Here is a 288,358-nt window from a genome sequence, read left to right as displayed (position 1 = left end):
CCTCAATTGCACATCCACAGTGCAGCTGAATAATGCATTTCATATCAGTGCCTTATCAGTTCTAGTGCTTCTTATTAACCTTATTTTTTTGTTAGCTATTGAGGATTCAGGTTCTGAAAAAGTATATGATGAACTAATTAAGGCCTATGGAATGTAGTACTCTAAGGCCCTACATCCTAGTAATTAGGTGTTTTTTTCACACACAAATGACATGTCATTAATGCAAACTATTAACGCATTAAATTAAGTCATTGATAAACCCTGTATTCAAACTTTTGTCTTAATGTATTTTTTAACGCTGAGCAATTCATTTCAAAATAATTATGCTAAAAACCTTACTTATCCAACTACTCTATTACCTAGATTAGTGGTTTCACAAAATGCTGTATTAAAAATCAAAATATAGACATTTGTAAACAGAATGCACGATTCAATGAAAACTTAGAACCACATGTCAAAATGGTGACAGTTTCTGAAACAAGCTTAAGTCAATCTTTAAAACCGAGCAAACACTTCATCACCTAAGACTGTTTTCTCTAGGTTTTACAGTCACTCAGATTTGACTCCAGAACACGTATTTGTGTCCATGTAGTCTGAGCTTTTTCAAACACGGAACTTCCACTGGTATCTCAAGTAAGCTACTGCTCCATATCTCTGTAAGTCCCAAATGAGTACTTGTTCCAGTTTTGAAGTCCAAACTGTATCTCTTCTCCTAAAAGAACTCTGTATTTGGGACAAGTATAGAATATGTAATAGATATGCTGTACAGATCCACTTTGGACTTGAAGGAAGATTTTACCTTTTATCTTAATGTTTGTAATTCTCTGTAGTATAACAGAATGTGAAGTTTCACTTTTGGATGTACAAACTCCTCTCCCAGACCACAGCAGAGTTAGAGAATGAATTCAGACCCTACAATTCCCTTTGTCCACTAATTCTGCAATATTATGCAAAGCAAATTTAACACTACAATTTTTTTGGGTCATTTGTTTGAGAGTGTTTTCCATTCTCATACTGAGGAAAACCTTTAGATGTACTGAACAATAGCCAGGATTTTGAAACTCAGTAACAACAAATATACTCCACTATGAACTGAAATCAGATATCTAAATTCCTCACAAAAATCAAACATTCCTTCAGGGGGAACATCAAAACCGAAGTTTAAAAAAAATAAATAAATAAAATATTCGCTACATTTTGAAGACTGTGACTGAAATCTTTCTCGGATTTTTAATTTCTCCAACTGCAATACAGAGGCTAGAAAAATACATCCACCTTTGAATTTAAGGCACTTTGAAAGAAGAAATAACTCCTTAAATGCAAAGTTTTAGCAAGACATTAGTGATATATAAGGGTGTGATTTCTCAATCCCCCCCCCTTCCCCCTAATTGTGATTTCTCTTTTCAGTAGTTGGTTTTCCTATGCTTTCATTCATTTTTCTATTTTCTTTCTCTTGCAGCCATCAAAGGTGCTGTGAAACAGCTCGATATTGCAAAATAAATGTAACTTGTATGATGGCAGGAAAAGGCTTTCTGTGTTTTAAAAGCAGCAACTGAGAGATTTTCAGAAAGCAGAATAACTTTCTGTTATCCAGTTACTTATATTAATGTACAAGTCACTTCTAATTTTGGTGTGTCATTTTTGTCTATGAGCAGGTTCAGATAAATCAGATGGTGAACCTGTTATCCCACCAATTCAAACCTATTTGTATGCTGTATTTCATACTGTTCCACTGGTATACTAAAAAATTTTATGCCTGCTATTACTATGATTCTGTGCTGGAACTCATTACTGGCAGAATTCCCTGATACAGAGGGTTTTTCAAATATTAGCATCTAGTACGTTGTGCTCATCAGATCAAAGATCTCTGACCACAAAGTTCATGTGCCTGGAGAATTCTGCTGTATTATGATGAAAGAGCAGGAAGAATTCGGATCTGGTACAAGTATGTCTCTGCGTTGTAACATTACTTATAAACAGGACAGCTCTTCTGTCAGATCTTCCTTAGGTTCAGCGTATGTCCTAATTTGTAACATTTTCAGAGTACCACCATACATATTTTCTTTCTCTGCCACTTCTTTAGCATACTTTGAAGTCAGAAAGGCTTGGTGTCTGAAGTCTGTATTTTTTGTAATCATGTTTTATACTTTTTTTTGCAATAGGAATTTGCAATGAAGATATCTTTCTGCTCAGCTGTTTTCACACAGAAGACAGCAACATTTTTGCACTAAAAAAGATATGACCTATTACAAAGATCTGCTCCCACTGCCTTCAGATTGCTTACATATCCTAATTATTATCCTTGAATATTTACACTGAGGTGCAGCTATGAATGATCCACTACACTAATAATTTATTAAACCTCATCACTGACAGCTGAACTGAACAGATAAAAGACAGATTTTACATTTTCCTTTAAAATCCTTATATCGTTATTTTTTGGCCCACCCTGCCTAATGAAGGTGTTACCATGCACTCAGTCAAATTTTGATACAGAATTTTATGTAAATGGAATGATAGAAAAAGTTATGTATATAACACCAACTTGCCATCTCACTCACTGACATCATTACTACATGCCATAAGCAATGCCAATAGCTATTACTTGACAAATGAAGTTCACCGAAATCAGCAGAAATGCTGGATCTGCCCCTGAACATAGTGGAATTTATGTAAGGAAAATTTCTGTACATACACAGTTGGGTACAAGTGTTCTTAAAAGTGAAGATGGTACTATTATACTGGGAGGCAAAAAAATACCTCTGGTAGGGCTTAAATTTTTCTTGTTTGTTGTTCCAAAGCCTTAAGGTTTAACATTAATGTTCTGAGCAGTGTATTTGCTGATGAAATTTTAAAAATAATAAGATAAAGAAGTTCCACCACAGACAGAAATAAACTGCTTTGTCTTATGCAAAATACGTATATGCAAGAAACAGGCATAATTCTGATCTAGACAAAATCCAGTTACTAAGTTTCAAATTTCTTGCCCAGACATTTTTTCTTTAGTAAGCCCAAAAGTTGTATACAGTTTTAATAGAACACAAGAACCTCGTTCTGTGATGGTTCTGTTGTATTTGTGAAAAAGAATAGAGTGAAGCTAAGCAGTAAATTTTGTTATGTTTCTTTTTCAATCAAGATTTCTCATAACTCAATTGTGCCAAAACATTTCACGGGTAATCTAATTAACTTGCATGGTGTACTATGTTTTTTAATGCCTGGTAATAGATGCAAAAAAGGACACAGCTAAAGGTTCTGTGAGAAACTATAATTCTCTTGACTTCATGCCCTTAAAATGGGGTTTAACAATGTCTTCAGGATACAGCTTGTGCAAGTTCATTTTATGCTTTCATCCAAGTTTCATTTTGCTTAATTGTTCATTTATTTCCCTTGCCATTTTTACTGTATTTTTCAAGCAAGCTGTCTCATTAAGATAGCTTTTGGCCACAAACTTGCTGAAACCCCTGCTGAGAATGCAATGTTTCTCAAATAGTATATAATTTTATACACTGTAACTGGAAGATTATCATAATTTCATATTTTCTACGTAGGCCCAGTCTAACTAATGTAGCTCAATGTTTTCTATACTCTTAACAAGTTGGAAGGATCTTCCACCTTCCCATCCAGAAATAATCCTAGATTCAGAATCACATGTTCTATATGATGATCTCAACTCGATCTCCTACAATGAAAGAAGCCTTTCCTAACCAAAATTTTGATGAGTTACTCTTCACTGGCAGACCTGAAGGTATTTCACTATGAATGAGTGTTGCTATCACTGATTTTGCTGGACCTGAGCTATGGGAATATGTGGAAGATACTATTTATGAATTAGATCTCCATTTGTATACACTAATATTTTAAAGCCTTCTTCCTTTCCATGTTCTGCTGATGCTGTAGAGCTGCAGATCTTTTCCTCATGTCTGAGAAAATATGAAGTTGAAGGCATAATGCCTACATCTGTGATCTGTACAACATCCACTTAATAACCTAGAGAGCATGCTGGTCTCTGAAGCTTACGTTATGGTCAGCAGCTTGTGACACCTGGGAGAACACTGATTGGTGTTGTCATCAGCACAAGATGATACACAGAATACCCTGACCAAAAAAAGAACTCCAAAGTAAAAGTTAGTTGAGGATATATCCATATCTTCAGTCTTATTCTTGTTTTCTTTGAGAGGATTAGGGAGATCTTTTTCAAAGGATCTAGCATACAAAATTTAGTTTCAAAAGTAACATAGTTGATGACAATATCTTCCAAGAAAAGACATTTTTGCTCAGTGATGGTTTTTGGGGGTATGGGGATATAAAAAAAAATCACTCCTAATCACTCTAAACTGCCAAAATGAAATTCTACAGTGTTTTGTTTTAGCAATGATGAGAGGGAAAAAAAAAAAAGTTTCTAATGAGAATATGCTCCTGGGAATATCTGTTGGCCATTATCTGAAATTAAGAAAATTCTCAGTAGTTTCATGACTTTACAGAGACTCGGTAGTGTTACTGAACCAACTAGACAGTTGTCTGAAGCCTGCCTGACAAGCACGATTCTAGCACTTTGTTATTCCGCTTGTCAAAAATCAACATGCATACTCAGAAGTGTTTCAAAGAATCAGCATTTTGGGATGAAAAAAACTGTTCTGTTGGAATATCTCCAACTGGTACTACTTATAACTGGCTTAAGAGCAGAACATGATTTCCCTGTACAGCTGTCAGAAGACAGTTTTTACTATAATGGTTCAATAAGCAATAGTCTTTTTTCCAAGAGACCAGCAGACAAAAGAGTGAATTGGAGTTCATTTTTTTTGTGTGAGAAACAATACTGCAAACATTCGATAGAAAATTTGTAAATGCTAATCAAATGTTACCCTAAACTAGCATATTATATTGAAATTTCAGATTCATAAAAACTACCTTAGGTTACTGAGTTTCCCTTTGAAAACATAATTCTGCCTGAAGCTAAGCCTATACGGCTTTGTTTAGGTCAGTTGGATATTCCAGATCATATCCATAATAAGAATAAATTTACTTAGATGCACAATGTAATACGATATTTTATTTTTAAAATGTCTTTCTTATCTTTGAATTCCAGCTGAACACACCAAAATTCAGAGAAATTCGTGATGGCACTGGAGAAGAGGAAACGTGGGGCACTCACCTGGAGCAACAAGTACTGTTGCAGCATTTCTATGAATATGTTCTCACAGTCAGAAGCCAGTTTAGTTTTACAAGCATAAAATAATTCTAATCAAATATCTCACCCAAGATAACAAATTACAGCCAAGACACTACTTAACATCCTATCAAATAACTACCTATCTAAATTGCAACTGTGAATTACAATTCAATATTTATTTATGCCTTTTATTATCTACGTCTTTATTAGCTTTTTCAAAAGACTAATAAGCCTTTTCATTTCCATGGTACCTATTAACTGTTCAATAACTCTTAACATTCCCAAATGTTTACAACATGAAGGTACAAACAGAAATTCAGAGTAAAATAATTTAGATTTGGGAAATGAAATATTACTGCAGCATGACATAGCTTTTATCATTTCTAGACTTATTATAACTACTATATAACATACGGCAGGGCTTTAGTTTTGCATCTTTTTTGAGAAACGGTATCTCCAGCATTTTTGTTGCTTAAGTGATGCTTAGGACACTCTGAAACTCCAAAAATTGGAGAAGACTGACTATTATAGATAGTTGGAAGCATAGTGCAGAAAAATGTGACTATCTCTGGTTCCGGCATTGGTCCACATCACAGGGCTAAGCTGGTGCTAATAACTACAAGCTGTCACCAGCTGGGTCTAGCATTGCTATGAAGGCATCCCTGTACCATGCTCTAAAGCACTTTGGATCTCATGAGAGTTTATTAATTCAGCTATATCACTTGTTCAGATCAAGCTAGAGGCATTCAATCTGTAAGCATCATGCCCCCTTAGAACCCAGACTGTTGGCAAATACGTTGTGGAGAAATTCAAATTATTCCTGCACTATTAATGTAGGTATGGTTAGGCATTTTGTCTTCAGGTCAGCATCAGTACATGAAATTTATCTGAAGGAAACAAATTACAGACTGTATGAGAGAGCAGTACTATAGTGTGAAGAGCAAGTAAAAGAGGAGGGAAAATGAAGGGGAAAATAGAAAGGAAATGTTAGTGCTACTAGCCTAGAGATGATATGGGAGCTGTTGTAAGATCACAGGGCTCCATCTTGTCAGTATTAATCATTTACTCAGATCCATATGTTATACCAAATAAAAATTGAGTTGCATTATGGAATACTCATTCCATTTTGAGGGTCTGAATAGCGTTCAAGACGTTCAAACTTTGCTTTTCTGGTTTATGAGATCACCAAATCCCTTCGCTGGCATTCTAGACTCATAGCTCACAGCTGTCTGCTATTTATTCTGTGCATAATCTGCCTATTTTCAGGAAGTTATAAAGTGTGTATGAAAGGTTCCCTAAGGGATGAAACACAGTATAAAAAAACCTCAAGCCTTGAGTGATTTATTTCACAAAATCATTTTAGAAAATAAGAAAACCACTTCTGCTACTCTTGGTCTTGTTTAAACTGTAACAGAGCCAAAGCATGAATAGATAATAGGAGTTCTCTAAACATTTGGGCTCCTGGAAACCAAACAAAAGTAAATACCCACACACGTATATGGTCATCCCAAAAGGATCAAAAAATCCTTTAAGAAATTTATTGTCCAAATTTCTAAGTCAGAAATATATCCTTAATGCAAACACTTGCTTTCAAACTTTTAGGAATCCTGACATAAATAAAACCACTATTACTAGTGACAATTTGCTTAGTCTGTATTAGTACATATGTAACTACTTTTCTTTTTTTAAATGTCCTTTAGTATTGAAAGCTGCCAAGCAAACCATAACGCTTTAACTTGTTTGCCCTATGTTTTCTTTGCTTTAGCAATTTCTTCACTGAATGTAATCGAGTCAGTAAATTCATAATTATTAAGCCACACACATCATTATGTATCTTAGCCATAATAACTAGATCATAGAAGTACAGTGAGAATGACATTAGACCTACTACACATCTCAGGACCGCAGTGAATGGGAGGGGTTCATGGGAAAAATAACTGCAATTTTCTTATAAATGTAACTAAACAAAAGGGCTTCTAGCAATAATAGCGGGCAAGAACCATCCTGATTCATCTGTAAATCAACTTTTCTCCTTTGTACTTGAATCCAAAACAACCCAGCTTAACTGTTAAGTATATTGAGAAGAAAATGAGGAGAGCAAGACATTTAGTCCTCAAAGGCAAGAACTAAAATTATAAATCTAGAGGGGCAGATAGAATCTGATTCTACATGAATAGACTTGGTTTATTTCAGCAGCCTTGCCTTCTTTAATGGGAATTCTCTTTGTGTAAATAAGATTGCTTGCATTAGGCTGACTTTACAAAGGAGCCTAAATAACGCAGGGATAAAAAACCTACTGGGTAAGATTCACATATAAATTAATGTTCCTTTCTACTGCAAGGACAGTCTGTAGTCTTTTAGTGTAAATAATAATAAAATCCTTAAGCTTTTAGTGGAAGAAAGAGTAGCTTATTTAGGTTCCTTTGAAAATCCAAACCAGAATTCTCAAGAGGAAAAAAACATAGCATTAATAATAACAGAGCTCTTTCATCCATCAAACACTTGGAATCGTATACCATGCAAAAATACTGAATAAGGGTCTTTGTACTTTAGGATTAGAATAATGCAGGCCAATTTTTTATAGGCAACCAGAAATCCCATTAATGTCAACTTTTTGACAGTAATCTATGTATGTACATTTTATACTTAGGTAAACATGCTTAATTCATATGGTTATTATGGATCTCCACTATATTCCTAAACAATTACACATGTTGAGTTGGAGCTTGAGTCTTATTCTTGCAGTATACTCATCAAAGTTACATTTTATATTGCTTTTCTTTTTCCATTCTTTTTAAACTATAGATTGATAGAGTGGCTGACCTGGTAAGAAATGTTTTAGATAGTGAAGTATAAAGGTTCTTTAAAGTATTCTTAATTCCTTATTTTTTTAAACAAAATAGCTCTGAAAATCCATTAACTTCCCTTTTTTCATACACCATCATAATTACAGCTATGACTCATACAAATCAACCTTTCAGATATCTTGTCATAAAATAAAGGTCAAGTCACAGAAAATCTTAACAGAATTTCTTAACAGATATAAATGGATAACATTGTAGCTTTCATTAGTTTTAGCTTTTAAAACACTTAGAACTTATTATTCAAGATAATTTCTGATGACTGCTTTTGAAACTACAGCCTTAAACTAGCTATACCATGTGGCTAGTGCTATACATGGAAAAACTTTATGATGCATACTAAAATGTTTATGGCACTGCTTTAATTTTATCAGGGGTTATCAGTCAACACTGTATGAAAAGGTCTGCAGTTTTACACACCGTCCTTTTATAATTCTGGCACTAGCTTCCTATTTAGAATTGCTCCAGTCTTATTTAAAATGAAAGAGAATACAGAAAGAAGTGTCAGACAATCCAACTTCAATAATCTGTTCATCATCAATTAGCATTGAGAATAAATTACTCTCTTAACCAAGAAATTATAGACAACTATACATAACTGCACAGACTCTGGGACTAGAAATCTTTAGCACATAATTATGTAGAAATATTGTATATAATTAGCCTCAATTTAGATGGTTGTTGCCACAGTTCAAATGAAAAAAGGCAAAGGGATGTTGATAAGTCCATCTGCTACCACAGCTTTTTAAGTCTGCCAGGTTTTGCTTTATATTTATGTTCAAAAGGTAAAAACCACACAGAACTTAAATAACTCTTCAGTTGTCAGTTTAACTGAACAGAAGAGAAAATGAGTGACATAGCATAAGTGGAGCTCTTGGGTGAACTAGTAAACAAAACCAAATTTTGCATATAAAAATTAATCAATGTGCAAGGTTTGACACAAAGGTCATTTTAGAGGCAATAAATGTGTCACAGCCACCTTTATTCCCATCAGATTACTGTGACAATAGAATTTTATTACCTTTCTTTTAGGAAGAATAATTTAAATTACAGTGCCTGCAAGCAAATTAACACTTACTTATCTTCTGTAATTTCCTCCTAGATTTTTAACATACATATAAACATATTTCAAAGTGTCAAGCAAAATTTTAAGCCAGGTACTTGAAAACATAGCTCAAGTAAATTGCATGTATTTTTTAAAGTCTTTCATAGCCCCTCATAAAAAGACATTAAGCAAAAGCAAGGCGTGGAGGCTGAAGTATGGCATAATTTCCCCTTCTTCTTTGCCAAAGGACTCCCTTTTTCACTTTAGATGGAAGACCTCAACTACATCTTATAATGGAATCTTATAATGGTTTCAATAATGCAATTGCACTGTCAAATCTGGAGGGCTGAAAGGGATGGGATGTAGACACAGCCAACTGGATGAACAGTCGTTCATTTTTTTTTAATTGTGTAGAGCAGATAGTTTCCTGCAGCTCACAGGCATTATCATCCACAGAGTCCTGTGAGAAGGTAAAAGGCTCAAAATCTTAAATTCTTTTTCAAGAGGAAGTTAGAGAGACAGTGTCCCAAGAGAACCCTGACTGTAGGATTAAACTTGTGCTTCTCGCAAATAGTAACTGACTACATGAAAAGTTTCATATTGTGTACTCACTGGACGCACAGTGCAGTCAGAATTTTCTCAGTTATGCTGTATATCTGGTTTTACTACAACAACTCCTAAAAATGTTGATTCAGGCCAGTGATGTGTTAAAAAAGCATGTAAAAATGGTACACGAAACACATACAGAGCCTGTGAGAAATCATTGAAAGGAGATGCTATCCTGCCCTACAGCAGAAGAGCACAACCGCTAGGTACCTCACCAAAACATACAGCATAGCCTGAATGCCTGTTGCACTCTTCCTCACGAGCATAGATAATATTCTGCTACCAAAGTAAAGTTTGTCATCTCAATTATGTTTCATTTCTTTTTGCAGATCCCCTGCTACTTAGGCTACTGACTCATCCTACATTTTAAAGGCCATCATTATGTTGAATACTAAAGCCCAGGGTATACAGAATAATTTACCACTTGGTATTTCATGCAAAATCCGCGTTCGTAATAGGTGCAAGATCACGTTTATTCAAAGTGGATTTCATCAAAGCTATAAATCTACCACATTTTATAAATCAACCGTAAATGTCATCTCTACCTTTTTTTTTTTAAATTCATTTTACAAATTAGTTCAGAGAATGACAGTTTAAAGACTATGTAAATCAAACCTATACATATTTTCTAACACAGAATAATGACTACTGAATTATATAACCTGTGTTGTAGCAATAAAAAATGTGAAAGAAGTGAAAACATTATTAATCTGATGATTATTATTGAACAAACATGCTTTAGTAAGACTAATACTGCAGGGCATGTTAATTCATTTTCTGTTGGAAAGTAGTGCAAGCAACATTTACAAGGAGGGACCTGAGTTTTAGTAAATTGCTGCACTGCAACTCTTCCTTTTTTTTTCATACATCTGCTCAGTGTAATTCAAGAGGGTACACAGTGTCCCTTCAGAAACATCATTGCTTCTGGTTTAAATCATTTAGAGGCTAGCAGTCAGAAGAAATACAAGGCAACAGAGAAGATTTCTTATCTCATGGGAGTCAGACACTAAAGCTGGAATCTTCAGCACACGTTTCTCTCAGAAATTTCTTTTTAAGCAATCACGTAAGTAGTGCCATTGTTCTCATTAACAATTTATTCTTGGCTTCCCAGAATTAAAAAGATTCATTTGTCAAGATACTGCACAATCAGAAGGATTAAAGCTTCTTCAATCAGCAGTAAGTTTTAAAAAGAATGCTCTACTCAAGGATATGAACCATATACTTATTTTCAGCATCTTAGTCTTTCAAAAGTCGGTCTCATTCTTTAGGATAGCTTATGCATCAAGTTGAAACTTTTCTTCCGTCACACCAGATGAAGTATATATAATCGCCTTTCTGGGGAGATACTAAATATTTGGGGTTGGATTCATTAGTGCAGATCTGCCTGATCTAATTTCATACATTCTTCAGATTGAAAGTGTTATGACATCTTTAAATGTTTAGCTCGGTCTCTTAGAAGTCGTAATGCAAATGAATACAATGATATCTTTGATAACACCAGGCACCTTTAATGAAAACCTGCTCCAATGAGCCAGTGGCAGCTTTGACTGCAAGGTGCATTTCAGTTCATTCATTTGTATCACACTGACTCTCTGCTATAAAAAATTACAAATCTGGCTTTTCTGCCAAAAGTATTAATTGATGATGTAAGTTTTCCCATTTTCCTATACTGCTTTTCGGTATTATAAAATTTAACAAATTTCATTCACTAGTATGAATATAGAACATTCCTAATCATCCCATACAAACATTTAATGTCATATATATTCAGAAAAGCTTCAAGGAGTTAAGAAATCATTAATGTAGGGGTAACAAGCCCCCTGAAGAAAAAGTGTTTCTTTGCCAGTTGTTGCCTTGGAAGATGAAATCACCCAAGGTGATAGACTAGGATAGCTTGTAGAGTAAATAAAGTTGACTTTCTGACTTTTTGCACGTCTAACCAATGAAAACATAGGAAGCATTACAAGTAAGTCATTTGCAATATAACTGTTGAAAACATAGTTATTAGAGATAGTTTCTGAAAATGGGAAAGAAAAGGGGAAAAATATTTCATTGAAACTAAAGATATAGATATGTAGATATAGGTCAATACGTAGGTATCGGGGGAAATCGGTGTGCCAATAGTTGATTTTAAAAACAGTTCTGAAAAATTATTTTCTGAATTAAGCCATTTATTGCTTAAATTGATTTGTGATTTTTACACATTTTATTGGTACTCTGAACATATATACACATTACAAAATTTATTTGAAAAGCAAGGGTAATGAATCTTGATTTACAAAATAATAAAACTTTGTAAAGTAATAATACTTGTGTCTAACAAGATTTCTGAAACATATTTCAGTTTCAGTAAACCCAGAAGAGACAGAAGATCTTTATAATAAGATAAAATATTGACTAGAGAGATTTCCTTTTTGGTAATAAACTGCTTTTAAGACACAGTGGGATATCAAGGAGACCTGTCTGGCAAAATGTGACATGTAATTTAAACATAGTGAAGAACTGACATTTCCTATTCTATTTCATGAATTATATTTATAAATGGAAACTCACAAATAGAAATTTAGAGTTATTTTTAAGGCTTTGGAACCTTTTTTTTTTCTTCTACACTGAAGTGTGTTCTTTAATGGAGAAGGCCCATTGTGCCTCTGCAACATTCTGCTTTTTTCCACAAGTACTAAAAGTCATGAAAAGCTGCTGAACTTTCTAATGTCAAACAGAGCTGTAGCTGTATGCAAAAATGTGTGCACACATTTGGACTGTAAATTGATTATATAAAGAGAATGTTCTTTAAATGTTTGGCATTTCTTTTCTTCTTCTGTCCTTTCACTTGTGTGAAATATTGGTGGGAATTTATGTTCCATGAAAATATAAATACATAGCAAGTGTTCTCAGAAAAAGAGGTCTTACAATACATGCAAATGTAATTATGTCCCCTTACAACTACAACAGTGCAATGTAAAAAGCTATTAGTGGAGATCAGAATCAGTTCTACTAGCTTGTCTGTCTTGCATAACTACATGGGTTCTTTATATATAAAACTTAGACCCCTGCCGTGCTGCAGCCTCAGGCTCTCCATAACATGGTCTTTTATTAAAATTGTATGTAATACAGATCTAGAATTGTCACTTTTATTTCATTAAATCCTCCATTTCCAGCTTGTCTAGCTATTGGCAAGAGTTTTTTTCTCTGTTTTCTGTTTCATTTCCAGATAAAATTACTCCAGAAAATAGAATCTCGAAGTCTTTAAACAAGTTTTCATTCTGCTGTGGTTACACTTTTTTTTTTCTTCTGATACTAGATGCTCTGTATCCTGATTTGTTAAAGACCTATGTACTCAAATAAAATGGTCAAAGGAGTATAATAAAAATTCCTACTGCTGCATTTATGCCTGTTTACCCATAATGTCTTCACTGTTTCTTTCAATGTTGGTAACAGTAATAATAAACAAACTAGCAAATGAAATCATAGATACTGGAAGGCCACTATAAGGTCTCCCCAGAGCTTTCTCTTCAGGCTGAACAACCCCCAACTCTCTCAGCCCATAGGAGAGGTGCTCCAGGGCCTCGTGGCCCGCCTCTGAACTCGCATTAATAGGTCCATGTCCTTCTTATATCAATATAGTTTTCAATACCACATTGTACATCCTAACTATTTTACCTATTAGTAGAAATTAACAAAATAATATATAACATAAATACAGAGGATTAGACTACAAAATGGGAACACCAAAAACTAAGGCATATATCAGCTGAAGCAGGCATAACCCAACAGAGTTTAAGGATAACAGGAGATCTGACAATGCAATCACAATCATATCTTTCTTTGCTCTTTCTTGAAGAGCAAAAGACAGCAATCCAGATGCATTTGCGACAAGGTAGTAAATGTTCTGGTGCATGGAGCACATCTCATAAACAACAGAAATTCCAAATCCACCAGAATCAATCAACAATCTGTTCTCTCTGGATATAAAACTAAATATGCAAACATCAAGGAATATTTGTCAAATCAGAATAGTGACAGTAACATGCATCTCTTACACAATACATTTAAACAGAAGTTCTCAAAACAAAGAATACAAATATCAGAATCACGGTGTTGTTAATGGTAAAGCTCAGACAGAGAAGTGGAGATTTTCATAAGATTGTTGAGCAATCTGGGGCAGAAATTGGAACAAAACTCAGATCTTACTCATTCTGCTGCACTGCACTTCCCTTCTCATGGGTGAAGCTATCGTTTAAAACCAGTATGCTGCAAAGAGCACAAAGTGTGTATTTATTGAAATAAAACATCTATGTGTCTTTATTCACAGATGATATATCCCAATGTAATGTTTCAGTTAAAATACTATCAAGGACATTAAATACCAAGAAAGTAAAAATAAACTGAGAAAAAAAAAATACAGTAGAATTCTAAATGTAGATAGCTAGGCAGTTCTATTAGGGTCAGGAGGACTATTAGGTCCTTAATGTACACAATTTCCTAAACTTCCTGTATATCCTTCTTTCAATTACTCACTTATGGACACACATCTCAGTCTCAGGCTGCCTGCAACAACACAGGGATGTGATGGATGAGTCCGTATGAATAGATTATTTATTATGGATTAATAAAGCATTTGGGGTCACACCGTGTGGTATCACTTGTTTTATTAATCAAATTCAGTATGGAGATCTTTATGTTAAGTAGATATTTTCATAACATTAGCTACCACAAGATCTGCCCAAAACTGCAAAATTGCTAAAATCAGTTAGGTTTGCAGTTTTTGGATTGGTTAGATGAACTGAGCTAAAGAGGTTTCAGCAAAAGTGTGTAAGGCTCCAGAGAATCAAATGCGGAAGAGAAAAACAGAGTTTTTTTCTAATCTAGCTAACTTCACAATCAAAAATGAGGTTGCAAGTAAAATGGATCTCAGTTGATCTCATCAGAGATGGTCATGATGACTTAAAACACCTTATTTCTACCTCCTCCTCAAGTAATGTGATATTGATGAACTCAGTAACAAGAAACACGAACAGTCCAAGTGAAAACATTAAAAGAACCCAGTTAGTAATACGTGACTCTGGAGTCAGAGCTACTAACCGAATCAATCAACGAATCAATGCAGCCAACAAGCACTGCAGCAAGATGAGCTGGTTCTCGAATTCCCTGATCTTCTTTTTAGTTGGCACTGGCTTCTCCCTGTTGCTTTCACTTTTTTTTTTTTTTTTTTTTTTTTACAAATTAACACCTCTCTCCAAAGTGTGAAACAAAAAAAAAAAAAACACAGATGATGCTATAAGAAATCACAAATGACAGTAGCTCACAGATGGGATTAGAGCTGTTGTTACGTGTTGTCTGGAGAAGAAAGCAACATAAGTGAGAAGGTTAGGTCGCACAGTGGTAGGGCTTTGCAACTAATTAAGAACTGTGAAATGAGGTGATTCTGCAAAGCAGACCAGATACAGGGAAGGATGGGAGTGACTGTTCTGAAAAAAAATCCACCACCACCACCAACAAAACAAAACACTTGAAAGCGACTTGGGTAGTTTGTGAAAGGTCAGTTCAAGCTGAGAGGCCAGAGGAAAAGCAAGTATATCTTAACTACTTATTACAGACCGAGGGAGATTTTGGAGTGAATTAGGTTGGAGACATCTGCCTCTTTTTGGCTGCAGATATCCTGCTGGAGAGATTATTGTCCCCAGCTACTTGTTGCAGTCTCTCTCCTGGAATTTAGTGCATTCACAGTTCTGGCAGCTGAACTCCTTGCTTAATCACTCCTTGACACACTGTTTTAATCAGCTTAGCCTATTAAGACTGATATGAACGTGAGTGACCACAAAGCAGCTCAGACAGCATATTTAAGACACCACTATCCTCAGACAGAAGTGCAGTGATGAGCAGAGTGGGGTGGGAATCTCAGTTAAACTACAGCCAGAAGAGGACACAAAAAGCGACTAAAGCCTGTAATTAAGTTGCGTAAATGACTTGTGTGAATCACAAATTTAAAGGAAAGAAGGCACTCTGAGTTATCAATGTGAGTTCAAACTGTGGACGAAACAATGCTAGACTTAGTTTAAATAGGACATAAAACAAAAGGTACAGGAGGAGATTAAGGTAACACCGAAGCGGGTTGTCTACATTTATAATGGTTGCTTTTACCATTACTGGCATATAGGTAAATATTTCTGAAAATATATATTATTGTGATACTAATGGATTTTACAGTTTATCCTTACTAACAGTTAAGATACTAAATCTCTAACAGATACAGATTTTATTTATTTATTTATTTATTTATTTATTTTAATTTCTGGAGAACATAACACAAAATACTGGTGTATATAGGAGGTGTAGACAGTTTTTCTTTTTCAATTCCTAGAATTTTTTGATTTCTTGTGACTACATCTTGACTTGGACATCACAGCATGATAACTGTTGCTAACTTTCTTTTCACAATTAACAGTAGAAAGATACACTGCAGCTTTGTTATGCTCACCTTTACCTTACTTTCTTCATATTTGAATTACAGTGTTACTTGGTTTGGTTTCCTATTCTTACAGTGTGCTAGTCATGCCTTTTTTTTTTTAAACGGTGTCTACTTTCTACAAGATAAAGAGATAAAGAAGACTTGGAAAAATCAGAGTAAATCATCCCTCTACATGTAATCAGGAAACTGTACCTTTCACTGAATGGAAGATTATTTTACTGACTGCTTTGCAACCAACTTAGTCAAAATCCTTCCTTTTATAAATTTTCTGACTGTAGATGTTGTGCCATTTTATTCAGAATTACCATCTCTAGTGTCCTTTCTACAGAATTCTAATATTTTAATTTCATGAAGAATTTAGTCCTAAAGTAAGCAGAATTATCAAACCACATCAAGTTGATGTCTTTGGATAAGAAAGAGTATTACCAGACAATCTTCATGGAAGTTCACAAATTACATGGGAAGGAATAGTGAGGTGACAGTGTTTTCAGGTGATAAAAATAGATTCAACAATACAAAATCTAATTGCAAAGAACAATGAAGAAAAAATGTACAGTACAGAATGACATATAAATGACACATGCAATGGAAGACAAAATTAAACACACATGGGAATAATCTTGAGTAAGTTAACATTCTGATACCTTGTAAATTTCTCATAAATACAAAGGAAGGTCGTTTTGAATCACTGCAGATATTCTCTGAAAATGCCACTTCAGTGGTCAGTGCCTATCAAGAAAGCTTATACAATATACGGGGGGCATTCTGCTCCCCTTCAGATCTGTGGAACTCTACATTACAAAATGGTAACTTCAGATTTGAAAACTACACAAAAATAAGTTCATGCCATCTCAGAAAAGGATATGATAGAACTAGAAATGACACAAAGAATGATGACATGAATCATAATTACTATAGTATGGCTTTCATACAAGATAAGACGAGTTGTACTAAGCCTCTTCAGTTCAGAAAATAAATGACTGAAAGAGGATACGACAGTCGATAAAACATACATAAAAGTCTCAAGATTACTTAAAATTTCTTACAATATATGAACTAGAAATCAGACAATAGAATTAGTGAGTTTTTTTTGTTGTTTGTTTGTTTGTTTTGTCAAGCATGTATAGCTCTGGAGCATCATGGCACAAGAAGCCACAGAAACCCATATAAATGAATGGCAGAAGGTGTTAGATAATATATATATACAATGATGGTTCACATGTAAACCCTAGCTACATCCCTTAGTTGCCAATGTTTAGAATCTGAGTGGTATATAACAGTAATGAACAATTTATACTTGTTCCGTGTCTTGTAGTCTTTCCTTCATAAATTGTTGCTAATATCTGTTGGCATGGCTTTTCTGAAGTTCTCAGGAGTTGTTCCTCCTTTGATATGTCTGATGGCCAATATTGGCCTCTTGTCTGAGTGCTAAAATATCACAGAAATCACAGAATTGTCTAGGTTGGAAGAGACCTCCAAGATCATCTAGTCCAACCTCTGTCCTAACACTAACAAAACCTCCACTAAACCATGTCACTAAGGACTACATCTAAACGTCTTTTAAAGACCTCCAGGGATGGCGACTCAACCACTTCCCTGGGCAGCCCATTCCAATGCCTAACAACCCTTTCAGTAAAGAAGTTCTTCCTAATATCCAACCTAAACCTCCCCTGGCGCAACTTGAGCCCATTCCCCCTCGTCCTGTCACCAGGCACGCGGGAGAATAGACCAACCCCCACCTCTCTACAGCCTCCTTTAAGGTACCTATAGAGAGCGATGAGGTCTCCCCTGAGCCTCCTCTTCTCCAGGATAAACAACCCCAGCTCCCTCAGCCGCTCCTCATAAGACTTGTTCTCCAGACCCCACACCAGCTTCGTCGCCCTTCTCTGGACTCTCTCGAGCACCTCCATGTCCTTCTTGTAGCGAGGGGCCCAAAACTGAACACAGTACTCGAGGTGCGGCCTCACCAGAGCCGAGTACAGGGGGACAATCACCTCCCTAGACCTGCTGGCCACACTGCTTCTTATACAAGCCAGGATGCCGTTGGCCTTCTTGGCCACCTGAGCACACTGCTGGCTCATATTCAGCTGCCTATCAACCAGTATTCCCAGGTCCTTCTCCGCCAGGCAGCTTTCCAACCACTCATCTCCCAGCCTGTAGCGCTGCTTGGGGTTGTTGCGCCCCAGGCGCAGGACCCGGCACTTGGCCTTGTTGAACTTCATACAGTTGACCTCAGCCCATTGGTCCAGCCTATCCAGATCCTCCTGCAGAGCCTTCCTTCCCTCGGGCAGATCGACACACGCACCTAACTTGGTGTCATCTGCAAACTTACTGAGGGTGCACTCGATCCCCTCATCCAGGTCATTGATAAAGATATTAAAGAGGACCGGCCCCAGCACTGAGCCCTGGGGGACTCCACTAGTAACCGGCCTCCAACTGGATTTGACTCCATTCACCACAACTCTTTGGGCCCAGCCATCCAGCCAGTTTTTAACCCAACGAAGCGTACGCCAGTCCAAGCCACGAGCAGCCAGTTTCTTGAGGAGAATGTTGTGGGAAACGGTGTCAAAAGCCTTACTGAAGTCAAGGTAGATCACATCCACAGCCTTCCCCTCATCCACCAGGCGCGTCACTTGGTCATAGAAGGAGATCAGGTTCGTCAAGCAGGACCTACCTTTCATAAACCCATGCTGACTGGGCCTGATCGCCTGGCTGCCCTTCAAGTGCCTCATGACGCCATTCAAGATTATCTGCTCCATGAGCTTCCCTGGCACTGAGGTCAAACTAACAGGCCTATAGTTCCCCGGGTCTACCCTCGGGCCCTTCTTGTAGATGGGCATCACATTTGCTAGCCGCCAGTCGACTGGGACCTCTCCTGATAGCCAGGACTGCCAATAAATGATGGAAAGCGGCTTGGCCAGCTCCTCCGCCAGTTTGCTCAGTACCCTCGGGTGGATCCCATCCGACCCCATCAACTTGCGTACATCCAAGTGCTGTAGCAGGTCGCCAACCAATTCCTCGTGGATAGTGAGGGCCACATCCTGCTCCCCATCCCCTTCCACCAGCTCAGGGTACCAGGTATCCAGAGAACAACTGGTCTTGCCGCTAAAGACTGAGGCAAAGAAGGCATTGAGTACCTCAGCCTTTTCCTCATCTTTTGTAACTAAGTTTCCCCCCGCATCCAGTAAAGGATGGAGATTCTCCTTAGTCCTCCTTTTTGTGTTGATGTATTTGTAAAAACTTTTTGTTATCTTTAACGGCAGTAGCCAGATTGAGCTCCAGATGAGCTTTGGCCTTCCTAATTTTATCCCTGCACAGCCTCGCAACATCCTTATAGTCCTCCTGAGTAGCCCGCCCTCTTTTCCAAAGATTATAAACCCTCCTTTTTCTCCTAAGCTCGAGCCACAACTCTCTGTTCAGCCAGGCCGGTCTAGTTCCGCGCCGGCTCATCTTTGGGCACGTGGGGACAGACCGCTCCTGAGCCATTAAGATTTCCTTCTTGAAGAGTGCCCAGCCTTCCTGGACTCCTCTACCCTTCAGAACCTCCTCCCAAGGGACTCTGCCAACCAGTGTCCTGAACAGCTCAAAGTCAGCCCTCTGGAAGTCCAAGACAGCGGTTTTACTGGTCCCCTTCCTGACTTCGCCAAGAATAGAGAACTGAACCATTTCGTGGTCACTCTGCCCAAGACAGCTCTCGACCACCACATCTCCCACCAGTCCGTCACTGTTTGTGAACAGAAGGTCTAGCGGGGCACCTCCCCTGGTAGGCTCACTAACCAGCTGCGTCAGGAACTAACCAGCTCCGTCAGCAGATATCATATCATTCATATATCATATATTATATATATCATATATCATATATGATCATATATTATATATATGGATATCATATATCCATATCCATATATATGGATATCATATATATATCATATATGATATATTCATATATCATATATATCATATGATCATATCATGATCATATCATTCTCAAAATATCATATCTATTGTTTTTCTTTTGAAATGAACATGCAGCAGCAGTAGCATACATGACAGCTTAGTCTGTGAGCCAGAGCACTTGGTACGGTGGTTGTGCAGCAATATGTCTCATCAGGAGTGAGACAAGTAAGCATTTTAATCATAGCAAGAAATCTAGAGAAATCCTGCTTTATTGTCATCTAAGACTTTAAAAAATGTAAACATTGTGTGACTTTTCTGCAGTGATAAAACCAGAAGGAGGGACATGCAGGCAGTTCCAATAATGATTGCAAACTCAGCCTTGATACCTGTTTATCTAACAGTCTGGAAGTAACACTGATGCTAATGTAAGCATATAAGTATCACTCATTACAGCAAATACGTGTGTCTGACCTCCTGTGTCTGTCAGTGTTAGTTCACTACTTTACAAGGTTTCATATCTGTAAGGTCATTGAAGCAGATGAACAGAAAGTGAGCAAGAAAATGCAGGGATATTGTTCTACATAATGGAAAGCCTAAGTACTAGACTATGTCTGGAGAAAAATATGTACTGCAATTTCCTACCAGCTGGAGATGAAAAAAAAAAATACCCAGCTTGTCACAGTCAACTATAACTGTTAATTTTATTATTATCATTATTACATTTTTATTGAAATAGCACCTAGATGATCAGTCTGGGAGTTGAAGGCCCCACTGTGGTATGAACTGAGCACACAGAACACAAATAAAGCCCCTGCCCCATATTGCTCACCTGCAGAGGTTTATGGAGAATTTAAATCTGGCTTGTTTTTCAAGTACAGTAGGTTTTAGTGCAGAATTTAGTGTATGTAGTTACAAAATGTGGTATGTTATGCTAAAATAAAGACCTATACACTATGTGCATTTGTATCCACTCTTCTTGTGCTACACAGAACAGCTGTGGTCTATTCTGGTCAGCTACAATGACTAAAAAAGAGCCAGCTTGCCAGACCAATATGAGAACAGACAATCTCCATTTTCTTAACGTGTGATGCATTATTAGATGCTATGTCGGGAAAACTGCATGCATCTGCTAAGTAGTAGGTGTTCCTACTATTCAATAAAATAAGTGGCATTAACCTGCTCTCTCCTCAAGTAACCTCTTATTATATTCCAGCAGCAAGGCTTCTTCTCTGAAATTTCATCCACTTTGCTAGCAGTCACCCTTATTATGAAGAATCTTCTCTTTCTGAAGAAAAGTTCCAAATACCTAGCTGCCGTTTCAAGAAACACCAGTGAACACTAGATTCTTAGCACTTGTTAACAGGATCTGCCCCTAAAAGGCCTATTCCCTTAATAAATTAAGGAAACAGTTTCTTTAACTGAAGAAAAACTCTTGGTAAAATTACAGTTTAAAAAGTTTATAGAATCAGCTGGATCTCAGCACCTCAGTGCTTCAGTACAAACCAGGGGAAAAGCTGATCCAAAATCACCAATGTGCTCACCAAGTGCTTTCTAGATAGAGAGCTAGCATCTTCTCTTACCTGAACAGAAAACAACTTCAGAGATACCTTAATGATTCCTAGTATTAACTGACTATTATGATACCTGCAAGTCTGCTTAAACACCACATCCCTGGTCTACAATCCCTTATTGTTGGGTGAGTAAATAATGCGGTATTTGCAATGGAACATAGTGTGCACTGTGTTAAGAAATCCAATGGTAAATTATTAATTACATTCAGGCTATTATAAAGCAGACTAAGGTATTATTAAAATCCTGCCTCAAACAATGATGAGTACAAGATACTTCAGAGAACAACTCGTGAAATACCAACATTTATAAAAATCTGCTTCTCAGCTCCAATAATTCTTTTCAACAGGGTCTTTCATATGTTAATGATATCTAGTTTAACACTGTATAGTGCAGCTCATATGTACTGCTGAAAGGTTTGCTGTGACTCCTGCTATAATTTTTGTCTTATTTTTCACTGCAGAGGCCTGCAGCATGCTCAGCTTATGACACCATTTCCTCCTCTAGGTGTTCACCCAGACATCGCCATTCATTGTTTTTTCTGAGAGAGATACTACTAAGAGGGTTACTTTTCCTTAAAGTGCAGAAGCTGAACTGTGGAACAACTGAGAAAGTCATATTTTGTACATATGAAATTAAATATTTTTTTTTAAGGTTGTAATTCTCAGCTCTCACAGAGATATTAAACTGGTTTATAAAGACAATCTGGGTCCTTGTGATGTAGGTTATTACAGTAGAGTGCACTATGAGTGTAGAACTCCAAAGCTCTCAGGGTGTTATCATGTTAAAGATTAAAAATATAGTATATATCAAAAGGGACTAGGAAAACTTACAGAAGTGTTGCAAAAATGCTAGCTGTAAAATACCAACATCTCTAAGCTCATTTGACAATTACCATTGGCATTTTTAATTTTGTAACTTACAGAATTTAAATTGGTGAATGATACTGAAAGATGCCTTCTAGGGCAGTAATGTTAAAAGGTCCATACTGCTAATATTCAACCTTCATTTCCTCTAACCTATCTGCCTTTCTGTAAGACATTGGGAAAACAACACTTCTAAAAAGCTAACTAAATTACATTCCATTGGCTCCTATCTTTTGTTCATGTAGAAGGCTGAGCCACTTTTATAGATAATGCATTTATAAATCAATGTAACAAAATGGCTATGCTGACAGCATTGCAGCAGGCTATTTGAACAGCACCAGCTGTATCCAGGCAACACTAATGTCTACGTCAGAAAGACCATGTGAGAAATTTGTTTACCTTCAAGGGCAACACACACCTAAGTGCTCAAAGTTGTCATAAGAATAGAGTACAATAAAATAGCATTGGTCTATTTTTAGTAAATAAAGTTCAAATCAACTAATATTTGTTTAATGAAAAAATAAAATTATTTATGATTATATAAACGTTTTTAGGGTAAATTAATGAATTGGTGTTGAGACATAAAAAAGATTATTACTTTCCTAGGTTATTATGCTATGATAAGAATTTTTTATTTTATTATATAATTAATTTACAATAACAGCTGAACATTTTCAAATATCAGTTAATTGCACTATTTTTCTTTTCAAAATTGACACCTCTGTTATCATTACATTGTTAAAAAGGGCCTGGAACACAAGTCCTATGAGGAGTGGCTGAGGGAACTGGGGTTGTTGAGTCTGGAGAAGAGGAGGCTCAGGAGAGACCTTATTGCTCTCTACAACAACCTGAAAGGAAGGTGTGGGGAGCTGGGGGTTGGCCTCTTCTCACAGATAACTACTGATAGGACTAGAGGAAATGGCCTCAAGTTGTGCCAGGGGAGCTTTAGGTTGGAAATTAGGAGAATTTTCCTCTCAGAAAGTAGTCAGGCATTGGAACGGGTTGCCCAGGGAGGTGGTGGCGTCACCATCCCTGGGGATGTTTAAGGAAAGGTTGGAACTGGTGCTTACAGACCATGGTTTAGTGGGTGACATTGGCAGTAGTGTGATGGTTGGACCAGGTGATCTTGAAGGTCTTTTCCAACCTTAATGATTCTGTGATTCTATGATTCAAGATAAACTACCTTTAACACATTGACAGTGTAGAAGAAATACAAAGCCACAGAATGGAAACAAAATACACTGATATCTGTGTATTCATAATTTATATTCAGTCGCTTTAACTTTGTATTTGCCTTCTTTAGCTTGTTGAGTTTGACAAAGTGAGAACTAAAAAAAAATCTACAGCCTTCCCCTTCCACCAAGGAAAACATAGTCCTGGTAGAAACTCACTCTTTCTAGATCTACAAAGCTTTTACCAGGGTATGAAAAAGGTTTATGACAAAAGTTTGGCAGTTGGATTCTCATCTAAGGAGTTAAAGTGACAATATTATAAAAAAAGTCCAGAGTAACTGCTAAACATCTTGTTCAAGAGATTGCACGTCCATAGACATGCTTGCATTTAGGAGCTGTTTCTCTAGCATTTTAGGTAAAGCTTCATAAAACGCTTTGTTAAGGTGTATTCCCCCGTGCCCGTACCCATTTGAGATTGTAGCAAGGAGACTGAAATAAAAATAGTTAGCAATAAATTTATTCCAGTTCATTCATTAATTTCAAAGGTATTTGTACTTTTATGGAATTTTCCAATCAACAGTAATCTTTATACACATAGTGGCTATCCAATATAATAGCCCTGAAATGAAAAGTTTAGATTAATTACAAATAGTCTGGGTGCTTTTTTATTTATTTTTTTCCCATATCCAAGCATAAACATCAAGCATTAAAGAAGTAACAGCTTCAGTCATAAATACCCAACTGCACACTCAGACTAGAATGCAGTTTTTATGGTTACTGTTCCACTTTAAATTTACTATACTATATCTTAAAGATATCTTTTGGAAAATGTATGCATAAGCATTGGCTATGGTTGTTTGTGATGCATATCAAATATTTAATAGAAGCTTAAACTGCAAGTTGCAGATGAAGTACCAGTAATACATTTGAGAGCAAGAAATCATCTGGTCAGCAATCAATCAGCAAATATGGGCATCTCCTCAAAGATGAAGAATCTTTTGTTGAAGGTGTAAACCAAACAAAATTTCTAAGACTTTAATACATCTTATTTTTTTAAATATTTACTTCTGAAATATGAAGTTATATCATGTTGAGAAGCAAAGATAGTGGAGAGAGATTCTCCAGATCTTCCACTGTATGTTGGAGAAGACTTCCTTCTGTGCTCACACTAGGGACAGCTGTATCTTTCTTTTAGAAAACACTTTCATATTGTCCTCAAAATTTCATTTTAGATGTTATAAATGCTTCTTCCATTTTTACTAGGTCACCAAAAGAGAAGATATTCATATAATCTGGAATCATAGCTACTCCATATTCCTGTCTTTTCATTGCTAGACATGACTCTTGTAGTTCTTACTTAATTTTGCTAAGGCCCAAAGCTGCAGTGCTATTTCAGCCAAGGCTCCTGAAGAAAACTTGTGTTTTGTTACTGAAGAAAATTGTATTCTCTCCTTTACAAACTTTGGGTGCTACAGGAAAGAACAGTAAGCCGAGGAGTACTTTGTGTAGAACCTTACAGGAAGACCTAGAATGCTGACAGAATCCAGGCTTACTTTTTTTTGTTAATGTATCACCCTCATAAGTGATGCACTTTTACTTGGCTTAACTCAAATGGCAGGCTTAATCACTTGGATCTGTGTAATAGAAATTAGTACATGAGATGGTGGTATTTGTTCTGTCTTAACATTTAATACAAGGCAGCAAGAGACCTCTGCTTTTGCCAGTGCCACATAAGAGGAGCTCACAGCTCACAAAAAAGGTACTAGATTTCAGCTTAGATTTCATACTTTTTTCACATCTTCCCTTTCTCATCTGCTTTCTCAGTCGATCTTCATGTATAAAGATAATACAGAAATGATAGATTAAAACACAGAAATAGTGCTGGCAGATTTTTTGATAGAGCAACTAGTTTTGACTCTGTCTTAGACTGGCTGGAGTCTTCACTATTAGCCAATACCCAAAGATCCTCTTCTCTGTCACTTCGTTTTCTAGCATGCAGCTTGCAGAGCACCATGAGATTCTGCAAAGTTTTTTTGGAATTGCTGATAAAGAGGCGCTAAAGTATTGGCTTTCTCATCCTCTTCACGTTCTTTTTTTCTCCTTTACCAAGCTTACTTTTACCACTTTAACTCTCATTCTGTAAACTACAGCTTGCCCTTCTCCACTCTCAGTTTAATAACTTCTTTTAGAAGGAGCTGAGATATACAGAGAATCAGTCACCAGGCAGAACTAGCCTATGGCATTTGGCTGAAGGGATGAGAAACTACTGATAAAATACCACACACGGTGCTCTGTCAATATTAACAAAAATATATTTACTTTGTTTTTGTTCAGCTGAAGGAAGGGATCTGGCTTTCTTCTGTGTCATTGAATTGCCTTGAGCATCATTAAACACAACTAACTGCTATGAACAACCCACCTGTACCCACTCTGTATATATCACTCCATTATTTACATGCCTTTTCATCTCTTCTGCTTGAAATGGTTCAGTCAAGGACTTGCTAATGAAAAAAAAAATTTAATTGGGAGGAAACAAGAGAAAGGATACAAGTAATAAAACACCTGAAATAGTCTAAATGTGTAGATGATTCATTCTGCAATGTCTTCCCCCCCAACAGGCTATGGTAATCCTGTGATGTCAAATTTCAAGAGAAGAATGGAAGAGATAATCCCTTTATGGGTCATTCAATTACATAAAATTAATATAGATCTCCTAAATTTTACTACAGTGCAAATGAAAGCCACAACGTGGAAGGCAAGGCTAACTCAAAACAAACACTATTTGTATTATGTTATACTCCAGGGCTAGCAGAATCCTAGAGCATGAGTTTTAGCACTAGCCACATGCAAAATTTCCTATGATGAAAAAAGTTGGTTATCAGAACTATAATCTAGGAATCCTAAAAAGCACATGTAGAAGAAACACCAGGAAAGCAGACTTTTTGCGTATATTTTGAGTGCCCTCCTTCAGGGACAGTATCTCTGAACAATCCTCTCAGTAAGATGTTTAAGAAATAGGGATTTCCCCTTACATTTTTACTACAAATGGTAAATGAAAGACAAGACAGAGAGGAACTGAGAGCAGATCAGAACTTCCCCCTAAATAATATTATTGTGGCTCAATAAATAAACAAAATCAAAATCCGTTTTTTTTTTAAACAGAAATATTCAGGAAGCATAGGTAAAGTATTTAGGGTAATACTGTCAAAGTTGCTGTTACCATAATATTTCAATTTTTAATGTCCATATTTAAAAAAAAATCTAAAATATTTTTTTTTAAAAAAATCAAGTGCCAAAGTCAGTAAAATGTATATATTCAATATTTATCACAGTCGTAGACTTATATAGGTCATCATATTTAGCTTATATGGAGATCAAAGGTGATCTGGTTGCACCGAATCAATTATTTCCATTCACAAACAAGAATGGAGGTTATTAAAGGCTCTGCAAATTAGCAGTAAAAATACACAAGATCTACTGCTGATGATTGTTCATATAAGAAACATGGAAGGTGAATAATTATTCATATATATATATATAAGGGACCAAGATGGATTGCCTACGTCCTGCTGTGTTGATTTCTATATGATGTGGCTCCGTATATTTGTACCAGTTCAGACAAAACACCATTAAATTTCAGATCTTCAAGATACCATGGAGTATTCTTGGTTTACACTGCCTTCTGTGGGAACTGAGAATACTTAGTATCCTTAAGAAAAGATTAGTGCTTTACAAGACTGGGACCTTGATTAAACAGTTATCTATATTACTTTTCCCTATACCGTCTTCCCATCTGATATTGGGGAATGAGAATCCAACCTTGCCCTTCTACCTCGTGAAAATGCTGAGAGCAAAAGTTCTTTCTCAGGACTTTGAGAGATAAACAGCCAATTTTTCTTTCTTGAAAACACTGCAAGAAAGTGCTGTCATACAGTATTTCAGAAATGGTCTATAACTCAAGGGCAGGCAGGGGGAAGCCATTAGGGACTGGAAAGAAGTGAGTCAGAACAGATGAGAGAGAAATATGTGTTTCAGCAGCAGATTCAGAAACGGAAGAAGGCTGAAAACTTCCAAAGCTATTATCTTAAAAAAAAAAAAAAATGTACTCAAAAAAGTTCCTCGATACAGTTAGGCTTGAATTAAGCATCAGATTTGGAAAGTAACTTTTTTGCACATGGGTAAAACTTCATAGTGGACATTAAGGTTTTATATATGTTTCATTACATGTATTTCAAGGTCTTAACTCATGTTTAGAGCCCAGATGGGCAGTAAAATACACTGTGATAAAAATTGACATACTAGAGCATAATGTCTCAATTGCTTTTAATCAAAATTAAATGTGGAGAACTTCTGTGGGAAAAACGAGTAAAAAATAAAGACAACTTTTTCATACCCTACCTCAGAATCAAAAGAAGCTACAACCCTGCAACGTGAAACAACTTCTCTGGTTGGGGACAAGGAGAGAGAAAAATTGTCTCCATGTGTTTACAGATAATGAAGAATGAAGTGTCTGAAGAGCCTTGAATGAATGCAGAGGTGCAGTGGAGACAGAAATGAGGGTAAATTTAATTGAAAGAGGGAGTGACTTAGAAAGATAGAGCAAACAGTTTAGTGATCTTGTATTGTAATGTATGCTATCTGACAGCAGTGGGGTTTGCAGTGCATCAACCTGTTTACAACACTTGTTTGCAATTGAAAGTAATGATACCACAGTGGAACATCATACACTTGTGGATGGAGTCCAGATTTTGGAAGACCTCAGTGTCTCCTGCTGTGTCAAGTTCTTTAGTACAAGTCTCTACCCTTCTAGCACTTCTTTTATCCTTCTGTACCCACTTGATTCCCAGGCCACTAGAGTACACAAACTGTAAGGGCAACTATTTACAGAAATAATACTTTTGTTGACAACACTGGCAGCAGCAACAACAAAAATACTAATGAGCTTGTGCCTTTTTTAAGCACCATTGAGCATATGGTTAGCCTTTGTTATCACTCCAATATCTTGCAGCAATACCCATCAAATTATTCTGCCTTCATTTCAGTGGAAGGAGATTTTTATGATGAGATGTATGTCTCTCTATAATACACTGGGATGGAAAAATACAATTGCTTCCTGGTATCTCAGAGGAAAATAACCAATATACCTTATAAGCCCTGCTAAGGCTAATCAAGCCAAGAGTTTACATCCAAAATAAATAAATAAATAAAAATCTCATAACACATCCTGTCTAAATAAAAGCTGATCCAGATTAACGGCAATGAGTTTTTGAATATATTTTAAACTGTAGCACATTATTTGTTCTTTGTTTAACTAAATAAATTTTAAAAGAACTGTTTTCTGAGCAATTTAGAAATTCCTAAGAATTTATAAAGTTTGTATAAACACCAAGTTTCAATATGGCAGACATACTGTACTGCAAGTATAATTTATGAACTAAAGGATGAAGCAGAAGTAAGAGGACACATGGTACTAATTCTTTCATGCTTCTTCAGTTACTGAGATTAATCAAACCCAAACTATATTGCTTCTAGCAAACCTGTTCTCAAATAGAAGGTGAATGAAGCAGCTACCAGGATGTAAGTGCCTTATTTTAAATATGTGAAAAAGTAAAAATTTCTTTCCATATTTGCTTCAAATCATGGGGACTAAAAGATTAGTAAAACAGTAGCACTGATTCCATGCCTCTTCAAAATTTCCTGGATCTAGCAGATGTTACTCCTCTATTCCCAATCCATTTTAGCTTTTTCTAGGACCTGTTATCTAGTTTTAGCTTGGCAGTCTATATTGGGTTTAGCAAAATGAAAATCAAGTTACTTATTTTTACATCTTAACATATCATAACAATACAAAGCAAATATTTTTATTTATTTATTTATTTATTTAATGAGACTAGGCCTTTACTTTAAGGAGTTTTCTAAATGCAAATTGAATGTCTCTCACAGCTGTGTGGAAAACAAAAACATTTCCACATGCGGGCATTCAAGAGCTTTCAAAATTTCCAAGCTTTAGCCTTATAAACTGTACAGACTACTGTCTACATTTTTGCAAAACAGGTATTCCCTGATGGTATTTGGAATTCAAATGTCCATTAGTCTCGAGTCTATGGCTGAAAGCAACTATGAAGGTTAGCTTTGGGGCATGAGGGCATCTCCTTAGAGAATCATCTGTCTTTCCAACTTACTTCTTTGGGTGGAGAACGCAAGTGGGACCCAGGCAGAAAATGCTTAATGTACACTTTGCAACCTCCCCAAGGAGGTTATGCCTCCTTATGCCATTAGGTTAACTTAAATGTTTTCCCTAGGGCTATGAAGTACCATCTTTAGATTCTAAAATTGGACTAGTAGCATAGCTTAAAGCATTGTAAGTTGAAATATTCAATGATAAATGTTCACTAAATTGCTATCGTTATGTAAAAGATATTACCCTTAATAGTCTGATGGTATACAATAAAGAGTTCAGAAGTATCCTGCAATTAGGAGCTTAATTTCAGACTCTCAATACAAGTCTAAGGTTTTTCTTCAAACTTAGTTTTGAATGAAATAGTTTCTCCATAATTTGCCATTAACCCCCCCCCAAAAAAAACAAAAACAAACAAAAAACAAACAAAAAAACAAAGAAACCCACCTTCTTAAACGTCTAGAATCTGAGGATGATATTTCAAAGTAATTTAATAGTTTTATTTTCCATTCAGTTAAGCAGAAGGTAACATGATGGAGTAAAACCATTATTTTGAGATGCAATTAAGGTACCTTTTATAGTTGTGGTGGCAAATGTAAATGTAATCACATACCAATTAGCAAGTAATTATGCTGTTACTACCTAGATTCATGCTTTGAGTTAGTACCCTGAACCTACTTTCTTAAATATTAATTTCATTAAATGTCTATACACCAAAGAAAATAATAGAAAACTTTCATATAAACAGATATACATAAACATCATATTGCCACAGTATGAAGGTTATATATCTGAAATGATCAGAAAAGTGACTAATACTACTGACTCATATTAATAAACTTTGTTCATACAGAAGCAAGATGGCACGAGCCTGGCCCATTAACTATTAAAAATGTTTTTTATACTAGCTATTGAAAGATTTTGTGGGCTCAGAGCAGCAACTCACTAGCAGTAATTCAGGAATAGCTTTAATAAAATGGAAGAGAAAAATCAAGCTGAGAAGAAGGTCCCTTGTCAGCATGGTGACTGGTGTACTTTAGTTTTTTTGTCCACATATTTCAGGAGTTACATCCACTACAGTGAACTTTTGAGTGTACTAACAGCCATTTCACCTCACTCAGTCTAATAAAAGCACTAACCGATACTATTTTGGAAATTGTAGGCATAAATTGGAAACTAAAATATTAAAGCTTAAAATAAAATTCAAAAGAAGAAATGTATGGCTTAATGGAAATGAAACTCAAGTTGTTGTCTTTCTGTCTGCTATTAAAGATGAGTGATGGTTCAATCTTTTACTTCTTTTCCTAGAGTATGGGTCATTTTGAAAACAGCCCTCATTACTGTAACTCTCACCGCAAGTTTATAAACTTAATCAAGATCAATATAACAGCATTCTACATCACCTTCCTCATTACTAGGAGATATTTTAATTTGTTCTCACTGTTAGTGCTTTGGAGATGCTTTTTCTCACATATCTATTTGTCCTGGTTTCAGGTAGGACAGAGTTAATTTTCCTCCTAGTAACTGGTAGGGTGCTATGTTTTGGATTAGGATGAGAAGAGCGCTGATAACATGCTGATGTTTTAATTGTTGTAGAGCAGTGCTTACACCAAGCCAAGGACTTTTCAGCTTCTCGCTCTGTCCTGCTAGCGAGCAGGCTAGGGATGCAGCAGGAGCTGGGAGGGGACAGACCCAGGACAGCTGACCCAAACTGGCCAAAGGGGTATTCCATACCATCTGACGTCATGCTGAACAATATATAGGGGTGGCTAGCCGGGGTCGGGGGGGGGGCCGGCTGCTCGGGGATAGGCTGGGCATCGGTCAACGGGTGGTGAGCAATTGCATTGTGCATCACTTGTTTCGTACACATTATTATTAGTAATACTATTATCATTATTATTATTATTGTTGTTGTTATTGTTTTCCTGTCTTAATAAACTGTCTTTATCTCAACTCACAGGCTTCACTTTCCTGTTTCTCTCCCCCATCCCAGAGAGGGAGGGGGGAGGGTGAGCGAACGGCTGTGTGGTGTTTAGCTGCCAGCCGGGTTAAACCACAACACTATTGATTTCAATTTATTCGACTCTTCAGAAAAATTGGCTGGATCAGGGCAACCTTTTAACATAATTGAAAATTAAAATAAAATCTTAGCTTCATGTGTTTTGGATGTCCTAACAAGTACTTTTTGTTTTGTTTTGTTTTGTATTTCTCTGTCACGTTCATATCATCTCTTACATAGCTAATTGCACTGTACAAATCAGTATCAATCTACACGTTGTATCTGCAGTGTTAGGTGTTTGTACAAGACACAGAAAAAGCACTTGGCATCAAAAGTGAACAAAGCTGAACATCAAAAATGTTCACAAAAAGCAAATCAGGCTTTGAAATGAGCAATACACAGTATCAGGAAGAAATGCAACAAGCGCTGGAATGCCAGCATCTCTAGAGACTGGTGGTTTCCTGCTGGAATACGAACAGTGTGAGTGGGGGATTTTTAGGAAGAAAAGTCAACACTTAAGGCATATGAAAGAGCTCTGATACATATTTCATACTAGCATACTGTGCCTGAAGTCCTGCTTTACAGTAACTTCAAAATGTTTGCAATGAAAATTCTCAGTTTTAATAATTGTGTAAGATACACCTATCTCTGTAAACTATAGTGATACTAAAACATTTTCCATACACTATCAGTCACAAAAATAGGACATAGTACAAAAAATGAACTACTACTAATTCAAATACTGTCACATATATTTAAATAACACTAATAATACAGCATATTCAGGTTTGATGTAACTTCAGTTTAAATGTGTTAGAACAGTAAATATTCAGTCTATTTTTCCACTCACTAACTAGATGCTATCTAAAAAAGATGAAAAAAAAATAATATTTCAGTTGTTCTAAAGGAACCTTTTACTTCATTCAAGAGCAAATCTTAATCCATTTCCATATGAGTTTTATGAAAGATCATGAATCGTCAATGATTTTAGAAGACGACAGGACAATTAATCTCCTAAATCTTTACTTGTTACTCCTTGAAAAGGCAGTCTAGTAGGTATTATATCTGGATGCTCCTATTTTTATATCATCTATGCAAGAATTCAGCCTCATGCAGGACTACTTTCAAGGTCAAAAAGCTCAATTATTTTCAAAGTTTCCCTAGCATACAGAATATTCCTCCCACTTATTCCAATAAAATTTCTCAAGCTTTATACCTTGCATACTTCAATATTTGCCCTTTCTAATATGCTTCTCTTTAACACTGTTATGGTCATACCAGGCATATTAGCACTTAGGCACTGTATGATATGTGCCTGCCTAACAAAGAATACTTGCAAATACTTAAAACCTCAGAAATTGCATAAATAAACAAAATAAAGATTAGTCGAAGCCAAGGATTGGCAAATGATCTTGAAAGGTTGGCAAATGACCTTGAAAGGTTGCAAAGTCTTTCTGAGTTTCTAATTTCTTTCTCTAAACTAAACTTGTATATGTTATCTGAAAAGCTTCACTGAAATACATCCTGCATGTCAATAACATTTCTGCTCTCTGTAGAACCTGAGATTATGAAAGAACATTTACTAAAAACTTGGAAAAAATATTTTTAAAAGCACCTTTTTTATTAAAGACCAGTTTAGACCATATTTAACTTCACGTTAGGGACATACTTCAACACTGAAATGGGAGAAAATTCATTAAAGAGCTTATGTCACTAATTTAAACAAATGTTCAGGACCTAACTTTAGGACTAGACAGGGTTAAGCTTTCATATATAAAATATGTGATGCAATCCGAGACATCTCCTGAAATACTCTATATAATGTGCATCAGCCTAATATGGAAATAAAGACACTTAATGCAGATTTATTTAGGGGAAGCAAAGAAAATGTGAAGATGCACCAGGATTTATGGCTAGAGATAAACTGGTAGGTCACAGACGCACACAAACTGAATGTACAGGAAAGAAATCCTTCCAATGATGACTTATGTCAGCTTTATGTTCATAGATTGTGAGACGTTATTTCATTTTCTGCATCTGTAGTAAAAACTTTTCCAGTAGAATCATAACTCACCAGATGCTTATTAAACCTTTTTTAAATCTCACTCATCTAAACATGTCTACTTTTTTCTTTGAAACTTTACAACTTAAAAGTTTAGAAATGTTTTTAGAAAAGCACAAGGCTTTCTCTTTAATTAAAAGACAGAGGAAAACACAGAGGATACCAAAATATGAATGACTGAATTTTTATCTAGCTAAAAGCACTCAAAATCTTCTTCAACATGGCTATCATTGCTCTCATGTTAATGACACCTTGACAAGTCAGGAGGAAAATGAAAAACATTGATTTCTGAAGGACTTTTTCAAATCTGTAGCCAAGTAGCACTAGAATATATTAGCTTCTAATATTTTAATAAAGCAAAATATTTTCTGATTTTTCCTCAGTAGTTTATGGTTCATCTAAGAGAACAATAACACACCCAATTAACAAAGAGTTACTTCTAAGGATGTTACCTTAATCTCTTTACTTGGTAAAATAATGCTTGGATAATGCAATTTATCCTTTCATGAAATATGAAGCCTGCTTAAAGCCAAAGTTCCCCTAATTAGATCACCTTCAACATGCTTAAGATACAGGTCTTTAACGGAAAATTAAGCATCCTAAAATGAACCTATTGCAGCATCATTGTAGATAACTGAATTTCTTTTGTTTGGTCTCACTAACAATCATTAATATCTTCAAGTTTCAGACTCAAACTATAATGAGACAAACATTTCAATTACAACTGTTATAAAAAAAACTAAGTCACAAAAGGAATAAATTTTACATTAAAAATATTTAAAGCTAAGACATTCTAGATTTGAAAAAAGCAAAATGCAATAGCTATGTAAGAAATCTACATTAGAAGACTACACGCAGTAGATGCCCTTTGAAACGAAATTTTAAAAAAAAAAAAAAAAAAAAAAAGCCATGCTGTTAGATTATGGGTTTGTTATAGGTGATTTTTCCAGATATCGTTTGTTATAATTACATTTTCAGTAACTCTTTATAAACAGTAGAGAATGAAAAACACTTAGAAAATGTGTTTACATGTTAAGATTCTTGACTGACTTTTAATAAGCTATAATTATTCCCTCTATGAAAAAGGAAACAATAACCCTTTTTTGGGTCAGCAAAAACCTCAGAAACATACCAAAATGTTTTTCGCTCTCTCAGATATAATGATGATGTCAAAAGAGAGACTTAGAGATGACTTATCCATTTCACAGCCAGCAAATATATTACAAAGATGCTTTCTGATAAGGAACTATTTCTATTTAGGAAATCATCTGTTTAAAAAGGAGACAGTGCTGCAGAAGTCATATGCAAATTCACCTCCACCTCCACACACACACACACGTCTCCTTCTGATCATATGAGTTCAGTCTTTATTCAGAACTGTTTTTTCATATTACAGGAATAAGAAGATAGCGACAAAATTAAGATGTTAATCTCTATGGCAAAGGCAGGTACCTTCAAAACATTAAACCATACAGTTCACTGTAAGCCACTTCCCTTCTTTCAAAATCAGCCAAATACTATCTCAAATTCACCATTTTCATTCCTAATTCCCTGCTATGATTTTGGGCTCATGGAGACATGATTATGTTGAATTCATTTTCTATTAGGCTTTCCACTACAATGTTTTGACCATGTATGATTATACAGCACTCTGAGAGTAGAGAAAATTACTGGTAATTTAGGAAGAAATTCTACAACGAAGGCTGCAAGAACATACTCTTCAATTTAAAAGGAATTCACAGAACATGCTTGTTTGTGCTGGCTGTAAGTGCTGTTTAAACCTACCATAGCCAGATTTATCATTCAAATAAATATCATTTCATATCTTTGTCGTTCTCTCACTCTCCTGAGAATTTAAGTCATCTTGCAGAAATCTTTCTATAACCACTGAATACATAACCCTAGCATTCATCCAATTATACATACAGCAGCAGGAAGGGAAATCAAATAATATATTAATACTGTGATGAAACACTGTGTTAAAAAAATAAATTGTAAATAAATTTACTAAACTCAGACACTGGTTTGGTGTTAGTTCACTGAGTTTCTCCAAAACAGGAAAAAACAGTGATCCTCCTTGGGAATATTTTATTATATTAATTTTTGATAGAAAATGTTCATTCACAGAGAAAACAGAACTAAACCAATGTTCCTGTTAACCCGTGATTATCTGTTATATGTACGTGAACTGCAGATCTTTATGCTAACTTCTGTTTTAATTAATTCCTTTTCTACTCCTTCAGTATTATTCATATCTAAAATTTATTTATTTTTTTATCTACTTTCAGCTACTCTGCTATAACGTTCCAATTATTTTATAGACCAAATTCTCACTTCTTTAGACCTGCTTTTAAACCCACTTTTATCCTTTTATCTATGGACTTTTATTTATTTATTTTTTTTTTTTGTAACCAGAGATGCTTTTTATAGAATAGATAAAGCCCAATGACACAATTTTTCTACCGTCTATTGTTTGTCAACCTTGTTGATTATGATACACAGAGGATGTTAGGGGTCAGGTCACAGCTAAATTAAGACATAAAGGGGCCTATTTCATCCACCTGCACTTCCGTGCTTCTAAACATTTTTTTAAAAGTAGCTAGAAGACCGGAGATGTATGGCTAGCCCAGATATGTCCTGATGCTTCATTGGCTTTTCTCTATTCTCCAAAACGTCTAACAGTTAAGAAAAAACAAAACCCACAACCTTAACTGCAGAACACAACAGAAAGTGTGGATTTCAATGTGAATTTAATAGGTAGATGAAACTGAATAAAATAACAGGTTGCAGACAGAATGATCCACCTGGTAGCATAACATGATTTACCTCTGACCATGCAAGAATATGGTAAGTGGGTAAGTAAGTGGGTATAGTTTTGATACTTGGTGTAACAGCTCATTCACTAATTCCAGCTCTTCAACTTCCCAGTCTTTCTGGCCTTGAAGGCTGCAGGAAGGTGCATGTCATTGCATATCTCCAGAAACATCTCCAAAGACCGCACTAGAAACTAAGAAGGCTCCCTCCAAACCATGGAGGTTTCCTTTCTGTGGAAACCTATGGAAACCACGGGTTTCCTTTCTGTGAAAACCACAGCTTGTGGGTAGATGGAAAGCTCTCATGTCTTCACCAAATATGGCCACAATAGTCATCCCTTAAGTTTTAGCCTCCACATTTCAGTACATTAACATATTTTACAAGCTTGCATATTACCTAACACTTTACTTAAGCAAATAAAAGTACCTCATTTCTTCTGGAACGCACAGAGTAGCTTTGCTATTCTACATACTTACAGCTCAGACATCATTCTGTTTTCAGCAACATTTATCTTATTTCTGTTACTGATCTACTATAGGAACAAACCCTTCTGCAATTTCAGATCTCTGTTCCCAGCATAATATGTGATACATAAACTAGAATTACTGTTCTGTATTTTAATAATCTTTGAAGCTAAAATAATTGGCAAGAACAATAAAAAACTGAAAATGAACAGAAGCCTTCATTTGCAGTCCACGTGTTGTTCTGAGAATAGGAATCATCAGAATATACTTATCTCCACTCCGTAGGAAAGGGAGAATCAGTGCCACCAGATGAGCATGAGAGAGAGAGAGCAGTACATAAACTCCATGAGGTGAAGGTAATTAATGGGTCAATTAAAAAGCAAACAGGACCACACAGAAAACAGACATACTTCACTGAAATATTAGCCTCAGGGTTGGTTTTCTTTTTTTTTTTTCTTTCTTTGCGAGATCTAGATTAAAGCATTTATACTGTAAAGGATATTATATTAACATTATGTACATAAAAGCCTTGGTGAATCTAAAACTCATAGCATTACTTAAATACTATAAAGCAAAAGTTAAAACAGTATTTACCGTCTGAGTGAGCAGTACTTTCAAAGCAGACTCACAGCTTTCTGTATTCACTCCAGATAACAGTTCACTCATGTTCCTTTATGCTAGAAGACACAGGGAAGATAAGTAAATAGGACTGCCTCCAAATGATTGTTCTCTTCCTTAGCCTCATTTTTTTTTTTCAGATACACTCTTTGTATATTCTTGGATATATTCAAGTGTGCTTTGACATTACTAGGTGGTATCAACATTCAATCCATTTTCTGTAGCACAACTACACAAGCATTAGGAAATATTAGAAAGCTTATCATTTTGGCGACCTGTGTTTCATTTTATACCCTGATGCTTTGAGGTTAAAGATGCCAATTACAACAGCTTCTAAATGCCTTCACATGGGGATAGTATTTCGTTGCCTAGTAGCAATGGCAGTAAGTATTTGATGCTGCATTTGGATGTCAGTATACTTCTGTCATGCTAAAACTATAATAATGGATCTGTAGTGATATCTGCACAGCTAACGACTTTTGGTTGATATTAGGGACCTCACTTATACAAGTGCGACAGCAAATTTTCTCCTCTGCTTATTTCCATTGACTTGTTTTTAGACTATGGTTTCAGATGAACTCCAAAAGAGGGACAGAATTTGATAAACTTCCACAACTCCCTATTTGTGCAGTAGGATTCTCAAATACAATTATTACAGTGAAATCTTTTTTCCTCCCTAGCTGCAGTGTCTCAGGAATGAAGTGACAAGGACACAAACCACCTGGTGCAGCAAACGTGTCCTTAAGAAATGTACACTACAAGTCATTTGCAAACACATATTTACCACATCCCTTCCCATTATTTCCTACCTTCACTCCAATTCTTTGCTGCCACCATTTTTGTGAAGAGCACAGAGCTGTTGTTCAACTCCTAGCCCTTCTTTACAAGGCTGAGGAAAACAGAATGGGGCCAGGATACAGGAAGGTAATCCCTAGAAGATGTGGAATGTTTAACCAAAATGTGGTGCTCCAGTAATGAACATACTTGAACTGCTAGGCAGTCTTCCAATGCAGCCTATATCTACTGTGGTGCAAGGGTAAGCTGCTGCTGAGTAGGAAAGCCCCATTTATCCTACTTGTTTTCCCCGCTTGTTTTTAAGCCCATACACATTAGGAACACTATAATATTAAGAAAATAAATGAGCGCTTGTGTTTTTCCAACATGCTTCTCACTATTCATATTGAGCAAGTGTGTACAAAATCCTAGGGCTCATGAAGGGCAGTGTCCAACATTCCCCATCTGAGCAATGTTTCTACTTATCAATCCCAGTAGGAAGTTTTTGCATGAGCAAAGGCTGAGGAATGAGAGGTTTCAATTATAATCTTGTTTAAAGAAAAAGAAAACAAAACCCTCTCAAAGATGTTAGTTTCCTTGCTATAGGTAATGCCCGTAAAAGAGAACTAGCAACACAAAACACTGTTACATAATGCTTAATACATGGAGGGTCAGCTGAGGTATTAATCAGCAAATTTGGGACACTTCCTAAGCAGTGGCCATATGCACAAAAGTAAGACTGCAGATATTTAAAGATTTGCATTATTATACAAAGAGGTGGCCTTTCAAAGCTGCTCTAAGAAGTACTCCCAGGTCAATTTCAGTCAATGATGCTTGAAGAAACTAAAATTTTACTCCAACATTATGTAGCGTGGGGAACGTTTATTTTTATTTATGTGAAGTTACTTAGCCAGAGTTGGGGAAGGCAAGGTATAAGCATCTGTGGTTCACCAAACCTTCCTGCCATGTAAAGGTGCTGTGATGCAAACAACATCTTGTGAAATTTAATCGTATGGTTGTGCTGCGTAACTGAATACATCATGTGTCCCACGTTATTCATAGGACTAAGTCTGGTAGCTGTCATATGTCCAACTGTCAGCTTTCAATAAGCAATATGCTCTATTGCTAGACCCACTGAAACAAGTGCTAATTCAGCTTCAGTTTGGCTATGCAGAATAAGACTCCTACAAATGTTAGTGCAAATGTCTGTTACCTCTAGAGGTCAAAGGGAGGAAGAGAAAAGCAGAGAAGAGCCTAACTTTTTCATGTTATTTTATATTTCATCTTCTTCAAAGGCATCCAGGCACTAGCAAGCAATTTATTCTACTAGCGAATTGTCCGATCCTTATCTTTTGGCAAGTAATAGGTAGGATGGGCTAAGAGATTTATTTAAAGTAGATACCATAACTGGATTTAAAAGTCACTGCTCTAGTTATAATTTCTAAAGCTCATTATTAAATAACATATTACCACTTTTTAATCAGAAAGTAATCATTTGGAAAAAAAAATCAAGAATTTCAGTTTTTGTGTATTTACACTAGATAGCTAATACGTTTTCAAAACCAAAAATACTCCTGCAGTACTTTTTACTAAACATGCTATTGTGCATTTTGAGAGAGAGAGAAACAGTCTTCAAAGGAATTTATTTCTAGATGTTAATCACTGTGAAACTACAGTTAAAAAAATTGATTTAAACCAGACCTTATTTGGTGCTTTTATGCCAGTATTTTTTAACAAGACAAAATCTGTGGTAACCTGTATTCATTCCTGTGATTTGTTCAATACACTAGCACATTTTCATTCAGTGAAGAGCCCTTTAAGATTTTACTGTAGTATATGAATTCTAGTTTTCCTGTAAGGGTGGACCTTTAAAGAAGAAAACATGAGTACAGTTCACAGAAAGGAGTTTTCAGCTGCATTACAGACAGCTGAGAGAATGCCTTATGGAGCAAGATTCATTGTATTAAGAAAAAGCTGCTCAGTGTAAACACAATTGCACAGCAACTCAGTAAGTTTTCTACTCATTTTTTAACCAGAATGTAGTCAGGATTGCAACCTTGGCTTCATGAATATTCATTTAGGCAACTGATGTAACAGGCCTCTTGTTTGATCAAATGGCTGCTTTTACAAGAATACAAAGGTCAGTTGAGCTAAATTGCCCCAGAGGACGAGTGTGAGAGGGTTTCAAAACCATGACCTGATAACATTAAGTTCTTAAAAGTTTAACATTTAGATGTTGTGTTTAACACCCCTTTCATTGCTGTCATTGCTTTTTCCATGCTTTTCAGAGGCATGAAGCATCAACAACATATACCAGTACCTCATGCGCCGACATGAGAGGCCTCCCTGTTGCCATCAGGGGACTGTAAAACACGACAGCTGTACTGTCTTCCTTTCACCTCTGCAAGTAACCACATTCATGTTTCAGGAAGAAACATGACCTCCACAGGCAGAACACTCTTAACAGTAATAAAAATAAAATCTGTTTTAGCAGACAAGAACCACTCTTTTGGTGACAGGAGGTTTCTCTGTGAGCACTGGGCCAGAGTTTCAGCTAGATCACATCAGAGGCATCAGCACTGAAGCTGATACTGGGCAGGAACCTCTCTCTGTATTAGAGAGGAGCCCTGCTTCCACTCCAGTACTACTTCAACAGCATGAAACGAACTGAAAACAGAAGTTTATTTAGTAACCTAGGACTTCAGAAGCCATCCAAGGTTAACAAAAGGACAGAAAAATCACCTCACCTGCAGATAAAACACAAATGCAGACAATGGTCTTAATATTTAGAAGGGTAACAATTTCTCATGGTTCATCATCTTTCTGTAATCATTAATTCCTTGAACTAAACTATGATTTGAACCAGGTCAGGTGACAGACAGCCCTAATTTAAACAAATTCAGGACATCGGAAGGAGAAGTTGAAAAAGCTAGCAGCATCTGCCTGCGCCTCTGGGTAATGGGGCCTGTGACAGGACCTGGAGGCCCACCACTGACAGGAGGCCGCCCACACTTCACACTGCAATCCCCCTCCACACATACCCACAAAGAGGCTTTACAACTGATTAGAGAAGTTGAGATAAAGGAGGAATAAAATGTAAACAGAACATTATGTATAGGACAGGAAACAGATGTACGGACAATATATTTTAAACAGGACATTGGAGGACAATATATCTCAAACTGGACATTGGAACCCAAGATAAGGAAATAATTAGCAAAAACCAGTCCTTGCGTTTAGGAAGAAAGCAAACTCAGCAGAATCCTGACCAAGGGTAAAAAGTACACTGTGAGGAAGACTTATGGCCTTCCTCCCTAAGACCACCACCCACAACCTGACAACCACTGCCCAAAATCACCGAGAGGATCTGCGCAGACGCAGGACACAAAAAACTAATTAGCATGAGAAGCGAGAGTAGGCGGGGTTAGATAATGAATATGTATAGGCGTTAGTAAAATATTCATCACTCTGCTGTATAAATTTGGGACGGCTTTTCACTTCGGGTATGCACGATAGGCGGAGAGATCCCCCGTGCATCCAGCGCTGCAGTAAAGAATATACCACTTAAAGAAATTGGATTTCTGACCTTTGAATCAATCTGGCACCCCAGATGGGACTTCTCCTCTGTCAGACCGCAGGACCCGCTGGGAACAGGACTCCCTAGGGTACCCCCGGGATTTCCCGGAGGGACTCCTCGACTCACCGGATCACTGCGGAGGCAGACAAGGACCCCATCATTGTAAGTGAGTATATTCTTTATTTTGGTTTGTTTGTTTGGTAGACCAAAACTTCCAAAAAATTTTGGAACTGTCTGTAGGTCAGAAGGTGATCTTCTGCAAGACAGTATTTGGTATATACTTTTGTGGTTAACATCATAAGTATATGTTGGGAGGACCTCAAGGAAAGAGGTCATTCTTGAGGTCCATTTGGAATTGGAACTGTTTATTTCGGGTTAACGAATCTGTTATATGTGGAATTTGACGTTGATCATCGGGATAAGTGCTACGGCAGTGTTGTTAGGAATTTTGGTGGGTTTCTGGTGTTGTTGTTGTAAGGATATACCTGTGTGTATTCTGTGACATTCTTTCATAAAATGGGAGGGCAGCAAAGTGGTGAAATCCCCAAGAAAAGCCCGTCAGGTTGTATATTACGTCATTGGAAGGATATGGGAGGATCCCCTGGAGGGACTGAAAATAGGAAAACATTAATAAAATATTGTAATCAGTGGTGGCCACTCTATAAGCTGGAATGTGAGGAAAAGTGGCTGTCTAATGGAACTATAAATTATAATACGTTATTGCAGTTAATGTTGTTTTTAAGGAGAGAGGGAAAAAGGGGTGAGGTGTCCTATGCAGATATGTTTTTCACCTTGAGAAACCACACGGAATGGCAGAAGGAGTGTGGAATTAACTTAGCCCCACAGGATCCTTTGATCCAGGCAATAGAAAAGGACATGAAAAAGGAAGGGGCAGGAAAAATGAAGAGATGTTGTTCGGCGTGCAGTATTGGGCAGAGATGTTTGAAATTAAGTGAACCAGAGGAGAGAATAGAGGATTATGTCCTCCCACCCCAGACACTAGAACGGGGTGCGGAGGTAAGCCCAGGGAACGTTAGGGTAAATAAGGAGGATGAAAGGAGGGGGGATGAGAATTTTACCCCGATCATGGACCGAACCCAAAGTAAGGTCGGACCTATTATTCAAGCCCCGTTACGGCAAGCTATGGGGGCTAATGGGCCAGCCCGGATAAAAGTACCTTTCACAACCGCTAAGTTAGATTCATGGAAGGAAGCTGTGAAAGGATACCGGGATGATCCAGAGCCGTGGCTCGAAGATTTGAACTAATTGTGAAAAATTTAGACCCAGATTGGAAAGATATAGAAATAATGCTAGCAGCTCTGTCGGAGACAGAAAAACAGCTGGTAGTAAAAACTGCTCGGACCCAGGTGCAGACACAAGTAACATCAGCGTTTTGCCAGGGACAGCAGAAACATACGTACCTAGGGTGGACCCAAACTGGGATTATAATGATGAGAATGACTATAGATTGTTGAAAAGGTATCAGGAATGGATAAGGATTGCTCTAGAAAATGCGATACCTAAGTCTGTAAATTGGTCCAGATTGTATATTGTAAAACAGGGCCAAACAGAGACTCCGTCAGAATTTCTTGATCGTTTGAGAACAGCAATGCAAAAATTTACAACGTTAGATCCTTCCTCGGAAGGAGGTAGGCTTCAGCTGGTATCGCTATTGCTGGGGCAATCGGCAGAGGATATAAGACGGAAACTTCAAAAGATGAAGGAACCAGATGTGAGGGATTTAGAGAGGTTAGTGGAAGAGGCATGGAGGGTATTTAGGAATCGAGAAGGGAATGAGAGACAAAGGCTGGGTAAGACTATTGCCGCGGCAACTGTTGCGGCTTTACAGAAGCAAGAAGAGCCTTTTCGGAGTAAAGGAAGAGGGAATGGAAGAGGGGGAAGGTCAGCAAGGCCTCCCCTGAGACCGAATCAGTGTGCATATTGTAGGGAAGTGGGTCATTGGAAGAGGGAATGTCCGAAACAACGGGAGGAGAACAGACCAAGGATAGCTAGTGTATCTCCTGATCAATGAAGTAGACCGGGGGATTCTACCCTAGCAGATCCACTGGTTAAAATTGAGCTAGGGAAGTTAGGACAGGAGGTGGAGTTTTTAATTGACACAGGAGCGACCTACTCTGTGTTAAACCAGAAATTAATACCAGAGGATAAGGATTTTTGTAACTGTAATAGGAGCTACGGGCCAGCACGAAAGAGCCTTTTTCCTGAGGCCTTTAAAATATAAATTAGGAAAACAGATGGGAATACATAGGTTTCTATATTTACCAGGATCTCCAAAATCTTTACTAGGGCGGGATCTGCTGGAACAGCTGGAGGCAGAAATAGTTTTTGAAAAAGGAAAGGTTGGGTTAAAAGTGGGAGAAGAACAGCTGATAACCGTGCTAAGCTTAACGCTAATACAAGCAGACCTTATCGGTGGAGTGACTTCAGAAATTCTAGACCAAGTTTACCCGGGAGTCTGGGCCACTGATGTTCCTGGACAGGCCAAAAATGCGGCCCCTATAGTGGTTAGACTAAAGCCAGGAGAAAGGCCAGTTAAGATTAAGCAATATCCCCTAAGAATAGAGGATAGGAAAGGAATTAAAGGGATAGTAGATAAGTTTTTACAATATGGGTTGTTGGTTGAGTGTGAATCTGAATATAATACTCCTATACTGCCAATTAAGAAGCCAGATGGGAGGAGCTATAGATTGGTGCAGGATTTAAGAGCTATAAATAAGATCACTGAAGATATACACCCTGTGGTAGCGAATCCCTATACACTGCTAACTAAATTAAAGGATAATCTAGTTTGGTTTACCGTACTGGATTTAAAGGATGCCTTCTTCTGTCTGACTTTAGCCCCAGAAAGTCAGAAGCTTTTCGATTTTGAGTGGGAAAATCCAGACTAGGGACGAAGGGCTCAATTGACCTGGACCGTATTGCCACAGGGATTCAAAAACAGCCCCACGATTTTCGGGAATCAACTAGCAAAAGAGCTTGAGGGTTGGGAGGCCCCAGACACCGAAGGAGTTCTGCTGCAATACGTTGATGACCTTTTGATAGCCACTGAGAATAGGAGCAGCTGCATGCAATGGACGATAAGTCTCCTTAATTTTCTGGGTTTGAATGGATATCGAGTCACCCAACAGAAGACTCAGCTGATTCAGCCACGTGTAACTTACTTGGGGTTTGAGATTTCAGGGGGACAAAGGGAGTTAGGAACAGAACGGAAAGAAGCTATCTGCCGTACCCCAGAACCACAGACCATCAAGGAATTATGAACTTTTCTAGGGATGACAGGTTGGTGCCATCTATGGATTAATAATTATGGACTAATTGTAAAACCCCTATATGACCTCATCAAGAATAACCAATCAAAATTGGTCTGGACGGGGGAAGCACAGGCTGCCTTTAAGAAGCTTAAATTGAAGCTAATGCGAGCACCAGCTTTGGGTCTACCGGACTTGTCTAAACCCTTTTGGTTGTACTCCTATGAGAGACAAGGGATGGCTCTGGGGGTGCTGGCACAGAAGTTGGGCCCCTACAGGAGAGCTGTGGCCTACTTTTCTAAACAATTGGATGAAGTAAGTAAAGGTTGGCCAGGTTGCCTTCGAGCAGTGGCCGCTGTTATCATGAATATACAGGAGGCTCGGAAGTTCACTATGGGACAGAAGATAACCGTGCTGGTATCACACACTGTCTCGGCAGTCTTGGAACAGAAAGGGGCACACTGGTTATCCCCTCAAAGATTTTTAAAATACCAAGCGATACTGGTGGAGCAAGATGACGTAGAAATTGTGGTTACTAACATTGTGAACCCAGCTTCTTTCCTTAGCAACGCTCCTGACGAGCTAGTGGTCCACAATTGTATCGAAACTATGGAAACTGTGTATTCTAGCCGACCAGATCTCAAAGAGGAGCCCTTGGAAGACGCGGATGAATCATGGTATACTGATGGAAGCAGCTTTGTGAAACAAGGACAACGCAAAGCAGGGTATGTGGTGACAACCACTCAACAGGTAATTGAATCAAAACCATTACCCCCTGGGACGTCTGCTCAGAAAGCAGAAATAGTCGCCCTTACGCGGGCATTGGAACTAGCAGCAGGAAAGCAGGAAAGCAACCAGAGAAAGTGGCTGTTATGCACTGCCGGGGACACCAAAGAGGAACCGCCAACTTCGAGGTAGGGAATTGATTGGCTGATCAGGAAGCGAAAAGGGTGGCCGAGGTGGCTGAGGTGGAGGCGCTTACTTTAATACCAGACGGTAAAATACAAACTCTAGGTGGAGGGCAGGAACCTAGATATACACGGGAAGATCAAAAGTTAATTGAGGACTTGGGAGGAAAAGCAAGGATTGACGGATGGGTATACTTGAAAGATAATAGAGCTGTACTACCCTCTAATTTAATATGGCCTACGGTTCTGGCAGAACATAATAAGACTCATTGGGGAGCAGACACATTGTATAAAAATCTGAGTCACATTTTAGTGGGAAGAAATTTGTATACTGTGGTAAAATAGGTAACCCAGCAATGTAGTGTTTGCACCACAACCCTAATAGAGAAAATAGAATAAAATTTGGAGTGATCAGTAAAGGAAACTACCCTGGACAGCAGTGGCAAATTGATTTTTCAGAACTGCCTAGAAAAGGGGGGGTATCGATATTTGTTAGTTTTAACAGATACTTTCTCAGGGTGGCCAGAGGCTTTTCCCTGTCGAACTAACAAGTCAAGGGAGGTGGTCAAGGTTTTATTAAATGAGATAATACCGCGGTTTGGAATTCCGGCGGCAATGTCCTCAGATAGGGGCTCCCATTTTTGTGCGCAAATAGTTCAACAAGTAAGTAAGGTCCTAGGGGTAGATTGGCAGCTCCATACCCCTTACAGACCACAGGCATGCGGACAAGTGGAGAAGATGAATGACTTAATCAAACAACAGATAGCCAAAATAGGACAAGAGACTAATTTGCCATGGCCTCAGTCTCTACCTCTAGCTTTGCTTAGAATTAGAGTAAAACCACGGATAAAGGAAAATGTAAGTCCTTTCGAGATACTGTATGGAAGGCCCTATCAGTTCTTGTTTAGCGGGGAGGATTTAACGCAACTGGGGACAGGATACTTATATAATTATTTGGTGGGTCTCCAAAAATGGCTAGATCAAATATCTAAAGTTGTTTTAGGAACCAGGGCTAGAGGGTTGGACCAACCAATCCATCCCTTTAAACCTGGGGAATATATGTATATAAAAGTATTTACAGGTCACCCTTTGGAGGAAAAGTGGACGGGACCATACCAAGTGCTGCTGACAACGCATGCTGCTATCAAGATCAAGGAGCAAGCAGCTTGGATCCGCTATTCAAGGGTGAAGAAGACACCTGGGAAAATATGGACCGCTACTCCAACTGGGCCAGTCAAGTTGCGGTTCTCCAGATCCTAATGATTGTGGGAATATGGTTCTCAGGTTCAGGTTGGGCGGCCTGGGATGAGAACTTACATCTGTCCCTAGTACAGAAAATATCTCAAGCTATTAATAGGACGAATTGTTGGGTATGTACCCATATGCCGGAGCATGGAACAAGGGTGTATCATTAATTGGAATCCCCTTACCTGCAAATATATCTTGGACTAATTTATGGGTGAATACTTCTTGGAGTCGAAAGTATGAGGAGGCTTTAGGATTAGAAGTAAGTAGCCCCACACCATCAGAATCATATTACACATGCGTGCAGAGATGCAATCCACCTAAAGGTATGGGAAAGCAGGACTGTATAAATACAAATACTACTTACGTGGGGAATCAAACGTCCTGCAATCGAAAAATAGATATTAGAACTCCTAGCGGTTGGGCGAACTCAACCAGCTGGCCGGTACCAGAGGGAAAGGGATGGTATTGGCTATGCAATAATATGGCCCGAAAGGTGTTGCCCGAAAATTGGAAAGGGACTTGCACCCTTGGGGCGGTAGTCCCCAATATGACAGTACATGTTGGATTATCCCGAGGTTATCTAAGGAATCATTTTCGGAGAATTGGACGGGAGGTTAGCAATCCACTGGTGGAGAGACCCACCGCCTTTCATAGTTTTGTTCGATGGTTTATCCCATGGCTAGGGGTAAGTGAATTGGAGAAAACGATAGTCAACATCTCCGCCATAATAGAAAGGCTGGAGAATAGAACTTTGGATGTTATGGCGGCACGAGAAGAGATATCTAGTTTATCTCAGGTCGTGTTACAGAATAGGATGGCCCTTGATCTATTGTTAGCAGCTCAAGGAGGGGTTTGTACGGTGGTTAATACAAGTTGTTGTATGTACATAGACCAAAGTGGAAGGGTCTCTACCGACTTGGAAGAAATATGGAAACAAACAATGAGATTAATAAGGATAACCTTTCGCGGGGCTTTGAAGAAATATGGAATAAGTTAACCTCGTGGTTACCCAACTTTCAATGGTTAGGACAAGTTTTGATTGTTCTAGTTGTGTTTGTATGTATGTTATTCAGACACCTGCTTTACTACATTACCGCTAATGATAAAGGCATTTAATGCAAAAGAATTTGCATGGGGCAAGAAAAGGGGGGATTGATTAGAGAAGTTGAGATAAAGGAGGAATAAAATGTAAACAGAACATTATGTATAGGACAGGAAACAGATGTACGGACAATATATTTTAAACAGGACATTGGAGGACAATATATCTCAAACTGGACATTGGAACCCAAGATAAGGAAATAATTAGCAAAAACCAGTCCTTGCGTTTAGGAAGAAAGCAAACTCAGCAGAATCCTGACCAAGGGTAAAAAGTACACTGTGAGGAAGACTTATGGCCTTCCTCCCTAAGACCACCGCCCACAACCTGACAACCACTGCCCAAAATCACCGAGAGGATCTGCGCAGACGCAGGACACAAAAAACTAATTAGCATGAGAAGCGAGAGTAGGCGGGGTTAGATAATGAATATGTATAGGCGTTAGTAAAATATTCATCACTCTGCTGTATAAATTTGGGACAGCTTTTCACTTCGGGTATGCACGATAAGCGGAGAGATCCCCCGTGCATCCAGCGCTGCAGTAAAGAATATACCACTTAAAGAAACTGGATTTCTGATCTTTGAATCACAACTCCACAAAGTCTGGCTAAATGGAGGCATATACTAGAGCATACAGAGAGAAAACTCAGGGAAGTGCAGCTAGAAGGCTGTTTATATATAACTCTACTCTGGGCCCCTGCAGCTCAGTCTGTGGATACCACAGGTAACAGGGATTTCCTCAGTTAGCAGAAAATGTTTCCAAATGCCCAAGGAAAGCTCTTCTTACACATACTCCCCCCCCCCCCCCCCCCCACACACACACTTTGCACTTGCCCCTCTCCAGGCTGCGTGAAGGCCCCAGCTTGCCATGTACTCAGTATTTCCCTCAGGAAAGAGCCACCTTCCTTCATACCAGCTGCTGACTAAGGGAGCATAACCGACACACGAACACAACAATCATTGTCTACACTTCCTTTCCAGTGTCTTCTTGGTTTACGTGGCCCTTTAGTCAGGGACCATGCCTAAGGCATGTTTATGTAAATACTTGATCTTGCACTAGATCATGAATCTAGGAAAAGTGACGTGCAGAAAGGCAAGGCAAGGGAGCATAATAGGCCCACAGGCCTCAGATCTGAGCAGGAGTCTGGTACTGGGATTTTTAATTCCCAAACAAAAGCAGAGAAGCAAACGCCAGTCATTATATATACACATGGTTTTAAATATTGAGTAACCTTGTGGATTTTGGAGGGGGGAAAATTGAGTGTACAACTCTGGGAGAACACCAGCTGCAGGAGGGGTTTAACTGTTCCTCATCAGGTAGCATTTGTGCTCCTTACAGCTCAGAGAAAGGAATTGGTAAGTGTGGTTGAGTTACTAGAAGTAAAATGAGGTTAAAGAAAGTCCAGACCCTCCCTCACCCTACAATCATCTTTTGGCCGTGTCCACCCTCACTGCCCCACATCACTTGTCTGCAGCGTTCCATAGCTGCATGGTTGTTAAACTGTTTTGTGTCTTGCTCCCTTATTGTCTGTTTCTATACATTTTTCTTCCCTGTCAGAAGGTATTCTCCTTTCCTGTACCTCAATAGTATCTCCTTTTAGAGAGTTTTCACAGTTACACCTCATTCTAAAAACCTAAAGAACATCACATATTTTAATCCAAACAATTAACACACCACCTGAATATCTGCAGTATGATACAGCTCCATACTACAAACTTCAGTAGAACTGAAAAATTATTTCAATGTCAATAGAACACAACCCGCCTATGGTTTATCCTCAGGTTACCAAGGATAGCATGAAATATTCTCAGGCATGACCATGCAAACTGTCCTTTAAAAGCCTCTTATTTTAACGAAAAGTAAGGAAATAACTCTGCATAGACATCTATAGGTCTCTGACTGCCCTCTACAATTTACTCCAGTCAATAGAAGATAAGCAGATGACTATAAAACTGTCTTGGTAGCAAAATACCTACAATTTTCCTGATCAATATTTGCCCTGTAGTCTGGACAGGCTCTAAAAATCTGACAGTTCAATGGACTTTAAGGTGATGAGTAACCACTTGCAAGAAAACAAGCAGTCAATATTAAAATTTCATTTTAAAAGACTGTGCCCTAACCATTTTATAAGGCAGCCAGCAAAACATATAATTTCTTGACTAATCTAAAAAAACTCCTAACAACATCCATGGATACTCAATCTTGCTGTCTGAGCAGTTGGGCCAGCAATGATTCATTAAGGTCTTGTGGAACCTCTGAAATAAAGCAGTTTCTCTCACCCAGCTTGGTTTCATTTGTAACCTCAGATGGAGAGCTTGAGGTATTACATAGCTTTTAATGCAGAGCTCTTTTGCTTCAGTGTGCTCCAACCACTGCCACCCAAGAGCACGTATCCCATTCAGCGTGGCAATGGCAATAATTTTCTCTTTCAGATGTGTTGTTACAGCAACAGAAGATAAAAGTAATGGGAAACTACAGGAAGATACCATGCATAATGAGATAATGCCACAGTGAAGAAAACTCCTACTGCAGATTCTATTTATGGAGAAGCTAGTTTTGAAAATATTTGCTGCGTGTTCTGTTGTTTCTGCTTTTCTCCTCTAGATGCAAGTTAACTATAATACTTATTTGCAATGCTTGCAGTGAGCTGGGCTCTTTCTATTTGATGCTATATGATACGGACTATTTACCACAAGCAACATGCAAACTACAATATATATAAATCAAATTCTTAAATTTCTCCAGCACCACTTTCTTGCTCTTCCTAATCCATTTCTCAGGAGGCGTGGTAGCTTTAAAATGTACTCGGGAAAACACATAACCAACTGATTTTACATTGAACAAAAAGGAATTAAATGATTTGCTGCAACTTACATTTGCTTGCCAAAATTATCAAAATTGCATGCTCCTATTTTGTCCATTTTAACTGGAGAGCTGTTCTGATTTTCATAAATTTGAGGTAGCATTATGCTTAGCACATGAATATGTGACAAAATAGAAGTGAATAGAAGTGAAAACTATCATCATAATAAACCAGAATACAACGTGAGAGTTTATATACTATTGTTTCTTTATAGCTTCTCTCTGTCCTGGATTCTTACGAAGATTCATAGCTGTACTTACACATGTAGGAACATATTTTAGTTTGTCATAACTAAACCATCAGTTTAGGTTTGTTTCTTTGTTTGTTTTATATGGAGAATGTAGAATAGAACTGGAACATTTCCCAGAAAGTTTTTAGGACCTGACACTAGAAACATAAAAAAGAACCTGATGACTTTTTTGATTAATCATAAAATACTTTGGGAATTATGTCTCTGCAAGATGCTAAACCAGTGGTAGAGTTAAAGGCTGACTGAAGCTTATGAAACTGTGCTCAGACTGAAAACAAAACGCTGAAAACTTTTGAGTACTTTCATGAATACAGAGGAGCCAAAATTGGTTGGTAAAGAAACAGACTACCAATTACTTGAAGCTACATTAGAGAATCCACTGTGCAAAATACCACCTACACATCAACAGAGGATTACAAAATTGTAGGAGCATTTGTCAAATATGAAATAGTTCTCTAGCAAGTGACTACTTGTAGTGGACACACTTTCAAGAGCACTTGTAAACACCGGAATGAAGGATACATAGAGCTTGAAACGAGTATAACAAAAATAATACACTACTCACTCCTAAAATGTGAAAAGATGACATAGGAAGGAAAACATTTCAGAGGGCAAGATGAGATGATCTTGATAAACTGAAGAAACACACAAACCTGTAAGGTGCAATATTACATGGAACAGTGCGAAGTACTGGATTTAGGTAAAATAATCAGCTATATGGAGTATCAGGAGCAACTGTCTGAGCAGAATTTAATAAAATCTGGGAATACAGCAATCAAGAAACTAAATCAGAATCAGCATTATCCCATAATTACTAGATCAGTAACATTTAATGCAACTCATTTGAAGCAATCCTCCTACTTTATCCAGCATTCTTGACATCCAGTGAAAAAGAGTAGTTAATCAACTGGAAAGAATCTAAAGGAGACAGTAAGAATGACTGGAGGTCTAGAAAATAATAATTTATTAATCTTGGGAAAGATTGAAATAGTACATCTGTTAATCCAGAGAAACAAATTACTGAAATCAGACCTTAAGAAATCCTTGAAATATGTAGGAAGCAGCTGCAAAAAAAGATGGTAAAAACCTGAGTTTTGGGTCCACACAGTTTTAAATATTAATGTTCATAAATTACAATAAGGGAGAATAAATCCTTACTTTAGAGGGGAAAAAAAAAAAAAACACATAAAAATCCGGATAGCTGAGTATGGGTATTGTTCTTATATAAATGTGTTGAGTCTTCACCATTGAAGCTTTTTTTTTTTTTTTTTTTAACATGCAATTTATTAAAAGCAATATGTATTTTTGTGAAATAAAAATCTGCCATAGCTACTAATATTACTCTTGAGCAAAGGAAGGAACCTAATGATCTCTCCAAGTGTTGCCAGATTTTATTTTTACTATCCCATGGTTCTAAAAGAGGGGAAGAAAAATATTTGGATGATGAAGTGACCAATAAGAATGTCCTGGTATACTAAAAAACAATCAAACAAAAAACACTTAGGCGAATGACAGAGACAACCTAAATCTCTTGACAATTCCACTTCATCTAATGCATTTAATACTAATTTATCTGCTTTACAGTCTTTTCAAATGAGACAAAAAAATCAAGTGTTTTTTTGCATGTTTATGAGAAAGCTTTTTATGCTTATGCCCTATAAAAATTGTTATGTTTCGTTATTTAATAAAACTAACTTTTTTCACTTCTGGAATGCTTAAACAGTAGGATTACATGGGCTTTTTTATGATTTATGATCATGACATCTAAATATACTACATTGGAGGATGTTAATCTCAAAATCTCGAAAATTGGCTGAAATCCTAGATCACAGAAAAAAAAAATGAGGGATTAACAGTGCAGAAGTTGACATGAAAAACATCAGCATTATTTGTGTACTTTGTAACACACAAAGACACGATAGTCCTTCAACAGTAACAGCTTCAAATGTCTGGTCTTTTAAGATTTAAGTAAATGCTTCCTTGGTAAACGTATATAGAATAAAAAGAACAATTTCATTTTTGATATGTCTTCAAGTACATACAGGTCATACTGTCTTGAACTCTTAATACAAAACACTGTTCTTTACTAAACGTGCCTTCTGATATAGCATTTTCAGAACTAAAAAGAAGGTATATTATTCTTTTGGCCCTTATTTCACTTCCAGAAAGTAAAAATTAAAACATAATATCATGTTGTTTGATAATAAATAAAGTCTGATAAGATTATGCCTTATTTACTCTTTCTGTTCAGAAAACTGCAAACGACTTCTCAGATTCAGGTTTGCAAACTCTTTTCTCTATGTTAAACACTTGCAACCCATTCCTAAATCCTGAAGTATCTGCATGTTGTGGATGAATTGTGGCAATTTATGAATAAAAATTAATACAGCTAGACATGCATGCCCAAATAAGCATAGGTGTGGTGAACTTAAATTAGACAACATTATACTACCTGGAATTGTATTGCTTTGTCATGTTATTTGTAGTGTCATCTTCAAAACAAAGAAGGAAAACAAAACAAACAAAGCTTTTCTACCTGTGAGCTGTGAAAAACACAGAAAGAAAAGTCTTTATATTGTTTCAAGTCATTACATTTGCAGATGTAGCAGTTTAACAGAATTTGCTAAATCATCAGAAACAAAGCATGGTTAAAAAAATACAAAACAAACAAACAACAACAAAAACAGAGCCACACCACCATCAAATGTAATTCCATTATTTTTAAAAACCAAGGTTTACTGAAGCATCCTTAACACTCATACAATTTTCAAATTCATTCTTATGAACAGATAAGACAGAAAACCAGTTACTCAGTGTAGACTCAGGTCCTTTGATTTGATAATAAAAACACAGGTACTTTAAGGCCTTTTGTTGGTGTTTTTTGTTGTTGTTGTTTTTTAACTGAGCAATACATTAAATAATAGTTCAGATGTTTCTGAGTTCTGTGAGAAGAAATGGGTAGAGATAGAACTGTAACTATAAGCATCCTAACAAGCTAAATAGTGCCTCTTTTAAGTTCTTTTTTTTTTTTTTCTCCTTCACAAAATCTTCTGAATTGTTTTTCATTTTTCTTCCTTTATATGAACAGGTTTCTTAGTTCATTCTTTTCATGTTCTTTCTCAGTTTTTGGATACTGCTGCTTTCTTACATTTAAGCAGGTGAATTATTTGCAAAAAAGTTTTCTCACTCTAGCTTTGCACACACAGATTTGAATTTCTAATATTTCTGTACAGTTATGGCCTTAGCAAAGTGTGACACCTCAGTAAGAGGACATTGGATGTCTTTTAATTCAACAGCTTCTCTTTTGCATTGGAATCTGTTTTGCTGAAGTTTTGACAGAATCACAGAACATATTGGAAAGGATCTCTGGAGAGTTCTAGTGCAACCTTCCCGCTGAAACCAGCTAGCGATGCTCAAATCAGGGTCGCCTTCAATGTCTTCCAAGAATGGGGTTTCCACAGCTTCAGTTTTATTTCCAGCCCTTTGCCACAGTCACAGTAACCACGAGAGCTTGTGCAGTAACCTGTTTCCATATAAAAACAAGTATGCTGTCTTTAGCAATTAGAGGTGTTTTTTACTCTTAAAATCATTTCCACACAATTCTTCCACCTGAATAAGATGACAGTTACAAAATTAGCTATTTTCTTTAGCTTTAATTTTATTCAACTTCAGCACACCTTGTCTCAAGTGGTGAAATCATAAGTTTGGGATGCATTTTACGCAGTCTTCAAGTCCTCCTTCTTGGCTCAGAAACCTGGCTTTCAGGGCTTTAAAGACTAATTGAAAGTTTGCCAAAAAATAGGAAAAAAAAATAAAAAAAGCAAGCTGTGCTGCTAGTGCTGTCCCAGAACGTTCTGTTTCACTGCTGTGTCCGATTTCTAATTTCTGATATAATACATACATTGCCTAATTCAAAACAAAGCTTAAGGACAAGAAAAGACGCTAGCAGAATTTGATTGCTTTTAGCTGTCATCTCAAGCTTGTACACTGAGTCTTTTCCCCTTGATAATCACAGACGTTAAAATACAAAATAAAAGTAGGCTAGACAATGTCAATGTCCCTGAAGTCAGACATAAGCAGGTGATATTGCACAAATCATCTGGTTTCCCTGTTTTTCCCCCTTGTAAGGTGACCAAAGATATTAACCTTCAGAATTTTACTGGAACTTAGCAGCAAAAGCTATTTGGAGAGCTAAGCTATTTTATACCCTATAAGGCTGCTGAATATCATTAAATGGCACTTTTTTTTTTTTTTAATAGTTAATAAATCTGATTATCTTTGCTGAACTTAAAGACTTGAAAGTGAAACAGTATATTAATCAAGTCAACAAATACACTCATCCTCTTTGTCCTTTACAGATTTCCCCCTCTTCATAGCAAGTCAAATCGATGATTAAGGACAGATTTTAAACTCCTCACATTTCACTCTAAATGAGATTTGAACTACAGCTTCTTGTGGGGATGATAAAGTCACCATAAACGGTTCATCTTGCCATACTGTTTTTCTTTCTGCTATTTCTATTAACATTATATTAACATAATGCTGTAAAATCAAACCTGGAGAATTAAAAAAAAATTCCAGACAAAAAAAATCAAAACAGTTCTGCAATGGAAAGAGAATATTCTATTCCTTTTACACATGCCTATTGTAAGCTGATTTCTCTTCCTCAACATACAAAAAGAGTAACTTTTAAAAAAACTATTAAATTATCTGAGGATTTTCATTTCATTACTTTTTTTTTTTTTTTTTGAGCAGGGTTTACACTAATCTATTTCACAGTGATTTGACACAAAAAGAGAGCACTCCCATGTAAATGATGTGAAGATAACATTGATGCAAGTTAATTTCTTAAACCACTCGAGCTAGATTTCCAAGAGCACAACTGTCTAAATTCAGCATTTTAATCTGCATGCACAAAATGGAACAAGTTTTAGTTCTGCAGGTAATTGATTTGATGTGTCTCTGCACTTCCTATAAATTCATCAAATTCCTCTTCTAAACCAAAAGAAGCTTTTCATGTTTCCTGGAAATATGCAATTAAAAATAAATGATCTGGGGAAAAGCTGTTTGGATTGTGAGTATGACAAAGCACTACAAGCTAAACAGTGACTCTTTGATGGTAAAGTCTTCAAAAATAAACAGCTTCAGCTATTTGTTCAAATCGTTTTCAACATTCCAAACTGAGTTTTAAGACTACAATATTTTACATGTTATCCAAATTTCAAATGTGCTTAGTAAGAACAAACAGAACAGTACCAACCTTTAATGAATGAACAATTAGTCTTGTGACATGTATTGTATTTGATAACCACTAGTTTGAATTTCTGATGGAGTTAGACTGTGCAGAAAATGAACTAAACAATGTTGAAATAACATCAGTTCAATTTAATGTTTCTTTGCCTCTTGTTTTTATACATTTAAACTGCTCCTTAGTTTAGTACAGGTAGGAAAACTTAAAAAAAAAAAAAAAAAAAAAAAAGGAAACATTCACAGTGAAGATATTTGAGGTAGGAATTAAGAACTCAGAGAGATGTTTCAGGTTATTAGCTTCAGAATAAAAATCTGAGAAATGGGGCAATGGAGAAGGGGTGAGGGGGAAGAGAGATTTACAAATACACACTAAAAGCAATGTAGTGTTACAGGAGATTTTAAAAAAAAAACAGGGAAATGCTTAGCTAGACTGTAAATAATCATTCTGCCCTGTCAGGAGAAGTGACAAGGTTACCTTACCTAAAATGTCTTTTCCATTGCTAAGCTTCACAATTCTGTGCCTGAGCTAAGCTATTTCTCCCCTCAAATTATCTGCACTAATTCCTAAGAAAACTGAATTTTCTGTGAAATGTTGAACATGTCAATTTTGCACTTTTCTTGAGGGCAATGACATAGCAGCCCTGATAACTGGAATTCATGGGGACTTAACACATTTTGTTATGTCTTTCTCCATATCTGTTCCTTTTGGCACTGAAGGCTTCAGAATGTACTTTCAGTTGTATTGTGAGTTTGTTACCCAACTGTGCTTCCCATTGTCAGCTGCTTTTCACAAGTCAGATCCCACCATTAGCAAAATCTTATTTTAAAGAGAAAGGTGCCTGAGGATAACTTGGTTGCACAGTTGCTGTTATTCACCTCTTCACTGGACAGATTTTAGTTCCAATACCATTTAAATTGACTATCAACAACATGACAGTAAGCTGTTTTATCCATAACAGCACCAAAGAATACAGTACAAGATGTCAGTGTTTTCTATCTCAATGTCTTCCATGCAGTACAATACAAGTCTGTAATGATGTTGTCCTGTATGAGGCACGTATGGTAGAACAGTACTGTCAGAATTTTAATGGCTAGCTCTTTATGTGTTGCTAGTATTACTACAGTTAAATGTTTCATTTTGTACAATGTCCGGTACCTTGATATGTGATAGGCCTAACAGCCACTCAGCTAGCAATTGCTGTTGATATCCATCTCTGAAGGATAAAGAAATAAAGCAAAACAATGGGTCAGAGTACAGGAGTTGTAAGAGAACAGGAAAATATCCTTCCTTTCTGCTTTTCTTTTCCTCTCTCTCCAGGTTCCCGTTTGGAGCTCTTTTTTTTTTTTTTTTTCAAAAATTACAAATAAACAAAACACTGACAATTGGAGTAATCTGCTATCCACATGCTTTGTCCTTGTTACTGAGCTCTATATTTCATAATCTCATTGATATAAACCAACAGTCTCAGGAGTTCCGTCAATTATGGATAGGAATCTCTCCACTGAGACTTTACCAGAATGCAGTAAGCCATTGAAGGGGGTGAAAAAAACCCTTGAGGGCATGGAGGACATTAGATAGATTCTGACTCGATTAACTTTGTAAATATTACTTTGAAAGAGGTTATTAAGACAGCCAGCAACCTGCTTGGAGAAATCAGGGATCTTTCCAAATTTGCGAGCATGCTGTATTCCTCACCATGGCTCACTGGTTAATTCCCTTTCTGCAGGGAGCAGGAAAGGTGAAACAATAGATCCAATCCACTGCGTGCTGTTCATACTGAGCAAGAACCAACTCAAAAAGAAGACTGGATATGTGATTCAATGTCAGACCTGAGGCAGTGATTAGGGTGTAGCCTTATGTTTTCATCAGAAGGAAAAAAGAATCCAGCTACACAAAAATACAAAAGATGGGAATAGCTAGCCCTGGAAGTCACTGTCAAGTGTAGCTAATGTTTTCATTACATGAAATCATGCATTTCTAAACTATGCTAAAGTATGAAGGCATATGCTATTTTGGTATGTGTTCACCCGTTATCATGTGCTGGTGTAACAACGTCACAGGATATTATTTGCTGTTGCAGAGCTAATTCTTATGCTGTAGTCCTCCCTTGTGGTCATATCACAGTGGCTAGGGAGTTGTAAAATCATTGCATTCCTGAAACTTATTTAGCAATAGAAGTTACCAATACATAGATTGTTTATATTTCTGAAGGACGTATTAAGTTTTGACTCCAAATTTCACTCCAAGTGTTTTGATGTAAAAAATATATATATATAGATTAAGAAATTGCATTTTCCAAGCATCAGTATTTTAAACTGATCTGCAAAGAAAAATGGTGACATAAAAGTATCAACTAAAAGGTGACAAACAAAGATGATGTTAATTCTCCCTTGAACTAGCTCACCGTTGCCAATTTTGTTGTTACTAGTAGATGTATCAGAAGAATTAAATAATCTGTCTTCAGGTGCTATAGAAATAGTTTTGGTGGCTGGAAAAGTAATTAAGACTATCATTCCACGTTAAATATGAAAATTAACTGTCAGTATCTATTTCAACAATGAGCAAAATAAAAATGATCAAAATGTAATGCACCTCTTTACTGTCCTGCTGAAATAAACACTTTAATAACCAAATACTTCTAGAGAAGATAAGGATTACAAACATATTCTTAGACTTGAGAAGATACCCAAAAATGTAAGGATTAATGTGCACTAATCTTAACAAATCTGAAGCAACAAAACACTGCAGGAGGAACAAGGGCACAGAAAGTCAGAAAGCTGTGCCAAAATCACACAAATGACTGAGGTCCATTCCAATAGGTAGTACAGCATTTTTTTCCTCCTTTTTTTTTTTTTTTTTCTCCTAATAGCTTTGTTGATCTAATTTAGTAATCCATCCTCAACTTCTATCAATAATTATGAATGGACGTTCTTTGAAGACATGAGCAAAATTTTTCACTTACTACACATGTGCAAGAATCTACATGTACGTAGTTAGTAGCTAACAAAAACCCATAAGGCAGAGCCATACAACTGGAATTGTAATCTTACTTATTGTACAGAAAACTCTTATGTTGATGTTAAAACTTGTAGTATGGGAGCACAGCTCTCCCTATTCTTACTGCCATTTTCCCCTAGTTTGAAAAACTGTAGCACTACTTCCAAGAGCTTTAGTTCTCCTGTTTGCTTTATCTACTTGAGGGTGAAGTTCCTTCAGTGAAATACATCCCATAGTACTCAGAAAAGTGAGGAGACATTGTCTTGGGGAACATGGTCATCAGGCACCTATTCAGTAATTACAGGGAAGGAAATATCTCATTTTAACAGTACTTTTCTGAACCAATGGGCCAGTGCATAAATGAGATGACCAAATCTCCTTCTCTTTTGAAAACAGCCTTAAATGTATTTGTTTCCAAAAGTTACAAATACCTCTGCTACAACCAAAATGGCAAATGTTTTAATTACTGTTAAAAAAATACTTCCTGTCGCTAACTATGCCTTTGACTGTAATACCAAGCACTGTTGGTTTTTTATTATTATTTTTGTCATAGAAAAATATCAAAATGGAGTTTTAATTTCACTGAAAAATGTTTCAAACATGATAAAAAGATCTAAAAAATTATATCACTTAAATTACAAAATTTATTTTCACCTGAAAGTTTTTCCTTAGGTGCAAAGACTATTCTTTATCTGAAATTTCCTTTCTTGCATGGTAGAGTTTTCTTCAGGCTAAGAGTAAGGAAAATAATTCAGACAAGCTCCACTTGTTAGTGAGACTGCTTCAGGTTTTCAGAGGCTTTTTTAATCAAATAATTATCTAGGATATGTACCTGTCACTAACAACCACAATTTCTATTGTGATTGTAGGTGCGAGCTTTGGAAATTATACTGCAAATACATTACAGGTAAACTACAATTTCACAGTCACACAGTGAAAGTATTCTGTGTGTGACCCTGGTTATATTATATACATTCACTTCACCCCAGAACTTTTAAATTTAGATTTCTAAACTGTTTTAGTTAATGCTTGCTTTAATATTTCCTTAAAAACATCTAAATTTAATTTAATTCAAGCTAATTAGAACTTTAAGGAAATGTAATTGAATTGTAATTAAACATGTTAGAATATCTTTTGAACTGAACTTTAATGTTCAGTTCTACAAATTAATAATCACCTTAATTAGAATGAAGTTTTTCCTTATTCCTTTTTTTGTTTAAGATTTAAAAGTACATCAATGTCTGAATAATCTAGGCTGATTCAAACCATTTGCCGTGATCCCATTTCACCCCAAATTAACCATTTTCCATGATCATGAAAAGTTACTTTAGTATATTAATAAATCACGACATATTAAAAATATCAACTTGCACAATGCTGTAGTTAAAATACCAGATCAATCTACATCCTGAGTATTTTGGCCATTTCCTTTAGAATATTTTTTGGCTATGTGAAAACTAATCTATTCCTTTTTGTTCAGAAAAAAAAAAAAAAAAGGAAATAACGAGAGCTTCTTAGATAATGCTTTAGGGAACTAAAAGCAAATAAAGTAGTAAAAAATAAAATAAAAATACGTTAAAAATGAAGTTGAATATTATTATTATTATTATTATTTACTTCCATACCTAGCATCACTAACTTATGACTTATGACTCACTGATGACCTTGCATCATGCAAGCACTTAGCTTGAAGCCACATTAGCCAATCAAATGTCCTCGAAAAGATTCTTTAACATGTAATATGAAAGATGAGGGCAAGGGTTGTCCCACTGGTTTCTGATTCTTAAAAAAATTAATTTTTCGCAACAGTGAAATATCAACAGTAGCTGAACTAAGAAGTTGATTCAGCATTATCGTACTACATTGTTACGTTTCCTTTTTCAGCACATTTGAAATATAGGTTTGAAATACATTTTTGAAATAAAGTTTTGAAATATATTTTAATGTAGTGTATATAATATATAAATATATATATATATTATATTAAAAACACATAAATCATTATGAACCAAAATGAACAGTGAATTCATACTAAGCCTGATAGTTAATACACCACAATGAAGACTTACTTTCTTCACAGAAAGTTTGTGACAGTCAGTATTTACTTGGATGAGTGTGCTGATTATGTTATTTTGATGAAAGCAACTGGGCATGACATACCACTGGGATAAGGAATTTTAAGAATGTCTTTTGCATTGTTTCCCTCACCCACATTTTCATAACTTTTAATGTAGATCGTGACCACGCAGTTCTTTCTCTGGAAAAGTTCTTATTTGGACAAAATTCGAGTAGACAAGAATAAGAATAATCCGACCTTTTTTCACTAATGAAAATATGAATGGCCATTCACTAATGCACAGTACAAGGTACAAGGTCAAGTTCATCTACCAGTTCCCTGCAAGAAAGACTAGGTTTACATATAATATAAGCACAAAAAGCCCAAGTAATTTGTTCATGTTAGAGGTAAATCTGACTTATTTTTCCCCCCTCAGAAAATACAAAAGGAATATGTAAATGATTAGTAATGACTATCACTGGAGTAGGGAGATATTTTTTGTCAGAAGTAAAAATTGAGTTTTTTTTCCCCACCATGTGATGGTTATATGGTTCCAAGTAACTGTGACTTCAGAGAGAGATCTCTGAAAAAGCTCCACTTTTTCCCCCTTTCCACTGAGCAAGATACTAAGATATTCCTCTTACTCCAACAGCCAAGCTTCATGGGATCTCCTTTCACCAGCCACTCAGGAGGCAGAGCACCTGAGTACAGAGCTATTGTACCTCCCAAAACTGTCAGAAGTATGAGAGTATGTGTATGACTTGCGGAGGTGTTGCTCTTAACTTACGCGTTGGGAACAGAAAGGGATTAATTTGGAAAGCCCTTGTCATCTGGAAACATCAAGTGGCCCAAATTGCAGCAAGACACGGTACTGAAAGATTAAAAAATAAAAATTAAAACAAAAACAAAACCACAAGGGCACTTCCAGATGGTTCCTCTCCTACAGATCTATACATTCCAGGTATAATAAGTGAAAAGAAATTTGAAGCTGAGAGGAAGAGGGGAAAAAGAGCACGGTAACAAACAGAAGATCCGATTCCACTGTGAGATGGAAAGGGACAAAAGACCTATTCTAATACGGGAGATGAGAAACATGAACTTCAGGAGAGATAATTTGACTAAACAGAAAGGCACAATTTTAGGCAAGGATTTATCAAGGAAGGATTTATTCAGTCCTTCCAGATGTGAAATTTATGTCTCTGTACCAAAGCCAGAGGAAGTATGTAGGAGAGACCCTTCCACGCTCCATAATCCATATGGTATCTTAGCAACTATCTATTTATGGCCTGAAAGAGCAGCTACTGTCCCTCTTAACCCTTGGATTTAACTATATACATACAGCATGATTTCAACAGATGCTGGGTTTAGATAGCAAAAGTTCTTTTATGGACTTTCTAAGCAGAACAGATGGTTTAATTTCATGATATTGAGAAGATCAATTTTCTTAACTCTTTAGTGGGCATCTGACATGAATCTCCATCTTAAAACCACTTGTCATCACTAAGAAACATATGTGAGTAAGGTATCTTTTTATTCAAATGTGTATTTCTGCACTTAATTTGCCGAAGTCCCATTAGCAAAGTGCATCAGTATGTTATAGTGGGAAAATCAACTTCCAACAGCAAAGGACAGAAAGTGCTGTGCCACCCGTAGCTTACATAATTTTTCAGTTTTTTTTTTTTTTTTTTTTTAATCTGTGAGTAGCACATTGCCACTTACTCATCTCTGCTACTTTTAAAAGAACTGCGGATGAAAACAAAACAACCAGAAACTGAAGAGAATATCCCTAAGAGCCAGTGTGGCTTTGGATACATCCTAAAAAGCAATTCTGATTGTTACTCAAGAGCACTCCACTTTGACCATTGCTTACATTCACATATGTAATGTGTTATGAACCCTTTTGGAGAATCAAGAGGAAAAAAAGTGCTTACTTGCCTATAAAACTGTACACATCAAGTTTGTTCTGCAGGGGGAAAACCTGAAGCATCTTTATAGCAGCTAATATGACAGATTTTGTAAATGGACTTAGTGAAATATTGTTCTCTGATTTCTTTGGCATCAGCATGCAGATTATGTCTAGGCTTAATGCTTTCAGATAGCAGCTAAAGCTGGGTACAGCATTCACTCTGCAGTCCATTTTACAACTGGTATGTATTATTATTGATGCCTTCCAGCTCTCACTTCGTGAATGTTTTCTAGTATGTGGGTGTATTTTATAGACAAGGGAAGCTTAGATTAGGAATGAGTACATTTGTTGTAGTCCACAGATTTCCATATTTCTGTTAATACTTAGTTTCATTTTTAAGGCAAAGTTACCATTCATCTTGAACAACCTGCCTTTTATCACCATGTGGACACAAGAATCCCTAACTGGAAATGTGTTTTTGACAAGAAGTAAATGTAAGAAAGGAAAAAGCTAATAATTCCAGTTATCTAAAAATGCATTACATTAACTTATTTAGATGTCATGAACCAAATACGACTTCCACTATGCTTATATCCAAGAAGCACTTGGATTAGTTACATGTACTATATTGCTCAAGGCACAGACCACTGCTGTATGACTGTAGAGCAGATTATGTTGACCAAAACTCCATTACAGTGACACCATTCTGTAGATGCTGCCAGAATTGAAGAGCTACACCTCCTTTGGTGTTACCAAAAAATCAGTCATCCAGACAATAATTAATAAATAGCAGGTGGACAACGTGGTCCAAACCATCCCAATTGCATTACTTCCAAATGCAACTTCTGAAGATGAAAATAATGCAATGATAATATTCAGTATTTCATACAAGTACACAAGTGTTAATATTGGAATCTAGAAAATAATTCTGAAACTTTGTATGTTAAGAAATCTTTTATTCTCCAAAAAGTGAAAGTGGCATGTAAAGAAACCCCGTGAGTAAGTATGGAGAATAAGTATGCATTAGTACATTGAAAGACTGTCTAAGTTTCTTCAGTGGTAAATTGTCTAATTTAATCTATTTTCTATCTTTTTTAACCTTGACATATACTGCAAGCTTACAGGCTTGATTTCTAAATTTTACTCACAGTGACTTACACTGTAAGTACTACCATTTCCTCTGTACAGATGAATACTAATTAAACAGTACCTATAAAATAATTAGCCAATAGAATTTTTTAAGTAATTTCCAGATAAAGCAAACTATACTTAGATAAACTGTATCTGTTGAAAATTAAAAAAGATAATGTTAAGTAGTGACTGATGAGAAAAGACTGATGTTTATCCATTGGAAAGCCAAGATTTGCTGTGCTGAAGATTGATGTCTAGAAGATCTTAGAAATACACAATAGGGTGTGTGAAAGAGGACTGTGGAAATCAGCACAAAGGCCACCAAGAATCATTTCTCTCTCCTGTACCTGTCTGTCAATTGACTCTAGTTTCCATAACTTTTCTCTCTGCTCCAATTCTTTGTTGAGGATTCTGAGATGAAGAAACTCACCTGACTAAACATACTTTGGAGATCTGCCTTTAAGCTGGTAGAATTAAGTCATTAACTACAGCAACTATCTATGTACCACTTTTGGAAATACAGCATCTGATGTATTCACCTTCTACAAGCTGCATTCGCTGACCAGTGTTAGTCAGCTTTGTATCTCTGTTCCCTAAGTGTTAAAGATGTGCACCAGTCTCAGTTTCTCTAGACAACTACATCATATATATTTAACTAGAATCAAAGTAATTTTAGAACACTTTTTTCTTTCTTATTTTATGAAATGTATATTTCCTATTTACCAATAATGTAAATAAGGCTTTTTCCTTCCTTGGGAGTAAATTTTGTCTTTGTATGTCTCTAGATATTGAGTCTTCAATATGTATTTCGTTAAAGAAAGCATCTTATTTTTATAAATACATTACCTCTCAGATCTTCCTGATTCAGTCTAATGAAAGCATTCAAATACAGCTACAGATAAAATTTAGCTCAAGTTCAGATACTCATTCTTATGGAAAATAGGACTTAAAAACATCACGTCTATTGACAGAGCATTACTAAGATTCTTAAAATCTTAGCAGGTCCTTACTTCACTGAAGCACAGAGGAGAGCTTCCTTAGATTCAGGGATGCTTATAATCAGTCAATCATACAGCTATCACTGTTTTCTCCATGTACCATGAATTCCCCCAGCAACAAAGTTGTGCCCTTGGCTGAAAAGCACAAACTGTATGGAAACTGGAGCACCTAAAGAATGTTGCAATTCATTTTGTTATGTTGAGATTATTCATGTCCCAGAATTAGTAGTATGATAGATGCTGAAATAACTACACTCAAATTAAAACAGAAATATATTTTAATTTAACATTTTTTACAACATAATATATATATTTAGAATAATTAGTTGATTTAGCAAATTTGTATGTGCTGATTAATTATATTTGCTTGATTAATAAGCTCATGCCTCTTTAAAATATTTTTAGTTGCTACCTCTATGAATGCAATGTCCTTAGTAAGGATGCCTTTATACTTAGCTTATCAACCATAAAAAACACGTAATCTTTTCATTCTTTGAGTGTTAATTTTTTATTCTATACTGTATTTGTAGAATAAGGAACATGGCATGGTTCACAATCTGTATTTCATAGAATCATAGAATATCCCGAGTTGGAAGGGACTCATAAGGATCATTAAGTCCAACTCCTGGCACCGCACAGGTCTGCCCAAAAGTTTAGACCATGTGACTAAGTGCACAGTCCAATCTCTTCTTAAATTCAGACAGGCTTGGTGCAGTGACTACGTCCCTGGGGAGCCTGTTCCAGTGTGCGACCACCCTTTCGGTGAAGAATCTCTTCCTGATGTCCAGCCTAAACTTCCCCTGCCTCAGCTTAACACCGTTCCCATGGGTCCTGTCACTGGTGATAACGGAGAATAGGTCATCTGCCTCTCCACTCCCCCTCGCAAGGAAGTTGTAGACTGCGATGAGGTCCCCCCTCAGCCTCCTCTTCTCCAGGCTGAACAGGCCCAGTGACCTCAGCTGCTCCTCATATGTCTTCCCCTCTAGGCCCTTCACCATCTTCGTCGCCCTCCTCTGGGCACTCTCCAACAGTTTAATGTCCTTCTTGTACTGTGGTGCCCAGAACTACACACTGTACTAGAGGTGAGGCCGCACCAGCGCAGAGTAGAGCGGGACAATCACTTCCCTCCACCGACTATGCTTGATGCACCCCAGGATACGGTTGGCCCTCCTGGCTGCCAGGGCACACTGCTGGCTCATATTCAACTTGCTGTCAACCACAACCCCCAGATCCCTCTCTGCGGGGCTGCTCTCCAGCGTCTTGTCGCCCGGTCTGTACGTATAGCCAGGGTTGTACCGTCCCAGGTGCAGGACCCGGCACTTGCTTTTGTTAAGCTTCATGTGGTTGGTGTTCGCCCAGCTCTCCAATCTGTCCAGATCTCTCTGCAAGGCCTTTCCACCCTCATCCGAGTCCACAATGCCTCCAAGTTTGGAGTCGTCGGCAAATTTGCTCAAAACACCTTCTAGTCCTATATCCAAATCATTTATAAAATCATTGAAGAGGACTGGCCCTAAAATGGAGCCTTGAGGGACCCCACTAGTGACATTTCAGATACTTCAAAGAAAATCCAACTGATGATAACCACAACAGCACTAGACAAGTGGTAACCAAGGTAAAAAGAAAAAAAAAAAAAAGTGAAAGCAGAACAAAAGAGTTAAGGACAAGTCACAGCAAGCTGGATTCTTTAGGTCAGACTGTATGAAATTTAGGCATTAGGGTTGCCCAGGGAGGTGGTGGAGTAACTGTCCCTGCGGGTGTTTAAAGAAAGGTTGGATGTGGTACTTAGGGACATGGTTTAGTGGGTAATATTGGTGTTAGGGGGACAGTCGGACTAGATAATCTTGGAGGTCTTTTCCAACTTTAATGATTCTATGATTCTGTGATTCTAAGTCAGTCTGGGATACAGTGTATGAGTTTAGGAATAAAGGGGAAGCAGGGTGAATATGCTGTGACTTTCAGGAAGCAGATTTCTTTATCTGAGCTAGTAATCGGCTAAATCAGGTCATGCCATGTTTCCTTTGAGTCCTCTGGAATTACACCATTCCTTTCTTCTCTTGTATTATGAGAAGGTGTTTAATAGTGAGGCCTGATTTTTGTAATAATAGGCATTTACAAGGCATGTAAAGAATGCCTTGTGTGTCAGATTAAATAAAACTGGAAAAAAATACTTACAATTAAGACTCCAATAATTCAAAGCTAAGTAGATATTAACTAAGCTGAACACATATTATGTGCAAGGAAGAGACAAAAATAGCTGGCATGTCAAATTAGAAGTAGAAAACAAACAACACTACCTGCTGAATTTAAGTAGTCCTAAAACTACTCAACAAGATCAAAAAATAAAAAAAAAAAGCTGTTTAATGCATATCTGAAGCCAAAAGAAGAGCCGAAAGAAGAAGCAGCAAAAAGATCCCATGAAGTAAAAGAAACAAAGATTAGCAAGAGGTAAAAAGAAGAATTAAGTAATAAAAGAAAAATGTATGGCAAGAAAATAACTTTCAAAAAATAGCTGGTGCTGTAGCAACACAATTGTGTTTTAATATATCAACAAAGAATAAATTAGACAATTTTTTTTTGTTTATTTGTTTTTAACTAATTATGGTCTTAATATCTTTCTTGGTCAAACAACTGTTCATGCAAAGTACTGAAGTAAAAACCAAGACCAGGAAGTATCCTGGCCCAATTATCTGGAGAGATGTTAATTTCAAAGGTGAAAACAGATGCTCAGAACAGGCAGAGAGAACATTCAGAGCAGCTAGCATTTGTTCTGTTTTCCTATTTGATTTATCATGATATCATAAAAGAACACAGCATATGTTTATCATAACGTACATCTTCCTCTGCACCAAGTGAATCAAGTGAACCATATCACCAGCTCAGGACTAACTGTTGTAATTGCACATTTATATCACCAAACAATCCACTGCTCCATCTTAGGAGGATAGCACATATAAATAACATGCAGAAAGTAAAGAAAGTATACCCAGAGATAAATAAGGGTTCAGTCTCTCCACGGGATGCAGACCTGAAGAGGATCAAGGTTATTGCAAGTTAACTGTCTGTATTAAAATGTAGAGATGCACTACATTAATTAATTCATTTGATCAAACAGCTACTTATCTATTCCTAAATTTTAATTATATTTCATTTGCAATTTTACCCAAAATATCGATTCAGAAAGTATATTGTATATAGATGATAGACAATTTGCTCTAAAGAAAAATAAATAATTTACTTTAATTGCATTGTCAAAATCTGTTTGCACCAGGACGCTAAAAGGTTTATAGGGCACAAGCTAGATTGGAAAAGCCCTATTTATGGACAAAATTTATGTGGATGCCTTCACGATATTTTGATTTTCACAAGGTAAAATTTACATCAATAATTTAATCATGTATGAAGAAGGTAAAAACATCAAGGTAAAAACATCAAGTATTTTCTCCTCTAAATACGAGATTCTGAAGAGTCACACTGCTTCTGTATACTGTATTTCACAGTTCTGTAAGTTCCCATGGAGTGACTTTTCACACAAGTCATTAGATTTCTGCATCCATTTTAGCTAGTACTCCACAGAAGAGGCAAGCATTGGCCTTTAGAATTCAGGCTTTAATGGAATGCAAAATGAGTTAATGAAACTCGGCTACAAACTGCTAATACACAGGAAATCAACAGTAGAATATTAAACACTCGGCCATACAGATGACAACTATTTTCTTAAATAATGTGTGAGTGTACATATATATATACATAAACTTATATGCAAAGTAGTATGTATATAAAGCTAAAGTATGCATTTCATTTTGTTATTTGGTGGAAAACTGCATCAGACAGACAGTGCATAGTAAAATGTTATAAAGCCAGTATATGAAAACATTAATAAACTACATTGTATATACATTCTTAAAGTGATTTTCTAAAGTGAAATAGAATTGCCAGCTTTTTGTATGGTGAGTTATGGGTTCCCTTAGGAACCTTGCGCATTGGTTGGAACTAGTTTTACTTCTAATCTATTCATATAATCATAGAACCATATTCCTCCATCCAGGTTTGTAGATGTTTCAGGGAACCTTCTAAAAACTCTGAAAGTAAACCACATTTTATATGTTTTATCTTTATTCTGACTAATGTGTTTCTACCTTATGTTTGACTGTGCAACTCTCCATGATTCTATCTACTACAAACACTGCCATATCATATGTCCAGAATAGAAACATCTAATATTCTACAGCTGTGGCAGTAACTTCCCCAGACTATATGTTTTGATGAAAGAGTATACACTCAGTTGTAAGAGGAATAAAATATATATATATATATATATGCATTTTTTCATGCTTCTTATGTCCTATTTCATTCCTTTTTACTCCACAAAGGTTGTAATCATTCCAAATCTATCCTCTTACAAAGTCATTCCAGGTCTGTAATTATGTAGTCACCCTTCTCTGGACCTCTTCTATTTTTGCTAAATGTTTTTCAAGTACCTCCTCTGACATTTTAATTTACGTTTTTTGAAAAGAGTTACAAATCACTTAGCTTTTCAGCATAAACCTTATTCACCTTAAGTGCTCCTTTCATTCTTTGGTAGGCCCACTGACCCAGCAGCTCTCTCACAGACTGCATGTGTCTGAAATACTTAATTTCTTATTAACTACTTCACTGAAATAATTCCATGAGTGTCTTCCTAATTCCAAGCTTTTCAACTATAGTGGTAAAAATTGTTTCTTCTTAATATGCTCTACTAGATCTGATTTCCATTTGCAGAGGATTTTTCTTAAACCCTCCTATTATACATTTGCTGAGTTGCAACGTCTAAGTGTTCCTGCACATCCCCTCTTCACTTTAGTGCCTTTTTTTTTTTTTTTTTTAAATAGTCTTATTAAAACAATCTCAAAATGTAGCCTTTATCTCTTAGTGGCACAATTCCTCTGTTTCCAGGCACTGTTTTCTCTTCAGAATCATGTATATTTAAGTTCACACTTCAGGCTAAACATGTGTGACTTCTGCTTTGAAGAGATACTAACTTTTGATACTAACTGTCCTCCTAAATAAGGACTCTGTCTACACACATCAGAGTACTGAAATGAGCTGCCAATCCCTAACGGCTTATTCTGACAGAAATGTCTCATCTGTTGGACAGCTCAGAGATTTTCAAATCAAAAAGAGACAGATTAGCAGGAGCATTAAAACTTCAAGGTAAGAAAAAATAATGCTCCTGATAATAATAATAATAATAATAATAATAATAATAATAATCTACTTGGAAAAAAGCCCTAAAACAGATAGCTGTAACAACAGTTACAGTCTCCCTGTCCTTGGAAATCTTCACATTGACCTATAACTCAGCACTGTTAAATAGAATAGTAAAAGTAAATACACGGTCTCTTTCAAATATTTAATAAATGATAATATGCACTGCATTTAAAATATAGTTTTTTATGACTGATTTTAATGGCAAGAGAAGGTCAGTCTACTAATTTATCTACAAAATCAGAACTGGTAACTTTACAAATATCTTTTCTTCTCATACAGCATCTTATAAGTGTATGTTAATTAAGATAAGGTTTACCTTCACATACTACTCATATACCAGTAAACCTTTTTTCCTGAACTATGTATATTGCACATACTCTAAATTCAAATGGACCATCTTGAACCACAGAGACAAAAGATAAGTTTTATAATTCTGCAACATATCTTACACAAGATGCTAAATACAGAAGAAATATAACAGGAAGAGGAAACAAACTGTGATACCATTAGCTTTGCTTACAGCAACTTCAGGGACAGTCAAGCCTCTTGATTATACTAGTTCCAACCCTATAGGCTGAATAAAGGCATTTTAGTTAAGTGACATTGAAACAGTCAAAAGCATTTTTGACTGTCCTTGGCACCAAAGAAAAGATAGGATAACAAGTCTCCAAAAAAACTCCTCAAAGATAAATGTAAAGAAAGAACGGGACTGGAAAAAGGGGCACAAAAGCTACTGTATGGAGGAGTCTGTTTTTCTGCACTGACACCAATTATCAAACTAAATGTGTGATATGATTTTATAAATATTTGTTGAAGGGGCAAGTAACATTGACATATTCTAAGAGGCTTTCCTCTCATGCAAATTCTTCGTTATTTAGAGCCAACTATGTCCAACCTTCCTTTCAAGTTCCAAATGCCTTCTGAGGTTCTTAGGTCAACCCGAGCTCAAAACATTAGTACCATTAATAATTTCTCTGGACTTCTCAGTCCCATTAAATATAATAAACAACTTTTAAAATATTTTTTCATATTCCTTTACAGTAGAAGCTGTACAAAATTTTTATCTCTACTATCTCTTTCCCTGAAAAAAAAAAAAAGGGAACAGGTTCAGAAATGGTCATAGCTATAATATCTCAGTCAGGAGTATTTGGCAGACTAGATGCAAATTTATTATCATTTGATTTGCCAGAAAATTGTAAATGAAAGTGATACATGCACAGAGGTCAGCTAAATGATTTTAACCTAGGTAAAAGTCACCTGTTCATCAAGTAAACAGTATATTTCCTTACCTCCTCTTGATCTGACACTGCTCTGATACTGTTTCAGGAACTGATGTTGGGTTGGCCAACAGCCTGACTTGTGTTATGACCTGGAAAACAGGGAATGTGGTTCATATAGTTCTGTTTGTTGTCGTTGTTTTTTTGTTTATTTTTTGTTTTGTTTGTTTTGTTGTGTTTTTTCTTCCTCTAAAAGTCTCTGTAAAGAATCCTGGGGAAAAGAGCTTTTCTTTTTCTCACAACTAATGTTATGCTTTCATTTTATAGAGATTTATGAAATTGAGAGAGGTTTTTTTTTAAAAAAACAGTTCTCATTTAATGCCATACCACAATAACATCCCTTGACCAAAGTGGTGTGGGTGGGGCCATTTCTATAAAGTGTCAATTGGCTTCAGTGCTTTTATTGTTGTTTTTAATCACTTCCCAATTTAACTGGGATACACACAACAGAAGGTACCTCGTCAATTCTTCAGCTAGCCTAAATTGATATCTATTATTTCATTTCAACGGCTACAAAATTGGGAATATGATCGGTTAATTTTATCCCTCAGCACTCATTAAAAACAGAGATACAAGAAAGTATTACACAGGAAGGAATTACATAAAAAATATGAAACCTGGGGCTCTTATTTTAGCAGCCTTTAAAATGAGACTGTATATGTATAAACTAGAACCAAAATAAGAGAATATGATAGAATCAGCTTCCCTGTTCCCTGTGTGCATATACTCATATGCAATACTTTTTATGTATATCATATTGCAGTGTTATAAATAAAAAATGCCATGTTATTATTGCTAATGTAAAAACATATATACCAGAAAGTTTGAGTCTTGTCCAGAAGTTTTCAGAAATGCTTTAAGTACTTTATTGTACAGAGTAATATTTTATCATGCTCCATAAAACATTTGATAATTTTGCAAAAGAAAGCAATAGCATAATAATACAGTAAGATGATTAGTCAAATTCATTTGAAGCCAATGTTTTCATTACAATTTGTTTGAAGTATAAAAACACTAAGGAGGTATCTTAAAACATAGGAAAGTTTTTTGTTTGTTTGTTTGTTTTAACAATTTGGACTGTGTTTTAATACATAAATAATACAATACTACTTCAAATATTCATAAACACTGATTCACACCAATTCACTCTTGTGGAGAGAAAACCTTTAGTAAAGTCAATGAAAGATGGCGTATTTTATATTCTTATTTTGGCACACTATTTCTGTTTCCCTCCACTTCCAGTCAAGAATATTCTTTCACTGGCTAAACTGCTGAACAAACAGTATATTCAGTGCAGTGTAATTTGGTGATTTTTTTTGGGGGGGGACAATTTATGTCAAGTGTCCCCTGGTAGGGCTGTGGCAAGAATCAGGTATCAACACATCCATAGCTACAGGAGATGAAGGGTTTGAAGAGAGATCAAGACAGCAGCAGTAGCCAGCTATCTATTTGTTGTTGTTTTTGGATGTACTCTTAAAGATTTACCTTTTGTTGTAGATTCAAACAGAAATGGAATGTTAAAGTTTGGGGATTTTTTTTTTTTTTTTAATCTCGGTACTCTTCACTCAACATTCTCTCTAGAAGTATGTAACTAGATTTTTGCATAAAGGAAAGAAAACACTGCATGTTTAAGAACATTTACTACCACTTTAAGTAAAAAAAAAATCATTCCAAAATGAACCTAGTCACATATTCCCCCATTCTCTACCAGGTGCACATCAACTACTAGTCAATAAAATGTCATAAATATCTTCCTAACTGTTACATAACCCATCGAGTACAGTACAACAGTCTAATCCCTCACATGCTGAATGAACACACACACCTCTGGGCTCATCACTCCTTCCCAAACCCCAGTACATTTGAGCCACATAAAACCTACATGGAGAGTCAACTGTAAAGGCAAATATTCCTTACAAAGTATTTGCAAAAGTGCTCTGTGGTTGTTGTGGAACTATGACAACTATTTAAATAAGACTGCACTAAATATCTCTTGCTTCAGTGACTGTAGGCCACCCATATTCCATAATGATCTGTAATTGGAGAAAGAGCATTGTCTCTCTAAGTTAAAAGTAAAGAAGAAAAGATGAAGTTACTGTCAGGACAATCTGCTGGGACTATGACAGTTTAAAAGAGTAGGTGATAAAAATAGGCTTCTTATTCAAACAGAAGCAGCGTATGCAGATAGAGTAGCATCATGATAGTGGCACGTAGAAGGATATGTTAGGATACATGAATTTGTCAAGTGCAAAGCAAGTATTGCAAAGACTACATTAATCAAAAGACCAGATTCAAGCTAAGAAATAGTTTGTATGTCATGTCTATAAATTTCTCATACTTTTCTTCCCCTACAGTGAACACTTGCAGCAAGCTCCACCACCTCATCAAAATATGATGGACCCATCTTGTCTTTCATTTCTTCCACTTAAAATTCTTGAAAACAATTCACTGTCTTCTGAGATGTCAAAAAGATCTTTTATACTAAATATATTACCAAAAGTCATCTTTAAAAACTGGCCAATCTTTCATCTGAAGTTTCTGATTCATAAATCAGAACTGATTTACACAAATCAGTACTGTCTATGTGCCCTAACAGTGTGAACATCTGTCGATTCCTTCAGCCTAACTAGTTGTCAGGTTGGACTGTCAGGTTCCTTCCAATATGCTGGATTGTAAATGCACTAAGTCACCTGAATATTTACAGTGATTAAAAGTGATTATAAACAAAATCACTGAACAAATACAGGATTATGCGTTTAGAATACTTAGACTAACATAACTAACTTTGACTATCTTTTATTTACCAAGAAAAGTATTACTAGTGAATTCTGGTGAAAGGCTTAAACTGAGTCTCTTAAGAAAAGAAAGAGAGAACAAGAAAATGAGAGAAAGAGAAAGAAAGAGAGAAAAAGAGATTGAGAGGAAAAAAAAGAGAACAAGAGGACAACGAATGAATGAATGAAAGAAGGATGGAAGGAAGGAAGGAAGGAAGGAAGGAAGGAAGGAGGGAAGGAAGGAAGGAAGGAAGGAAGGAAGGAAGGAAGGAAGGAAGGAAGGAAGGAAGGAAGGAAGGAAGGAACTAGCCACTAGACAAATCTTTCAAGTCCCTTATAGGAAAAGGGGGTGATAGCCAGAAAGTTGAAAAAATGATCAGTAGCATACCTCCTCACTCCAAATTCAGAAGAAAAAAACAAAACAAAACAAACAAAAAAACCACCCCCAATGCATTATCACAATATAATCTGTATACTTGGATGTCTAAATGTTCTCCTGTAAGTGTTACAGGACTTTGCTACTGTTAGGGTTGTGCTACTTCGGTTGGACTGAAGCCTAGCATCCTGTCCACTCTGATGAAAGAACATCAGGGGTAGTCTTATTGCTGATTAGTTAGAAAAAAAGCATATAAAAATATTTATAGGAAATAGTTTCAGGGATGAGTTAATTGCTGTTAATTTTGGTGAATCATGTAAAGCATCAACATAAGCAGACATTTGGCAAAAAAATATTAGCATAGGAATAATTTTCTTCAAGAAAAGTACTAATGCTTTTCCAAATTTTCTATTGTTTTAATATTACATCATTGATGAAATACTTAGAGTAGAAATCATAGGAAAGTAAATTGCTTTAAAAATAAAAGCCAAAAAACCCTTGGAAAAACAGATTCATTATTCATTTTAACTGAGCATTAAAAGAAATGATTCTTTTATTTCCTTCGTTTTTCATCAGTCAGGAAAATAAAATATTTCAATGCATTTCATTTGTTGCATTGACAGTTAAAAACTGTATAAAAATTATAATGTTGTACCTAATTTAGACTTATACATGACTAATATTCAAAACTGCAAAGTGAACAGATACTTCTTACTGAAAACTCGGGTTATTGACTTAAGAAATATCTTTATGTATGATGCTGTGGGTTTTTTGTTGTTTGTTTGTTTTTCAGGTAAATAGTTAAAGTGAATTCTACCTAACAAAAAATCAATTTTCACTAAGCTAATACATAACCGTTGGGTTTGGGTACAGAGATTTTTCCAGAAATTATTGAAAGCCTATTACTCTGGCAAAAATAAAATGTATGTGTAAATACTAGGTAAGGTACTAGATAAGATTTCAACATCTATATAATCAGAAGTTTATAAAAATGGATAACTTCACATAAGTTAACCATGTTTCTATTGCCATCCATCTACTACCCAGAACTTCAAAATGCTCAGCACTTTCCACCAAAACAAACTGCATCATTTCAATGATATACATCAATGGTGAGGATTTAGAAAGTTTGCATTATGTTTATTAGAATGGGCTTATGCCACAGCTTATCTTGAGATGAGAAACACATGCTTGTGTAAAGAATTCACTCCTCTCTTCTTCCCATTACAATACAGAGTAACAACCACTTATCTTCTTGTACTATCATCAAAGAATTCCCATTCACTCAAGGTCCTGAGTGCTGTCTTAAATAGCTAAAAGATAGGTCATATAATTTATTATACTACCTTAATAGCCAAATGATTCTGTGCCTACACCACATTTCACAGTTTTCACCATAAATTTACATCTTACACCATGAAGTCACTATTTAAACTTTAGTTAGTTAATAATGAGTAATAAAGCACTTTTTTTTTCAGGATTTTAAAAAATTTCTATCCTGAATCGGTTTGTTTTATACTCAATAACTCATTCAGGAAAGTAAGAAGAATGAGGATCTAAGTTTAACTTCCTAGAACATTACCAAAGATTTCAGCATATTTTTAAAGCAGTTTAACACTGCATGATAAATCAATCAAATGTTGTAGCAGATGTCTAATGTATTCCTTTCACATAAGCCAAATAGAAGTGGGTAGCATCTGTGTCAGATGCAAGCACAACTGCTTGCCAGCTAGGCTGGCCACAATATGGTGGATGTTGATTGACAGTAGCTATCAAAGGTTGAACTAAAAGTTTGAGAGAAATTCAAAGGAGGTTGTTTTAGAGAAATATGTTTATCTGAATAAATCAATCTTTTTTTCTTCTGATTAATATAAAAGCAATTGTTTTCCTGAAACTTTCTAACATGAAAAGATTTTATATAAGCAGTAACATTCAGTTTTTGTTGTTGTTGTTGTTGTTTTTATAAACAGTAACCCTATCGATTTCTAACAAAATCTGCTAGATTAGACCTGTACTATTGATTTATGAGACTTGTTTTTTTTGCTAATCAGAGATCAATCTTATTAAAGCTTATATTGGTTTCAAGAGAAAGAATATCTCTAGCGCTTTGATAAGAAAAATATTCATACATGAACAGCAGAAAGAGATGTAAGATTACGGTTATTTGTACAGATATATTGTACGCTGCCCTTGTACACCTTGTCATCAACTTGAAACATGAGCAGAAGTGAATTCCAGAACAATACAAGGCTTCTCCTCCCTCTCATACTGTACCATTATCATTGCTTGTCATTATCACTGAAGTTTGACACCTGGGATTATGCCATCTGATTCATCCCTTTCTCTCCCATACAACTGGATTTTGACTCAGTTTTGATGCTTTTTACCCCCCAGAATTTCTCAGGTAAAATTCTCAAGAATCATATTGTTTTCTTCATTGATCTAATTTTCCTTCTCTGTTGAGTTCATAAATAACTATGTGAAAATGAATATGGTCTCCAGAGTTATGCTTAATTCCTGCCTTCATGATTTTCAAACTTTTCTTTCAGCAGTTCTCCTGACCTCCCCTTTTCCACTTCATCAGCAGGAATCACATCTTCCAAGGCAAACAGAATAGAGCGTGGAAGATAGCTTGGAAGAGCGTGGAAGATAGCTTGAGCGTGGAAGATAGCTTCCTGATGCAGCTGATTAGAGAGCCTACCAGGGGAGGTGCCCCGCTAGACCTTCTGTTAACAAACAGTGACGGTCTGGTGGGAGATGTGGTGGTCGAGAGCTGTCTTGGGCAGAGTGACCACGAAATGGTTCAGTTCTCTCTTCTTGGCGAAGTCAGGAAGGGGACCAGTAAAACCGCTGTCTTGGACTTCCGGAGGGCTGACTTGGACTGTCTTGGACTTCCAGAGGGCTGACTTTGAGCTGTTCAGGACACTGGTTGGCAAAGTCCCTTGGGAGGAGGTTTCTGAAGGGCAGAGGAGTCCAGGAAGGCTGGGCACTCTTCAAGAAGGAAATCTTAATGGCTAAGGAGCGGTCTGTCCCCACGTGCCCAAAGATGAGCCGGCGCGGAACGAGACCGGCCTGGCTGAACAGAGAGTTGTGGCTCGAGCTTAGGAGAAAAAGGAGGGTTTATAATCTTTGGAAAAGAGGGTGGGCTACTCAAGAGGACTATAAGGATGTTGTGAGGCTGTGCAGGGATAAAATTAGAAAGGCCAAAGCTCATCTGGAGCTCAATCTGGCTACTGCCGTTAAAGATAACAAAAAAAGTTTTTACAAATACATCAACACAAAAAGGAGGACTAAGGAGAATCTCCATCCTTTACTGGATGCAGGGGGAAACTTAGTTACAAAAGATGAGGAAAAGGCTGAGGTACTCAATGCCTTCTTTGCCTCAGTCTTTAGCGGCAAGACCAGTTGTTCTCTGGATACCCGGTACCCTGAGCTGGTGGAAGGGGATGGGGAGCAGGATGTGGCCCACACTATCCACGAGGAATTGGTTGGTGACCTGCTACAGCACTTGGATGTACGCAAGTCGATGGGGCCGGATGGGATCCACCCGAGGGTACTGAGCGAACTGGCGGAGGAGCTGGCCAAGCCGCTTTCCATCATTTATTGGCAGTCCTGGCTATCAGGAGAGGTCCCAGTCGACTGGCGGCTAGCAAATGTGACGCCCATCTACAAGAAGGGCTGGAGGGTAGACCCAGGGAACTATAGGCCTGTTAGTTTGACCTCAGTGCCAGGGAAGCTCATGGAGCAGATTATCTTGAATGGCGTCACGAGGCACTTGAAGGGCAGCCAGGCGATCAGGCCCAGTCAGCATGGGTTTATGAAAGGTAGGTCCTGCTTGACGAACCTGATCTCCTTCTATGACCAAGTGACACGCCTGGTGGATGAGAGGAAGGCTGTGGATGTGATCTACCTTGACTTCAGTAAGGCTTTTGACACCGTTTCCCACAACATTCTCCTCAAGAAACTGGCTGCTCGTGGCTTGGACTGGCGTACGCTTCGTTGGGTTAAAAACTGGCTGGATGGCTGGGCCCAAAGAGTTGTGGTGAATGGAGTCAAATCCAGTTGGAGGCCGGTTACTAGTGGAGTCCCCCAGGGCTCAGTGCTGGGGTCAGTCCTCTTTAATATCTTTATCGATGACCTGGACGAGGGGATCGAGTGCACCCTCAGTAAGTTTGCAGATGACACCAAGTTAGGTGCGTGTGTCGATCTGCTCGAGGGAAGGAAGGCTCTGCAGGACGATCTGGATAGGCTGGACCAATGGGCTGAGGTCAACTGTATGAAGTTCAACAAGGCCAAGTGCCGGGTCCTGCGCCTGGGGCGCAACAACCCCAAGCAGCGCTACAGGCTGGGAGATGAGTGGCTGGAAAGCTGCCTGGCCGAGAAGGACCTGGGAATACTGGTTGATAGGCAGCTGAATATGAGCCAGCAGTGTGCTCAGGTGGCCAAGAAGGCCAACAGCATCCTGGCTTGCATAAGAAGCAGTGTGGCCAGCAGGTCTAGGGAGGTGATTGTCCCCCTGTACTCGGCTCTGGTGAGGCCGCACCTCGAGTACTGTGTTCAGTTTTGGGCCCCTCGCTACAAGAAGGACATGGAGGTGCTCGAGAGAGTCCAGAGAAGGGCGACGAAGCTGGTGAGGGGTCTGGAGAACAAGTCTTACGAGGAGCGGCTGAGGGAGCTGGGGTTGTTCAGCCTGGAGAAGAGGAGGCTCAGGGGAGACCTCATTGCTCTCTATAGGTACCTTAAAGGAGGCTGTAGAGAGGTGGGGGTTGGTCTATTCTCCCACGTGCCTGGTGACAGGACGAGGGGGAATGGGCTCAAGTTGCGCCAGGGGAGGTTTAGGTTGGATATTAGGAAGAACTTCTTTACTGAAAGGGTTGTTAGGCATTGGAATGGACTGCCCAGGGAAGTGGTTGAGTCACCATCCCTGGAGGTCTTTAAAAGACGTTTAGATGTAGTCCTTAGTGATATGGTTTAGTGGAGGTCTTGTTAGTGTTAGGACAGAGGTTGGACTAGATGATCTTGGAGGTCTCTTCCAACCTAGAAGATTCTGTGATTCTGTGATTCTATGAGATCTGCCTGCTCACTAATCTTCCTTCTCTTTTACACTGCTGCTGCATGGCCATTGTCCTACCATCAAACCTGGCAGGAACAAAGCATTTATCAGCTTTTTCACACATCTCTGCACTTGCTTGCAAATCACCCTTTCTGACCTGGGATTCCTCCAGCTATCCTGAAATGCAACAGAAAGACTCTACCAAAAGAAAAAATAATAATAAAAATAAAAAAAATCCCCAATATGCCAAGTTTTTTCTCAATACTGACCTGTCCTATGATGCTTACAATAGCAGATGTGCTGAGAAGAATGAAGATAAACTGGGAATCAAAGACCTAGTGGCAAGTCATATGAAAGCAATTTAATGCTTCTAATGCTTCACATTGTTTTTGGACTTGATTTGACATGTTAGGATTTATAAAACTGAATATTTCCAACACAGCTTTGGACTTTGGCTTAAAGGTAGTTTGGGGGTCACTGAACAAATGTATTTTTGCTGGTCCCATGAAATGTCATTTAGATTTGGCAGTTATAAACTACAGAGAATCATGATTTCCCATCTGTGATTTCAATTATAAAGCTTGATTTTGGCAACATGTCAAAACCCCAGAGCTTTCCAATGCACTGCTCACACACCACGCACAGGCCTCATCAGTGTTCTACAAAGAACTCATTTCCAAAGAAGTCATTGTGAGTGAGAAGCTCCCAGCAGCAGAACCTCAGGATAAAACTAGGCCACAGTACATGGAAGATCACAAAGTAGAGACCTGCCCATCAACCCTTTGTTAATTCCATTATTCTGATTGGTTCCAATAGAACTTTACTTGTTAAAATGCTGCCAGCTGGAGTCCCGTGTCCCCCCCTACTCCCCACCCCCATTCTCCCAGAATCTACCTCTCTGCGAATTCAATTGCACTTCTATTTTACAATGTTTCATGAAATTTTTCATATCCAAACGTTTCTTTGTCATTTGAGAGTATTTTAACTCTCATTTAACTGTGTTCTTCTTTCCATAATATGATTTGGTTTGGTACAGTACAAAGAAAATGTCTTTATTTAATAGAATCTATTGCAGTGAAAAAAAAAAAAGGAACACAGAAGACAGACTATAGAAAACAACAGATTATTCTAGCCAATATTATACTACCTTTGATCTTTTAATAAACTAAATTTGCATTGTTCAATTGTGTTAGCAACGTTAATGGTTAACCACCAATAATGTAGTAGCATAGACATTTTGTTTCCCAAATAGTTCATAGTAATACAGCTCACTGTAGAGCTATATGGGAAAAGAGCTATAATGGGAAAACACATTAAAAGATATCACCATAATATTATTTTCACCGGGGGTATTATAGTATCCTACAACACATTTGAAGTCAGATCTTTTCTCTACCTGTGCTAATTTCCCAATAAGCATACCAGAAGCTAAGCAGGTGACTAGACAGTAGCAGTGCTCAGTTTTCTATTTTCTAACTTGAGGTATTTCAAAAGGATTTGATTTCCAAAAGTAAGGACAAGTATTCAACTTGCTTAAAAATTAGTCTTCGAGAAATCTCTGATTGGCATATCATTAATTTAGTCATTAGTAACACGTAAAAATTTAGATTACATTAAATTAAATTCAGAAGCAAATTTTCCTCTGCATCATTATCCACACCTGTGGATATATTAAAACTCTACTAGCTGAAGAACATTTTGTTTAATCTCCTATGTTTAGTAGTAGTATGCATTTATTTTGGAGATTCCAGGCTTAATTTTGCTTTTGGACTGATCAAGCAATTTATTTGGGTGGGCAGTTTATTAGATCGTAGGCAACAGCTTTTTCACCTGAATGAATAGGCTTCTTTGTGGTTACACATACATAATTATAATAGGCTAATGTTGTTATTGTGAAGACCGAAACCAAGTCTACTACTGTCATAAGAATTTATACTAATTTTCTATTCACTTTCCTTGGCAGACTATTCACATCCCCAAAAGGTGTGTTTTAGCTTTGCAGCACAAATCTCAATTCCACATCAATAGCTATTCTGTCCTACCTGCTGCCACTAAGCCATTATACTAAAAACAAGATTCATAGTTAAACTGCTGCTCCTGTGCTGATATTCTGATTTTTCTAAAGTAAGCAATCCTTGTATTTTTTCTTTCTCTGCATCAAGCAAAATATCCCTTGCAAGAAACAGAAGAAAGAAAATCCTAATCAATGCAAAGTAAAAGGAACAAATGCTTATTTATCTTACACTGAATTTAAAAACAAATCCATACAGAAACCACAGAGAAATGGCTTCAAGAATGCATTTGTGGAAGGACTTTTCTGGGTCACACAACAAGGACAAAAGCACTATGTGAGAGAAAGTCATAGACATGTTTCACTTGATCTGAGTAATCTGATACAATGTTGTGTGTAAGGGGAATGATTATAATATTGGTGCTGCTGAGCTGCTTGAGTGGATAATGGACTGGCTTGCTTATTAAAGACAAGTGCTTCTAAAAGAACTCAGTTCAGAGCAGAGGAAAATACTAACAGCATGCTATAAAGATCAATACCAGACCACTTTTGTTTGATTTATTTAATCAGTGACCCCACAGAAACAACATGCAAGGATAAAGAAAATCTGCTGACTGCAGAAAATGGAGGTCGGGCAAAGTGGTATGGGGAGGGTGGGCTACTGGTTTTGCGGAAGGTGAACAGAGCAGTCAGCTTGGAGAAGTAGAGAAAGCTTAGCTCAAACTGCCCAGGCAAGAGTATAGGGTAAGGAAATGAAGAAGTACAAATCCTGGGCATCTGAAACAAGAAACAGACTTAAGTATTTATAAAGCATTGATTGTGATCATATGACAGAGATTGAAGTAATCCTTCCATTTTACACAGTTTTGCAACTACTGTAGGTTCTTACTGTAGTTTTGGCTGTATCAAAGGGACCAAAGATATAGAGAGACTCCCAGAAGATAACAACAAGTGGCTTAAGGTATACAAAACACAAAATCAGCCTGGAAGGGATGAAATGTTTAGCATAAAAAGAGAAGACTGACAACAGTGTTCATGGACACAAAATGCTTCTGCAGGAAGAGAGTATTTGCTCCTTCATTACCTATGAGAGAAAGAATGGAAAAAGATGAAATTGCAGCAAGAAATCACTGGAATAGGTTGCCTAAAGTGCTTGTGGAGCCTCCCTCCTTGGATATCTTTAAAAGTTACTGAGATGTGGTCCTGCTTGAGCAGGGAGGTTGGACCAGATGGCCTCCAGAGGTCCCTTCCAACCTTAATCATTCTGTGATTCTGTGAAAGCTCTGTTAAACATGAATAAACTTTTTTATAATGTTTCTAGAATTATTCTAGTAGTTCTGACAACTAAGTACTAGGGCAGCTTAAGGAGATAAGCATCTGTAGGTCCAGACTATACAAACAGCTGTCAGGAATGGTGTGAGTATAGCAGATCCTGCGATACGGATACACAAAATGCTAAATCATGTAACGAAGTTCCTTCAAGTCCTACTTTACATTATACTGGTAGAAACACATCTCAAGACTTCTGATGTATGGCTTAGTTGCAGTAAAAATATCATAGCATAAAAATCAAAGGAAAATATATTTCTGCTCAGATTTTAGTGCTCCATTAGAACATTTTGATTTTTTTTTTTTAATAAAAAGTACATCAAATATTTAGAAAGGGTGAAACAAGGTCGTGCAGAACTCAAAAGCTGTAATTAAGTGAGTCTTCTGTTTAGAAAACAGTAGATTAAAATTATATGAAATTCTTCAGTGAAAAGAAAACTGTATGTCAAAGAATTTCATGCTAATATCCAATACAAAAGACAGAGACTCTGGCTTGCAGTAGCTAACAAAAAGCTGGACAACACAAGAACATGAGCAAAAGTTCTTTCATCACAGAAAGGACATTCAGAACCTTACAGAATTGTCTCGTGTATATATTTTCCCCTTAAAATCTAAGAAGAAGGTATTGTCCAAAACTTGTGCATGTTACTGATCACATTAATGCACTTTCTTCCAACCCTGTACATTGAATATTCATTTTGGTAAGTAAATACATTACTTTGAATTAGTCTTTGCTGCTGTAGCAGCAAAATGCTTTTTCACCCAGTTATGCTTAGACTCATTTTTTTGTCTTTTATTTCTGAGAAGAATTGAATTTTCCAAAAACATGAAAACAATTTCAAAAAGAACACAGGTCAAGCTGTATGTGCATGGGCATGTTTAGGTACATCACTCTATTAGCTGCTTACAAGGTATGCAATAGCATTTCCTCCTTTAGTGTTCCTCCGTTTCAACCAGGTCTAAATAGGAACGTATTGCTTGATGTCTACGGTAGATGAGATCTTGGTCTGAATATATATTAAGAACCTCTCTAATCCATGACTTTATACAAGAGATCCATATTTGTTATTGTTTTCAGTGGGAGAAAAATCAGTTTTGTAGCTATGCCACAAAAATCCTTTAAGCAACATAGGTGCTTAATTTCAAATCTTGATCTAATACAGCTATTAGTATACAGTCTTTTACATACCTAGAATGAGCATCGGCAAATTATTATTCGTGGAGAATCACAAAGGCATTTGTTTGTAATTTATCCAAATATATTACAGCAATCTGTTATTTTATTGGGCATTATAGTTCCAAGCATAAGGAAATATTTACCATATTTTAGTAACCATAGTTTGAAGTGTCCCAGAGGTATTCTCAATTTCATGTTGTCAGGTGTATCAGCATTTTAAATGTACTTAGGTTTCCATATAAGACAAAGAATAATTCATCAATTGTTAAGATCCAGGTACTGTAAGACAAATAGACACTTGGGAAAGAAAACAACAGACAATACCCTCAAAAAAATGTACTATGCTACTGTAGTATAATACCTACTGAAAAAAGCTTGTTTATATATCCTGTGCTTTATTTACTGGGCAGGAGTAGCATGAGATCAGCAAAAATCCATTTGAGTAACATAGTTACAGGATCTGCCATTAGATCCTGACATCCTGTTTTCTGACTGATGTTGATTTTCTCACTAGCTTCGAATACTAAGCACTCTTTTACTCTGCTATAAGTATTAGCACATTTCTCAGAGATGTTGCTGAAGGTAACAGAGCTACTGCAGTTACCATTAAAGATGTATGCTTGTTCAGTTGGCCCACAGAAAAAGGAAAGAAATACTGGTTTTAGAAGAGATGTTTTGGGGTAATCTTAAATTGGAGTAATTATTAATTATAATTAATTAATTATAATTATTTGGGGTAATATTAAATTGAAAACTTACTTTGCTCAACATGAATACCAGATACAAAGACCTTCTTTTCAGCAGGAATTCTTAATTCATAAAGCATATTTCATTCACACCAATTATATACTATTTTCTCAATTTTTAATTGTATTCAACAGAGATGCCAGTTCAGGCCAAAAAAATACTGAAGTACTCATTCCTACCCACAAAATTAATCAAGTGAATATTTATTTTCAAAGCTCATTGTAAATATTTAGTTACCTATTAAACCCTTTTTTCCTTAGCAGAATTTCAGCTCATCATCTAGCTGCACTCCACCAAGTAGCTATAAATAAAAATGCAACCACTTAATGTAGAAATGTCTTGAAGTAAAGTCAAGGGCCCAATTCATTATAAATGTTTTGCCAAGGTCTGAGACAGTTTACACTTTTTAATTTGCAGAGCCACCAAAGTGTCGATTGTATTCTTAATTCACATTGGATAATTTACATGCAGGTCACACGCTTTGTTGTGTGTGCTGGGTTTAACGCCATTATGAAAGTGTCTTCAGAGAAAGACAAGAGCAGAGAATATATTCTGTTTTGGTATGTATAAACCAAGTCTGATATGCCCAGTAATCAATTTTTATCTTTAGTTTGAGAGAACACACATCATTAGAAACAAACAGAAGGCTACTGGGAAAGAAAAAAAATAATGTAATTTTGGCACAGATGAATACACAAAAGAGCAAGGCCAAACACATGGACCTTTATCATGATAATACTAATATTATCACATCATGAAAGGTGTTATAAAAGCACAACCATGGTGGTTTTGACTGTTCCCTGGAGCATATAACACGGGCTAGATTCCGAAAGCAAAACTACTAGAATTTCACAAGGGCAGAGCCTGCCATCAAGGCATATCACTTAGCTAAACTGAAATCACACGTTAAATATCAATATGAGAAGAAAAGAACAAACAGGACATGTAAGGGTTAGAAATTGGAAAGGTCAAAGTTTTTCTTATTTTCTGTAAAATGCAGTGTAATAAGTGTCCCAGAGAAATATAAGAAAAGCAGGTGCTACAGATAATTTTCAAGGGAATCTATTAGTGGTTTTAATATATGTACTGAAAGAAAATCTAATAACAGTATTTTCTCTAACACCACCCGAAGATATATGTCAAACCTCACAGACCAAGCAATATTGTATTTTGTCATTTATAGTCACACTGCATAGTAGTATTATGAAAATATACAATCTGATTATAACAATAAGTTTTGTAATGCATCCTATTCTCACTATCATTTTCATTAAGAAGTATTTATGTTATATTGTTTCCTGTGGTAAACTTCATAGCTAAAGCAGAATACAAGAAATCAGATAAGGCAATAAATGCTTAATATATTCTGAGAAAGTTAACAGCAAACTGTCTTATACTGACATTTTTAGTGTTCTGTAATTTAATTTGTCATTTCCATTTTCTTTGTTTATATGCTCAGTATCTCAAAACAGTATGGATAGTCACTGAAAAACAAGGAATAGTTGAATGAATAACTTAGTTTAACAGTCCTTTCACACACTACAGTGAAGTGTAAATTCAATGTCCTTTCCAAACAAGAAGTGAAAACGAGATGCATCTTATTATGAATCTTGCATATCATCAGTCTCCTGCCCCCAAAATTACTTCTGCTTATTGATCAACATAGTTCCCAGTGTTTTCCAATCATAAAACATGTGTTTCTATCTCTCAACTCAATAACGAACACAGTCAAGTCAAAATTCACTGCAATTCTGGAAAGTCTATATTATAATTTTGAAGTTAGCAAAAATTTGCTACAGAACAGTCTGGAAGTCTAATAAAAAAGATATTGGGGTCTATAAAAGAGGCTTTTTCTCTGTATCATTTTGTCTGTTTTCCGAAAACTCCTGATTGCTTAAGTCAAAAGACAGTAAAATATATTTGAAATTCTGTTAGTATGAAAAGTATTCATTATAAAAAAATTTTTCAACAGTCCCCATAATTTTAAATATTGGTAGGGTAATCATACACCAAGAAGAAGGAAATTATAATAAACAGAATTTGAAACTTTTTATACAGTGTCCTCACTTGGTCATAATGATGCTAAACACTACTACCTTTTTGAAAAAGAAAATACTGGGCAAATAATGTGTTTTTTATTATAGTGGGACTTGATGGTCTTGAAGATCTTTTCCAACTGAAATGATTCTATGATTTTCATCTACCCTATCAACACTCCCATCCCTAGGCAATGTGGATTTTATGTTCATAGAGTATTTATGTGCATATTTTTGAGACTAAGTGCACAATGTGATCAATAACTTCACTGTTTCAATGAAAGATGGATATTAAGTCTCCCCATTAGCTAAATTCAAGTTATGCCAACTCAGGACAAGGGAGCCATTTTAATCACGTAGTTTGATTACTGTCGTTTGTTCTGTGGTATTCTTATCGGCTGAATTATAGCATACGTTTAGATACCCATCGAATCTTGAAACATGAGAAAACTAACCAACCAACTACAGCTAATGAATCATTAAAATGCATGTATGACAAGAAATGGAAAAAGGGAATATAGCTACCCTGGTTGCAATATAAGTGACTTATAGAAAAATTTACTCAGAACCAGATTTTCAAATGAAGATACAGGATAACTTAGTATTAAAAGGTGTAAGTTTTTGCTGCATTTAAAGAGTAAGCACTAAGACGTGTACTCCATGCAATATATATGGTACTACAAATAGACATGAAGCATAGATTTTTCCCGTTTGCTAAAGCTGTTCTCAGAAAAACCACAGATAATTATACAATTCTGATTCAATGCATCAAACCAATATTGCATTCGATTATTCTCTAAGCCTTCTATGAAATGGTTCTAAAATGTCCTCTTAAAATAAGCATTTGGCAAAATGTCTGTGAGACTTCTTATTTTTCCAAGACTTGTTTCTGTTTCTCAAGGATAAAATCACATTCTGTAGGGCTCCTTCTTCAGTAGGACCTGGCCAGTTGCTCTCTGCCCACAAAGATCACTGCTATAAAGCCTGTTGACACTTGATACATGGGTATGTTATCACATGAAGGAGATATTATGCAATTTTATTTCCTATTGCATTTGTCCAACTGCATAATAAAATATAAGTGTGGTTAATTTTTATTTCTGGATTTGCTTTATATCCAGCTCAGGAAAGATATTTCATGCAATTCATAAACAAAATTGCAATTTAGGCATGTGCTAGCATATTTATAGAATTATACTGCATACCAAATAAGGTCTAAATTAAAGTTTGGACATGGCAATTTCCCTTGTGATGACAGCATGAGGTAGTAAATATCGATCCTTAGTCAGATTATACAAATATACTGTGATCATTAAAAATGAGATATTTTCTGTCATAGAAAGAAAGAAAACTTTCAAACTCAGAGCATGATAGAGAATCAGAGGAGGGACTATTTGAGAAATCTTCCCACTAAAAAAAATGTTTGTTTGTTTGTTTGTTTTATACTCAGAAGGGAATGAATTGTTTTCTTTAAAGCATCTGATCTTTAAAGCTTCTGCTAATCTCCCAGTCAAAACATTCAGATTTCTTTCTTACTTATGAAGAGAAGCTAATTTATTATGGCCAGATCTTTTTGTCCAAATAAGTTTGTTTTCCTATTAGATTTTTGGGAATCAAATCTTGAATTTTACTGGTAAATACTAATTTATGCAATATACTAATATATTTGAATGGATTACTTTCACATATATTTAATGGATTTAATTCCATCAACAGTATTCCATTTAATTCAATTTATACTAATGGAAACAAGTCCTGTTAAAATGGAAGCTGAATAAGACATGGATCACAAACACTATCAGTATTAGAATCCACACATTCATATCATACAGGTTTTATTGTGCAGAATGTAGTTCTTCATACAAATGCTTGTTTTATTTAAAGACAAAATAACTTTACAGAGATAAGAATATTCATTACTTGCTTATGGTTTGCTATTTTCAATTTCTTGTTCCTCATCTGTTAAAGAAGATCAAATCATTACCCAGCAGAAAGCTAAAATAATTCTTTCTTTCAGTTACAAATCAAGCAACAGTGATAGGGAACAGAAAAGAATTTTGAAAATGATTCAGAAAGTGATGTATCCCTATACTTGGTGAGGAACCTATTTGCTGAAATACATAAACTACTTGGCAAATACTTGATAGAACTGTACCCAGCTGGGATCAATCTGTGAGTAATGCACATAAGGGAGAAGACCAGGAACATTATCCAAAGCTGACTGTCAAAGAGAGACTTTTTAATTTCATTTATTTATTTATTTTTAATGTCAACCTCAATGGGATTTTGATTAAGCCCTAAAAGCTGTGTGATAAACTTAGCATGCTGTGCTCAAAGGTGAACCTTAAAAAGAAATGTATGTTATGCCAAGAGCAACAACCAAGGACCTTCAATTGGAAGTTTAATATGTTACAGATGAAAGAGGTGTAGATTCAAAAGGGTGCTCTGGAAAAGTAATTACTAAAATACAATCAACCTTTTTAAATGTAAGCACATTCTGATGATGAACAATAACTACAATCAATAATATATATACAACTCAAAATATCTAATTAATGCCTATGCAAATACCAGGCATCATCAATAAAAGCACCAACTGTAGCCAGTTAAATTCTGTAATAATCTCTAAATACTTTCTTAAGTCATGGGGACAGAAGATAGACAAATGTAAATGATCTGGATGAACAACTGAGCTCAGAAGTTCACATATTTGATCTGATGGTACATGAAGTATCTACTTTTGCTGTTCTCATTTGTTCTGTTCAATGAATATGGATTAGCAATTAACTACTGCTACACTTGAAGTTAAGATATATTACAGGAATAAATTTAGTGTGGATTATGTGATGTGAACTTCTTATTGATAAACTTACAGAAAATAACCTCAAAACTACTGTCAGCCTTATGATTATAATTACTTGTTTCATTGTTGTTGTAACCAATTGCATTAGATCCAACATTATAGATGTGCTACTGCTGCTAGGAAGCAATTAGGATTAAAATGGTTCCAGTATGTTTTATTTCATTTTTCAAATAGGCATTCCATTTTCTTTTATTCTTCCGCATGAAGTAACTGATAGTGGAAAATGGCTGTATGTTACTCAACTCACTTTTTCAGCACAAAACTCATCAGGCAGTTGCAAATAAAATAAGCTGTAGCTACAGGTGCATACATTGCAGTTTGCATAGCTTCAAGATGAGAAATCCATATTTCAGTTAGACATGGATATTCTATAGAAAGACAACATAGGAAAAAACATTGATGTGGAAGAAATCTAAAAAAAGTTGTGCTTCATTTGGAAAATGGTATAGCTAATGAACACATCAAGAGTCATCACTTAAACATTCCCCTTTTGCTTTGGCTAAATAGTCATTTAAGGTGCATAGGAGGTAATAAAGGCAGACAAACTCTTTTGCACCAGTTAATATCTATTAAGGATGATTTTAATACTAGCATGTTTATTTTGACTGTGCCTGATGATACCCTATTTCGTTAAGCATTGTACAAGCAGTATAATAAACGCCTTCTGTCACACAGGGACCTTATAACCTATGCAGGTGGCACAGACTAGATGAAGAGGTAATGGGTAGAATAACACAACCGCACCAAACATGTCACTGCCACATATGTGTCTGAATTACAGGTGCCCTTTAAGGAAGATACATGAATGTAAGGAAACTGCAGAGAATACCTTGAAGCAGATAAAGATTTTTAGAGAAACTGGCCAATTTGAGCATAAATATCCAATTTCATACTTAATACTCTGAATGAATCAGGGCCTTAGTGGTAATCAAGGGTCATAAAGTTTCCTGTTGAAAAACATAAGACTGTGTAACCTAATGATGTTAGGAAAAGCACAAAGCTTTGATTCCATAGCTCTGAATGGCCCTGCTTTAGTATTAAATACTGCAAGATAAATTAAAATACAACCAACCAGAAGAAAGGAAATTTAGTTTTTATTTTGAGGTCAAACTCCCACATTCATAATGCCAGCACTACCTGAAAGTAGTCCATAGTAGTTCTGTAGTTCACCTGACTATTGGTGTTTGAAAAAGGAAACCACTGACCTTAAGAGGGGTAAATGTTTCATAGTTCCAGAACTGAGTCACTCATAAAAAGTTTAAACTTGTATATAGGTAATCAGACAAAAATATTATCTATTACAATATATTTTATAGATTAATTTAAGTTACTGAAAAACAAGGGCTTTCAAGTGCAGTTATCTATTAAGTATTCACTATTAAGTATTTTATTATATTTTTAAATAGAGAAAATCAATTTCAATAGAATATTAATACTCTGTAGTCTAGTCAGATGAGGAATCAAGGAAGTAAAGACATGCAATAACCAAAATTGCAGTAATATCAGTCAGCAAGATTTATTTTTAATGAAGTATGTTCATCAATTCAACTAATCTATGATCTGGATACTTCCAAATGACATTTAACTCTTCCTTCATGAAAATATTTTTTAACTGAAAGATTTGTTACAATTTAGATAAAAATGCTAAACACTGAAACACTTGAGGAGATACAATTTGAATTTGTGCTTTAGCTATAATAATAATCTACCCAATTCAGGAAACTGAAGAGAATATTGAAGGATTTGCTTAAAACTAGGCACTGGAACTATATTCCTACTGATGTTACTGTGCCCCAAATTCCTTTGAGCATTTTTCTTTATCAGGGCACATTAGACAATCCAGCTGACTAATTTTACCTCTGAAATAAGAATAAAAATAACTACTAAAAAGTTATTTCTGTATGTTTGGGTATTTAATTAGTTTGTTTAATTTTAGCTATTATGTCTTATTAGATTTCTTCTGCTCTCTTTGACAATGTTTTATGGAAAACAGTGACGGTGAACCACCACCCTCTCCCTTTTTTTTCAGTGCAATGAACATTACTACATGCAGTCACATGCTATTATATCAACACATAAATTAGGCGGAGACTGAATATAAGTTGTCCTTCTGTGCTCTCATGAAAATATTATTCAATAGTGACATTACTACAAATAAAACCTGGGCTCACTGCCACTAAAATGGAAAACTATTTTCTTCTGAATTTGTTTAGCAAAGAAATCTCCATGCACCAACAAAGTCTAGAGAAAAGAATGAAAAGAAATATTTCTAAAGCCCCAGCTCTCCCACTTCTAAATTTCAGAAATTAGATACATATTTCCATCCTGTTACTTAATCAGTATTTGTCTCATCTCATACCTGAAAACACTTAACCTTTCCTATTCCCCAGCTTTAAATCTGTTCTGTGCTGCCAATAGTTTTTACCAAAGTAAGCATGACCCACACTGCTTTTAATAAGTAGGATGGACACCACTCAAGCCCTGCCTACCTTTCATATGGCCAAGTGTTTCTTGAATTCATACACAAATGATCATCAAGGGAAGCTCAAAATTCCTACTGATTTTAAGGTACTTTAACTTGGCCAATGGTCAAGTGTTAGGAGAGCGTAGAATGACAAAGAACCTAGAGACAGACAGAATGATCACATAATCCTCAATCTCCTAGCAAGAAACTAAAAATACAAAAAGGGTATTGTAGAATAGGTGAATAAATATCTAAGCTACATGTTCAGTCCTATAAGCAACTTAACATCCTGTTGGAATTCTTTTTCATAATGTTTTATTCAGGAGTCTCCTCAGGCCTTCACACTTCAATTCACTGTAGTTTCAGAATTTCAGCCGTAAAGACTATCAGGCACCCATTACCTTTTGAAGAAAAAAAATCTCTAACCTTAGTTTGTGTGTTGTTCCAAGTAATCTGGCTTTTTTGTGTGTTTGTGTGTGTGCCTGCCTCTAAACATACATTAAAAATAAGAACTATAACTTTATTAACTTGCTTCAGAATAAAGAGTCCTAGAGTAGTGTGTTTTTTTTTTAAAGTGCACACCAGAAAATTTCTGATAAAAGAAAATAAGTAGATGATCCAAAGCTTACTTAATTTACATATAACACTAAGAAATTAAAGCAAACCATTATATAACAAACCCTATATAAGCATTCTAAATCAGTCACTTCCTGGTCACCACATAAATGTTTTGAAATGTTATGTTATTTTAATACCAGGTAATTGCCCTATAGTCATTGATATTATCATGTTTGAGTAATTGATATTCTTACAATTATTGCTAATAATTTATATCTGAAAGAGCAACATGGAAATCAACAAGCAGCTGTAACCATGGCAACAAAGCTCTAAACATAATATTTGGATTGAAAGAACAAATTAAAAATCAAATAAAATAAAAATTTTAAAAGGCATAAATAAAGTCAATGAGTCAATTTTGACTTATCACTGGAACAGGTTGCCCAGAGAGGCTGTAGAATGGCCATTCTTGGAAATATTCAAAAGCTACCTCAACATAATCATAGGCAACATGATCTAGGTGGCATTGCTTGAGCAGGGAGGCTGGACAAGAGGTCCCTTCCAACCTCAACTGTTCAAATTTTAGACTTCTCTCTTATGACAAGGGTCTCTCCTGTGCATGTAGGAAGGACAATAATGACAATTACATGCAACTTTCAAGTTTTGAGATGACTCCACTCTCAATTACAGACTGCCAGGGAGCAGTGAGGGCTGGCATCTCTGTAGGACTAAGAGCAGTAACCCAACTGACAAGGCTGGGACCTCACTGCCCAGGTTTCAACCTACAATGAGCAGGGCTGGACAGGGAGAAAGTACACAGGGTCTGTCCAGAGATCAGGTCATCAAGGACCTTCAGGGTGACACAGCAGTTATGAGGTCCAGCTGAGAAGTAAATCCATAGTTCAGGAAAAACAGGGTTTTTCTCTGAGCTTCATTTTTGTACAGGCAGACTGTAAACTGTCAAAAGATGGTAATCTACGGTCAGAAGGATAAAAAACTTGAAGTAGATTAATATATTGCTTGGAACAGAGTTAGTGTTGAGAACTACCTAGAATTTACTGCTAGTTAAATGAGCCTACTGCATTTACTGAGAGTTTAGTCTACAGTTTACTGCTAAACTAAAGTACCTCTAGTCAGTCTATTTCTTACACTATTCATATTCAAGCATTTGAACATTTCTTATTTTTTTTCTTCTTCTTTTCTTTGTAATTCATAAATTGCTTTTTAAACTTTGCTTTGTATTTCCTTCATTTTTTTAGATCACAGAATCACAGAATCTTCTAGATTGGAAGAGACCTCCAAGATCACGTAGTCCAACCTCTGACCTAACACTAACAAGTCCTTCACTAAACCATATCACTAAGGACTACATCTAAACGTCTTTTAAAGACTTCCAGGGATGGTGACTCAACCACTTCCCTGGGCAGCCCATTCCAATGCCTAACAACCCTTTCAGTAAAGAAGTTTTTCCTAATATCCAACCTAAACCTCCCCTGGCGCAACTTGAGCCCATTCCCCCTCGTCCTGTCACCAGGCATGTGGGAGAATAGACCAACCCCCACCTCGCTACAGCCTCCTTTAAGGTACCTATAGAGAGCGATGAGGTCTCCCCTGAGCCTCCTCTTCTCCAGGCTAAACAACCCCAGCTCCCTCAGCCGCTCCTCATAAGACTTGTTCTCCAGACCCCTCACCAGCTTCGTTGCCCTTCTCTGGACTTGCTCGAGCACCTCCATGTCCTTCTTGTAGTGAGGGGCCCAAAACTGAACACAGTACTCGAGGTGCGGCCTCACCAGAGCTGAGTACAGGGGGACAATCACTTCCCTAGACCTGCTGGCCACACTGCTTCTTATACAAGCCAGGATGCTGTTGGCCTTCTTGGCCACCTGAGCACACTGCTGGCTCATATTCAGCCGATTATCAACCAGTACTCCCAGGTCCTTCTCGGCCAGGCAGCTTTCCAGCCACTCATCTCCCAGCCTGTAGCGCTGCTTGGGGTTGTTGCGCCCCAGGCGCAGGACCTGGCACTTGGCCTTGTTGAACTTCATGCAGTTGACCTCAGCCCATTGGTCCAGCCTATCCAGATCGTCCTGCAGAGCCTTCCTTCCCTCGAGCAGATCGACACACGCACCTAACTTGGTGTCATCTGCAAACTTACTGAGGGTGCACTCGATCCCCTCATCCAGGTCATCGATAAAGATATTAAAGAGGACCGGCCCCAGCACTGAGCCCTGGGGGACGCCACTAGTAACCGGCCTCCAACTGGATTTGACTCCATTCACCACAACTCTTTGGGCCCAGCCATCCAGCCAGTTTTTAACCCAACGAAGCGTATGGCAGTCCATGCCATGAGCAGCCAGTTTCTCGAGGAGAATGTTGTGGGAAATGGTGTCAAAAGCCTAACTGAAATCAAGGTAGACCACATCCACAGCCTTCCCCTCATCCACTAAGCGTGTCACTTTGTCACAGAAGGAGATCAGGTTCGTCAAGCAGGACCTGCCTTTCATAAACCCATGCTGACTGGGCCTGATCGCCTGGTTGCCCTGTAAGTGCCGCGTGATGACACTCAAGATAATCTGCTCCATGAGCTTCCCTGGCACCGAGGTCAAACTAACAGGCCTATAGTTCCCCGGGTCTACCCTCCAGCCCTTCTTGTAGATGGGCGTCACGTTTGCTGGCTGCCAGTCGACTGGGACCTCCCCTGATAGCCAGGACTGCCGATAAATGATGGAAAGCGGCTTGGCCAGCTCCTCCGCCAGTTCGCTCAGTACCCTCGGGTGGATCCCATCCGGCCCCATCGACTTGCGTACATCCAAGTGCTGTAGCAGGTCGCCAACCATTTCCTCGTGGATTATGAAGGCCACATTCTGCTCCCCATCCCCTTCCACCAGCTCAGGGTACTGGGTATCCAGAGAACAACTGGTTTTGCCATTAAAGACTGAGGCAAAGAAGGCATTGAGTACCTCAGCCTTCTCCTCATCTTTTGTAACTAAGTTTCCCCCTGCATCCAGTAAAGGAAGGAGATTCTCCTTAGTCCTCCTTTTTGTGTTGATGTATTTATAAAAACATTTTCTGTTATCTTTAACGGCAGTAGCCAGATTGAGCTCCAGATGAGCTCTGGCCTTTCTAATTTTGTCCCTGCACAGCCTCACAACATCCTTATAGTCCTCCTGAGTGGCCCGCCCTCTTTTCCAAAGATTATAAAACCTCTTTTTTCTCCTAAGCTCAAGCCACAACTCTCTGTAATTCATATTTGAGATATAGAAAGTAGAAAACCCAGTAATGTAGCTTTTCTCTTTCCCACGCTTAAAGAGTCTGAGGTGTAAGTATAATTAACATTAAAAATTGCTTAGTTTTCAGCCCACTTGTTTCCTAGGTTTGGCTGAGATAAAACAAAACGTCTCAGTAGATGATGTAAGAATGTTCTTTAGTTTCTACTTAAACCATTGTTTAAAATTCCATCACACATGAATGAATATTACCATACCCAGTAAAAAACGAACCAGGAAAAACTAGCTTCTCAGACCTGAAGTGTGCAAGAAATTGCAGCAGAAATTCCCCAAAAGTCATCATTAAGTGATCCTGATATCAAAGCAGGACCAAAATATCTAATTGGGCTTCTGTCATCTCTCAGGTCAGAAGAGAAAACAGAACATGACTAAAAACATTGGACTGAACTGATGAATAAGATGTATCTTCTGCTACTTCAAAGTAGCTCAATTTTGTAGTGTGCTGAGTTCTCCATAGCAAATCAGTCTCTACAGTTTTTTTTATTTTGTTTTGTTTTGTTTCATTTTTTGCATTGTTATAGGAAACAGACTTCCTCTCGAATTTATTACACTTGAAATTTATTTATTGTATTCTAAATTTATAAATCTATAAATTCCCAAAAAATTATTATTGATAAAAGGATAAAATATGCTATTTTTTTCATAATACTTAACTTGTTATGCACTATCTCTAAACTTGAATCCAAATGCCTAACACACAGGAGTTTGGTGTTACTAGCTGCTGGTAATACGGGGTCAACTTGTTCCCCACTCACCAGAGCACAGCAGAACTCCTCCAAGGATCATTGCAGTTAACCAGAAGAAAAGGCAAGCAGTGTCAAGATAGTACTAGTGTCCAGTGGGAGAAACACAAATAACCAAAAGTGACTTAGAGGATACGCCTTTCCTACTGCTGAAGGCTACATTTAAAGACAAAATGTGGTCTGAGCTAATTAGTGCAAGTAAGCAAATGCCTCAGATCACTGGCTCCTGTAAATCATTCTTGATAGAAGCTACATACCATACACTGCGCTACTAATAGAAGTGCTCTTTCATTTCAGTTGTTAGGGAATGTTTTATTACGCATTGTAAATCACAGCTAGAATTCTACGCTTGCATAGCTCTTGGCACTGATAAACTAACCCCCCAATTATCAGTAAAATTTCAGCAAATGCTAATGGTGCAGTGTTCCTAAATTTATAGAATCTTTTGCTTAGATGAAAATTGCTTGGAGCAACGATTAACTGAGAAGGAAAGTTTGGTAATCATTGCATATAGCATGTGATGCAGATGCTGAATGATAAGAAAATTAGAAAATAAATCCACTCAATCCACACAATGTGATTTACTAGATGATGAAAGGATACACAAACATCAGAGCCTCAAGGCCAGAAGGAGAAAAATAACATACTTGGACAATCTCCTGTCTCCTGAGGTAGCAATTTGACAGCCTCTTGTGCCAAGGAAGAGAGAGATCCCAGGTAGCCAACCCATGCCATCCTTCCAGCCAAAGCACCTGCTGCTTGGCTGCATCTGTCCTTTCAGAGCAAATGAACTGCAGCTCTCATTCCCAACCTCCATAAAGAAGAAAACTTCCCACAGTTTTTATTTTATTGCTTTATTAGTGCTGGAGAAGGCACTTAAATCACTGTTCACACTGAAAATGTTCCCCTTAGAGTGGCAAGAACAAATTTATTTTTTGCCTATAGCAGGTGTTATTCAGAAATTTTAAACAAAAGTGTTTAAAATGCTATAAAAGTAACATTTTTTAAGTTTTATATAGTTTTCTGCATAAATGATATTAAAATATTTTGCTCCTGCACCTGCCTACTCTTTACATTAGCATAAGTATTCATATCTTAGCAAATACATTGTGGCATTTAGTTATATGAAGAGAAAAATAGGAGTTATGTCCTTCTGTAAAGCATCTGCCATGACAGGAAAATTCCTGTCTCCTAATTATGCAAAATAATAAAAAAAAAAAGAAATTGTGTATATTATTTTTTTAATCAAAATCTTTAAGAAATACTGGGTCCTCTTCCTTACATTCTTAAAATTCCCCCAGGAACCACATGGTCTTACAAAGCTGTGATGTGTGTCCTGATGAGTATTCACCTAAAGAATAAAGTTACAACCATACCTACCATAATCACGATAGCCAACCATAGCAACTACTGGCTAACATCATGACACCATTGCCTGATCCTGATTTGAAAGAGTTCCCTAGTGAAAGTATGGTTCTCTCCAACACGCACACAATGGGAAGAAGGGACAATTTCTTAGAGACCTATGGACATGTGCAGAATCTTCATAAAGGTGATGCAATATCCATTGGATACAGAAATCCATGTGTCCATCCATCCATGTGTCCATACATGTTTCAGTACACGAAGATCACACTAGACAGTGAAAAGCTTTCCAGACAAAGATATGTCTTGAAGTAGGTAGAGAATAACAAAATGAAAAGAAGCCCATATCTCTTTCTTTCATTTCTAATTAAAATAGCCTAAAAAATAGCCTTTAGGCTTTTGGCCTAAAAAGAGGAATTATTTCTTACTTTTTATTTAACTGTAAGCATTACTTTCTGCTTACCTGTGGAGGCTCTTTGTTGACTGAAGGACTAATACTCTGAAGATAGAATAGTATGTTATTTGGGGAGTTCTCATATGGAAGTTGCAAACTGTATTGTTAAAACTCCATTAGATACCACACAAAACTAATGTTCATTAGGTATCAAACTAATTTATCTAAATAAATAATTAATTTTATTGTTTTTCTGCTGTAATCTTCTAAATTATAGCAAACCGTATAACAAGTCATCCCTTCTGCTGGTCTTCTCAGCATTACTTTTTTATTTACTTTTGTTGATTTCTTGCTCCCTGAAAGCCATGCCACTGACATATACATTTGTCCCAAGGAGTATTTCTAATCATGATGTGATATAAGACATTTTATCATCAAGGCCTATGAAGGCAGCCAACACATTTTGCTAATATTTTTATTTTGACCAGCTTCAGATCAAGATTGCCTGCAAAAATCTGAGACTATTCCAGACCACCGAGGGAAAGGTAGGACTTAATATTCCTTACACTGCTAAGATCACAACTTAGTATGTAAGGACTTGCCGAGGCGATCGGCTCCGGGGCAGACGCGTTTCTGCAGCGGAGCGGGGGATCGGGACAGGCAGGGCTTTTTTTCCGACATCGAGGCTGTTCGAGGGAGCCGCCAGGACCCGGCAGCCCCCGCGAGGGAGGCTGACGAGGCGTAGGCGGAGCCAGCAGCGCCCCCTCCCCGGCCGTTCAAAAGCAGCCCCTAGGGAGCGCGAGCGACCAGGAGCGCGGCGACCAGGGCGGGCAAACAGGGCGTGGCGTGTCAGAAGGGTGGGCGCAGCAGTTTGCGCAGGCAGGGCGAGCAGGAAGGGCGGAGAGGGCAGAGTTTCCCCCCGCCCATAAGAACAACATCTTTAATGGCTGTCGACTGCTAACTGGATTGCGATGGTCTTCACTAGGCAGAGCACTCTCACTAGAAAGTCTGTGGCCACCCAGACTGGCCACCTGCTCAACAATGCGGCAGTTCAGGTCTCTGGGTGCAGGGACTGCCTGAGCCTGTTGCTGCCATCTGAGGGAGGCAGAGGCGCCGTGTGTGTGAGGTGCGAGCAGGTGGACGACCTGGTCCGCCTGGTGGCAGAACTCAAAGAGGAGGTGGAGAGGTTGAGGGCTATCAGGGAGTGTGAGCAGGAGATAGACTGGTGGAGTGACTCCCTGCAGGGCCTGAAGGAGAGGTACCGGGGTGAGACACCCCAAATGGGGATGGACCCCCTGCCCTGTCGCTGTCGGGCAGAGGGTGGCGACCTAGAAGTTGAGGAGGGATGGAGACAGGTCCCTGCTCGACCTTTCAGGCAACGCCCCCCCCTACCGGCCCCACCTTCCCAGGTCCCCTTACGCAACAGATTTGAGGCCCTGGAGCTTGAGAGGCCGGTGGGTGAGGACGAGGTAGAAAGTTTACCCAGGAGGATGCCTAGGGCGAGGAGGCTGACCCCACGCCTCAAGACTGCCTCCACCAAGAAAGACAGAAGGGTGATCGTAGTAGGCGACTCCCTTCTCAGGGGAACGGAGGGCCCTATTTGTCAACCTGACCCTACCCGTAGGGAAGTCTGCTGCCTCCCTGGGGCCAGGGTCAGGGATGTTGCCAGGAAGCTTCCCAACCTGGTCCGCCCCTCTGACTACTACCCTCTTTTGATAGTCCAGGCTGGCAGTGATGATATTGATGAGAGAAGCCTGAAGGCTATCAAACGGGACTTTAGGGGACTGGGACGGTTAGTGGATGGAGCGGGAATACAGGTGGTGTTTTCATCTATCCCTGCAGTAGCAGGGAGGGGTGCCGAGAGGACACGGAAAGCCCACCTGATTAACACGTGGCTCAGAGGCTGGTGCCAACACGGAAATTTTGGGTTTTTTGACCATGGGGCGCTTTACTCGGCACCCGGCCTGATGGCCGCAGACGGGTCCCTATCTCTAAGGGGAAAACGGATCCTAGCCCAGGAGCTAGCAGGGCTCGTTGAGAGGGCTTTAAACTAGGAAAGAAGGGGGATGGGGCTGAAAGAAGGCCTGTTGGAGCTGTGCCAGGGGGAACAATGGCAGAGCCGGGGAAGATGGCAATGGCCCAGCTGAAGTGCATCTACACTAATGCACGCAGCATGGGCAACAAACAGGACGAGCTGGAAGCCATCGTGCAGCGGGAAGGCTATGACTTGGTTGCCATCACGGAAACGTGGTGGGACCACTCTCATGACTGGAGTGCTGCAATGTCTGGCTATAGGCTCTTCAGAAGGGACAGACAGCACAGAAGGGGTGGTGGTGTGGCTCTCTATATTAGAGAGTGTTTAGATGTTGAGGAACTTGAGGCTGGGAATGATAAGGTTGAGTCCCTGTGGGTTAGGATCAGAGGGAAGGCCAACAAGGCAAGCATCCTGGTGGGGGTCTGTTATAGACCGCCGAACCAGGATGAGGAGACGGATGAGGAGTTCTACAGGCAGCTGGCGCAAGCCGCGAAATCGTCAGCGCTTGTTCTCATGGGGGACTTCAACTTCCCAGACATATCCTGGAAGCACAACACAGCCCAGAGAAAGCAGTCTAGGAAGTTTCTGGAGAGCGTGGAAGATAGCTTCCTGATGCAGCTGGTTAGAGAGCCTACCAGGGGAGGTGCCCTGCTAGACCTTCTGTTCACAAACAGTGACGGTCTGGTGGGAGGTGTGGTGGTTGGGAGCTGCCTTGGGCAGAGTGACCACGAAATGGTTCAGTTCTCTCTTCTTGGCGAAGTCAGGAAGGGGACCAGTAAAACCGCTGTCTTGGACTTCCGGAGGGCTGACTTTGAGCTGTTCAGGACACTGGTTGGCAGAGTCCCTTGGGAGGAGTTTCTGAAGGGCAAAGGAGTCCAGGAAGGCTGGGCGCTCCTCAAGAAGGAAATCTTAATGGCTAAGGAGCGGTCTGTCCCCACGTGCCCAAAGACAAGCCGGCGCGGAACTAGACCGGCCTGGCTGAACAGAGAGTTGTGGCTCGAGCTTAGGAGAAAAAGGAGGGTTTATAATCTTTGGAAAAGAGGGCGGGCTACTCAGGAGGACTATAAGGATGTTGTGAGGCTGTGCAGGGACAAAATTAGGAAGGCCAAAACTCATCTGGAGCTCAATCTGGCTACTGCCGTTAAAGATAACAAAAAACGTTTTTACAAATACATCAACACAAAAAGGAGGACTAAGGAGAATCTCCATCCTTTACTGGATGCGGGGGGAAACTTAGTTACAAAAGATGAGGAAAAGGCTGAGGTACTCAATGCTTTCTTTGCCTCAGTCTTTAGTGGCAAGACCAGTTGTTCTCTGGATACCGGGTACCCTGAGCTGGTGGAAGGGGATGGGGAGCAGGATGTGGCCCTCGCTATCCATGAAGAAATGGTTGGCGACCTGCTACGACGCTTGGATGTACGCAAGTCGATGGGGCCGGATGGGATCCACCCGAGGGTACTGAGCGAACTGGCGGAGGAGCTGGCCAAGCCGCTTTCCATTATTTATCGGCAGTCCTGGCTATCAGGGGAGGTTCCAGTTGACTGGCGGCTAGCAAACGTGACGCCCATCTACAAGAAGGGCTGGAGGGTAGACCCGGGGAACTATAGGCCTGTTAGTTTGACCTCGGTGCCAGGGAAGCTCATGGAGCAGATTATCTTGAGTGTCATCACGCGGCACTTGAAGGGCAGCCAGGTGATCAGGCCCAGTCAGCATGGGTTTATGAAAGGCAGATCCTGCTTGACGAACCTGATCTCCTTCTATGACCAAGTGACGCGCCTGGTGGATGAGGGGAAGGCTGTGGATGTGGTCTACCTTGATTTCAGTAAGGCTTTTGACACCGTTCCCCACAACATTCTCCTCGAGAAACTGGCTGCTCGTGGCTTGGACTGGCGTACGCTTCGTTGGGTTAAAAACTGGCTGGATGGCTGGGCCCAAAGAGTTGTGGTGAATGGAGTCAAATCCAGTTGGAGGCCGGTTACTAGTGGAGTCCCCCAGGGCTCAGTGCTGGGGCCGGTCCTCTTTAATATCTTTATCGATGACCTGGATGAGGGGATCGAGTGCACCCTCAGTAAGTTTGCAGATGACACCAAGTTAGGTGCGTGTGTCGATCTGCTCGAGGGAAGGAAGGCTCTGCAGGAAGATCTGGATAGGCTGGACCGATGGGCTGAGGTCAACTGCATGAAGTTCAACAAGGCCAAGTGCCAGGTCCTGCGCCTGGGGCGCAACAACCCCAAGCAGCGCTACAGGCTGGGAGATGAGTGGCTGGAAAGCTGCCTGGCCGAGAAGGACCTGGGAGTACTGGTTGATAATCGGCTGAATATGAGCCAGCAGTGTGCTCAGGTGGCCAAGAAGGCCAACAGCATCCTGGCTTGTATAAGAAGCAGTGTGGCCAGCAGGTCTAAGGAGGTGAATGTCCCCATGTACTCGGCTCTGGTGAGGCCGCACCTTGAGTACTGTGTTCAGTTTTGGGCCCCTCGCTACAAGAAGGACATGGAGGTGCTCGAGAGAGCCCAGAGAAGGGCGACAAAGCTGGTGTGGGGTCTGGAGAACAAGTCTTATGAGGAGCGGCTGACGGAGCTGGGGTTGTTTAGCCTGGAGAAGAGGAGGCTCGGGGGAGACCTCATCGCTCTCTATAGGTACCTTAAAGGAGGCTGTGGAGAGGTGGGGGTTGGTCTATTCTCCCACGTGCCTGGTGACAGGACGAGGGGGAATGGGCTAAAGTTGCGCCAGGGGAGGTTTAGGTTGGATATTAGGAAGAACTTCTTTACCGAAAGGGTTGTTAGGCGTTGGAATGGGCTGCCCAGGGAGGTGGTTGAGTCGCCATCCCTGGAGGTCTTTAAAAGACGTTTAGATGTAGCCCTTAGTGATATGGTTTAGTGGAGGACTTGTTAGTGTTAGGGCAGAGGTTGGACTAGATGATCTTGGAGGTCTCTTCCAACCTAGACGATTCTGTGATTCTGTGACTGCTTGCATATTTGCAGTGAATAGTATTCTGCAATATATATTCACCTGACCATTTCCAAAGATATGTTCGGTTTATAAAGGTGGAGCCATTTGTGAGTCTGTGAAGGTTAAGCTTTCCTCCTAAGTACTCAATTTCTCAAATGCCTGTTTATCTCAGAACTAGTCTTTAAGTATAAAAGTTTGCCATTAATAAGTTTGTCCATGCACTAATACATACAGATATATTAGAGGAGAACACAGAATTAATTTTGAAAGAAAAGGTAAATTTCCCCCCAGACACAATTTGATATGTACCTTTCTACACTTTACCTGCCTTGCTACTTTCAGTAAGTTCTGTACATCATTCAGCTGATATCGCAGCTGAAGATATTCTTCTCTATATAGCCTGTATGTTTTCTTGCAAAAATCAGCCCATAAAGATAATTCAGATCCAAAACAATTATGTTTTAAAACAAGCAAATCTTGCCTGGCAACAGTAGGTATACTTTTAAGAGAGTTAGAACTGATTTCCAGGTGCCCTCTTTCCAGAATATCTTCCTAACCACTTGAAAATGTGGCAATATTTATCAAATTGCTCCTACATACATTCTTATTTATATATAGATGATTTTTTATGTGTGTATATATACATACTTCTCTCCATTCACAGCTTCCATTGTGTTTAATGAGTAACTTAAAGTTACTGTGTGATATGAATCAGTGCCAGACAAAAACGGCCTAGCCATCACATTGGGTAAGTGTAGCAGGGTTCTAATGGGAGGGAAAGGGAGAGTAGGCTTGCACAATGATACTGGGTTCCAGATAGGCAAGTAGCTGAGAAGGGCTGTGAGAGCCTACGTGTAGAGATTTCTTTTCCTCCCTCTCCCATTTTTCCAGTATAGCTGTGGAGTCCCTCTCTTCTGAGCCCACAGTCCAGCCAACAATCTAGGGCAATTTTCTGTTTTAGGATGCACAAAAGAAGCAGCTTGCTTTCTTCCAGCTCATCTTGCTGTAGCCTTTCTGTGGCTAGAGACCATGGCAGGAGAGGACACCAGATGATACCCCTCCAGGAGCAGAAGCAAGATGGTCATTGCTGTTTCCACTCCCCAGCCATAGGCAGAGAGACAATCTATTATCTCCTGCATCCTGCTACTCTCAGCAGCTGCTATTCTCATTCCCACTAAATTGGCTGTGTTGTCGGAGATGACAACACTAGGCCAATCCAGCTCTCCTTTTCTGAGGAATGATACAGGGAATAGTACAAGAAAAATAATTCTTGTTATGTGAAAGATAATAATATGGGAAAATGTCAGCTGTTAAATGCACACACTCACTTAGAGTGATTAGTCTAAAGAGATAACCATGCTTTAAATAAAAATGAACTGTAAAATATTTATTATCTAATCATGTTTACTTAGCATAGCACTATACATATATTGATTTTAAATTTAAAAGAAGAAAATTACTTAAGTACATATTCTTATCAAGTTCTAATATTCCTGTGGTAGTTTTGAAAAAAATAAAAATAAAAATAAAAACAAACCACCTTATAATTTCATTTTTCTTTTGAATACCATTCTGTCTTAAATTCAATAGATGCCAATATTATAAGCATCAATATAATTTTTGTGCTTCTAGTAATCTATATACAGTTGATAGCCTATCTACATATAGTCTGATCTATAATCTATGTACAGTCTAATGCGTTTGCGTCAGTTTTAGTGATAAAAACCTTATATTAATTCAGAGTTGGAAGAAAAATTTCCCACCTGTCTATATAAAATAGAATGAGAATCCTGAATGAGAATACTAAATGATTTATTAACAGCCATGAAGCTTAGATGCAAAACTTTAAAAGCTCATGGCCTTCAAACACATTTGTTTCTTCTTCTCTGATGATTTTACATACTTTTGACCTAGTTATATAATTACAGAAACAAAAGAAAGAGAAAGAAATGATACACCTTCAAATAAAAACAAAAACCTTTAAACATATATTTGTTGGAAGGTTAGATTTCTCATTTAAAAGCCTGATTTTCACCAGCTTCCCAGCAACAAAAATTCTGAAGCTCATATGGGGAAAAGCCTTTTGTTTAGAAGTTAACACACTAGAGGAAAACTGGAGAGCAATAGCAGCACAATGAAGGTCCACAGGGAAAGATTCAGATAATGCAGTCATGTTTTCAATCATACATACCTATAATTGTATTCCTAAATAAAAGTGATCTCATTAAACACTCCTGATTATCATCCAAAACCTACTAAAGAAATGCTACTAAATGCTACTAAAGAAATCTCAAGTATCATCTGTATTTTTCCTTTGTTATGCTAATCAACATCAAAGAGTAGGTGACTTACCTTTCCAGGTACCTCTCACCAACTGATAATCAATCTGTTCATTTATTTTTTTCACCTGGACAAGCACAAGACTTCATGCCAAAAATTTAAATCACAGAGACCTATCTTGTTCTGAGATGAAAGACAACTACCTATCTCAATCACGTTGGAAACTTTCCCTTTTTGAAATACATAACCTCAATTGTAATTCAGAAAGGGAATAAAATTTGTGGTTTAGGATTCCTTCTTACTAAACTTTTATTGTTTACAAAGCTCTTTAAATTAGAAATATATTTGCAATTCTTATCAAAATTTTAACTCACATTTATGATGGTTGTTTCTCAGCAGAAGTTAGTCTTTGAACATCTATTTCATTATTATATGTCAGCAAGAAAGTGATATGCTTGGTATATATCAGTGGATTAAATCCAAAGTTATTTCTTTAACATCTATCTGGTTTTATGAAAACTGATATATCTTAAGATACTCATTTTGATGCAAGCAAAATTGTTTTAACTTAATCAGTTGGTTAAGTTAATTTAAATGTGACGCATTAGTTTAAACCAGATGAAATTATGCTGTAACCACAAAAGGGTGTCCAGAAAAAAATGTTAAATGTTTTTGTAATGAGATGTTATTGTTCAGAGCCATAAGCACATAATCCTAAAGAGCTAATCTCCTTGGACTCACTTCAGTGGATGTTTGTTTAAGGAAAGTGGGGAGGGTTTCAGCCACAGTATACACAGTATGGGTAAATTGCCCAACACTCCCACTATCAGTTTGTGTGGTTTAGAGTGCTATTCAATTTGGGTTGAAATCCATTTTCTTGTTTGAAAAAGGTTTTAAAAAATTAGTTAATCTGTTTCTGAACAGTTAGGAAAAATAGCTTTTCCCCTTGTTAGAAAACTTATGGTGACCTTTTCTTCCATCATTTGTGTCACTTACTATTTTGAAATTTGGCAGAGGTTACTGTGTATGTCAAGGGTAGACCTTTTGCCATCTATTTGAAAGTCACCTATATTTGACAGTTATAGCCTTTGAAAATTGCAGCATGCAAATGCTCAACAGATAATTACTAGCCCCCAAACCTAAGTTTCTTTAAGAATTCAAACATTAAAATTCTGGATTACTATAGGTCAAGTTGGGTATTTTAACTGAGGTGAAGCAACTTGCTTTTTAACTTTTCTTGGTGCAAAAAAATAGAAATATGAAGGGGATAATATAGCTATGGCACAAAGTTATTTGAAATGGGTAGTCTCAGGTTATTGGAGAAAGATGAGGACTTGGAACAAAGACAGGTGGAGAGTAGAATATTTTAGCAAGTAGATCTGTACAGCATTCTGCAAATGGTGGCTAGAAAGGCATTTACAAGAGGGCTACATATCAAAAGATAGCAACATAAAAAGACTGGACATGGGAACTAGTCAACAGGAATGAAATTCTGTAAGCTGAGGAAGAAGAGTAAGGGAAAGAAATAGAGCAGATAAAAAGTTACATGGAAATGAAAAAGGAACTTTGGGGAAGGAAAAATTTATATAGGGTGGGTAAGGCTCTCTGTGTAAGGTTAACAAAGAGAAGCAAGAGAGGAGAAAATACGATAGTAGTGGTTTAGGGAGCATGAAGCATAGGGTAGGAAGCTGAAACAAACAAAAACAATTTACTAATAAAAATTTTCCATGTCAGATTGCCATTAATTACTTTCACTCTGCTGTCTGTGAAACCTATTGTCAGAGAGTTACATACTACATCAGTCCTAATATTTATGAGACAACATTTCACTGTGCTAGTTCAGGCTTTGCTAACTGCTGACATGGTCAGCACGGATATAGTGAATTAAATACATTATCTTACTGATAACACCCCTGGAAGTCAATGTGATATCAAATTTCAGTTCATTTTTCTTAAATATAAGAATATAAACACCAAAAAAACTGTACTTCAGTACAATTAACAAACATAACATAGAAATGTCATCATTCAAATCTGTGCAAATAATTTCTAGGAAGGCATTTACACTTCTACATTTGGGATTGTAGCACACTACATGGCATATTTTTTCCCTGCATTTTTCGCCACAGGAACGAAGACATATTTTGTTGACTTGTTTAATTAAAGTGCACTGAAGGATGTTGTTCATAAGACTTCTGCTTCACTTGTTGTAGAAGGTGAAAAATGAATAATGAATGAGGCAGGAGATTCAAGAATCAGAAAGGTTGTTTTACAGTATACATTAGGGCTACAGAAATTGAATGACAACTGACAGAGCTAATCGCCCTATGTCACCGATGTCTTATCCATGATTTGTCCAGAGGATTACACAGCCTAGATGCCAAACTAGCAGGCTTTAGAACTACAACCAAAGGCAGTGGAACTCACTGCAGAACTTTGAAATGAATGTTATGAGCTGAATCTGAAGATCTGAATACAGTGTCATTTCAAATGACACTTCCAAAATGGACTAGGCTGACATCAGTCTCTAAGTACCTCATGCCTTCAGCTACTAAATGAGAATGATAGTACCACCTCATCCTGGAAGCTGATCTGAAAATTCTGTCAGGCTCTCAGCCGCCAAAAAGATGAGCATCACAGAAACACAGAATGAGCATCACAGAACCTCAGAATGAGCATCACAGAACCTCAGAATCATAGAATCATAGAAAAATTTAGATTGGAAGGGACAACAGGAGGCTACCTAGACCAAATTTCTGACTGAAGCAGTTTCAGCTGAGATCAGACCTGGTTGCTCAAGCAGCCTTTATGCAATCAGGTCCTCTACAAACCTCCAATGATGAAGACTATCCTCCTGGTTAAAAAAAAAAAAAAAAAAATGTCTAGTTTCAGTTTATGCCAGTGTTACTCCCAACATGCATCAATGTGAAGAACCTGTCTCCGCCTTCTTGACAACCTCCTCAGAGGAAGACTGCTGTTGGATCCCCCATGAAGCCTTCCCTTCTCTGCGCTGAACAAGCCCAGCTCCCTCAGCCTCTTCACATGGCAAATATTCCACCCACCTGGACATCTTGCTGGACCTCCTCTGAACTTGCTCCAGTTTATCAAGAACTGTATTGGCTTTGGGTGGCCAAAAGCTTTGCTGCCAGGGTATACTACTAGTTGAAGTTCAGCTTTCTGTACCAGTCCTTTCCATCAGAGCCAATCCCCAGCCACTCAGCCCCAAGCCTGTATTGTTACAAGAGGTTACTCCTTCCCAAGTACAGGACTTTTTATTTTTTGTTCTTGAATTTTATAACGTTTCTGATCAACCATTCCTGTGGCCAAAGACACTGTGAAGTGTAGTTCTCTCCTGTAGTCTCCTGGGGGACTGTTTCCCCCACTTCAGCGTATTCTGCAAACTTGATATCAGACAAATCAATAAGAAAAGTAAACATTTCTACTCATATTTTCTAGACAAAATGACACAAAAAAGTATTAATATATATGGAATTAACACAATGGATATTATTGATTTAATCTAACTAAAATTTAGAAAATGCTCCTTTTCCATTTTTTTCTCATTCTCCAAGATATGCTGTTGTTACATGATCTGTGGCCTGAGCAGGAGTGTTCTGTGGCAGATGCCCAAATGCCTTGAAGCTCAGAATATGCAGTAACACAGATCAAATGCAACAGTTAGTTGTATAGGATAGAAATATTAGTTACTCTATTACTTTAAAATGGATTACTTTATTTCATCAAAAGCATTGGGCTATCTAAATTTAAACAAAATTACTATCGGTTTTCATGAGAGCGAATGAGACTCACTCCCAATAAAAAAACTCAAAATACTAAGGAAGGAAATTGATGTAAAAACTTAATATAATGAAGAAAAATGGTTTTAAAGAACATTTAAACTTAACACATAACACATTCCAATTAAGAATCTAAAACCATCTGATTTTACATCAAGTGTTTGAAAAACACCCTCTGTCACCATTAATCCAATCAGTTAATTACCCAGTAACACCTTTATTTATTAGAAGTGACAGCAGGATGGGATGGAAGGAACTTGGGAAACCTCAAGGAAGTAATTAAATAGCATCCCCATCATCTGAACATACCAATGACTGAACTGGACAGATGCTCACAGAATGTGCTCAGACTATATGTTCTTGTAATTTATGTGTATGAAATTTATTTCAGATGAGATACTCACTGAACCCCAAAATATACTGGATTTGAAATGGTCTCTTAGATGCATAGCTTCAAGTAAAAGAAGTCACAATGAGCACCTGAAGAAACTGTTGTGACAGGACTCGCACTGAGCCCCCAAGTAATCATCCATCAGACACAGGTAAATTATAAACTGAGGAACTGAAGGAAAAGATGAATATCTAAAAGGAATAAAAGCTAAGTAGCAAACAAAAGGGAAAATTGGAAGTCTGAGTGAAAATATTCAAATAATTGTGTAAGTTTCCAGACTAAAAAAAAACAGAGAGGGTTAGGTCTAGAAATGGTGACGTAATGATTTCATGAGTCAAGTTCTGTGTACACAAAAGGATTTAACAGAAGAATATATAGAAGTGATAAAGAGTTTTTTTTTTTTAATATATATATATAAAATAAATAAATAAATATATATTTATATATATATATGTATGATAATTTAAAAAATATTTTTATCAGCTCTACTAGACTATAATATAAGGCTGTTCCCATATCCTGGTCAGAAAACAGCTGTTTCCATGTGTGGTAATACCAACACTGTTTCTGCCTCAGTGACCTATGTATTGAATTTATATTTTTTCCTCATCATGCATCAACACAGTTACTAATTCTTACTATAGAATTTAAAGTTTGTCTTTAACTGTCTCCTGCTACTTCTTCTTTCTTCATTTTTATAAGAATTCCTGATCTTTATATAAAAAAAAATTGCCCTTTTCATTCTGCACAGTAATTAAACATTTGTCCATGTATTAATGATTTATTTATTGATGAAACAATGTCTATATAGTCTGTTAGACATATAGGATTTTCTCCAGTTGCAGCTGACTTCAATCCATTTGACCCTTAGAAGCACTATATAAGTACTATTAATGTAATCTTCTCTCTAGCTCTTTATTACTGCTTTTTCTTGTTCATTCAAATTCATCACCTTTCAAGCAATTCTACCATGCATGTTATCTCAGCTCCTTAGGGGAAGCTCTCATAGCAGTAAATACTTTGCTACTTAATTACATTCTGGTAAATTATTAGATTGTCCCCTCCAGTTTATCTTGTAAGGGAAAAAGGGAACTGAGTATATTTTCTTTATGAATTTCATACGCACACCAGTTCACATATTTGATACTGTTTCACTTTACGGTAAGGAGTTAAATTAAAAGAGATCAGCAGCAGTAAAGCAGACTGAGGAACCCAAAGAACTCTCAAAGCATACACGCTGTCAAATACACAACCTACAGCTGGATTTATTCTTCCCTCTGTATGAGACCAGAATAAAAGGGAACATGAAAATTCAAAGGGGGTAGTATAGGGAAGAAGGCAAGTTGAATGACTTCTCAGAAGCACCTCAGAGTGAGGATGCCAATAGAAACAAAATACTAAAAGCACACAAGACACTTCAGTAAACAAACTGTTTGCCCACTTTTGGTAAAAGGTATGTATATTACCTTTAGCAAGCATCTTAAGAAATATGTGTATTGAATTTTTCATTACAGCCCTTTATCTTGCACTAAGTATTTCTATGTGTACAGTAAATAGTTACAGGTAAATATTTTTTTTTTCATTTTTTTTGGTGGTGGTGTTTATTTTATTTTTATTTTTATTTTTTATTTTCATGACAAACACAATTATTTATCAGTCTTTAAGCCATCAGTTTTATGCATTTTTTTCTCCTTTCATTTTCATAAGGGCTGTCAGTTGGACTTTAAAAATGCTGGTCTGGTTTCTCTTGATGACAGTATATTTATATATTTCTCTCAGTTGTGTTACTGAATATCCAACATATGTTTTACCTTAAACAATAGCTCCCATTGGTGCAGCAGGATCACTAATTTTTGCTTGTCTTCTATTTTTGTACTGTTGCTTTTGTGGCATGTGGGCTGACTACATAAACTGCATATAATGACCTATTAGTTTAAGACGCTTATAACAGGAAGGCATAAGCACCAGATATGATCACCTGCTACTTCTCTGACACTCTGATTAACCACTACAGCTACCCAGAGATAGTATACACTCATGCAAACACCCTGAAGGTAAAAAGCAAGCAAAGCAAAACCAAACCTTAGGTTGTGGCAAATTCCCTAGAAAAGATACTGAAATGAAGCAATTCACACTATCACAGAGGAAGGCCATAAAAGATACCTAAACAGAGTTCTACTAAATGGACATCCCTCCCCTGACCACCATTTCCAGAATATTTATTCCAGAAAAGTTTTTGCAATTCCTAAAGTACCTTGCAGCCCACAAGGTACCTGATGTACAAAACCATATTCAGTCACCTCTGAGCAGACAGATTATCACCTTCTGTGACAGTTGAAGCTTCATAGTAGCTTTTTCAGACTCATGAGAGAACACTACAGCAGTCTAGAATGATAACAAACTCAAGATCGGTCTCTACAAGACAGAAAAACAGAGTGCTCCAAGCTGATTAGAGAAAATACTCAAATATAGCACAGTAATTACTAATCCCTTCAATAGAAGGGATTTATTACATTTTCAGTAGTAAAGAGCATAACTGAGAAGTCCTCAGCTGTTTTCAGTAAACAAATGTTTCTTTTTTTTTTTTTTTCCAGGAGGATTAAGGCAGAATGTGATGTGAATCTCATTCTAGCCATTTCTGCTTTTGCTGCTTCCAAATACTATACTTGGAGAACAACCTCGTAGGGGCTATATACATTTATAACTTATGGCACTTCATAATTTTTGGGTGATAAGAAATATAGAAAGACCACTTAGCAAATTTAAGCCTAGGAAGTAGCTATGTGGTTGCCAGGGATGTTTTTCTATAGGGACCATATTAAACCTATGTTCCTGTAATTCTTGCTTTGTCTTTGTTTGTATTTTGTTCAGAGAGTCTTCCAATATTAACCTTCCAATATTTACTATTGCTTTATACAGGTAGACGAGCTGTTGAAATAGCAAATGGTGCTGTATCACGGAAACATTATGGGCATCCTGAATCTCTTATGACAGTTTCATGTATTTTCAAACTCCTGTGTAACATGCATATAAACAATGTTTCCATGGGGATCAATTATAAATAATAACATAAGATGGATCATGCATGTCACTGTAGTACTGATGGATTTGGGAATGATTAGTTGCCATAGTGATGACTTGGCTGAGGCATGCTGGGAGACGTTAGTCAAAGAATAGGGGAGGCTGCGTTTTACATGTACAGTCAACTTAATTAATCTTGACATAGTGTAGAATAGAGCTAGAGTCCCTTGAAAGAACTTTTTCTGTGAGGCATTTCTTATGTCCTTGACCGCTGGAGTCAGAAGGTGGTTATACTAATATATATATACATATATATATATATCTATAAAAACATTTGGCATTTTTACTTAAAATGAGGCAACTTTTTGGCATTTCCAATCCTACTTTTAATCTTAAAATCATTCAAGGAACCTTTCTGTTGTTGTTGTTGTATAGTTCTCACTTTAAATGTTTGTACTGATTCAGCTTGTACTGTTCCAGTGTGCTTTAGCTAATGATTGAAGAAACACTTAAAAAACTCAGTGAATAATATTTTCATTTTATAGTTAGGATAACTGGCACACAGACAGGGAAAGCAATTTGCTTTGTTACCTAAATATATAAAGAACACAAGCTGAGAATGCAATTAAAGAATCTTTATTTCATGCCTCTGTGATATCCATTAGCCTATTCTTTCTATTTTCATTCACAAAGATCCCACCACAAATGAAAATATTACAAATTATTCTTATGCATATCCTTTTTTTCTCATGCAGTCATACAGTTCAGTATTCAGAGTCCAGTATCTTTTTTAAAAGCAAACAAACAGAACAAACAAACAAACAAACAACAAAAATCCACAAAGGCAGCACCTGATAGAATTCAACATTTGTTAGATCTATATGTTCAAAACACTTGCGAGGATGATATATATTCGTGATTTATACCAGACTTGGAAAATGGGAGATTTTGGCCATTGAAAAACTGGCAAACACATGACCACGTCTAAAGAAAGACAGTTGAAGATTTTTAAAGGCTCATGAATGTCTTTATGAGCACCAGACTAATACTCATATCAGTAACTTAATACACTCTTATTTCTATTAACAAATGTTGGATGGCCCACCTGACTTGCAAGTTTTACTTCTCTTAAATGAAAAAGTTCTGCATATACTACACAGAATTCAAACTTAAGAATAATACAAAATTTCACAATGCTCTCTGTTCCTGAACACATGGAATTAAAAGGTTGGTTTAACCCCCTTTAAAGGGCAAAACAGTAACTTGCTTACTAATATAAACATCTTAAGAATGAGTATTTGTTTCACTAGTTCATTTGCAACTATAACTGAGTTTAAAAGGTAGCCTTGTCTTTTCAATAAAATACTATTTTTACCCTTCGGAGAAGCAACAAAGATACTGTCTGCCCATATGTGTATGACATATAAGGTTATGTCTTGCTTTAAGTCTGGCCTTCAGCTGTCTACTAATTAACTCAAGAAAAACCTATCATCTTTTTCTTTCAAAACATACTCAATAATTTCTTTAGAGATCAGAATGAAAACTGTGCATATAAAAGGACACTAGGATTTTGTGGAAAATCCAACACTAGGCATAAGATATTTTTTTTGTTACCTTTTACAATGAGAAAAAAAATAGCAAAAGCACCGTAAGCCTCGCTTGCAGAATGAATAAAAAACAACCTCTAAGTAACCTCTCTGAGCCACAATTCCTCCCCACCTCCCTTCTGGCTCCAGTGTAGACAATAATCCTGATCAATGAGTGCAACTCCTGACATTTAGTGTCTTCCATACACAGTTTTGCTCACAGATTAGCTTTATCTACAAGCCTATGTAAAAACGTTTTGCTCTCTTTTATTTATTTATTTATTTTTCCTGCACTTGAAGGCTCTGAACATTATTACTGACAGTTATAATTTCTGCTTGTCGTTAATCGTTATAATAGTCACTTCCTCCTTATGTGAAATACACAATTTCTAACCTATTTTTTTTAACCCAAATTCATTAATTTATTTCACCATCACTTTCTTTTCTTTTGAATTATTAGAAAATATTTTAAAATACATTTATAAACATTTATTTCTATTTAACACTTAATCAGCACCCATTTCATAACCATGCTTTCCTTCTATAAACTGCCTTTATCTCATTTGGACTTTATTTCACTTAGATATGTAAGACTTCATTTCCTTTTAACTGCAATTGCTTAGAAATGTCACCATGTCAACCTAATTTACCTTTGGATTAAGTATAGTTTTGCATTTAAGAATTATTACGTCAGGCTAGTTTACTGCAATTAATAGTATGATCCATAGAAAGTGACCTATTTTACCAGTATAGTAATACTATTTGGAAGCTATACCTCAGTTTCTCTGCATCCTGAATCACTGAAATAAAATATGTGAATTGTGAAGCATTCATGAAAAGCACTTTCTACTTTTCATATATATCTATTTTTCATATCTGGAACACTTAAATTGGATATATGACATTCATTGTACTTTACTTTTTAATATCCAGTAACATATTCTCTTGAATTTTCCTTCTACAGAAACAAAGGAAATGAGTTAGAATTACTAATAAAATTCTAAATACATATAAAAATATCCTGAGCTGTGACCCTTAGCTAGAAATTGGTTTGGGTGGCTTCCTCCATCAAAATTTACAACATGTCATTTTAATACGTGGAACGAGTGAGAAAGGAAATAAGATACAGATAAGAAAGTCAAATAAAGGACTGCTTGAGAAACTTAATTTAACTTGGAAATAATTGTAACATACCTGCATCATAGAAAAAGTAATTTGGCATGCCTAGGGACAAGAAGTGCAGGCCCAATAATGAAATGAGATGTAAAGATAGAAGACCAGATTTGGAAACCTTGTAACTTTAATGCAAAAACATGTTTACTAAAGAGCTGAACCATGTTCTGCTACATCTTCTCTGTCTAGTCCTCAAATAAATCTGTTCTAGCTCCCAATAGTAACTCCTTCCAATACTGCCCTCTTTGTAAGGACAAGTTTGTGCCTAGAACAATCTGGTTGACTGTTCTTACAGTGCATTAGCAGCCAGATGGGATCGACTTGTCACTTCCTTAGAAGCCTTTGCCTCTAATGCTTATTAAACTACCAGTTTAAAAGATTCATAAGCTTTACCTCAGAGTTTTCATTACAAACCACTTACAAAGTGTTTTCCTCTAATTGCTCTAATTATGCCTTTTCAAAATACAAATAGAGAAAAAAAAAAAAAAAAAAACTCTGGACGTGAAATCTTTTTAATTAACATAATGAAAAATGTCTTAATCTTAAAGCCCTGTAATGACTGGAAACTGTCAAGTGACTTTAGGAGTGAGGGTTATTCCAACCAGCTCATTTTTGTTATAACTTTTAAAGAAAGAACCTTGACGTCTGATCTAGGAAGGATCCAAGATTTTAGATATCTGTGGAAGAAAATACATTTTTTGTAACATTGGGCCATGGATGGGGACTGAGGACTGACGATCTGAAATGGAATTGCTTTTTAAATAACTTGGGTTTACCAACTGTTCCAGGCTACACTCTGAGCATGCAGCAGGACAGGTTGGGAACTGATTCCAAGGCATAAAATTGCACTCTGTTGCAGATTCTTCTCTGGAATTCAAAGTGTTTAAAGAGTTTAACCTCTGGAAACATATAAAGGCATGCATAAGGGAAATAAATGAATACTCAGATATATATCCTATTATATATTCTAGATACACCTAGGAAGGGAAATACACTTTATCTCCCTGTACCTTTATGGAATAAGAATTGCAATTATTTCATTTTTGTGGCTACAATAACACAGCCTCATATGTAGACTGTACAAGATTTCAGTCAAACATATGGTTGTACATGTGCTGTATTACTGAATACAAGATGCTATAATCTCTTATCAAACTATGCATGTTTATCTGTTTTTGTTTGTTTGTTTGTTTTCCCCATTATTTTTTTCCACAGTTAATTTAGATATTCTGCCTTTGGAAATTGGAGTCATGAAGCTTAACTCTAAGGCATCAGCTTCCATATTAGAGTGAAGGGTGCTGAGACTATTTACTCTTCACAAAATATGACTGCCTTCATAAAAGATTAGATCCATTATACGAGGGGAAAAATGATATAGAAATACATATTTTATTTGGACAATAATTAGTTTAAGTAACTTCTTATATTTTGACTACACCTTCCCTTATTAGTTGATATCCGTTCAAAACAAATATCCAGGAATCAAATATTTGGAGACTTGAAGTAACTTTTGCTGCCAGAGTGCACTAATGAGATGGGCTAAAGAAGACTGACCTTAGGTCTAATTGGACTCGGAATGCAGCTTTTTACATATTTTCCTTGAAAGGTCCCCATGACTAATTCTAATTCAAAGCTGTCTAAGCAATACATACTCTCAATTACCAGAAGCAAAGGTTACACTAAATGGGTAACTGCTGGTTTAACCATGCGTTATCAGAGCCTGCTAACATTACATTTCGGGAAGTGTCAGTTACTGATACAGCTTGACTCAGGAAATAACTTGGACTCATTTAAAGCCTGTACGAAAGCAAACTTTATTCTACTTCACTCCTGTTTCTAATTTATACAAACTGTTTTAGATTTCATGCCTGGGAAGCACTATGTGTATCTTCAGATATAACAATCTAAAAATTACTTCCTTCTTCAGAATTACCTGTGAACTAAGCCACTGACAGAAATTTTGGATAGTGGTGGAGTTATACATGTTCCTTGAAGTAGTAGAGGAAGTAAGGAGGTAACTAGCAGGTCAAGGGATGTGATTCTCCCCCTCTACTCCTCTCTTCTGAGTCCCCACTTAGAATACTGCTGTTCAGCTCTTTGGCCCCCATCATAAGGAGGAAGTCCAGAAGAAGGCTGTGAGGATGAATAGAGGGCTGGAGCACCTCTCCTGCAAAGACAGGCTGGTAAAGTTGAGGTTGTTCAGCCTGGAGAAGAGAAGGCTCTGAGGAGACCTTATAGCAGCCTTCCAGTACCTAAAGGAGGCCTGCAGAAAAGCTGGGGGGGGACTCTTTGTCAGGGAAAGGAGCAATAGGACAAGGGATAATGGTTTTAAACTAAAAGAGGGAAGATTTAGATTGGACATCAGGAAGAAATTCTTTAATCAGAGGGTGGTGAGGCACTGGAATATGTTGCCCAGAGAAGCTGTGGATGCCCCATCCCTGGAAGTGTTCAAGGCCAGGTTGGATGGGGTTTTGGGCAACCTGGTCTGGTGGGAGGTGTCACTGCCCATGCCAGGGGGGTTGGAATTAGGTGGTCTGTAAAGTCCCTTCCAACACAAGCCATTCTATGAATTCTGCTTTACTGCTTCTACTTTTTACTAGGTGTCACAGAAGTGCCTTCATCCCTACAACAGTAACAAAAGGAATCTAGAGATTGCCATTGAATGCAACTGGAAATATAGGCTGTAAGTTCCTGAGAAATCTGTTGTGACTGCTGGACTGCCTGCTCCCTTATATAGTTTCAAAGAAAGCCTTTACAAACTCTCATTCCAGACAGATGTGGTCAGATTTTCTATATTATACATATAGATTTTATTGCTTGGAAAGACAAACCTATGCAAAGGGATATCTAAAGTCTTTTGTTTGCAATAGAGGGGCCTAGACTGATGAGCAGCAGTCTGTTACTTCCTAGGGTAGTTTCTACAAAAGCCTAATGCCAACTTCTGTGATTGCTCCCAAATTTTTCTCTGGGTTAAAAAAAGAGGTGAACTGCATTCATCTATTATATTCTTTCATATCTAGCCTTCTTTGATTATTAATGGATTGAACTATAAAAGGTTCAAGTGATTATGATAAGAAATCAGGAAATGCATGACTGGGCAATGTGCTAGATTGGAACAAGCTGTGAGAGCATAGGCTGGGGAATTTTTACAGTAATTAGGAGAAAACACTGTGAGGAAATGGTGTTTCACGAGTGAATTGAGGCTTCAAGGAAGGACATCAAAATAAGCAATAGTCCTTCAGGAGCCAGTGACCAGCCCACCAGTATATAAGATTCCCTAGCACATATTAATATTAGTACTCCTGTTAGCCTTGTTTGAACTTAATCACCAAAGTTTGGGTTTTACTAAAGAATGACAATTACTTGTTATATGTCCAAGCGCATTCTTGGTAATGATATCACTGTCTGGTACAAAAGAATTCATATGAAGAATTAATCATAAAAACCTACCCTTAACTATAGTTAAATATAGTTAACTACCAAGTACTTAGCATACAAACAGTTGTGCCACTTAAAATCATGCCAATTAAAAACAGGCATATCTATTGCATAAAAAATTTCTCATATGACTTCAGTTGAGTCTCAAGTCAACTCATTAAGACTTTTCAAATCCTTAATCAGTGATTTCCACATTTAATTAAACTTATATAATATGTGGCCAGTAAAGGGTCTCTGCACGATATCTTTTTTTTTTCTTCTTTTTTTTTCTTTGTTTTCTTTTTTCATGTTATATTTGTAGTTACTGGACTAAACAATGTGCATAAACCATTCTATAACAAGTTTTCACATTGAGAACAATGATTAACTGAACATGAGCAGTGTTAAGCTCATCCTTGCTTAGCTAACCATTAAATTCAGTCTCCCAGTCCCCTGGGGGATGAAGCATAGACAGGGAGAATGCTAGCCCGTAAGGCAGTATACTTCAAAAACGAAGGATATGCATTGAAGTGTCAGGTCATCTGTTGTGATTTCATGTAATAAGTTCACTAGAGTATCCATTGATTACCAATCAGAATTCATCACATTATATTTTTTATGCTGCTCAGAACACCAGGTCCCATTAAAATAAAAAAGACTTGAATTAGCTTCACCATGCTCCTACAAGGATGCACTAATACAGTTTCAGAGACCTGGTTCCAGTTTTATTTTCATAATACAGTGGAATTCTCCTTTACTGCTATTTCAACAGTTTATCTACGAGGATGTTATGGCAGACATTGTCAAAGGCCTTGCTAAAGCCAAGAAAAGCAATTCCACCATTCTCCCTAATCCACTGAGCCAGTCATTTCATCTTCAAAGGTTATCACATTGGTCAAATATGACTTCTTATTCAAAAATCTCCCAATTACCTTCTTGTCCTTAATAAGATGTCTTAAAACTGTCAGCAGATTTGTCCTGGTTTTAAGTCTGATGCCTGGTTTTACGGACCATTTCATGGCATCAATGGGAAAAAAAGCCAAAGCTGAGGAATTCTAACTGCACCAATGGAAAGCACTGTTACACGTGCAACTTGTCTTCTCTGTCAGCAAAATATGAGCTAGGAATGAGTCATTTTTTAGAACTTATTATATGCTTGTGGGTACAATAAGAACTTTCTGTAGAAATGAAATAAGAACTACAGAAGCCACAACTCATTTAGTTTGAAGTTTTATTGCCAAACCAGAAGTTAAACCAGAGTCAATGGAGGCCAAGCCTCTTCAATTAACTTCAAAGGAAGCTGTTATGCATGATGATTCATTGAAGTCATGAGAAATATGGTTTGCCAGTTTGACTTTTACTGAAACCTAAATTCAAGGCAAATATTAGAAATGCCTAGGATCCCTGAAAGCTGAAATGGTCAGTTTTTACAGTTATAAGCTATTCTGTTATAAGCTAGGAGAAGGGCCGCTCTCCATCCTTCCTGTTTTATGAGCTGTTCTGCGCTGCATAACAGAATGAAAGAGGCTGATATGAACAGTGGAAAAAAGGAGTGAGCAAAGCTGTATAACCTGGGATTTCGGAATTCTTCCAAGACGCAAATAAAGGGGACTGCATTCACAGGTGCAAAAGCAAACCTTTGAATCCCTATTCCTAGCTGAGTTCTCTAGTTTACAAAAGACTGGATAATACTGAGAGGGGCAAGGGAGGGACAAGAAGACAGGAATTGTCTCTCACTCATCTCATGAAAGTAGTTAATTCTCTTTTAGTTTTTAAAAAGAGAATTAGAAGTCTACCTTCATAAGAGACTGCAAGTTGTCAACTACAACTGAAGAAAGATACCTACTTGTGTCTAGTGTATACAAAGGCCAGATCCATCTTAATGAACCTTATATACCCGTCCAAGACAACAGGGTGGTTGATATGAACTCCCAGCTCTGCCAGCAATGAAGTATCCTTTCCATTTGAGGTCTATTTGCCTTCTCAACGTATCGATCTTTCTGCATGATTGCTACAGGGGAGATGAAAAAGGCTGTGTCTATAGCTGAACTTGGGTGTTTCAGTTAGGTAAAAGGCCAAAAAAGGCAGAAGAAACAGAACATCACTCCCTTTTTGGAATTTCTTACCATTTTGCCTGTCTCTTTGTTCTTCATGCTAATCTGCATTTATTTCATCCCAAAGTACAAGATTATGCTTGCAGATAATATAAGTGGTCTCAGCTCAGTATTCAGTGAAAACGATTTTGCTATGGTAGTCAGATGCCTAAAGTTAGGTGTTGCAAAGACCTGTGTCATGACACCTAGTGCCTTTGAATCTCTGGGCTAAGTTGCTAAGGCTAAATCAGAGCCTCAAGCAGTCATTTTCTCTTGTTAGTGCTTAAGGCTGGCTCCAGGAAAAGCCTTGATAAAATATGAAAGCCTTTTCTCAAGAATGGAATAAAATGTCTCAGGCCAGGGGATTATCATCAATACACCTACAGGGAGAATAAAAATACCCATAATCTAAGCATAATTATCCATCTCCTTTTCTCTCTAAAAACAAAATTGCACATCTGAAGTGATACATTTCTAACACTGCTGGCCTAGAACATAATGCACTGGCTCCAATGTAATGCACTGCAGTCAGCCATTAACAGTCAGGTTTCTCAAGCTTTTTAGAGACATGGACGGCAGTACTTCTGTGCTACCTGCAAAGCTGCAAGCTACTATAACATATGTTTGTTCAGGCAGATAGGTTATTCATTCACCAGTTCGAAGTGTCAATTTTATATGCGTTACGTATCAGTTCTTCAAAAATTGTTATAATCTTCAAAATTGTTATAATTAGCATCATAAAGAGGCTAATATTTGGAGCAGTACGTGGTAATTATCGTATGTTTTCAAACTATAGCATCAATCCATAAGGTGACATTTCTTCGATTAGCATCACTAAACTTTTTCTCAACTGGACTATACTCAAAAGACCTGAATAAACATGTCTGTATTAAATACACTTCTGACTGAACCTGCACCAAAGATTTACTTGGTCTGATCAGTATCTGGAACACATTTAAGGAAAATAAAATTTTAAAATGAGGAAAAAAGAACTTAGGCAAGAAAGCAGTGCAATGCATTATTTCCTGAAAAGTTGTATAAACAAATGAGATATTCAATAAACCCAGATATGAAGGCAACCTGAATTTGAATCAACCTGTGAACTAAATATGCTTTTTAATGCTTTAAGAATGATACTTTGCCATGTTAGTCACTTAAGCAGAGGATTTTTAAAGCATTATATATCAAGAAAGGCAAGCTTTAAAACCTGAAAAGAATTTAAATCATTCTAGAAATCTTTCCAAATATGTGTACATCCAGATACCTAAATGTCTTGAAAACCTGACCAAAACTACCTACTTCTTCTTATTATTATTATTGTTATTATTATCATTATTATTATTATTAATAATAATATAAAGAAAGCATAACCATAAATATGCCAAGATACCTTAAAGCCTGGAGATTCTTTTAGCACCTTTTTGTTTAGAAAACACAAAATCTGTTTTTTTCTTTTTTTTTTTTCCTTCCACAGACACAAAGGTGGGCATTTGCACAGCTATTCAAACTGTGCAAACTTTTAAATTGATAAGTAAACGGAAAGAAGGCCAAGAAATGATATTTTGGGCATCTCCTGCAGTTTGAAAATATTGGGCAAATTTTTTAGCAAATCACACAGGTGAATTTAGCAGTATATTAAATGTGACTCCTCAGTTGTAACTACAGCCTCACTATACTTTGTTTTAGTAACAGTTCATTGTGTTGAGTTATATAGCCTACTCAGACGTGCAAGATATGTAATTGAGTTTGTGTTGGAAAATGACTAAACATAGCAGCAGAAATGCAACGTGTGCTGCTATCTGACCTTTGTCAGCAATGCCAGAGGCTTTTTTCATATGCTATTGCTAGTTGTCGTTATTAACAGTGACCATGAATTTCTTTCTGTCAAAGTAATCAAACCACAGGAGAGAAGTTTCTGAGGGACTCTGTACAGAGAAGGTCACAGGCGCTTGATCTCATCAAGTTGCTTTCTTTCTTATTTGAAAAGTCAGGTGAGAAAATGAGTAAATGACACCCTTAAGATTTTTAAGAACATTGGAAAGTCATTATTGGAGTTTCAGACCAGCAAATAGTACATCCTATTGATCAAGAAGACTTGTCTTCTTGATATTGAGGAAAAAATTGTTGTTTTGTTCTCTTTCCCCTTCACTTAGACAAATTAAATTCTACCATGCCACACCATTTATTATTTTTTTGAGCATTGATTTTTTTCAATCTTTGCTTGACATTTGAGGTGACTGAAAGGGTTCAGTGTGAGATGCAGTAGAAAAAGAGAACTAGAGCAATAGTGCTATATGTGGTCTGCAACCTGCAATACATCCATAATATATGAAAGATGACAAGCCAGACGGATATTAAGCCATTTTCCTTTTGTGTTATTACGTAGTTTGCCTCAAATATGCTGCTAAACAGTCAGGGAGCATATCACAAGGGGCAGCTTCTCCATAACAACTGCAAAATGGCATGTCCACCCAAGGAAAAAAATAAAAATAAAATATATATATATTTTTCAATAAATGCGGTAGGAGCTCCCTCTACTGATATTTTTCAGCCCTCCAATCTTTCTGGCTTTGGCAAGTGTAATACACGTTTGGATTACATACACATCGAGTGATTTCATTTTCTTTGTTAAATACAAGAACAGAACTCATCATTTAGTGCTAAACATGTCTAATACAGGAATTATTGATTTCATAGATATATTATTGCATTCTTACTACATAATTATGATTCACCATCAGAATTCCTTAATTAAAGAAAAAAGTCTCTGCTTTAAAAGAGCAATTCTAGAGGTTTCTCATATTGTGAGAAATATCAGCAGCTGTGTAGCTGTATTATGCTGAATTTGGCCTTTTAGTAAAAAGTTACAATTCCTAAGAAGCTTTGTCAGGAGATCTTCAGTTTATTAACATTTGTGAATCTTCGAAAAAGAATATGCCCAGTTTCACTCACTGCATCTTAAAAACAACATTTATTGGAGGCCTACTTTAGTAGGCTATGGTGTTTTTAAGATAGTTTTGGAAAACATATTTAATTAAGGAGGATCAGACCAAATTTGTTCACCAACTGTGATTCAGCTGGGTGATGCATCCAATCTTTGTTAGTTCAGTTTCCTCCAGAAAACATTAGGTTTATTCACCCTGAGAGATCTGGTAATTTGGTCTGTTGGAGGTGACATACCTCCAGATTTATTTTTGGTTTCATTCTTCGTTAGGAGTTTAAGATAAGATTACACTATGAATAGTAGTGAAGTAGTGTCTCCCCCTAGAGGAATAAGGTGATTCAAATCAAAATGCCCATACAGCTTTCCTATGGAGTCAGTTATATTCCTGAAAGCTTTTTGGGAAACACACAGGTGCCTGATTTATCCATTACAAATTATTGCTTTTTTAAAGAGGAAGTCAGTATGTGCAAAAGCCAAAGAACTAATAGTATTAACCATCATTATTCAGGCAGGTTTCTAGGTATAAACATTAAGTATGATAAAATAGGGTTCTGGAAGACACTTTAATTTCATGCTAGTACTGGTTACAACAGCTGTTTGCTAATGCTTTTCCATCCACTCAAAGAAGGATTTAAAGACCAAGTGGAGTTTACTCTTAAAACCTGATCTAAAGGTGGATTTTTTTCACTCATTTCACCAAATTCAGTCATTATTACATTAAAACAAACAAACAAACAAACATCTTGGTACAGAGAGAAGTAGCGATAGGAAGTATAGGAAGATGGGCATTCTGTCAGGCACGTTAAAAATGTATATAAGCCTAGAATATCTGAGATGTGAAATAACCTTTTCATAACTATGTTCTTTTAAAATATTCTCTTTTTAAAAATTAGCTAAATGAAATTATTACAGTATACTTAGATTACTACTATATACATCCAGTGTTAATCAAGAGCGACTTCTTTATAAAGAATATATACATGGATACAAAGATTACCAGAACACATGCCAGAAGACTACCACTACTGACTCTGGATTATCTCTATGGGGAAGAGTCTATCTAACCTGGAAATATTGATATTCTTGCTATGCTATAAACTTTAAAAGGTTGTGATCAAATCAAGCATATGAGTACTCTTGCACAGTAAAGTTAAGCCACTGTATAAGTTTTGCAAACAATAGTCTTAGCTGTTGCATATGGAAAAGTCTAGAATATAGTTGAAATCTTTTTCTGATAATAAAAAGATATATCCCTCTTATAATTCAATATTGTGCTAAATTTACAAGCAAAAAATCATTGCTTATTCCATTTAGGTTTATAGGGTGATCACAAAAGATTTGGGAGCACAGAATTGCAGGATAAGGAGACAGAAGAGGGAGGGTGGGGGCAGAGAGAGAGAAGGCTGTAACGTTTCCCTTTGTGAAGGACCTGGGATAGCGTAAGCTCTTTTGTGAGACACAAGTGTCTCTGCCAGACACTCGTCATAACAAAAAAAGTCATGACAAAAGCCTTTCGTCTTGTTACTAGATCCATTCTCACTGATAGTAACATCCACCCAAGAGATCCAATGCATTTCAACAACTAACAAATCAGAATGGTTGTTATGCGTTCTTTTGGGTTTTTAGCAATACCTTTATACGGAGGTGCCTTCGAACTCCCTATGATCTTTATAAAGTGTTATCAAAAAATACTTCTTTAAAGACACTTCTTAGCTGAATGAAGAAAGGTAAACACTGGAACAGGTTGCCCAAAGAGGCTCGGGAGTCTCCTTATCTGGAGATATTAAAAACCTGCCTGGATGTGATCCTGTGCAATGTGCGCTAGGTGACCCTGCTTGGCAGGGGGGCTGGACAAATGATCTCCAGAGGTCCCTTCCAACCTCAACCAGTCTGTGGTCCTGTGATTTCGTGAATATAGTTCACACAATATGATGCAAGACAGAATGCAAGTAAAATCTGGTTTGAGATGTAACTTTGGGGTATTTGCCACAAGATGTTCAATTTTCATGAGTCAAAACATGACATGAGTGATGAAATATGAGTGATAAAATCCCTTCACATCAACAGAGAATGCTACCTTTGGTTTAATGTGGATTAGGCTTTTCCTATCAGCATTAAGACTTTATAAATCAATTTGGGGACTTATGAGATTGATGATTTTGTCAATTGTAACGTAAAATTAAATATTGCTATTTAGAAAATTGTTATTTCCTACTTCTTAGGCCTCTCAGTTTTTGCCAGTGCTATTTTCAATGACATCCAGGAAGCTGAATGCGATCACGACAGCATATGTCCTTCTGTTTCCATACAGTTCTTTTAAAGTTGAAATCAGATAAGTCACATATATATTTCAATGCTTTAAACCTCAGGGTGAAACTTCAGGCTGTCATCTAGGGGTTAGTGATAAAAGAAGGACTGATTAAAAGAGACTGACACTACAGAGCTGATAGAGCAAAAGGACTCTAAGGGTTTCCATGCTATTAAAAATCACTCATGATTTTCTTTCAAGAGGACTGTTTCAAACAATCAGATTTAAATATTAATTCAAACCAACATTTGTTGTCCCTCTGCTATGTGTATTTCTGGATGCCTCATTATAAAAATAATTTCATTGTCATCTATATCTGTCATAAAAATCCAACAACATACTGTCTGTATTGTTAAAGTTTAAGTATCAAGGTATTAAAGGTATCAGTATATTAAGAAACAGCTTTTTATTAAATTCTACCCAGGCAGATTCCAGCTGAAAAGAGAATGTTTACTGTGGTGGCTTTTCCATGAGGAAATCTGATTAAAAGTCTAATTTGGATGCTACAATTTAATATTTACAGTCATGCCAACTATACTGTTTAACAGCATGCTTCCTGCTTAAAATTCACGAATTACTGTATTTAGTAAAATGTTAATACATTGGACTTACACACTGCCTCAATTACAGGATCTTAAAATGCTTTTTAAGTATTAATTCAGCTTCACATCATCCCTGAGAGGAAGAACTGGTAAGAAGCATTATACTTGCTCATTAAAGTTGCTGAGTAATAAACAGGGAAGGTAGTCTTGGCCAAAAGGCAAACAGCAAGTCAGCAGCAGAATCAGGAAAGGAATTTACAAGTTCTGGTTCCTACTTCCCTTCTTCCACCATTACATTACATTTATTTTCATATATGTATGCCAATTAAGATCTTAGGATGAAGGACATGCCCGTCCTTCGTTATCTTTGTCAGGTGTTTATGAGAATATCTGTCCATGGTATTCAATATATAGTATTCATTGAAAAGTTGCATGAGTATCATACTCTGTATGAAATCTAGCACAAGAGTCATTTACCATTTGCATTTATCTTCTAAATATTATTTAGTTTGATAATGTAAAATAATGTTCTTGAAATAAGTGGAACATATAGCTAGATTGCTACTTCACACTCAGGGAATAATGTCTGAATCATGCAACCTTATGTGAGCCAAAGAATAATATTCACACCAACAGCCCAAATTTGACCAATTTGAAAGAAAATTGAAACTTTTAGCCAAGTAAGGTGAAATATTAAATCCCTGAGTTACCTGGCTACCAAACAGCTTAAAAGCAATGTAGATTCAATTAAATTATTTGAAATCCTGTCATCCCTAACCCTGGCATGAGGAATGTTGTAATTTATTCAGTTACTGCCAATAAGTTACAATTTTGCCAGACCAGAATACCAAAGAAGAAGAAGAAAATTAAAATGGAACCACAAGGCCTATGTGAGGAAGGATGTAAGCACCACACAAAATGAACTAAAAATAGGTTCTCACTTCAGTGAAAAGAACAGTAATATGTAATTTTCAAAAAATGTTCTCTGCACTATAAGCGTCCCATAAACTTTTCCTTTGGATAGGATACTACTGTAGCAGCATTAGTCATTTGCTAGTAGCAAATTTTCTTAGCATTAGTTATTCTTTGCTAGGAGGATTTTTCATTTTTTCAAGGATAATTTAGCAATAGAGAACAATGACAAAATCTTATTCCCTGTGCCAAAAGACTCTGAAGAATCTTGTTTACTGTGCTACAGGGTCTTCTAAAATGGTACTACTGTCAGAGGTTTCTGACTTTCAGTGTGTTTTCTTTTGTCATTTCATAAAACGTGTAATGTCAGTTTATATCTATAGTTTCTCTACATCTCTTCTCCTGTCTGTCTCTTTCTATAAAATGCTTTCATGCGTTGTTTGGCTGATGTCAAGAACTGTGAATAGCAGGTAAGTAGTTCTCCCATTGACTGCTTAGGCAGTTCAAAGAACTTCATAATAACAGAGCAAACAGAAAGGGAACAGTGAAAATCTGACGATGGGTAAGAGGTGTAAAAGGTGAGCCTTATACTTCTCTGCAGTTTGTAACATGTAATTATTTTTTAGGAGTGGTACAGTTGCATTAATACTACCAACATTGTAAACTGTAGTATTATCTGAACATATGTTTTTAATGACCTTATCACCAAAGCTTGGTAGGATTCAAACACTGAAAAATCTATAATTGTATTTTCTAGTACAGAAACAGTTTGAAGTAAAATTTTATTTCACTGAAATATTCCATGAATGCATGAAGATCACAACCTCACAGATATGAAATATTGTGTATCCTGCTGATAAACTGATGAAGAAATGGGAAAGAAGATAAATGGATGGAAAGAATCTTGCTCTCTTACTGTACTGCCTTCCTTAATCTGCCAGACATTTTTCAAAGGATTTTTGATCTCTTTTTCTGGGTAATAGAAGGAATTACTGAAAAATAATCCTTTTTAGTAGATCTGCTATCTGGAAAAAAAAAAAAAAAAGGCCCTCTTTACCTTTTTATGAAAGATAAGTTACAAAAAAAAAAAAGTTCTCAAATGTGTTGCTTAAAGAAAGCCATATTTCATTTCTGCTGTTGTTAGAGGGACTTGTCTATAAGGGAACTGGTGGTAAGCTATTCTCAGTCCTGCTTTATAGTGTGGAATATATCTGGATATTTCTTGTACCATCAGGACTTTAACCTGGACGGTCTGCTGAAGAGCTGGAAATACAGTAGGATGAAGAGTTCTTCAATAGCTTTTCTATTAGTTTTGTTAACATTATGCCAATTGCTGATTTTATCCTTTTCTAGAACTGATTTTACTTTTCACAGTATATACTGAAAGCAAGAATTTACCAAGATCTTGATAATAGAATGTATAGAGCACATCCGAGGACATATCTATGCCATCTTTGAATACAAAATGAAATTTAAAAAAATAAAATAAAAAATACCACCAAAACAAAGCCACAATGTGATAGCCTTCGTTCTCTTAATCTGAAATGTGAAACTATGAGTTTGGAAGCTCTGTACAGGGGAAGATGGTCTCCTCAGTTACTCATCACTAATTACATACTTTATATGTTCACATGCTACTGATTTTACCCACAGTTTTATAGGTTTAAAAAGAGATTTAGCAAAGCCCATACTATGAATCTGGTTGATCAGGTCTAACCATCATATGACATAGAACTTAACTTCCATAATTCTGATGGGATCACACCATCCATGTGTAACAACAACATATTGTGATACTTGGCTATATGTAAAAATCTGAAAAGTCTCTTAGGACCAACTGAGAATGCACTTAAAAAAAAAAAAAAAAAGATATAAGGAGATACCAACTAACATGACATTCAACTGCAGCTTTAACCAGAGTTCTTCATCCTTGCCGACACCATATTCTCCTTTTAAATTCTGTAAAATAAATGCTGAAGATGCAACAGCATTGTTTGTTTTGTTAAACTCTCTTTAGCACGGAATTGCAAGCTAGGAACTTTTTTTTCAAGAAATATTGTGTATTGTTACAGGCTCCAAAAACAGTTTCCACATATTATCAATTTTATTTGCTAAATATTTTTAATGGAACTAAATAAACAATGTTTTCTATTTCTCTAATATTTTTATCTTTGTTTTATCTTTGTTTATTCTTCCAAAGAAGACAGGGAATTTCTTGGGGAGGTGAACTGCAGACAGGACAAGATTGACAAGGACAGACTGCCCATCATGCAGCATAATATAATAAGAACAATGAAGCACTTTTCAGAAGCAAATATCAGATGAGCTATCTAAGAAAGAGAATTCTAACTAGAAAAAATGAGGTCTGCAACAAAATCCACATTTTTAGTACCTGAGACTTAATTAGCTTTTTCCTCCATACATAGAACCCTCTTTAAAAAGCTTAATTAGTTATCTTTTAGAGTTGCCCTGAAGAAACAATAAATGGTACAAAAGAAAACAATGTTAGGAAGAAGAGTATTTGCATATTATAGGATGGTGTTTTCATTTCTCAAAAAAAGAGAAGACAAATTGTTAGGACTGACCAATTCCTAATAAACATTGCACAAACAAAAAAATGAGAGCAAAATCATCTAAGAAAATATTTTTGTATTAGACAACAAGCAACTAACCTACTTATTCAAGTTAGAAAATAATTTCTAATGTTTTAGAGGAATAAAATATCTGAGTAGTAGTGATTTGATATATCATGAAACTAAAAGGCAGAATAAGAAATATTGTCCCCTAAATTAGACATTAAAATAAGAATGTAAACCATAAAATTCTTCCTAAAGTGCATCTCTGTTCAGGTTTGAAAATATAGTCAGCTGAGTAATCAATCAAATGTCTAGAATTGCTAAGAAAGCGGGATTTGAGTGAAGTGCTCATGCTGGTGAAGTAAATGGCTGCAGAACAACCATCCTGGTGAGTGTGATAATGGTCTATCTTTTTACTTAAGAACACTCACCATCTTCAGCGTTTTTACACTTTAGACACAGCTTTTCTTCTTAGATTGTGTAAGCATATTCATAGTCTCTCTACATGTACTTTATTCTGTTCAGATTAGACCAAACCCAAAACAGCGCTGTGGTTTGGATGCAGATCTGCTGTTAATAAACAAATAAATAAGTACATAAACACAGAAGCAAAAAACCTTATGACAGTGTTTGAAAGCCAATGAAGATCCACTGATTGGCAGTATCAGATACATTATTTTATAGTTGCCATCACAAACTCTCTGCAAATTTGTAAAAAGTGTATTTTTGAGTTATGAATTAGGTGTTTGAATGAATATTTGCACTCGTGTGAATCAAAGAGAAACTAAATTAAGCATTAACACTGGACATCTGAAATTCTATTCCTGTATTTTGACTCTCAAAATCTCTCATTTGATGAAGGTAAACCGACTGATCTTACAGAAATTATTGTAGGAGAATTTAGGAGGTACATTTTTGACTGATTAGAAATCTTTAAAGACAAAGAATAAAAATCTCCATACACATTACATTATTTGTTATGCTGGACACAACTATAGAAGATAGCTGGCTATCTCTACCTAATGGATTTTTGTGTTGCTCTCTAGACTGCTGTAAGGATCAGTTACATGAAAATGTATGTATACTTACATTCATGTTTTTAACTCCAGGGTTTTCCTACAAAGCAGAGAAAAGAACCACCTAGTTTTTATTCAGCAAATTAAAGATATAAAAACAGACATAGTAGCCATAAAGTGGTCCCCTGTAAAAAGACTTCAGTAGAAGTTATTTTTTCAATTATGTTTATCCTGGTCTCTCTGAATTAAAAGACCTTCACAGAATCTTTATTTCTTCATATAATCCTCGGGTATTATTTTAGTTTTTTCTTCTATTTTATTTATAACTTGATGTGTCTAGATGGTATACAGTGATATACAGTTATTTTTTTGAGGTTTTATTTTGATATATAAGTACCTGAGAAGAGAGTGTCTGAAAATATTCAGTGAAGTCTACCTATGCAGTTAGACCTGTTCTTTTGCAAGCTCTACTCTCACATATTTTATAAACTATATAAAGATTAGCATAGCAGCATTCAGTTTGAATGGTTAGTTATGCAATTAATGGCAAGTCTGAGGTTCAGGATTTTTCCAAGTTAAATTGCATCAACAACTGGTAATGAGAAAGATAAGCAGCAACCTCAGGTGTTGTCATGTATACACAGAAATTTGGTTACTCCTGAAGATCATTCTGTAACTCAGCTCAACATTAACTCCTTATTCATTTGCTGTGATTCTCTTTCCTTATGCATGGAAACGCTCAAGAAGTTTACGCTCAGCAGACAACTAGCCCTTCTGGATGACCTTGCGAGCAAGTTTGCATGTGCAGTGTGAGTGACTTAAATGCAGACTAAGCATATGTTCCAGCTGAGAAATGGAAACCTGCATCTGGCAGTACTGAGGATTTTAAACCACCTTGAGCTCATTTTGGTACAAAAAGGTTAGCTTCAGCCAATTTTGACAAGCTGATTTTACTTCCTTTCAGATACAGGTTAATGCCTCCAGAAAAGAAAAGTGCCTCTTGGTTGGCTTCTCAAAAGGTGATCTGGTTATCTGGACAGAAGGCTTGCTAAGTCAGTCCTGTGCCTGGCCATGCATTATAGATGTGTACTCCAAGAAGTACAGAATTGTTCATTTTAGTCCAATTCTCCCTCCTCTGTCCGTTTTATACTTTAAAGGGACTTTCTGATTAGCCATTAAGGAGACTTTTACCACTTTTTTTTTTTTTTTTTCCACAATGAAGAAAAAGGAAGAAGGATGCAGAGAAATTGTTTCAGACCACAATACAAGAGTCATTATGTGCTTTACCCCACTGCCTCCTCAAAGTATATGTATGATCCTAATTCCCAAACTAAGCTGTGAGTCAAGAAGTTTGCCAACATTTCCAAATCACTAGGAAACATATAACTTATTCTGCAGTCAATAGTTAACAGTTGGCAGGAGCATACCCTTTGGTTTGGAATTGATTTTGCATTTGTTCAGGGATGACATGTATGCTGACAAGTGAGACCAGATAATTCAGATTTATCAGTTCTGACTTGCTGAATAACTGTGTCAGATAGATGATGGATGGCTCCCAAACTGGCAATAAGAAACAAGTTGGTGAAGGTGATAAAAAAAAAAATTAGCCTTGTCTATGCTGAATAGCCTAATATTCCAAAATGCCAAATGGCATTATCCCAATATCTTCTCAAACATACTAAGATTCAAAAATTGGTAAAGCATCTATATGAACTACAGTAGCTGTTAGACAAGAAATACTGATGGCCACATGCTATGAAAGACCATGGACTTAAATAAGCTTGGAGCAGTAGTCACACAGTCTGATATTACAGGCCAGGAGAGACTACTTCACATGAATAACTCCCACCCACACCCGCCAGTCATTGCCTGCAGCAATAATAAAAGCAAAGTTAATTTCTGACTTTGGCAAGACAGCCATTGATTTTGTCTGAAATGGCAGTATATCATCAATGACATTCATGACTGATAATGGAAGAGATAATTTAGATACAGTTGGGGGCAGAGGTTATTTTGGGAGGAAGAATATGAATGCATAAGCTTTGACTGGCTGTACGCCATGTTTATGAAGAACATGACTCTAGATAGAAGCCTGTGGCTTCCAGGAGTTGCTAGAGCATGAGGAAGTCCTGGCTTAACACTGTTTCACAGGACTTTTATTCTGGCAGGCAGGATGTTGAAGAACCAATTCCGTTACGCTAAGGGATACTTCAGTAGTTGAAACTGAGTTCAGGAACACTGAATGTGTCAGGCCCTGATGAACATGGACCAAACTGAAGAAATTGTAGAAATGCATCAAGTTATGCACATATTTTATTAATTGTCTCAGTCATCATTGCCCATGCAGTGGCTGTAATTAACAGACACTGTACAAATATTTACTGAAAGTAGATTTACAGAATACAACTTACAGGAGAAGATAAATAAAAACAAAGTAATAACAAATAAAAAGTGCCCAGCTGTCATCTCTGATGTTTTATGTAGTAATCAGTAAAAATACATGAAACTTTAAATGTTTAAGAGGCACCCAACAATTTAGTTATGTTTTATTTATACTGATACAGCAATATACATAATGTTTTCTGGAAAAGGATGTACTTAAATTTTGAACTATTCAAGCTCCTTTATTTGCAAAATTGGTTTGAAGTTTTCATAAAGACTGTTGGTTTTTAGTAACATCAGTTTCATCCTTTTTTGTAGTATAGGAATATCCTACAATTTGACTCTTGACTCACCAACTTAGAAGCAAAATGCAGAAGCATATAAAACAACCCTCAGGTTTTAATACCTAGTAAGAGATGAATTGGCTGATTCTTTACATATTTTAAATTTTAAAGCAGACATAGGAAAACTTATCTCTAGAAGTCTATTAATACAGTACTGGAATCACAGTACCTGTTCATGATCTCTGAAATGTGGTACCTTATGTTTAATTACTAGGTCTGGTATAGAAATCCTAAGACCTAAGATGTGCTGTCTCTTGCATTTGGATCACAACTCAATGCATCAGTACAGCCTTGGGTAAGAGTGGCCTTAAAGTCGCCCAGCAGAAAAGGACCTGGGGGTGCTGGTTGACAGCCGTCTGAACATGAGCCAGCAGCGTGCCCAAGTGGCCAGAAAGGCCAGTGGCATCCTGACCTGCATCAGAAATAGTGCGGCCAGCAGGACTAGGGAAGTTATCGCCTCCCTGTATGTAGCACTGGTAAAACCACACCTCAAATATTGTTTTGGACACCTCACTACAACAAGGATATTGAGTTGCTTGAGCATGTGCAGAGGAGAGCAACGAAGCTGTTGAAGAGACTAGAAAACAAGACTTAACGAGGAGTGGCTGAGGAAACTGGGGCTGTTTAGTCTGGAGAAGAGGAGGCTGAGGGGAGACTTTATTGTCCTCAATGTACATGAAAGGAAGCTGCAGTAGAGAGGGTGTCAGTCTCTTTTCTCAAGTGACAAGAAATAGGACATGAGGAAATTGTCTCAAGTTACACCAGGGGAAGTTTTGATTGGATATTTGGAAGAATTTCTTCATGGGAAGAAGAAATGGTCAAGCCTTGGAACAGCCTGCCCAAGGAGGTGGTGGAGACCTCATCCCTAGAGGCATTTGAGAGAGAAGAACATGGCACTAAAGAACATGGTTTAGTGGAGGGACTGAGCAGGTCAGGTTGATGGTTGGACTTCTTGATCTCGAAGGTCTTGTCCAACCTAGATGATCCTATGATTTTATTCTATGTTTCAAAGATCAGAGACAATAAAGACTTTGTATTTCGTATAATACAGAAATGATTATATATTTCTTTCTTATTCACATCCATAAACAATTTCTCATTAAGCACTGGAGATAGAGATGTCTTTTATAAAAAAGATTTATCTTAAACAACAACAAAAACCCCACACATCTAAAACCAAATATTTGGATAGTTCCAAAATCTGGATGATATTATTTCTTTGGTTAAAAAGTACTGCACTGTAAAAGTACACCTTCAACATCCAGCTGGACTCTGACCACCTGGAGAGACAGTCATATACATAAATACAGAAATAATGCACTGATCAGTTAAAGATGTTTGGGGAGGGTAATTGCTTCTCCCCAGAATACACATTTTAATTCTGTCACTGACCATAATCCATGTGTAGCCTACAGCCACTAATAAAATTTTAAGTACTATAAAGTAAACCTTACAAAAGTAGTTTAGAAAACAGTATCAGTGCATTATTAAAGCCAAATCTACACCAGCATGCAAAGTAACATCTAGAGTGCCTTTTTGCTATTATTATTGATAACTGGACATTAAGTCTGATATTTAATAGCAACCAACCAAGATTCACAAAGGTTACCTAATTTAAGATATGCACCATTGTAACCTAAATATGTAATTTTGCCAAGAATCTTATCTATCCAAGATTACAATACTTACAAGGTTATTTCAACTACTCTTTGGGTGCTAGAAAATCCTTGAAGGCTAAAAACCTAGACCAGTAAAACTCAGACATATCATGGAAGTTGTTCCTTAAATATGATATCCAGAAACTAGAGCTGTTTGTTACTATATTAAAATGTCCAAGGATCAATGTCCTTGACTTTTCCCATATAAATAATACAGGAACAGCAAAATAACCTGAAAGAACAGCATTTCACCTGTAGCAGGAACAGATTCACTGCAGCATTCGGAGGTTTGATATGAACTTCTTGGTGTTCCCTACAGCCCCCTAAGGTCTAACGCATATTTTTGAGAAGAAAAGACTTTCTTCACTGTATCTTACAGAAGAATTAAAATATTGTTTGTTCTTTATCCATTTAATTATTCATAGTTAAAACACCCTCATTTAAACCGACCCAAAGCTATATCAATGGTCTTTTCTTTCCCCTTCTCTTCTTGTCATTTTAAAGATACAGCTGGAAGCACACAATTAGGAAGTCCCAAAAGATAAATTCTACAAAATTCCATGCTACAAACTGGAACAGTAGGAGGTAAATATCCACATAGTTCTACCGACAGTGTCTATGCTGATTTACATTGGCCAAAAATTTGCTCATATATCCATATAATCTAACCAGGCTTTTACATAACTTCACAGTAGTGAAGTTCACTATAGTATCTGAGTCAAGCAGATCAGAATAGAAAGCGTTATGTCTTAAATCCCTTTGTGACCACAACTCTAAACTGAAAAATATTTAAAGACATTAGTGTAACTTTAAATTGTAATAGAATATTCACTTCATAATTGAAGTGATATCCATGAACAGACAAAAATTAAAATCCCAGAAGCAGCTGTCATTTTAAAAGGGCATTCTAACTCTATAGCTCTGCATGCTGTTAATAGGTGAGGTTTACTTTCTTCATTTTCAAAGTTAATGCTGGTTACAGCAAAGGGCTTACTATCTTCTCCCACTGTAGGGCTTAAGTGCTCATCTCAAAGATTGTACCAAGGTATACTTTTGTTTGTTTAACGTACTGAATCACCCTAATATTTTTACAGTTCACACCTGTAATTCTTCTCCAGAGACTAAACAAAAGAATTTCTAATGTTTATTGATTCTGAATGAGCATTACTTGGTGACCTACTAGTAACATTATTAGTGAGGCAGGCTGCCTCCAACATCCATTCATTAACTGTTTAGGCTTGCAAAAGGAATAACATCAACATAAAAATTATGGGGCCTAACGCATAACTACTTGTTAGTCTCCAGAGCAGCTGGAAATAGGGAACCCATAGCTCCTTCTTTCTCTGCACGACTCCAAAATGCCTATTCCACAGGACCTGGAACACACATGTGACCATAAGACCTGAAAGAGCATGCTTATATGTGGAGGCAGAGGGAAGGGAAAAGTGACAGGGCAGAGATGGTTATAGTTTCTTTTTATGTAGGCCTGACATTGTGGTTCCCTTAAAAAGAGACCTGAAAAGAAGCTATGGCTTTTAACGTGCTTTGGACTCTAGTGCACCTACAAATACAGAATCTCTATGTGGACAGTCAGTCAGTGATCTCCCCTGAGTGCATCTGTGCTTCAGTGTAGTGTTTCCACTTGGTACAGAAATACAGAATTTTCAGATACCCTGCTGTTAAGTTTGCTTCATGCAGTTTTCACCAGAACTTGGACTTTGCTGACATTTAAAATGCAGTGTGAGGCACCACTTCTTGGTCAAAGATTTACTTGATGCTATGACTGCACTTAATTATTTGTTGTGGTTGTTTAAGATGATGCAAGGTCTGGGAATACTTATCCTGCCTATTGTCAGTTTGATGTTTGCTGTTTTAGGTTTTTCCCCAGAGCACTCTGATGACATTAGGAAGGGAACATAAAACAAACCAGTAAACAAGCAACTGCAAACTGTGATAAATATGGTGCATTTGCACATGCAAACACACACACAAAAAAGCCTCAGGTTGATTTTTTTTTTTTTTAAATTATTCTAAATGGAAATAATTTTTCTTCACACATGAAAGTCAACATCTTTACCAGCACAGAGCAAATAATGTGAGAAAACCATTCAATTCTGACATACCCCACAATTTTAATGAGTCACCATTTACCCAAACTGGTGTAACAAGAAGTTTATTTGGAAGGTTTCTCATTAAACAGATAATTCACATGGATCTGCTTAGTTTGAGATCTAACAAGAGCATAACCAGAGGTGGTCTGACTGTGGTTAAAGCAATGCTGAGAGCAGTCCATCATTTCAAATTAATCAGAATGCAACTTAAAACAACCCATTCAAATACAAGCAACAACCAGGAAAATAAAATGCAGTAAAAGAAAAGAAAGAATCAACATGTGACAACAGGATTCACAGTACATTCTTAAGACCTGAGACAGAAAGTACTTGATATCATCCCTAAAACACGCTGACACTAAACTCTCTCTTGCTCCTTACAATCACTTTTGAGAACTCCATGCAAAATGTCTCATTGGATTTGTCTTTCATGTGCTCTTAATGCTAACAAAAGAATTAAGACATTTTCTTTGACACTGCCTAATCTGTACAATGATAATTTGAATGCATTTATTTCCTACCTATTGTTTTAGGTGACAGGTGCCAACCCCCACTGCCACTCTACAGTGTCATTCTAAAGACATATAATATAAAATTCCATATTAATTTAGCTTAATAAAAAGAGGAATTTTGGAAACTAATAATTCTGTTGCTTCAATTGTATTTGCCAATGGTTTCCATATTTCTGTACTAGATCACTGATCTTGATTTAGCACACTGCTATATTATTCAATTCAGAACTAGAAGAGGACATTAAAGCATTCAAATCCAAAACATCTTAGAACTGCAAGTGGAAAGACAAAAAGAACAGAGACTGCATAAAAATGGGGAGTCAATTTGATCAATTTTTATTTGTATGTCTTTGAAATAGGTTGTCAAAAAAAAAAAAAGGAAAAAAAAATATTTTTAAATACCCAGGGATGTTCAATAGAAGACCTGTCTCTATATGGCATGGCCAATTCAGGATATCAACAAACAAAATTAAATACAGGTAACTTCTATTTGCTGCACTTACCTCACATGAGAATTAAGTATGTTATTCTGTTATTCTGTTCTGGTTTTTAGTATAAAAATTGATTAGGGTAATGGATGTAGCAAACCAACAAGAGAAAATTTGCAGGTACTTATGGAACAGACAGTTATGTGACATTGTTTATTTATATATTATTTTTTTATATTATTTTATATATTATTTTTTTAATGAAAGACAGAAAAGCAATCTGAAGCATTTGTATTCCCTAAAATTCTGCTACTAATGAAGGATCAGTGAAGCGAAACATTCAGATTTAAGATACCACTGAAGTACAAAGTTAGAAAGTTTACTTCTGGAAATTTAAGTTAGCTTCTTCTCATTTTAGGTGAGTGGAACATTCAATGTATTTGTCACTGTCATCACTAGCTTTCTCAAAGGATATTAATAACATATGTGTTGTCATTTATGCATGGTACTAAGCTTTCAAGTGCATTGGCTTTATCCCTTTAAAACTAGAGAAAACACTATAGTGTCTGATTTTGTGTTTAATAAACTACAAAAGAAAAATACACGTAACAAAATACACATAATAAAACAACTTTTAGAATAATAATATTAAAAAACAAAAAAAAAAGAATGCTCTTATTTTTCAGTCAATGGATGATTAGACTGAAGACAAGGTATGGTAACCAGTGACACTGAGCCACAATCTAATTGAAATGCAAATGGTGCTGCAGAGTGCCAGGGAATGTTTGGCTTACTGTAGAAAAACTAACCTTGAGAATCCAATTTCCTTTGTCCAAGAAATACTATCACTAATCTAACAGTGTAGTTCATTTGTAATTAGTGATCAATCAGGCAAATTTCCAAATTCATTAACAAAAATCAGTGAGTATTTAAAGGGACCATTAAAATAATCTACAGATCCATACTTCTAATTTAGTCTTAGTACACTGGGACCCTTTCATCTGTGTTCTTATGGAAAACTAATGAATCTGTATACGTAACTGATTACCTATTAACTAATAGGATTTTTTTTTAACCTTATTTTCATGTTATGTTGTTATTTAGATATAACAGAGACCTTTCACATTTTGAATTCTGAAATGTTCTGGATCTTTTAGTTTTCTAATAGTCTAAAATATTAACAAAAGTTTGAAAGGTCAACACTTCAAAAACACCTCTACCTTATCTAGACAAATATTTGATTGTCTTATACATGACTGCAAGCAAGATTACACAAAATATTGTGAATATTTCCCCTTATTCACATTGTTTTATTCACATGGCCTCTCTAGAGGCTAGGAAAAACTCTCCTCTAATTGCATCTTTTTAAGCTTCCAATGCTCCTTACCTTCGCTTTATAATAGACCAGTAGGAGAACTGGAATAAATATTGACCTGCTGGTAGCAAGAAAAAGTAGTCTTCAAAGGAATAAGGAACATTTGAGTCAAAGAAATATGAAGGAGAAAAGAAACCTTCCTAGCAGTAGCGGCAGTGAAACAGAGGAATGGATTGGGAGATTATAAAGCCCACATTAGGAGAGACCTGTAAAAACAATTTAGAAAATCACCTGTTAGCAATATTGTTAATCCTCTCTTGCAGAAAAGGAGTGTCTGCCTAAAAGCCTTTCTGCCTGTGATTATATAGCACAGGGCTGTGATATGTATATTCTCTTATCCTATCCCAACATTCTTTGCTGATGTACTCATACACACTTTGAGACCCATATTACTGCAGTTTTCAAAATGAAAACAACATATAGCTGCACCTGTGACTTTAGATATAGTCAAGCTGCAATATCCAAAAGAGTACTGCATATGTTCTTCTGAGGCCCCAATTCTCTTATGTGCTGCTTGCAGTGTGATGACCTTAGGTGGCTACATTAATTCCATACTATTCCTGTGCAGTGCCCAATACATTTAATTGTGAAAAATAAGGTAGATGAGAAAGAGAGAGACATTCTCAAACAATTCTTCTCTGCTTGCTAGAGGAGCTCTAAACTACAGTGTAAGAGCTGCTTAACCATCTAGGTGTGGCTACATTGAGCGACAGCAGCTAGATCAGCTTGTTACTGAGGTTTTTGAAGTCTCTAAAGCTCCACAGAACTTCCCACCAGCAGCTTAATTCCTCTCCATTTTTTTTGATCTTTTCAAATATAGGATTAAAAACATTACCCCTTAACAATGACTAATTTCTTTCCTTATGATATCATCTGGTCTGTAATGCCCTGGAGCCAAAACACTAAAGCACAATGTCATGAACACATGTTCATTGCTTCATAGAATATGGTGGAGCAGTTTCTTACTCACTTAGCCACTTTATAAGTGTTGTGGTTTAGCCCGGCTGGCAGCTAAACACCACACAGCCGTTCGCTCACCCTCCCCCCTCCCTCTCTGGGATGGGGGAGAGAAAAGGGAAAGTGAAGCCTGTGAGTTGAGATAAAGACAGTTTATTAAGACAGGGAAAATAATAACAATAATAATAATAATAATAGTATTAATAATAATAATGTGTACGAAATAAGTGATGCACAATGCAATTGCTCACCACCCGTTGACCGATACCCAGCCTATCCCTGAGCAGCCGCCCCCCCCACCCCAGCTAGCCACCCCTATATATTGTTCAGCATGATGTCAGATGGTATGGAATACCCCTTTGGCCAGTTTGGGTCAGCCGTCCTGGGTCTGTCCCCTCCCAGCTCCTGCTGCATCCCTAGCCTGCTCGCTAGCAGGACAGAGCGAGAAGCTGAAAAGTCCTTGGCTTGGTGTAAGCACTGCTCTACAACAATTAAAACATCAGCATGTTATCAGCGCTCTTCTCATCCTAATCCAAAACATAGCACCCTACCAGTTACTAGGAGGAAAATTAACTCTGTCCTAACTGAAACCAGGACAGATATCCACCCCTTATTCCATACCATTTATGTCATGCTCAGGTTACACTCTTTCCAATACCTTCTAATTAATCACCATTTTCATCTATGATATATAGCAATCATGGTAGTGATGACATACAGTGTTATATGATAATTAACATACTACAATTCAACTCATGGGATATTCTCACCCAGTATTAGGTCCCCTTGAGGTACACACCGGACCTCCCCATTCTTTTGCATTATCCACCAAGTGCATCCAGGTCCCTGAGCAAAAGCAATCCCACGAATGGGTTTGCCTTTTCCTGAGGCAGGAGTAGCCCAGACTGTCTTACCCAACATGTTTCTTACGTGCACTACAGGAACTTTATCCCCTTCTACAGTGCGTAACAGGTTTGATTGGGCAGGTCCAGCTCGGTTGGCAGATCCTCTAGTATTGACTAACCAGGTGGCCTTTGCCAAATGTGTATCCCAATTTTTAAATGTCCCAGCACCCATTGCTTTCAGTGTAGTCTTTAACAGTCCATTGTATCGTTCAACTTTCCCGGAGGCTGGTGCATGATAGGGGATGTGATACACCCACTCAATACCATGTTCTTTGACCCAAGTGTCTATAAGGTTGTTTCGGAAATGAGTCCCATTGTCTGACTCAATTCTTTCTGGGGTGCCATGTTGCCATAGGACTTGCTTTTCAAGGCCCAGGATAGTGTTCCGGGCGGTGGCATGGGGCACAGGATATGTTTCCAGCCATCCGGTGGTTGCTTCCACCATTGTAAGTACATGGCGCTTGCCGTTGCGGGTTTGAGGGAGTGTGATGTAATCAATCTGCCAGGCCTCTCCATATTTGTATTTCAGCCATCGTCCTCCATACCAAAGAGGCTTTGACCGTTTGGCTTGCTTAATTGCAGCACATGTTTCACAATCATGAATAACCTGTGCTATAGTGTCCATGGTCAGGTCCACCCCTCGATCACGAGCCCATCTGTATGTTGCATCTCTACCTTGATGACCTGAGGTGTCACGGGCCCATCGGGCTATAAATAATTCACCTTTATGTTGCCAGTCCAGGTCCACCTAAGCCACTTCAATCTTAGCAGCCTGATCCACCTGCTGGTTGTTTTGATGTTCTTCAGTAGCCCGATTCTTGGGCACATGAGCATCTACATGGCGTACCTTTACAACCAGGTTCTCTACCCGGGCAGCAATATCTTGCCACAATGCAGCAGCCCAGATGGGTTTGCCCCTGCGTTCCCAGTTGTTCTGCTTCCATTGCTGTAACCACCCCCACAGGGCATTTGCTACCATCCATGAATCAGTATAGAGATAGAGAACTGGCCACTTTTCTCGTTCAGCAATATCTAAGGCCAGCTGAATGGCTTTCACTTCTGCAAACTGACTCGATTCACCTTCTCCCTCAGCAGCTTCTGCAACTCGTCGTGTAGGACTCCATACAGCAGCTTTCCATCTCCGATGCTTTCCCACAATATGACAGGACCCATCAGTGAACAGGGCATATTTCTTCTCATTTTCTGGTAGCTTGTTGTACAGTGGGGCTTCTTCAGCACGGACCACCTCCTCCTCTGACGATATCCCAAAGTACTTGCCTTCTAGCCAGTCCATAATCACTTCCAAGATTCCTGGGTGACTGGGGTTTCCTATTCGAGCCCGCTGAGTAATCAGTGCAACCCACTTGCTCCATGTAGCATCAGTTGCATGATGTGTAGAGGGGACCCCTCCTTTGAACATCCAACCCAGTACCGGCAGTCGGGGTGCCAGGAGGAGCTGCGCTTCAGTACCAACCACTTCCGAAGCAGATCGAACTCCTTCATATGCTGCCAATATCTCCTTTTCAGTTGGAGTATAGCGGGCCTCAGATCCTCTGTATCCCCGACTCCAAAATCCCAGGGGTTGACCTCGAGTTTCCCCAGGTTCTTTCTGCCAGAGGCTCCAGGTGGGACCATTCTCCCCGGCTGCGGTGTAGAGCACATTCTTTACATCTGGTCCTGTTTGGACTGGCCCAAGGGCTACTGCATGAACTATTTCCTGCTTAATTTGTTCAAAGGCTTGTTGTTGCTCAGGGCCCCATTCAAAAGCATTCTTCTTACGGGTTACTTGGTAGAGCGGGTTTACAATCAGACTGTAATTTGGAATATGCATTCTCCAAAACCCCACGACACTAGGAAAGTTTGTGTTTCCTTTTTGCTAGTTGGTGGAGACATAGCTGTTATTTTGTTGATCACATCCATTGGGATTTGACGACGTCCATCTTGCCATTTTATTCCTAAAAACTGGATCTCTCGTGCAGGTCCTTTAACTTTATTTTGTTTTATGGCAAAACCGGCCTTCAGAAGGATTTGGACTATTTTTTTCCCTTTCTCGAAAACTTCCTCTGCAGTGTCACCCCACACAATGATGTCATCGATGTACTGTAGGTGTTCAGGAGCCTCCCCCTGCTCCAGCGCAGACTGGATCAGTCCATGGCAAATGGTAGGGCTATGTTTCCACCCCTGGGGCAGCCGATTCCAAGTATATTGGACTCCGCTCCAAGTGAAAGCAAACTGTGGCCTGCACTCTGCTGCTAGAGGGATGGAGAAAAATGCATTAGCAATATCAATTGTGGCATACCACTTGGCTGCCTTTGATTCCAGTTCATACTGGAGTTCTAGCATGTCCGACACTGCAGCACTCAGTGGTGGTGTGACTTCATTCAGGCCACGATAGTCCACTGTTAGTCTCCACTCACCATTAGACTTTCGCACTGGCCATATGGGACTATTAAAAGGTGAATGGGTCTTGCTGATCACTCCTTGGCTCTCCAGTTGACGAATTAGCTTATGGATGGGAATCAGGGAGTCTCAGTTGGTGCGATATTGCCGCCGGTGCACAGTTGTGGTAGCGATTGGCACTTGCTGTTCTTCAACCCTCAGCAACCCCACAACAGAAGGGTCCTCTGAGAGACCGGGCAAGGTAGATAACTGTTTAATGTCCTCTGTCTCTAAGGCAGCTATGCCAAAAGCCCAGCGGAACCCTTTTGGGTCCTTGAAATATCCTCTTCTAAGATAGTCTATGCCAAGGATGCACGGAGCATCCGGGCCAGTCACAATACAGTGCTTTTGCCACTCATTTCCGGTTAGACTCACTTCAGCCTGCAATACAGTTAACTGCTGGGATCCCCCTGTCACGCCATAAATACAGATGGGCTCTGGCCCTTTACAGCTTGATGGCATTAGAGTACATTGTGCACCGGTGTCTACTAAAGCCTTATACTTCTGTGCGTCAGACGTGCCAGGCCATCGAATCCACACAGTCCAATAAACTCGATTGTCCCTTTCCTCCCCCTGGCTGGAGGCAGGGCCCCTCTAGTCCTGGTCAGAATCTTCGTTTCTGTGTTTAAAGGACTGCCTGCTGGAAGTTGGAACAGCAAACTTTTCAGAGAACCCCTTTCTCCTGGTTGTTTTCTTTTGCAACTCATGTACCCGTGCCTCTAGGGTCTCAGTAGATTTTCCATCCCATTTTCTCATGTCCTCTCCATGGTCACATAGGTAAAACCACAGGGTGGCGCGGGGTGTGTACCCACCATATTGTCTTCTTTGCACGGATGAACGTTTACCCCTAATACCCGAGACACTGGTTTGTACAGGTGGGGAAGAAAATAAACTCTCTTTAAGTTGGTCGACCTCTTCAAAAAGTTTCTCCAAAGTATTCTCTTTTAGTTGGTGGCCACTGGTTCGTTCAGGTGGGGGGGAAGATAAATTCTCTTTAAGTTGGTGGAACTCTTCAGAGAGTTTCTCCACAGCCGAGATGCAGGCCTGTAGGGAAGAGGAGAGATTTTCTTCGTACTGCTGGAGTTGTTTAGCCATTTCACCCACTGTGGGGTCTTCAGCATCTTTCCAGGTTATTATTGCCAATGAGCTGGCCCATGATGATGGTGCAGTCCGTATAAACTTCCGCCACAGGGGTCGATTACACTGGACCTGTGTAATCTGGATCTGTGGATATTTGTGCATCGTCTAGGTCCTTATAAATTACTTCCCGTACGGCTAATTCCCTCAGGTACTGAATTCCCTTCTCCATGGTGGTCCACTTGACTGGTAGACATACAAGTTCTTCCTTGAAGGGATACCTTTCCTTTACAGCTAACAGGAGACGCCTCCAGAGGCTGTGAGATCGTGCTCCATCTCCAATTGCTTTGTCAATGCTTGCATCTCTAGCAAGGGATCCCAGCTGCCTGGCTTCCTTGCCCTCTAATTCCACACAATTGGCTCCAGTGTCCCAGCACCGGAGCAGCCAGGTGACAAGCTGCTCACCTATACAGTGACCAAAATCTTTTCGCGCATCTCGTAGCTCACACTGGTATAGGATTCGGATAGTTACTGTTGATTTTTCGACATCCTCATCCTCATCTTCATCCTCCTGCACATTTGATGGCCCAGCCCCATCTTCTCCATACCCAGACTTAGCAGAAGACTGTCTGCGTTCTAAACGACTTGAGTCTCTATACCATTTTTTCACCTTGTCTACAGGGGCAACTTGCACTGCTACGGCTCGCTTCTCTGACCCAGCTACAGGGTCTGCCACAGGGGTTGGAATACCCTCTGCCGGGGCAACTTGCACTGCTACAGTTCATTTCCCTGACCCAGCCACAGGGTCTGCCACAGGGGTTGGAATACCCTCTGCAGGGACAACTTGCACTGCTACAGTTCATTTCTCTGACCCAGCCACAGGAGTGGGAGCGGCTGCAGGAGCTGGAGCAGCTGCAGGGGTTGGAACAGCTGCGGGAGCTGGAGCTGGAATGGCTGCAGGAGCTGGAACTGGAACAGCTGCGGGAGCTGGAACTGGAACGGCTGCGGGAGCTGGAGCTGGAATGGCTGCGGGAGCCGGGACCGGAATGGCCGCAGGGTCTGTCACTAGGTTGATAGTAGCATCAATTGCAGCTCGATAGGCACAAGCCAGACCCCAGCACGCCACAGTGATTTGTGTCACTTTGGAACTGCCAGAGTCATGACACCTTTTTTTCAAGCATTCTACCAGTTTTTTAGGATTTTGCAGTTGTTCAGGGGTGAATGTCCAAAACACTGGAGGTGCCCACTGCCCTAGAAACCTGCCCATATCCTCCCACACTCCCTGACACTCGCAACTATCCCGCCTCAAGACAGATCTCCAGATGAGATTCCTAAGTAGTTGTTTAACCTTAAACAAAACCTGAAGCGCATTCAGGAGACATAACAACAGGAACATGCTGGTCTGAGTATCCCAAGGATATTCAACATCTTGGAGAGCTACCGTAACTAGCTCGGGGGATAAGAGGGTGGTGAAGGAGGAAGGGAGAGTGAACAGGCAGGAAAAAATATCTTCCCCTGTCCCCTCCACAGATTGACTCCCTGATGAAAAAAGGCAATAGGTGTAATTGCTAATAGTTTCTGAGATATGGTTTCCAAAGTATAGAGTCAACGACAGTGCTGAGTACAAATACCAGGTTAGAGTCATGACCAGAAATCTCATCATTTCATAAGCCATCGTTACACCACACAGTACCATAACAATCTTAAACCAAGGCCCGGAAAGGATAAACAGCACGACAGGGAGCACATACAGAAAGTAACATGCTATAAAACTCAATTTGGGAAACAGGCACAGCAGACTTGAGATTAAGGCAATCAACATTGTGGCTAGCAACTATTAAGCAGGTTGAATACTTATACCAATTTTAGTTTAACACACTCTGGTCAAATCTGTCGATATCTCAACCCTTCGTGCCCCACGTTGGGCGCCAAATTGACTGTTGTGGTTTAGCCCGGCTGGCAGCTAAACACCACACAGCCGTTCGCTCACCCTCCCCCCTCCCTCTCTGGGATGGGGGAGAGAAAAGGGAAAGTGAAGCCTGTGAGTTGAGATAAAGACAGTTTATTAAGACAGGGAAAATAATAACAATAATAATAATAATAATAGTATTAATAATAATAATGTGTACGAAATAAGTGATGCACAATGCAATTGCTCACCACCCGTTGACCGATACCCAGCCTATCCCTGAGCAGCCGCCCCCCCCACCCCAGCTAGCCACCCCTATATATTGTTCAGCATGACCTCAGATGGTATGGAATACCCCTTTGGCCAGTTTGGGTCAGCTGTCCTGGGTCTGTCCCCTCCCAGCTCCTGCTGCATCCCTAGCCTGCTCGCTAGCAGGACAGAGCGAGAAGCTGAAAAGTCCTTGGCTTGGTGTAAGCACTGCTCTGCAACAATTAAAACATCAGCATGTTATCAGCACTCTTCTCATCCTAATCCAAAACATAGCACCCTACCAGTTACTAGGAGGAAAATTAACTCTGTCCTAACTGAAACCAGGACAATAAGAAATGCACTATTGGGTCAAGCCAATAGTCTAGTTTAGTAATGTGTCTCCAGCTGCAGCAGTGATAAAAGATGCTGTTTATGGCACTTACATAAGCTTAGCTACGTCCTGCAATCCTTTGTTTTTTCTCCCTCAACAGTCATTGGAGTAGGGGCAGTAGAAAGTACACTTCTGCCAGTCCTCTTTAGTATCCATTTATGAACAAATCCACAAATTTGCCTAACTCTCTTTTGACCTTCCTGGCTCTCCCTGCCTCTACCATCTCCTGTGGCAACAAATTCCATAAGTTCGCTGCCTGTAGTACTGACTACTTCTTCACTTTAGCTGATGTCTTTTGTGGGCCCCCTCTCTGTGCCATAAGTGACTGCTTTGTAACACACACGCATATGCTCATCTGATACTTTAAGCATATGTTCAACTGCATGTCCAGAAATACATTAAAAAAAAATCAGTTCCATACTTTATTAGAGAATTGACATACTCATGTATGCGCTATAGGGTTGATCTGTACAGGTTGATCAAGCAGACTGAAATGATGGATAACTATATAAACATTTTAAATATTTCTAGGGCAAATTTTCCAGGTTTAAAAAATAATAATAATAATGCCGAAGCCTGCAAGGAGAACTTTAAATCCACCATTCCCACGGATCTCTTAATTATTTACTGGCTAATGGTAAGGAAAAGACATCCCTGATACACTATCTAGTGTAAATTGTTTATTACAATGATAAGAGGAATGCATAGAAGATTCATCTAATTCAAAAGAATTTTTGCATTCAAAGATACAAACCTTAATCTTTTATTTTCAAACAATGTCTCATGTGGTTCAATGAATTTCTGGAGTAAGGTTGTATGTTTGCTTATGTATTGCAGAAGCAAGTCTGTAACGTCTATGACAAAAGAACTAATACTCGTCTATCAGAATTCTACTGAAATTTCATTATGATTATTTTTGATGTTGTACTAATTTTCTGACTTTACTGAATATCAAAATTTGTAGAAATTATATTTTAATATAATTCTACTTGACCAAATATTCACGAAATTAATTCTTCATGACCTTAATGTTCCTGCTTTAAAATTACGATACTCAAATCATAGTCATAACAATAAAAAAGAACCTCTGAAAAAAAAAGAGGTGATAACTGCTTAAAGGGGATAACTGCTTAAATGCTTGTAGCTTTAGCTAGTGAAATAAGAGTTAAAAGGCAGAAATAGAGTCTGTTATTACCTATTGAAATTGTGTTTCAGCACATCTTCAAAGAAAAAAAAAAGGTTTGGCTTAAAAGCAGACATACATGTATATGCTTGAGATATAATATATATATGCTTAAGAAATAACAACTTACTATATATTTTTCACAGTAATAAAAATCCCTTATACATACAGACTGCAGCTTAAATCATTTTAACAAAAAAACAATTCTACACTCTGTGAAAACGGTTATGGAGTAACAAAAAAAAGAAATCTTTTGATGTCCAGAAGGAGTTTCACGTAACTGCTCAAATAAGAATGCAGAAGTACAAGAAAAAGCCTGACATAAACTAACATACATATATATTTACAAAACTTACCCCACAAGTCATTTCAGAAGAAAACTAATCAAATGGTGTTGTTTTAGTATCTATACTTATCATATAATATACAAAATTATTGAATCTATTATGAACGATGTTATAATAATAGACTGGATCCTGTAAGCATTATTTAAGTCATTTAATTTCACACAGAAATAACACTATTACTATATAATACTGTATATAAAGTCAAAAACTTCTTAGTATTGACAGCAATGTATTTTGACAAGAAAAGATAGCCTTGCTGTAATGCTCTATTAAAACAAAACAAAACAAAACAAACAAACAAAAAAACACTATGGCAGGACTTGATCATGCTTGGCAATAAATGCCCATCCCAGCTGTTCAAACTTTAGTATCCTTGCGCTCCTAAAATATTATACAAGCCCATGAAGCAGAAGGTGTGGAGCCTGCCTGCTTTGTAGTTTTCAAAATACTAAGGTCCAGAAGTTCCCAATCATTTCTTGAGAAAAAATATTCTCAAATGTTTTATTTGGTTGTTTATTTCTTCAAGAACTTGGCTTCAGGAGGAGGAAACTTAGTGTTTTAGTACTGCAGAATATCTAGCACCAATCACCGAGCAAGACCTTCACTGCAATGAACAAAACATAAGTGGGAAAAGCACTATCCCATTCCAAGACTTTCTAAATCAATATATTTGGAAGGATACAATGGGCTATCACAGCAGGAGCAGTCTGAGATGCGGGGAGAACAATTACCATAACCAGGGCATAGCAAAATTAATTTTCTAAGTGATGTTATTGTCTGTTTTTTTTTTTTTTTTTACTCTACCAATCATTCTTTAAATGTTGCATGTTTTTGAGAGCAGATTTTGACAGACATTTTTGTAGGTGTAGAAATGCACAAGTCTCTACCATTCCAAATCACATCCAATGACAATCAGAACTATCAAGTGGGTATGCTAAATATTAAACCAAATAAACAAACCACCAAAAAAACAAATTAAGTAGAATGTGATCTGTAACAATGTTTCTGGAGTTTTATGTCTTGCTTCAGTTAAGCATTGATCATTTGATATTACAGTTGTGTTTTTAACAGTTGTTGGGATGTCCATTAAAGTAAACAGCCTTCCCTTGAGACACTGATGTACAAAATGTATATATTGAGTTTGTAAAGGATCACACCATATAAATTGACATATATAAGCTACAGTACTTCAAAGAACTGTGGCACAAATCATGATGATGTCTAATAATCGTGACAGATGGTTGCATTTTTTTTTTTCTTATGCTTAACGACTGAGTAGAGAGACAGCATTTGTATTAAACTGTTGCATTTCAGAATTGTCTTTAATTACAGAGGAAGGTAGGATACGAAAAGCAAGATATTTCACTGGATCATTTCCCATTCACACTCCTGATTTGACAGATGTGCATTAAGAAAGCCTATTGCACTGGTCTTTTGAGGTGAGAAGACTCAAAGAAGTATAGGTAAGACTTAGATAAAAGGCAAATACATAATATCATATACTGAGGTTTGGGGAAAAACTTAGAGAGAAAATTTCAGCCCTTGGCATTTGACACAACAGTCAAAGGCAGATATTTTCTGTTACATTTAGAAATAGGTGCTACTTGTAGGTTAAATTTCAGGATTGTAGAGTTCCACTTACTCAACTGCAGTAAAAAAGCAAAAGAATAGTCAATGGTTCTCAGCATTTTAGTATGCAGACAGTAGCTCTTGCTACAGTGACATAGGGAAGGAAAAATTAAATAGATCTATTACATTATAAAAGGCTTTTATCTTAAATAACTTATTTATAGTGGCATGCCTAGCTTCTTAGTACAGGCAGACTCTGGTCTAGTTAAGTGCATTGTAATTTGCTAATGTCTAAATAGGTCCCACAGGAAAAGGGTTCATGTTGATCTTTACCAAGCCATTGCTCTCTAATGAAAGTTGCTGCTGTGAGGAGCACAAAGATGTATTTTTCTGATAGATACTTGCTTACATTTTTTGAAACACTGGTTGAATAGTGTCATTGTGGCATAAATTTTCTTTCAACTCAAAATAACAATAATTAGAATTAGGTAAGAGAACCTCACACACATTATAAAATCTTTCAATTTTCAGAAGAGGTAATACTTGTTTAATGTTAAAGGTATATTAATATCAGGATAACAACAAATCTTTGCAGTAATGAATGGAATACATGGAACAACAAAGTTGTAGATCGACATCATGGGAATTCAGTGTCATGGTATTATTTGATCCAAGGCACTATACTTCATGACACTGATACCCACCCCCCAAAAAAACAACAAAACCAAGTAACACCAAACTCAAAAACCAACCTGAGTACCCAACCTGAGTACCCAAAATAAATGCCATGATTATTTTGTTTTCTTTCCAAAACTCCTTCTCTTAATCTCTTGGATTTTTGACATGAAATTGGACTTCACAAATTTGTATACTGAGATGAGAGATAGTGGAGAGATAATGCTAGAAGAAGATATGTGAATTTCATAACAGAGGTGGGTGCATATTTTGTGGTGATATAAGAATCTTATGCAGATAATGTGCATGTTGAGAGACAGAAATAAATGAAGGACATGAAAAAGTATTGAGAACCCTTGTTTGATTCTACATTACATTAACATCTCCCCTATAAGCTCAGCAGCCAGAAGTTTTGAATAAGAAACAGTAATTTTTGCAGAAAATTAAATTTCATTATGTTTGGAGAGAACGGAACAAAACAGGAGGATGAAGTGAGAGGATGGGTCTGGAGCAGTGTGCTTCAGTTCTCCTATGTTGTTTTTCCATCACATGGAGCTGAAGGAAGGTAAAACACATTTTATTTTTGAATTCCTACCCCTTCTAACATATTTTCATAATTTAATATTATTCCTGTTAATTTTGAACTTAGTATTTGTGGTCCTGCCCTCCTTCTGCTGCTAACACACAAAACAGACACAGGGTCATGCCAGCTGATAGCAAGAGGCAATAACTTTTCTCTCTGAAGTCTCTGATGAGACAAACCATTGGACAACAGAAGACAGTGTTTCAAGAAAATGCTCTTTAGGACCCTATGAAGCCTGTCCTGTATGGTAGCTTGATGTGCCATATAAAGGCACATAAGGACACCCTCGCATATGGTTAAAAACATGCATATGGAAGGAAACCTTATACATCATTAGCACAGGAAGGATTCACCTCTTTTGGGCTTGAGGAAGGAATTTTCATCATCTCACTGTGCCATGCAGGCACAACCGCAATCAGTACTGAATTACAAAAGCTTTAATAGCAAGAAAAAATTATTACTTTGTTGTAATTTGCATCCAGGTGAGAAAAACCAACTGATTCCTAGAAATATATTTTGATGAACGACTCAATGATATGCAGAAGAAGGGGTGAAAATGCCCCAGTTTCATTCAGCAATTTATATTTAAATTTTCGAGAAAAGAGTACGTCAGGAGTAAGCTGTGAAAGGCCCACCCCAGTTGGACTGGTTATATAATATTGTACATTTGTTAGATGTCTCTTGTAAAACAGTAGATAGGGCCACATATATAGCACTATTTTTCAGTGATATTTGAGAGAGTGGCCTACCACTTAAATCCTTTCATTAAATCTGTCATCACCTTGGCATCCTACACAATTAATGAGTGCCATGACGTGATGCCGCTTGGAGGCAAAATACAAAGAAATGCTACCAAACATCATTTTTTAGAAAATTGGGTATTTGGGGGTTACTTAAAAAATACTTAAAAAGGCAAAATATTTATGGCTTTTTCCATAGCATAAAAATTGAGCAGAACAGCTCTACCTTTGTAGTGTGGCATTTACCATGGCTATTATTTTTGTTCCCTTTAAAAATCTCAAAATTTTCACTCTTTTATTTTACTTATTTTTTATTTTTTGGCTGTCAGTGAAGGAGAAAAACCTTGTAACTAACAGTCACCTCACTCTACTTCCCAGAATATCTCTTGGAATCAAGGAAATACCATCTTATTCACTATTCTTTAGTGTTTGCTGGGGTTTGACCATTTCTTTCTCTTTAAGACATAAATTAACCAGTTCCAATAGTAAAGCTCATAAACTTACATATAAGAAAGTCAAGTCATTTGACTTTTATGCAATAAGATCTTTGGAGAAGATAGGATTTTATAAGTTGAAAAACAAATCAGTTAATGCATTTGCTTAAGTTTCAGGAATTTAGAATTTCAGTAAGTGAACAAGATTTGTTAATACCTCCTCTTTGTTTAGCTTTTTAATATTTTATTTCCTTTTGCTCTCTCTATTTTATGGTTAAATGTATTGTATTTTAATTGCTTGCTTGACATGCCAGCATCTCAGTAGGGATTTATGGAGAAGTTTTATAACATTTTAAATAATTAATAGTAATTAATAGTCTGCATTAAATCAAGCTCCTATAATATTCTCTGAATATTCTGTGTACAGCAATGCTTTCACAAGCTGAGGGCGTAGCTCATCTTTTACAATGTTTTAAGCTACTTATTTTTACCACATAAAATGTAAAGTACTTTAGGAGCATTTTTTTCTGTAACATGCTGTACTTTGTACTCCAGAAAGGCATCAAAAACATTGGAGGAATTTTTTGTTATAAAACACAAAAACATTTGTGTTTATAACATTTGTTATAAACACAAAAAGGCAATGGTATTATATTCACCTTATGATGACTCAAAAAAAAAAATGCAGATTTTGTTAAACAGTCTGAAAGAATGAATACTTATTTTTAAGTACCAGCTTTCCTACAGATACAAAAGGTGGCTGGCTAAAAAGGATTCTTGATTACTATACACCCTCTCCCTAAACAAAAGGACCTTGAGATCTTTTAAAGCACATGCCTAAACTATTGAATGAAGGCAGCTAGTAACTAGGATTTCTTGCAAAATAAGACAAGCAGACACAGTATAGTCTCTTTTTTTTTTTTTTCTGTGTATGTTTTTTGTTCTGAGTTAGTTAATAGTGGCATTTCCATTCCTGATCCCCTCTCCAATCCCACTCATTTTTTTTTTCATTCAACATGTCCTCTCTATAACTAAGTATCAGCATATATTCATGAGTGTAAATATAGTTAGCATTTTCACTAGATAAATATACCAAATGGATATCTATTCCATAGATAAAGCCCAAAGCTCTGCCACAAATCATCCACAGGCACAAGGCCAAAGAGAGGACTGAAAGAATGTGATGTACCTTTCCCAGCAGGGCTCCCACCAGAGTGGAAGCACAGGACAGAAGTCCCTCAGCTTTCTCATCCTTTTCATCATTAAAAGAAGGAAGCCACAAATGAGGGAAAAAGAAATCTAAGAAACAAGATACTTTACCTAAAAATAAAGCACTGAAAAAGAACTCTTAAATACTATTTAGTACAAGCAAAATCTATACAGCAAATAGTATGATGAGGTTTCATGAGAATTTAATGATAGAGCTACATATATTTCCCGCATGAAAAAGGAGTGAAGTCGGTTATGTGTATGTTATTTATGAACAAAAAAATATAGGTTGTTGAAAGAAATATGAACACAGAAATTACATGTTTTAAGAAGTCAAAACCAGCAATGACAAAGCTACAACTCCTATGACTAAGAGAAAAACAAAGAAGCATTTAATAAGCACTTTTCAAATTTTCATGAATATGTGGTATGTGCACTAGGGATCTACTCAGAGGAATGCTACATTTTTCCCTTAATATACCATCCCTTTACATTTTATGTCAGGATAAAGGGTTTGTCTCCTGAATATTTCTCTTCTTACAACACTTGGGTATATGCCTTTATCACAGTTTTCTTTTCAAAAACATGAGTGACAAAATCCTGAGTTTGCTCAATTTCATTACTGACTTCCAAAAGGACAAGTATTTCATTCACTATTTCTATTAAAGAATGCCACTGATACAGGCTGAATTACTTAAGAGACTGGATGCTGAGGGGAGCACTTGTTTTAAGAAATAATTTTCCAAATGGTATCATAAGAACTATAATAATCCATAAAAGGTTTCACAAATAGACTCAGCCTTTTTTACAACATTCAGAAAATACATGTAAGCCTTTGTTCAGAAAACAAGTATATAAATATATTTATGGATATGAAGAAAAAAAAACACTGAGTAAAAGCTGTGTTTCAGGATAGTTTGATGATTTTACAGAACTGCTACAATAGTGCAAAACCAGGAACTGCATGTTCCTTAATTTATGGAAAGAGGTGTATTAACTCTTTTATCACAATCAACTTCAGAGTATCAGGCATATGGGTACTTAAGTGGGAAAGCCTTGTTTACAGTCTTCAAAAGACTAAGAAATGTATCACATGCAGAAAGACAGGAAAATGACCTTACATTTTTGTGGGCATTTTGCCCTTTTTGGTGACTTCCTTAAAGAGCCTGATACAAACAAATGAATGGAAGTCTTTAATTTTAGATGTATGTAATATTTGTAAGTCCTCTTACATCAAGAGTATGTAGGATGTGTTTAATTAAAAATAAATAAATAAATTGCATTGAGTTTGTCGTTTTACAATGTGTGGATCCTCGGGACTTAAGATGACTGTGTCTCAGGTGTTGGGTCACACACTGGTTAGAAATAATGACACTGAGAGGATGACTGAGTACAGTATTCTTGGAATTGCTAAAAGCTGCTATACATCTCACTAAAAGAGCAATGTCTGGAATGGTAGAGAAGAAACAAAGAGGAAAAAAGGAAAAAGTGAGAAAGTCAGAAAAAGATGTGTGTGCTAGCATTTACTGAAAGGGTGAAAGTGAAAGTTACAATGTATAGAAATGTGGATTTTTTTTTTCACTTTTATACCAGATTTTCTCCCTCCTTGCTGTCAATGATGCTCAAACTAACAGTACCATTTCTTTGAATTTTACACAGAATTTTGCAGGAAGAAAACTTACAACTAGGCTGAAATAACCATGTAGGCCCTATAATCATTTGTCATATATTTGCCACAAATATCTAATAAATTAACTAAAGTGTTTGTGCATGTATCTTGTTCTAAATAAGCTACAGACAAAGAATGATTCAGATGATATTCATCATATGTTTTCTGTTCACAAATTGAAAAATGCCAGTGGACAACTCAGTAACAAAACAGTCTAAGTTCATTGATCAGACTCTCAGGTTGGGGTCTAAATTGTCCCTTTAAGGATGCGTAGATGGTGCTTCATCTTCATAAGCACTTGTTCAGAGAGACACTTCAATGTCATAAGCTCTCTTCACAGTACGCCTATATCCCACAACTGCAATACATTAAAGTACCCCACATGAGAGGAGCTGCACAGAGTAAGCATTAGGGAAACCACTCACATCTCCAACCCCATGTTCAGGACCTGCCAAGGAAAGAAGTCAATTCAGGCAGTGGAAACTTTCAGGAGGCACAGGAGGGCTCCTCCTTCCCTGCTTGAAAGCACAGATTAATTCACAGTCTAACTACATAAATTATAGGTTCATTTCTAGTAAAACTCAACAAGAGGAAAAGTCAGTAACCATATATTTGTGGAATGTAATATATTAATGGAAAGTACATAAGGCTTTTTACATATACTAAACACCATTAACCTACTCTCATTCATATTAGTTTATCATTCTAAACTTAGCTTCTGCTTTCACTCAAATGGTGCATTTGGGTTTGCTCACCTGCAAAAGGGGTAAAATAGCAGGTTATCTAACCATCATGGGGAAAAAAAAAAGTCAAGGTTCTAAAGCCTACCCTCATATTTCATATAGTACAAAAGGCATTATAATTCTAATAGCTCATTTCTTTGACAAAGATTATAGCAAGGACAGAAAATGCCCATAGATTAATCCATCATTCTGACAGTTTTTAATGAGTGGAAAATGCCAAAAACATGATCTATTATCTTTGCAATTCAAAACCAGTAATATCATGGACTAGTTCAAACTACTTGCTAAAATAATGTTCTAGATCTAGCTTTCATGCCCATAAACTTGCCACTCATTAAGCTTTTTAAAACATATCACACATCATTCTGCACTGATTAGAAATGAGATATGCATGATTTTTATTTTATTTTAGAGAAAGAACAAGAGGATTTTCCTTCCGTATTGTTTTTGAAATGTCTTTCATTTGAACAAAAATATAATGTCCCAGTGTCCCCTAGTGGGCAAATAAATTCATAAACATTAATTTCATACATGTCTATACATAGCAGCAGCAGCATGTTCAGAATAAATGAACTCCTTTTTTCCATCAAAAAAATATACCATGAAGACAAGGTCTAACCACCTATTGTAAATAAATAGTTAACTTTACGAAAACAAAACCAGATGCATTTATGTTGGGTATCCTACTGGACAGGAAGAGAGAATGGATTTGAAAGACTACTACTGTTTTCTCCTCTGTACTGTAAAGAGTGATTTTGGGAAGCTTATTTCACAAAACTTTGTTTCAGTATTCCTTGAAGATAATGATATTGAAAACTTCTGAATTGATTTTTTACCAGTGCAAACACTACACCATAGCTGTGCTTTGCTGCTATTTTAGTATTAGATGGTGGGCAAGGAGCAGTTGCTACATTTTTTCAAGCATGTCTCAATCATCTTCCTCCTCACTTGAATTACCAAGAAAAAACTGAAGCAAAAAAAAGTAAATCAGCCTAGCGCGATACGTAAATGAAAAACTGAAATAGAAATTTATTTTAAAACTTTTTGTTCGTTTGTTTTTAATGAATTCAGTCCTTGTGAATATGAACAATTAGAAAGTCATTCCTGAATTAGAAGTCCTCTGCACTACACCCTGGGCTTCCAAGTGCATTGGCATTCTTAGATTATGTTGAGAAAAGGTTTCAGTTATTTGTCGGATTTATTAGCACAGAAGTGGCAAATGGAGGTTAGAATCACAGTGGCCATTTATGACTTAGAAGTGTAAGCATATCCAGGCACCATAGCACTCAATGCTTTTGGCAAGGAGAAAAGTAACAAACCTGAACATTTCCTACTACAGGGCTGTAGTGCCAATAGCAACAGTGTAAGTGATGTTGTTTGAATATCAGGATGTAGCTTTTGAGGAAATCCAGCATTATTTTCATTCAAAGTCAGCCATGCAGTTTTGGGGCTAGGTGCATAGAGCCTCTTAAAGGAGTTGCCTTAACAATAAGGACCAAAATGGCATAAATTTCTCATCCTCTAGTCAGCAAAACCATTCTTATAAAATAAGCCAGGAATGCAAAATGAAAAAAAATATACATATATAATTAATGTCACAGTTCTAACGATATATTTAGGATTCAAAAAGAAATATTAGATAGTCAAATGACTTCTCAATAATATTATGTAATTGAAAATGAATAAAGTTATCATGGACAAGAATCTGGACTTGGGAGATTCTGACTCTGATATTCTCACTAGAAAGCCTTTGAGTAAATTATGGTTAAATCACTTCATCTCTCTATACTTCAGTAGCATCTCCAGAATTGCATAACACTTCTTCATGCTTTCTAAAACCTGTCAACTTTGTCTGCTTTTTGAACTCTCAAATCTCTAGTCTAGGTACTGGGTCTATGTACGTGCATATATGGAATCCACCAACAGCCAGCTTAGGCTATGTAGCAAACAGTACATACATTTCTTCTGAGCTTATCTCGTCTTCCATTGCTTTGATTCCAGAATTCATCTATTTTATAAGAATGGCTTCATCAACCTTACAGGACAACTTTCAGCCTTACAAAAGCTAGACCCTCTGATATGTGAAGTAACTAATGAATAGCTAAGACATTGCAAACACACTCTGCAATCATGTAAGTTAATAAAAGGTATTTTCAACATTTTATTAAAGAAATTGAGCTGTTAAAAATAAAACATTTCATTACATATCTTTTATTACAAAACTGAGTTGCAGGAGGCTGTTATTTTTCTTCTGAATTTATACAGGTACTAAATCACCTTTTTACACAGAGAGCTTATTTTTGTTACACAACCACAGTTTTGCAGAGAGATACAGAAGAACAAACATAGAACAGTAGAACTGCTAGTACTGTGCTTTCTCTTGCAAATCTAACCTCTCTCAAGAGACTGACCAAGCCAGGAAAAAAACTGTTAGGTCACAGCTATGATTCACTCAGGCTGGACTTATTCCAGATGCATGACAACCTCCGACCAGGGGATCTCTGCAAACCATTGTCCGTGCTCCAGGAAATCTCATGATCATTGTCCCCAAAACCAGCCATAACCCCCAGTCTTTCAAATACAGATAGATCAGCAGGGATCAAAGTACAGATACGAAGAAGATTCTCAGCTCAGTAGGACACACTTTGTTCTGCAGCCCCAGCACAAAGCAGAAATTCAGGAGTAATTAGGGCAACTGCCTAATTCTCTTTTCTAAGGACTGTGCACGTAGCAGCAGATGCCAGTGCTGCATCAGGCATATCCCCTCTGTGAATGCTACGTTGCCCTACTAGTTGCAGCTATGTAGTTAGCTGCAGTCTGCATCTTTAAAACAATTTTCATAGCTGCATGTCTGACAAACTGCCCCTTCCAAGAAGGCATATGTAGGGTATATCAATGTATGAGGGTGGGGAGGGACAGAATAAAGTACTGAGAGAAGCAATGTGGCTTCACAGAGAAACTATCCCAATGCAAAAACAGCAATAAGAGCATCCAGGCTTGCTCTAGCTATTATTAGAAGTTTCTAGTCTGGACATCTAATATGTATGAGCAACAGCTGCTTTATGAGAGAAAAAGTTTGGCCTTGATTCTAGATTACTCACCAAATCAACAATTTCACAGCACTGTCAAACACATTAATACCTTTTTCTTGCCAGTATGATGAACTCTCCAGCATTTTTAAACAGGTAGGTACATTTTTAAGGAGCTGAGATTATTAAATGTGTTAACAGCTCAGGTTATGAGTTATCAGTAATAAAGCATAATACTTCCTATAAGAAGTCCAGTAGTGGCAAATCCTTCCAGTGCAATTCTAATATATTTAAACCCTTAGTTGCAACCCTTTGTAGTCTGATATGTCCCCTCTCCTTTCTAGCCTGATGTGCCTATTGAAGCAAATGTGTTCAATAAACCTATCATAAACCGAGCAGCAAAAAGAAACAAGGTTTTTCAGTTCTGTTATGTCAGCAAACAGTCTTTGCTTCAGATTAATGGATTGAAAATTAAGATAAAAGCTCTTCCTGGTACAGTAAACAGGAAATGAAGCAAGAGAAAGTAGAGAGAGGGAAAAAAAAAAAAAGAAAAGGCATGTTTTCATTTTGTTTGTTTTGGTTTTGTTCATTTCATCATGTAACAGTATGTGAAATATGTTCAACATCTCTATGGCTGATTTTAAACAGGGTGCTTTTCAGTTATTATTGACCACAAAGGTAATCACAGAAATGAAGAAAGAGGATTAGGGTGGTGATGGTGTCAATTTTAACATCTGCAAGTGTATCCTTGCTCTTTTCTGGTATTCTCTGCAATCTGAACAAGTTTTATTTGTTTGTTTGTTTTTATTTTTTTATTTTTTTTGGGGGGGGAGGGGCAGGACAAGGATAGGTAGGGTTAATACATCCATTAAAAAATATTTTTTTTCTGAAATTCTTCTCCACTACCTAGTGAAAGATACAGCAGACTCAGCACTATTGACCCTTTCCTTTCCACATGCATTGAGCCTGTTAATGAAAGCTCTCCTCATTTGATTTTGGATGTGTCCTAGGAGTCTTACAACATGTACAGAATTTAAAATCTAAGTTACCATAAATCTCCCATGGGCTTCAGTAATCTCTCACCCATCAACATTTTACTTAACTTCTGTTTACCTCTCATCTTTGCTAATCTATTTCTATGCATGCCAAATAAATGATACGACAAACTATAATTTTGTAGCTTGATATCACACACAAAGATGATGTACCACAAAACATTAAACTTTTGTTCATGTCTCTCTCAAATATCTGTCTAATACAAACCATCAGAGATTCCAATGAAAATATATACAGATAGTGAAATAATTTATTGGATTATTGTATGTGAATCAGTCTGGGTCTGCTTATGATTAAGAAACACTAAATCTGACAGTTTACTTGCACTGAGTTATTTATTCAGGTCCTCTGAGAACACAGCCTAAAACAGATTTTTTTCACAGAAAGTGCTAAGGTTCAAAACCTCTGAACTTCTAGAGACAGAGACACATGGCTACTTAATGTAGTTTTTCTATTACCTATGAAAAAGATTTGGTTGAATTTTGGCCTGGAAGATAAAATTGTTCAGTGTTGGTAAAGTGTTTAATTCAGAATTGAATCTTAAATCTGCTTTTCTGCATATCGTACCATCTTTTTCTATATGTAATTATTTTAAAAAGAAAGGAAGAAAAAAAAAGAGTAGGTTCTAAAAAACTGCTCATCTTTTTCTCTGCAGTAACTGGATCATCTAGTCTTCTCAGGCTGAACAGCATGCACTAGGAACCTGCCCAACTTCAAGCACATAAATACCAGCATTGAAATGGGAGACTATCCACATGGGCATAAAGCAAGGCTTGTACAAAAATGCTTGCAGGATAAGGGCTGTGGAAAGTAATCACCCTCTGAACATTGGCTTAGAGGCACTGCAGTCCTAATGAATTTCAGACTCAGACCAGCTTATATTTTCTGGCATTGAGTGCCTCAGTGGCATCTGGTGGGATATTTTTTTTTTAAAACTTGCTCTGCATCATGAGACTCAATAAATTTGCAAGGTTTTTGCAAGTAAGCTTGAAGGGCTTGCTCATCAGACCTTGAATTTTCAGTAAGTACCCAAAATTAGTTGTCAGCTTTGAGAAGGCTAGAAAATCCAACAGCATTTGGTATAAATCTCTCATGCTTAGTGCTTTTGGGGGCATTCTGAAAGTCTTGTGGACAGTATCATTAGTGTTTCCATTTGAATTCTGAGGTGGAGCAGTGTCATGTCTAAGCTTTTTCTTCACTGGAGAAATTGCAGCACAATTGCAAATACACCTTCAGCGAGTGTGCACATCAGCAAGTGTAAAGATTAGTCATCACACAGAGCAGCCATTACATTATCAGTGGCACAGGCAATTCGACCTTCATTTATCAAAGGAAAGAGATCACATTCCATCTTTTAGATCTCCCAACAGTATTCACTTTTTGTGAATTCACTCAGTACTTGCTATTTCCACCAACACTGTATTGTTTCTTCTAATTAAATTACAGTTGAAATGTATTACAGTACATTTTCTGCATAGATCAGTATGAGACAGAGACCAAAAAATACAATTTCATGACTATCCACTACAAAACATCAGTGTTAAACACAGAATGGCAGCAATTACACACACTCACCAGCATGCATGCAACCACAAATAATTATATTATGAACATTATTAAATTTATGAAGTCAAGAACTAGAAGTTAGGAAACACTAGAATTAAAGTTAGCTGTATAACATTAATTTCTTCTGTTTGGGAATATATATTATGATACTTTCTGTAATGATTTTAGAATTTAATGCATTTACATCTAATTTTTCCACAAGGCCAACTCCTCCCAACTTTTGATTACAAATTAGCTGAGGAATTAGACTACACAGATTTTATGTTAACCACATAGATTATTGGAATATTTTAAGAGGCACAGCATTTTTCCAGCCCTCAGAAACAGCTGTGCTGTTTTGGCTAAAACTTTGAAAACAGATACAGTCTGAGAGAAACTCATGAAAAATTACAACTAAAAATATGCAGTGCTATAAATGAACGGAAAGAAGTGTGAGTTAATCCATTCACAAGGCTGATTCCACAATGCACAGTGAAAATGGCACTACTATACATATTCAAAGCATTTTAGTCAGCAGCCCCTAAAATAGCCCCATAAAGTAGGTAGACAGACGTAAAAACTGATACTGACATTAATTAAACAGCTTAATTGTGCAATCAGTCAGTAACAAAGGAGAGTTGTATTCCACATTTTTTGTTCTTTAGCATACTGACTAAGAAACAAATGTCAAACCAAGAACAAATAATGCCTGCAATCTATTAAAGGTACACAAACCAAGCCTTTATTCCTACCAAAGGATATCTGTATTAATAGACAATTGTGTCTGAAACTGCCTGTTTTACATTTGTGAATACATACTGATAGAAACAAATAGAGATATTTCAGGTAAACACAATTTCAGCATATTTGCAAGTGGAAAATTCATGCCAGCAGGTGATAATTTGGCCTATACTGTGTATTTTTAGAGCTATTGAATTGTATGCTGCAGTGCTGTAATCTAGCATTTTGCAACATCCTGCGTTTTGCCTAAGTGTTTGGTACGGCAAGGAAAACTAGAGGCAGCAGTGAAGCACACAAACAGAATAACAAATAGGATCACTTTTCATTTCAGGCTTTTATATTACAGAATTATATTTTCAATTCTAACATAGGTCACAATAGTCACAATGGCAGTTTTTAAGCTTGCTTTCTAGGCACGTAGTACAGTTAGGAAAGATTTTCACATAATCAAAGTTGGATATTTCTAGAGAGATCAAAAGAGTCTGTGAAGTGGAGAGCAGGTGCTACAGACATCTTAGAGGATCTGAGAATGCAATTAACCAGCAAATGAGCCTTGGAAAACCTAGTCTTCCTGAACAGATGAGCACAATAAAAGCCACTGAGAAATGAGATGGCCAAAGCACGCTAATAACAGCAGCAAGCATATAGACATCTGCCCTGTATCTTAACCTTTAGGAAAAGATAGAGAATCAAATACAGAAAAGAAAGTAGGTACAATTATGTAAATGTGTGGGCCTCCTGGAGGAGATGAAAGTTTATTGATTGCTTTTACAGAGGCTCAGTTAAGCAGAACACTACTGGCCTCTCTCTTTTACTCCAAGTGAATTGGTACTTGGGATGGCTAGTGCAGGATGAAAATAGCAAAGTGACTTCTAGAATATTAGAAAAAACAAGTGATTTTACCCCTCAGCATTTACATAGCAACTTTTTTTTTATATATATTTGGATTGCCAGCATCATAGTTTAGCACTGTGAGGTGTTTAATGAGCTTTCAGGGAATCTGTAGTCACTGGAAGCCTTTAACATTTGGACAACTGCAATACGGCTTTGGACAAATGAAAATAATTCATCTGAACAATTTCTGCTGATGCCAAATTTCATACAAAGCTTATTTAAGCAATAGAAAAATGAGTCCTCAAACTTTAAAAATGGGTCAAAATTTCTATAACTCTGTCCTATTTTTTTCTGAGTCCTACAATACACACTGCAGTAGCTTATGTCTTTACAGGGTATTAATCACAAAAACTATCAAGTCAAGCCTAGTATGGATATTATAGGCATTCAGGTTAAAAGGGGGATTTTCTGCCCTGACACAGAGGATTGTTGTATGACAGGGACATAAAACTTCCTCTTTTATGAGAAAGAGAATTCAGTGTGGGAGCATAGGAACGAAGTGCAACGTCATTCACCTTGAAACAAGGCATGAGATACAGGCAGTGCTGCTTGCATAACTTCGATACTATAACTGCTGTAAAATGGTTCACTATGTATCATTACAGAATATTTTCTTTATTTTAGTCCCCAACAACTCTGAAGTCTTACAGAGCTTTGTCTTCTCCATCACTTAAGCCTGCTATGACTTGTCAAAACTTGAGAAATGGCTGGAGTGACCTTCAGTCCAGCAACAGCATAATCAGGCTGTGTAGCACTGCTGTGAAGATGAAGGAACATTTATTTTTAAATCCTTTTGACTTGTTTCCCTGATCATTTCTTGCTACATTGTTATGTTTGAGGACCTAGGCATTAGGTTAACACTGGATAATTTTTCTTTACTTTTCTTTTCTTTTCTTTTCTTTTTTTTTTTTTTTTTTTAAATATACATAACTAATGATTTTTAACACCTCACAGTCTATAAACTATTTTGTTACTGTATTTTCTCAAATTACTCTTAAATTGTACTCAAACCAATTCTGAGCCCAGGTCTTTCATAAACACTTCTATAGAGCAGTCCTCACTTTGCGATATTAATACCAGTGGGACTATTTCGGTCAGACACTGCCAAGTGTGTGTGTGTGTGTTAGCTTGATAACTTATTAAAGCAAAGATAATTTATTAAAGCACTGTCGCTAAAAAGTTTAGCGACAGTGACTTCAGAGATCTTTAATGGCTTGGCTTGTACAATAGGACAGTTAAGCATAATGGCATGCCCCTGTCATTTACTAAGGATTTAAGAAAATTAAAGTCTTCCAGTCATGGAACTGATATTTAGAGGTCATCAATCTGCGCTGTTTGAAAGATGTTCAGGAATATTTTGTGAATCACGCTAGGAGAAAAATCTTACTATTAATTACCACAGTGTGACAAGCAAAGTTCTCTTCAGGTTTTATTCTTTCAGTCGTGGATAAACTTCTTAAACTTTCATTTGTTCATTTTCACTCACTGGCAGCAGGCTGACTGCCATTTGCCTGACATAACCCATTCTGCCCACACTGTTGATTAATGCCACCTGAGGTAGCAGAGTTAAGAATAGTGCCAGGGAGAAAAAAGATGGAAGGAAGTGCTTGGATTAGCATGCTCAAAGCACACAATGCTTGGGAGAGATGACATGCTGAACTTTGTTATTACATGATGCATTGCAACACTTTTCTCCTCTTATAGAGCTAAAGCTTTTGAATGATATACTGGAACTCCATGTCTGCTGACTCTAAGGACCTTGTAGTTTTTTGTTTGAGGGAGACAGGAGGAAGACCTAGGGTGCATGCCCATGAAAGACCTACAGTGCATTAGCAACTACACTTACAACCTATCATTAAGAATAGACTTAGAGCTCTTCCATGGGAAGCATATTACAAAATAGGTAAAGGACCATACAAAAAGGTCTAATCAAAAGGGTTTTTATGCCCAAATAGTCTCAAGAGGGAAGATACATAGAGCCAGACGCTGGACTGCAAAGAATAGGACAAATGCTGGAGTTTTAATGGCAAAGGTCTCTCATGCCAAGAATGGTTTGTTAAAATCCTTGCATTGCAACATGGACAGTCACCATACATTTGCAATTCTAACTACTTCTTAATGATAAAACAAACAAAAACCACTGCATTTTGGTATATTACAGGTTTTCATCAGTGTTTTCTACCACACAACTTCTTAAGATTTTGTGATTTCAACTGGTAAATTTTGAAAGCACTACAGAGAAAACATTAATACTACCAGAGAAAAAAAAAACATAATAAGAGTTTTAAAGGTGTTATGAAAGCAACCGTTAATTATATATTAGTCTTGCATATAATGTTGACAGATTACAATAAAATTTTTCAGTTTCATTTAGCGAGGTCTCATTTGTGTTTGAAGTGAGATGTTGCTAAATGGTCATAAACAGTCATTGTAATTTGAAATGGACCTTAGTACTGACCCTTAAGTTGAGAACAGAGAACTAAATAATGTCTGGCTCATATCAGATGTGACATGTCTCTTTCATCACAGAAATAGAAATAACTTGATTGGTTTTCTTGCTCCATCTCTAATCTGATTCTCTCTATTTCACTTTTCCACTTCAGCATGTGATAATACAACAGCTGAATCTTTATTTTCCAGTTCCCTACAAACAGCTCCGTAAAAAAAGCTCCCTAAATTCACACCAGTGCCGGCATTGTAGCTACCTCTCCTTCATCTCTCTTCTTCCTTCAAGAAGCAGGCGGAACCACTAGGCATCCAGGCCCTTATTAATTGTGTTAATGATTTATTAATTGAAACATGGGAGCAGTACATCCAGCAACATTTACATTTGCAATTAGGGAATCTGATTCTCCATAGCAGAAGTCTAATTTTATTATTTGGCTTAACTTAGAAATAGTCAGATGGCTTAGGTATGAAAAAAAAAAAAAGGTATTACTGGGGGATACAGAAATCTAGAGAGAAAGAATCTATCCTTTTGTAGAATATGTTGAGCCAAATATGTTAAATTTATGCACTCTCATGACATAATATTTGGTCTTTCAAATGTTTCTATATATATATTAATTTCTATTTAAATTGATTACTAGTCATTTTAAAATACTAGAAATATTGATAGCTTTGCTCTTTTTCAAACTTCATGTAAATGATCTGGGACAGGTGGCTTGACCTCATTGTTTGCAAAGTTTATGTAGGTAATTGGAGAAGGCTACAAGATCACCAAAAATAATACAACTATTTTCTGACTAACTTTTTAGACAAAAACAACATTATGTATGTGTGTGGATTTATTTAAAAATTATATTTTGTCAAACAGCATTTCGTACGCTCAGGATTGTGTGTTACAGAGAATAATAGGGGGAATTTGAGTATTTGAATAAGCAGAAGGACAAATCAAAAGAAATGCAATGGAGATATTTTCTAGGCAAAGGTCTGAACTTACTAAATTCCAAAATATATTTAAATGTACTTGTTGCTTCTGTACAATATATTTTAGTGTACAACATATTTAATACATCGTATATAATCCAATAAACTAATCATTTGTGTTTTAAAACTTTTTTTGGCATTTCTCATATGTATTTCCGTATCTAAACCCAATATGAAAACATATAATATTCTAAAAAGTAGTTTGTATCTTAAACCTTGCAAGACAGCTGTATTATGTGCAGCGCATCCCTACCAGATGCTACAGCCTAAACATGGCAAGCAGGAGTTGCACTCTTAGAGAGTTTATTATTTCAATGCCTAATTTTAGCACGAGTTTTCTTCATAGTGAAGAACAGTGCATGAATAACAGAAGGCTTTTGTAATACTTGTAGCATCTGTGTGCTCAGGAGATCTGAGCAGCACACAGCAAATGGGAAGGCCTATTTCCCTCCTTACTATGGCCTAAAACATGGGTGAGTGTATAAATCTTCCTTTATAAGACATTTCAGCTGCAAACTGTCAGGACATTTGGGAACTCATATGGATGAAATAAGAGCAAGATAACCACAGATATCAATTCCTAAAGCATATACCAGGATATGGGAGTCACCCTTGTTATGAAGCATATGGGAGGTAAGTTAAACTGAAGCACTTTTTCCTACCCTAACTTTACACAGATGTAAGGTTCAAGTACCCACTCAGAACTCTCATTTGGATTTTCATTCCAATTTTATTCTCCCAGCCCTCTTTCACATATATTGGATATGTCTGCCAAGATATCAGTGTTGTTTACATCATAATTGATATTGATGTTTTCCTAATAGATCCATAAATAGATATTTAGCTCCTGACTGAAATATAAGTACAATGAGCAGTCCAAAACACCTCTGTCACCCCCATTTTTTATGTCGTCACATTCTCAGAAGTTCCCTTATACTCTATGCAGAGATTTCTTTGTACTTAAAGATTTCAATTTGCCATAAAAACTATAAAGAAAAGTCTGAGAAAACCACAGAAGTTTTGATGTGTAATTTAATTATGAGATTTGATTTAAATTGATGGCATGTAGGTTGGTCAAAATGGAGCTTTTGGAATTATCCCCTACCTTGTATATGGAATACAATCAAAGCCTTAAAGAGATTAGGTTTGAATATTGAAGGAGTCACAGACTTGTTTTATTCAACCTAATCTCTACAAAAGTATGTTTGGCAAGGTTATAAGTGGAAGAGTGCCATCTGTTTTTCAGATTCAAATCTCTTTTGTCCGGGTGATCTTTAGAAGGACCAAAGAGTAGGGGAAAATGTTTTATTACACTGATTAAAATAATGTTTAGTAATAAAGCAAGATGGTGATGATGAAATTGATAAAAACAAAGTACCCAAATATCTGACTAACTGTATTACAGACCTATCGTATCTGTACTAATCCTTCCCATACATAACAACTGGAACCTTGCTAGAAAAGTTTGATTAATATATAACATAAGACTTCATCATCTTTTACATTTACAAGCTTTCAGAAGTTATTTAAAAGCAGACAGTTATAAAGATGTTCTACTTGCTTATGAAATATCTCCCACAATTTCAGAGATATTTTTAACAAGCAGAAGTGAAAACCAAGATATTTATTCTTAAAGGCAACCTCAGTGTGTTGTGTTTTTTTTTTTTTGCTTAAAAGCACTGATATAAACAATAATATGTGTCTTCGCCAGAAATCAAACAAATCCACAGCTTATAGTACCTCTCAATCTGTCAAATGTAATTTTAAAGAAGATTTGTTGGACTTTTTTCCTCCATTTGACAGTGATCAGACCTAATGTATTCAACATGAGTATTAGCATATTTAGTACACCACTGCTCCATCATTTTGAATTATTTTATTTTCTTATTAGAGATGGATAATTCCTAATTCTTACCAGTCATTTCCATTATTCATTTTTTATTAAGCTAGCTAAAAGTCTCAGTCCACAAGTAGATGAGTAGTCATTTTGTCTGTAGTTCCTTTTCTCAAGTGACTGTCCTACATCTGTTCTTCATTAAAAGGCAACCCTGCAATTCAGCCCAATTTTGATTTTGCCACCAGGTTATAACACATAATTTACCAGAGAAATTATTTCCAGCAGAAGTGATTGAATTTGTCCCCACTACAGATTCACCTCTGGGAAGATTCACCTCACTAACCACATGAAGTTTAACAAAAGCAAGTGCCAGGTCCTGCACCTGGGACAGGGCAACCCTGGCTATACGTACAGACCGGGCGACAAGACGCTGGAGAGCAGCCCCGCGGAGTGGGATCTGGGGGTTGTGGTTGACAGCAAGTTGAATATGAGCCAGCAGTGTGCCCTGGCAGCCAGGAGGGCCAACCGTATCCTGGGGTGCATCAAGCATGGCATCGCTAGTCGGTCGAGGGAGGTGATTGTCCTGCTCTACTGTGCGCTGGTGCGGCCTCATCTCGAGTACTGTGTGCAGTTCTGGGCACCACAGTACAAGAAGGACATTAAACTGTTGGAGAGTGTCCAGAGGAGGGTGACGAAGATGGTGAAGGGCCTAGAGGGGAAGACATATGAGGAGCAGCTGAGGTCACTGGGCCTGTTCAGCCTGGAGAAGAGGAGGCTGAGGGGGGACCTCATCGCAGTCTACAACTTCCTTGCGAGGGGGAGTGGAGAGGCAAGTGACCTATTCACTGTAAACACCAGTGATAGGACCCGTGGGAATGGTGTTAAGCTGAGGCGGGGGAAGTTTAGGCTGGACATCAGGAAGAGGTTCTTCACCGAGAGGGTGGTCACACACTGGAACAGGCTCCCTAGGGACGTAGTCACTGCACCAAGCCTGTCTGAATTTAAAAAGCGATTGGACTGTGCACTTAGTCACATGGTCTAAACGTTGGGCAGACCTGTGCAGTGCCAAGAGTTGGACTTGATGATCCTTATGGGTCCCTTCCAACTCGGGATATTCTATGATTCTATGATTCTATTAAGTGCAAAAATGAATAAAAACAATCAAAAGCACAACAATTTTTCTTCTAAACCTTTCCTTGCCACTTAGCAAAGGCTTGCAGGATGCAAGTTGAGGAAGCAGCCTTTCTTACCGTGCAGTCACTCAGCACATGTGGACAGACCAACAGTATCCATTAGCATATCTGTTCCAAACATCCTCTTCCTAGAAACTTGTATTCAGGTAGCTCAAAAGGTTTCAAGTTGAGCTCAAATGGCAGTAGGAGTAGAAAACAATCATAGCTAAAAACACATTAGAAATAGAAAGAACACCTGCAACAACAACAACTTATTCTTAGCATTTTTGCTGAGCTTGTTTTTGCTAGGCTGGGGAGCTGGTGGCTGTCCTGTATTTAAGACCATAGCAGGATTATAACAGAAAAAGCCCTTCAGAAAGTCTTGGTTCAGTTAATTTTAGGATGTTCAACTAGCATAACTAATATCTTAAGTGTCACCTGTGCTACCTAAGAGGTTTTCTCATGTTATTTTTTCCCCTAATGTACCTTATCAATATCATTCCTTAACAAAACAATTACTGTTTCACGACTGGTAAGAAGTTCAGGAAAATCCATTAAAGTTGAGATAATGGTACCTGATCTTTTAATATTTATAAACATTTTGTTTTTAATATCCTCCATATGGAATGCCTTTTTTCTCCTTCTGTCTCTGTTCTTCTTCATCCAGTGGGAATGACTTTTGTTGTTGAATACTAATGAATCTATGAGTGGTCCAATTTACAATTGTTTGTTTTGAGTTATTAATTTAGTTTGAAAAACATCTGACCTGTGTTTCTGGCTGAGAGAAGGGAGCTTGGAGTATGAAATAACTGAGATCATATCATGCAGGCCTACTGAGAGCTAACAATGGAAATATGCATATGTATGTGGTAGACATTTATGGATGCATTATGCTCTTCTCACGGTTTCTTCGTGCTTTCCCCTTTGAAGCATCTTCTCAGCAAGAACACTTATCTGTGTTTCTGTTACTTCTGCAAGCTTTTCCATATCTCTAGTACCTTTATGAAATGCAGAAGAGAAACTAAACATCTGGCAACTCACCAAGCCAGAGTGACTGGGAAAAGCTGAAAAATTCCTCAGAGAGTGAGCAACATCTGTTTGATAGGCAGTGAAAAATAAACCAGCAATAAACTCATTTTAACAGCAAATAAAAGGTACATGGGACTAGGGGAAGGTTTTCTAGAAATGCTGATTACTCATATTATGCAATTAAATTGGCATTACTGTGTTTGACAGTCACAGAAAAGCAATTGTGAAAGGCTTACGTGCTCAAAGAAACTGGTCTAAGAACCTAATTTTCTACTTGCATAGAAAGAAAATCTACCTTTTGAAGTCTCCTGGCTATTTTCTCAGTCAAGAACCTATGAACCTTGGCTATTTCTATCTCAAGAAAGTTGTAAAGGAAATTCGGTACTCACTTGGGTCTGTAAAGCTTCTGAGGAAATATTACTAAAAAGGCAAAAAAGTAAAAAATTCTCCTTGTTTAATGTATAGAACAGTAATGTATAGAACAGTAATCAGATAATTCAATACTTGAAATTAAATGCAACTAGACCTTTATCGCTTACTGCAAGTTTCATCATGATTCTAGATGGATTCATTGGAACTGATTTGCATCCTCACCAATGACAGGGTGTAATCTAATGGAATATAAATGCAAGTAGCTGTAAGTAAACAAGACAATATTTGTTTTTAAGTTAGGAACTTAAGAGGCATGCTGAGCAATAACACAAAAATCCAGAATTCCTAATAAAGTAAGAAATTATGATTTTATAATGCACAAATTCAGATCTTCTCTCTATACTGTAAGTTTGTAAGTGACAGAATCCTTCCCCTAAAGTTCCTATTAATATGATATGAAATACTGCTGAAAACTGTAAGAAATACTCTCTACTCCACTGATACACCGCAGTATTATATTTATCGGATTTGCACCCTTTGGGCTACACATGATAAACAGCAACAGTGACAAGAGTACTGCAACAGTTCAACATTAAAGAAAAGCACACATGCCTTACATGTGCCTGGATTCACCTAAAAGGCATTAGATCTTGTTAGCTGCACTCAGCAGATATACAGTAATTTACTCCTACACATCTCAAGACTCTAAAATGGATGAACTACAGAATGCTCATTTATCCTCTTTGTCCTGGGACATCAGTGATGCCTCTCAGAACTAGGAACCAAAAGGTGCTTTTAATTTCTTGGCAGTCATGAAGATGTGTAAAAGCAGTCAAATGGGAAAAACAACAAACTAAAAAACAAACAAAAAAAACCACCCTGTTCTCCAGACATGCTTGTTGCAGCCTGGTCAGTCTGGTGGAAGAATCAGTCCATTACAGTTATAGAGCATAGGTCAAATGCTGGTTCTTAGAAAATCATGCATTTTCATTTTCTTGCACTTTTCATGTCTATTTGGAATACCAGCTTTCATCATGTTCAAGTGGGTGGGAGAGGTTTATACTGTAATATTGATTCTATTTACATGGATTTAGGTTTTGCAAGGTTCTTCCTGTGAAAAATCAAAACTTAAAGCTAACCTTAGATTATTTTGAGTTCAATAAAGGACTGTGTGCACCACACACACATTCCTATTAACCTGCATATTGTAGTTATTTGGCAACTTTATAATATGATGATCTTGAACGTAGTTTTTTTTTTTTTTTCTTAAACACACAGTAATTTCCTTAAGCAAAATTTCTGCTTAACCAAACATAAGCTTATATTTTAACCAGTGTTAAGTAAAATCATACACAGGTGAAACATTCATATTAAGGGTTCCAGTACTTCACAGTTCTCACTCATTTTTCTATACAGTGAATGGTAAAGAAATTCACTTGATCTTGTACCTAACTTCAAGCATGTCCACAGGTCCTTTGAGTCAACTACATAATTACTTCTTTAAAGCATCCAGTCACAAGGACTGATTTATCATTGTATTTTTAGATCACAGGGCATTACTTAATTATCAAGAAAACAATGTTTTGTTTAATTACATACGAACTGCAAGAATGGAGGCTAAACTGCTTTGAGTTCATAAAGGTAGTTCTATTTCAAGAAACAGTTCAGTTCCTAAAATTGCATGCTTTATTTTTCTGTAAAATCTGAAAGTACCTAATAATGCTTATGTGAGTTAAAATATTTTTCTTACCTGAACCTACATTCTTCAGTGGAAAGATCTAAACTGAAAATTTTCTCCCGTCCAGTAACAGTGAGTCATTAAAACTAGTTACATGACTGCTTTGAGTTACACATGAACTTACACATCTTGCTTATATTTGGAAGCAAAAAAAATAAAAGTTACGAAATGGTTAAAAAATAAATGAATAAAAAGGCTCTCATTGACTCAATGGGCTGATTCATACAAAAAATAAAAAAGGTCCAAATTAGAAGATGCAAATTTAGATGAAAAAGCATGCAAGGGGTTTGTTTCCATTAAAAGCATTGCTAGCTGCCTGCTGGAAGAAGATACTGTACAAGCAGCACATCTCTTTTTTGCCTAGAAAAGGCAGAGGGACTCACGGATTCACAACGGCTGTTGTTATTATGCAAGGATAGATGTAGATTGTAACAAACTAATCCTATTCAACTCCAGTGATTTAGAGTAAAGCACAGAGTATAAATGAAGTGTCCCCATTGATCTGTATCTGTTATTTAAATGTCACGACCAGAACCAACAGGTTTTTTTTTAGTAACTATATTATAGTGAATGATTCTGCAATATACTTAAAAAAAAAAAAAAAAGATACTGACTGCCAGTAGATTCCACATACGACTAATATGTATCCACCTTACAGAAAGCTCCAAAATATACATTTGACTTTTCAACATAAAACTAATTAAATTCTTTATAGGGAGAGTATGGCAGATGTTGTTAAGACAAGTTTCTTTATCTTGCTGATATGTTTTAATTCTCGTGTTACTCCACTTACCACACCTAAGATTGTTGCTACTTCTACATGTCACTGTTCTGATTTAAGAACTTCAGAGAACTCAGCCACAGAGACGGGAGTTTTATTCTCTTGAGAGTTAAACAAACAAAAAAAAAAAGCTATTTAACTTCACCGGATGAAAATACCACCAAAGATAGAGTCACTAAACACGTGACATTACCCTTGAAAAGACAAGTAATTATTACCACAAGTCCCACTCACACACTAGTATGTTAGAGACACTTAACTGATAATGTGATAATGGAATAATAGACCACCAAGAGAATATACAGAAATTCACCATTAGACTGAAAGAAATTTATTAAACAATTACCTTAAAAAACCTATATGATTTTACATATTTCTTTGACATTCAGTGTGCTTTAATTTGAACTCTTTCACAGAAGATTCCCCTTTGCTTGCAGATCTGAGCACTGATAACACACCAAGCCAGTTGGCAACTCCCTTTGACATCAACAAGGTTTGAACAGAGTTTTAAGATGGCAAAGTGTTTTTCCTTCTCATGAAAGAGAAGAAGAAATTAATTATATCTCGCAGCAGGGAGAGCTTACTTGCACCCTGTTTCTCTAAACCTCAAGTGCTGTGGCACAGTCATGCTCACAAAGCCTTTTACTGCAAGTTCCAGTACATGCTGGGCTGCAGGAAGCACTCATGGCTCCACATATAGCTCTAACCCACTTTATGAATATTTACATACACAGATAGGTACTTAACTGAGATACAGGATGTAACTACATACATCATGTTTGTGGACGTTAAGAATGAAATAGCAGTAGAACTACCTTAGGCCATTCAAGCTAATGGCCAGGTCGTTATTTATATTGCAGTTCTTCAGAAGAAAAAGATGAAAATATGCAAGACTGGCATCACACCATGCCCGGAACCTCATTTACGGAAGTTTAAATAACTCAATACCTGGAAACACAGCTTTCTCATCCAGCCAAGATTATAATGCTGTGCTCACACAGCAGATTTTGAAATTTCAGTGTATGACTTGCTTTGGTTCCTTTCAGTGAAAAGCATCATAGAAGGGCATAATGTATAACATGTAATCCCCTTTTCTCAGCCTGTATTCAACAGCTACTAGAGCTTCCCCCAGAGGTAACCGTAGAGACTCAAAACCAGTAACATCTCAAGTATCTACCAGGAAGACCTACTGAAGGTTACACAAGAATGAGCAATGCTTCTTCAATAAATTAAATGGGCTTAAGAAGGATATAATTGGATGGAACAGTGAAAAATAATAAAACATCTACTTAAAGCAGTCTGAGCAATTAACAGTATTCAAAACTACTCTCTTCATATGCCCCTCCAATTACATTTGTGAATGCTTTCACCTACAACTTTGAGACTTTTCTATAACTAGAAGTTTCAGTTTTGGCTATTGTTCCATCTAACGTTTCTCATTCAGAGGTCTACAGACAGGCAGAAATTTAATCTTAATGCAATATTTCACTTTTAAACATACTTCACATCTGATATGTAAATGAGGCCTGGCTAATCCAGTAAGCTTCTCTTACTCTCCACACGTTACCAACAAAATGTTCCCTCTTATTTCACCTTTGTTTCTCAGGAAAGAAGAACAGATCAGCATTTTTCCTTATTTATCCACAGGAGTTAACAGTAGGTTTGTTACTCTTGAGGTCCTCTTGCACATTGCTCTCATTAACTCACTTAAATAGTCAGAAATTTATAACAACATCTTTCCCTACAGGTTTTTTAACAAAACATTCTTAAGATTTTTTTCAGAGAACTATGCTGATTTTACTTCAGTCACACACACAAACATATATATATGCTTCCTGTAGAACAGGAATGATGGGAAGGAAGGCTCTGCAGGAGGATCTGGATAGGCTGGACCGATGGGCTGAGGTCAACTGTATGAAGTTCAACAAGGCCAAGTGCCGGGTCCTGCACCTGGGGCGCAACAACCCCAAGCAGCGCTACAGGCTGGGAGATGAGTGGTTGGAAAGCTGCCTGGCGGAGAAGGACCTGGGAGTACTGGTTGATAGGCAGCTGAATATGAGCCAGCAGTGTGCTCAGGTGGCCAAGAAGGCCAACAGCATCCTGGCTTGTATAAGAAGCAGCGTGGCCAGCAGGTCTAGGGAGGTGATTGTCCCCCTGTACTCGGCTCTGGTGAGGCCGCACCTCGAGTACTGTGTTCAGTTTTGGGCCCCTTGCTACAAGAAGGACATGGAGGTGCTCGAGAGAGTCCAGAGAAGGGCGACGAAGCTGGTGAGGGGTCTGGAGAACAAGTCTTACGAGGAGCGGCTGAGGGAGCTGGGGTTGTTCAGCCTGGAGAAGAGGAGGCTCAGGGGAGACCTCATCGCTCTCTATAGGTACCTTAAAGGAGGCTGTAGAGAGGTGGGGGTTGGTCTATTCTCCCACGTGCCTGGTGACAGGACGAGGGGGAATGGGCTCAAGTTGCGGCAGGGGAGGTTTAGGTTGGATATTAGGAAGAACTTCTTTACTGAAAGGGTTGTTAGGCATTGGAATGGACTGCCCAGAGAAGTGGTTGAGTCACCATCCCTGGAGGTCTTTAAAAGACGTTTAGATGTAGTCCTTAGTGATATGGTTTAGTGGAGGTCTTGTTAGTGTTAGGGCAGAGGTTGGACTAGATGATCTTGAGGTCTCTTCCAACCTAGAAGATTCTGTGATTCTGTGATTCTGTTTCTGTGCAATGCTAAAATACCACAAATAGGTGACGTATTCTGAAACAGAACATCTTTTGAAAAGAAGCTTTAAGATTTATAAACTAAATGAGAATTTGAAACTTCCATATGATCAATCCCCTTTTTGAGTAGCACTGTTATTCAGAGATTTGCAAGGGTGTTTTTTAACTGAATGTTAGTTAGAACACAGGTTTTCACTCTGATAATCCCTTTCTTGTTCATGGGACAACCTTTGTGTTTCTTAAGAAGAGCAATTTGCAGGTCATTTTGTCTTCAATTTTTAATTTACTCCTAGCTTCCTCAAAAACGCCAGATTGTTAGCCCTTCAGTGGTTAAAGATTTGCTCAAATAGTGTTTCAGGATCAAAACCATAATTGATATAATTATGATTTTGCCAAGTAAATAACAATATTTATTTACACTCCAGCTGTCTCATGAGAATAACATGTAATTACCAAAATCTGATATTTTAATTTAATATATTCACTGCAAAAACACATTGAGTTTATAGCATTACAAAAATTAATGAGCTTTGGTTTGAAAATTAACTTGAACTGTAAATAATTAAGTATCTCCATATCTACATGTCCACGGGAATTTGTTACACACAGTAAGAAAACAGAGTCTGTACTTCATCCCTTAGCTTGTCAGTGCAATACACAGATTCTGAATATATCTCCATAGATTTTTAGTGCATGGGATAGGTGTGTGGCTATGCTACATGTAGCATGGACTTTATTTTCGAGCCTAAGTAATCAAATTGATAGGAAAACAAGGAAGACATTTCTACTTTTCACAAAACTTAGTTATCTTCTAAAGAGACATAAATTTTAAATAAATGGTCTTACTCGCTACCAAGAGTTATATCATTTTCAAAATCAGTGCCAAATATATTTTTAGTCCCCAATTACGATAGAATTTTCCACATCTTTTTTTTTCTTTAGTGTAGAAATACAGTTTTTGTATTCTTGTGCACAACAGAAAAATCTCTTTCTACTACATATTTTTATTAGGGAGATGAGTAATATTGTTTAAATATAAGGTTTTGCCACAAGAGACCAAATATACTGTTATGCCACAGTATCTTCTATCTCCTGGCTTCCATTTCACCATGGTTTGAGTTTTTTAGTCACACTTCCTCTCCACAATATATTACAGTCATCATACTGTTACCATACAAACACCATTCTGAGAGGCTCCAGCCAGTAAATGCTGGCTAAGAGACAGTGTGATATCATATACTTAAATGACAGTTCCAAGGGGGAACAGCAGGGAACTTTTCTGGAATCAGTATTTCACATTTCTGGACAAACTCATTTGAAACCAATCTTCCTGACCAGATTTAGTGCCCAATAGAGTGTGCCTAGACACTGTTAATTATAAGGCAACTGCTGCATAAAATAGCAGTAGCATCTCTACAACAGACTAACAATGACAGCAGTACCTCTCAAACATTTACCAAAAGTACCTATCTCACACGTAGAGAAACACGAAGACATGGACCAACCATGCACTGAGAATTGTGTCTGAATCAGTATTTCCCTTTTATATCAATATTAGGAAAAAAAACTGAGTTCTAATGGTCTTAAGCTTTAATAAGAATTCAAAACATTGGCAGGGGAAAAGACGAAATGTATTTCAGATTCAGTTAGCATAGCACTAGGGTTATTTGGAAACTCAAGAACTGGGTTTTGGATTTCCTTACAATGGAAAAACAGCAGGAAAAATAGATCATGGATGCATTTCTATAAACCATTATGAAGAACATTTACACAAAAATTCTCCAAAATCCTTCAAGAACAGGACAGATGCAAAAAAAAATTGCTGGGATGATAAATATTTATTTCTGCCTATATTGTGAGCCCCTGTATAACAGTTTCAGTTTGTAAACCACTACCTATGAAAATATCTTGAAGTACTGAATGTGCCCAGAAGGCATCAGACAAGGTCTTCAGGTAGCATATATCACTGGATATCACTACTGAAACTACATTATTACAAAAGCCAAGGATCTTGGATCTCTCTCACCAAGTATTCTAAGTATCTAAAAAAAAAAAGGGGGGGTGGGGGAGGGAGGCCCTGCTTGCAGCATTTTTTTTTTTTTTTTTTACATATTCAGCCTTAAGTATTCTGAATTGTTAATGCTGAAAATAATTATGTTTTGAAATAATATTTTGCAGCAGAGGGTCATCATACGGAAAGTGGAACGAAAAGAAATAGAAGCATGCTTATGGGCATAATTCAGAATATTGTTTTGAGAAAGATGAAAACAAAGTAGGGGTTAGTTTTAGTTTTTAATTATTGATTTAAACTTTATTTCCTTCTCCATATAAAATTGCTTTAAGGTAAATCTAAGAAAACCAACTGTAAGCAAGTATTCCACACTGTTATCAAATAGACTTTTAAAAAATATATAGTATGAATATATTATATTAGCAAATGAAAATTAATATTGTCTATCCAGAATTATAATAATTAAGATACAGACAAAATTTTCAAGATATTTTGGTATTAATGGAATTATAGCTATCTATTCTGATAGTTTAAACAGTGGCTACTTTTTCAGGATAACTCTTATAAATAATTATCCTGCTTTACAGAGGCAATTGTTGAAACCAAAGAAATCTTCACAGAAAATACAGTCACACGTCACCAGCCAGAACAAAGGCATATGTAAAGCATGCAAAGGCATAGGGGCTTCATTAGTTATTAATTTTTGAAGTGATGCATGCCTGTGAGAGATGTGGAAAGACAAGAAGCATTTGTGTGAGACAGGAATGAAAAAGAAATGCTACAGAGAAAGGGTAGAAAACCAAGAACACAACCTAAATAAGCAATGCAGCTCTGATGTTGAAATAAAGCTTAGATTTTTAAGCTGAAATTTAGCTTAGGTTAGATAAAGTAGATTTTGCATCTTCTTTATCAATAAACAGGAATCCATTAAAATATTCACTTTTTTTTTTCTCCTCAGTCAGTCTCTCCCTCCTAAAAATGCAACGAAATACTACATTTTGGCTAATCACAAAAAAGGGAGAAAAGAAGGAACAACATACTCTCTAAAAATAATATTTAGTGAATGTGGAATTGTTCCATCTAATAGTGAAAAAAAAAAATCACGAACATTTCACTAGCAGTATGTTTCTTGTTCTTTAATATACGTTATTTTGATTTTTCAGTCCAGTAAAATAACCAAATAGCTAACAAACAGTAGATGGTACAACACTGTATTTATCTTATTGCCAAAGAGACTTTCTATTGCTTTTCTGATACCGTTTTTGCTGTTTCCAATTTGTTAGAATATTTCTTCTTAAAAGGCAGAAACCTATGCTATCAGACCTCAGTTATCTTTCACATAATCTCTACTCTAAAATTTATTATGAATCCTATTTTTTTTCCCAAGAGGTAGTTAACACTGTTCTATTGAATGAATAATTTAATAAAGGAAAGAGAAATGTAAATTAACATTGTAATTTTTATTCTATTTTAGAATAATGTTTTAGTAAACTAATGCTTTAAGTGAGTTGACAGGGATGTGGAATTAAATACTTGAAGGACCAAATATTTAGACTTACATTTCATTGAACATAGTATATTTTAATTTATTTGAAATCTGTGTATTGATTGTACTACAACCTAAATGGAATAACGCTTTATCAGATATTTTCACTTTGTTTTCTTTCAAACAGAAAGGCAAATAGAAAAGAAAATGTCCTTCAACACAGGTGTTTTCTGCCAATAATTCCAAATTCAGTTGAGGAAGTAGCATAAATTTAGCCAAAGCTGGAGGGCTTAGGACAGAAAAATCACAAACTCAGGCTGACAAGTGATTCTGATTCTTCACTGCATTGTCAGAAGTATCAGATGCATAGAAAGCTACTAGCTATTTACATATCAATTTAGCTAAGCACAACATGCTGCATGACTGTGATCTTGTCTGAATTAATTGGCTCATTAATCAAAACCATTTCAACTTGTTCACATTATCAAAGTCAAGAACAAGCACAAATACGAGCTTTGATGAATACATATATATTTATTTTTTACAGGAAGGGTTGATTTGACTAACCATTCTTATTGTTAACATTTAGTTACTTTAAAAAAAACCTTTTAAGTCTTAAATAATACAGACACTTTATCAAAATGACTGGCATTTCCTGCTCCTCTTTGCCTAGTCTCCCAGCAAGTCAGAGGGGCTGTATTCTACCTCACTAACTCAGTCTGTGCTTTTGTTTGTCATCTGACTTTCAAAAGGCTGTCTGCTGACACAAGGGTCTCACCCACTGTTTTCTGTGAAAGTCAATTTATTACTTGGCATGTTTGTCTGACAATCAAGTAATAAAGCAATATTTGCAGCAAAGACTGTGGTGGGACAAAAATATCTCTCTCTAGCTGGGAGCTGCATAATTGATTAGCAAGAATAAATGAAACACAAAAATCCCCTTCAATTCAGCACTCGTATTTGAGTTACAATTTGTCACCTGGGCATCAGCAGGGGAAAGTGATTCCATATTCACTAATCTATACTTTATATTTGCTAGGAATGGATGAAGCACTCTGTCTTCCCCTCCTCTACCCTTCACTGCCAAATCGGGCACACATAGTTACAAATATTAAATACAATGACTGAATTTAGTGTGTAATGAAAACATGACAGATTATGTATATGTGATGTCCAAAGCAGTTATGAAAAGACAGAATTCTCTCAATAGGTTAGGATTCAAACTCCCTAAATGGGATGTTAGGCATGTAGAATGACTGAAGGCACAGTCTCTGATCCAGTTACTCTACTTTATATAACACTGAACCTTGGTAGCTGCCTAAATTCAGTAGTACTTCCATAACGAGCCTTATATTTACCTAAGCTTCTCAACCATCTAACTGCAGGTGTACCTGTTCCCCTTCCAAACTCCACAGTAATCAGAAAAGACGCATGAACGTTGCTTACAATCTGCCTGAATTGCCCAAAACATAGTGCTCTTAAAGTAAATAACTGTCTCTCCCCTTCCACATTCTTGGAAGTTTCAGGAAGATAAAGAAAAGACTTGGGAAGGCGAACAGAACAGAAGTAACAATAGTATATTTCCCACCTGCCACACATACCTACACTTGCAAAATGTCTTGGATCAATGACTGGCTCCTGTACAGTAGGATGTGCTATGAGCCAGCCTCGCTGAAGCAGCCACACAGCAGAACAAGGTTTTGAATATAAACAAGCTTGACTATGATAACTCAGGTGTGTCTAATCTCGTTGTCTAACAGTACAATAGTGTAGGCTAAGAAAGTAGGTGGTGAGTAACAAATTAAGGAATAAAAACTGAAAATATCAAAAGTGGCAAAGAGGTGAATGTATGGCAGGTAAGAAATTAACTGTGATGCCGATAGTCCAGATCAACTGTATGATGCAATGTCTGCATGCAGACAGGTGAGTTGGTCAAAAATGATGGCATAGGAGAAACATGGCAAGTGATTGGACTACAACAAGGAGATACATGCACGAGACCTGTACCAGATAGAAACAAATCTAGTTAAAAGACTGAGGCCAGAGCATTGGTGTTAACTACAAAATTTCACTACATTTCTGTGTACGAACTTATGAAAACTGCTCATAATTAATAGCATAGACAATAGTTGTATTTGGTTTGTGTGTATAAATCTGTAACAAAAAGCATTAGCTCTGTTGATCACCCTTTAGAATAGGGGAGGCAGAAATGATCACTGTGGTATATGAATGTATTTTTCTAAAGAATTAAAAAAGTTTTTGAGTCCTTTGATACAAATCTACAATACTTGTACATAGACTCTACGGTCAACACTTCAAAAAACGCTTCTGCAGTCTAGAGGTAAATCCCAAACTCAGTTATCTGGCTTTCAGAGATAACTAGCCCCCACTGAATTCAGTGAGGATGTTGATAGGAAAACTCAACCAATTAAGAGCTCAAATACAAAGCCAAAATTCCAGCTTTAGGCACCTATTAATGCTTTTAAAACCTTGACCTAAAATATGTTACATATTGTTCTGCCCTGGTAGGGCCACATATTCTAAATGACATTTTCTGCAATCTTTTGAATCTGTTTTTCACTGCCTGTTTTCCATTATAAGATAGATATTTTGATGAGTGAACATAACATTATTACATTTGTATTTTTAATTCTAGAAATCAGTTAGTAAAACAATGATTTGAAGATGGTATTAAGCACCCTCTATGTTTTCCCAAGCTTCTGTACAGTACAAGCTGATGTGTGATAGTCAGACAGGACAGGAAAATCTGAGTTATTCTGAGATGCTAGAAGGACATAAATTTAAAATGAAGTATTGCTATAGAAAACTAAGAAATAACATTTCAGACAAAAATATTATCTAACGTTCCAAATAAAATTCTGCACTGACTTCTGTGGAAAACTTGCAGTGGTGGTATTTGAAAATCATTTTATTTTTATTACAAATAAAGCAGTCTGAAGAATATGTACCAACACTCTACATAAATAGAATAGTCCAGTATGCTTTAAATCCTCTCTCAATCATGCACATCGTATAGCTACTCTAACTTGTCCAAAAAATACCCCCAAAAATGCTCTCATTGAAATTCTGCAACAATATCAAAATTCAAACTTTGTTCCCTCACAGACAACTAGAAACAGTGACTCCTAAAATGACAATTAGTGTACATGTGCAGAGCACTTCATCGGTGTTCTCTGACATTGAAGTTTTATTTATTAAAAAAACAAAAAACAAAAAACAACTATTTTATTCCTCGTTGTGACATAAAGAGTTACAGGAAAGCAATGTTCAAGTCTCTTTCAATCTTTTTACACAAAACCTCTCAATATGAGATCTTTTAAAAGCTTTCTTTCCTTTCCTCTACTCAGTACTATCAGAATGTGCTACTCAGCCAGTTTGGAGCAGGGTGTCAGATCAAATGACCTTCAGAGATCCCTTTCAACTTATACTGTAATTATACTTCCAGGTGATTTACTTCCACCTGGTAGGGCAGCACAATGGAATTAATCTCCTTCTGCCCTGTTTATACAAAGCTTTGATCAAGTACAGCAGTATACGTGAGCTCTGTGCTATTTAAATTTGACTATTGCTATTGATCCTAGTGCTAGGACAAAGGGCAATAGGAGAAGTAACACAGAATTGGGTATTGGAAATTGGATGTCAATTATCCACAAATGTCAAACTGCCTCACACAGAAGCAATAACCTTCAATTAACGTCTGCATCTCTGTACAAGAGTAATTTCTCCTCTCTTTATATAAAAGGACAGAATAGACAGTATGAAAATGCTTTTCAGTTACTCTTCTATTTATACTTTTCACTTTGACCTTTTTTTTTTTTTTTTTTTTTTTTTTTTAACACACATATAGTGGGGCATAGTAGGTAGGGTACAGATGGGTGCTCCTGGGACTCTGGGGAAAAAAAAAAAGGTGAAGAGTGTTTTTATATATGATTACCATTAAATTAATAGCAGTGTTCCAGAACAGATACATAACTCGAGCTGTTTGGTTAAGCCCTTATTTCCAGATTTTTCTTGTATTTACTGCTAGTGAGATACAGTAGGGATTAAATTCAATGTGTTAGATTAGAAAACTATTCCAGTTATATCTTCAGTAATTATAGGAAGTCTACCCCACCTCCACCTTACAGAAAATGTGAAAAAATTAATTCTCAATGGAATTAAGTTTATATCTACATATTATTGAATTTCCTTTTTTTATTCCTTTAAAGTCAGTATGAAAGCTTAGTGAGCTTATCTGATTTTAATATCTGATCATTAGATACAGAGGATGTGAATCAGACTTACAGATGTTAGCAGTAGGAAAGAGAGGGGAAAAGGGAAACTGTCTTTAATATGTGCATACATATGCTATTAATATCAAAGACGCTAAGAGTTAAAAGGTAGTCCATAACCATAAATGCAGGACAAAATAGCCATTTTGAAAATTTGGATATATTTGGATGGCCATTTAGAATGATACCCACCACCTAGGAGAAGTGTGTGAATGTTAAAGAACTTGTACAGAGCTGTCTTCTGATTGGTAGGGAAAAGTCCAACTCTGTAATGTTTCGGAAAATTCATCAGAAACAGAAGATACCAACATAAATCAATGAGCTGAAATACATACACCAATGAGAGCTCCCTGCATTTCTAGATTACTACTCTCAGTTTTCACCTCCCCTGTGCATTTTTCATGGTCCCTATTCATGGCTTCTTATCTATCTGAATGTGGGTGGTGGTGATACTGTGGAAATCAAATTAGAGCTGTCTGCTGAAAAAAGAAAACTGTGTGAGGACATGGAAAGAACTGAAACCTCCACCTGCTGATTACAACTGGGAGTATACCTACATCATTACTCATTACTGTATCAGATAATACCTCTCATGGTAAGAAATATTCACAGACTGTATCATAACTTGAATCTTCAAAATGGAACCTAAAACACTTTCAAAAATTAGGCCCTGGTAGAAAAACGTAAAATCATTGTATTTTACAACAATGCAGCCTCATTCTTTGATTTAGAAATGCTTGTTTCCACAAGGATTGGAATACCTATATTAAAAATATATACATATATTTACTAGAAAGGCCAGAATAAAATTCAAAAAATGATATCCTTTTTTTAGGATAGAAGAATAAAACATGCAAAATATGTTATACTTATATTGTAAATATATATTGCAAATATGTATTGCATATAAATAAATATATGTAGCTATATACTAATGTAACTTCTAAGAAAAGAACAAATTAATTTTAAAACAGTGCAGATAGAAACATTTATTGGAATTGCTTTGAAATACTTGCAAAATTAAGGTGGCAGTGGGCAAGAACTTGATATTTTCCCTTTTCACACTGAAAATGACAGAGGTTTCATTGTCTTGTCTCTCTTCAGGATCCTCTAATTGACAAGCAAAAGCATTTGGCACCTTTGCAGAAGGAAATTAGTCTTTTTGTTTTTACACAATGGTGTTTAATGAGAGCAAGAGACCAGTGGTTGTTGTTTCCACGTACATCACATACTCTGACATTCATTAAGACAAAACCCGAACTTTTTCTGAAGTGAGTGCTGGTACTGAATTCCTTAAACTGAAGTGAAATTAAAGTGAACATCAACTGTGACAAACAATGAAACCAGTTTCAGAAGTTCTTATAATGTGTAGCAGTAACACAAGGTCCAAATGTTGCAAAGCGTCACACCATACATGATTTCCTAGGCTTATCTATATGTAAACATACTAAGAAATATGCTTACGTACTTTGTAAAGGAAGTTCCTTGGAAATCTGGCATTTCACTTACACAAACTGAGACAAAAAATATAATATACTACTTAAGAGATGGGTACATTGGAATATAATGTTCCTTATTGTTTGACAATGATGTACAAAGCAGAGGTGCTTTTAAATGCTCAGCCAAACGACAAGGTGCATGCATCAGAGGCTCTTCATACCTGTTGTTTGCATTGGTATAAGGCCTTAGTGAAACTTCTCCATTAAACTATGTTCCTTAGATTCTAATCTGCTGTATCGGTTGCAGATCTAATGCCACAAGAAACAATGACTTCATGCTAGGTCTTAGCAGGAACAAACAAGCAGTACATGCTCAAGGCCAAATTAAATATTTATTAATGAATTATAACAAAGTAATTAGTGTCAAATTAGAATATACTGGAGATTTGATTAATAGTTAATTGTCTTTATTCACCTGGGACCCTCTTGTTTCTATAGTCTCTGCCAAGATAAAAATACAAAAGAAAAAGAAAATGTCCGTTACATTGGAATCATACATCATTTTTGAAGGTGTCCATCAATTAAAAAAGTCAGCAGATCTAAGCAGCTATACTCATATAGAAGTTATATATACATATATATTTTACTAGCACTCTTGAAGGTTGCATCTTAATTTGAAGACTTAATATTTGTAAACTGCAATGTACATTACTGGTTCTTTAGCAAATATTACAGCAAGATGATGCCTATGATTTGTCTCACCCAACTTTTAGATTGCTAAATAGGAGATTAAATAACTAGTTTAGGATAGGATTCTGAAGTGACATGAGATTAACTATAAAAACAAAAACCTAGAATTCATATCAATAGCTCGTGGTAAAGGTAATATGAATTTAGAAGGTGAGGGAATGATGATATAAATTTAGAAAACAACAAATTATATCACAAACTGGGTACATGCAGCTGCAGATTGTACAACTCTGCAAGGATAATGATGAAAATATGACAGTCTGGCTTTAACAAACAGCTGTAATCAAAATGCCTAGTTCTCTGGACATGTTCTAGACTTGAATTTAACTCTTAATTATAGAAAACTAGCTCATTTGATGTTCTGTCTGTTAAGATCAGATTTTAACTCCTTCTTCTTCCCCTTTGAATTCATCTAATGACAATCAAGAGAAAGAAAATGGGTAACCAGTTCTAATTAATTGTAGATAACCAGTGAGAAGAAAACAAGGAAAGCAAGCTAATCACTGTCGCTCACTCTATTTTTTTCAGGGAAAATGATGGATCATCTCTGCCCTCATGTGGTATTAAAAGGCATTAGAGATTCATAACACCTGCACAGTCAGTGGGCATACTAGTCTTGTTCTAGAGGCAGAAAAATAAAAAATAATTAAAAAAATACATAATGCAATTAATGCCTACATTCTCACAACATTTTCTATTATGAAAAATTAGTCCAACAAAAGAGAGGACTGAACAGGAAGTAGCACGATACTACAAAGGATTTGGAAAGTTACTACTTTCAAAAAATTCACAAAAGAATAAGTATTTAAATGGAGGATCCTATGGGTAACTTACTTTTAGTTCCTTCCTTTAACCTGTCTGTCTCTTAGAAAGAGTCCATAAAAATACATATACAAAACCACAGATGAAGATGCACGATACATTTTTGCAGTATAAATCTTGAGATCAGTTTTGTCATGTCTTGGTTCTCTGCCTGTTTGGGGACATTTTAATAAGCTTTTGTCAATTGTGTTTCAAGATAAGACCTGGATCTTTCAATATTTCTGCCTTTTCTTTTGTACTGGAATACTTTTTGATTTTATCAGATTTACCAAAAAATAATAATAATAGAAAAAAGACACAAAAGATATTTTGTCAAAATTGACTCTGTAGGTCAGTAAATAATTTAACTCAAAGTCTGTGGACAAATGAAAGAGTTTTGGTATTGTTCAAAAATAATTTGGGCAGTCATGTTTCAGACCATCACTGAACAGAATAGGGACAACATCAAAAGAACTTTTTTATTCTTTATTCAGCTGACGTAAGCATAACTCTTTAGTCATGTCTGTAACTATTCACATTATAATGTTTGCTTCCTCAAAAAAAAAAAGTTTAAGCCAAAATGATATACATATGGAAAACAGAAGCTTAGATACGTACCGACAAATTTATTTACATTAAGTCAAGATTGACTTAAATCTTGCCCAGCAATAGCATAATAGTGTATTTGCCACAGAGATCTAAAAATTTATACCATTGTTTTCAGCTGATGTCAGATGTTCATGTATCAAGAACACAGGATTGGTAAGTAACAAGATACTGACTGCTGTTAAATATATATCCTATGCTTTAACAAATGATCTGACACTGTTTTCTAAGTACACTCACTATTACAGAGTTTACAAAGTCCTCTGAAATGAGTACAGATAAAATACTAATTTTGTCAGAAACTTCAATTTCCGCAGAAACAAGGTACTTCCTTTGTTCTCTGTTCAAATCCACGATAAATTTACTACCAGCAAGATCTTAAAGAAAACAAAAATATTGAACTACATATTTCATATTCCTAGTATGGAAAGGTGAAATTTTTGAAATATCAGCAATAGGTTTAAAAAGTACTATACATATATATATATACTATACACTTCACCTGATTTTTTTATGTCAACGTGTTGTTTGAAATATTAAGGTTTTGTTAAGAAGCATGACATACCATATTCTGCATGTCAGAGGCCAAAAATACCATCTTCAAAAACAAACTCTATTGCATGAAAGCACTCAGACATACGATTTCAGTCTTGCATAATGAATCTTTTCACTTAGTGGAGACTCCCTTCACTAAATATATCTGCCCTATTTATCTAGTGATTGTCAGCTTCCTATATGGACAGTGAAGAAAGGAAACTTCAAGGGATGATTCAGTTCATTACAGCCATAAGGTACTTACCGATTTCAGTACCTGTTCTCAAGCATTTTCATTTTACCAACTTCATACTTAAACATGTTGAAATAGGATTTTTCTTTCCATCTGGTTTTGGAAAGTGGAAACAGTGCAGAGATTGCTGAGGGTTAAGATGCTGAAATCAAGTGTTTGGTCTATAGAAAGCACAGTGGTGTCAGCTCCTAATTAGGCATGATCAGCATCTAAACCTAGGGAACATAAAACTAGCAGCCCTACCCAAATTAATACGAAGAAAGGCAGGACTACCATCTATTAATTCACTTTGTTACTAAATTTGAACAACAATAAAAATAATTAGATAGCATTTACAACAAATGAAATGCAAAAGGAATGATGTTCCCTTCCCGCCCCCCCGCCCCCCCACTTTTCTGTTTCTTTTTTTTTTTTTTCCTGAGGCAATTGAAAGGCCTCAAAATGTAGAAGCATACAGGAATGAGCCCTCAGAGGCAGGTCTTTACAGAGAAGAGGTTCTAAATGTCTTTTAAAGATATTTAGAGCTTAATCTTTGGAGAAACTCCTATTTGCAGACAGATTTCATTCAAGTATGGGTACTGGAAGATGGTTAGCACCACTAAAATCTAGGACATTTATTCAAGTGTTTAATTCCACACAAACATTCTTACAGTCCTTTGACAAACACTCAAAATATTTCCATTGGGTCCCTTCACAGAAAATACAGTTGGGATGGAGGGAGACAACATAACCGTCATTCACAATATTTTGTGCAGAAAAAAAAATCATCTGTATCAATGACATTTTTTGTTTTATATATTAAAATATATATATATATATGAGGTCAGTGGGTTTTGTATGCAAATTTATGCTCTAATTTTTATAATCATAATTCTGGGAACAAAAAGACAACAAAGCAAGCAACTTCTGTCTCAGCTTTTCTCTGACCCAAATTAAATTTCCAAACACATAAAAGAAGCAAAGAGGCCAGTTTCATAAGTGTTTGAACTTTTATGAAATTATTCCATTATTGCCATCTTGTGGATGACCCATAGTATGATACTATTTATTTTGCATCTCCCTTCCCTACTACCTTGTGGAAAAGTGTTTTCTGATATTCCAGATTGCTATTGCAATCTGTTACTTGGAAGTTCTAAAAGACAGGGAATCTTTTAAGTCAAAATAATTATTAATTTAATTATTTAAATTAATATATTAATTATATACATTTTATATATTACATTATATTAATTTATTGTGTTAATAATTATATAATTATATTATAATTATATAAATATATTGAATTAATATATAATAAATTAATATATTAAATTTAATTTTATTATTTAATTGAACCAATACAGAAAAATAAGTCCATTTGAATAAATGATGAGTTTATTTTTACAAATAAGATATTGAACACTGCTAGTACACAGAACTGAACTATAAAAAACTAGCAAATGTGCCATAAAGGTAGCTTTAATTACATTTACATAGTTACCTTTTCATTAGAGGTATTTAATAATTATTATTTTCTGAAGAATGATTTATTGTTTAAGGCATAAGGCTTATGTAAATCCTGTAACTATTGAATGTCACCAAGCCTTGAAATTAACAGTTTTATATATAATAAAACTCAGATACTGTAGTATCTGATGGCAGTAGCCATACAATAGAGAAAATAGCTTTTTGGCATTATTGTGTACTTATTATTTTTGTTCTCATTTACAACATTCTTATAAAAATGAAATGTAGCTAGACTTTTTTTCTTTTCCCCAGAAAAGAAGAAGTCCAAAGGCAATGGGATGCATGACATAATTATGGAATCCCCATATTAAAAAAAAAAAAAAAAAAAAAGAGAATGTAATGAATAGCAAATTAATCTTTAAAATACAGCATTTTTCTCTCCTACTGTGACAAGAACTGCAACAGCAATATCACAGATATGATAGTAGTCTTTTACAAGCAGATACCAATGCATTCTGCCTATATTCCAGCTGCTTTCCTTACTTTGGCACTGTGGTCAGCTAGTTCAGTACTGCTTAAACATACTGTTAGACTACTACAACTATACTTTTTTTTTTCTTTTTTTTTTAGGTAAGGACAATTGTATGTAAAAAGCTCACATCAGCATCACATTGGCCCCTCTCATACATGTATGACAACTACATACAGTATAGTATTATTATTATTATTAATGGAAAGAATTATCCTACTAACCTGATCTAAAATCTTCAAGCCTCGATCCTTTATGATGAATCAAAATTTCTTGGCCAAATTCAGTTACATGACACACACTCACACAGAATATTACCTCACTGCCAAGCTCCCTGAACATTCTTTTGTATTGTGAATCACCATAGTACCTACATAATTCTTCAACTCTTTTCTCCTCCTTAAAGCATTTAGAATTATTTCAATGTAAGAAGTGTTTAAAGATTTTCAACAAGGGTTTCTACCTGGAGTCAGTACAGATTACCAGCTTGCTTAGAAAACAAATCCCAGACTTAACTGGAAAAATAACAGAAATAACTTGGGGGGGGGGGGGGGGGGGGGGGATATATATATATAAAAAAAATCATATTCCATTGAAAAAATGTTCCTTCAGTCGGTTTTCTGCAGCTTGTGGTTTTCTTGTAAACAACCTAACTGTACAAAACCATACATGGTATCACACTATGGTATCAAGCCTTTGGTTTTCACACAACAGCAGAATTTTGTCTTCAGAAAAAAACATGTTCTTTGTCAAGGAGGACCCAATCAGTACAAAATGAAAGATGACATTATAATAAAGCAGTTTTCATAAACACTTAAGCCACAACCTAAAAGAAATAAGCCATTGGACAGATTCAGAGGACAAAAGATCAGATTTTAACTCCTTTTAATGACTCAAATTACATATTTTGACTGACTATATGACCATTTTCTGACTATATAGGACTGTCTGTCATTAAAAATAAATGACAAATGTAATCTTTCCATATGGTTTTCCCTGCGGTCATTCCTTAATTTCAGACTTTGAGCCCATAATTACTCCATGCCTATCCACACAAACTCTGCAAGCTTGCAAAGCACTATTCACAGAAAAGAGGGCTGATCTAAAATCCTTTACAGTCAGCTAACAAACTCCGTTTATTTAAAAAGTATACCGCAATATTACTGTCAAAATTCCATCATTTCCATTTTTTCTAGGTGATAGGAGCCTCTTGATATGCTTCTGCATTTGGAATGAGAGAGATAAAAGGGAGGTGGGCAAGTCATGTGGTAATCGACTGGACTACTTTCATAGTAATTGTTATATAAAAATTATTCATGCTATATAGAAAAGTTCGTTTTTCTGTCCTAGTCTAGTCTTATACATTGTACTCACATTTGAAACATTCTTCATAGAGGGTATCTGAGAAAGTACAACAGATATGGAGCTGCACACTAATATAAGAAAAAAATTACAAATTTATAAAGAAAATGCAATTTGACCCTATTGTCTTCTACTAATAAAGAAATCCTGGTCACAAATTTCAGATCTCCTCACATCATAAAGTTCCTGAATCTCAAGGTGAAGGAATGCTCTTGTAAACCACATTGTAAACTGCTAGATTCAATGGTCAATTAATGTGGCCATCTAAAGGGTCATCACATTTGATCACCTGGCACTATATAACATCATCCTTTGGGGTTTGCATCTCTTGCTAGCCTATTGACATTGTAATTAATATTCACAAAGCTTCATTTGCCCTTCAGATGCATTGCTATATTTCATCGACTCAGGGTGTAAGCAACATGGCTGGACACAAGTCAGCAAATGTAAAATAGCTCTGTGATAGAAGATTAATTTTTTTTAACTGATAATGTTGGTTAGAGCATTTATATTTTGTCTGAAACACTAATTTAATTGGACTTTGCATAAAAATATTTAAAGACTTGAGAGAAAGCACATGCAAACTGTCAGATGATTAAAACATACCCCAGTTCAAACTTATAACACTTTCCATGATATATTTTATTTCACATCAAAAATTATTTCATCTTCAGAAAAGTAATGATTGAAGGAGGAGCGGATAGCAGCTCTTAAAGTTATTTTATACTTCTCTCTATAAAAAGTTCTCACAATTCATTACTGTAAGTTTTTACTAGGTGAAAGTAACAAAGATGTCTCTTCCTAAGAGATCTCTGAAACATGGCAAGCAATAGTATTCTCTTTCAGAAAGGTGTTTTTCCATTATATTTTGTAATTACACTGTGGTTAAACTATGTTGTTAGACTTCTCTCTTTGGGGTAATGTTTTTTTTCCCTTCATGTCACATATTAGAGGGAGAGAGGCAATTGATGGAGGACAGACCTTCTGTACTTACTAGAATTTGCTAATTTTCATGGGGTCAACCAGAAAAAATTCTTAAGACAGACAATTTAAAAAATTTACTAGCAGCCCTGGCTAACCAGGGAGGTTCCAGCTGATTGGAGTTTGGTGAATGTGACACCCATCTACAAGAAGGGCTAGAAGGAGGACCCAGGGATGGTCAGTCTGACCTCAGTGCCAGGAAAGGTCGTGGAACAGACCTGGATGTGCTGTACGAGTACCGTTACACAGCACATCCAGAATAACAAGATAAGACCCAGTCAGAATGGGTTTCTGAAAGACAGGTCCTGCCTGACCAACATGATTACTTCTACGATAAGATGACTCAGTTAGCAGACAAGGGAAAGGCTGTGGATGATTACTTGGACTCTATCAAGGCATTCAATACCACCATTTCCTACAGCATTCTCCTGAATAAACTGGCTAGATGGCTGGACCCACAGGGTCACTGTAAATGGAGTTACTATCTAGTTGGCAACTGGTCACAAGTGGTGCTTCTCAGAGCTCAGTATTGGGGACAGTTGTATTTAATATCTTGATCAATGACATTAATGAGAAGATTGAGTGCACCCTCAGTAAGTTTGCATTTGACACCAAGTTGGGTGAGAGTGTTGATCTGCTTGAGGGTAGGAAGGCTCTGCAGAGGGATCTGCATACATCGATGGGCCAAGTCCAGTCCCATGGCATTCAACAAGGCTACGTGCTGGCTGCTCTCTTGGGTCATAACAACCCAGAGCAGTGGTACAGGCTTGGGGAAGAGTGGCTGGAAAGTTGCCTAGCAGAAAAGGACCTGGGGGTGCTGGTGAGCAGCTCACTGAACATGAGCCAGCAGTGTGCCCAGGAGGCCAAAAAGGCCAATGGCATCCTGGCCTGCATCAGAAACAGTGTGGCCAGCAAGGCTAGGGAAGTAATCATTCCTCTGTACTTGCTACTGGTGAAACAGCATTTCAACAGGCTGCCCAAGGAGGTGGTGGAGTTACCATCCTGTGTGGATGCAGAGCTAAGGTTTAGCAGTAGACTTGTATTGTTACGTAGAGGGCTGGACTTAGTGATCCTAAAGGCCTTTTCCAACCTAAATAATTCTATGATTCTATATGTACGATTCATATTGCCTAGCCAAACAGTCCACAATTAAGATGCACCAAATATAAATGCATATTCATTATCTTTAACGTATTTCCTTGCCCATGTGCTTTATTGCCTAGACATTAATTACGTGATTGAATCCTATTTCCCCCCAAAGTAACTCTATGACACTAGCTATTTGTGTATTTCTTCAGGGTCTTAGATTCCATCAAATGATAGCAACATGCATTTAACATTAACACTGATGATTTCAGCTTCAGGACTCTTTGGCATGAATGAACTACAAAACAGACTTTTAGAGCTCTGAACAAAATGCCTTTAGTAATTTAAAATAACTCTCATTTATGTTGCTTAAATGATCTGAGAAAGTGTTTACTTTCTGAGGCTATTTTTAAGTTTTGATGTTCTAAGAATTCGAAATACAAACAGTTTTCATGAAAATACTGAATTTCATTAGAGATTATTGGAAAAATTGAAAGGTCCTAAGATACAAAAGTAAGTGATCTGTTCTATTCAAAAGAACACTTGTGTAAAGCTTAATAAAAAGCATCTCTCATAAAGATTATGTCCTATATATTGTGGGAATTCTGTCACCACAGACAACCTAGATTAATCGTAATAAACAGAAATTGTCACTAAAGCTCACAGCTTATGCCACCTAATATTGTGTGAATAAATTTCATTTTCTAACATTATGAAACAGCAAAGAATATAATAAATCACCTACCTAAGTCCTCTGAGAATTTTTGCATAATTTACCAAAACAAATTGATTTTAGCAGAAAAGCTACTAATTTACATGGGGAGGAATGGTTTTCTTAGTGTGATGAATTTAATTTCAATTTCCCTGTTTGCATGAATTCACTCCAGTAATTCATCACTGCTGGAATTAAACTACAACAATGTTTTAGTTGAGCAGGCACATAACTTACACCTCAATGACAATAAACTGCCTTTAAAAGGTAACGTTAAATTTGTGGAAGATGTCTAGTGAAAACCACTGGAAAGGCCACACTACCTATCAAAAACATAAATAGAATGCTACATAACAACATTAAACATTTAGAGAATTTTATCCCAAGATTAGGTGTCAACTTTACATTTCAGAAGTGTAAGCATTCTAATCTTTTTTTTTCTATAATAGGATACTTTCTTGTAAAACAACAGAGGTGTAAAAGAGAGCTCAAAATGTGTTTGAATCAGATCAGAATGAACTCTCACATGATTTCTGAAATGAGCGATGCATCCAAATACTTAGAACATATATGATATGGGAATAAATCTTTTTTCAGTCAGTTCAAGTTGGGTCAGCTTGGACTGAAAAGTAAAATGATATGACTGGCAACCCAAATTTAAAATTAATGGATTTGTAGGTTTGTGTCCATAGTATAAAATAAAATAATCCAGTGGCTAATGGCAATCCAAAGTGAATGAATTTAAAGTTCTGGCAACCAGTGCAAGAAACTGTTTTCCCTAATTGTCCTCTTTAGTGAACACTGATGGCAAGGATCAGACTCATCCCCTGAGATTTCTTTAGAGTTAGGCTCCAGTCAGCATTGTTCTGAGATGCTATCCTTTCAACAAGGCAGAATGTGAGAAAAAGTTTTCAGAACTGTTTTTTGGTTGTTTCATTTCATTTTTCAGGCAGGTATTAAATCTGTGTTCTCTGTCTTAATCCACAGCTTACATTACCATAATTTTTAAATATGGTTTTCTAAGATATTGAGGTTTACATGATATGTGAATATGCCTGTCTCCAAACACAGCAGTTCTTGAGGCTTTACACAATTTCAGAATAAATAAATAAATAAAATAAAATAAAAAATCTGAGAAGAGCAGATGACTCAAAGACTTTTGGCGAAAGACTTGTGAAAACAGGAGAGGACAAAGTACTATCAGTGCTCTTATTGAGGAAAAGAGTCAATGCAAGTACATGAAAGAAAGCATAGACAAGCACTTAAAAGTTCTAACTGACAAAAAAAGAAAAAGGCCTTAAAAGCCTCCTCCGATAGAAAACCAAATGAAAACTTTCAGAATACGCAGAAATCCAGGATAGAAAGCACAGTAGCTAAAAATGAACCAGTTCTTTTCTGCCTCTTGGTAAGCTGAGGCAGCAAATCTGTTGCTCTCTAACATAACAACAACTACAACAACGACAAACAGTAAATGAAGTTTCTTTGTTTGCCTGCTGAGCTGGAGAGAGTTATATTTCAAACCATACTATTTATTGGGATTTTTGTCCCATGGATATTCGTGGAATATTATTCTACAAAAGAGAATGATAGATCCAAAAATTTATGGAAATGGAATCAACACACGTACAGGTCGGCTACTACAAGCCATTCTGATCAACCATTTTTAACACCCATCATCGACAGTTGTATATTAAGATAAAAAGCAGAACACTTCATTGCCATGATTAAGAACTGTTTTAGCAGAAAGCCACTCACCTCACTATAAATTTATACCGATGTTATCGGTATAGCTAGATAATGACAAGATTTATAATAAAAATACTTCTCCCCCTTATACATTGGGAAAGGAGAGTTGTCACTGCTTACCAGACACAATGTGTAAATGAATTTCACAAAAAGTAACTTGTTTCTTAGAGGGAAAAGGACACTGAAGATATTTATGGATTACTTGATTACTTTCTTTCAGCAGCACTGAAATAGGACGATGCTGTAGCAGTCTGTATTTACTTAATAAGGGACCTGTAAAGAATCCATCATTTGCATGTCTCTCACAAGCACCAGATGCACGTTCTTAAATATAGCAACAAATGGCGCTGACAAGACTTCATTTTTAAATGACAACAGAAACATCGATGGTACAGACTGTCTGTACTTCATTTTTCAAATTCTATATGCTTTATTGATATATGCATTTATTTATTCTATAAATGTTCTCAACTAGAATAAGAAAGGAAGCTGGAGCCTCACTTGAAAATGCACTTGTTTGCTTGTGGAGTCTATGTACATTCAACAATTTTTGATTTGCATAGGCATAACTACTCTAAATAAAACTGCCTAAATAAATACTTTTACATACAGCAGAGTAATTTTTACCTCCAACCACTTATTCTACCTCATTGTTGAAAGATTCATATCTGTGCACTGCTGACATTGCTTGAACTATACTGCTTCTTAGGAAGTTTTTCATATTTATAGGTTGTAATAGTGCCAACAGTAAACTTGAGGGGTTATCTTGATTTTTTTTTAAAACCAGTTCAGGAGTTTTCTGAGTGGGTAACAACATATAATTAGATGAGCTCAACAGCAACATACAGAAAATGTTACTTGAAATCTGTTTATGGGTAAATGGTTAAGTTTGAAGTGATTTTTTTCTAAATCATGAACTGTTAACTTTAACACTCATGTTCTTTGCTACATCTCGAATGTGTTCTAAATGGATGCATTATTGCTACAGTTCTCATCACCAGCTCCTGCAGTAATCCTTCTGTTTAATGATCCTGATTTAAAAATCGTTACAGTTAACAACTACTGATATTTTACTTTCAGCATTTTGGCATTCAGAACTGCTTAAATGAAACAGTTCAATCTTCAAAGTGACAATAATAGTTCTCATTATACCAACCTGCAGGACTTCCATTCTGCCACATTTTGATATATTATAGTCTGCTCTGCTATAATCATTAGCATATTATTAAAAATACACTTAATCTTTGTCAGAAAGCTCATCAAATATTGATTTTTGTTGTTGTTGTTTGGAAATATAATCGTTTCTTCCTGAAAAACACTCTTCCTCTTCCCATGTTGGACATGGGAAGAAGTCTAGCTTACAGTCTAAAGGTCTGACTTGACCATTCTGTTATGCAAGTATGTATATCAGCATATTAAACCTACAAATGTTTGCCTATTTCATGAGTACTACAGTCTATACTGTCTTTTTGGAAGCTCTGGGCAGCCTTTCAAATAAGTTCGTTAAATAATGCTGATAGCACTGTAACATTTAAAGGTCTCAACTCAGTTCCACGTAAGAAGTGATTAGTTTTACTCCTGTTTACTTTGTATTGATACAAAAGGTGATGCCCCTAACATTACTAATAGATAAACACCCTCAAGGAAAAAAATACTGACATTTCTGCTTGTATTTTCATTACAGTAACAGATGTTACTTCCTGGAAGATAACTGTCAAAATAATAATAATTAGAGAAAACATGCAGAATTCTCATTCCTACGTACTCATAAAAGGTAGCATGCTTTTGCCAAGAAGGCAGCATATTTCCAGTAGACTCCTCTTTTGCTTATCTGCATGAGGTGAGAAATATCAGAATCTCACATTAAAATACCAATCAACCTAAGTGTTGAGGGGAGAAGTCACTTCTTTTCGTCCTTACAGGTAAAAACTGTAATAGTTCTCTACCTATATATCTGAAGTCTGGAAGCTGCTCTTCGATTGCTTTCTTATACATTAAGGCCTTAAGGTCAGATACTAACTCCTGCTTTCCACAACCTACTTTATCTTTTGAATAGATGTCAATATCAGTGAATCTATGTTCATTTCTAGCCACTGAAGTTTAGAGTGCTTTCTGACTGATGGTTTAAATGATCCAGAAGTCAGCTCACATCCTCCTGTGGTCACGAACCTTGTCGTCATATGAAATTACTGAGTTTTTTTACTGTCTGTATCCAAATACCAATGAGTAGAATGGGGTTTAAAGGTCTGTAGCACTTCTCAAAAGCTCCATGAGAAAATTCTAAAAGTGGTTTTTGATACAAGTGGACTGGTATCAGATACACATGTGAAAGCCACACCACTAACTGTGCCATGATCTTCCTACAGTGGTGGGATCCACAGTGGCTGATGACCTTACAGAACCCATCATAAGAGAACAAGAAGATTGATTAGCATCTGATGTAGCAAAATACTGGAAATCACAAGCTTCATATCCCACACCCCATCCCCGGAAGAGTTCAAGGCCAGGCTGGATGGGGCTTTGAGCAACCTGATCGAAGGGGACATGTCCTTGCCCATGTCAGGGGGGTTGGAGTTAGGTGATCTTTAAGGTCTCCTCCACTCCAAAGCATTCTATGATTCTACATCAGCTGTCAGCAACTGTTTACAGAAGCTAGTGTTATACATACAGGTAACTGCACAGAGTGGTTCTGCACACTTCATGAAGCGTAGATGGCTTGTAAATATTGGTCAGTTTGTGCAAACACTGTCATTCTTTTCTGGAGTAATTTATACTGCAGTGAAGCACTAAAGGGTCAAGCACGGCCTGTGATTAAGCAAAGAAAGATAAGAGAAAACTTTTCACCATGTCTGGGAAACATAGTGACAACTTGACTACAAATTAACACAGAGCTGAACATAATAGAAAATAGATTTGCACTTAGAGATTTAATAAGCATGGCAACAAGTTCAGTACTTTACCAACTAGGAAGCAAAAGGGAAGCTGTTGAAGCTTTGCAATTTCAAACTTCTGTTTCGAGAATCAGATAGGATCCAGGGAGCAAAAGCAGGAAACAAGATTGGGACTGTCTTGGCTTAAGAGATCAGCAAGGTAATGGGGACGAAAATCAAGGTTAAACCTTTTACTGAAAAAATAAAATCTCACAAACATTAATCCTTTAATAGAGTCAGCAAAGATGGGAAAGGGAACTGGCTATATCGCAGTAATCGTGAGAATAAAGATTCTTTGCTATTTAATTTTGGACTATGTGTTTGGTTATACTTATTTGTGAATTTCTGAAAATTACTTCACTGAGAACTTCAATGAACTTTTTCTTCAGTTAAGTTAAAAATAATATTCAAAAGAGCAATGCCACAGAAAAGGGTGATACGAAGCAGCTTTCAGTAATAAAAGGGAAACACACAACAAAAAGCTGTCTGTCAAATAATCTCATCAGGGAATTAAGATAACCAAATCTTGACAAGCAAGTTCAGTTTTAAAAGCTCAGACTCAAGAGTCAAATGAAACTTCAATTGAAATTATTAGAGAAAATAAAATTAAAACAACAAGGAGTAGGGGAAAATGGTGTTCTTGAAATCTGCCAAAGGATATAAACTTTTCCACTTATGACTTTATAGTAAAGAAAGGTAAAGAGAAAAAAAAAAATCAATATTTGCGTCACAGCCACCATGGAAAGGGAAGATCACCTTCTGTTTTCTATGTGATTTAATTGTCTGTTTGTCCACCCAGTAGTTCAGAAGAATTTGAGAAATGGGCAGATAATACATTTCTATGAATTTTATGAAAACAGGGAGCTGCACAACTCCAAGCAAATATAGCTCTATTTATTCTATTCTGCCTCTTGCTGGCTAATAGTTATGGAACAGAAATAAGCTGAAAGTACTAAGAAACAGGGATTTTATGTGATATAGGGGAGAAGAAAGAGTATCATGAATAGGATGGAAATTAAAAGAGTGATGGAAGATGCAGGAAGAAAAAATTAGCAGCTCTTTCTTTTAATCGGGAAGTATTCAAAAAAACCTTGGTAGGGTGATTTTACAAGCACAAGAACAGGACAAGTAATAACAAAACATAGAGATTTGCAAAGTCTTTAATGCAAGAAGTTTCTTTTGATATGGATGTCTGCAGACACCACGCAAAATGGCAAAGACTTTGGAAATTCCATATTCTTCTGAAGATAGGACATTCTACTTTAAAACCTGATGGGAAGACATGATGATAGGAAAGTACGGAGACAACAGTGGACCTTAAACATTATTTTGATGTCTAGCATTACTGTCAGTTTAAGGCATGGAAATTATTTAGAAGGGGGTTCCAAAGTCCAGATGCCATATACAGAAGGTCTCATGCTGGAAGCTATCACCTCACAGTTGATGTAGAAATAGACACAACACTCTAGGCATGCATTACGAATTTGCTGCACGTGTAGTCTATAGTCCTATGCACTGTGGTAAACATGATGTCAACTACCAGCAGTTGTCAATCCCAACTATACACATGGAAGTGAATCCTGGCTTCACACTCATTTTCTTTTCATCAGTGAATCAGTCCAGTTATATTTTTAAATTATCATTTATTTTCTGCAGATAAAATGCTCTTTAGGCATTAGATCTTCTCATGTTAATGTAGCAGTTGATATATACATTACACACTTATTTAAATTATAGTTTATGATTCTGTATGTAAATATCTGTCTCACTAGTATTGTGTTTTAGGGCATGCCATACACTTTTACATTAGGGAAACTGATTTGCATTTTTATAAGGAGATTAACTCATTACAGGGGCTGCATCACTGGAGGCTGACTGCAAGGCTAAAACTCCCACTGAAAGCCTGAAAGAAGACCAAATGGCTTGCAATGGACTCGCCTTTAGATTATTTATACTATATGCCATGTGTTTATAATCTGCTAACTAACATTGTTACAGTCTCATCTAATTTGGTGGCTGCAATCCAGATTTTGATGGCTAAACCATCAAACCAAATTATCAATCAGACCAATGCCAATACACAAAAATCAAAGGATTTTAAAATTGTTCTCATAAACAGCAGCACTATTGGAGAACAGTTTATGATTAATTAAAACAAGGTAATTAAGTAATTAAAGTAATTAAGTAATTAAAACAAGGTACTTCTAGAACACCACATTGAAGGAAGCCACAATTAATGGGCTTAAAAAATAATAATAATAAAGTAATTTAAAAACACTGAAATAGCCATGTGGAGAATGAAAGAATGAGATGTTTCTTTGGACTTGTTTTGTTCAATCTGCTGCAGAAAGATGTGTCACAATACAAAAGGGATCATCCAGAGGAGAATAGGGACAGATCAAATTTTGATCTCACCTTCCTACTTAGATAATGTAATTACTTTTTTGAGATCCTTCATCTCCAAATCTGCAGTGGGAGACCTTTTCTGGTCTGGAAAAAACTTCTGATGCAGTATTGGTCAGAAATGACCAGGGGAAACTCAGAAAATGAGCTCAGAGAATAGTAAGACTCATTTTAAGTTCTTAAATCCATTTATTTTGCAAGCCAAAATAGGCCAACTGTACTGCGTACAAAAATGACTAACCTTGTCTGCTTCTCCTAAATACACAATATCATTTTTATTCACTACATAGAGAACTGAGAACAATTTCCACTTCTGAAGGATTGATTGTTTGGGAAACAATTCTCTATAACTTTGAAGACAATTTTTAGTTATCTTCTCTAGCTGAAAAGGACTGTTCCTACAGTAAACACAGCTTTGCTGTTTCACTTTTGTATACCCACAAAATGCTTACTGAGCCAGCAGATACACATCCTGCAGCAGAGTATGGAAAATTTATCAGTAGGCTTGTGTAGTCAGTAGATCAATAACTAAGTATATCTTTAGGGAAAGAGACTAGAGGACACTGAAAGAGCTCCAGAGAACATTGATGGACAAATAGCACTTGACCAAAGACTCAGATTTCAGTACTTGTTGCATTTCTTAATTCATAACCAACTTGTTTACGTGTTACCCTAGGGACAGGACTTGCCCTACAGAGATTTACTCAGCAGAGGATTTTCAAAATCAAAACTGTTGAATATAAAGCATGAATGGATTAAGAAAAAAACAAAACACATAACAGTTTTGCATTATTTACAATAGCAGAGAATGAATTTCCCAAGGCAAAAATAAGAGATCCTGTACGAGGTTTTCAGTAGGAGAAAAATGTAACATTTCAGATAAAAGTACAACTAGAGATATATCTGTATTTCACTTAGAAAGATTGATAGATATGTACTGAGCAAATCAGCCTTATGAAGTTACAGGAAGAATACTGTTTCAGTAGAATTAAGAATGGTATAGAGAACTGATCAGATTATCTGATAGGTGTTTCAGAGGAAAAAAATAGTTTAGATTTGCATTCTGGTGATATCTGACATCATTCAGATTAAAAGTAATGACTCCCAGGGAACACAGAAAATAAGAGCTCAGGAGTGACAAACAGCAACTCTATCTTGTTTAGTTCTTTCTTGTTCAAAATGTTCATTTGATGTCTGTTTTGATATGAAAAAGTGACTCCTATAAACAAAAAGTATGAAAAGCAAAACAATTCAGCATCAGAACAGCACTTGAAATTTAAATAATTTTGTTTGATCATAATCCTTTGTCTACTACCTCCACTCCTTTGCTTCCAGCTGGGATAGAAAGAACTGGAATAACTTATTTCTGTGCCTTCAGGATCACAACACCAGCTGCTAACCCTGATTCTAAGACTGTGAACAGTACAGATGCATAGAGAGAAAAGATCCCTGTGCTACCTCCGCCTCTTGCACTGACAGGGTCTGGCAAACAAACTGGTTATATGTGACATTCACAGCACTGTCAGTAATTGTATGAAATCAAAGAGGATGAAATACAATTCCTAGTTGAGAAACTGAATATTTTGGATGACAGAGAGATTTAGACAGGGTAATACAAAATATCTGAAAAACTGATAGAATAGAAACAATATTTGTGAGTGACAACAAAACCTGGAATCCTAACTAAACTTTGGAATGGGAAGTATTTGGAATGAACTTTGGAGCTGACTATACTTATACACAAATACTAAAACAAAGCTTGTATGATAGTAAAAGAACAAAAAAGAAGCATAAATTGCCTGGAATATGTAAAGCATTTATTAAAACAAAGAACTACAATTAATATGTCACACATGGGAAATCAGAATTAAAAATAAAAAGACAGCTTGGAAAGGACTTACCAAGGCAGACTATGGCTGTGCAGAAAACAGTAACCTTGTAGAACTGTATGCCACAATTGACAATAAATGCAAAAACAAACAAACAAAAAAAACGTCTTTCCATATCAAATAATTAGACAAAACCTGGCCTGAAAATATGGTAAGTAAGTATTTCACATTGAGGTAAATCACAGCTGTAGGTATCTGAAATGTAAAGTATCTCCTTTTTTCCCTTTCATCTATTGAAAACAAAATGGTTCCCTTCTATTTGATGCAGAGGCAATTATTCAGCAGTGCAAAATCATGATATAAATTTCATTTCCTCTACTGTAAATCCCTGTTTTTCTTATTGTTAGAGGGACAATAAAGAACATTAAATGAAGAGAAATTAGAATAAATAGAAACTCTCCTAGGAGTGCACAGATTTTGAATTTGTGTATTACCTGTTCCACAATAGTAAAACCACTTTAGATCAATGAACTGAGGAAATTAATTCCCTCACGTTTTACCTGAGTTAATGTTATATAAGGAAAAACAAACAAGTTCAGCAAGCATACACACATACAAAGGAGTGATAAAAATTGTAGCATAAGCCAGAAATGGTTGCAGTGATAAATGTAGGTATTCAATTCCTGAAGTTTACTGTGAATACTGAAGTGAGAAAAGTAAAATAACATCTCTCATATTTATATAAGATATAATTTTACATATGAATGTATACGTTCATAACGTTCTTTAAACTTTTTGGCTAAGCACAGAGATTACTTCACCATGTCTACTGAATAAAGATGACATTAAATTGCTTCTGCAATATTAATAATGGTCTGTCTACAGTGGCAGATCTGTAATCACAATAGGTACCAACAGCCCGTGAATTGCCATGATATATTCCAAATTATTCACATGCACATACTGATATCTAAAGGATTCTTACCTTATAGAAAAAGTAAGCTCTTCCTTCTTCTATATGTTTAAAGATTTGAGACAAGTTTTGAAACATAACTTAGTTCAGAAAATAAAACCATCTTCTAGATGTCAGACAGACAAAAACAGCAGTGTAAATTTGGAAGTAGTTTCTTCACTGCTAAGAACTCAGCCAGTGCCTTGTGACTGCCATACATTTTGTGGCGAATCTGTTTATCTGGAGTTATATCGTCTCCTTAGGTGCTTCTCCAGGAAATGTGCTTTACTCTAAAAACACCACCAAACAACAACAAAAAAACCACCAATAATACCATACGAGCCTTATTCTATTAACTACTCACCTACAACAGGCTGGCTATTGTGGCTATTGCAGATCAATACAAATAAGTATAAATAGCAGCTCCACTTCTGCAAAATACTTTATCCCAAGTGCTGACCACAATTTAAAAGGCAACTGTTGATCAGACTATAGTATCTTTACAAAGTTTGCACTGAAAAGTACTGAATGTTTGTACCTGGTCAAGATTCACAGCGACAATGCCAAAATATGTATATCACAATACGTTACCATCAGCTACATTAATCTCTACCTGGTCTCATCTACTTTCAATCAAGGAAGGGCTGACCTGATTGGACTAAATATTTAGTTTTCTTCTGATGGCAGCATCTTGAATAAAATAGAAAAATAAATAAATAAATAAAGGCCAGGAAGTTGGAGATAATCAAAGCAAGGACATACCCTTTCCCTAGCCCATTAACATGGCAGGCTGTGTTTATCTTAAAAATAGAAGACTAAGATTTAACAAGAGAGAACATAGTTGCATATAGAATTGTAGTTGTTAGCTATCAGACTATTTAAAAACCGCTAGAACTGTCAATGGAAGCAAGGGAAAATATGGTGAAAGACAAACTGTTTCAGGAGCTGACTGAAGCAGGATAACTGGAGATGAAAAATGTGGAGAGAGAGAAGACAAAGCAAATCAGTACAACATACGTAAATAGTTAATGCACAGTTTTAGCTGTGCAATTTTAACTATCTTGTTGTCTCTTGGAAATCTAGCATTGTGAGCACACCACAGTACAAAGAGACTTTAATGTTTGTCTTAAAATATTAAATTTAAAATTATATTAAAGACATAAGAGTTGTATGTAAGGCTTTTAATAGCATGAAAAATCCCCTCTAGGGAGGGCAAAGAGCTCTGAGACGCCTTTGTGTCCTGTAAGCAATAACTCATTCACAGAATCACAAAATGGCTAAATTTGAAAGAGACCTCTGGTGGTCACCTTGCCCAATCCTCCCACTCAAGCAACGCGACCTAGAGCTGGTTGCCCAAGACCATGTCCAGATGGCTTCTCTATCTTTGTTTAGCAGAAGATCTTGAAAACATGTAACTTTTTCTTATGAATGTTTTTTTTTGAGAGCTGGCCTCAGAAGCTATGTTCTGACTAGACTTACCATTTTTTTGAAGCTAATCTTACCTCTACTACTTCTCCTCCCACCTTGTGCTTTGCAGGTCTAGAAATAGGAGAAGTACTGATTATTCCATGAAATATCATAATGCCATATGCTTGTGAAGGCATTATTTCATTCAAACTCCATGTAAAGAGAAGTTGAAAGGTGTGCTAGCTTTAATAATTGTTACTATAATCTGGAAACGTATGTAAAAACCACCACTGAGTTACTACTCAAAGAGCAGCATAGTAGTTAAAAAAAAAAAAAAAAAAAAAAAAACAATCAAAAAAAAACCATCCATGATAGTGTTTTGTACATGTTAAACCTGATGTCTTGGCAGAGTGAGACAATTAATACAAGATACATTTTAATATAGCTAAGAATCCATGGCCAGTAAATGCAAGACATACAAACAGAAGAGGAAACTACTGTGGAGAAAGAGGAACTGAGACTATGACGTTGATGTCAGTGATTAGGCAATTTACAGCCGAAACACAAAGGAAACAAACAGCAGTAAATAATTTTACTCCTATACCCGGAATACTTCATGCAGATTGATTGTTCAGATATTAAAGATCGTGCTGAGAAAGTGAAGTATGCTCAGAAAGACAATGTTATATGAAGGCTGCAGAAAAATACTTGCTGTAAGAGATTTAAAGAGTTCAATCTATTCAGTTTACCAAAAAGAAGACAAAGCAATCAAAAATGATTAGCGTATAAGTATATGTATAAGGGGAAAATATCAGTTAAAAAATGGCTCTTTAATTGAGCAGAGAACAGTACAACATGAAAGTGAAGACAGGCAAATCAAACTTTAAAGAAAAGAACAATTGTTTTTAACAGTGACTGTGATGGAACAGCTGGAGGGAACGAACAAATTAATTCAATGAATCACTAAATGCACTGGCATTTGCAAATCTGATTGTATGTAACTGGTATTCTCCTTTTCTGACCTCCCTGGACTACAGTACAATGTCTGGTGTCTGTACATGCTAAAGTTCTGCTCTTAATACACAAACAGGAAAATTTACAGTGATTCTCCTAAAAATAGGGTTGGGAAAAAATTAACAACTGAAAACTTACAAAACCCGATGATTAAAGCTGCATCAATATCTGGGGAAAAATAAAAAATAAAAAAATAATAATAATATAGCACTTCCTCAAAGAGAAAGCAAACCCTTCATTTATTACTGAAACTTTAAAAAGGCAAAAACAGTTCTTACTTCTGAAATTGTCTTAGTCTTAAATTGAATTGTTTCAAAAATAAAATTAGAAAATGGAGAAAGAAATCCCTACTGATAGGGCATGTCAGAAAAATGCTGATAGGCGATATATCATGTTTGACCTCTATAACCTCTGATCAAAATTTAAATTGTCCTCTGTAGAAATCATTATATTGTAATTATTTTCTCAAAAGGTTCATGATTATTAAAATGGCACAGGATTCATCACTAAGTGATATTCCCAGAACAAAAATGACTACATCAGAATAATAATAATCTTGCTGGAAACATCAGTATAATAGAAAGTTTGTACCAAATCTAAAAAATTTAAAAATGTCTAAGTCTGCTGCTGAAAAATTTTACCTACATTGCATAGAAGAACACTGAACTACATAAATGGTTGCATCTAAGAATTGTAATGTGGACCAGTCTATCTGATTAGTGCCTCTCACTTTGATATCATCTTGATGACTCTTTTTTGGACTCAACTTCTTTTCACTACAACACAAGGAGCAGAAATTTGGCAACTCTTGTCATTTGGTTTATTGGAGAATAGGTTAATTAGCCTTTTTCACATGCATCAGCAGAATAATTTAACACCAAAAAACTATTAACAGTCCCTACAAATAACTGCATATTATCAAAAGAGACTCAATGAAAGACAAGCATCTGTTTCAGTCTCTGAACAAACTTTGTATCTTACATTTTTTGATGCACTTGAAAAATTAAAAGACAGTTTTTCAGTAAAACTGTTGATATTAGTTGGGTAGTTTGATTTCACAATCTTCATTTGTTTTACAATTTTATGACTATGGTCATTCACTAATAAGACAGCTTTTTTTTTTTTACTATCATTAAAACTTCATATGTAAAAGTATATAATTACGTAAATACAAATAAAACAGTTAATAAAAATATAGAAGAACAATAACCTTTAAATACAGTGTTAATTTCAAAGATCACTTCAGAAATTGCATGCATACAATCTGAAATTTCTAGTTTACAGTATCTCGTACTGGAACAGGTTGCCAAGAGAAGTTGTGCTTGCCCCATCCCTGGAGGTGTTCAAGGCCAGGCTGGATGGGGCCTTGGCTGACCTGAGCTAGTGGGTGGCATCCCTGCCTATGGCAGGGGGGTTGGAGTTAGATGATCTTAAATGTCCCTTCCAACCCAAGCCATTCTATGATTCTATGATACGGGGGCTGCAGCTGTAATTTCTTTGTACCCTCTCCTCTTATGCCAGTTCCTTTTCATCAAGTACTCCATTGTTTTAGCCGCTTTTCCATCTCTATTTCTTCTTCTCTCCTCTCAACCCTCTCATCTCCTTGATGCATTGCATGACACCAACAATACTCTGGTCAGAAGTCAAATATTTTTAAGTTCATACCTTTGAGGGAGGGACAAATATATTCTGTACTGAACAAGGCACCCAGTACCTAAAAATATACCACATCACAAAAATCCACTGGGATAAGATAATTTCCACATAATAGAAATATGTGTTGCCAAAAATGTGCAGGACTAAGAGTGCAATGTATTTTGCAGGATAGCATAACCACTGCAAGCTGAGTTGTACATTATGCTTTGGAGTTTGAACATGTTTTAGCCTATTACAATCAAGAACTTTGCACAGACATGAGAACATTTCACACAGAAGGAAGCTTTCTGTTTCAGAACATCACTGCTTTGTTCAGGCCACATACAGCTAGGTCTGAAAATGTATTAGTTATGAAATTTCATTAACATGCATATTTTTGCTACTTTGTGCAATGAAACTGATCAGAGTACAGATGTGACTCACAGAATATAGGTATGAATCACAGCAAGTGTTTCTTTTTAATTAAATTTACAAACAAAATGGACTCTCCAGTAGATTCATTCATTCCCTTACCTCTTTATGATCGCCCTTAACAGCTGTCATCATTATAAGACCTGGAATGGCAGATAAGCAGCTCTGTTTGGAACAGCGTAGTCAGCAACTTTCTCCAGGAAACTGAATTTGTCACTTCTACCAAACATCCATCTTCTTGCCAGTTCTGGACTTAATATCCCCAGGCAATGCTCAAAATAGGACTACCCGTATTGGGACCTGTTGGTGTGCCACAGTCTAGCTTAGCAAAATATTGAATATCTCAAGAAATTATCCCAGTGACCTCAAGCTAACGCAGCAGGGTATACACACACACAAATTTAGTATTTGTTCACTGTGTGATATTATAGGAAATATTATTTTGAAATATGCTAAATAATATATGATACTTATGGAACACACATGTATCAGTCTTTGTTGTTAAAAAAGTTTTCCCTCAGGGAGAGGCATGCTGCTGAGGACTTTTTACTCCATTCAGAGCTAAGACAGCTCTGGATGTGGGTTTTTCATGTCTAATGAATAAAGCCAATCGGAAACTTCCAGAATACTTAGATGAGATCTCTGAGGAAATTCCTGGAAATAGAAATAAGAAATGTTTATTCACTAAGCTACAGATTTTCCAAGGAGCAAACTAATACCTCTGTTTAATTAAAAGGGCCATGAAGAGTTGCTTGTCACATTGTTGCCAAGAGAGGCTTTTTAAAAAAAAAAAAAAAACAAAAAACAAAAAACTAGATATCGGATGGACTGCTATTTGTCATTAAAGTAAGCAAAAAAAGTAAGTCATTAAAGTCAGTAAAGTAAGTCATTAAAGTAAGCAAAACATTTTTCTTGTAAAGGTACTGACCTGGCACATTTGTAAAATCCCACCACAAGGAGTCTGTTAACATGACATTTCTTTTCCTGGATCTCTCAGCTCTAAAACATTCTTTATAAAGACATTTTTCTAACTGTTCAAAATATGAAAACTAAAACATGTTCAGAAATTGTCCTGCCTTGTGTGATCTCTTGGCTCTCAGTCCATTTGGGATATCTACTGCTAAGCATCATTTCACACCTACAATTTTTTTATTGATACTTTTAACATTCCTATCCACAATCATTTTGTAGCTTTACTGCTCTCTGTTCTAATGATTGCGTTTCACCTTACAGGTGTCTGGATTTCTGTAATTCTGGCAACAGTCCTTCCTTGGAGCACACGTGAAATAATAATAATAATAAAAATAAAATAAAAAACAACACACACCTCGTAGTCTTTAAAGGAAAACAGACATAAAATTGGAATGCAGTTTTATCATCTCTGTAAAAGACATAATGAAAGTTTTTTTTCATTCTTGTCATCCTCTGAAGGCCCGAATCAGCATAATTACAACTGTTTCACTTTAATATACAGCAGACCAAGAAGTTCCTGAAGCACAGTTTATTCTCATGATTCACCCAATTGGGATTTGGAGTGTTTAATCCCAGTAGAACTATGGTACTCCTGTCACCTGTGTTCTCTATTTTAGTTGTTCTTAAGGAGTGCAAAGCACTCTTGGTAGCCACCATATAAGAAGTCTTGTTGCTATACTGCCTCAGAACAAAAAGCACCTCTTTGCTCTCAACAAAACTCTGCTGCATACAGGACAAGCATTTAACTCCAAATAAGTTGTTGTTCTCTTTAGTATATTTGCCTCCTTCCGTTCTAGTCTTTCCATGTGGTGTTATTTTCATAATATTCTTAGGTTCAGACCACTGAAACATATGTACTTCGGCTCATTTCTTAATACAGGTAAAATAAAATGCATTCCAGTGAGCGTGAATTTAAGGGAGTACTATAGGGAGCCGTACCCATTCTGATGTGAATGACCATTTGACCCCGGATTTATGCTGTGGGTAGCACGAACATTAATGCCCTTTTCAGATAATACATTAGTCTTATTTTCATATTATGCTTCCATAAATCTTTGGAATAGCTGTTCTAAAGATGAATGACTATGCAGCTTCTGCTGAGAAATTAATAGGAGGTTTGCAAACCATAGCCAATGGAAACATCGTCAACCCACATATCAGCTCAGCAATGTTTTTACTAAAATTGTCTGCAGCTGGGTGATTTGAGTGCAATTTATTTTCAAAGGCCATCATTTCAGGCAGTTTCAGATGGCTTTTTATGGACATTAGTGGCATTGCCCTGCATTAATCGTAGGTATTACATATATTTCTTTTATATCTGTGCTTCTGTTCATGGGAAGGCAAGTACCTATTGGAAGTGTCAAAACAGAATCACAAAATGGATGAAGCTGGAAGGGACCTCCAGAAACCGCCTAATCCAACCCTCCTCCCCAAATCAAGGTTAGCAATAGCAGGTTGCTCACAGCTGCATCCACGTCAGGTTTTGAATATCAAACAGGATGGATGGAGAACCCACAACCCTTCTGGACAACCTGTTCCAGTAGTTGACTGTTCTCACAGTGATTTTTTTCTTCTTATGTTTAAGTGGAATTTCCTGTATCTCATTTTGTTGAAATTGCCTCTTCTATTTTTGCTACATACCACTGAGAAGAGTATGGCTCCATTTTCTTTACTTCCTGCCCACCCCATCATGTATTTATATGCTCCTGTACTGTTAATCATTACCATCAGCAACATATAAATGAGAAGAAAAAAAAAAAAAAAGGAAAAGAAATCTTGTAACAACAAAATAATGCCTTGTTCCATACATTTTTGGATTTGCAATGAGAATAACAATTTAATTTAGATTGTTAAGAGTCAAAATATCAAAAAGGCTAAAACAGATTTGGTGCCAGTAAAGAAGGAGTGGAGAGGGAACTTCAGTCTTCAAAATATTTTAGCTACTCATTCATTCTCCTCCACCCCAGCAATGGGACAGAGGAGAAACTACGATGAAGAGTGAGAGAACTTGCAGGTTGAAATAAAGAGAGGGAAATCACTTGCCAAGTACTGTTGTGGGCAAAACACATTCAGGTTGGGGAATTTGCCTTAATTTATTGCCAATACGCATGAATAGTTACTGATTTTAGTACTGATTTGGGAAACAAAACCCACAAACCTTTAAAAAACATAACCTCCCCCTTTCCCAGCCTCAGCTTCACTCCAGACACTTCTTCCACCTTATTATTGTCCAGCTTACACTCAATCCCTTCAGTGAGGCAACATGTGGCACAGTAGGTTGGGGTCAGGAAACAGCAGTTCCTTTCTGCTGCTTCTGTGCTCTGGTTTGGAACCTCCATGGGCTACAGTCCCTTTGGGTGTGCACCTGCTGTGGTATGGGCACATCCACAGGCTGTAGGCCCTTCTGAGGCATACCTGCTTCATCATGGAGCATCTCCCACTCTCCTGACACTGTTATTCTGTCATTCCTGCTGTTGGTCCCTTCACTGTTTCCTCCTACATGTTTTCAGAGGCACCACAAACTCCTCCAGTTGTCTCAGTTTTGGCATACAATGGGTCTGTTGCCAGTCTTACTAATAATAACCTTGCCATTTATACCCAACAAACAAACAAACAAAAAACCATCTTGTTTCCAGTGTATCATGGAGTTCCTAATAAGTGTCCTAATTAAATACAATACAGTTTAATTGTAATTTAAATGAACTAAAAAAAAAGTAGTAAAGGAGCAGATTGTCACACAAATGTTTAGCCCCTGGAAAATCTTTCCACAGTTACAAAGAATATAAAATATTAGTTTCTAAAGCCTCAGAGCTGGTGTAAACTACTACTGAACACATCAAAGCTGGCCTCACAGACTGTACATCTGACTCATCTCTTGTAAAGCACTTAGGAAAATCCAGGTGCACAAAACCAAATTCTACCCAGCCTGCTTCTCTAGCAGTAGAAAGTATATGATAACAGCTGAGAGAGAGAGAGATTTGTTTTTTAGGTGATGGAACACGTGTTACTACTACTAGGTTAATAATATTTATCTTCAGGGATTTAAAATAAAGAAGGTGCTTTAATGTTATTCTCTCCTCCTTCTCTTTGCAGGAAGCTGACCAACACTGCTGGTACCTCAGTCTTCTGGAGAAGAAAGGGAGTATTCCAACTGTACCCTAATGATTTTTCCCAAATTTCTAGGAAAAAGAATATCACTTATGAGTTTTAGTTTCATTTTCCACTTTCCATTTCTGATCATAAACTCCTTCCTACTCTCATACAAGAACAGGTAGGATCTTGGTGGATAAAGACATGAATATACACTTCATATTACAAAAGCAACCTGGAAAATTTGTTTGACTTACAGAATCCTGAGCTACTTAAAATTATTTTTCTTAAATCTTCTTAAATTTCTGCTTATCATAAGTTTGTTTTGCAGAAGTGCAACAGCATAGGGTTACCAGAAGAAGCAGGGAAGGAGCAGTAATTACCATACAGCTTTATTATACAGTCCACAAAGAAAGCAGAATATTTGTACCTGAAACCCTGAAAATTTCACATAGCATATTAAAGTTCAAATGCAAGCATGCATTTTAAAAGACTAAAAAAATCAGTACTCTGGCACATGACACTAAAACGTCAAATTTCAGCATTTCTTCAAAGTAGTTCAGAGTACAGCAGAAAATAATTCTGTGCATACTTTGAGAATATTTCTAGCAAGCATCATCACTTCTGTTCCCTGTATCATCATAATATTCATCACAACAAATTTTAGTCTAGATGGTTTCTTCTCATGATTAAAAATTATATTTATAATATAATTGAGTTTCACATTTGGGAACTTTGTATATTTCATTTGCATTAAACCAGAGTTTGAGTGACTTCAAAAAGTAAACAAATCTACCTATTTACTGTATACACATCTCAGGATTTGAATATGTAGGTAGGTGTCATTTGTATCTGTTGCCACATTTAATTTTAGTGTAATTTATCAAGCTTTACAAAAGTCTCTCTGCAATATCTTGATTAAACAAACATTAAATTGTTAGATTAATCAGAGCTTTCATAATATTTCCACATAATATTTGTTAGAATGAGGGTGGGTTTTAACTGAGATTCCTTCACATTCAAGTACTGCAATAGACAGATTACTAAAATGACCATAATATTCAACTGCTTTTTCTCTATGCTTAGACTATATTGCAACTCCTGATGACTACGATAGACGTAATGCTAAGGAAGACTTAGATTAATGCAAAGACATGTAAAGTCACAGGAAAAATATTAATACAAAAAACCTGCAGAAAATCTATTCTACTTACCCATTAATAAACATTTGTCATGTCTTTGGACAAATGAGCACAAGTGAGATTGAAGCTAAAGGTTTGGGCCAAAGGTTTGTTCTTGACATAACAGAAAACTCAAGTGACTTCAAAGAGCTTTGCATCAGAGTATATCATCTGGAAGACAAGCCCACTGTGAAAAAAAATGACATTCGGCATCAGATCTGCTAATTTAAACTGCAACTATTCTCCTTCCAACCAGAATTTATGATGAAAGCAGATCTGACAATTAAACTGAGTTCTACAACTGACCCTTTAAAGGAGTGCTATGATCTTTGCCTATTCAGAACATTACAGTCCAGGGGTCCCAGAGACAACTGTAAAACACTGAAGGCAGTTAGGGAGGGTATGAGTCATGATAAAGTCTGTCCCAGCTGGGAAGAACCATGCCTTGCATAAGTAAACAAACATTATTATTAGGGGACTTATGAGAATTTTAAAAGTGTAGTGGGAAAGAAGAATTCCTGTTTTGTATCAGTATATACAGTCCACATATATCAGTCCACATCTTAATTATTTCCACTAATTTCCATCCAAAAAGGCTTAATGCATAAATAAACCCCTTTTATTAGACCAGAGACAGCCTTTATGCAAATTGTATGGTAAAGCAAGGTGTTTATAGCCCTCTTTAAATCAGAATACTAGTTAGAAGCGTAATGTATCTTCTTCTGTCTCACTGATCCAGGGCAATAATATGAAATGTCTCAGGAAATATGAAAGGAAACAATTTATTTTAGTTTTCTTTGTTTAACACTGCACCTGTTTCCCATATTCCCAGCAAGCCAAATGATTATCTTTTCCTTAACATTACAGTCCACAGCTAATGAAGACTATCTTTTGATCAGTTTCTCCTTCAATTCCCATGTTTAGCATAAACGTCAGAGAAAGTTTTAAAATCTATTCCTCTTTCAAACAAAGTAATAATGAATCTAAAACTGCAGCTAGGCTCTTCAAGGCTGGTTTCTAGATCTACTTTATCTCACCAGCCAATAAGGACCATTTTATATCATCTCTCTTGTGGTTGCTGGTTTTCCAGAGTTCAAGCTGCCTACTGAACTGTAAAGCCTGTATTCTGTATTTCTGGTTTTGTTTCATTCTATTCATTCTCTGTTCACATTCTTTAATCTGATAGTGGCTTTGTCTATGGTTATAAAAGTAAAGGTGGGCTTTTGTCTTTACAGGAAAATATTTCTCATCTACTTGTGAAGCCATAAAAAAAAACAAAAAAACCACAAATGCCCAACTACACTTGACAACTTTTTTTCAAGAAGAGTGGTTTATATTTTGTTCAGTGTTAATAATTAGGAAATGGTTTAACTAAGGAAGCTATTTGTCTAATGGGAGGCATGTCCGCAGGAGGGAGTAATGTATATTACATTCAGGAAAGATACTGGGTGTCATTCCAGGGTGTGACATGCAGAAATGCCATGCAGTAAGTACTTCCTGGGACAAAAAGAAGTGAACTTTTTCTGATCAAAGAACCATAGTAACATTTAGGTTAGAAAAGAAACATAAGATTATCAAGTCCAACTATCACGTAACCCTATCAAGTCCACCACTAAACCATGTCCCTAAGCGCCACATCCACACACCTCTTAAATACCTCCAGGGATGGAGGTTCTACCACTTCCCTGGGAAGCCTGTTCCAATTTATCACCACTTTGCCATGAAGAAATTCTTCCTGATATCTAATCAAAAACTCCTCTGACACAACTTGAGAGGAGTACCTTGTTTCCTAGCACTTGTCACCTAAGAAAAGAGACTGACACCCACCTCGCTACAACCTCCTTTCAGTAATCTGTAGGGAGTGATGAGGTCTCCCCTCAGTCTCCTCTTCTCAAGACCGATGTATGCATTCAGGGATTTTGCATGGAACCCTCTCCCAGTCCCTGCCTTCTCTGTACAAACTCTCTTATCCACTTTCTCTTGACTTTCTCAGTCAACTTCAAGCATTGCTTACCCTATTTTTTAATTTTTATTTTTTTGTAATTCATAATACACTAAGAACACAATGTCCTTTCTCCAAACTAAATAGCACTGACAATTACTGTGCACTGTATTTTTTTTCAGCGTTATCATAAATCTACAATTCAATGATTGCTTTCCTGCACAGTAGCAAATTGTGATATATTCTTCTATAACCTTCAGTCACTTTTAATTTAAGATATATTTCTAAAGAGTTTGAAATTGCTGATCCTAAAGACAAGACAGGGAACTTTCTGTTAATGGCAGGATATTTTGCTCTCAGAAAACCATAGTAAATCTACATTTTGGCAAGAAGCCATCATCTACCCACTAGCTATGGTAAGTGTTGGCTGATCCTTAAAGGTCTGCTCTTTTGTCACTCACTTTACATGACAGCTGTCACTGCCTTTTCCTCTGTTCCAGCAGTCATACATATTGCTGCCCAAACAAATACCATTGGAGACTAGATTCCAAACTTTAACAGATGTATCTTTCTTTACACAGAAAGTAATACAAGATACATTTATTAGCACGTACCAGAAACAATAATATTACAGCATATTCAAGTTGCTCATGCACATTCATATCAAATGTTGGTATTCTAGATATGATTGGCACAGGTTAGCCAGATTCATTCTGACTTACAAGTGGATTTTGAATTAGAGTGAATGTAGATAGATGAAAGTCCCTGGAAGTCCAGCCTAGATCAAATGAAACTACAGGCTCTTTGTTTTCAGTATCTATCTGCAGCGTTTAGACCCGTCAAAGACCTTGGCAGTAGTTGACAGCTTCTTTGCCAGTTGTCATATGCAATTTTTACGATCATTTAGGCACAGGCCTATACTCAGGACTGAATTGACTGCAAAGAATGTATCGACAATAGCCTGGTGAGATCTAGTGTGTTTGCATCAAATTGCGATTGAAGTAGAAGTTGTGCTAGCAGGGAAGAACAGAATAGCAGGCTGTTAAACTCCAGCAAAATCTGAAAGGATTGCATAGACAACAAACTTTCTCCTCTTTCTCACTGAAGTTCAAATATAAATCTTGGTAAGCAAATAGAAGCAGAATCTGCCCTCACCTAGCAAGGAGGGCTGCTGCCTTAAAACTTCTAAAAAGCACTCCTAATCTGCCTGTGTGGAGTTCCTTCAGAACACTGGCATACACAGGTGCACAGGAAAAATTAATCAGGATTTCAATGGGCAGTTTGAAGGGGGGGGGGGGGCGCAAATACTTTTACTAAGGCATTTCCTTATTGACATTACAGTTTTTCTCTGACATAATAGTTCACATACCAGTAATGTGAGAAATGAAACCTATAGACAAGCAATTCCAGCTTAGATCATCTTGTCTAGGCTTCCACGTGGATAAAACATGCTGTGGTAGTTCTATGTAGTGGCTTAATTTTAAAATCACTGAACCCTGAAAGCCTTAAATGAGTTTTCCCTTCCTGAAACTGAAAATAAAACTTCACGATTCAACTGTTGAAAAGCTTCCCTAAATCTTCTGGGAATCACTGTGCAGAATTTTATACTGGATCATACCCATAAATTTTCATTAAAATACTTCTGTAGCTATATAAGACTGAATATGTTCTACGTGCGACCTTGTTGACATTTATTGCAACCTTCAAAATAAATGTATTTAAAAATTACCATATTACATGCTAACGTATACAGAAAAAGTACTAAATGATCCTAAAGCATGAAACACATTGATACTAAATGTTGAATTTGAGGGGCAAAGGACAAAATTTTAAAGTAAACCTTCCCATTGACCATTTCAAAAACACTCTGTGAATAAAAGTTGGAAGGTACCATGCATTATACAACAGCAAAAAAAGTGATTAGTAAAGTCAGACAATTTCTAGAAGCAGTGTTTAAATGCTGCTTTTAGTGAAACTTGAACAAAATTGCAAAGTCAAGGGACAACACTAGTAAGAGAGAAAAAAAAAAAACTAAGTGAAAAAAGACTTTCCTCACAGGGAGCATGAAAACAAAAACAGAAATCCACTTAGGTAAGTAACAAAGTAAAGCCAGTAAAATCCAACACAAGGAAAAAAATACTGAAAATAAAAACAGAGGAGGAAAGAGTTCTAGATGTGCAATTACTGGAAATAAAAGCAGAACCTTCTTAGTGTTCTGTGAGGATGCCAAGCTCCTACAATGTATAGCAGAGCCAACCACTATGATCTATTGTGGGTCAAATGGACCTACTGCAAAGACATGCACACCTGCCAAGGAGAGCAGAGCAAGGCTAAGGAGACACTGAGATTCGGCAATGATTGAAGTTAGCAGAATTAAAATACAGGAAGCTGACAACAACAAAGAGCATGGGTTGAAGCATGGAAGCCTGTAACGATGGTCGTCCTGGAAAGCATGCGGCTGCAATACTCAACTATGGATGCCACTTGGAAAGACATTTCATTTTATTTCTATGAGAAAGAGTAAAATATTTGAATGTAATTATTGTGAATATGAATTACTTCGCTGTGATTCCTTTCTCTCCATTCTGTGCTGCTGATTCTGCAAATGACTTGCAATATTTGAATACACAGAATTAAACCTAGTGTGGTCTCAGGAAAGTTACGTAGAATAGTTTTCCAACCCCATGTGTAGAAACAAACCTACAAATAATTTGTCCCATTAGTCTTCTAATAACATATCAATGACCATTTTATTCAAGTGCCTTCCAAAAACAAACAACGCTACCACAAAAATAAAAGCACCTGTAACAGCTCAGGTAAAAGGCTTATTTTCCCTAATTGACCAACTATCATAGCTCTGAACCATTATTTAGGAAAGAGTATAGAAAAAGTCAAGTACTTGCAGAATTCTTTGTCAGCAATTTACATTGAGCAATTTCCCCAGCCACATGTTTTCAATGGATTTCTACTCAATGATTTTGAGTCTCATCAAAATCCAAATAAATGACTTGCCTCTGCACATGTATGGAATTTCATTGCTTAACAACGTGAACATTAAAAATGGGATATTTTAAGTTAAAAAAATGAGTACTGACAATTTTTCAGCACTGTCCCCTCAGTCTGTCTGCATTCATGCTGTACATGAAAATGAAATCTTTTTTTTTTTTCCTGAACATTAAGGCTATGCAACCGTGTATGTGTTTAAAGAACTAATGTTACTGTGCAAGCACTTGTGCTTTTGGTAGTAGAGAGAATACCGAATTTTGAACCATAGTGAAGTACGAAGACTGAACAAGGTGAAATGAATGATATTCAGTCTCATTTACTATCTGAACGGTTTGTTTGAATAGAAATTCAGCTGTTATACTCTGACTTGCCTCACGATGGCAGTGGTATCATTCAAACTTTTCTCATGGTTAAAATATGCAACTACACAGCCTCAAGAAAGTCAAACACCTCCTTTTGTCATCCTCAACACAGAACTGAAACCATTTCAGGCAGCTGCTCTGAAATATTTTTAGCCTGTTTCTTCTCTAATTTACAGCAATGTGTTTATAGAACAATAACTTGTTCACAATACATTGTTGTGGAAATAACATTTAATGAACTATTTTTCAACTTTCAACTTTTTTTTCCTACAGTTAGCCTTCCAGAGTGAGCTTTACTACCGGTGGGAAAATTACGGATGTTTCAGTTCTGTATGTAAGCCCTCAAAAAACAGAGAATGTTTTGATTGACTTGTAACAGAATTTGTGGATGGAAGACAGAGAGAAAACAGCGGTGAAGGAAGAAAAACAAAACACCTTATTGGGGTAGCCTGAAATGTAGCATTTAAATCAAAAATACTACACAGAAGCAACAACAACAACAAAAAAAGCTATTTTGAGAAATCAGTGAATAAATATTTAGATGTAAGGGTTCATTTATCATACAGAATTTCAATTATGATATAGAAGAACTAAACACTTCAGTTGTCCTTCCAATAGGATCAGGTAAACCCTTCTTTGGTATTAGCAGGAAAAACTGGGAGAAGTGAGGACTATCACTGTGTATTTATAATTGAAAGATACAGGTTATATATATAGATAGATCATTCAAAAAGGCTATATATAAAGATATCATTTACAGTCAGTTGATGTTACTCAGCTAAATGGCTTTGAATTTACATTGTTCAGCTATTTGATCTATTTTATTTGACTTTTTCATTTTCAGTATAATTGTTTGATATGCCAACAGAATATAAGCTTATTTTACTGCAGAAGTCCACAAAAACTCTTGAATGTCCTAATCTCCCCATAATCAAATGTAAAAGATTTGAGTGCAAGCTTAAAAAAAAAAAAAAGCCTCCCATTAGAGCTCTTCATCTAAAATCTTTGTACATGTCAGGCAGCATCCTGGAGTTTAATGGGAAATCTCTTTCTAAAGCCACTGGAGGTAAATGATACAATGCCTTGAAAGGCATTCACCTTGTGTTGAAAACTGGTGGTACAAGGTTGATCCAATGTATACTCGGATAAGTGGACAGACTTGTTTGGATCAAGACCTTTGTATGCTGACTATCTCAAGTAAAAGGGCTCTTTTTTTTGTTTGAAAGATGATCTGATTCATAAACCCACATTGCTGAGGAAGAGAGAGAGAGAGAACTTTTTGCCATACCAAGGCATTCAAAAGAAAACTATTCTAACACACACAGAGCAGGCAAGAATCACCTAGCTATTCTCATAATTTCTTCCAAGGAACAGGATTTTGATTGCCAGCTATTTGACACAAAAATCCTATGTGTATTGCAGAACAGTACTCAAAATACAGTTCCACCTACTACAGTGAAACACACTTAACGTTCTTGTCAATGCAAGTATGCCAACAACAGTTTAGCATATGTAAAGAATGCACAAAGTCCTTCAGATTAAAGTCTGTAATACCTTTATTACTTGAAGAAAAAATACTTGCGCAAAAAAAAAAAAAAAACAACCAACGAAGTATCAGGGTTGGGACAGAGGTATGATTTCTCAAAATTTTATAAATTTCTACTACAGTAGCATGGAAAACTCAACTTCGAAAAAGCAACTGTATTAAAACAGAGAACAGATTCATGTCAAATACAAAATACTCCGCAAAAAAGAGGTAAAACTGATTCTATGCCTGGAAAAATAAACAGCATGGCTATCAGTAACTTTACTGGACGCTGAATAACACCATTAGATGTAACTGACAATTTTAAAATAAAATTTTTAAATAAAAAGCCAAAAATACGCCATAAATTTTCATAAATATTTATAGATTCATGTAAACTAGAGAACAAGGAACTCATTCCTTGCAAACATCTTGAGAGAGCAGCTGTGGAACCTGAATGTGGATCTTCTAATTAAGGAGTTATTTCAAAATATACATATATATATATTAAAGCATTTAAATATCAGAATTATTTTTTGAGGGTCACATCACACACATTCAGATAATACCCAGTCCTTCTCAGAAAGCCCACACACTGGAAAAAAAACATACAAAATTAACTGAGTTTACCAAGAGACTTGGGCACACCATCACATTAAAAAAGAAAAAAAAAGGCACAAGACACAGACCTCAGTCTTCATTCAACTAAAGCAGATCTCTGAATCAATTTTCAATTTCAGCTGCTTTCATATCTATTAAACAAAAGAACTGCATCTGTTTGACAAACTTGTAGCCAACAAGTGTGGCTTTATTTCCCCCTAGCTATTGTATAAAGATTATAATTAATGTCCTTCATAAACACTGAAGAACTTCTTTTTATCACACCAAATATCTGAAAGATTTCATGCATCAATGGTGATACATTTCTGTATTTTTCTCCACATTCGATATTCTTCACAGGTCATCGGTGCTACAGTTTTTTGGAAGTTATTCTTCAGCGTTGCTGAAGGAAGCAAGTCTTCCTTTTGAAGAAAGGAGGAAGAACTCTAAAATTTCAGCCTAACAGTTTTAGTTGAGATTACATTTGTACAAGTTTTGAGTACTCAGGTAGGATCCTGAAAGCTATGGGTTTTTTGAAAAAAAAAAAAAAAGCAAACAAAAAAAACACCACCACATTATCTTTGATCTGTTATTGGTTGTTCTGTTTTACACATGTTCTGAAGTTTTGTAATGTGTTATTACAAGAATCCTTTTACCACCAGCCTCCTCCATCTTCCCTTCATTGTTTGCTGCTTGACATCTCTTATTTATTAAAACACATTATCTCTATTACTGGCCTATATTCTGTTATCTGCCAACTTACGGTTTTTGGTGAAGTTTTTGTTTGCTTACATCTCCGTTTGAATTTGAATTCTTAGTCATTGAGACTGTTATGCAAGTAGCTCCAGTTCAGCTGTGCTTTCACTTTTTCTAAAGGACAAATAACAGAATATAATGGTCCAGTGTGAACCACAAAGATTACTTTATGTTCTTTGCAATATCTGCCCCCACAAATTTCTTAAAATGCTTCTCTACTTAAAAAAAATAAAAGATAAGTTTTTCTTATTGGTACAAGCATGTCCCATAATACAGAGTTCATCTTTTCCGACCATTCATGGTTTAAATGGATTAATTTCAAAAGCATTTCTGTAACTTATAGATGTCTCTAAATTAATGCTCTAATAATCAGAAATAACTGTGACTTTCCTTGTTTTTGTTATTTGTCTGGAAGGCCATCCACAGAGGACAGCATGAGGAGCAGAGCTATATTATTCGTCTTTTTATACTGTAAGAACAAATGTTCCTCCCGAGTTCTTTTCATAATGCAAAAATAGCTGGAACCAAGCAAAACACTTCTTCTATTAGGACTCCTTTTGGTGCGAAGTACACTTGGGAGCTACTCCCTCTGTATTTGTTACACACCACCATACCACACCTTGCTGTCCCATTTAGCGCTTCTGGACAGAAAGAAGTCATGACACTGAAGGGGAAAATCATGCTGGAAAATTCAGGTGGATGTATAAAGCAGGACACTCACCATATAATTAATTATATTACTAAAGCAGAGCACATATGAAAGCTGAGAGCCTGAACAAGATCGTTGTTCTTGGGCCTGCTATCAATAAAATACAAGAAAGAATAAAATATTGCACTCCATCCTTACTGATCATATTCAAAGCATCTGATACCTTGACCATGCTCAGACTATTATCATCACCGTGTTTCTCTTAAAAAAAAAAAAAAAAAAGAGATAAATACCTTCTTCTATATAGCAGTTAAGACTACACATCCTGAGCAAGAACCTACAGCCTTGGACAAGGCCTCTCACTACAGCCTTGGACAAGGCCTCTCACAACAAAGAATGTATTTTTTTCCCAGCTAATTTATCTAGTGATTAAATCTATCAGCTTTGACTAAAGTGATTTGAATTCTATTCCATGACATTAATTTCTAATTATTGCAATTGCATAGGTGTATATACAACACTTCCTACATTCTAGTTCCATTCTGAGCATCGTGGGATTAAAAGCTTTATGCATAGCACGTAGATTTTTATTTATTTATTTTGTCAGACTGTAAGGCTAGCACAATTTGCACCTATTATACAGTTGACAGAACTAAGAAATCTACTTTCTTTTCTCTTATCTAGGAATCCAAACCAACCGCTCAAGCATGCAAAATAAAGTTTCTTCTGCAAGGTGAATATAAAAATCTTTATTGGAGCTCTCCTTGCTTATCACCCTCAAAAGCCATGATTTTGCATGCTGGAATCCTTAATGTCAACTTCTTATGGCTATAATTTCTGATTTCAGCCAAATCAACAACAGCATCTCTCAGTCATTTTGATTCTAAACAGTGTGCGCCATCTTTAATAGTCAAGGAGTTAGCAGACAGGTTTGTATTTCAGTGCGTTCTTACCAATATAAAGTACCCAAGATTACAGAATTTCATATTTAGGGCTAGCTAGTTAGATTCTGTTTACATATATGCTTTAAGTAATGCTGTTGCATCTTTGAACTCATTCTAAAACATTTGTTTAAATGATAGCGATGGTCTAAATTTCTTTTACCTTATTAATAAAAATGACTATCATTTTCACTTACAGTAGTACAGCATTTTTGTAACTTTAAACTAATCCAGCTCTCACTCTTTACCTTAGTTGTGTTGCATATTAATTGTATTGTTCTTGGCTCCATTTATAGCTTCATGAAAACTACACAACCTACTTTAGTATTCTTTAGTCTTTAACAAGTGAGACTGGGAATTGAGGAATAATCAGTAATGGTTATCTGCCTTTCCTATTTAAAAACAATAATGATGTTCACTCATCCTGAACAAGGCCTTTAATTAATCATTGTAGTAATGCAGACTGAAGTCCCAGTGTTACTATCACTGACGCATAACAGTAATATAATCTCCTGCTTAAATGCTTTTGTTCTGTGAAATAAATCTTTACATCTATTCCCAGTAATTTAGTAAAATTAAAATATAGCCTCATTATTCTATTTATTACAATATTTTCAGGTAGATATACTTATTTTTTATTATGCAATGGCTGAAAACTGTACTTTATTTAGAGGACACCTTATCAGGCAGTTTATAAATAAATATACTTTTATATATTCAACAGGCATATTTCTTTTATATATATATATTTAATTCTCACTCTTACAGGCTAATTCCTCCATATATTTTTTTCATTCAATTGTACAACATGTAACTAAATTCCACAAAGCATTGTTTAACCTCAGTTGTTTTTGTTGTTGTTGCTGTTTTCTTTTCTTTTCTAAGATTACTGTTTTAATGGGTATAAGGAGCACTACAAAACCATATGCATTACGTCAAAGACTGGTACTCCTATTGGCTGAAATATAATGTTAATCTTCTATTTGGAGATGAACATCTTCTACCACTAGATAATAGACTAATACTAGATAATTAGATTAAACGTTAGCCAGTGCAGTGTCTTTTTCCCAGTGAATAATTCAAGTGAAATGACTAATTAAATTCTTAAGGGAGCCATACATCTATTTATGATGATAACTTGGAGTTCCCATCAAAGTGGCCATGCACACATCTCTTTCCACTGTCAGACTTCAGTATATACCCCCTAGATTGGAAACAGTGTAGAAGTAAAGACTATGCAGATGAATCCTCTGAAGAGCAAGAATCAGCTGCATAGGGACTTAACAAACACTTTCTAATGGAGAAAGAAAGCAAACCCCAAAGAAAATACACTTCTCCAGTAGCCTGAAAAGTAAAGGGCTACACTTCCTCTCCATATGCTATGCTATATATACTGTAATACTCTGAAAGGCAATGAATTATACATAGCCACTATTATTTTTGACACCTGAATCCACATAGATTCTGTCAGGATTTATTACAGTTTTTCTCAAGCTTTACCATGGCTTTATCTGCCACAACTACTCAAAATAAATAAATAAATAAACAAATAAAAGGATACTATTAACTTTGCTTTCCATCTTAAATTGCCTTTTTTTTTTTTTTTTGCATACCATGCAAATAGAAGAGTGTCTCAGCAAGGCACAAAGTATACGGTCTTCATATGGGGAAAAAAATGATTTATTTTTTTTTGGCTGAATGAAAGAACGTTGCTTGTATGCTTAATGGATGACATGGAATTCCAGAGATAGGGACTGTGTCTTGCATTCTAGGTGACTGCGGAGAAACCTCTTAACATCTGAGCTTTCATTCCCAATATAAAATATGGTGATGCTGACTTTTCCTTGCCAAGGTCATTAGGTCACATACACACATATCAATCAGTGGTTGTTAGGCACATTGGTAATACAGAAATCAAAGTAATAAGTACAGCGTCTAGATACATAGAAACCTGATATCAAGCTCTCTGCATGAAAATTGAATTTGACTCTTAATGAGGAGGTTCAGATAGGTGGTCTGGTTTTGAACTTAAAAACACCAAGAAACACTTTCCAAGTATATTTCTGTACATTTAATTAGAGACTTTTTTCATTTTTCCAATCCCTTTCAACAATCCTGTAATATTTTTACAGCCTTGCCTTTTGAGGGGCAGACACAAAGTGAGCTAGATACACCGTACAAGGAGATATCAAAGAATGAATTTCCCCTGTTGCTTTAACCACATGAAAGCTCTCCAAATGTATTCCCTTGCTTCTCTTAGTGGTTTGTATAATGAGATCAGTAGAAGTGAACACTAACATCTCCCTGTTCCATTTGCAGCTGCTAGTAGCTGAAGGATAAGTGTGCTATGGTAATGATTCTATTTGAAAAGGGAATATTTGTTACTGCATTTTTTTTTAATGTTCTGACAGTTTTCTTAGTTTTGGAGGGAAGGGAGGAGAGGAAAAAAAAAAAAAAACAGAAAGGGATGGTCCCTGCCTCAAGAATTTAAAGTCTGAAGAAAGAAAAAACAGGACAGAATTAACTGGTGGTCTCAGAGGACAGAGATCATGGGGTAGGGAGGAAAGAAAGCATAGTGGTTGCTTATCAGTTGAACTGGAGCTGGAACGTCCAAGATATTTTATGTCAATCTTCAGAATTAGGAACAGTAGAACTCCACAAGCATGGAAGGTTACAGAATACAGGGTGTATTGCTTGGGCTAAACTATAAAATTTCTACCCTCTTGGATCCTTCAGTTAATCCCTGTGGTACTGGTCTGTGCTGAGTATAGATGCTTGAATTATCTAAGGCTTTGTCAACTGTGAAAAGTCACTCAGTGTAGTATTACATAAAGATCTGTGTGAAAAGAGATTCCAAATGAAAAGGCTCCACGCAGGTCTATTCTTAGACAGATTCATCCTTGAATTAGGACTCTACATTCATCCTATTTTAGGACACCTCTCATCTCTCTCACATTAACATGTCAATCCCATGTTCCTCTATTACTCCATCCTCCCCCTACAGTACACATCCTCCCACTAAACAGTTCTTCCTCAGCCTGCTCTTGCATTCTCAGACTATAGGTTCTGATAATGGCTGAATACCTGCACAACCAGCAGGATGCTACTTGCCTGTTTCTATCTAAGGTAGTGTTCTAAGGCAGTGGGTTTTGTGATGGCAGGCGATGGAAGCTACTGTTATCAACAGTATCTTGCTGCTGTCCAGGGTAACAGCCACTGCTTTGCAATACCAGCTTAGCTGGAACATTCCCTTACGCTTTCACACTGAAGTGCACTAGATGAAGTATGAGCACACAATCTTTTTTGTGTTTTCTCAGAGGAAGGGATTAGGAATTAACACATTTGTGTATTTGACCACAGTATTAAGGTCCACTTCCCAAAATCCACGTTAGTATTTCACTGCTATACCACACCGCCAGTGCAGAGGCCCAGTGCAGAGTTATTTCCCATACCTCTGAAAGAATCTGCCTCTCACTCTTTCCTGGAATAGACTGTCTTTTGAAAGAGTCCAGTCCTCCTCCCAAATACTCCTGACTTCAGAACATAACCTATTTTGAGAGATGTTGAAACACCACCTTGCAACATTCAATGACCTTCCTTTCTCCAGAAATATCTCAAGAATATTTTACTTTTAAAATCAGGGAACCCAGACATTTAGGAGCTTTACTAATTCTTCTCCTCTAATTACAGCACGTGCAGGGGGATATGGGAGTACTGTAACATATGAGAACAACCCTGTAACAAGGAGCTCAAAATGGGGTCTTTGAAGACATATTGCTTTGAGGGCTTCTTATGTTAATAAAACTAAGATCAAGCAGCAGAGTTTGAAAACACAAACATGTCTCACCATTGGTCAGAGAAAAATACCAGATACTGGTGAGAGGGGGTAGCGCAGTTTTCATTAGTGTTGTTTGTAGATTAGCTGCTGTTAAATGTGAAAGTGCCAGCAGTTGATAGTTCACTTGAACACAGTATAGAAAAAACTTCCCTGTTATTTTTGGTAAATTTTGAGGTGGTATGTCATTTTACACAGTAACAATAAAAAATGGATCAAACACTGAAACAGTTGCTTTGTTTGCCAGTCACAGAACAATGACAACTGTCAGCATTTGAATTATTATAGAACCATTTGACATGTACAAAAAAGACTCTGTATTCTTGAATTGCCTTTTATTGCATCAGCAAATAGAATTACTTAATGGGATTACTATTGAGCTATACTGTACACTTCTATTTCAGTTACAGCCTTTGTACATTGCCTCTCTTTGTACTTTACATGTGTAACTATAATATTAAAAAGAAAAATTAAACATTGAAGAGCAGGCTGCCTCATTAAAGAATTTTAGGCGTTTCAAAATATCATTAAGCTTAACCAGTGATGGTAAAACAAACTCCACTGAATCACATTCTAAAAGGCAACTTTAATTACTCAATATATATTTTTAATTATTTGGTTATTAATATTATATAAATACTGAATATTTATCCTGCTCCTGTTATTTATGCTTTCCAGTTAAAAAGGATAAATCAAACTGAATTCATGGAAGAGAGTGTTATTTTGATGGGTCCAGTTCTTGTACCTAGAGGGAAACACTGTAAAACTAGAATCTCACACACTAGCAGGAGTGAAAATTCAAACTGCTCAATAGTAAATGGGCACAATCTCAGGGAGGTTACTGTTAAGACGTCCAAGCACAGTGGTGTTTTTAAGCTGATACACTTTCTGCTCTGAGATGAATCTTGCTGAACATGAAGTTAAAGAAAGTACTGACAAGTGCTAGAAATAAGTGTCATGCTAGCATTCTGTAATATAAACAAATCAATATTATAATATTTTCTTCTTCCAATTAGAAGTAGATTGTTTTATTACCTCTTCCAATCTTCATGACATGAAATAATTATTTTATGGCAGTTTTATGTATTTTTTTTTCTTGAGATCAATCACTTCAGGTCAAGTGGAGTAAATTCTGCTCTCACTTGAACTGATCTGTCCAAGTATACGCTCAGTGACCTGGGGCTCCATGGGCTTACAGACTCACAGAATTTATTATGTGGGTATTAACTGAGGACACTCAAGAAAAACTGATTTTTCTAGAAGACGGTAAGTAGCGAAAGGAAAATATTTGTTTTAATCTTTTCTGAAACAACAGAAAAAAAAGGGAAAAAAGTTTGAGAGGATAATAGAACACATTTATGGATACCTTTAGTCACTGTAAATGCATAGTATTTACAACATGAAATACAATTTAGAGAGGTTTACTGACTGCATGATGAATCTGACCATATTTATTTTTGCTACAATATGCTAAAGCTCTAAGTAATGGAAAATTAAGGCATATTTGGACTTGTTCTGTTTTAAAGAAAAACTCTGAAAAATGTCTTGAAAAGAACACATTTGATTTCAATATGTAAATGTGCATGCATACCAAGTCACTTAGTGTTTTTACGTATCTGAGGGTTTTAACTGTAATTCTCCAAATCTCAATGAAATTGTCTTTACTATTCCTCCTCAGATACATAATTCATGTGAAGATTAGGATTAACTCCCTTGGACAGGAAGTATATATCTACCATTACATTCAACATAATCTGGAATATAAATGCAGAAAACATGGGGAAAAAAAATATTACTCATGTATAGATAACACCTTGTAAATAAATGACATCTATATACCTGTAGGAATAATGCTCTTCAGTTTCATCATATCAATTTCCAACCACTTTCCAGAAGAAAACACTAACATGGCAGGGGCTTGGACCCAATGATCTCTCAAGGTCCCTTCCAATCCCTACAATTCTGTGATTTCAATAATACAAACCCTATCACTATAAAGATTTTAAGAAAATTTTAAGTCATTTTAAGTAACATCAATAAGGATGTGTGACAAGAACTGATCCCATTAAATATGTCTACAGCTTTTTTCATGTAAAAATACTTTCCACATGTGTGAATTAGTAATAAGCATAAAATTTGGAAAGGAAAAATGAAACAATGCTTTGAGAACTTGTAGAAAGCACAGTGGAAAAGTGTAATTTAATTTTTTCACCAGCTGGATTGTGATTGCTCTTTGTCTGTTTTTTCCTTGGAAGTATAAGATCTATGTATTTCACCAAAGATTTTATATAAAGCTTTGGAAAACTACAACAATGTGTCTAGACACGAAGCAGCAGCCTTTGTAAGGGCCATTTTGCACAATGTTCCCGGCTGTGCTGGAGAGAATACACAGGAAGAGCCAGAATGAAGACAATGGTGAAAAATCTTAGTTCTTAATTTCATTGTTGCAACCAGCACCTTTACAAAGTGCAACATTTCTGCCAATTTTTGCTAGATACAGAAACAAAGATGGGCTTGTATGTCTTTGTTTTGTACTGACTAACAGTGCTAAGATGAACAGAACCTGACACATACAGAAGTGGAAACCAGTCACTAAAACCCATATGTTCAACAGACTGAAGTAAGCCCACTGGTTGGTGCATTTTGAATGAATATTCAAAAAAGCAATCTCACCAAGAACTTATTTACACTTATTTCAGTGCAGTACGTCTCAATCTAAGCATACCAAGTTCCATAAAAGAAGGCAGGGTCAGTGATTCTACTATAAAAACTGCAGGCATCTGTTACGTTTCTGTCTGTGACATTTCTAATCAGATTTTGGATCAAAATTTCTTAGGGTCATTTATTCATTAGTCATATATTGTTTAGGTCAGGTAGGGATATCTGTTCATGATCAGTAAATCCTTTCTCTTTGTTTACCCATCAAAAATACCCCAAGCTCCATAAAAACAGAAACAAACAAAAAACTAAAGTAACAATACAAAATGCAGATGATTCAGATTTCCATCTAATGACATGTACTTTCATGCGATCAACGGTAGCTTATCTTTTTAATATCTTATTTTGTATCTTTTGTGGGGAGAATATTTCCAGAAGGCTGTCTTCTCAAAGTAAAAATGGTTATGCTAAAGATATGGTCTTCGATTTCCCATTCTAGGACAAATCCTTTTTATTCAAATCTGCCAGATTGAGTAAGTGTATTGTTGGGAGCGTTTCCTAAGGAATTTAGTAATTCTTACCCTCTCCTTCTCCTGACACAAAGAAGAAGATAAAATACAAGCTTAAGCTTGCCACACAAGGCAGTAGACTACCTATTTTACCTTACACTTTTACGGAAGCTTTTATTTAAAGTGGGGATTCTAGAATCCAAATTTAGTTAGATTGCTTTCAGATTCAGATATCTCACTTGAGCTCAACTTCTCACCATTAACTCCTTCATTCCAGGACATTATCCAGAAAGCTGATAATAATAACTACTATTTAAACTTCTGGCAAATAATTTGTCGCAGCTGTAGTTCTGTAGTTGTTCACATGTTCACATGCATCATTAACTGCCTGGACACATTCTGAAAAATTTCCTGTTTTGTTTTTTTTTTTCCTCTCTCCCCCCAGGGCTTTTCATAGCTTTTCTGCTATAAGACTATTAAACTAAACTATATAAAAAATCCCCCAATTCCAGACTACCTCTCACCCTCCAAAAAACACAATTCTAAATACACCTATTAGAATTCTTCACAGTGGTTAGAAGCAACCATCACTTCTGTTTACAGTATAGGATTATAAATTATATTGAAATATCATTCAGTTACAGTCATTCTCCAGCACTGCAAAAAGATGGATGGTCTCCAGGGTAAGGTTGTCATAAAAAGGAAAATCAAACCAGCTGAATAATACAATAAGTCTGTGTATCAAGCCAGCTCAACCAAGCAGTGATAAGAACTGTGGCAGCCTTTGAGGAGCTGGCTGACAGATTTCATTTGTCTGAGTTCAGATCTTGCCCCAGTGTCATATGTCATATCTTCCCACCATCCCTTTGGTGTTCTACTGGCACCCCTCCAGGTGCTGTCAGGGGATTAGGAGGAGTCTGCCAGTTAAAATGCTTGAATGAATAAGTCAAGAGTACAAGTAAAGGGCCCATTTGGTTTCTTACTTCCCCATCCCCCCTTTTTCAGACCATTAAATTGACACATCTTTTGCATTTGGTACTATACTTAGACATCTATTAAACTTCAGAATATAAATATGCAGTGTTATGTTGAAAAAGGACATTTCACATACACGTAGATACTAATGAGTCTGGAAAACCAAGATGATTAAGCCCTTTGGCAACAGCAAGAGTTACCTTTAAATCATATGACTATTGACACAATATGTGGAACCACATAATCTGCTATTACTAACGTCTCTACAATTTAAAACATAAAGCATTGCCCACTCAAAAATGAGCCATAGCAACATAAAATTTGTTGCATGTTAGATACATTTTTTTTCCTGAGAAAATAATTTTTAACTAAAAAATTCCTCTTTGATTTCATTTCCTCATAGTCTTTCCTAATGCATGGATCACTGTTGTTTTCCACTGTTTAAAAATAATTTTTTGCATTTTGCTCCACTGAGATGGCTAATAAAGAGTTATATTTTACAGACATGTCTAATACAGACCCCTCAGTTCATTCTAAGTGAGTTTGGGGAAATAATTCAACTGTCTAAGGTAGGCATCTAGTGACACCTTAGATGCATAACTATCCTCCAGCTGCTGCTCTAGAACAGTATGATTCTCCCATGCCATATTTGTCACAGCTATTATGGATGCCATGGTTGCACTAGTGTGTCTGAAACAGCACTAGATGTCCGTGTTTAGGCACAGGTATGACAAGGTACATGTACACAGCACCAGTCATAAGCAATTGTGCTCAGTTCCAGAAAGCAGCACTGGCATGTTAAAGCAACACATCAAATAGCCTAATATATGTAGAACACCACTGTGGTGGTATTGCTCCCTGTTCCAGCTCAGCAGGAGCAAGGGCTGTATCACCATGAATAATATATGTCTCCTTAAGCACATAGGCACTCTCTGTAAATTGACTGTTTACTTACCAATGCCTTTCCTGGAACGAGAAGAACATGAAGAACAAATCCTTACCTTGGGAATCTCAGGGCTCCATGATTCAATCTTTGAGGCTTCAAGCTCTGGCAGACAGTAAACTTCCATGTTATTTTACACAAACCTCTCCATTACATTTGCCTGTGGACAAAGCATGTAAAAAAAAAAATAAAAAAAATCAAGATAGAACTTTTTAGCAGTAAAACTGAATATTACAATTTTCACATGCAAAGTTGGTCTAATTTGAAAAATATAAATCACACAAAGTAAATAGCAACTTTTTCAGAAGTTATTCTCTGTGTACGCCTGATGAAAAATAAAGTTAAAAGTTTTAATCAGCTTCAAATTCTTAGTTTATAGCATGTATGAAGGCACTGAATAGAACTGAAAAAGGATAAAGATCAGTTTAAATGCAAATGACATCCCTATTTCAGATCAAAACTGAGGGGTTTGCATAGCATTGGTGCTTAAGTGCAACAGGTTTCTAAATTCAAGGGAATATAATTCAAGTCCCACATAATCTACATATATGGGTATATATATTTTTTCCCTGCAAATGTCACTTAATATATGACATATCTGATTATTGAATTGACAAGACTAATTATTCCTGTATCTATTCTAGGCTTTTTGATCATACACACATCCTAAAGGAGGTGGTCAAACACACATGGTAGATATTTAAAAATTCCTCTAACAAGTGGGGATTATTCCTGAGCTGCAAATCACAAAAGTGTGATCTTTTGAAAGAGTTTAATTGGAGAAGAATTTAGAATTCCATTTCATATTTAGTTAAGAACTAGAATCTTAGCTTTTCAATTTTATTAATTTAAAAATATTCACAGTTGTATTTGTGAGGAAAAAAGGGCACATGAACGCAAATATCTGGGGGAAAAAATATCACTAACTCAAGCTCACTTTAATCAGTAGTGTTCAAGAATAAATAGCTGTCAGAAAGCTGTTACACTGCATTGTAGTTATCAGTCCAGCCTGATGCCAGAATGGCTGTAGCAATGTTGTTTTGACACACTAGTAACATCTACAACTTGTTAGCAAGCGTTGTATTAAATCATCTTGTCATGAATTCTAGCTTTTATCAATTTAAACAAATTCACCACTTACAACAGAAAACATTTTCAGTAAGATAAGCCCTAGATAAAACATCTGAAATCCTATTTTCTTGTCTATCTACATCACTAGATTTGGGTGTTGATGACAGACAAAGGCTGAGCCCTTTTTGTTTATTACAAAAAAAAAAAATCTAAAGAAATTAAGAAATTGTTTTTCACCACCAAACTTGAAAAGTACTTTTAAGTAACAATGACTTTAGCCAAAAGGAGAAAGAAAAATAGGTGGTGGGGCTAGATGCATTCAGCACTAAAAAAGAGCTCACTACAAGACAAACAGCTTTCTAGTGTTTCGATTTGGTACCATGTCATATTTTGAAATTTGGCTTCTTTAGTACATTAAGGGCCCCTCCCCCCAAAAAAAAAATAAATCAAATAATCAAACGTAATAGTGAAGTCAAAGGATGTATGCTAAGGATGGCACAAAATGATCATGTGGTAGCAGAAGATGGATTGACAGCATGACATATGTTATCAATATGATTCAAACTGTAGAAAAGCTTAACTTGTCAGAGAAGATGCATTCTGAGAGGATAAGGTAAAAAGCACAAATAACCCTGAATGAACACTGTATGCACATGTTCTGATGTTTGTGAAAGAGGGTTACCTCTGCTTCCATTGAGAAATCTGTGAATCAGTAACTTTAGCAAATGGAAAATATAAGCCCTAAGCATTACAGTTTTTTAGACAGCTCAGAATCAAAATAGTAAATCTAGCTATGTCAGTTCCAGGGATAAAAATACAAATAGCATACCTCTGCATCCTGGTCCTCCATCAGTATTAGTAGATGGTTACTAGATGTGAGTACACCATACACAGCGATGAGTCAGTGATTCTTCCTGACTTCAAATTAGAATTACAACTCTAGTGATATACCTTGGAGAGTGGAATATTAGTTTTCCTCTGCTTTTAAAAGAACTTTATCTTAGTTTCGTAGAAATCAGTGATAAAAATTCTACCAGTAGCTGGATCTGACTTCCAGCTTTCTGAAGGCTAACAGAACTATAGAAATTAGAGTAGATGGCAATAAAATGAGCAGCAACTCTGGACTCCCACTTAGAAGTTTAAATGAATTCAGTATGAGAAAATAATTGCTATTTTTCTCCCAGTGAACTTCTTCTGAATCAGTTTTTAACTCAGCGAACACAGGGAGAAGAGCAGATTAATATACTTGTTTCTATCTGAGCTCTTATATTATGCAAATGTGTAGAAAAAATGCCTTAAAATATTTCAGCAGTTTCTCTTTAAAATATCTGAAAAATTTGCTTACACATCTTTCTCTTCACTAAAATAAACAGTCATAATAATCATAGTAGATTAAATCCTGTGTCCAATGTTATTAAAAAGAAAAACATGTTCAGCCTACACTTACATTATTCCTAATTCTAGATATTACTAACAAATATGCTGATAAGAAATTAAAATTTGCTGATTATTTTTCAATCAATATTTACTTCCCTAAACTATTTTATTCTTTTTTTTTTTTCTCCAAAATTTGGAGAAATTGTTTGTGGTTCATCTCACAGAGATAAGTCTCTTAGTAAAGTCCAATACTGGGAAGGAAAGAATGGGTTACGTAGCCATTTTCCAGTGAACTTCACGAACAGAGAAATGCAGTGACTCCTAGCTCTGAAGTCATTGTATCTGGGTCAAGCACAATCTTCCTAAACTTTCAGAAAACTGGGAAAGTAAACCTAACTCTCAGTGGGACGGGCCTTTGTATGTTCTTCTGGATGAATAAACACTGCAATTGTTTTGAATAAGCTGTTGTGAGTCACTTGAATTAGCAAGAGCTCCCAAAGGAAAACTTCCTACTCATGGCAAATTCAATTGGGATTGTAACATAAGCACAGTTATAAAAGAGAAGACTGTAACCAGAGAATTCAGGCTAAGAATGATTAATCCCACTGTTCTGCCCATGAGAGAAGGAAAGGAGGTTGCAAATGTTCCTACAGTGAACTGCTTGAAAAAAGCAGCAGAACATCTCTTCAGTGACCACACCCTTCACCCATGAACACTAACACATAGCCTTACATAAAAGCAGACATTTACTAAATATTTGCAATCCATTTACCTTGTCCCAACTGCCTTGCTTTGCCAGCTGCACCCCTCTAATCAACATCTTGATTCTGAAGAAAGTTACCTGCACCAGTCACATGTGGTGACTAAATATAAGCCAAATAACTAATTACATCAGCATGAATTCTTCTGTTTACAAACAAAAGGAAGTATCTGCACAAATGCAGAGAAGAGCACTGCAAAATATAGTTTGAACCCACAACTGAGCTATCTATTTCTTTCTAAGAGCTAAATAAAATATTATCAGGGATTTTTTTTCTTCTTCAAAATCCATCAACTATCACACTACAGTCTAGGTGGGCAAACTTTATGTCTCAGCTAGTAACTTATGACAGTTCTGCATGACTAACTTAAAGGGTATCTTGATTATTGCAGAGACAGTAAAGCTCTTAAAGTTTCATATCTCAGTAGAGTTACTAAATCTCTTGGATTTTTTGTAAATACACAATAACACACTTCTGACCTTCTCCCTCTGGGATTCAAAGTGAATGCCATGCTCCTCACCTTAAAAATTCCCTTGTTGCCCAGAAAAGTCAAAGCATGTGTCAGGAGGTGATGTCAGACTTGTCTGTCACTCAAACATTTAGCAAGATTGTTGGGCTCTTTGCTAGTTCTTTCTGTATGGCTTGCCTGTAACACTGAGTCTACAAAGGTGCTAGCCTGGAGACCCAGCAGAGTACCTGGTTCCCAAGAGGATATGCACTAATGGGTGTGCATGAATGAGTTTAGCATGCTGAATGACAAAATGCTTTCCCCTCTAGATCTTCTAATTATGCTAATTTTAAAGAAAGGTCTAGGAATCAGTTTGCTGCTTCTGTACTGGAAAAACTATTAGGTAAATTACTGGTTGTAAGTTTCTTCAACATTCAGCATTAATACAGTGGCATTCCTCACGCTTCCATGAGCTCTATCTTTAGTTAATTCCTTAGAGCACTAATTGTTCATGTACTGTCAGATAACAGCACAGAATAGCTTTATCTGAGTGAGGTAGGAAAAATAAAGGGAAAAGTGACTTCACAATAATAAGCGGAAAGGTGTTGGCTGAATAAGGAACTTAATCAAGAATTCCAGGTATACAACCTACTCTATGTCTATCTGTACATAAATTACCTAAATTACCTTTATTTAAAGATAAAAATGGGATTCTTGAGGAGCTTCAGCACTATCTCAGATAAATTGGACAAGAAGTTTAAGCATTAACACACATACATTACAAATTTAAAATCTTAAATCTCTATCTATACATGGGAAAATATTTTATTTGCATACCTATAAACAAAAGCCAAGAAGAGAAACTTTCGTTGATGTCTGTAATTAAGATTAAGTCCAGATTTTGCTCAAAATCCTTGAAATATGTTATTGGGTAGACAAAATCTCACAACCAGCATACACCCATTTACATTCTGCACTTTGACTATGTTGAAAATCCTTATTTTTATGGCTTTATAAAAGGAACGAACATTGCAAACATCATTGACATGTTCTGGAGTGAAGTTTTACAAAAGTAAAGAACCTCTTTTTTCCTTATTTATGAGAAAAAAATGTTAATATAAGAAAAACATGAAAAGATTAAATGTTTCATTTGAGAAATCTGAAGGATTAGTGGTTCTTTTAATATCACTATTTGAAGTACGCGATTGTGTCTAGAGAAGTTTAAATAGTTTATTAATCTACAGTGAAGAACACAGACAGAACTCAGAACTATTATCATATAACAGTGTACCTTGGAATAAAAAGTAAATACTTATGAGTCTGTAATACTCAAAAAAGGAAGTGTGGATTTTCCCAAAGATTTCAGTTGGCATTGGATCAATCCTTAAAACAACATTTATTTTCAAAAGACAAAATAATAGAACAACATTAAGAGAGGTATATTATAACGTCTTACACCAATTTCAAGTTTTTAAACTTCCTAAGTGGTATTTATTCTGTCTGGCTAATTTTAAGATATTTGGAATGAAAAACATCTTTTCTCCTGCCAAATATGCTGAATAATTCTGAAAAGCAGTACAGAGAGTTTTTATTAAGAAAGATTTCTAAGGTATGTCAGGAAAATCTCCATGGAGAGTTTAGTAAATGCTTCTCTGTATTTAATAATAAATATTGATTATTTAACAGCCAGGCTTCCAGATGCTGATGGCAGTAGTTCAACAGACTTGTAAATCACTACACTGAGTATAAAAAAAGTGCAGTCATCTCGGGAATTATTTTATTTCTCTAAGTTGTCTCAGTCCACACTTTTTTGTTGTTGTTGTTGTTTTAGGGGATTTTTGTTTTGTTTTGTTTGTTTGTTCATTTCTTTTTATTACTTCTTGGTCACCAAATTCTCATTGCACTTATCTAGTGTTGTGCTTCAGTTAGTGGCTGTTTCTAAACAACACTTAAAAAATGGTTAACTTTAACAAAAATGTAAAAAAATAAAATAAAAAATAAAACCCAGAATACAAGAAATTTCTTTCCAAAAGGCTACATTTAGATATTATTTTTGCTCATACAGGGATTCCATATCTACAGTAATACAACTGGAAAACTCTGCTTGCTAAAATGCTTTTTAACATATACACCAGTTATATGTACTTTTAGGGCTTTATCCTAACAAACTTGAAGCTTAATACAAATGGTTAACTAAAAGAACTGTAAAATGAAATGGCTCTTAGTGCAATACCAATTTTGTTAACAATATAAAATTGTTATTGAAATGTTTCTCATATGTATTTCTTTTAAAAAGAAAGGGGTATAAAGAAAACTTGTTGCATCAGGTTAGTACTTGTTTTGTATTTACCAATGGAAAAAAGCCATTTAAACTTAACTTGTTCAGTACCTCACTGTGCACAAGGTACGTGACCTTACTAGCACCAAACAACTGCTGAGAAGAAGCTTGATTGATTTCAAATCCCAGTCATTTAACTACAAGTCTAAAAGAGCACTGGTCTGCAGTCAAGAAATGAACATGGTTACAATCACAACAGTTAACATGGATTTAGCAAAGTAGGAGTAACAACACAGAAAGAATGAAGAATATGGATGTACAGAGATGTGCGCATAGGAGTTGTTCATTATGCTTATACAGTAATTGAAACAAAGAATTTTTCAATATAAATCAAAATGTCTTAAAAATTAAATAACATTAAGGAAACTGAATACAAAGACGCTTTGGTGAATCACCACATGCTCTGAGTTTTAGAGACTCCCTGCTCCACAGAGCAGTCTGTTCAAAGCCTGAGGAAGAACTTCACGAGCCTGACATTAGAAATACTTCCAGGCCTTCCACAGAACAACTTTGATCATGCTTCACACATAAAACCAGAACACCTTTTGAATGAAAGTCATACCTCTAAGCTGTTCTTAACATCCATTCAGCACTGGAACTATTTGTAATTCTGCAAGTAGCATTATCAGTCACACAGGCTGAAGCAATTACCCATTGTGTCTTAAGTACTGCACCCATTGATGTATATTTGGTTTCTGATGAGATTGGAATGGTCTTTCACCCAAAAAGACAGATCATCAAGAAAATCTTAAGATTCAGTTTATTTAATCCTTAAGGAACTCATAATATTCAAAATAAGTACTGTAATATTCTTTTACCATAGATATGACAGACTGGAAATATTTGTGGAAAATACAGGAACATAGAAAGATACTGGGCCTGAAGAGAGACAATAATTAATCATTCACAAACAATTTTTTAAAGTTTATTGAGCTATGTCATATCTTAGACAGAAAAACAGGGTGAGAAAACCCACAAAGCACAGCACGACTCATGGTAACAACAGACTAGGGATATTCAGAGTAGATACACCTCTTACATAAAGTATACTCCTTTGAGGAGAGGGAGTGAGGGAGTGGTTGTGGTGCAGTTTAGCTTTCCATCAGGGCAAAACCACCACAATACTTGACTTCATCAGAGGTGTTTTGACTTAAGCCACCAATAAAACGGGGTGTTAAAGTTAAGAAGTTAAGAAATCAGTAAGTTTCTAGACAAATTAACAAGTTGTTGCATCACTTCTTATATTTTGAATTACTTTTTCATCATCTCTCCAAAGCTAGCTAAAAATACTTCATCAGATCATTAGCTCAGCCTACTCTGTGGAATAAGCCATTTCCCTTGCCATAAAATTTGACATTTTCTTCTGAGATGCAATAGTAAGAAAGAAGCAATAGATATGTTGACATAAATCAAAGTTTATATCTAGGAAGACCAATTATGATTATTAGAACTACAATAATCAGAAGAAAATCAGGGAAACCTAATCCCCTTGCCTGGATGTATGCACTTTTTGACTAACCTGATTTCCACATTCATTATTTATACTTCATTACTGTGAACATTGTAACATGTTCTACAGCAAAAGGCAATGAATAACATAATCCATATCTCTCGAATAAATGCTGGTGTACATAACATTATTTTCAAGCTATTATGAACCATAACATAATTACTAAGTTATTCCTAACCCCTGAAAGAGACCCCTTGGTTGCTGTTGCACAGAATTAGATATTTATGAGCAATTAGGGATTTATGAGTTTTACTGCATAGAATTTGCACCCACCGTATGCTTCTCACATCTCTCTGAACTATGGCAGGTTGCCATGGCATTTGTCTTTTTTTTTTTTTTTTAAAAAAAAAAAAAACCTTTTCCAGAAAACACAGATATATCTAATGTCACCAAAACTTCCTACAGCAAGGCTTGCTCTGTCAGGCAGCCTGCTCTCCCTACCCACAGTTTTGCCAGCCAAGGGTTGTGCATTTGCTTTATTTCCTGAGTTCTGTTCAGTAACAAAACATAATGGATCATTGAGGTGCTAAATATTACTTTTGAAGTATTGAGTGTACAAGCTCAGTTTCTTCAGTGTTTTTAATCATGCCAATTGGTGTAAATACTTTACCTCCTCATGGGCTAAATTACAGAGCAGAAGTAATGAGGTCACCAAAAATGCAAGATGAAAAATGTAACATCCTACTCTTAGACGGAGTGAACTTTACGAGAATGTATTCACAGCAGAGCTTCCAGTACTACCCTAAGTAATTTTGTTAATGCTTTTGGTCTCTCTCTCTCTATATATATCTATATACACACATACATGATCATATCAGGAAAGTTTTCTCAACTCCAACAGTACACAAGGATGAAAGGCCAGATCTGCAAACCTATCTAACAGTGTAACTGACACCTCTCAGTTTCACAGGTTTAACTGAAGGGATTATGTATCACATTATATCAACAGGAGTCAAACCTCCACCTATTTTTGTCAATTTTGGTGTTAATGTTATTCTTATGTATATGACACTTTATAGCATGCTCTCCAGTCCTTGATATCAACAACTTCGATTAATACAGTATTTAGCATTCAAAGCCAAGCAAAATATAATGCATAGTACTAGATGCAGTGTTTTATCAGCAATAGTTAATACACTGCTAAATCTACAGGAACTCCTATCCAAAACTCCAATACTACTTTTCACAAGATGACTGTAAGGTCAACAAATGGAAGTGTTACCTGCAGTTAAACCTTCTGCCCTCTGTATTTACTGAAAGAACATATGAAAAAATGTTAATTAATTTTAATTACCAATTTGTTCACAAAGTACTAAAGTAGGCAGTACGTAAGTTGAATTTGACTGTGAAGTTTCACATGACTTCTAAATAATGCTGGAGAACAAAGCTTAGTATAGTTATTGTAAAATTTACCTTTTTAGTTGTTATTGCAATTAGAATTTTCTTGGACATTATTTAAAGGTAAAAGCCCAAATTAAAAATACCTATCTGTAACTGAGTATTTCCAGTGCAAAAATTCTGAATTAAAACCAAGAAAGTAGTGTTTTTATCTTTCTACATGCTTGGTGACCTTCACTGACACAGCAGCTGGGACTGAATGTGGAAAGCAGTATTGTGGCAGAGGGTGAACACCTCTATCAAGGTGGTGATTTGATTCAAGTAAAATCACACTTCTCCCATCGGATTTCCATCTGAGAGGATTTGACTAGACCAGAGAAGCCATGCAACAGAATGAATTCTATAGCGATTGAAATCTACTATATACTCTGAAGCTGGACAAGAAAAATGTGTTTTTTATTATTTTATTTTTTTAAATCAAGGACAACTGACAATGAAAGTTCCTGAAATGTATAGCCTGTATAAGCCTGATCCATCTCAGGCCTTAATCGATACTCTACTGAATTGCACAGCACAAAGTTCATATATATGCCTCTGCTCCACTAGGATGTGGATGTGCTGCACCAAAAAAAAAAAATGCCCACAGCATTGCACCTGAAGTTTACATCTCAGGGCTTACATCAGCAAGCATAGATTCTATCAGCTAATGTACCTAAAAATTTAAAACAATGCAAATACTTTATGCATTTAGGAATAGCAGTGAAAGTTCAGCTTGGCTCGGATCTGCAAGCTACTAGATATAATGAAAAAGGCTTGATAAGACCCACTTGGTAAGTTCTACACAAAATGTTCCTTTTTGTAGTTATGCATAATTATGAATTTTTAATTGGAAATAGGAATGTGTTAACACAGCATAACAAAAATTAAGGACAGATAACATTATTTCCTTGGAAAAATATCCCTTTTCCATGTTAACATTAACATCATGCATTAAGTATTTTACTGCTCTTCCTTCTCCTTTTTTCATGATAATAGTTAGTAGTTCAGGAGAAACAAGGTACAGAGGTGTGGGGAGAAAGAAGATGGTAGGTCCAGGATGCCCCTTTCCTATGAAACTTATCCATTCCACCTTCACAATAATAGGGAAAAAAAGTGACTTCTAAATACATCAATAACAACTCCCATTTTTTGGTCCTCTTGCCCTCTGAATCCCTTATCTTTACGGCAGGCTGTGATATTATCTGTCTCACTGCAGGACAGAAAATAAGAGGGCTGTCAGAATGACATGCACCTAAAAGCAATAGCTTATTATTAAGTGGAAGACCTTCCTACAACAATAGAAAATATTTTCTCTTTTTGTTGGGTTATTTCATATTGTTTTATTTGCCAATATATACTGGTGGATGGTGAAAAGGGGGAAAAACATTTCTAATTGTTCATCAAATCCAAGCATTTGCACTGTTTGTGCTCAGGATGCACAGCTGCGCAATATCAAGAAGCTGCAAGTCTCACACAGATTCTGTCCCCAGTATAGAAACAACATTGGTGCTTCTACCCAAGCACTTTTTGAACATAGTAGGTTTACAGAAATTGGTTTCCTGAATACAGGAGTTTTACAAGAGCAGTAAGTCCACTGTTTTAAAACATTTTGCCCTATTAAAAAATTAATGCAAGCTGGTCACTTGGGCCTTCTCTGGTATTTAATGTTAGTATACATCCAATGGATAAAGGCATAGAGTGAGTTGAGTAGATACATGCATATTTTATTTGGAGGATTGAACAAGTCATAACAGAAAGGAATATGAACATTTAAAACCCATGGAGCCAGCAACACCACAATAAACTCAAATTAAAATCCAATTGCATTTTTCATGTTATATAACTCATCATTTTATTGAGCATAATATTTTCGGTATTATGGTCAGTTTTAGGCTCCTGTATATGTTGAAAATTCCCCCAAGTTGTTCATTGGTAGGTTAATAGGTTTATCCAGCAATATGTGTTTCTTTGTCCCAGTTATCTGCACAATAAACACAGACTGTACTTCCATACTACAAAATATTTACAGTATTAAACTGAATACTCATACATTCACTAAAGTAGTCCCTTAGGTTTTCACACATGTTGAAGATTAAGTACTGAGCAATGTAAATATTTAATAATCAGATAAATATCTTCAGCCCTCCTTTACAGATAATCCATTTTCCCTAAAGTAAAAATATTTTGCTTTGAAAGTACTCATTTTCATTAATGTGATTCTCATACTTAATTAAAAAATGAAGTTTTTACTTCATGAATGAATCACTTGTCAGAACCGTAGAAATAAAAAAGTGCCAAACAAAATTGAATTTAAGTTGCATTATTAACTATATCCAAATTATGTGATACTTCAGTGACACTATTGAGTGAACTCTGAATTAATCCAGTTGGATATTTTATATGGTTAACATCTACAACAAAAAGTAATTAGTTTGAGATTTTGAACATTCAATTGAACAACAGTGTTGGTTTAACTCTCAGTCCTCAAAAAGCAAATGAGGAAAGTTTATAGCTGGCTTATGGAAGCAGAATGAAGCTTCTGACTCACCACACAGAATACAAATTGCCTGTTCTTTTTCCAATTGCCCGCTCAAAAATCTGTTATCTTCAACACATTTTTGGGAATCATACACCAAAATTCAGTTCCAAGTGCATGTACCATTGTAAACAGAAAGACAGATCAAAGTGATAAGCTGTCAAGTTAGGCCCGGTCTATTGAGAACAATAATATAATACCTGACATATTTACCAAGATTTTTTGCATAGCATGAAATAAATATGAAAAACTCATGAAACTCTTCCAAGCACTACTAAAAATTTGGCCCTTCTCTTAAAATCTTTAACATATAAGTGGCTTTCATGGTACAATCTACTTTTTGCCACACAAGCTCAACTGATGTGTATTTGAATTATAAAATAGAACATGTAAACTGCAGGTAGAATTTTGCTAATTATAGGAAAACATGAAAAGAAGAATTTATATAATGAAGACCACAACAGACAGAGCAGCAGGTATTCTCACTTTTTACCCTTCACTTTTGTTTTGATTCTTCTGACAGCAAAACAGTAATATTGCATACCTTATGTAGCTAATATCTTCCCTTACATCAAGTAAATTACCCAGTTTTCCTGCCTCCTGTAACGTACAGGTCTGTTTTTCTGATAAGCCTACAATATTGCATTGCTAGTCATCTCACTCATTTAAGTGAAAACAGCAATACTGTCAAAATCTCCTCTCTCTGCAAGATGAGCCACAGCTTGTACTAAGCCTTTTCACAGTAAATATCTAATAACCTTTGTCAGTAAATTATGGAGACATCTATATTATTAGTTTTCTTTGGAAAGTAAATTTATATTTGCTATAAATGTAAATCTTCCTCAGATGTGACTGGTTTCCTTCCAATATAGTAGAGTACTTACTGCTCTGGTAAATTTTACTAGACTTTTATTTGGTCACTCACAGGTGCTTGGCAGCCCATTAACTGGTGCACTCGCATCAGTGAGAAAAGCAGTGAGGAAACAAGGGCTAAATGAGACACCTAGCAGGCTATCCTTCAGTGGGGAAGTTCCCAGCCAGAGATATTCCCCTAAAAAAGAATCCGCATTTATGTAATATCTGAATGTACTGCTTGCATGTTGGTGTAGCCTATGTGTATGGGCAAAATGACACCCTACAAGATGCGTACTGTGCAATCTGGTCTTGCAGATGCGTGGGAGGTTTGTGAAGGCTTTGGGGAATTAAGTCCAACTCTTCTCCAAGTGATTTTAGTACTGAAAACCTAATAGATATTACAAAGCTAGACTACTTAGATGCAAGATAGCACAGGGAGATGAACAGAGCAGTAGAATGCAGGGAATGGCCCAGCATTGAGACCAAACTGTCCAGCGCTTGATCAGCTTGCCTGGGAGTACTGTGACTCAAGAAACCTGGTATCACATAGAGGGACAGTGGCATAACATAGGCATAGCATAGAAGTGCTGCAAGCAAAGCAGTATCAGTAAAACAGGAAAGAACATTTTCACCTCTCTTCATGCTGGCTGGTGAATTCCACAACCTAAACCTTGTTTAAAAGTACTTTTTTTTTTTATTTACTAATGTTTTCATCTCAAAGAGGAAGTCTCGATAACCAAGAGATATGTGATATTGCTTGGTGTAATTCATTCTAGACATTTACTCAGATGAAGAAATACTATGTAGGTCAGAGCTATTAACTCAGTTTATGGCTTCCAGAAGGCTGTTGTTTTATTGCCAGTTTATGTCTTCTATGAAAATATTGAAATAGCACAGTTTAAGAAGTTCATCTCAACACAATCTTATCTAAATTTATTCATTTGGTGCTTGCAATTAACTCAGTAATCTGCTTTTTAATAAGGGCTCTGCTATTTCTTACTTAGTCTTGTTGTGTACTATGCCATTACTTCATAGCTTATTTTTTTCTTGAAGATATCTGTGTGCTAACATAAATAAGATTGAAAATGGTGTCTTGTTATTTATGATAGGGTACTTTGTGAATTTTCACCTGGGCTACATACCTGTCCCACTTCAGCAGATGTAGCTGATCCTCCAATCCTCCAAGGGGTATTCTAACCTTCATTCTCCCCCCGCCCCCCTCCCCCCCCAATGAATAACTATATGACAAACCACAGAAGTATTGAATTCTGGTGAAACGTATGTCTACTTCTGTTATCAGAATTCAAATTAGAGCAACAAATCTACATCAGCAGGGCATAATGGAAGTCAGCAGCTTCCTATCCCCAAACACACTCCTGATGCTTACTTCACTGTTCTTCTGAAGGAACATTCCATTTTGGAAAAATGGTTTTGAGATCTAAGTTCTACCTAGCTCTATCATTGTCTTTGAGCGACTTTCCCTTTACTTTCACTGACTGTCAAATCAGTTTAATAGATAATGAGAAAGAGTATTAACAAATGAAAGAAGTATGATCAGAAGCACAGAAGAGGTTCAATATGAGGAGAAATTAAATAGGCTACAAGTCTTCAATTTCATGAAGAAAATAATGAGAAGGTGAACATAATGGAGATCTGAAAGATTCTAGGAAAAGACAAATAGCAAATAGATGTGCATACTTTCTCAGATCACAGGAACCTGGATTAATTCAGTGAAACCATCAAGCTGCAGATTTCAGCCAGAGTAGTCTCTCAAACAGCCAAGACATTTGCCACACAAAGCTAGGAATAAAGAAAGGTTATACAGCCTCAAGAGGGACAAGGGATAAAGATAAATCAAGGAACATAGGTTCAGTATTAGCTATTAAACACAAATGTGTCCAGTTGTTGTTCAAGATGCCCACATTCTCTGGAAGCTAGGGAAACAACTCCAGAGATGATCTATTATTTCCCTAAAAATCCAGCAATCTTCTGTTGGAATTAGATGCCAAAATCAGTTGACCTTAGCTCCAGTCTTGTATGGCAGTTATACAATCAGCAAAACATTTAACACATCACCTCTCGAATTTTTACATTTTCATGTACACCCAATATAGTGGTGGGGGAAGGAAGAACTCAGCTTAAAAGCAGTGCTTCAGTCGTTCTCTTAAGTATCCTGAACAGAAGGTTGGAGCCTTCCATATGAAGATTAAAGACATGATAGGAAGATCATTCATCCACTTAGACATGAGAGATGATAGATATACCATTTGCCAGTATAATAAGTAATTTCAAGTATGGAGAATACATTTAACAGCTAAGCAACAGAGAGGAAAGTTAAACTGCCAGATCACAGAAGTAAGACAAAGAATTAGAAGTACCTAAATAGTAGCAGAAAATAGACAGCAGTTAAGTATTCTATCATGTGACACCAATAATAGACTTTTTGAATCCAAGTGTGGTTAACTCAGATGACAGTATTATTATTAGCATTTAATTGCCTAAAGCCTACAAACACTGTAATTCATAAATTAAGTATGTCTGGTTCCCAGCAAAACATAACAGCATATTTTTAGGATAAACTCTATTAAACTGCTGAAGAAACTAAGCTGTCTTATTGACTTTCGTAGAAGAAATATCATGTCTCATGTTTTTAGACTTGATTTTAATCTAAACTCAGTATCTGACTGACCTCAGTCAGGTGCCTTACAGGAATCCTTTGATGCAGGCTTTTTTTGGTGCATATCAGCTATTGACCCTCACTCCAAAGACGCGTGACGATTAATGCTTGGATGTTCTGGTCCTTAAGCGAAAATTCAAGTATTTCACATGATGCTGGATTTTTAAGGTATTCTTTAACCAGTAAATATGCAGGGAAATGATTACATTTTGAGTTGTCAGAGCATTTACCACTCCCACCCCCCATAGAAGCTTTCATTTACCTTCTGTCCACAAGACTACTTTTTTTGAGCTTGAGCATCTCACGTTTCTCTTCTGAAAGAAAATATCATCCAGTCCTCCTCTGTTCCCCACCATCACAAATACAGTTATTTTCAGTAAGATAGCTTCTTAGCCTTGACATCGAATATATCCTCAAAGTGATTGTTATGTTGATTTACAAAGTTCCTGACTCTTGAAACTAGGTATTAAAAAATCTTAATAACATCATCTTTCTTATATATATAATTACTATTTACTCCACAGAAAATAAAGACATTTAAAAATCTGAAGAAGCACTTTGATTTATAGTTATATATGACAAGTGATGCTTGATTGAAAACTATCTGGTTAACAGTATCATGTTGTAAAACTTACTAACTTGAAATTGAGAAACGTGTTGCAGTTTGGAACGTAAGCAAAAAAGAATTAATTCCTTATATATTACTACTCATTCATTTGTATATGGCACCTGATGAAATGAAAAAGGCAGAGATTTGAAAAAAAAAGATTCCATCTACATTGAATGGCTTTGACCCTAACAGCTATAACAAATGGATTTACTTCCCCAAACTTCCACTTATTGAGGATGTAGTTTTTTTTCAGCAATCTTCACTTACAGATCTCACAGAAGTGACAGAAGTCTCACTATATTCTTGGCCAGAAAACGATCCGTTAGATACCTTGATAATGCTCTAAAGTGTATTTGAAAACCTTCTGGAATCAGCAATTCCCTGTTGCCAGTCAAGGTGAAACTTTATGTCAATGATAGTGCCAGTTAGCAATAGTTTACATGAGACCTATCATAACCTCTTTGCAAACGACTAAAAACTCTATTAACAACCACAAGAAGAGCTGATGAAAAGCCCTCTTGGGTTACTAGAATTACACATGCCTGATATTTTCTGCTGCTTCAAAGATGCATCCACACAGAAAAAAACACATTTCAAAATGTTCACAGCAAGAAAGAGGTTAACTAACTTCTCTCCCACTCCCAGCAACCAGAGCACGGTTGCTCTGATACAGCCAGAGAAGCAGGAAACTTGAACCTCTTGTACATATAACAGTCCAAGCACACTACTTTCTAATGCATGTCTTAAAATTACTTGTGAATTAACTAACATACTTCCATCTCAGTCCTATTTAAATCTGAGGCCATGTGTGTTAATTATGCAATCCTTCTTAAAATAAGCTGCTTTCAGCATGAGCGTGCCCTATACACACGTACCTTTTTGTGAGAAAGGACTAATTGCTTTCTGTGAACACCAACCATGATTTCAACAACAGTTTTTGTTACATGGGGGCAATATGCAACTCTGTGCATCTAAGGTGAACAAGAAAGCAGCAAACTGAAGATAAATTTTTCCAGAGTTGATCAAACATATACAGCAATTTCTTCCTAATATACTTTTAAACACCTACATTATGTCCATTGAAAGCATTTATAGCAGTTTCCCACAAAACTTGTGTTTCCTTACAATTGACAGTGAAGCTCGGTATGCCTTTGAAAAATAACAAACTCTAGGAAACCACTAGTACCCCCTTCTCTTCAGGAAAATGAGGATACTGCCCTAGAGATTTCTCCCATAACACTATATGTGCATTTTTTCTTTACTGCTTCCATCTCATGGCTCCTCAAATAATAAAAAAGATGGCTCTTTTCAAAGCATTTTTTCTTTTGTTTTCTAAAGTCCCTGCAATTTGAAAATACATACAAAAAAAGTGCTGGGAATATACAGTCTACCATGTATTACTTACACTTACTTTTGGCATGGACACCACCAGTACATATCCTGTCATTGATCTGCATGTGCTCAAGTTCCCACTAAAATCAATGGAGGCTTCTCCAGGGAAGAGAAAAAGTAAAATCCAAAGCAGGAAACAGTCTTCTAATTAACAAACCTAAAGTTTATCACATCTCCTATTAGTGAAACAGACCACTCTTTCAGAGAATATCAGAGAGATGTTAAGCTTACTGCCATTCAGTATAAGCTTATGAATATGTTCATTTAAAGTTGCCACAAATCCTGCTGCTGCTTTTCCCCACAGCTATCCTCCCAGAACATACAATGTAGGTTCATTATTTTCCCCTCCATTTCTGAACATACTGTTAGACTCTCTAGGCACCAGGTGACATTCTGAGTCTCATCCATCCTTATCTCTGCTATTCATGACTGCTTTCCAACATGTTTTCTTCCTTGGATCAATCAGGGATGGAACAGCATTATTGCTAACAAGGCCTATCTAGGCAATCCATTTGGGAACAAAACATAATGGAGAGGAAACTTTAAAGTGTACTTTTAATATTCAAACACCCACTTCTTCAGATCTGTCACAATGCTTAGGGGAGGCTTAGGCGTAGATAATAAAAAGTTTATTTTTTCAAGGTTTAGGAAGTTCTATTCTTTTTCTGCAGCACTATTATATGAATAAAATCATAGGCAGTGAAAAGAGTTTCTGAATTCCTGGGAAGAGGTAAAGTCATTACTTTTGTTACTACCTCACCTCACTCCATACATCACCTTGAAAGTAATTTAAGTTGTATCTAGTGATCTAAAGGATCATGAAACAGAACTTTACTTAGTGCTATATTTATATAAAATCTGCTGGTGGCATAAGATAAAGCTAGACGGAGAAAGGGGTCTAAATGGTCCTTAAACAATCCTCTATTTCTTTTTGTATATAACTTCAAAAATAAGTAAATACTTCCAGAGTCCTTGAAATGTTTGTGTTTTGTTTTTTTATTCCAGTTTGACAGACACTTCATTTTAAATTCTTCAAGTTAACAGCTAAAGCTCGTTCTAAGTATGCAGTGCTCTAGAATATGCCATGCAAGGCCAATAACCCTGCTTCTGAAATGTGATTGCATCGTGAGATTCAATGATCATACTGATTCCTAATGAGATTCATAAAAATTCTAAACAAAGATAGCCTGGATTTATAAAAATCAGGAGACTTTCAGAAACATACAAAAGAGAAACACTTGTAGTCTTGTGAAAGTAATATAGTGAACGAAGAAAATCATGGCCACTTCCTAGGTTCTTCAGGATGCAGAAGGTTAAGTTTATGAGAAAAATATTTATTCATTTCCTCTATGGTTTCATTTGATTTTGAATGCAATCTTGGCAGAACTGAAGGCAACTGTAGTTTACTACTGACTTGGGAAAAAACAGGAATCCATTCTATCTGGGAAAAAACACAAGTTTCTACTTGTGCATTTGTGTTTATTTGTTACACTATTTTGAAAAAGAAATGTTATAACAGTCTCTATAATTGCAATCTTTATATTAACTAATACATAACTCAGAAAGTGTCTCAATTGACACTAGCCTGCTATCTGCTATGAAAAGGGCACATACTCATCAGATCTACTAAATGATTCATCATGTTAAGAGGTTACATTGGCACAAAGAGACATATCTGTAAGTAAGAGATAACATGCTAAATTCCCTGATATTAACTATTCTTCGGAATCATTGTTCAAAACCAGTTAAATATTCAGGATTGTTATATACTAATTTTTTACTGCGTTTAGTAGTTCCTTATGCCCATTTAGTATTTCTGGTGGTTTTACATGTGTGAGGTTATATATAAATATTTATATTTTTATATGTGCTTTTAAAAATACAGCTTCCACAGAAGTGTGTCATGTAGATGACAGTTTCAGCTACACTATTTTCATATTCTGTGCAACTGCAGAAATAGTTAGCATCAAATGACAGGGAAAGTCTTAAGGAAATCTGTATATCCTTCATGCAATAAAGCATAAAGTAATTGCAATGGAAATATAGTCTCTGATCTTGCAGACATTCCATTTCACCAGCATAACTTCCAAATAATTGGTTTTCATGTAAATGAAAGCCAGGGGAACTGGGAAACAGAAGTTCACACAGCCAGTTAGAGAACTGGATTTCATGAGAACTCTTAACCACAGATTATCTCCAGTTTCATTTCTACTTTGTAGGTAAAAGTCAAAAATAGGGATTAATCAAATACCATAATCTGTATAGAAGTATGCTTCAGCTATAAGTTGTGTCTAGAACTATCTGTGATAACAGGATATCAAAATCCCATAAACCAAGTAGATGCCTTATCTGGTAAGCAAAGAAACTATCATCTCCTTCCTAAAATTTAAAAGCTATCCGATTCTTAATAAATGCCTTTGTAAAATGGTTCACACTCTTCCATTAGCATCTTAGTTCTAATTATTGATCTTATCTATGTAACTGCTCCAGGTATTTCCAACAAACGTGCTGAACCATGTAATACCAAAACCCCTAAACTGCAACAGGTTGCTGAAGATATTTACCCGATCTTACCACTTCTATAATTACTGGTTCCATACAAAAGGCAAAAAAAATTGAGCTTAGTAGTGGAGAAGTGGGTGGGAGGGAGCTTCATAAAAAAATTTTTGCTTCTGATCCTCATAGATACAGGCAGCTGTATGCCACATAGCCTTCAGAATTTTAAACAAAAAAATCATAATTATTATTAGAAATATGGAATTCTCCTCAGACCACCTTCCACCAGTTTAATTTAAAATTTAAGCTACAACTATGTTTCTAAAAAAAAGGAAAAAAATGCATACACAGGAGAAAAAGCAGAACCTGCTTGTTTATTACATAGTGCAAATACTGCCTGGAGCAGCAGGCACAGCTATTCTACTTCATAGAACAACAATTAAATACTTGATTTCTGATTGTGCCAAAGGCAACAGCAAGAGACAAGTTAGGAAGCACAAAATGCTAATAATATTGCTTCTAAAGAGCATACACATGATCATTCTCTAGCTGTACAGTTTCTTGCTTACCTTCTAAGTTGTGTTTTCTGTCAGTCTGAAGTGAATCCAACTGCACAGCAGTAATAGCACTTTAGCAGTCACTTAGCAATCTAGCTGTGCCCACTTGGGAGAAGAGTTTCAACTTTCCAGAATGAAGTTGTTTATTGATCCAGGGGAATTTGTTGTGACTTTACTGTGCTGGCACATAAGGGGGAGCTTTGGCAATGTTATTTATATAGACGATATATAAACCTGGAATTTGTCATTTAACCCCTCCCCCTCAAAAAAAGAGGGATTCAAAGTTGAAACCAAAATATTTTTGGTACTTCTGGAACATTTAAAGATGTCTGTAAAAGCTGTAAATACTATTTTCTTTGAAGGAAACGTAGAAATGAAGATTTTATAAAGGATTGTTTAAGTAAATAAAATATGAAACTATACAGCTAAGAGGAACTAAAGCAGATGTTTTGAAATACCTGGGAACTTGAATTGCGTAGAGTAATTTTTCCAGTTAGAAAACACAAACAGGTGAGTATTATGTTCAGATTCAAATCCTGATCAAGGGAAGAAAAATTTAAGAAAGAGACAAAAATAAATACACCCATTACATTAATATTTATGTTGATGTTCTGTTTATTGAGGTTCCCCTTTTAGTTATAGGGCAAGTGACAATATGTTTGTTTACCCATATGCATATTTAATCACAGAATATCTCAGGTTGGAAGGGACCTTAAAGCTCATCTAGTTCCAACCACCCTGCCCTTGGCAGGGATGCTAATATATTGTATGTATATATATTTATATACACTGCTGTATGACAGTTTAACATAAGTATATAAAAGCCAAACCAGCATGATTTTAAAAATTGGGTACATACAGAAGTGTGTTTAATAGCACCAAGTATTTGCAGCCTTGTAGTAAATCTATTTGCATACTAATGAAGTTGAAAGCCAGATGCCACTAATTACAACCTATCCACTCTGTCCAACATACCACTAACAGTCATGAGTGGACCTCTTAATTCCATTATGCAAATGATACATAAGTACAGAAATAAATTCCAAGTAGTGGCATCTAAAGCAGCGTATTGGCAGGAGGTAAATTATTAAATATAGTCAATGAATGGAAATTAAAAGTTATTTTTCAGCACTAGATTAATCATTGCTAAATAAACATAGGAAAACCAATGTTTTTTCTGGTGTTAGTTATAGCAAGGTACTAGAGATTTTATTCTTTAAGACACATTAACCAGTCTTTCCAGAAAGACACCACCACCGTGGGTCTGATGCAGAGTACACTGAAGAAGTTTTAAGTAACTGTTTTAATTAGTAAACAACTAAAGAACTAGTTCTCAAATAGTGAAAGTATAGAATCAGTGTAAAGCGCCCTGTTATCTCTTAGGGTAACAGTTTGAGAGAAGATACATAATATTTGTTCTACAGTTTGTGGCTATGACAAATAGTCACTAACCACTGCAAATAATTGTGTTTCACATGCAACTCAATGTCATGTGAAACAGGAAGCATGTAAGCTCTTCCAAGATCACTAAAAATTCACTGTTCAGGTTTTGGTTTTGTTTTTCATCTTCACAGAAAGAAATGTAATTGGACAGGTGCACTTCACGTAGTTCACTAGAACGCTTATTTTAAAAGTGGAAACAAAACCCAAAATTTTTCTGACTTCTTTCTTTTAAGGTTACAGTACTAAAAAGATTGTTGTTAACAGACTAACAGAGCAAAGTATAAGAAGTGCTTAATTAACAAATGCATATCACCATTTTAGGACTGCTATTTTGAAGGATTTAAAATAATGAGTATTAATAAAAGCAGAAAGCTGTAAAAACACACTGCTTATTCTCATCTTTTAATAGAGACAAGCAGAAAATAATCTGGTTTTCATCTAATTCTGTCTGGTTTTAATCCGAGTTTACACTGTAGTATACCCTGTATATAAAAACACATCTAATAAGAGAGAGGTTTCCCCAATTGCAGCAAGAAAAGTGACTAGAAAAATGGACTAGAACCATTACCTCTGCAAATATTAAAATTAGTGAGTTATAAAATCAGAATGTTATTTGTTCCTTTATTATAAATTATCTGTTGTCCAATAAACATGATGCAGACTTTAAGGACCTGAGTGAAAGACTTATTTCCACAATCATTTAGTAGTCTATTATACCTTCTTGGCATAACACTCCTTAGGTACTTGGTTTGCTTTACCTTCATTCTGGAAGGAAAATATCATTTGTTGTTATACCCATGGCATATAGCATATACTCATTCATTTACCTTAAGACCCTTTTTTTTTTTTTTACGACCTCCAGAGTTATGTTCTAGAAGCATCAGGGTGATCAAGCATAATCCAAAATTTTTATTATGTTTATGGTGGGCCAGAGATTTTTTTCATGATATATTACATCTTGAGGTTCCTCTTAAGTGTTTAAATGGATAAAACTTCTCTGATTTTGCAAGTGATCATAACGCAGTAATTTACAATAATTTGCTTGGTAGCTTTTAAGCTGTGGTACATTGTGATGTGTTGACAATTCTATATGAAACTGTCTTAATGCAGTACTAGTCCAATTTTAAGAGATTACCTTTCTGAAGTTGTTAATGAAACATTCTGATCTACCAGATTTACATTTAACTGAAAAAAATTTCTCACTAGCAGATTTAGTATGTTTTAATTTGCTCATTGTTTGGAGATTACTGACATGTTTTTCAGAACTGATGGCATCCAGTGGAAAAAAATCAAGGCAGAGGGAAAATTACTTTAGTGTGAATTCCTTCACTATATAGCTTTCTAGGTTTCAATTTTACTTTTATGCTTTTTTTTTTTTTTTTGCATCTTTGTATGCTATGTGAAGGTCAAGTTTGCACATATAGTATTAAAGGCTTTAGGAGGTTTCCAATTATACCAGTGACATTTTATATGGTATTCTAAGTACTTTTCCAACTACAGAGGTTTCTGAGTTCATATTTTCATCTTTATCAAAAGAAATTATAGCCATCACACAATATGTTCTGTTGTCTAGAACATTTTAAAAATGGATTTGACCTAAACTACTAAAAGTCTTGCTTTCTATCTAGGTTACAATTAGAGAGTTGACATCTGAGAAGCAATATTGCATCCAAATATATCAGCCAATAATAAGATACTCTGTTAGGACAAAATACTCAGTTTGTCCCTTCTAACTATTCTGTCATTGACATGAAAACCACTCCAGGTCCCTCCTGCCTGCACTGCAGATCCAGGTACAGTTGTGTATTTGGAGCAACAGCAAATTTACTGACTTAATCCAGACTTTGAGGAAGGAACACAGAGCCATATAACACCCAGATATGTTACTCACTTCACCTTTTCACCTTTCTTTTTTCCCCCCAGCCATGAAACTCCACTTTACCAACTTCATCCCTCCCTTAAAAAAAACAAAAAAACAAAAAACAATTCGTGCTTGTTTGTGGTGCCACAAGCCAGTGTAATCCACCTGCTGCACGTCTCATAGTTTCCTAAGTGCTCATGAGTGAATTTTCCAGGATAAAAAAAAAACAAATTGAGCTGCTGTTTCTCTAATATAAATAGAGAAACTTGGACATTCAAAGGTAAAAAGGCTCATCCAGTATTCCACAAGAAATTAAAAAAACAAACCCTGTCACCTGTATATGCTATAGTATTACTGGAAATATAAAGTAATTTGATTGACAGTTTTCAGGCAAGGGAAGCAGAGCTTAGTCATTTTTTTATAATTCATTTCTTCTGCAAAACACTATAGTAAGAAATAGTAGCTGAAACTTGAAGTATAAACACAGTGGTCTTAAAAAGCAAAGTTGCTGTACTGTTCCATAAAAAATACCCAAGACGATAAATAGCTCAACACATAACAAGAAAGTACTAGAACATTCACTTTATAGAACTAGTCAAGTGACACAAGATTCATTAATTACTTCCATTTGATGTTTTCATATGCTATAATTGACTACAGATAGAATGTCAAAAAATACAAGAAAAGCAAAAGTTATACCCAAGACCTGATTATGTTAGCATCATTTTTAAGATGATACAGGTACAAATACAATCTTTATCTCAGTAGTTTTGAGAACTTGCACTACTATTCCCAAACAGAGCTGAAGTCATTCAAAATAAGTTGCTACACAAAGTGGAGGCAGTCTGAACTGAGCAACTTCAGAGAACTTAGTAAATAATTGTATTTTGTACTAACAAGCTGGGGTGTGTTGGGGCTTGGTATTAAAAAAAAGGAAAAATCCTTTTATATACCTGGCACATTTTAACTGATCACAGAAGTGGCCTAAAGCTATGAGACCTTTGCAAACTGTTACTCACAATAATCAAAAATGTTTGTGTGAGCTGCAAAAACACTGCAAGATCAAGTTGTCCTCAGAAACATACAAAGGATGCTATAATTACCTGCCACTGAATGAGCTTAGTTATTTCCTTCACATTTAAGAATCAAAATCTATGTAACACTTAAGATTGTTCCTCTTATAACAATGCTACAATAGGAACTCACAGGCCAGTAAGTTCTTAAACATTATGCAACAATGCCAATATGAAGACGTGTTCTAAACAAGAGCATGTATGTTTGGATGAAGGCAGGACTGTTGTCCCACCTGTTACAGTAGATCAGCATAAGTAGTGTATCACACTACATAGACACTTTCTTGTATTTAAGTGCCACACTCAGGTGTGACGTAAACATTACTTATCAAAATAGGACTCTCGTACAGAGTAGTTCTTTATGAATTCTATTTAAAATGGCTTGCAATACTGCAGAAAAAAATGGTATTTGCAGTTGTCACAGTCTATTTCATGCACAGCACCACAGATATCACACTGTGTTATGGAGTTTATGACCATAAGCATTTCCGATATCCCAATTCATGACCAGGATTTTAGTCTTCCCTCTTATTTATCCATTAAAAAGTGATAAAAATCTCTTCCCCACTCAGACAAGCAACTGTTCCTTATTGCAAACAAACAGATAGCAATGTTTCTAAACTCATTATAATTAAGCCAAACTATGTTATGTGACAGATTACTCAAGTACTCTTATAAACTATGGACTTTTATCTTCTCATCTATCAGGTCAAGAAGTTGCTTGCAATACAGGTTCTTAATTAGATTTTTATTGGAAAATTTGTATCGCTACCCTTTGCATTTAAGTTTGAGCAGATGAATACAGAGATTTTCACACCAATTTTCTTTTAACTAACTACAGGTCTATGTTCTTTTTCTTCAAACTTAATTAACTGTACTTACTGAGACTAAAGCTTGGAGAAGCTTAACAATTTCAAACGGCACTGAAGACAATGTATAGAGTCCTCAAAATCCTAAAACATGAAAACCTGGAAACAGATATTTAAGGAACAAAAAAATTGTGTTGTATATGTTCCTCCCAGACTACAGTCAATGATCTGGTTGAGCTGTTTTTGTTCTTTCTGCTTACTGTCATCATTCAACTTATCTAAACAATATCAAATCACTTTTACACTGAAAAAAAACACACTTTTTGGCCTCTCATTCTGACATTTAAAGAATTAAGAGAAGATGTGCATTATCAGTCTAGAGACTCAAGAAGCAGCGACAGGCCATGGAATTTCTTGAAACAGTAGGCGTTACTACTAGCTGATGGTCTTTTTGTCATTGTCTCTAAGTTTGATATTTTTGAGCAATTATAAACTAGTTTTGCCATATCTGATATAGATGCTTTGCTACTCATCTTGAAAGTACCAAAAGAAATACCACCAAAAAAAGGAGTGAAGTTCATTGCAGTTTTCTAAGCAACCTGACAATACTCAGTGCTAATATACTGTAGGTCATAACACAATGAACACATATCTTGCCTTCCCCCTGCCCATGTTCAGAAGTTAGATCTCCCTATCATCTGGGTAAAAGATGAACATGCTAGTATTTACGTGGATGATTCACTATGAAAAGTTTTATCTGTTTACATCCAGAGGTAGGTACTCTTTGTGCTTTGAAGTTGCGGTGCTTCTGTGTTACGTAATGAGTCTTCATAGCACCAAAAAAAAAAAATGTATTTGAAACAAAAAAATGGTTTATTACATGCGACTTTATACAGTAGTAAGGGGAAATCCAATCTCAAAACAATTTTCTGAAACCGAAAAGAAAAAAATGCAACAGCTGAGAAAGCAATCAGACTTTATGCTACCTGTCTTGATTTTTAATAGAGATAGCTGTATCTCTCTCAAGACAATTTGATACTGGATATAACTGCACACCCCCCCCCCCCCAAAAAAAAAAGAACTTTATTTTTAAATTCTAAAAGAGACCCTTTAAAGTCATTTACATTAAAGATATGCAAGGAAGAAAAACATACGTATTGAAGATCTATTTCAATCTATAAGATTGAAATCTATTTCCTTGCTTCTATGCATATAAAATGAATGGTACTAATACACCTAAGAAATCAGTATTCATAATTATTCCTCATATTTCAGTAGTTTTTTTCTCTACCAGAAAGCATAGAAAAGCATCATGTTTTTTGTATCTTCCTTTGAAGATAACTACTAAACCTTGAGATATTATTTGTTCGTATGCCATTAACATGAAAGCTAAAATTATTTGGAATCACAGGTCACAGAAAATATAGAAAAGCATCAGAAAGTCAAGAAAACACAATGGTGCTGTTGTTTCACATTAACACATATCTTACTTGACCATATAAATTACTACTAACTAGCATTACTGGAGAAAAACATTTAAATTTAAAGAAGTTTGAATTCTGTTTGTACCTATGACCTTTAGGAAAGAATGGCCTGTAATAATTTCAGTTTAAGAATCATTAAAAATACTGTTTTCATTTCCATGAAATAAAACCTTTTGTCTTTTAAGCCTTAATTGCTTCTGTAATTCCATGTACTATCTGAAATAGTAAAATATCTGTGAAGTTACATTAGATGTTATTGCTCAGACACATCACAATCACTAGTTTGAACGGAATACCTCTTTCCATTTCAGAAATCTGATTTACCTTACTGTTTAATCATATGACATTCATGAAAATGTAGTAAGTAAAATAAATAAATCAGGCTTCAAAGGCATAAAACTTTACTTACTAATATTCTATAAACCAGATTCATCTGAAAAGATTATTTACTAAGTGTGTATATTTTCACTTTTTTTTTTTTTTTGCATTTATCATTCAATTCTTCCTAGTCCATTCTTCATGGACATGAAAGTACATCAGAATATAAGAATGCAGATATTGTAGCTCGGCTGCAAGAAACTGCAAGCTATGATTATATAGACATCTAAAAACAGGGAAGGAATGATCAAGTTCGTTACTGGGAAAAAAGTTAGGCATGTATTGACCTTTTGGTAAAGATCCATTCTTCAAGAGGGAGATTTTTTTTTTTTTAATATCCACCAAAAAAATGTCATTCTAAAAGGACAAGTATGAATAAAAACAGTCTTGAACAGAGTAAGGCAATAGTAATCTTTGTTACCTACCCTGGTAACTTATCCAAGACTTACTAGTTTCACCTGAAGTACAGCAGTAGAAAATTTTCTACTAGACCTCCTCAGCGTAAGTTTAAAGGCTTCTGGATAATTCTTCAAACTGTTTTTCCAGAAGTAGCATACTATTACCATACCCATCAATGGAAGACCATAAATACATTGAGTTGCTCCCTTACCGAAAGGGAAATGCAAACACATTCTTTTCTTGTGGAGCTTAATTCAATGGAGCAACTCTCAGACCAAAGACTGAGACCGTCTTAGATTGAGACTTTTAAACAGAGGTACATGGGTTAGCAAAGATACATTGAAAATGGCTAATGACTTCCACAGCAAACAAAAGTAGCACTTAACTTCTGATCTCAAGGTAATTAAATTTATTAGAAATGCAGATTTGAAGCCTTCAAGCCTAATATAACCCAGCAAAGCCTTCCAATCAGTGCAAGTCAGGCATCCGCATGTCTTCAGATTACTGAGTCAATGCTACTTTCAGCATTTGTATTTTTTTTTTTTTTGTATTTGTATTATAAAATAACACACACAAGCCTGATTCTGCTCAAAGTATCTCAGGCAAAACTACCTGACAGTGTTTACTTTCCGCAAAAGTGATTACCACTTTTTGTCACTAAAATAAAGCTCTGTAGGAAAACTCCTTACCAGTCAATAAAAGATAATCATGGATACTGAGAGAAGGAGAGCACTGAAAGTACAAAAATATGTAAAATTCTTCTGCAGATGAGTATAACTGGAAAATAACGAAGTGTAAAGCGAGATTATGAATACACATGAAAAAAGTTCTCACACACACCCTTCCCATCAATGGCGTAAAAAAAAAAACAACTTATCACCAGTCACTATAACATGCTACAGATCACAGCGCTGGAATCTACCCATTTCAGCTTTCCATACTCACTGACCTCTGAAGTAAACACTAGAGAGACTAACTTAAGTGATTGAAATAGAACTCTAAATACATGCATAGCAGAAACTGTTTTTATGTGCTCTTTTATTCCACAGGCAGTCCTAGTAATTTTTAACTCAATTGCTTTTATTCAACATAATAGGCCTTTGTGACTACATAAGTTGCTAAAATATGTAAGTTCTTAACACAAAATTGAACTGTACATTACATAATCATCTTGTTCCAGTTACAGTTGGAACTGACACTCACAGCACACTATGGTTCCACACCTTTCTCTAGTGGCATAGCAACTCTTAACTCACATTCTTCATTCTGAATTCTATTAGCAGCAATGAGCCTTGGAAAGAAGTAATGATTACTTAATCATACATTTGTTGATTAATTTAGTTTAGAGTTAATTGAATGGTAATTAAGATTTTCTTTTGTAGACTTAAGTACTCTAACATCTAGAATATCTACTTGCAAGCTATTAGGCATAAATAGAATTACCTGCATTAAGCAAAAAAGCTCTTTTCTATACATACATTAATTATGAACATGCAGAATTACAATGCCAATTACGTAAACTTATCAAAGTCCGTGACAAACATATCCAGCAAACTAGATATTAGTAACCCATTCTAGAATGTTTACATGGTATTTTAAAAATCACAAGGAAGTTCACGTGAATATTTAAGAACATACACTTACATGCAAGAATGACATGTTTAGTGTCTATTTTAAAGTGATCTAACGACTTCCAAGATCATGTCCTGTTAATAGGAAAAAAAAAACAAACAAAACTAAAGCAATTACAGTATTTATCTAGTCTGCAAGAAGAACATTCAGGTTCCATGACTTGGTTGTGTAGAGAACTCATCACCTAAAACTATAGTTAGTTGCTCAACTAGGAGCTAACATCCTACCAGCATACAGCTCACAAATGTGAAATAGTCTGCACATTCTGTTTTTAACTGAGTATCTTAAGAGAGATTGATGCTGAAAAGTCAGTATTTTGCAAATATCACAGATATTTGAACATCTAATTTTGTCTCTGAACTACAAAAATAGCAACACATCAGCAACGAATGCAAATATGTAATTAAACACCCATCAGTGGTGTAACTACTACTTAAAAAAACACACGCTTGTTTCCTCTGTCACTTACAACTTCTTGGTTTCCTCAGATAAGCGGAAGGTCTGCTGCCTCCCATTTGATCTGAACTTGATTCTTTTAAGGAGTAATTATTCGTATTATAGCAATGCCTGATTTAGAAGCAATGAACTCTTAACATCACCCAACAGGCAAGAGGGGAAAGAAAGAACTGACAAGATTTGCTTTGGCTTCCTTAATAGCATAATTTCATTTTCCGAGTTCAAGGACCTAATTTTGCTGAGGTACAGCATATTATATTTAGAAAAACTAACAAACAGCCTTTTTTCCCCCCCCCCAAGTGTCCAGGAACAACAACTTTCTCAGCTCACACAAAAATTCATATTGAAACAAATTTTTGACTTCTCATATTAAGACTAACACAGTATGCTTATGACAATTTGGAATTATATTATGACAACAAAATGTGTTCACTGGACAATAGCATTGAGGCATTATAGTATTGCCATTATTACCACTTGAAAACTCTATTAGATTAAGCCAATAATTGATCATACATGTACTATACAAAGGTGAAAAAAGATAACATGCAGAAGTGGAAAAATAATGCAGAGGAGGATATAAAATTGCAGCTGTTATTCAGTCGCCAGTGGGTAATAAGAATCTATCCCCTTAATTACTGCATATAGAATTTCCTAGTTCAGTTTAAGCTACACCGATCATTATTGTATTGCATTGCCAATCGACACTGTACATCCTCTGCTGTGATACTGTTGGAAGTGTGGCATCCGTAGGTTTCTTAGTGATGACTATTTACACATGCCTGAGGATATCAGGGTCCGGCACTCAATCCCTTCATATTTTATAATCTATCAGAGCCATTTACATAATAATCTATCCTATTGATACTGCCTTGATACCGTTAACAGTACAGTTCAACTTAATCATCTCATCAAAAAACGTTAAGAACTCAGAAAGCATAGTTTCACGTAAGGTATTTTACTTCTAATGTGGTTTTATAGCTCTGGTTTGTATTCCTAATTCCCTGACATTCTGCATGTCATCTGGTTAGTTTCCTCAGGGAAGGTAAATGAGCCTCACTCCTGGAGCGCAAGCTTCCTAATATTTTTTTTAAAAAAATATCTTTGTTTGAGAGCAAAAGTATTGTACAGTTGTTATGGTAACTGGATTTTAAAGAGCAGTGCATAGCTTTGAGGGGCATCTGTTTAATTCCCAAACAAACCCTTCACCCCAGCTGTCCTCAAAGGAATGATTTTAGGTCAGTCTCTTGCAAGATGCAAAGAGTGACTTCCAGCTGAGAAGCTTAGCACAGCTCCCACTGACTCAATGAAAGGGGTGATCCCTCTATTTCAGCTGGAAGAGTTGCTGTTTATGAGCCACATGAGTTCTTACTTACAACTCAGTTCTGTTACTGCAAAGGGTGAATACATTGAAAGTCCAGCAGCAGCAGCACTCAGTGATTACATAGTGCTATAGAGCTTAACTGTACTTGGCAGAAATACCCTTGTCTCTTCCTGGACATACATACAAGAATAAGTTTCAGTGCAGGTATAAGGTGCTGTACAGATACACAAAAAGGAATATGCATAAATGGAAAACTACTTGGCAAGTACAGCAGTAGTATGGGGGCAGAGACACAGGAACAGCAAACCAGAAGATGCTGCCCATGGATGCAACCATACCATCAGCATCTGTGAAAGGAGTTTTAATATGAAGTTGTGAACTAAGAATTTAAGTTCTTTCATATTTTTAAAAAGGCTGCTAATGCTTGAATCAGCCATAATATGCAACACTGACTTACAGGTGCAGGGTTCCCCCACATCCCAAACACCCCTTCCTTCTTCCTGAAGAAGGAGCACTTGCACATGCAATGTGCATACACAAAAAGACAAAATTGCAAATGAATATCCATACTAGTGAGAAGCTATACAATGCCTAGTAGTTTTGTATAAATAATAAGGCCATCAAACAGCCAAAACAATCACCCGACAACTCAGAACTACAACCAAAGAGTCAGGTAAGATTGCTAATGTGATACACGGCTATACAAATTAATTCTTTCAAAGACATTTACCATCCAGCACAGAGTTAAATAAGGTAACTGTGACTAAGTGACTGAATGCCAAGAATCAAGCATTATATTAGCTTCAGCAACAGTTACCTATCATCTCTAAGTCTTTTATTGAATTAGATCCAAAAACAAGTTTAAAAGACTGGATGGGTTGAGAAAGGGTAAAATACCGTATCTAAATTTCTGTAATCAGGGATAGAAAAAGATATCCAGAGTCAACTTAAGCAAAGAGTTCAAAATGAAAGACTTTTAAATAATACATCACATTTTAGCTGTTAAAAACACACATACTTCTTCACTCACCTAATTGCACAAATGTAACTTTTGTTTGTATTTAAGTCTTAATAAATGCAATCCTTAGTTATAACAAAACATCAGTATTTCACATACTGATAGAAGCAGAAGTGAAACAACACATAGGAATAAGCACAGTACAATTCATTATTTATATGATTGCTCCATGCTCACTTCCTTTTATTTATTTTAAGTGTCTTTCTGTTTTCAAGGCTGATTTGAAAGACTGGAATCAGATGGCTGTTTATACACATGAAAAACATCTTTCAAAATCTCTAGATTATATCTAGTTTATAAACACTGCCAACTTTCTGCACCTGTATTGAATCAAGACAGTTTATAAAGGAGGAATTGTATGTTCACAGATGCATCTTAACATTAAAGTCCATTTTATTTACATGACCCTGGAGCCTTGTCCAAACAAGCTCACTTGAGCTTTACCCAGATGGTGACCATTTGCTTGGGCTTCATTTATTACTATTCCCGTAAGTTAAGGCAGGCAGCCAACTGGCAGAGAATCACCGACTTTTGCTGCAGGGATTATGTCTTCATCTTTGCATCGAAAATAAAGGAATGACAGTTATAAAAGTGCTAATGTTTGCATCACTTTCTTGCTTAACCTACTGTGTAGATGCTTCTTTTGTGCCTGGAAACAATGTACACAGACATTAATAAACAGCCATGAAAAAAATGCAGCAAGAGCAGAAAGGAGTTGACCTGAATTAACAGTACACTAGTATTGCAATCTAAGTCTAAAATAAACCTTCAAACCTGAAAAGAGTCAGGTTACAGCGGGATAGAAGGTGAAATACCAGAGACCAGGATGCTATGAAAACATAAAGCAATTTTGCAGCACGTTCATGCTGAATTAGATTAATATGAAGCTTTCTTACTAAAAAATAAGGTATTTTGATAACATTGTTAAACAGATGTATGAATATGTTAGTGTTTATTTGAAATTTCACAAGGCATTTTATTCTGTATCTTAGCATATATGCAACAAAAGACTGGTGCTACCTGCAAGAAACTTACATGCTAAACTGGAACTTTTTACTAGTGCATAATCTGACTTATCTGTGACAATAAAATGTTACTTATTTCTGTAAGAGATTCATATATTTGCTTATTATACTAATAACATACAAAAGCTACTACAGAATTGCATGGTGATAAGTAAACTTATTAGGATGGTATTTTCCTTAAGATATTGCTTGTAGTCATATATGATCCACTGAGCTATATCCAGTTTGAAACTGGAATAACAAAAATAAAAAAATTGAAAACCTTTCTTAAAGAGCCTGCTCACCTAAGAACCAAGTGGATGTTAAGAGAAATACACCAGCAGACCACAAACTATCAAACATATGTTGAATAGCATATCTTTATCTGAGATTGTACAGTTAAACGCCACTGCTCTACTATTAACTACTATTAAAATGAAATGACTAGTATATGACATGGAACAGTATAGATTTATATTACAAAGATAAGTATCAATGTTTATACAATATCCAGCCTTAAAATAAATGTAACTCCTTATATTCCATCAACATTAATAATATCAGTACCCACAAAACTTTATCATGTTCCTGAAAGATGAATTTCTAAGTAGCTAATGAACAGACAGCCAAGCTTGCCATTGAATTAGAGTAGCTTCCCCACCACCACCTGTTAAAGAAAAATTTATGTACTGTAAGTTAACTTCTGAGTTTTTAGAAGTGTATCATTTTATAGTCAGAGGAAATAAATTCAGAACAGCTTTAGAATCCCATGTGAATACCCAACTTTTCTAGCTAGAAAGTTGTTTAGATATTTCCCCCCTTCATCCAGAAAGCTAACTTTGCCTACTAGAAATTTATCAATAGCAAACACTGAAGCCCCCAAGAAACAAGACATATTTGACTAAATAAGATACACAACCATTTCTTTATCTTGCACATAAACATAATAAAATCTAGTTTTACTTCAAGAACTCTAAATCAGTCGAGAATTAAAATAACTTTCTACATGAGGCTGCATATTTGTAACTAACCAAACCATACCCACCAGCACACAGGAACCACCACAAAAGAAACCTCACCACACAACCGAGGTCAGGCCATTTTTCAAATTACCCAGTACAACCTTCCCCCCCCCCCCCCCACAAACTTAGGCAGAAGAACCTGAATGTATTTATCACTCCCCACCTCCCTAAATAGAACACAAGCTGAAAGAAATCTGAGTGATTAGAGAAGAGGTTTTCTTTAAGGTATTTTACAGAAAGAGCTATTCAGACTCATAGCAAAACAGGTACACAAAAAGCTTAGCATTATGAATATAAGAAACTGTTGAAAGAAGTGTTTTATGCCCTATTTCCCTAGCTTCTTACTCTTATCTTGTACAACTATGGGTGTATTTCGACATGATTTTTCTTTTAAATTTTTTGTGTTAGAAATACAATAAGTATACAAGGCTTTCTTTGAACGGATCAGACTTTTAGAACCATCTGTACTGCCATTTTCTGCTAGACATCTCATAACATGGTATAATATTATAGATTTAATTAGCTAGTAAACATACTTTCTGTGTTAACAATCCCTGAATCCCTTCAGGGAAGTGACACACATTCCTCTGTGACACCTGCCCCCTCAATCCCCTTTACCCTATAGCACTCCAGAGGAGCATTAATACTATTTTAAAAAGCAAAATTCTAAAATGGGGAAAGCTTCTACAAGCACCTTGGTCAGTTCCAGGTGTAGAAGTTACATAGTAGATCAGAACCACAACTTTTAACTTCAACAAGCAGTAGGAAAACAAGCACCTACATTGTATAAAATAACAACACAACACTAGCATACTTGAAAGGTGTTTATACCACACTACTAACACATCACAACACAGACTTACTTGCAGCACTGAGGAATAACTTCTCAGTAAAGTCACAACTTGAAGCAGTTTTTCTTATGAAAAAAAAACCAAAACCAAAAACAAAAACAAACAAACAAAAAAACCACAGAAGTTTTCTTCAACAAAACACCACTAGCATTCTGTTATCTCAATACCAGTGAGGCACAGCAGGAGATACTTAGGCCATATGTTGTACGGCTGCTCTGTGTTATTATCTGCCTCACCTGGTAAGGGTGAGGTAAAACTATTTCCCTCCTTTTCCACTGTTCAAAAGAGCTTAACAAAGTCTGAGGAAAATGTCTTGACTCTCCTTACCCTGTAAGGGGGGATGTGTTCTGCCATCTTGTTATCTGTGTTCTGCAGTGGAAGCTTCCAGAAAGCACTGAGCAGGGCAGGGCTGCTAGGCCTAGGTGAAATGGTGGCATTTCCGCAGCATGCACACGCTGTGAGGAGCACTTCAGCCTGCAACACCACAGGAAAGCTCCCTGTGAAGGAGATTACCGCCTTGCCTTGCTGCTTTGTTGCTGCTAATGGTATGGTGACCGGGTTTGGTGTTTTTTGGGGCAAGTGGGGAGGTCAGCATTGGGTAACTTCTCCGGGAATTGATGACTGGTGGTAAGGGTGTGGCCTCTGTCCCTTCTGTCATACCGCCTTACTTCTCAGACTATGTCATGTGCATTGGCTATTGCTTCCCCCCAGAAATGTTTCTGTAGGGCCCTAGGGACTCTGAGGACTAGTTGCCACTGGGGTGTGCTTGGGTGCCTCCTGCCTACTGGGCAGGCTGGCCTTGTGAGTGATTTTATGCTGTTATTTAGATGTGAGCAAGGAAATGCTTTTCAGGTACAGGTTTGCTGTATATTTTGTTGTTGTTAGCTGTGTACACTTCAAAGCTAACTTTCTTAGTTGTTTTTACACTGAAATTAACTAAGAGATTTGGGAAGGTATTAAAATTCATCCTTTTCTCAAATAAGTGTCCTAATGTTTCCCCAACTTGTCCTAAAGTTACTGGTCTGTTCCCATCAAGGAATTCGTCGTTAGCTTTTGTTACTTGCTGAAGTCTTATTGGTTTTTGTCAGATTTGTTGACCAAAAAAAAAGAGTTCCAGCATGTGTTTAAATTCTTCCCTGAACCAAAGTGCTTGTTAATGATTTGCTGAAATGTTTTTCAGTAACGTTTCCTTTAGTCTAGATATTAATGTAAACGCTTAGTACCTCACTTGCATCGAAGTCCAGTCTGCAGTCAAATAATGGTCGCAGAGGATTATTGGGACTGTATAAGCCTGAAGTGTTGGGTTTTGTGCTCCGTTTCTAGCCTTGCACTGAGGATTCCTGGCACTGGTCGTTGCGACATTCCTCCCCATCAACTCTGAATTTGTTGGAAGTGTTTTTATCCTCAATATATTATTTTCTTTTTCTGCATATGTTTATAAATTTAAAATTCTACTTCCTAGCAATCATGCTATCTGCTCAATATGTGGATTCCTGTAGCTAATAAGTTTCAGAGCAATAAGCATGTTCAGTATCTCAGACAGTTACTGTTCTCACAAAGTACAAATTGTTTTTCCTTCCTTTTTTTTTTTTTCTTTTGTCATCTTGACCCCACCTGTACCACAAGCAAAGCTTGTTGATAAAGCAAAGGACTTGATAGGCTTTTAATCTAATCTTTACTGCTAATCCTTGTAGTACTAAGGACTCTTATTATTATTATTTATTTATTTTTTATGAAGCTTCTGTTGCAGAGCAAAATGCAACTGTCTTGATGGCTTTATTTGTGAATTTTCTGCAGGCAGTATGATGTTTGGGGGAGTGGGGTGCAGATTTCTAATTACAGCATTATAGCAGGAATTTACATTTGAAGAATGACCCAATCTTCAGTTTCCAGATAGTTACAAAACTCATTTGTAGTTTTATATTCTTTCATATTTTCATATGAAATTGTTGCAAAATGCAGATGTAATAAAGCTGTTGCTTTTGTCCTTCATGAACACTGATAACTCACACATTTAAATTAAATTATTGCCTAAATTTTCTTCAGATGTCTTCTGTATTTCTAGTGACTTTTCCCTTGTAAGATGTTTTATTTCCAGGTTAAGGCTGTCTGTCTTTTATTTCTTTGACTGCTATTATAGTCTGGTGTGTGACAATTCCTGTCAGCTTCAACAGGCTTGAAGATGTTGCAATTCAATCACAACATAGCAGTTTTGTTTCTTCACTACAATGTGGGCTTCTCTAGGCATCTCAAAGATGACTTCTCTCTGAGGTCAAAATATTTAATGGTATGTTTCACAAGACAGAATCTTGTAGGCCAACTTTCTTGCATAACACTGGAAAAAAAAACTTTAAGTTTACAGGTAAGTTTTAAGCAAAAGAAGAATTGAACTGAAAAGTGCAGCGGAGTTCAAAAGTAGACATCCTACTAATAAAGGTAGAATTGCATCAGGAAAATGTGAGTAGTGTCTGAGGTACTAGTGTATCACTATGTAAGGTTGCTATTTATATTTTTTTAATAAGTTACTTTTCACTAATGTTTAGCTTCTGTGCTCAATGCACAAACATTCCAGCATATATAGGAAATCACATTTTTCAGTTATATGAACAATTGTCTTGAATCCAGATTTTTTGCAACAAACTATAAAGTCAATATGTGGGAAATATTTTACAATTACAAGAATTAAATCACACAGTTTTGAAATTAACATAATTTCATTTTTACATAGCAGAGTTGCTGTCTGGAAATGATCTATAAGACAGGAGAAGTCAAGAGGAAATTCTGTCATTTCTTCTTCATAGTACGGGATTTCTTCATTTCATCATGTGTATGTGTGATAAAACGTTCTGATGGATGATAAGTACTAGAGTGCTGTCCTTCCTGTTCTAACTCAATATTGAGTTGTGTTTATCACCTCTTGTGAGCTTTCCTAGACATTTCCTGGAAATCTCCTAGGTTATAAACATGGAACTTCAGCACTAGGTCTTTGATCCTGGTAATGTTGTACAGGCTACAAAAGCAATTCTTGCAGGATCGATCTATTAAAGGGGGTTCTCTTACTGGCAAATTTGAGCCCATGGAGTGGATGCTAAGAGGAAAAAAAAAAAAAAGGGTTTCTAATAGTAATTAGAATTCTTGGTTGTAGTTAGTTATATGTAGCTGGTCAAAGCTAATTGGATTTGTTAATTTAGTTTAACAAATTGCTCATGGATCGCTAATTACTTTGCGGCCTCAGATAATAAATTCATTACATCAGCAATTTTCCCATGAACATTGAGTTTTGAAGGATTAGCACTGGCCAGACTGTTCAAGTATACCATGAAAAATGCATAGAATGAAAATTACTTATTTTGATTTCTAACCCTTTGTTACTTCTCCTAAGAAATCGTAAAGTATTAATTTGATTCTAGACTGAGAACTGTGGCAGATTATGTTCATAGTATGAGCACTGTATATATTCCATAGTTCTGAGTCTGAATACTATTTAGAAATCTGTTCTTAATTAGTGTAAAGGAACAACTGTGGTTTTTGTAGTGTTGTGGTTTTTATTTTTTTTAGAAGTGTTAAGGGAACATAACTGACTACAGAAGTAACCTTAAATTCATTTTAAGTGCAATTCATAAAGGGTCAATACCTTTATTACTATTTTATGGACGAGGAGCAATTTTAGACACTCTTTATCTGTCTGCCCACTTCTTAACTGGAGGGATGTGTGTTTATTTGTTGCCTAGTTCTGGTATTTGTATGTATGAGTGTTTCTGCGAAGTTGAAACAAATGCCAATCTCCTGAAAACATCTATTCTCCTTGTGCACTTTTAACTTCTTTTTTTTGTTGTTTAGCTTGATAATTTCAGTTTTGTTGCCAATTTTCTGTGGGTTTACTTCTGATATTAGTGTAAGTGCTTTTGTAGCATCAATGGAAGTATCTCATATATATTTTCCCTGACATGGTAACAGCCCCAGAGGAGCCATTACCATCACATTTCAGGCACTGGAGCTGTTACAGTGTCAATGAAGTGTCTCTCATACTTCCATCCATACGGTAACAGCCCCAGAGGAGTCATTACAATGTCAGTGCAAGTGCCTGAGTGGTTATGATGTCAGTGGAAGTGCTGTTTTAATGCCAGTGCAGAATGGTTGTGCAAAATTCCATAACTGTGATGAAAGAAGGGGATTATTTTTAGCATATTGCTTTGGTTACTCAACCTAAAACGTTTGAATATAAGCTTCAAAGAGACAGAGATCCTCTGTGATGCCCTATATATGTCCTATGGCATGCTAATTAAGACAAAAATTACTTAGGAATATGCAACTTCTACTACACTGGATAGTGACAACATATTATAAAGGTGCACCACAGCACAGTTGATGCAATAGAGCAGTAACCATTGTCTAACTAGACAAATACTGAAAACCTCATTCGTGACAAAAAATAAAAATATAAAATGTGGTATTTGCACTGCATTTGCAGAGAGATCTGGACAGATTGGAGAGCTGGGCGATCACCAACCACATGAAGCTTAACAAAAGCAAATGCCGGGTCCTGCACCTGGGACAGGGCAACCCTGGCTATACGTACAGACTGGGCGACGAGACGCTGGAGAGCAGACCCGAGAGGGATCTGGGGGTTGTGGTTGACAGCAAGTTGAATATGAGCCAGCAGTGTGCCCTGGCAGCCAGGAGGGCCAACCGTATCCTGGGGTGCATCAAGCATAGTCGGTGGAGGAAAGTGATTGTCCTGCTCTACTCTGCGCTGGTGTGGCCTCACCTCTAGTACAGTGTGTAGTTCTGGGCACCACAGTACAAGAAGGACATTAAACTGTTGGAGAGTGCCCAGAGGAGGGCGACGAAGATGGTGAAGGGCTTAGAGGGGAAGACATATGAGGAGCGGCTGAGGTCACTGGGCCTGTTCAGCCTGGGGAAGAGGAGGCTGAGGGGGGACCTCATCGCAGTCTACAACTTCCTCGCGAGGGGGAGTGGAGAGGCAAGTGACCTATTCACTGTAAACACCAGTGACAGGACCCGTGGGAATGGTGTTAAGCTGAGGCAGGGGAAGTTTAGGCTGGACATCAGGAAGAGGTTCTTCACCGAGAGGGTGGTCGCACACTGGAACAGGCTCCCCAGGGAAGTAGTCATTGCACCAAGCCTGTCTGAATTTAAGAAGAGATTGGACTGTGCACTTAGTCACATGGTCTAAACTTTTGGGCAGACCTGTGCAGTGCCAGGAGTTGGACTTGATGATCCTTATGGGTCCCTTCCAACTCGGGATATTCTATGATTCTATGAACCCATAGAGCTGAGTGTTTTAATCAATGTTGTTAGATAGCCAGATGAACAAGGTGAATTAAGCATTTGTTGCTTTGCCAGATTTGTTCCTCAAACCAGAAGTTTGCAAATGATTGCACTGAAAACTTGGATTTACATCAGAAACCAACCAATGAGAGTAACATTAAAAAAAAAAAAAGGAAAATAAAAATGTTTGTTTTTTCATTGAAGCAGACGGCATAGAAGAAATGTAAGAGTAGTAGCTCTTGGCTACTTCTGTGTACAACTTTGAGTAATATTAAGCATTTTGATTTGTCATGCTGAAATGATTCATGCTGAAGAACATAGATTGTGATAAAGGGATTTGAAAGAACCGAAGTTTTCATCTGCGTCGTAGTCTTTTTTTTATGATGTATGTTCATGGGGTTTTTGTGAATTATTTGGTTATGATAACTATCACATCTGATCTACATCTTATGCCTTGTCATTACTCTTATTTTAAATCAACCTAGCAATTGGCTAGTGATTAAAAATGAATCCCAATAGTAGTTCACAAATAATGGTATAGGGCAGTAAACTGGCTATTGTCAAATTAATTTTTATCAATCTGAATTATTTCTGAACAGCTGCTCAAAAGTGAGGTTCACTGTAAAGAAATTGTTAAAGTACAGACTACACAATAATTAAAGCATTAAATGCTTAACTTTTTCTTATTAGTTCATATAAATATGTTTACAATAAAATGTTTCCAGGCTGGTCGATTTTCATACAATAAAAGACAAATTAATTGATAAAAGATTTTTTCTTTAGAAGGAAAACAGTCTCTAACTAAATCTTTGCACCTTTTATTCCATGCACTAATCCATATGAACACTTGTAAACTATGCCACTGACTATTTTCTCATTTTTATTGTACCTTTCCTACATTCTAATAGCATCTTAGTCATTGTTTAAAATTACACTTACAGGTACAGTTGAAAAACATAGCCTGACTTCACTGAAGTTGAAAACATCTTCATTGCTTAGTTTAGATGTTTCAAATCCAACAGTTCATTAATGCAGTAGAAGGTTAATTGTTTTCAGTGTTCCATTAATAGGAGTGAGACGTCTTTACTTCTCTTTTCTTTTTGAAGTAAAGAGTAGTATAGATTCTTCTTTCTTTTATTCTTGCCTTTATTAATGTATAGTAAGGGAGTAAGGTGGTAATGGTCCCAGGACTGCAGATTATCTACCTCTACATAACCACAGTTACTTAAGTTCATTATGGTAACATTGTTCAGTTACTCCTAGCTGTTAGTAATTCACTAAAGGTGATTTTATTTTCAGCTTCTTTAGAAGCTTTAACTTCTCTGAATTTAGCTTTTCTAAATTTCTTTATTTGCATTTTGCAAGTAACCCCAACTCGATAAAGGTTTTTTTCAATTGACCAGTAATTCTGGATTTTTGAGGAAGGCAATCCATACATCTTCATATGTTTCTACAAATAAATGCATGACTGGATATGCAATTAAAAATATATACATATTGATGCATATTTCTAAGGTAATATCATCCCTCCTCAGTCAGTGGCAATGTTTTGTTTGCATTTACTATAGTAGTTTTTTTCATGGCAAGCAAGGTCAGTGTGCAGTGCAAAATACAGCTTCAGATGGAAGAGCACCATATGTTTTAGTAACTTCAGGAATTTCAGTATTTGCTCTTCAATACTTAGAGAATAAAATACTGTTAAGCTTTTTATCTCACTATTTTGCCTTTTTACTGTTTGTTTTGTTTGAATGTTTTGTTTTGTATTAATTAACATTGATAGCTAACCCTCAGTGCTGGAAGGAGTGAGGCCATTCTTTAATCTTGTTGTCTATCATTAATTTACTTACTCTTCCCTTACTTGTCCATTAGAGTAGGTATATTATGTTTTCCGAATTGTTACGGTCTCTAACTATCACCTGGGGATTTACACATTCTGTTACTCTTTGCATGTCAGGGTTCAATTGTTTTTGCTGGACTAATAGACAAAATGCTGTTCTTCCTTGCCATCTGTTCTCAGAAATCCTGAGGTAGGATATTCAAATTAAACCACTTAGTATAGACAAACTCACTGACTATGTTATGTCCCTAGAGGAAGGGCCCCTGGATCCTCTCCTCCATAATTAGCATGAAGTTGTTTAACATTTTAGATGGAAAAACTTTAAGAAACACCTCTAGTAATTCATTAAAGAGAAGTTAATAGGTGGCTTTACCTTTTTGCTAAATTATTTACTAGTAGAGCTTTATATATTTTGCTGGAATATTTGTGATATAAGAAATTTATTTTGACAATGTGTAACACAATGACATTGCAGTCTGCAGATGTAGGCTGTTACAGGTTAAAGATTATTTAAAAAGTATGCATTAAAAGAAATAACAAATTAATTCTGAGACAATGTTGATGCAAAATTGCTTAATTTTCTTGCTTATCCTGAACTTTACTAGCCGGGCTCCATTTTAATTCTGTCATCCTAAAAGGTCAGCCTATAATGTGGACTGTGATGTTAGCTCTGTTTTTACCTGTATTAAGGGACAGCTTTCTTCTTGTCCTGATTTAAATCTCATGTTTCAAATTTGTTGTGATGCTTGTCATGTAAGGGGGAGAAAGAATACTTAAATTGTAGGAAGGGTATGAAGTTCTGGTGGGGATGGACCTCAAGTAACTTAAGGGTAAGAGCTGCCATCGGTGAACATAATTACATATGGTTGACCATACAACATAAATTAGCATGTGCTCAGAATATACTATGTGTTGTATGTATGTAGATGTCAAACCTGTCAGTATCTACTAAAATGTTCTTTAATAATAACTTTCATACCCATATTTCACTTTCTTCCAGGGGCTATAGCTTATAAACTATAAGCAGCTTGAAGATTTGTAGGGGAATTAATTCAACTTTCACATTTTTATATGGATCTCTGTAAGAACTACTGAAAATGTGTTTTGTTTTGATTTGGATTAGTGTTTTAAGTAACAAAGTGCTTTGCCTGACTCGTAATACATTACATCCAAGCACTAATGCAATAGAGTACATAATGATAACATTTGGCTCTGCCACTCCTGCAAACACCCTCATCTCAGTAGAGGATGTGTACTGAATGTGGGTTTCCTCAAATAATATAGTACCATAGTGTAATTTAGTTGGAAGTTCTACCTTTAATTTTTGGCATTGAATAGAAAGAAGAAACAGAGGTCCAAACAGCCTGGCTATCTTTATAGAAAATAATTTTGAGAATAAGTAGGGTACGTAAGGAAGGATTCAATATGCACAGATTTAATGTGTATGTTTTCATAACATAAGATGCAATCTACTCCTCTTGGTGAAGTTTCAAGCTCATATTTTTTCTGACGCTATTTTACAGTCATTCTATTTCTTTGAATATATATATATATATATATATATATCTTTAAGATGGGTAGAGGATATTGTGTTTAAAGCATTATGAATTTTGCTGGCCACTTTATTTCCATTCTCATCAGTAAGATTGACTGTGGTGCTTTGTTCAGTGTAACTTCTAGGTTTCTCAGAGACCCCCAAGGGTCTCTGAAGACTAATATAGGAGCTGCTTCGGTCATGCACCTTTAAAAAGCACCACAGCTTCATGTGAGAAGAGCTTCATGTCTGCGCTTATGAACAGATTACTGTGATTCACAATAGCTCTTTTTTGTCTTGCCAGTTTACTCTCATTCAGTGCTGAATTGTGGACCTATTATGTATCCTCTGTAGTGAAGGCGAAGCTGACGTTATGAAGTGGACAGAATATAAAGTTGAACTGCAAGTCGTCACAATTGCTTATTTGTAGCATGCCAAATTCAAATACAAGATACCAGTAGAATACCAAAGGTAGATACGTGGATATATCTCAATAATCTGTCCAATATCAGACTAGTAGGGTTCGTTTGTCACTAAGTATTTTCATATCTGTTTTTTCTTTGTCTTTTCTGACCACTTCTCAATAACTGGGAAAAGAATACCTCTCCCTGTGTATTACTTCCACTCAACAAATTTCAATTGAAACAAAAGTTTTGAGTAACTTGCAAGTAAAGCCTTGGCCACTGTCCTGTGGACTTATGGTGCTGGTCAGGCAAACTTTTCACTGAACTTGCAATAAAACCAGGAACTGTTTGGCTGTCCTGGAAGTTTTGTTTGAAGTTTTGACCCATTAACAAAATACCATTTTCCCTCCTATTTTTAATGCAAATAATATTCGTTTGAATAATCACACGTAATGTGATAAGAGAAAGGGAAATAAAATAAAAGTACTGGTAAAAATCAAAACTATCTTCAGAGGTGGTGATTATTAGAGAGAAAATAAGAGACTAGTTAAAAGGAACGCAAACTTATATCTTACATGGCTTTCTCATAGTTTTCTTAGCTCTGCATTTTGCTCAGAAACTTGAGCGCACCTTACCTAAGTATCAAAAATAGGCCTTAGATAGCAAAGGAAATGTCTTCCAGGAAATGTCATGAGGGAACAAAGAGGCTGGAGGTGAACATAAGTGTCTAAAAATTATTAACAGAAACATTCTTGTCCCAGGATGGTGTCAGGGAAAACAGCGTGCAAAGAAATAGCTAGGCAAATGGTTTGATGTTACAGTCTACAATGACCTTGCTGTGTTACCAGTGAGAAAAAGCAAGCATGACCTTTGTCTTCACTGGTGTTTTTTTTCTCAATTTCTTTAGAGGATAGCATTGTCTGTCAGAATTTTTCTTGCATGTGCACAAGAACATCGCGACTATGGACTTCCTTCTTTTGCTGAGCGTAAGAGCACGAATGGGAGTTGGAACAGTGCTTTCTGTGCTGTTTCTTTTCCGTGCTGTTCTGACTTGTATAGGCCTATTAGTGAGATTCAGCATCCAGAGTGTGGCATGCTTCTTCATCTTGATGACTTCCTGTGGTTTGAACAAAATACCTTAAATTTTTCTGGGGGGGATTTTATCTATGCCTTATCTCTTTCCATAGCTGAGAAATATTTTGAAGTTTCTGCTGGTTTAGTTGCAACATACTTCCCTTGTACTGTTAACTCAAAGCCCCGAGGCTGAGCACATGTTACTGTCAGACATTTAGAGCTGATTGAAGTGCTGGTAAGAATTAGCCACAGTTGTTAATTGTCTAGGGTGTGTTTTGCTCTGAAACCCTTTGGTATGCAGAAATAGGATGTAAAAGAATTATTTCCCTTTTAAAAACAAATAGGCCTTGGCGTGAATATTTTTCTATTTTATGTGCACGTTCAGAGCACTCTTATTAGGTAGGCAGCAATGGAACTTTGAAAGCACAAATCTCGCTAGATAGAGAAGCGGACAGTAAGTTTTTCATAGCAACTCTGTGAAGACCTAAATAGAAGTGTCACAGGAATGTAACCAAAATTACAAGAAGTAAAAGAAAGCTCTCTTCTTTCCTATCTTTCCAGCTGAGTTTACTTCTAAGAATAGGACTCAGTGGATTATTAGTTCTTTCCTTGAATTACCTGGGGATGGGAGGTGGGGAGGCTCTGTGTTTATCTGCATTTGCTCTTAACAAGGCCTGAAACCATTGCCTTAAGACATACTGCTCTGGAGTGTGGTGACCTGGTAAAATTTTGCTGTTTGTTCTTCACTGGAGTTATTTTGATGATCACATAACTTAACTGTATTTTCCAAATTGTATGCTCACTGTGACTGTAAACCCCCCTCCCACTCCCCTTTTCAAATGCAAATTTTTGCAATAGTAAGCCTTTCTGTACTAGCCTCCAGTCACTGATAGACCTTGAATTCCTACAGTTTGTTACATATACCCGCTGTTTAACTGTCAATCTGTAAAGCCTTATTTTTAGGTTTAGGTATTACTCCTCATTCCAGGGAGGTGTAGTTTTGAGTGATCTTTGCCATAAGTGACCTAAAATGGAAAAATAATAAAAGTGAGATTTTAATTTTTAGAAGGGCAACAGAAGTGTTGCATGGTTGTAGGTGTTAAGGATTGCTGCATTTTGAGGTTTCATGTTTACTGACTTGTATTATGCATCCTCAAAAGCCTGGACGCAGTGGACAGATATAATTACATTTCTGCAACAATAAACATAGATGCGAAGAAAAAAATGAACACACTGCTGAATGACCTTGGAGAGGAATGCCTGGGGCACAGTGCTGTGGCAGCTGACATCATTAACTGTGACTGTTATGCTTGGATCCTGGTATAATCAGACATCAGAGGAATGTTTCACAGGCAGCACCTTATGGATGTCAGTCTCTCATGCACTCATTATGATGCTCTGTGTGTTTCCTTGTGTGAGACAAGGAAGATCTACCTTGAGGCATATCAGGCAGTGTAGCTGGAGGTATTAGAAATCTTGACAGAATAAAGCAGTGTATTAAGAGCTTTCGCACTGATGATCCTCTTAAAAATGAGACTTCAGAACACCTATTGCATAGCATGATTCCTCTAAGACATCAAATAAGATGTTCTTAGACTTTGACTGCAGTCTTATTTGTGTGTTCCAACTGAAAAGTAAAATTAGTAATAACTTCTAAGATACATAATGAATTTCTCCACAATCTTTTTGCGTATTTGTCTTGTGAAGAGGTTGATTTCTGAAACCAATCACTGAATCAGTGAACTGAAACCTGAGTGAAGTCACTTTGAGGATAAATATTAAAAAACTATGCCAACTTGTGCTTTCCATGCTGATAAGTAATTGATGGTAAATACTTTCTGTATCAAACATCTTTAAAAATCAGCTGAGATCTCTTTTCTTGTATGTCCTGTTCCTTTAAAGAAGAAAGATTTTATTTCATGGCACCATCTTGTGAATCCCTAGCATGTTAAGGCCTCATGACATGTTCTTGTGAGTATTTTGTCTTGAGATGAGGCAGTCTTGTCTAGATTCTCAGTCTTAAGAGTTCAAGCATGGCTTATTCCCACGCTTTTCCCCTAATTTCATTGCATTCCAGACACTGTAGGATAGCTATCATGTTTGTGATTTTAAAGAGATGTTAGTGTATGATTGACATTCCCAGAAGATATAGAACTACTCTATCTACTTTTTCCATTATACTGCCCTCCCAAATATTCTCTCAAACCAAAAACTGACCACTTCCCATTTGCATTCACCAATACCTTGATAATATTATGCAATCTTGAGTAGCAAGGATGTTTCCAATTTGATGTTGATGTACAAATTCTGTATGTTGGTCAAGAATCTGGATAAGTAACCAGACATAGTGGAAGAACATTACGTTTCAAGGAAGGAAACAATTTATCATAGGTAGCAAGAAATACAGCACTAAAAATCACTTGATTCCATGGTGTTTAACCATACATTTATCCTTCAGGTAATACTAATTGAGGTAATACTAAATATGCTTTTGCAATTGAAGAAAATGATTTTGTTAATTAGGGATGATCTCATAATTTCTGAATTTTAGGCAGGGTTACAGAGGAGAAAAGGTTAAATACTGTAGTTGTTTCATAAAGTGACAGTGAGAAAATTACTGGAGGATGTGATGAGAGAGGGAAAAACAGCAAAGATCTGATTCATATGTAATATAATAACTGAGTTATGAATAATAGTATAATACCTTATTTTTGTGCTCCAAACAATGCAGATGTCAGCTTTTATTCCTTTCTTTTTATTGAAAGCACCTAATTTACTGCTGTTTCAGAGTTCTCTAATGCTGATAACAAACAGAACAGTACTAACTTTCAAGTAACAGTAGAATCTGTGCCAGTTTCAAATAGTGTTCCTTCAGCAGGCTTCTCTATGGGATAGTTCACTTCTAGATTTATTTTCCTTAAAGCTTAGATGATGACTTACTACCTTATAGTGTATTTATGACCAGAAAAAAAAAAAAAAAAGGAAATAATCTATTGGTATCTTATTTATCATATAAAGCTTAGCTACTCTAATCTACTCACATTATGAAGAGAATTCAAAATGATAGACCCATGTGAAATACAAGTACTATCTAAATGCTGTTATGATCTTTGAGTTGACTGTCAGATTCATTGTCTCTTCTGCTGAAATGCCAGGATTTGGTCAGTTTTCTGTCCTGAACAAGTGATGTGGCCCTATTAGGGTCTGGAAAAGGGAGTTGTCTGAACATTCAGAGAAACAATTGCTACTACTTTAGTCAAATTTCTATATATGATTAGAAATGGAGTGTATTATAGATTCTTAGAAAAAAATCTTTTCTATAAAGAGGTAAGTATTTGAATGACCTTTCAGTGTTTAAGTTGTGTGTACACAATGTGGGTTTAGATGTATTTACAGTCAAATTAGGATTGTTTTGGTACACTGAGTGAACAAATTTAGGCGCAGGTCAACATCGGTTACATAGATGGTAGTGCAGATTTCTCAGACACCCTTTTTGTCTGTCTGGTGGAATCTAGATGTGGACAGATCTCAAAATCATGTATTTTATGCTTATTGGAGGAATACCTTTAAAAAGAAGTAGACACTATGCATTCTACCCATTAAGAGTAAGCTGATTTATTTTGCTTTGAAGAGTGTGGTGTTTTTTTTTTTATGAGCAATTCACTGTCAGGGAAAAACTTTTTGTTATCATGCTCTGAATCTGCTATGGGCTTGAATAAGGCTGTTGAAGGTTATCTGGCATTCTGTATCAGCAGCTAAATATCTGAAGGGGGGGAAAAACCTTGAACCTTCTAAAGGGATGTATTGGGTTTGAAGCATCTTGTTAAGAAGTAACTGTAAGCGCTGAGTGATTATTTGCCAAAATGTTTCATGGGTTTGGACCCTGAAAGAGAATTAATGGAAAGATCATGCGATAATGGTTGGTAATATTTTGAATATATGCATAGATGTTCTGGAAAATAATTTCCTAACAGCTGCACCAGACTGGCTTGGAATCATTTCATAACTACAATAAAAGAAGCCTTTCTTCAAAATAGACCATGGCACTGTTATCTGTAGCAGTTGTTTGTCTGACTTGAGCCAACAATATCCCATAGATAGTTGTTTTGCTGTTTCTGGACTGGATTCTTAGCTTTACATCCATAAAAGCAGTAGACGTGTGCTTGAGCATAAATGTATATAAGGTTAGTGGTAATAACTGTGTGATAACTGAAGATGAGGGAAGCAAAACAGATTCGGTTCCCTCAGAGGTTAATTGTTGTTTAACCTGAACTAGAATTCCCACTAGCTGTTTAGTCAGGTATAGGTTATACCTGTGCAACTGGTCATTTCTTATCTTTAACCAATAGAAGGTAGTGATATACAAAATACTAGCTAGTTAGGATGTTTCTGATATCTTGGAATTTATATCGACAGGGTAAGATAGTATGTTCTCTATATTTTAATTTATTGAAACTTATTTATGGCAATTCTTGTAAAATTAGAAATATTAAGCAGTTAAGATATATTTGTTGCATAGCATTCCTGTTCATTTTTTGTGTCAAAGCTTATAGGGAATCAAAATTTAGTTCAGTGCTCAACTCTTGTGTGTCTAGTTATAATGTGAGGTCAGAGTGCTTGAATTTGACAGCAATTAAGTTTATTCACATCATTATTTCTATCTTGGGTATGCTTGATACAATGGCATATTCTAAGAACAATAGAATGTTAATACTTTTTTCCCCATTTAAGGGATGTGCTCTTAGCTGTATTAAGAATGAAAAACAGGACAACCCTGTGTATTGTGTTGTGCGCACACATGTACGTGCTTGTAATTTTTTTCCATGCGCTAGTGCCCTTTAAGCAAGACTTCAAATTTATAGCCAAACCTAATAGAATCAAGGCAAACAGAAATTGTGAAGGGAAATAGCCTTTTGCAATTCTTAATAAACGCTCTGTATGTTTACTATATTTGTGACCGAAAATGCCAAATATATAGGTTACACCATTAAATCATATATTTCTGCATTCTTACGGTATTTCCTTTGTTTTTCCCATGTCCAGATTTTTACAACATCTGGCGTATTTATAGCAATTAGCTCTGGACAGTCTGTACTGCTGTCATTCTCAATTGCAAAGTCCAAGAGCATATACTAATTATGATTAGAAATGATTTAGTCAATGCGTAAGTAGTTTATCTTAGTCACTTAAACTGTAGAGCTATCAAATCTGACAGATATGACTGTTTTGATGTTTTTTTCTTTTATTAAAATTAAGCTTTTTGTAAATTTTAAGTATTTTAGGTAAAAATATGAAACAAATGATGTAAAAATTGTTCAATTGTTTTGTTTCGGATAGAACACCTTTATATGGATTAAAGAATTTTTGATAAAGGAATTATAAATAAACCACAGATCTACTTGTAAAGTAGGTGTACTTATGAAATAACTGGCGCCAGTATATTAAGGTTACTCATCTGAAAAGTCCTTGGCTCAGGAGCGGTCTGTCCCCACGTGCCCAAAGACAAGCCGGCGCGGAACTAGACCGGCCTGGCTGAACAGAGAGTTGTGGCTCGAGCTTAGGAGAAAAAGGAGGGTTTATAATCTTTGGAAAAGAGGGCGGGCTACTCAAGAGGACTATAAGGATGTTGCGAGGCTGTGCAGGGATAAAATTAGAAAGGCCAAAGCTCATCTGGAGCTCAATCTGGCTACTGCCGTTAAAGATAACAAAAAACGTTTTTACAAATACATCAACACAAAAAGGAGGACTAAGGAGAATCTCCATCCTTTACTGGATGCAGGGGGAAACTTAGTTACAAAAGATGAGGAAAAGGCTGAGGTACTCAATGCCTTCTTTGCCTCAGTCTTTAGCGGCAAGACCAGTTGTTCTCTGGATACCTGGTACCCTGAGCTGGTGGAAGGGGATGGGGAGCAGGATGTGGCCCTCACTATCCACGAGGAAATGGTTGGCGACCTGCTACAGCACTTGGATGTACGCAAGTCGATGGGGCCGGATGGGATCCACCCGAGGGTACTGAGCGAACTGGCGGAGGAGCTGGCCAAGCCGCTTTCCATCATTTATTGGCAGTTCTGGCTATAAGGAGAGGTCCCAGTCGACTGGCGGCTAGCAAATGTGATGCCCATCTACAAGAAGGGCTGGAGGGTAGACCCAGGGAACTATAGGCCTGTTAGTTTGACCTCAGTGCCAGGGAAGCTCATGGAGCAGATAATCTTGAATGTCATCACGAGGCACTTGAAGGGCAGCCAGGCGATCAGGCCCAGTCAGCATGGGTTTATGAAAGGCAGGTCCTGCTTGACGAACCTGATCTCCTTCTATGACCAAGTGACGCGCCTGGTGGATGAGGGGAAGGCTGTGTGGATGTGATCTACCTTGACTTCAGTAAGGCTTTTGACACTGTTTCCCACAACATTCTCCTCAAGAAACTGGCTGCTCGTGGCTTGGACTGGCGTACGCTTCGTTGGGTTAAAAACTGGCTGGATGGCTGGGCCCAAAGAGTTGTGGTGAATGGAGTCAAATCCAGTTGGAGGCCGGTTACTAGTGGCGTCCCCCAGGGCTCAGTGCTGGGGCCAGTCCTCTTTAATATCTTTATCAATGACCTGGACGAGGGGATCGAGTGCACCCTCAGTAAGTTTGCAGATGACACCAAGTTAGGTGCGTGTGTCGATCTGCCCGAGGGAAGGAAGGCTCTGCAGGACGATCTGGATAGGCTGGACCGATGGGCTGAGGTCAACTGTATGAAGTTCAACAAGGCCAAGTGCCGGGTCCTGCACCTGGGGCGCAACAACCCCAAGCAGCGCTACAGGCTGGGAGATGAGTGGTTGGAAAGCTGCCTGGCGGAGAAGGACCTGGGAATGCTGGTTGATAGGCAGCTGAATATGAGCCAGCAGTGTGCTCAGGTGGCCAAGAAGGCCAACAGCATCCTGGCTTGTATAAGAAGCAGCGTGGCCAGCAGGTCTAGGGAGGTGATTGTCCCCCTGTACTCGGCTCTGGTGAGGCCGCACCTCGAGTACTGTGTTCAGTTTTGGGCCCCTCACTACAAGAAGGACATGGAGGTGCTCGAGAGAGTCCAGAGAAGGGCGACGAAGCTGGTGTGGGGTCTGGAGAACAAGTCTTATGAGGAGCGGCTGAGGGAGCTGGGGTTGTTCAGCCTGGAGAAGAGGAGGCTCAGGGGAGACCTCATCGCTCTCTATAGGTACCTTAAAGGAGGCTGTAGAGAGGTGGGGGTTGGTCTATTCTCCCACGTGCCTGGTGGCAGGACGAGGGGGAATGGGCTCAAGTTGCGCCGGGGGGGGGTTTAGGTTGGATATTAGGAAGAACTTCTTTACTGAAAGGGTTGTTAGGCATTGGAATGGACTGCCCAGAGAAGTGGTTGAGTCGCCATCCCTGGAGGTCTTTAAAAGACGTTTAGATGTAGTCCTTAGTGATATGGTTTAGTGGAGGTCTTGTTAGTGTTAGGACAGAGGTTGGACTAGATGATCTTGGAGGTCTCTTCCAACCTAGACAATTCTGTGATTCTGTGAAAATAAGAGGGTGGTTTGGCAGAGTTTTATGGATATATGTAAAGACCACTGTCAACATCACTGTAGTTAATTCACTTGTCAGTTTTAACTTTTAACTTTAATACTGAAATGTTTCTGCAGAACTTCTTTTTGCATATTTACCGTACCATAAATAAGGTCATCAATTATTTAGCATATTAATTACCTCAGTTAAAATGTTTATCATTGGCAAAGTTATTTGACACAAGACGGTGATTTGTGCAAAAACACTATTATACTCATACAGTAATAAATAGATGCT

The 288,358-nt window shown here is 36.5% G+C and overlaps 1 protein-coding gene and 1 long non-coding RNA gene across 3 annotated transcripts; one reads left to right on the top strand and one right to left on the bottom strand.

Annotated features, from left to right (window-relative positions):
* Positions 1–45,434: 45,434 nt before the first annotated feature.
* LOC121076907 lies at positions 45,435–50,687 on the top strand. Its single transcript, XM_040571550.1, has 2 exons — positions 45,435–46,273; positions 50,672–50,687. The coding sequence occupies exons 1-2, from the start codon at positions 45,435–45,437 to the stop codon at positions 50,685–50,687; spliced, it is 855 nt and encodes a 284-aa protein (XP_040427484.1).
* Positions 50,688–54,023: 3,336 nt separating this feature from the next.
* On the bottom strand, positions 54,024–270,962 carry LOC121076705. 2 transcript variants are annotated; one of them, XR_005823672.1, is made up of 3 exons: positions 270,430–270,962; positions 235,717–235,818; positions 54,024–55,302 (listed from the first exon to the last, which is right to left on the bottom strand). It is a non-coding gene; the product is annotated as an uncharacterized LOC121076705 (long non-coding RNA). The 2 variants fall into 2 exon arrangements; XR_005823673.1 differs by lacking the exon at positions 54,024–55,302 and adding an exon at positions 211,049–212,014.
* Positions 270,963–288,358: the final 17,396 nt, after the last annotated feature.

This window comes from Cygnus olor, chromosome 12 (genome assembly GCF_009769625.2).
Source record: "Cygnus olor isolate bCygOlo1 chromosome 12, bCygOlo1.pri.v2, whole genome shotgun sequence".
NCBI lineage: Eukaryota > Metazoa > Chordata > Aves > Anseriformes > Anatidae > Cygnus > Cygnus olor.
The sequence above is the reverse complement of the archived record's forward strand: the minus strand, read 5'-3'. Positions and strand labels throughout refer to the sequence as shown.

Bases quoted from the DNA above. Each gene is read 5' to 3' on its own strand.
- LOC121076907 (XM_040571550.1), top strand. From the start codon at position 45,435: ATGACAGGTTGGTGCCATCTATGGATTAATAATTATGGACTAATTGTA.